Consider the following 288,358-nt stretch of genomic DNA (forward strand, 5'->3'; position numbering starts at 1 on the left):
GAAAAGGAAAGAGTGGGAGGATCAGGGTCTGGCTACAGCTCCATTCTACCCTAGATATAACAAGATATTTTAACCTGTTTTCTCCAGCTGTTTTGCTGAAGTAGTAAGCGAGCATCTGGGAGGTCAAAGTGGCCAGTGGCCAAGCTTAACCCACTGTAAAGGTTGCTATTACAGACGTGTTTAACGTACATGCAGAGCAAAAGATCACAGACATCACAAAAAATTACTAAAATGCTATGTCATATGTTCTGTTGCATTAAATTCCAGGAGCAAAATCTAATTTTTCTTATATAGTAACTCAATAAAACATAAGCATATCCTTTCATTATTCTCTCTTCAGTAAGCATTCTACTGTGTACACATGCTTTAAAGATTCACAAAGTAAGGAAGACTGGTTGAATCAAGGTTCAAACAGTCACATTTCTTTATAAATCAGTATACATAAACTAGGAGCTATAGCACAGTCAATTTCTATACGATAGTGTATTCTGCCATGTAACACAGGCCACATGTATTAAATCCTGCTTTGGATCCAATAACTGTGATTCAGCCAGAGCTTATCAAAAGGGTTTGGCAAGAAATAATTAAAAAGGGAATGAGGCCAAGATATTAAACTTTCCAAAACTGCTGAGAAATGACAGTTCTTAGAAACAGAAGACAATATATCCTAACAAAGAAGCCTGAAATGTGAGAGTAAACGAAACCAGAGAGTCATAAAAATAATTCAGTCTTATGTGTTCAATGAGACAGAAAGCAATAAAGTACGCTAACTATGCTAGACCTAGATATTTCAGTTTAAATTATAACCCTAAATTGAAACTGTTCGTTTCCTTCCAAAGGCAACCAGAATCCCCAAAGCATCTGGTTGTTTTGAATAATACATAAAGAGGAAAAAAATTCTTCTAACTTCCTTAGGAAAATAAGCTGATATTTTGTTAGAATTATAAAATTTACAGGCCTCTTTCAGAAAAATAAAATCATCTTGAGAAATATCAGTATCCTTAAACTAAAGCATGTCTATTAATTTAAACAATTTGTTCTGGTTTCATTCAGTAATTATCAATACATCATGTTTAACTCAGACAAACAGTCAACAAGTTAATCAAAGGCTTAAGAGATCCAAAGTTGACATTAAAGCACAGCTTTTACTTTTAATCAAATTATTTTAATAAATGTCTGATATCACAAAGGTTTGTATGTGTGCTTCATTTTTTGTACTGTGATTAGTCCTATCCACTTTGGTAGGAATAGTCACAAAGCATAAAATCAAGCAATTTACATGTCTCTATGTAGGATTGTAGCTTAATACAACTGAGAAAAATAATTTAACTATTATACTCCAGCTGAGAAAACCATGAAAGGCACTAATCCCAAAAGAGATCCAGAGATTTTAATTGAGAATAAATTAGATAGCTATATAATGTGACTTGAAAACAAAAAAAAAAGTAATGCAATTCTGATTGAGGTATCTCATCACAGAAGTAGGGAGAAAATTATCCACTCTGTTTTGGTCAGATGAGGAAAATAGTAGCTCTATTTAGGACGCAAATATATGTAATTACATTATTGAAAAGTGGGAATAATTATTAGAAAAAAAATAATAGTATGTTAAAGCAAAGTATTAAGCTGCAGCATAATCACTTGGAGAAAAATACAAAAAGCAGAACAGCACTCAGGAATTTCAACCGTCATTGGAGATAATGTTAGAATATGTGCTTGCAGGACAAGTCTTCATCAGCTGGAAGACAACTTAAGTAGTTTCTTTTCTGTATTTCCATTTTTTGTCATTCCATGAGCTGTGTAAATAGCATGAGAAACTCTAAGTCAGTTTTGGATGTAGTGACTTACTGAAGATGTAGACGCACTGCCTGAGAGTATTTCCTCTCAAGGGACTTTTCTTTTGGGCACCAAACATGTCTAGTGACTGAATCCAACTGTGCTGAATTATGTCATAATTAAATCATTATAATTACTTACATTAACTGTAATTTAATCTAATTACCTAAATGCTCACTGTAAGTTTGTATCTCAAATTAGCAACTTTTTTTTTCCCATTGAAAGACAGATGTCCTATGCAGTAACTGTCAGTGCAATTTCATGTTTGTTACAACCTGTCTTCCCTTGCCAATTTAACAGAATAACAGGTATTTGCTCTTTGGAGAATTTAGCTCATTAGCTAAAAAATTTTGAATCCAACTGAATCTTAAATACACCTGGAACTACGGCTCTTTAGTAACTGCAGCAGCATAGATGATGAAGATTTACAACATATTCCATTATAAAAATGTTTTCCTATTGCTGTCGTTTTTATGACTCTAATGCATGAAACTATTTGGGCCAAAATTGTCCATGTGCCATGATTTCAATTTTAATATAAAACCCCTCAAACATTTCATAGGCATTGTGAAAACATTAACTCCTTCTGCTTAGGATCTTCTAGAGAGCAAGACGACTATGAGGGCTTCTGGCATTTGCTGGGATATACAGCAAAACTAAGAACAACCTGACCCACTTCTAGTATAAGAGGTTTCCAGTTTCCCTTAAACACAGCAAAGTATATCAGGCAAAGAAACCACTTACTTTGAACGCAGAAGTAAGAAACAGGGAGGGGGCAAGGGAAGGGAAAGAATGTACTGGTGCCAAAGAAATAGATATTGAAGAACTGAAACTGAGAGATGATTGAGAGAGGATTCTGTTTCACAGCTTTTTTTGGAAAAAGAGGCTGGGCAAGAAAGCTGTGACTACACAAATGTAAGACTGAGGAAATATACTATCTCAGAGAAGGTGATTAAGCGTACACTGTGAAGTGCAAAGCACAGCACCATGCTTACAGAGCTAATTAGATCTCAGTAAGAGGTGAGTTGTACTGGCCTGCCACAGGGCACTAGTGACCCAACCACAGCTGGGGACTTCTTTCACATGAACCACTGCAAATAGTTCTGCCTTTTCAATTGGTGGGAATTAGCTCTCCACATTGAGGGAAACATGAGAAATTAGGCTTTGATTGCTCATGCAAAGCGATTGCTCCTGCATAGTAGATTTCTTTAGGAAAGTATACTGTGAATTATTGCGAAGTATGCAAAAGGGAAAAAGCATATTGCCCTAGGGACATCAATTAGCCAAGTGGAAAAAAATCACAATACACAACAATGGCATTCAGGAGGTGACTAAGGCAGAGTAGCACTGGAGGGACAACATGAGCAGGAGCTCAAGACCCATATATAGGAACATTCTTCCTTGGGTCTGAACTATTTGGCTAAGATTCTCCTAATGTCCTATTTTTCTTGGTTTGTATGAGTCTGCTTAATGACTCAGTTGACTACGCAATACAGCAAGTACTGCACAGAACAGATACCATGTATAGAGGAGTCATATACAAGATTTAGGAGCTCTTTAAAATGATAAGGATTCAAAATATCTTTAAAGCATTTTCAGCTCACCCCATTAAATAAATGTACACAGGTAATAGAATCTTTCGTGTTATGAACACAGTGAGCTTATTTTGCCTCTCTACAGGGGCCTGATCAAACATGCCTCTAAAGCCAAGAAGAGACGCTCTTCAGCAATGCTTGGATCATATCCATGTTCTCCTTTTTCTGGTACTGAGGGAAAGCGGAGAAGAGGAATTATATGTACACTATATGTAGAAAAGTCTTTTTTTTTTTTTTTTTTTTTTTTTTCACTTAACCCCAGGATGTGAATGCAGGAAACAAATAAACCAGATTCTGTGATCTAGCACACAGCCCACTCCACACACATACACACTTCCCACTGAAAAACTCAATTTCAGTAGTCATTTCTTCAATTGCAGTACTAATTTGTAATAGCAAAGCGATCACTGTTGTAATGTCACATACAAAGAAGTTTTGCTTGTTCAAAAAGGCAGCTCAATAAAGTGAGTTCTCCCATTCTTTACATTTTATGACTTGTGATTCTACTGCTTGTCAGTTCATTTACAAGACTCTTTATTCTATGAAAATAACTGGTGACACAATTGTCAGAAAGGAAAGTCTCTAAGGACTACAGAACAATGTGCATATATGAATGAACCACTTTCTACAAGCAGGAGGTTTTTAACTGCTTGGTGGTAAGAGATCCTTTTTTTTTTTTTTTTTTTTTTTTTTTTTTTTTTAAACAGCCTCACTTTCTCAGATTCTGTGATTCCGTGTAAGAATGCTGCAGTTCTGTAACCCCATTTCCAGACAGGGGTGAGGCTGAACATTCACTCCCAATAACAACGTATGTACACTATAGAGTGTATGCATATATGAACATCTATCCATATACATAGATCAAGCCATGCAAATCAGCACATACAGAGAATACACAGCACTCACAAAAAAATGAACAGCACAAGCAGCCCAATCCTTGCTCGTCCTCTCCAGCTATTAGGATTGAAGTCTGTAAATAGAACATAAGTGTGTGTGTCCATATATATAGCCATAAATATGTATATTTGTGTACATACATGTACAATACAGATCACTCCAGCTGCTGGACTTAGACACTTAGTATGTCCAGTACCTAATCCCAGATTCTGCTGTCATCCCTGCTGCTGGTGTACAGGCCTGTGAACCTCTGGAGTTTCATGGTTCCACTTCAGCTGCTCATAACAACTCTTCCCCTCGTCTCTGAGTAGTCTGGTTTGAATTCATTGGTACTCACAAACATGCCTACAAACACACACACTCAGGATGGAAAGATCTCCCACACAGACAGTAAAAAATAGGATTTAGTAAGAAGATAAGGCACACTCTGGTAATCAAGTACAGTCAGAAATGTGTGCTGACCAGCAACCTGATTACATTCAACTGGATCCTTTAACCCCTTCTCCCATTTTCCCACACTAGCTCCTCACCAACCCATCCACCTTTCTCTACCTTTGTCCCCTGCACGCCCGTAATAAGTCTCACATATTGACACAACCCCCTTAAAACATCTCATAGTAAGTCAATTGACAAAAGACTCTTCTGCCCACATCCCATAATTCATCCTATTAGCTCTTAATTAAAGAGTAGAAGAAAACATACCTAACTTCCCCTTGTGTAGTTGACATACAATCAATTACATTTTTATAAAGTAATCTGAAACTGAACAGAATATAGCAACAAGTACCAGGAATAAAAAGAAGATTTGGAATTTGTTTGCAAATAAATTATATTCATATTAGCAGTTCTTTACTGTGTGCTGAGTGAGAGAGTGGCTGCAAAGCATATATTAAGGTATTTAATGCAAAGAGTTAAACAACAAAAGCATTTCCCTACTGAGGGCTAATTACAGACCCTTCACCATGCAGTCAGGAGGGTTCCATATTTGCATTAGTAATGGAGGAATTAGCAGAGAAGCTGTCTGTACCAGATAAAATTCATCCTACATTTATGGGAAAAGTATCTAGAAAATTTGGAATAATCACTAAGTCTCCTCTTGTGAACACTACGTTTAACTTCACTAAAACAAGTCTGAAGTAGGTTGTTACATCTGGAGCGACTCTTTTACCCTGAAATAGTGGAATGGGCAATAGCACATGTTTCTTTTGGAATGAGCATCCATTAGCTTTCCAAACAGAATTTTGTTTGCTTCAAACCACACAGCTAGTCGGAACCTGCAGGTAGTATAAATCATTCAGTCACTAATTTTCAACACAGTCACCACCAGCTATGCATTTTTGCCAGCAGTGAGCAAGAGTCTGCATGCCACACTCATGAAAATCTGCACCAGTAATCATGACCCACTGTCACTGCCACCACTGCTGAAACAAACTGCTCACCACCTCACAGTGTTCACATTCAATGTTTGGTGTCCATGGGCACTCAGTAAGCTTTGAGGAATGTCATTGTGTTCAGTTTTTTTCACAAGGAGGAATTCAATTCTACACCTTTGCTTCAGATGGACTTCCACTTCAGATATCATTTTGTAAGACTGCTCCACAGCTGTCATCTTTCACACAGCAACAAAATGTAATGGAGTATTGGTGGGAATGTTCATCCTCTACTTCCATGCAATTAACATCATCTCCAGTGCTGTGGGCCAACATAATATAATAGAAGGCGTTACTTTTAGAGCAGTTCTCATATTATGATCTTCTATGATTTTGCATTAAAACAGTGCTTACTGCTCTTTTATCCAAAGACAGCTAAGAAGATTCTTTTTTTTTATTATTATTATTTTTATTTTCCAGATACTATGGCTAGAAAACAGCATCCATGGAAGAGTTGTTGTTAGTCGATAGGTGATAACTTCCAACAACTAGCACACAGCGTGGATCTAGAATGGCATACAAAAGGAAAGAGAGATGTCTTCTTTCAGGTCAGCCAATCTCTCAGTGATTTATTCTACACAAGACTTTATCATAGAAAATCATACAGTTCCTTCCTAGCACACTCAGCCACTGTATTTATTGTTATTCAGTTCTTAAGATGCCACATTCATATAACACCTTTAAAAACCTTTGATACTTTCCAACTTACAGCTTGAGGATCATTTTTTCAACCATGGTTCTCTCCTTGACAATCTGCTCCCAGAATGTTCTGAAGAGTACTGTGTTGCTTGGAGGGTAGAACAGAGGACTGACTGACAAAAAGAATTACAAATAAAGATAAGATGTGACTTTGAGGTGGGAGGTTGAAGTAAGAGGAACAGACAGATTGATTAGAAGAGCCTAGATTTCTCTCCTGTACATCAGCAAGTTCTCAACATTAGGAAGAAAATATTGTCTGTTCAGATGGGCTATTGCTTAACACCTAAGGCAACCTGTGGGAGATGCCAATATGATTCCCATCAATTGAAGGTTGGACTTTCAGATTAACTGTGAATGTGTTCACATCATTATCACTCTTCTGCTTTTGTTCTTTCATGCTTCAAAGGGGGAATATATGCAGAAGGAAAGTTAAGTGTCCAGAGTACTGTCTGACTAGCAGTAGACATAAGTGTTAAGAACAAATACTAAGATGCTTCTGGGTGTTTTTGAAATGTATGCTCTGAACAACAACAACAGCAGCAACAAAATCCTTCACATCAGCTAGCAGGTATACGAATTATAAGTTTGGGCTTCAAAGTTGACGTTCCTATGTAGCTGTAGCATAAAGGACAGAGTTTTCTCTTTGCATCTCAACTTTTGGGACTCTCTCACATGAGCAACCACAGCATTCATCAGAACTCCTCACTGAAATGCACGGCTACAGAACCAGAGCATGGGGACAGATAAAAGTTAATCATACTGGCAGCAAGTTTAAGTAGTGACTCTTTTAAGTCATTACTTTTCAGGGACTCCATATATTCAACTCCTGAGCATCCACTGAAACTGCTTGTATACTCTTTACAACACTTGGATATATTTCAGGTTTTTGCAACCCATCTGCTCCATGGCAACTGCCCAGTGTTTTGCTTCTGCTGCTATGGCAGTTTTGGCATTAGTATGTGATCAATATGATTCAGTATGTAGTTTTGATCTAGGTTCAGGATGGCATATAATTTGATTTTTTATTGAACTGCAACCTCAGAACAATTGCAATTGTGGCTTCTTGTATCTTAATCATTCAAGGAAAGGTAAATACTAACGCATGTATTTGAAAAGTGCAAGATTTATTAATATGTCTATGTTTCATAATTTTTGTTATGATTTGTATTTCCCTATGCATGGAATCTTATTCTTTCCTTTCCAATTTATTAGCAGAGTAGCTTTAACTGTAAGAATAAACTAAAAGAACTATTGAGAGAGGTTGCACTCTAGGAATAGTCTTCATTTCCTATTGCCCCATCTCTACCTTGAGAGACTGGAGTTCTTCCTTCCACACATTCTGCTAAGAATTGAAGAGCACATTAGCTGTCAGATAAAAAAAAAACAGTCTTTTAGCCTCTGCACATAAATAATAATTAGGAACCATGCCAGCACTTCAGGCTACAAACTGGCTTTTGTGGATTTGTTGGATTGGTAGTACAAACCAAAGCATTAAACTTTATCCAAAGTTTACCTTACAAGCTTGTTAGTCAAATTATTTATGAGGCATTCATGGCTTCCTGGCAGTGTACAATATCTTAAGTATATATCTGTGAGTACAACCTTACATCTTTACTCTGAGTGTTCCTAGCCTTGTTCAGAGCTGGAGCAAAGTATAGATCTGCCCTCCTTTGAAGGGCAATAGAGATTTATGTGCTATTCCACAGAAATGCTGATTTTAATATTAATATGCACATGAGCTGATTACAAATTTTCCTGGAGTGCTTTAACTAAAGATTTCAATTCAACTTAGAGAAAGGCAAAATCAGTGTAACTAATACAAACATTTGCAAAGACCATAATCACAGCACTGTTCTGCCCTAACCTCAAGCAGTTGAGACTAGAAAAGGGGTCAAAGCCCTTGATCTGCAGAGGAAGAAAACAAATAGGAAAAACATTTTTGTAGATCCAGGAGAAGACAGCTCCATCCTAAGCTTTGAGAACCTTATTCTGATGTGTTCAATCTTGCAATGATCATATGGATAAACTCTATTACCTTTTTCAGGAGTAGGACTGTTTCTGAGTTGTTATGTGTGCTTCTAGTTTAAGGTCCTTTCACTTCAGAAAAGGCAAATGGTTGAGGAGCAGGAGAAGGAAGAGGGTTATGCTTTTATCTGAGCTTCATACACATCAGTACACAGTATACACAGCACCTGATGCAGACAAGCCTCATTGTCTCAGCATGTCACAGCCAGAGAACTACTTGTTTAGCATTAATTTAACTATTACCTCATCCAGTACCTGCTTGTTTTTGCCACGTTTACCCTGCTATACAAGGAAGGGCAGTTAAAATCACACTGCACAAGGGCAGCTCTGAAAGTAGTGCTTCCGATTTTATTATGTTGGCCCATTACATCAGAGGCAGCTGTTGGTCATATGGCCGTAGAGATTGAACCTTCTCACCAATATTCAGTTACATTTTGTTGCCATGTGACAGATGGCAGCAGAGGGGCAGTCTGACAAAATGGCATCTGACATGGAAGTGCATATGAAGCAAAGGTGTGGAACTGAATTCCTCTATGCAGAAAAAAATGCACTCTTTGCCGTTCGTTGGTGCTTGAAGAACATTTTTGAAAACCAGACAGTGGATGTGAGTACAGTGAGGTGGTAGGTCATGCACTTCAGCAGTGGCAGCAATAACATGAAAGGCAAGCCACATTCTGGACAGCCATGCAGATTTTTATGAGTGCACCATGCAGGCTCTTATTCATCATTGGTGAAAATGCATAGCTAAGGGTGGTGGCTCGGTTGAAAACTAATATTTTGTAGCTGAGAATTTGTTCTATTTGTTCCAAGAATTGGGGTTATTATCCTCCTTTTATCTGTTATAGTTTCCATGGAAATAAATAGAAGACAATACTTTTGGAGCAACCTAGGTACTTTTTGTTGCAGGGTTATGGCAGCAGCCTGCAAATGAAAAAGCATTGCTTATGGAATATCCTACTAAGTACTACTGTGAAATAGTCACTCCAGCAATTGGAGAAGAAAAGCAACAAAAGGCTGAAATTCCAGGATGATGTTAAAATCCAGTCTGTTATTATGTTGTTTATACTGAAGCTCATGGCTCTGCTTTTGTTAAGGGTCTTGTCAGCTTTTCCATTATGTGTTCTTATTTTAAGGGATTTGTCGGTCATGGAGATCCACTCCAGGCACAGCATGAATGGTAAGAGAATAATATTTGGCCAAAGGCAGAAAATATTGTTTTCAGCTGATAAATTCACAGCTGGACTGACTCTCTGCTTTAACATGCCAAAAATAAATGGAAAAGTAAGCATGTATTCCTGTAAAATGAAACACTAAGAATCAGGATCTTTAATTTGTTTATTCTGGGGGATCTGTTGGGAGAGGAATTTTAATATACTAGAAACTATTAAGCATTAAAATGCAGTTGAGTAAGGTAAATGTTCTAGGCAGATCCTTTCATGGTCATGTGCATTGTTTCACTCATCCCCAACTCAGAATGACAGGGTAGAATTCAGTTATATTTGTACAAGTACACTTTAATCACCTTTAAGGAAAATGTTCACAGGTCTTTCTATAGTAGCAACAATCCAGGTAAAATGGATGCCCCTAAGCTGTAAGCAGAAATTCAAATAGGCTCAAACTCTGGATGCAGTCACACTTCAGTTCACATGTCATAACAAGAAATCCGTAACATCTTCGAAGCACCTCTGACCAAAAAAAAAAAGTGACCATTTAAGCATCACATAGGTACACCTGCAGGTAAGAATTCTCTACATTTTAAGAAGTAATCATCTCATTAAAAATGTTTATTAAACTATCTGGTAAATGTAGCTGTGTATTTTGTTTCACTTTTAATGATCATAAAGAAAAATGCTGAAAAAATTTAGATCGTGACTTTTTCGAAGAAACTCTTCCAAGATTCTCATCACATAATTGACATCTGGAAAGCATACAAATTTTGATTCACATAATCGATATCTGAGCCAATACGAGACCATTTTTAAAATGAAATTAATATACATATATATAAAAATAGCTTTAAAATAGTGCACATTTCTGAATACCTTCTTAATTTCAAAAAAGTATTTATAAACTTAAATTCGTCAATATTTGGGTTTAAACAGTGTGCCAAGATTTCTGTCTTTATTTTCTCATATCCAAGGCACTCTCAGCTTGACTGCAGGGAAGAGAATATAAAGCAGAGCTAGGAGTGAGTTTCAGCTCCTGGTTTCAGCTTCTGACCATTTTTGCTTCCTTTATGACACCAGATGTGGTCCTGTACTGTCCTAGTGTCACAGGACTTCTTCCTGCCTCTAGATTTCATGAGATTTTCTGATAAAAGAGGCAGAAAAGTCATCACATTAGGGGAAAAAAAAAGATACAGCACAGCTAGCTTCTAACAAGAAAAGACTTTTTCCTCACTCTGCTGTGTGAATCAAGTGAAATTATCAGCAATTTGGGGGAAAACATAGAACCATTTAAGCTCTAGAAAATACACAGTTTTCCCATGTCTTTAGTCTATAAGCACATTAGCAACCATTTGCCTGAATGTTTAGATGATAGTCCATTCCTGCAAGACTTAAAAAGATAAGTCTTCCCAAAGCTTTTATAAAGAGTGGTAAATCCTGTTGGATAAGAGCACCATAATCATCCTGCTACATCTGAACCCTATGCAATTACTTACAACATCTTTTTAGCTCACCTCCATCAATTCCTAAACCTTGAATCTCTGGCTTTCAACCCAGTAACCACAAACAGAGGGAGGTCTCATGTATCACATTAATACTTTTGGCACAGCAGCAGGAGGCACTCTAATTGCCTCAGCCTAATTCCTTCATCTATGTCTGTACATCACTGAAGAATTTGCAATTATTTTTAAATATTTGCAGCTGGGTCCTTCAAAATATATTTATAATGCTAATATTTTGTGCAGCTCAGAAACTATAAACTGCGCCGTCTGTTCATTACTGTTCGGTGCATTTCACTTCAGTTACACTACAGTGTATCCAATGGAAAGGAAACCTGGTGCTTTTATTGCTACGTGTATTTTAGCAGGGTTTCGAGACCACACGGCTACTCTTCAACTCTGTAATGGGTCAAATGAGCTGCTGTATATCTAGTGGGCTATTAAGATGAAATAGAAATTACGAAGCTTGTAGGGTATATAAACCAGGAAGAGAACTCCAGTCCCCTGAGATTATACTCTCCTGACAAGTCACTGTGCTAAGATCTCCTTCTATTTATACATAATCTTAATATCTTCATACTCAGAGTAATTAGGAAGCATGCTGTATATGTTCATAGAATCATAGAATCTTAGAATGGCCTTGGTTGAAAAGGACCATAATGATAATCTAATTTCAACCCCCCTGCTATGTGCAGAGTTGCCTACCACTAGACCAGGCTGCCCAGAGCCACATCCAACCTGGCCTTGAGTGCCTCCAGGGATGGGGCATCCACAACCTCTCTGGACAACCCATTCCAATGTGTCACCACCCTCTGAGTGAAAAACCTCCTCCTAATATCTAACCTAAACCTCCCCTGTCTCAGTATTAAACCATTCTCCATTGTCCTACCACTCTTGTTAACAGCCATTCCCCCTCTTGTTTATATGCTCCATTCAACTATTGGTAACCACAATAAGGTCTCCCCAGAGCCATCTCTTTTGGCTTTTGTCAAGCTTTTGTCCCTAAGTGAAGGATATTGCATACTTTGATAGCTTTACGGTACCTCACTTTATCTATTTTCCTTTGGCAGGGCAAAATGGAAGTAAATATCAGTAGAGATTAAGAAATATGGACAAAAATCAACTCACAAACTCACAAGTTCTTAGCTAAGAACTTAGATGAGTGGGAAAGTTTCACAAACAATAACAATTGTACTCACATCTGAATAACTCTATAAAAAAGGATTTTTAATTATAGTTTGAAGGTAACATCAAATTTCAAAATGATAATTCTTTCTCAATGCCAAATTCTTTCTAAAGTATCAAAATTCATGGTGTGTGGTGGGAGGCAAAGGCTGTAGAAAGTAGAAAGCAAGAAGAAAGAGATAACAACACTGACGGTTTAAAAAAAAAATGTCAAAGTGAATAAAAGGATGCTTTTTTATGCTTATTTCTGAATATCTGTATTATCATAGAGTCATGGAATTTTAGAATTGCTCAGGGTGGAAAAGACTGTAAAGATCATCAGGTCCAACCACAACCTAACCATACTACCCTAACTCTGACAACCCTCCGCTAAATCATGTCCCTGAGCACCACATACAAATGGATTTTAAACACATCTAGGGATGGTGACTCAATCACCTCCCTCAGGAGCCCATTCCAGTGCTTGAAAACCCTTTCTGTAAGGAAATGTTTCCTGCTATCCAACCTCAACTTACCCTGGCGCAACATAAGACCATTTCCCCTCCTCCTGTCACCTGTCACCAGTGAGAAGAGACCCTGCTCTCACTGTAAGCACCTTTCAGATATTGGAAGGGAGTAATAAGGTCTCCCCTCAGCCTCCATTTCCCCAGACTAAACAGACCCAGTTCCTTCAGTAGCTCGTCAAAGGACATATTCTCCAAGCCCTTCACAAGTCTTGTTGGCCATCTTTGGACCTGCTCCAGACCTCAATGTCTTTTCTGCACTGAGGTGCCCAAAACTGAACACAGTACTTGAGATGGGATCTCACCAGTGCCAAGTGCAGAGGCAGGATTACTTCCCAGTCCTGCTCACCACACCATTCCTGAAAGGAAGAGGTCATGAGTTAGTCAGTCACCCCCAAGTGAACTAATTTTCCACCAGGAAATCTGTAAAAATGTAGTGGGTTCAGGTGGCTGTTGCTTTCTCAAAGATAAGGCTACCCCTTGTGTTTTATGTAGTAAAGCTCCTGAAGAAGCTAAAATTTGCAACCAACTTAAAACTTGAGATTTGAAATAATATGCAAATGATGCAGGTAAAAAGAAAAACAAATCCAAATTAACTAAGTATATTAGCTAATATTGGGTAGGTATGCCAATATAAAATCCAGCCTGAAAACAAAACAAAACAAAACAAAACAAAACAAAAGAATCTTGCATTTGTAAAGAAAATGTAGATATTGTCAAGAATAAACATTTTCAAAAGCACCTCAAAAGTTACAGTTGTCACAAAAGGTCACTTGTAATTACTGGGATCTTACAACATGTCACACAGCGTCTAACTCTTCTTAGATGAGATGAAAGAATATAGAAAGCAATACACAAAGCAGATCATTAACTTGCCCTCACACACCTTGCTACAAAGTCACTTGAGCTTACTTGTCAGAGCATCCTTCTAAAGCATTCATTTCCTTAACTCAAAGCAGCTACCTGAAATCTCCACAGAAACCTAAAACTGCTCATGAATTAAACTGAGCAAAGATTTTATTTCAATACTAAACAAAATAAAAAGCAACACAAATGAAAAAGAGAAAATTAGGTGACCGAGTTTAGTCACTTTCTCTTTAAGACAATTCTAGATAGCTCGATTGAATTGAAGGTATCTACTAAAAACTGAAATACTATAAAGGAAGCATTTCCAGAATAACTGCTATTACCTTCCTAAGGCTGTATTTGGGTAAAAGGCAATTAAGATATTTAGCCAACCTTGCTTAGAAACTATAACAAAATTTAAAATACAATGATTGACCCTAATCTATGGATCCTATTAGTGCTTAATTTGCTAGGTAACAACCTTGAGGGCAATGATATACAAGTGGGAGTGCAGGAATCAATTTTGCATGCACGCACACACACACACACACACCTCTAAGCTTAGTTCCGCTGCTGCTGCTGCACTGCATTGCACCGCAGGCAAGAGACGGCTCTAAAACTGAGATAGTCGTTAAGCAGGAGGATTCCTTTAGTGCAGGGGAGCCCTCCAGTGGGGCAGAGCTGTTACAGCGGTTTCTCCACTGCCTGCGGCTCCAGATTACAGCTGAGTCCTTTGACGTTCATTGTGCAGATAGCGAGATCCCTAGGCAGCCAGACTCGCCTGGAACAATAGACCCTTTGTTCCAAACCACACAGCACGTGCAGAATACAGCGTCAAAAAATGAAACAAACACACTTCTTATGTAAAAGCTGTGAGCATCTCCACAAGGAATCATAGAAATCACCAAGGTGGAAAAGACCTCTAAGGTGGTCTGTTCCAACCATTCACCCATCACCACCATACCCACTAAACCATGTCCCTCAGTGCAACATTTACTCAGTTCTTGAGCACTGCCAGGGATGATGACTCCACCACCTCTGTAGGCAGCCTATTCATATAGCTTATTATTTCTGAGAAGTTTTTTTCTAATGTCCCACCTGAATCTCTCCTGGAACAACTTGAGACCATTCCCTATAGTCCTATAACTATAGTCTGAGTGAAGAGGTCAACTCCCACGTCACCACAGCCTCCTTTCAGGATTGTTTCATTGAGTGTTAAGGTCCCCTTTGAGCCTCCTATTTTCCAGGCAAACAATCCCAGTTCCCTCATTTGCTCCTCATAACTTTTGCTCTAGACCTCTCACAGCTTCACTGCCCTTCTCAGAACATGTTCCACACGTCTTTCTTGCCGTGAGGGGCCCAAAACTGAACACAGTACTCAAGGTGTGGCCTCACCAGTGCTGAGCACAGAGGAGTGATCACCTCTCTGCTCCTGCTGGCAACGCTATTTCTGATACAAGCTAGGATGCCACTGGCCTTCTTGGCTACCCACGCACACTGATGGCTCATGTTCACATAGCTGTTGTTTAACACCTCCAGATCCTTTTCCTCTACACATCTTTCCATCCACTCTTTTGCAAGTCTGTAGTGTTGCTTGGAGTTGAATGAGTGCTCTTTGGTTAGAGGATGTCTTTGAGTTTCTAACAGCAAAGTTCAAGTCCAAAGTTCATTAGTTAAATCTTGGCAGAACACCACTCACTCATTTTCTTTTAAATAAACACTTTCAAGGCAGCTGAAACTGTGTAATAGTAGCATCATGGCACTGCACTGCATACTTGTATGTATGCCTACATGAATAGCACAGAATTTTCAGTGACCAAACAGGTACCTCTTTTATGGACCTTGTTTCATTTCTCAGTTACTCCGCATGCGTGTCAAGAAAGGCCATTAACTGTAATGACACAGAATAGCATCACAGAAGACAAAAATTCTTCTTTAGAAATGCCTGCAAATTAATGTCAACACCAAAAGCATTGATCAGTTTTTATCTCGCTTATGTCAAGCCTTTTTATGAAGCCAAATCAAAATCATAAGTGACAAGAGAGATCCCTAACAAGAAGATAGATCTAACGAGAGATACCAAGAGATCATACCAGTCAGTTGGCATTACTAAGTAAAGTGATTACGTTTACAGTGTAAGGGAAGAATGCCCAGTTGGGGATATTTCATTACAAATCAAATTTAATACTTGTGGTTGATAATGCTTTTCCCACTCAGCTTTAGTTTTACTCCACACCAACTATCGTGAGGGCTGTAGCTAAGTGTCTGTGGACAAACTAGAACAGGTAGAACAAATTAGAACTTGAAATTACACGCTATTTCTGTGCTTGGAAGCATTTTCATAAAACAGTCCTAGCATCAAGATAATCTTTTAATGCTCCATTTCTATTGTAATTCCACAGCTTTCAATCTAATACCTAACATTTTCAGTCACTTCAGAATATCAACCCCACTACCATGTGGACATCACAGAGATTTCAGTCCTCTCGCAGGCGTCCTCATAACTTCAAGGGAAAGCACAAGTCTATTCAATATAATCAGAAGTGATCTCCTGATGTTTCATTCCAAATTGCACAGTTTACAAAGCAGAAAAACAAATGAGATTATTTCTGAACTCTCTATTTCTAAAGTGCACAAATCATGGCTCAACCGTTTGCCTTCCCTTTTTTTCAAAGCATTGAAACCGTTGTTAAATTCTAAAGACACTGGCATTTCAAAAAGAAGCCAAAGACTAATTATAAGGAGTCAATTGAAAAACCTGGTTTTGTTCTACACTTTCATTTTCTTCCATTCAGCAACAGCTAGAGCTGATTGTATTAAAATATTTCTTCAAGTCTTCAGTTATCAAAGGTTGAAACAAGCTGTTCAGTACTTAAATGTTCACAATATCACAATACAGGAAAAACAGAAATTAAGTGTAATCAGTGTAATTATAGGGGAAGAAAAAACTTTACTTGCAGTGATGCCAAACATTTGAACTAATGCACAAAATAAATGGCTGCATCAAGTATTGTCTTTATATTGTGTCAATTTACAGATATTAAATTAAAATGTATTAAAAATCTTATTTGTATGATCAATCTTCCAAACTAGACTGGCAATGCGAAAGTATAATGTATGGGGAAAAGAGTTTTATTTGACTGTAAGACATGAACTTCACATTCCTTATTATATCTTGACTACATGCATGTAACAACACTCCTGCCCAAACCTTTAATTTGCAGAATAATTAACAGCTTTTAATGGACAGTTATGTTGCATAACCTCCCAGTGTTATTCTAAGAGAACATTATAAGAATAGGAAATTATAGTAGATAGATGCATTGTTTAAAGAAGAGATATGAATATGTAAAATTTACTTTTTTGTTGTTTTTCTGTTTGGTTTTTTAAATTAATCTCACAATGAGAAGTGGGACTTTTCTCTTTGAAAAGGGGTAGGAGAATTATGTCAGCTTTATTATGTTGTAAGACCCAGCAGTAAATGAGCATGCACACACATGGAGACTCTGTAGCCTTGAAGTAAAAGCCATAATTTAACCATAGATGAAATATCAAAAATGTTGAACTTCATTAAGCTGCTGAATGCACCTGTTATCTGAGCAGAGAGTCAGGCAAGGAAATATAGTCCCGATCTTTAATTTAAGGACCAACTTACCTTTTCCATCTCTTCCCTTCCAAAATTCAGCAACATCTGGTGAAATCGTGTTGTATCATATTCCTAAGTGAGTTTTTGTCATTATTTCTTGTGCAGTCTGTTCAAAGAGAAGTCCTGTCCCTACAAATAAAACTACCACAAGGGGTAGTTCATTACATGTAGCTAAATATTCAAACTCTGAAACTGTAGCCTGCTTAGGAAGCAGCTTAGGAAATCAGAAATATTTCTTGCATCAGGTCGAAGAAACAGGGGCTTGATTCAAGAAGGATTTTTAATTTTTACATACTATTTCCATGAAATTAATCATTGAAGTAAGAATTTGGAAATATATATATATATATATGCCTAGAAGCTAATTTTACATATTCAAAAAAAAAAAAAAAAAAAAAAAATTCTTTCTGCAAACAGAAGACTTTTGGCATACCTTGTACCACTAAGTCTTACACTTAAATGGAAGAAGCCTGCAGCATCATTTTTGAATGTTTCTCAGACCATAAATAAATAAACTTTTTAATTACTATGCCACAGAAAAAAACCCCACCACAACTATTGGGTAGATGGCAGCAATCATCAGGCAAAGCAAAGCCTTTCTGATGAAACAGTCTGATCAGATTGTTGGTGTGAGCTAACATATTTGCAGACTGAATGCTTAGATTATGTATCAATTTATGTCAACATAATGACAATATATCAATTTACTCAAATTATTTAGAACCTTTTAAACTAGTTGGTGTTTTCACTGAGTGAATTGTGCTCTGAAAGTGCTTCAAGATAGGTAAGATGATTCCTAGTACTGAATTTCCCAAGTTTCCAATCTCTTTTTTTTTTTTTTTTTTTTTTTTTTTCTTTTTTTCCCCATAAGTAGTAACACAATATTTGCTACAATTCTTCTGATAACAGTTTTATTCCAAATCAGGGTCAGGCAGGAACAGGAGAGAGGCTGCAGGGAATCGAGTTCTGGGATTGCATGCTGCCATATTATGGCATAACTCATGTGGAAAGAGCCTGAAGATGATCTGTACTCATTTTATTCATGACCTGCTCCGACCCAGAAGAGAGTAATTTGGTCAAAAAGTTCACTCAGAGTCCTCTCAATTCAAAATCAGCAACAAAACAAGAAATAAATGCATAACCTGAGGGACTGGCAGTTGGTTACGTTGCTTTTGCTATACTCATTTCCTTGGAATAATGTTAATCTACCCCAATGTATTTAACTTGCTTATGAAGTCCTTTAAAAAACATAGTAAGTTCATTGGTAATTTCCCCAAATTTTGAAATCAATCACCCCTACTTCTGAACTTCACTTTGAATAAGAAAGGGAATAATAGAATTTCTCTGCATGGAAGGAGATTGTTTCTTTCTAATTTGCAGAGATTTCTGTGAACAAAGTGATAGTTCCATCTCATAAATAAATACAACAGTAGAATTAGTGCTGTTGCCAGCCATTATACAGGAAGCTATCAGCCTTTTTAGCAATTTGTGAGCGTGCTTAATTAAGGACTAGAAAACAGATGAAAGCTCACATTCAAGGCAAGTTGTCAACCAAAGACTACAAAAGACAAAGACAAATTATTTGAAAGATAGCAAGCCACAAAGCAAAACAAACGGCTGTAAGACAAATAGTGATATGACCCTCGTAAGACCAGCTTTAAAAAATTGTATGTTATTCTGCTAGTGTATTTTTGTTTTGAAAGACTAGGAGATCATATTTGACAGGCTTGGAAATTTATACAAACTCAATTTCAGTGAGACTGACAAGTAACTCTCTATATATAAAAAATACGTTTTAAGGGATTTAAAACATTCAGGGAAAAAGAAAAAGAGAAAAAAAGGAAAAAAAAAAGGGGAAAAGAAAAAGAAGAGGAGAGAAAGGAAGGGAAGGGAAGGGAAGGGAAGGGAAGGGAAGGGAAGGGAAGGGAAGGGAAGGGAAGGGAAGGGAAGGGAAGGGAAGGGAAGGGAAGGGAAGGGAAGGGAAGGGAAGGGAAGGGAAGGGAAGGGAAGGGAAGGGAAGGGAAGGGAAGGGAAGGGAAGGGAAGGGAAGGGAAGGGAAGGGAAGGGAAGGGAAGGGGAGGGGAGGGGAGGGGAGGGGAGGGGAGGGGAGGGAAGGGGAGGGGAGGGGAAGGGAGGGGAGGGGAGGGGAGGGGAGGGGAGGGGAGGGGAGGGGAGGGGAGAGGGGAGGGGAGGGGAGGGGAGGGGAGGGGAGGGGAGGGGAGGGGAGGGGAGGGGAGGGGAGGGGAGGGGAGGGGAGGGGAGGGGAGGGGAGGGGAGGGGAGGGGAGGGGAGGGGAGGGGAGGGGAGGAGAAGGGAGGGGAAGAGAAGAGAAGAGAAGAGAAGAGAAGAGAAGAGAAGAGAAGAGAAGAGAAGAGAAGAGAAGAGAAGAGAAGAGAAGAGAAGAGAAGAGAAGAGAAGAGAAGAGAAGAGAAGAGAAGAGAAGAGAAGAGAAGAGAAGAGAAGAGAAATTACTCTGTGCTTACAGATAATTATTTAGGCAAAGGGGCAGAGAAAATCTTTGTGCAGAAGGAATACTCGATTTTGCATTTTGCATTGCCTATAATGGGTAGGATTTTGCTGCTTAAGTAGCATTCCCTATAAAACAAACAGTGTAACAAAGACAGGAAAGATCTCTAACACAGACTGAAACCTCTTTAAACTGTCAAAGAGTCTGGAGAGAGGTATGAAATGTCACACACTGCTTTATACCCTTCTGTAATTCTCTCGGGTGTGAATGAGAAGCAGCTCCTGCATCAGGGTCAGCATACCTGTGTAGGCAGCAAATGCATTCAAAACCAAAACACTTCTGAAGGTTAGTAACCTTCTTCTAGTTTCTAACCTAGTTTTATCCATAGCAAAATGAACACATCTGGCTCTTCTTTGACTATTCTCCTTTAGCTCTTTTCCTTGTGTTTACCCTGGATGTGTTTTGACTATGGAATCAGACCTCTTGTTCCTTGTCTAAATAAGCCTGTTCCTTTAAATTCGATGTAGATAGATTGGTTTTCCATTCCCTAATCACCCTAGAACCATTTCCTGCAGCTTTTGCATTTTGAAATCATTTGATGTCAGTGAGGTTATATAAGAGTAAATCTGTAATAGATATTCTATAGGATAGACTTAGTGGTATTTCTGTCTCCTAGACAATAGTTACTGATTATAAGGAGGGAAATATCATTGAATTAATAACTTGGCCCTGCTACACTCATGGATTTCCTTTTTTTTTTTTTTTTCACATAGACTGCTTTATTATTAATTGCAAAGAGCAAATCATAATAAGATTGTAATGCAGAAACTCAGCTGTGCCAAAAACTCTCCCTAACCTCAAGGACATTTTGCCATTAGCTACTGCCTCATATAAAACTAAAAAAAAATGCATGGGCTCAGTTTACAAGGTTTTCTTTCTACATTTTCTCCACACTGTCAGATCACAAAAAATGGACAAGGGCAATAAATGTACCTACAGCCTAGAGTGCTCAATTTTTTCTCTCCAAAGGTTATAATTGCTTATAAGTCAGCTTGTGCTTCAAGAATTCACAATGCAGAGTGGTAAACTTCTTATTACATTATTTCTGCCTATCTTCTTCATTCTTCAGATTTAAATGGAAATGTATACACCATACTTTTATGTTTCATTGGACCAAATACTTTGTAATTTTTTATGTGGTAGGAGTTGAGAAATAATCTCAGGTGTCACCATCTGTCTCAGCTGTTGCTTTCCTTGTCTTTGAAAGATTGAACTACATTTTCCAGAAAATGCCAACAAAATCTGAATGAGCTCCCTTTGTCTCGTGGGTTGCACTGTTACATCAGAATTTGTCACATGAGAAAAGCAGTTTCAACAGCTGTGACAAAAATACAAGAAGCAAGAAGTCTTTAGTGCATTCTTTAGTATATTAATAAATGAGATGACTCAGATATTAACTAGTCCTAGCCTGGATCTTTCCTATTTGTTTCTACCAACATACGACATTACTGATTCATATGGTTGAAAAAAAAAAACACCATGTTTTTCATTTGCCTCATCACACAGTCATAAAAAAAGCAGGTGTCATAGCACAAAAGCAGTAGCTGGTACAGCTTTGGCAATGACTAAGGAGATAAGGACAGCTTATAACAACTTAGAGAGTTTTACTATGCAACAGGTACCAGACCTGGACTTAGAAAACTGTTGTATGTTTTTGCATTTAAAGTCCTCTATTGACTAAAGGAAGATTTTTGACAGCACAGGTGTTTTGGTTGTTTCATGGTGAATATTTCAGAATCATATTCAAGTTAAAAGGGACTGCAAGAGGTCATCTGGTCCTACACAAATACACAACAAGCACAGCTTTGCCATTATATCATATATCTCAAGGCTTTATCTGGGTTCTGAGTGTTCTCAAGCATCACAAGCCAGCAGGGAGAGGGAAGTGATCGTCCCCCTCTACTCAGCTCCTGTGAGACCCCATCTGCAGTACTGCGCCCAGGCCTAGGGCCCCCAGTACAGGAAGGATGTGGAGCTCTTGGAGTGGGTGCAGAGGAGGGCACTAAGATGATCACAGGGCTGGAGCACCTCTGCTATGAGGAAAGGCTGGAGAAACTGGGTTTGTTTAGCTTGGAGAAGAGAAGGCTCCAGGGAGACCTCATTGCAGCCTTCCAGTACTTGAAGGGAGCATATAAACAACAGTGGGAACGGCTGTTTACAAGGGTGGACAGTGATAGGGCAAGGGGGAATGATTTTAAACTGAGACAGGGGAGGTTTAGGTTAGATATTAGGAGGAGGTTTTTCACTCAGAGGGTGGTGACACACTGGAACAGGTTGCCCAGAGAAGTTGTGGATGCCCCATCCCCGGAAGCATTTGAGGCCAGGCTGGATGTGGCTCTGGGCAGCCTGGTCTGGTGGTTGGCAACCCTGAACATAGCAGAGGGGTTGAAATTAGATGATCATTGTGGTCCTTTTCAACCCAGGCCATTCTAAGATTCTATGATCTACAGTTTTTATAACAGCAAGTTCCAATAACTGATTGACCTCATTTTTTTTTTCCTTATGTCTAGTTAGGTTATTCCCAGAGGCAGCTTGTGTCCATTCTCCCCCACACTCTCCCCATAAAGTCTTCATCTTCTCTATAGGAGAATGAACTCCTTCTTACATTACAGAGCTATATATATATATGCCAGAGCTATGTATATAAACGCCAGTTTATGTACAGGAAAAAGGTAGGGAGAAAAGTAAACTAATATTTTATTGTGACATTTCAGCATATTGAAAAATTCTGTAATATGTGAACTGAGGAAGACAAATTCAACCCACAAATTAAAGAATATGTTGGTGACTGCTATGTTATCCAGTAAGATAAACCTTACGAAGAGAAGAAAAATATTTTGTTGAGATGTAAAATATGTTTAATAAATTGATTTTCTGTTATCTTCCAGTTATCTAGTCTTGCTGTCTTCCTCCCCGTCAACTCCAAACATATTTCTATCAATGCTAAGAGAAAAACACAGAAAGGCAAAACATTACTCAGTGAACTTTGTTGTGCTGTATTCTGAAATAAAACTCAGATTCTTCTTTTGGCAAGCTTTTACGAATTGTAAATTCTTCTCTGAAGGAATAGTGATGGGATATTGATTTAGTCAAGATAAACGGATGTGAATTAAAAAATATGTATCTCTACAAATCAAATTAGAACAATGTAGAATCTCATCGTATGGAAAAATGAAATCATCCTAGCTATACTGCTACTACCCTCAGCATGAATAGGAGAAAAATTGCAGTTCTTTATCTCAAAGGAAGAAAAGGACAGGTAGAAAAATCATTGTGCATTGCAAAACAGGTATAATTCATCCCCGGAGTGAGCTACCTGAGATCTTTCTGAGTCTCCAGATGGATTTTATTAAGCCATTTTGTTCATTTTTTCAAATGTGTCATCATTTTTCTCTTGCTCAAATGATGCAGGAAAAAAATGTGTTTTTTTTATTCTTTTCAGGGCAAGTACTATTACTGAGCTTGTGCTGTGCAAAGATTAAAAAGATTCAGTGTGTATTGTGGGTGGTTCAAATATCACTTCCATATCTATATTTACAGATGGTGGATAAATGCACTGAGACTCCTAATTGGACAGGAGTCTTAAATTGTGGTAGTAATGTAGTTTTCAGGAAACACAAAATTGAGATGAAGTCACATATTCAAGTCTAAAAAAAAAAAACACATTCATTTTCCTGTTTGATTTCAGCTCATCTGTCTCTTTAATGTTCTTCTCTCCCTCAAGATATCTCAGTATTTCAGCAGACATGAAATATTATAGCATACTGCCCTCATCCCAAACCTAATCCAGTCTTAAATCAACATCCTAGGGCTGATTCTGCCTTTTCAGAACAAAAATTCACCTTAACACTGTTATGATCTCAGAATCCACTGATAACCCAAAACCCTAAGATTTCAATACTCCTACATTTGATCTCAGTCCTGCTGTTAACCTATTAAAGTGGCTTCTGTCCATCCCAGATCTATTCAGAAGTTACTTGTTCCCTACCATAGTACTTCGAGTAACACAAGTCACACCGCACCGTGCTTCCAGGAAGAAAATGAGGGACTCACTTAGCCTGGCTAAATGCTTTCTTCACCATACACAGAGACATTGGGCTTACCACAGATATGAGAATCTCATTTATGCTTGCTCTGTTTTGCTGATCACTGTAATGGTACGATGTTTGAGAGGAAAACAAAGCATGAATGAGGAAGAGGATGGATGAACCACAGTCTCCTAAGTTTGTGGGAGATAGCTGCCTTCATCAAAATGGTACTGCAGTGTAGATCTGTAGATGCATTTACAGAATCTTGAGTAAAAATCTACTTTTTTTCTATCCTGCTAGTTATTATTGTCTTTTACTTCTCTGGTGTTAGGTCCTTGTTTCACACACACTAACTATAATGAACCAGATTAAAGAGGACAGAGCAGAGTCCAAGGTGTAGAAAGGACAGCACAGAGCTGACTTCCTCTGGATCAGGTGATAATCTGCTTCAGTGTGGAAATTAAAACCCTTCTTTCCTCTTTGTCTTTCATTCCATGTGCTGCTCAAGCTGCATAACCTCAGTAGCACTGCTCTCCTTTTGAAAACAGATAATACTCGTCTCAAATTTTCTCATCCTTCTTATTTTCTGCTTAAGAAAATGTAATAATAGCAGTAATATAGTCACTGAGGCCACTATTCTCACTCTTACCCCTCACACACTCCAACGTTTCACTCCTCCTCTAGGACTGTCTCCTTCTTTCCAGTGATGTGATAAAGCAGTTTTTGTGCCTTGTATCCTCAATTCTCAGAAAGAGCATACAGTCATAGCATCAGTCTGAGTCACAATCATACAAAAGTACTAGACAGTCTCAGAAGTTCCTAACTGGTACCCAGTGAGTATCTGGTGCAGCTAAGAAATGCATTTTGTTCACTTACACCTAAGTAACTCACTGTTAAAACTGGGTATAACTAGTTATAGTAGTTACAACTACCTTGAATAATTAATTCTCATCATCGTACTTAATCATCTCATTATTCACTCCTTTGTTCAACATTACTTATGGGTACGTTAAACAGTATAGATCTGTTTGACAACACTATCAGTGATCTTTATCCTTTTGGAAAATTGATTATTTTTATTCTTCATTTCATAATCCTGCAATGTCTCCCAGATAGTAACTTTCATTTTACTGACAGCAGCTCAGGTTTTTGAAAAAAACTACAGTTAACAATCAGGTATCTAGTTTATTTGAACTCTATATATTCTGTGTATTAAGATGATCTTTAAGCATTTGTTGATTTCTTCAGTGAGAGTCTTGGAAGTCATAATGCACTGATGTAATAGAATTGTAGAATGGTTTGAGTTGGAAAGGCCCTCAAAGGTCATATAGTGCCAGCCCCCCCAGCACAGGCAGGTAATAGAGAAGAGCCACTTTTAATTTTGCAGAGGGAAGCTATAACAAGAGGAAAGGAGTAAGACAGAGAAAAGAAGAGTGTGAAGAGGATATATATTGACAAAATTTGAGAAAAATATTAGAAAGAAAACTGGGATCAGCTCCAGAATGGCTGAAATGGTTTATTGTCAATACAGGCATATCAAGATCTCACATCAAGGTTGATATGAGAAAGCATGGCTCATTGTGAGGCTAGAGGGAATAAAAATCTTCTGACTTTTCCAATATGAAGTAATCAGAAACATGAGGTGATGAGTACAATGAAGGTTTGGAGCTCTGGAACTAAATGGGTAGTTTTACTACAAAGTCAGCAGAGCTAGGACAAGTGATATTGAGTCTGCTGATTTGAGTTGCTAGGTTTGCAACTGAAGTTTATTGTAACTGGGGCTAAGAATGTGGCTGCAATGTCAGATTTATTGTTGGATACTGAATGCAGGTTCAGAGAGGAAGCGTATTTTTGTTGATGTTGTTAAATTTCTTATAGCTTTTTGATTACATAGGGCTTTTCCCACAGATTAAAACTACACAACTAAAAGCTGAAATCCAGAACTCAGCAGGGTAGAGGGCTATTTGATCCTTGAAGTTGCAAAGTAACCTAGAAAGAAAAAAGAGGCATTCATCAAAGAAAAATATTTGTTCTCAAAACAAAGTTAGTTTTAATTCAGAATATGGGGATTTGGATTAGGGTTAGGTTTTTGTTTTAGATTTAGGGTTTGTAACACTGCAGGGTAATGATTTCAGTTTCCTACAGATTTATGTGGAGTAATGCAAGACTTGACAGATGTGTTAACTGATAGTCTAGGGCAGATAGAAGATAAATATGGGTAAATATGGGGGAATAGTATACACTGTAGTGTTAAGCCCTGGAGTGAAGATTAAAACTCTTTACCTTCAAGATGTTTGGGGGCCTATAGTAGCTCTTGGAAAATTTCACAGAAGAGCTTGGAAAACTAGCTTTAATGTTAGCTATCTGTTGTAGTACCCTATATTGTCTGTACAAATAGTCTGAAGATCAGAAATAAGAAAACGTACTAGAGTTAAATCTGCATATTCAGTGATGTTTTGGTAACAGAGAAACAGAAATTCGTTTATGGAATATGTACATTAGAGGACAGAGAAGACCTGTCATATATTTGATAGTTTTTACCTTAATCATAGCCAACAAGTTCTAATTGGTATCCTGTGAGGTTAGGTTTTTATATGGTTGGAATAGAGTAAATTTACTAGTGAATCATCTTCAGCACACAGAGATAATCATAGAATCACAGAATGGCCTCGGTTGAAAAGGACCATAATGATAATCTAATTTCAACCCCCCTGCTATGTGCAGGGTTGCCTACCACTAGACCAGGCTGCCCAGAGCCACATCAAGCCTGGCCTTGAATGCTTCCAGGAATGGGGCATCCACAACTTCTCTGGGCAACCAGTTCCAGTGCACTCGATGCCATCATCTGTGTTATTAATGAAGATGTTGAAGACATCGGTCCCAAGACCAACCCCTGAGGGACACCGCTTGTGACCAGCCTCCACTCTGACTCAGAACCATCGATCACAACCCTTTGGCTGCATCCAGCCAGCCAATTCCTAATCCATCGAACAGTCCATCCTTCAAATCCACATCTCTCCAATTTAGAGAAAAGGATGAGGTGCGAGACCATGTCAAAGGCCTTGCAGAAGTCCAGGTAGATGACATCCATCGCCCTTCCCCCATCCACTGAAGCTGTCACTCAATCATAGCAGATCACCAAATTAGTCAGGCATGATCTGCCCTTGGCAGATACCTGGGTGCTTGAAATCCCCAGTCAGGACAAGAGCCTGCAAGTGCGACATGTTCTGCAGCTGAAGCAAGAAGGCCTCGCCAACAGCTTCCTCCTGATCAGTGGCCTGTAGCAGACCCCAGCCATTAGATGCCATGTACTGGATCTATCCTTGATTTTTACCCACAAGCTCTCAATCTGATTGTGGCTGTTCATCATACACAGCTTTTTGTAATCTATTCACTTCCTAACATACAGGGCAACTCCCCCACTCCTCCTGTCCTGTATATCCTTTCCGAAAAACCTGTAGTCCTCAATCAGTGTATTCCAATCGTGGGATTCATCCCACAATGTTTCCATGATAGCAATTAGGTCATACTTCTCCAATTGTGCCATGGTTTCTAATTCCTCCTATTTCTTTCCCATGCTGCGTGTATCGGTATAGAGGCACTTCAGCTTAGCTACTGGCCTCGCTGTTTACTTGGAGGAGCCCTCCCTAATACCTCCAGGACAAGTCTGAGGTTTTCCCTTACCGCCTCCTGAGGTGATAGCATTCCCACATGCTTCTCTATCACCTAGTAAAACCCCTTCCCCCATCATATCTAGTTTTAAGCCCTGCTAACCAGCCCATCCAGCTTGTTTCCAAGAATATTTGTAGCTCTTCTAGGCAGTCGGTTCCCATCCAATGTCAGCATTCCCCCTTTCTCAAGGTTGCCTCTCAAGCCATAGTACCCAAAGCCCTGGGTATGATGCCATTTGCAAAGCTATTCATTCAGTATGCCCACCCTCCTCCTTTTGTGCAGATCCCAGTCACCAATTGAGAGGACAGAGGAGAATGCAACTTGCGCTCCCGATCCCTTCAGCAGTCCTCCCAGAGCCCTTTTGATCACCCAAGAACTTCTTCTGCCTACCTCTTCATTTCAACATGGAAAACCGGTAATGGACAATAATTGGAGGGCTTAACCAGGTGAGCAATGTTCCTGGCAACATCTGTCCCCTGGGCACCAGGCAGGCAACACACCTCTCTGTGGGATGGATCTGAGCAGCATATCAGGCCCTCGGTTCCCCTCAGAAGGGAGAACCTATGATGACAGCTCTTCTGTTTTTTCCTGACTGATGCTGTAGCAAAATGGGGAGCAGACTGACTAGCCTTGGGTAACCTCTCCTGCAGGGATGGATTTTCACCAACATCTACATCCCCCAGTCCATCCAGCTCCAGAGCCTCATACTTGTTATGTAAGGGCACCTGGGAAGGTGGGACAGACTGAGGGGCATTCCGCTTGTTGCCCTGAACAGGGACTTGTTTCCATCCTTCACTGTCTTTGAGGTCACTCCTTCCCACCCGACTGTGAGACAGACATGATCCCCCCCTGCTTGAGGAGCATCTCCCCTGCACCCTTCCTGTAGGGATGGCAGAGTGCAACTCCACCAATCGATCCCCTTCCCACAATCCCAGATACTCCTCAGCCTTCCTACTTCCTCCTTTAGCTCTACCAGCAGGCTGAGCAGATCATCCACCTGCTCACACCGCACACAGCTGGTATCCTGGCTGTTCTCCTGTAGCAGTGACAGGGCCAGGCATTCTCTGCAGCCTGAGACCTGAACTGTGATAAGATGATTTCCAGCAGCAACAGGGACAGAGAACAGTGGGAAGATCGATCTACCTGGTTATAATCGTTGTGCAGAAAGAACAATTTAGGAACCTGTGAAGACTTCAGGGAAAACCTAGATAGAATGAGGGCAAATGCCAAAATTAATGGCATGCTTAATTCTAGCCAGAAAAACCAGAATTAAATAGAATTGTATTTAGTAATTGGGTACCTGGGAGGAGAAAAAGGGTTAGATTGCTCAATATCAGCACGGCCAGAATGAAAGAAGATGCTGGCAGAAATAAGGCTATAGTTATAGATGCTCTTATCTGATGTTAACAGTTCCTTCAAATGTGATTAGTCTAGAGGTTCATCTATCTAAGGATGAGGGATAGAGGCCAAACAGCTAAGTATTTTATTGTATTATGCACTCAGAATCTGAAAGCTGTTGCCAGGGAAAATACTTGAGTCAGGAAACACACAACGTGTTAAACTCTGAGGTGAAGATTAAGCATATTCTTAATCTTTAAGATATTTGGGGTCTCTGGTAGATCTCAGCAAATTTCTCAAGGGTCACAATGAACTCCAGAGCAGTATATTGCTGAGCTGTTTTAAACCCAATTTAGGTAACTCATAATTTCTAGCGTACATGTATTCATACCTAATTTATATTAATTTGTTGCTTGATTTTGTTAATGATCTGACGATACAGGGATTGCTATTGCCCATGTTCAAGTTATTAGGTAATTTAAATCAGGTTCTCGCACCATTAACCCTGTCAAACTCTTCAGATAAGATGGAGAGTGTGCTTGGGTATTACAGTCAGGACTGATTATTTTGCAGTTGACCCACAAAGAGCCTAACACAGGGCCACCACTCACCGGCCATTGGCAAAGGCTGTGGGCAGGAGTTCAAATCCACCAGAACAGTTTCTGCCTTACTTTCTCTCATTTTGCATAAGTGACACAGCAAGACTACAGAAAGATCTCATTTTGCAGAGCCAGGCAAAGAATACTGAATTGCCTTTCACTTCAAACCACAGCAAAGAGAAGAGAACTGAGCCTTTTTTCTAGTTGAAAAGCTAATGGAAAACTTAGGCATCAGCCAGCTGAGTGAATCTTAAGGGGGAAAAAAAGGCTGCAAGCAAGTTTCTTGGAGAGTTAAGAGGAAATGAAGTCTTCTCTAAGAAAAAGAATACAGAATAAAGTTGATGTGATGCAAAACTGAAAGAAATTGAAGTCTGTAACCCAAGAACTATGAAACCAGACCAGACCAGACAAATAAATACAGGCATTCTTGTCCCAGTGAGAGGCTAAACTGACTCAAGTCTGTACATAAGACTCCTCGCTAAAAACTTTTTATTTCCTAAGACTAAAACACTAAAACTTCCACATATTCACCCATTGGATAGTCTGTACTACATGTTATCAGCTGTGCAAGTCGATGCTGTCCAGCAGCTCTAGATGTTCTCATGGATATTTATAGGGCCATCTATACTGCTATGTACATTCCAGAGGCTTCTGTAACTCCCATCAAATAGAATTGGAGCATACTATTCCTCTCTCGTGCTTCAGCAAGAAACACTGCCTAAAAGAAAGTATTTTTGAGTTATTTAATGTTTCACTGCAATATAAAAGATGGAGATGCAGCTTCTCAGACCAGTGTAAGTTTTTTCATAGAAATGTGGAGTTTGCACATAAGAAAACAGAAAGAACTAGAAGAAAAGAAGAAGGGATGGAAAGCAAACTAAACTCAAGAACAAACTCAGCACTACGGACTTTGACTACACTCATCACAGAACTTAAGGACAGGTGTTATTTTTCACTTAACTCACATGATAAACTGAAACTTTCTTTCATACCTACTCTCCTTCTCTAATGCTTTCAGAGACTTCAGTCTTTAGTCACTCATCGTTGTTCTAAGTTTCTTTGTATTGAGTGAGCACCAGTTGGGTCACTCAATCATAGAAGGAGATCAGGTTGGTCAAGCAGGATTTGCCTTTCATGAATCTATGCTGGCCAGGCCTGATCCTCCAGTTGTCCTACATTTGCCCGTGACCTCACTCAAGATGTTCTGCTCCATAATGCTCCCTGGCACCAAGGTCAAGCTGATAAGCCTGATATTCCATGGATCCTCTTTATGGCCTTTCTTGTAGGGTCTGGACCAGTAGGGGAAAAATTTGATGCAGCTGAAGTTGAGTCATGGAGGTGGAACTGCTACAGCTTTGTTGAAGAGCAGAAGACCTACAACTGAAAAAAGAATGCTGCTAAGAGTACTAATTAAGTGCCCACAAACTCAGCAATTTGTGATAGTCAAATTAACAAAATCCACTTAGTGTTTCTTCTCTTAGAATTATTCAAATCCATTTTCATTATTTAGTCCTAAGTCTAAAACTGAGAAAATTATCTCCCCTTGAATGCAGACCACTATAAAAGAAAATTTGAAGAGTAACAAGTTTTAGCTTAAAATGAGAGAGACAATGGGAAAAGCAGCCCTATCTGTTGACGTCCACTCCACCAGTAAAACACAGATTAATAGTTTCTTTGTGCAGTAAAAATGGAAATAGGAAAGATATATTTCCTCCTTGCTTCTCATTTAACCAGAAGCTTTTGCACTGCTCTTTGAGAAATACTTGCTCTCTGAGGACTGAAAGGATTTAGAGAAAAGTGAAAATTTGTGTAGCAGAAAAAAAGCAAATTATCCAAATTTTTCATGGTTTCCTGGAACCAACAATACCAAAGAAAGATAAACATACCCTTGGAGTAAGAGCTACTGTTATACTGTATTACTAGCAAAATAGTGATCCTAAATACAAGTTTGATAAAGCAAACAGCAACTATATTAGTTTACATTCCCCTTATACCTTTTTACACATAGAATCAGTTACAGATATATATTCAGAAGTTGTATGAAAATACATAATGGTAAGTTAAACTGAGACCCTAAAGAAGTTTTGTACAACACAGCTGGACTTAGTGACATTACATCACAAGTACTGATTCACCACTTTCTCCCTTCCTGCTTGAGGCAGAGTGTGTTAAAAGAACAAACAATTCTTTTCCAGTCTTGCCTTTAAGTAAGGTTTCATCACATCAAGAGATCATACCACATTATAAAGTCTGTTGGCACCCAGTGCTTTCAGACTAACAGGCTCAGTGACAGTCTTCCAAACGTGGAGAGAAGAAAGCAGAAAAATTATATGGATGCCCAGAAGGATATTCTGCAGTAACACAGAAGAGCCAGGGAACGTCTGGCCTTCAAGCACCACTCTATTTTCCTACATAAGGTTTGTACTAGCAGCGAAATTCACAAACCAATGCATGCTTCTACTGTCTGTGGCAGGACAGTCAATTTAAACCACTTTCCTGGAGTTTCTTCTACCTGGAAATTCATACTATATCTGTCATGGTTTTATGATTTTTGGTTATTGGTATTCCACACCATAACATGAAATGCACTGGGGGTTTGACTGCTGATGCTCAAGTTCCGGCTGCCTGTCTGGAGAAGAAGAAGAACAGCATGGACAGAGGCAGTAAATCCAGTTGTGTGTTTTTTTCCATGTTTTTGAACCTTCTATTTCAAAGGACTACGCTCCAGAAATTAGACGCTTTTACTGAAAGCCATTACAGAAGCATAACATCCAAAGTGAAAAGGAAATTGCAGGTGTCAGGCAACTCCATCTCAGTAGTCACAAGCAGCATCTGCTTGAATTTATCCCTGATGAACAAGCTGTACTCTTAAATTTCTGTGTAATATGAGAATCTTTGATTTAGACGTGTTCATTTAGAACTGGAGGGATTCAGTTTTAAAGATTGCCTGGATGTTTCTCAAAGTAATTACCACAGAATTACAAAGTTCTGTCAAGAGGTGTTAAAAATCCAAGTAATCAACATAAGTACTTTGAAGAGCACACACCAGAGACCCTTACAGAAGCTTTGGTATTTAATGAGAATATCACTGAAAAATTAAGATCTATTTTCAGTTGACTCCAGAAGGTCCAGCAATTCCCTTTCACTCACAGGCAGAAAAGAGAGGCATACTGTATTGGTAAGACTGAGGCAATTACATAGCACAGAAATGGTTCTATGCTCAAATAAACACTATTACTCCTTACTTTTATCCCTGAAAACATAGGCTAAACTAAGCTGTTATATTAACATGTTTCAGCTGAAAAGGGCAAAGGAACTTTTCTCATTATGTATCGATTCAATAGCATTTGTTATATATCAACTAATGTAGCTATACAACAGAAATAAAACCAGGAATTTTAAATCCTTCAAAGTGATCCAGAATTACTATTTATTTGCTTTATGAGATATTCCAATCCATAGGAATTAAGAGGCACTTAGACGTGGAGCTTTGGTGCAGAAGCTTCCAAAGAATGGAATCCTAACCATGTGAAGAAAATAATTTATCCTATCAGCAGAACGCTTCGCTGTGAGCTCAATTCAGCTGTTCCAGAGGGTGTGAAAAAGAACACGTAAGATTCCTTTCCAATTCCTATGAACAGTACTTTTCTGCAGTAAGCAATGCACACATAAACATATATATTCAGTATTTTCATCTCTTTTTGTTTATTCTAGCTTTTTAGAAGGTACTGGCAAAGAATGGTTATCAAGAACACAGATGAATGTTTTCTCGATTTCCTATGTATGTATGTATGTAAAAAATATGGAATTCTGCCTGTTTAATTTGAGCTCTCTTTAATTAAATGTTTAAAAAGAAATTGTTGAAGTGTTTCCCCATTATTAGTGGTCATTTTAAATATGGGGGCCTTTTTAGAAAAAAAAATAAATAAATTAGAGGTAAAATATTTTGGTATTTCTTAAATTTGTTTAGCCAGTCTGTCAACATTTGTAATCAGTGTCTCCTTTCCCCAGTGCTTTGAGCACAGCACAAATAACAAGCTTGTTTCGGGTGTTTCACTAGAACATATATTTTAAAGAGCAAAAAAGTCATGGAGACAAGCACAATATAGGATTTATAGGATTTATTTAGGGAAAATAAATTATTCACTTGCTTCTGCATCACAGAAGTGTGAACTTTGAGCTAACCTAGTTCACCACTCACCATACACATTCCAGCACTCCTGTCATTCAAGCTGACCAGCTGAGCAGTACAAAAGCTACTTAGATTTTGTTTCTAAAATCAAACTCTATTTTACGATAGGAATAAGAGAATTTATCATTACTGTTTAGTATATCCTACTGCATTCAACTGATTTAAGCCAGAAATTTAGGAATATCAGCATGCAAAGAATTACTCTTATACAGAGAAAGAGAAGAATCATATAAACTGCTGGGATTCTCATAGCTGCTGTAAGAGAGAAACTAGTTCAGAAGATGAGAATGAAAATAGAGTAAAAATAGCATTATAACCGAATCCAATACCGAGACAAACATTATTTCTGAAACAACTTTTATTCTTATGTTAGAAATTTTAATTTCAGCAATGTATTTGTAGAATTTTAAAACTGGCTTTCACACAGATGCCTATGTGCAAATGTAACGTTCATTTTTACTCTTTATTATATCATACAATCTACCCTTTGTATTTACATACAGTACGTGGTTCCAAGCAATAAATAAAATATCTTCTAGGTAGTCAATATTTTGCACTGCTTTGTAGAACCCTAAAGTGCAAAAATTAATCCTCAACTCCATTTCTGCATGGTTTCAAAAGAGCATTTAAATCCATTAACGTAAATCTGGATAACTGTAAATGACTGAGAAAAATGCAGAAAGTATGCAGAGGTGATGTACAGAAGCTTGGTAACAAATCACACATTGAAAGAGCACAGAGGGATGAACATTTCAAGTCTGACAGCTCTAGATGTACGAATAATTGCTACAGTAAAAGTAATTTTTCAGCTAGAAAGTAAGTGAAATGCTGCCAACATTCGTTCCTTTTTAATGCCAATTTATGGCCTAATTGCAGTGGAAAATCATAAGAGTTAGAAGGTAAAAGACTTGAGCTCAGCACTCTACTGACAACAGGATTGCTTGCCCCTCTGGAAGCTTTAAAACAGTGTCATACTAGGTTCATGCAACCCACATGAGGAAACAGTGTGGATGGAACAAGAGAGATAGGTCTGCTATTCTTAAACTTTTGTTATCCTATAGCCAAAGAAATATGGAGTGAAGTGCAGACAGGATTTTCACTGCAAAAATAATGTATTAATTTTTGTGTCATTAGAGTAATGAAGAATGTAAAGCAGCATGGACACTTATTTTTCCACAGGGCAGAGGTAGTCATGCCCACGTTCTCAGGACGGGATAATTTTTAAAGTGTCCTGTGATGAGCCAGCCCTTTTCTAACAGTGTCCAACATGCTCTCAAGAGCAGGTCCTTTTATTGCTCACCCAACAGAGCACATGGACACACGGCCCAAGGACATAAATAAAAATAATCCAGCTTTGACTGTACTCCTGCAGTCATAGTGTTTATGCTAATCTGTTTCCATTAGGGAAAAGGAAAGCTTACAGTAGGTATAATCATCTTCAAGGGATCTAATTATTATGCAGATAACATGTTTCTGTATATTCTAAGGCCAGGTACCCGTGCTAAGATATCTAGAACTACGCTCTACGTCTTCTTTGAAAAGGGAAGCACAGCTTGTCTTTAAGTCATGAATTTCTCCAATAGTGTAAATATTAACTGATGGGCCTTAGGTGAATGAGTAGCTGTCTTCATCAACCACTCCCAATGAACCATGGCATTATAATTTGATCTCATTTATTATGTATTACTCAGGATTAGATAAATGGAGAATACTTTTTGAATTTGCCAGGTACAGCTGAGGCTTCTCCTCCATAGCTCCTTCAATTAATCACACATAGATGTTGACTTTATGTTGCATTTTTAGTTATTTATCTTAAAGCATAACATAGCTCATAATAAAAATGAACTGACTGTGTAAATTTGCATACAAAGGACAGTTTTGAATATGCTAACAACTTTCTTATTCAGTGCATTTGACAAAGCATCTGGAGGTACTAGACAAAAAAAAACCAAACAAACTACTAAATGTAGACTTTTGCAGCCCAGAGGAAAATAGAGAAGCTGTGCACTGAAACTGACACTAGAATAGAAAATAAGATATTCCAGACTTTGAGATTACTGGGTGACCAGTTTCAGTCTATTCCAAGTTTTATGAGATAAACAGATATATGGTACTGTTCCTGCAAGTAACAACTAGCACTAAAGCATGCTCATTGAGAACAAGTCCTGGAGAAAAAGAACATTTAGTTTTCATTAAATGGGCATTTCAGGGAATGCCTGGCTTTATGATTTGTACAGTTCCAAGTTTCTTTGGAGGCAGTTTGGAGAGCATGCCAGGAGCCCCCTGTTCCTCAGGTCCCGCTGCCAGGAATAGAGACATCAGTCCAGCTTCTCTGTTGCCAAGTCACTGCTCATCAGACTTTGTTAAACTTGTGCCTAAGGCAGGCTCTGCCCCTGATGCTGCCCAGGACATTCATTTCTATTCTACACTGGAAATACAAGTAGCTAATGCAGAGATTTTACTGAGAGCATTGGACTGCTTTGTTTCTGGGTTCTACTGTAACACATACTGTACCAGTGTCAGCAGATGGCTTCTACACCCTACTTTAATGCACTCTAAACAGCATTTTAAAGATTTGGACAGGTAGTAGCATAACAAGCAAACTTTTCTTCCCTAGGTTTGGTTACTGCTATCTGAGTTTATGTGTCAGGTACACTCTACTCTTCACCTGCCTTTATGTTCACACGTGGGTTTGACAACCAGTCAGAGAGACACTTTATCAAGGTACATCAGCTGGTTGACAGGGGATACCAATATCTGCTAGCAGAGCAGTTACATTCTCTTGAGTAATAGTCATCCTTCATATGTGGAAAAATATCAGAGAAAATTCACAGTAAGATCATTTGGTCAGCTAGGTTTAGGAGAGGTATGACAAAGTTGCATTCTATCTCAATTATATCCATATCTTTGTTTTCTTTAAGATACTTTCTATAGGCTATTTTTGGATTTTCCTAATATTTTAACAGGACAAAAGAAAACAAAGAAAAAAAAAACCAAGTAGTTACAATAAGAAAAATTACACCACATGATGTAGAGCCAGGTACTCCCTGCCATACAGTCTCACTTGCAAATCCCTCTTACTGAAAAAAACAAAAGTTTTAACTCCTACTCTGAAGCAGAGACCTCTTATTGCCCTACCAATGTTCCTTGTGAGTGATGGTAATTAAGGAGATGACCATTCTAATTCTGAACACTAATACGCTTTGCCTTCACAGAAAAAGAAGCCTACTTCTATCATTAGCTTCACTTTTGCTAGGCCTCCTATTAAGCTGACTGTCCCAGCTATTGTTAATTTGCAGAAATGGAGACATCTTCGCTAGAAGGTTCCAAATTAGAAGATGGTATCTATTGGATAACCTCATAGGGAAAGATTGTTCATTGTGTATGTTTCACCGTGTATGTTTCAACTGTTGCTTGAAACCTAAAAGTGACAGGTCTGGAACAAGTCAGAACTCTCTTTTTCACTTGCCCTATCACAGAATGATTATGGTTGGCTCAGAACTCTGGATCCATCTGGTCCAGTTCCCCTGGCTCAAGCAGGGATACCCAGAGCTGCTTGCCCAGGCCTACGCTTAGGAAGGTTTTGAGATCCACCCTGAGTCTCCCCCAGTCTGAATGATCCCAGCTCTCTGTCTCCCCTCACAGAGAGGTATTCCAGTAGTCTAATCATTTCTGTGGCCCTTCATTAGACAGTCTCGAGTGTGTCTATGTCTTCCTTGTACTCCAGAGCATAAAAATGGACCCAGCACTCCAGGAGTGGACTCATCAGGCAACACTGTCTAATGCAGCCACGAACGCTGTTATCCTCCTTTGCAGCATGGCTGGGCCATATTCAACTTGGTGTTCAACAGGACACTCAGAGTTGCTTTCCAGCTGGATGGTTCCCAGTGCGTATTGGTGCCTAGAGCTATTCCTCTCCAGGAGCAGGTCTTTGAATTTTTTCTCATTGGACTTCCTGAGATTCCTGTTAGCCCATTCTGTCCAGGTTCATCTGGAAGGCAGCTGACCATCTGATTATATCAACAACTGCACTCAGCTTTGTTAATGAGTTAAAAGTTTCCAGACTAGAAGGGCTGCAGCAATCTTCCCATAATGTTATGTGATATAAGTTCATCTGCACGCATACACAGGCTTACAGACTACAGCAGGAGGGGAAGGCACAATACTTTCCTGCCAGACTACTCACGGGCTCATCAGAATAGCACCAGGAACACAGCGGCAGGCAGGAACTCAAATTAAGAACTCATAATGAACAAAGACCTTTCCAGATCTGTCCCTGTATAGATCAGCCCCCACTGCTCAGGCTTGAAGCCCAACAAGATGAAGGAGTAGCTCTCAGGATCACCTTTCACACAAATGATGGTTTCTGTCTGGAGGTGGAACACAATATGGGCTGGATGAGAAGAGTTGTTACGGGATGGACTTGCTACCAGATGAATCAAAGGCAGAGAACCTGGGAGGAACAAGAGTGAGAAAGGAGTGGTAAGGGGATTAAAGGTTTGGTTAGACAAAGTGACAGCTGTGCCAGCCACTCCTGGGAAAGTGCTCTCTGGCACATGAGAATGGTTATGCTCTGAACCGAGATGAGCTTCCTCTTTTGTAGGTTTTTTTGTTTGTTTGTTTGTTTTTTTAATGTATTACTGCACCTGTTGGCTGCCCATGAACTGTGCTCCAGGCCTGAGTTCTATATATGCCTCTGTCTAGCACTTGCCAGAAAAGCTGCTTGATTCTCCCTAACTTAGTAAGCTATACTTATGCTTACCTGGCAGCAGCTGCCACCTTCCTGATCCACGGAGGATTCCCAGGAAGTCTCATATCCCAGAACTTCAAGAAAAATCAAGGATGTTAAAACAAAAACAACAACAACAAAAAAAAAAACACCCAAAAAACCACCAAATAAACAAAACAAACAAGCAAAAAACAACAACAAAAAAAGTGCCCAGAAACTGTTGCCTCTGTTGGCAATCTGTATTAGTCGAGCTCTGCAGTTTTTCATTTCTCCCAGGTAGTCATCCAGCATCTCAGGTGTGTGGTTAACCTTGTTATATCTATTCCATATGTTGGTCAGCTCCAACTTTCTTGGGTTAAATAATTAATTTAAGAGCAATTAGAACGCACCATCACTACTTTAGAAGAACTGAACAGTGTTTTTAGAGACATTCAGTAAAAACCTTTAGGATATGCATACCTCTTCAAAAAACAAAAGAGAAGTAATTTAGGATTTTCACCTAATATTTCACTCTATGCCAGTTTTGGAGAAATGTTATTTTTCTCTTTAAAACTTTTATGGATTTGTTTACACATCTCTGTTTCGTGATTTCTCACACCTGTGTAGGACTTGATTCTTTCTTTAAACTAGACAAGGATGGATTTATTTGTGAAAGTCAAGTTTCAAGCTAATTCAAGCTAAACCCTTAATTGTCTTTGCTCTCCTTATTTCTATAGAATTGGCACAAATACAATCTTTTCTTGAAGATTTTGATGGAAGTAAGAAAATCTAAGATTTAACTTGTGCTACCAATAATTATTTTCCAAAGTCTTTCTAAACATTTGCTCACAAGTTAACTTGTACAGAAAAATTGCAAGATCATGTCTCTACTTCACTAGTTACACAACAGGAATATGCAAAAGACAGAGGGGAATTCATCTTTTCCACACTGAAACATCTACTACATCTCTAGTTGAGTCTCCCTTTAAACCCTGAATAGAAAAGGACACCAAGTTAGTGTCTTTATAAATGATATACTTCATGCTGAATTAGAGGTTATAAGGTTAAGTAAAAAACAACAACAAAAAAAGATAGCAAGCATAGGGGTAAAGAAAGGGGCGGGGGGGGGAAGGGGGCAGGGAATCAAAAGTTTCATATAATCATTACAAGAGATTCATCAGGGTTATTTACAAATGTTGCCCTGATCTGCTTGACTTCCCCATCCGCAGAGGAAGTTACAAAGTACATGGAGGATACAACACATCTTATAAAACATGGAACCATACAATTAACAAACATTAGAGTTGCACAGCACACAATATCAACTTGCCACAGACACCACTCAGTGATACCTCAGGAGTGGTGACACAAATGTTACATGATGAAGAAAAAGTAGAAAGTGAAAAGAGGCAACCATACATTTGGCAATAACCAATAACAAATAAATTTAACAAATAGAGATAAAACATTACTACCCACAACAACACAAAACATAGTACTTTCGCAACCAAAATACAAAAATGTAATCAAGAGGCATATTCAGTATTCTAACATGATCAAATTTTCAATATTTCTGTCACAAAACATTAGAGTCCTTTCTGTGTTCAGTCAAGGTCCATAGGAGTATTCTGAAAAAAAATAAAATGAGACACTGACTTGCCCTTTTTTGGGGGGGACTTTGTTAATATGGTTAACAAATGAGGGAACAATCCAGCAAGTGTTAATTTTATATTCCTTTTTCGTGGTGTCCTTGGCCTTCCAAGGATATTTGTTAAGGTACCCGTTAAGGTTAGGGAAACAAGCCTCAGGTTAGCTGAGCCAATCAACACAGGCTGGCCCAGGCGATAAGTGTTTCCCCTTTGTTGTGAGCTTTCCAATACATCCAGCCTTCACCGCCCCCCAACCCGCTCACCTGGGAGGGGTGGAGACATCAGTTTTCTAATGGCTTGGATAGCCGTTCAGGTTCCCTGAGAGAGGCCCTAGGACCTGGGGTTTTGCTTTCCTCAAGATTCTCGAGCTTTTGTTCTGGCCACCAGTTAACTAATTTCTCTAACCTATCTGTTGTCAATCCATCCATCAAATTTCGTGGAATACCCTTTTTCCAGACCACAGTCCAAAGTCCATTACGTTTATGAAAGATATTCCGCCTACTGGTTTTTACTGGCTCATTGGTCTCATTGACCCTTCCAGACCCACTGAGCTTTGGGCTAGGTGGCCTGGGGGCAAGACTGGCTGCTGCAATCCTTACACCTCTTGGCTCGGATTTACTGGGAAAAGAAACCACCGGCCCATATTTTCTTCCATAGTTAATTAACTCTTGGGCTACCTCCCCCCACGTCCGTACTTTGCATCCTGACTGCAGATGGTTGGGGGTTACAGTTACTTCTAACACTGCCCGGGTTCTTTCTCCCTGTGACATAGCTTGTACCCTTGCTTGTAATTGTATGCCTATGGGTTTCAGTGATTCCGGAAGCCCTCTAATTAAAGGAGTCATTCTCTCAGGATCAACAGGCATCATCATGGGCGATTCATGATGTGGCTGCAGCTTTCTATCATACATCAATTGGAGACAAGCAGCCTTTTGAATGCTTTCTACTCATTGGTCAGTAGTTCCAGTAATGGCAAGAGGGTCTCCCCTTTCTAAAGGGCTGGGACCACCTGCCCAATAGGCAGCCCTTTGCGTTAAGGACCAGGGAGCACAACTGTTACCAGTAGTTAAAAATACTCCTGGTCCCCAATAACCTTCTGCTTTCTTTTCTGTTAACCGAATCTGGTCGCCACCAGTGAGACTCACCCTCCATACATATTCTGTCTCTGATTCCTTTGGAGAGCAGCTAAAGTCCTTTTTGAGTTTTGCTAGTTCGGTGGCTGAGAAGTGAATTTTTTTTAACATTCATTTGAGGATCTAGATCCTCACTGTTATCGAATGTGTATTCAGTTTTTATCAAAGGATGCAATGGGGCTATTGGAGTTTCTAATTTATCTAGCCTTTCCTTCATTCCTGGTAGTTCCACCTGAGGAAAAGTTTTTTCTCGAGGCAAACTGTGGGTGACAGTATGGCTGGCATGCTTACACGTTAGCTTACACGTTAGTTCCTTAAAAGCCATTTGAAACAAAGCCGAATTACGTTTCTCTCTTTCTAATTGTTCCTTGAGGTTCACTATTTGATTCTGCAGAGTTTTTACCAATTCTTTTGTAACTCTAACCGATTCCTATAGTGCTTCTATGGTTTGGAGTTCTGCCAAATGCTTTTCATCTCGGAACTCCATGGCAGCTTTTAAAGCAGCCCCGAGTACGGCACAAATAAACGACTTTCCTTTTCCAGCTTGTGTACGAGCCTCATTCTGTAAGACACTAATGCGGTCCGAAACACTCTGCAAATTATGCCAATTTTGGCGTGCCCAGTCCACTCCTGATAAAGAGGGATGAGCACCATGCTTTTCTAAAAGGTCAAATAACACATCTTCACTTTTCATACTGGCAATACTGTTACTCATTTCCTAATACAATGAAAGATCTATACTAAGGGAGGAGGAGGTACACGTGTTCAAAAGCTCAGTTACTCCTTACCGCTCCTCCCAGGGAGATACACCACACCTAAACAAATGCAAATGCTCCAATCACTCCCCCCTTTCTTTGGGGGGAGCACAAAAAATGTGAAGCTAAAGCAACACTTTCTGGGTTTCAATAGAGTAAATAAAACTTCTTGGAGAGGCACACACGTTTAAGTCACAAAATATCACTTTAAGTTTCGCACTTCAGTCACCAAATAACCAGAGAAGTCTTCCCGAGGAGGCATACACGTATTAATCAAAATGCAAATAGTCAAAATACGTCCCCAAGAGGAAAACACATAAAAAGTAAAGTTTCAGAATATGGAGCGGTCTTCCTGGAGAAGGACTGACGTCTAAATTTTCAAAACTATTGCTCCTTGCAACTCCAGGAGGTGCACACAGAAAAAAAAGTTTCAAACTATATCTGGAGGGACAACACTCTCACAGCGGGTATCCTGCCGACTATGCCAATAAAAAAATGTCTCGCTCCAATTTATAGGAGGGAGAGGAGGTTCTTTTATTATCTATATACCCGGCGTGAGATTAAGAAACAATGGTTCAAATGTTGGTCCGACCAGATTATTACAAATCTTAATCAGGGAAATGGGGAAGGGGAGGGCTGACACTATTATGAATTAGGGTAATAGGGAAGGGAAGGAAGGCAATAGAAAAGATAGGAAAGGAGAGGCAAGCAGTCTTTATAGGAAGCAAGAGGGACATAGTCACCACCATGGATCCAGCAAGGTTCGTAGTTCCGTCTTTGATCTTCAGTAGTGGTGGGTCATCAGGCAGAGTTGTTCTATTGACGACGACGACAAAGGACGACCACGACCATGGTGATGATGGCCCTTTTTCAATGCTTCAAAGTGGTTGAGTCAGCTGTCTTTGGAGTGACAGCTCAAATCCAAAGTGGTCAAGTCAGCTCTCCTTTGAATGACAGCTCAAACCCAAGGTGGTTGAGTCAGTTCTCCTTGCGGTGGCAGCTTCTGGCTCTGGGACCTCAGCAGGAACCTCCTTTGTTCTTATCTTTCTGGGCTTGCCAGCAGATAAGAGGAAGCAGGGAGGCACCAACTTGTATCTTGCCTTCGCAGGATACAATGGTATCATCCCCCAGCCTCCCACACCTAGCTGGAGCGGTTTGGCCACAGGCCAGATCTTCTGCCAGTGAACACTTCTGAGCACTCTCATCCGCTCTTCTACAGAGCAAGCAGCTCCGGGGGGAAGGGGCTTGCAAATGTTCCCAAAGCGATATCGATTGTCATACAATTAGCACCCATCAGTTGCCTCGACAAGTCACTCAGAGTCTTATCACAAGAAAAACCTCAGGAAGCAAGCTTTGAGCCAAAAAAAAAAAAAAAAACAAAGAAGGATTCTCACATATGGTCAGTCTCACTTTAGACTCTGGGAAGTCATGGAGTGAAGGCTCCTGGAACACATTTCTGAGTGCACAAAGAAGGTGGTGACAGGGAGCAAGCGCCATAAACTGATGAAAGGCAAGCCATGCAAATTTGTATAGGAAGGAAGAACAAAAGATGTAATTTACCTTGAGTTCAGCAAGCATACTGACATTCTCTCCTGACATCTTTCTGTTTCCGCATTAGAACATTGCTGTCCAGATGGGTGAATAATCAAATGAGTAATAACCTCGTGGGAAGGTCAGATTTGGAGGGTTGTGTTTAATAGGGCATATTCTGTCAGCAGGCCAATAACAACTGAAGTGCCTTAGGGTTCTACTTGGGGTATGTCCTGCTTAGTATCTTTATCCGAAGGAGGCAATAGAGTTCTTACTCATAAAGGTTGCAGATGACACCAAACTGGAAGGGAAATAAATTGATATGCTTGATGACAAGGTTACCATTCTGATGGACTTAGGCTAAAGGAATAGGCTGATATGAAGTTCAACAAGGACAAATGTGAAGTCCAGCACTTTAGAAGGGAAAAACTCTTGCAGTGATACAGGTTGGGGATTGACTGGCTGAGGAGTAGCTCCTTAGGATGAGATCGGAGGGTCTTAGCAAACTGTGAGCTGAATGCAAGCCAGCAATGCGCTTTAACAGTATCACAAAGTATCAACCCCCTTTACTGATTATCACATTTAGAATAACACAATTTTTTTTTTAATTCTTCCACTACAAGGAAGACATAAATAAACTAGAATGAATTCAGAGTGGGGCTACTACAAGGGCTGCAGTCGGTTGCTTTGTGAGAGACCAAGGAAACAGGTCTTGTTCATCCTGAAGAAGATGCAGCTCCAGTGGGACCGAGCAGCAGCCTCCCCACACCCACAAGATAATATTGAGAGAGTTCATCTCTTAACTGTGGTGCACAGCAGAACAAAAGGCAATAACATACCCCGAAACAGAAGAGGCTCAGTCAGCTGTAAAGAAAGACCCATGAGGACAGAAATATTGGAGCAAGTTGCACAGACATCCATGGGTATTTTCATGACCTGACTGGATAAAGCCCTAAGCTATCTTATTTGATCTCATAGCTGCCCCCGTTTTGAGTAGGAAGTCAACCTAGAGATATACTTCCTGAGGTCGCTTACAACCTGAACTATTCTGTAATATTATACAATAATATTTCTTTTCCTGGAACTGTGGGAAAGGCATATGAAACTACCAAGTTTAATGAATTCATCAACTCAATGAAGGCATTTACAGGTGAACAGAAATCACTACTCACAATATAAGCGCACAGGACCACAAGCCATCAAATCCCCCTGCAATAACAGGTTATTGAAAAGGATTTGCAGAATATCATTCTTCCATGCCCTCATTCAGCACAGCTTAAAAATTGCCTACAAATACCTCAGGGTCAGGTGAAACCTGTTTATACTGAAGGTCAATGGTGACACAAGAACGAGTGTGTATAATGAAATATGCTTAGGCTGTAATTAGAAGATTTGTGGCCTTCTGAGGAATTAAGTTCTGGAACAAGTTGGTAATAGGAGTAATTGGGAATAACTGAGCTAAGTGGTTTCAAGAGCTAAAGAACTTTTCAAAGAGATAAGTTTATCATAGTTCAAAAATAATTAACAAAATTCTCTAATGTGAGAGCTCAGGAGACTCTCATTCACAATGGCTGAAGAAGTTCAGGATACAAGTCTACAGCCCATATGATAAAAGTCAGAACTCTCTTAACCAACCCACCTAACTCCCACCAGCCCAACCCCCCCCTCCCCCCCAAAAAAAAAAAAAAAAAAAAAAAAGATTGACTAATGCAGTGGCAGAGAGACTGCAGGATACAAAAAGCCCAATTGAACAGCATGGTTCACACAAACACTCTGGACACTTTTTTTGAGAGAGAGAACTGCAGACCATCCATTGGTGTACTTGTTGCCCTAAGAGTACAATTCTATATAACAAAGAAATAAGACATCAGTGCTTTTATCAGATGAGGACATGAACTCAGTTACTCGCTGAATCTCAGTCAATTTATATGACCCACAATTCCTCTACATGAGGCCATGTGGCTTGCTTCTGGCTCAGAGTGACCTCCGTTAGTACCAAGGGTATGCAACAACATATAACTACCATTGCTTCTAATCACAAATCAACAGAATGGACAGAAATAGTTTAGACTCAAGCTGCTTTCCCTGACCTAGTAGGAAATAACAGCATCTCATCTACTCCTGAGGTAAAGAGTATTAAAGGCTTTCAAAACATTCACAGCAAGATGAGCATGTTATTGCAGAACAGAAAATCTGAAAGTGGCGCCATGCTGGATAACACATTCAAAGGAACTGGAACTTGAGATTCTTCCTACAAATATTGTGCATTTTACCCTAATACAAGCTCCTTTTCAGGAAATTAAATACTTCGCAGATGTCACACAATTCAACAAAATTTACTTAACATTGCCATTTAAATACTTTTTTCCCATATTCTTGTCTTTGGTCTAGTACGCAGCAATCATAGTTTGCAAAACACTATTGATACAGAATTGTTAACAATTGCAAGCCACGGTGTCACAGCTTCCTCCATGTTTTCAAGGACATAGTATGGTCTCTCACATTAAGTGAAGAGGAATCTGTAAGCCAACTTCAGTGTCTTAACCTGTATCAGCTTTTACCCAGGACTCCAGCTGTTCTCTGTCTTCTTGCTAAGAGCTGTGAAAGAGCAAGAGGGCCAGAGGAAACCAAAGTCAGATTTCTCATGGGGAGCAGAGACTGATTAAAATGCCAGGATCAATTGTTTTTAAGTGTGACAATCTCATATAAGAGCTGCTCAGAATTATCTACAATTTTGAAAAGGAAAAATATATCAGATTCCACAGTCAAGATACAAAAGTTTGTACCTGCATGCTTTCACATTTAACAACTGTTGCAAATTATCCTTTCTTTTTCCCCTAAAAATGTATTAGACATCAGCATTTTTTTTTCCAAATTCAGTGAGTAAAAGGGAGCAACATAGGCTGAATTCTAATACCAGGAGTAGGAGCTATAACTAGGCTTCAGTGTACTGCAGTAGTGTGATGTATCTCATTTGATGTGTACTTGCTAAATCTCAAGTTTTAATATGTGCTTGAATCCAATTGGTGTAAAACACACTTACTATTTGGCTATCAAGAATGTGTAACATTGCAGTATTTCATCAGAATGCACCTAGAAAAAAAAATATGAAACCAGGATACATCATCTCTCTACTCTTTCAACTAGCAGCAGAAAAAAGAAAAACAAATTTCTACATTAAAAAAATCAATTTTGAAGAAAGTGATTTTACTCCACTGTGTAGCGACTAACATACTTCATATGCAATTCTAGTTCCTCAGTACAAAAAAGTTTTATGTGCCCTGCCAAAATTAAAGAACATCTATTTACTCTCTTATTATAAAGAAACCAATTTCCCCTTCACTTAGATAATGTTTCCCCAATTTATATATAATCAGAAGAGCGTTGTATCTTTGAAATCATTCATTTGCCAAATAATTACAGAAAAAGACTGTATATGAGATTAATAGTTGATTGAAAGTTAAATTTAGGTACAGTCATGTAAAGAGAAGGATATGTTCCTGTCCATGCACAGAAGCACAGGAGAGTTTTCCTTACTCTCCAGTATTCATTCAACAATCTTGCTAAGATTAGACCAATTCTTCATTAGTTTGGCTATTTGGGAGCTGTCTTGCAGATATCTCTCCAGCTTGACCTCAAGTTCTCTTTCTTTCTTCCATTAAGCTTTTACTCATCTTATATCTCCCCACAAATGCATGTCAAAGCTAAGATTTATCCCTCCTCTGATAACAATTTTTCACCACCCAATGGAACTACCTGCTTTTAATATTACTTTGGAAAGTCATATTCCCAACATGCTCCATCTTGCATAAGGTACAAGTCATTACAGAGATTCTGCAGACACAATTCCTGTAGTGTTTCCTGGAAACGCATCTCGACAAGTGATTTGTACAGTTGTTTCCAACGATTCACCAAGAAAATACCTGTTAGTGACAAAAGCTGTATTAATATCAGTATTAAACATATGAATATCTCTCAGAAGATATTAGTCCAAGCCAGAATTTTTAAATGAAAACAGCTCTGATTAGACTGTTATAAAACTCTGAAAATGTTAACATAAAAAGAGCATCTACATTCGTTTCAAAATGATTTCATACCTCAAACCATGAAAAAAATGTGAAGCAATTTTATTTAAATATAGTTACTAGCTTGTAACACCATTTCAAAAACAATTTGAGTCAGACTATTTTTTTTTCCCTTTCTTTAGGTAAAAATGTTCTATACAAGTCCATAGCAAGAAAATCTCTCATTAGAACTACATTCCTAAAACTCAACACAGAAAATTCTCATAAGTTGTGTTTGTATTTCAAGCAAAATAAGTCCACGAATCTACTTATTCACAGCTTAAGAGGCACAGACTACCTCATGTTCTGCTTGCAAAAGTTGAAGTTTGTCACAGGTTTGTCTTGGAAACAGTCAAGAGCAGTCAAAAAAACAGCATCAGAAAGTAAGCTAGTAGGTAGTGTGGATCACTAGGATCCAGTGCTCGTTCTCCACATTCTTTGTTTTGCTATACAGATGTAGCCTCACAAAGTTCAGGACCTTGCCTTTGCTGTTGCTTTTGGCAAAATATCTTTTGCACGACTTCTGCAGATCTGTCTGGTAATGATAACATCTTCTCAAAGGCTGAATAAATTGATGTTCCTCCTATGTATGTAAACCAGATAACATTATGATTGGAAACAATTGTATTTGTGAGTTTGATTAAAATTTTAAAATACATCATCATGCTGTTTTTAAGTATGGAAATCGATGAGTATGGATTTATGAATTCATGTTTTTCAGAACAAGTTGATGCAAATAGTTTTTACATACTCAATCACTGATTCTTCAAATCCTAAAGAACAGGCAGAGCTTTCAAAATACATTATTGCAGTTGAAACCATAATAGAAAAGAATAATAAAACGTACTAAGACAACATCTCCTATCAAAGAGACTTGCCCATTTTTTGCTTATTCTGTCTTTCCAGTTTCTTAGCACCACTGAAGAGAAGACCTGGTCATGGACATTGGCTTCACTGTTTTCCAAACAAAAACAACGTTCTTAAATATACTTAATTTGCCTACAGTAAACTTAACACACATTTGGTAGTTTCAAAATGATGCAACTTTTTATACGTCAGACTGCTAAATCTGACTGCAGTTATCTAAATTTAGTGATTTAGTTCACAACAGGAATGACCAGAAGACCAGAAGAACTCTAAGAGACTGCTTTGGTACGCTGATAATAGGATTCTCATTTAATGCACAGTCTATTCGAAAAGAAAACCCACTCTGTTTTTTAAAACAATGCTGTGGCTGCAGATTAAAATGAACAGCTGTTATAAGTGGTCTCAGTGATAATTCCGGAAGTAAAGCATCTAACACCCAATGCATCATATCTGCACTTATTTACTTGCTAGTATAATTTAGCAGAACTGCCCACAGTGATTTACAGTTTTTTGGGAAGTGGTCTCCAGTTTAAATCCAACAAACTACACAAGCCTTCTGGTGTATCATCTGATAGCTGAGAACTTCCACGTTGTGCAGCTTGTGTTCTAAGTTTCCAAACATTTTTAAAATTGCTAATTAGTTGCATTATAATTCTCAAGGATCCATTAAGGCAACAAAACATTCAGTGCTTGCTAAGGTTTGACTAATCTGTCAAAACAGAATTATATATAAGCATTCAGAAATTTAGCAGAATTAACTGAACCACTTAATTTATAGCACCAACACATGTATCAAATACAATTCTGTCTTTACAAAACTATCTCATATGTACCATATCAATCAATTCAACCATCAAAATAAAGCTTAAAAGGGGCTTGCAAGGAGCATCAGTCTTGTGGTGCTTTTCTAAAAGAAGTAGTGGAATTTCAACTGTTTTTCATAATCACATGAGATTCAAAGATATAGCTTAGGTTTAAAAGTACAGTTAGATATACAATTTTTTTCAAGCATCAATGATAACTGGAAATAATATAACGATATGAAGCAATAAATACAGAGTTTAAAGTACGGAAAATTTAGAAACCACAATTCAACAGGTTATGTGTGTGTACCTATATACATATTTATGCTGTTTTATTTTCTTGGGAAAATACCCATGTGCTTTTTATTTATTTTTTTCTTAAATTACTTTCATGTACCTTCTCAAGTGTTTCTATTTCCACAATATAAATATTCCTCAAAAGAGAATATTTACCTAAAATTATTTAGAAAATGTCTTTTGAAACTGAATTTTTTCTCCCTTTCAATGTTCTAGTGATAGCTCATAAAAAAACATAAAAGGCAAATTTGTTAATTTTGGCCTTTAGCAAGTCTGAAAAAGAAAAATAGAAAAAAAAGTCAATTGCTATTCAGAACTTCACTTAACAATGAGCTGAAAAATTGTAACGTTGCACTAATGCTAGCCTAAAGCCTAAACTTGAAGCCCAATTCCGCTTGCTTCTGAGAAATAGGACATTTACGTCTACTTGAATAGACAGGATTAGAACAAAAATCAATTCAGAATGAATAAAAATTAAACACACAAGTAGTTGTGTTAACTAAAAAAATGGATGCTCGGTAAAAAGAAAGCAAGGCAAAGAATAGAATAGTGCACTGTGGTTTTATTGGTGGCAGCAAAGACAATTTGCTTCTTTCATATGTAAAAAGTATTCAGCTTCATTTAACTAAGAATTTAAAAAAGTCTCCTGTGGTATCAAGTTCAAATTTCTTCTGCTTATATCAGCTTTTTTGTCTCATCCTGTTGCTTGGAAAAAGCCAGAAGTTCTTCTAGAAGTCTTCATCAAGTTGGAGCTGCCAGTGAATTTTCCTTCAACCCAAGAAGATCACTACAAGAAAAAAAGAAAAGACAACAATAGATAACAATAGATAAGCCCCAAAACAGTTTGTACAACTTTACTGCTGTTCCTTTTTTTTTCCCCTCCTCCAAAAGCCTACTCATCTGCTTTTCTGTACTTACACGTCTTTAGAAAATTAAGTCAGAAGATTGCACCTCAATGCTATATATATATATACGCATATACATCTATACGTGTATATATATATATATTATATATGATTGGTTTAACACAAGGAAAGAACATTTGCTGGCAATGTTTTTTACAAAATTAAATTTTCCATTAGTACAGACTTCACATTTTGTAGCAAGTTTGAGAAGGTGTAGATTAATTCTGTCACTAAGCAAAAGAAGACCCGAGGTAGTGACCAAGCACTCATAGCTTCACACTCTTAGTTTTTTCTAGCTACTCCAAAAGCCACGGCTCTTCAAAACACACATTTCTGATTACTTATTTTCCTTCTATTTCATGTTACCATGACATTCTACCCAGGAAACATAGGCTCAGAAAGTATTTTATTACTGCTAGCCTTCAAGTCCCATATTTTTATACTCTAAGAGGAATATCTTAATTTTCAGATCTTCTGAAACCAGCGTTTAGCTACTTTGACCCTAAACAATATAGAATGAATTCAAAGGATCTCAATGCAGTGCTCTGAGAAAGTCCTGAACTACTGTCCTATATCTCACTACTGGATATTAATAAAACTCCATTTCTAGGCCAATTGTACCACTCTGAGGTATTGACCTGAATACTCCATTGCTCTGTCTACATATTAACCAGCAAGACAGGACTTTCCTGCATGTCTGCAGCAACTGTTCTTGAGAAGCACATGAACTCCATTTAAAAACAACAACAACAACACAAAATCCACTAATTGAGGAAGTGATACATCGTTGGACCAGTGCTAATGAGCCCATCCTCTGAAGTGGTAAAACATCATACAGGTTAGTTTGGGTGTGAGATGATATGTCTACTATATGAACCATATGCTTTATCTTCCTTCTGTCTCTATCAAAGTTATTATAAATATGGCCATCAAATTTTGCTTCTACAATTGCCTGATATGTTTCTGAAAATAGGGCACACCTTGGCATTTTTAAATATTAAGTATTACAACATTAAAATTCTATACAATATTAAAATTCTACACAATTTACCAATTTATAATATATACATCAACAAAGGCTCTACATCTCTTTTCAGGAAAAATGATTTAAGTTATTTATTTTACAAAATACTGAAGTATAAGGGATATAAAGCCTCTTCTCTCAGGGCTTAGTGATGTCACAATTAATGGTCCAGCAAAGCATTTTTCAGTGAAAAGCTGTAGAAAAATTAAATCTCACTAAATTCCTTAAAAACTTCCCCTGCTATATCATGTATTCATCAAACAGGTTATCTAAAGCTTTTAGAAATATGTATATGTCATTCTCTCAGAAGCTCAGGATTAAAAGGATGAAAAAACACAGAAATCCGTTTCCATGAAGTGACATTCAATATTCTTGAGTTTTTCACTTAACATTGTTGTAAAGGTTTATACGAACTGGAAACAAACCAGAAAGGACTATGTTTGATTTTCTTCCTACATTTAAAATGAGAGGAACCAACTTCACCTTCCATTTAATTTTGGTGAAGTTTAATAGATTTCTATTACTGGTTTCTCTCAAGCTCCACAGTCTTGAACGATTTCATTTGGTCACGTTATGCATTTCTAAATTCTACATAATGTTAAAATATATAGCAGCACGAGATGTACTATGGATAACCATAAACCACATCTGATAAATGTAATTACCACTCTGTCAGGCTGAAAGTTTCCTGACATCGCTTTATCTACCAAAATAGGCAAATGAGATCAGCTCATTTTCATTTTCATAGCAAGGTGCAATCAAATCCACAGAGAGCAAATACCTTTGTCTTATAAGACTTAGAATCATAGAATCACAAGGTTGGAAAGGATCTGTAAGATTGTCTAATTCCAACCATCCACCCATTACCATTGCTACCACAAACTTGTTCCCTACTCTCCAACAAATCTTTCACTCTTCTTGAGATACAAGAGTAATTATCATTTGGGATGCCTGTCTTGTTCTTCCTCCCTCCTCACAAAAACCAAACGCAGCCTTCCAAACTTCTACTGTGCAATTTGGAAGTATCAAAAATATTACCTAAACACACACACAAAAAAAAGTTTTGACAGTCCTCTATACTGAGCATATTCCATTAGGCTGATCACACTGACATCTCCCTGAGATGACAGAGTTAGTTTAGAACACAGCTCACTGCATATACCCAAATTATTTCTGCATATTTTATAATTATTTCATGAAATGCTTATCGATAGTGATTGATATACTTAAAATAGAAAATACTAGGCTACGGACAAAATACAAAATAATTATCACCTTGGAAAGAGTAAGGAGTAAATTTTTTCTCCTTGTACTGAGAGTAGTCCTCCAGACAAAAGTAGTATGTTGGAATATGGTTAAAAAAGCAAAATCATATTTATTGCATTTCAAACAAACGAAAAACTGCAGAGACTAGCAGCATCTATAAGCCAGCCAGAGGTGAAAGAATGAAGAAATGAAAGATATCAAAAGAGCTTAGAAAAAAAAAAGAAATCAGCTGGTCCTTAAAAAATTAGAAGCAAAACAAAGACATTGTAGATATCAACCATTACAACTTTGCAATGATCTGTTTATTTGGATTAGACCTTTAATGAAAATTTGAAAATTAATGATTTAGAAAATTCAAAAAAGGTAAAATGAATGCAGTACAGCATATTCGATTTGCTCAGTGTTTTTTTTGTTTTGTTTTTTTAGGAATGTCACATTTTATATTTGCTTGTGTTACAGAAACTACAGTATCTTATTTGTTCAAAATACTCATAGCCAACTAACCAGCATTGAGGGCTGTTACACAAACCAACTAATAGCTAATCTGTAGAAAGATCTTTCATAGAACTCACAAAGACAGAAAAACACTCAAGCACTTAAAAATTCTGGTCTTCTATTCTTGAAATCAAAATCCATTAATGAAATGTCAATATGATATATTTACCATTTAATTCTTATTAATCAGTTTCTAGCTCTTGGGGGCTGATAAAATTGTTGAGTAGGTCGTGTGGACCGCCTTGGTTGACCATCACCTCCTCTGCGGAATTCTAGAGTTTGCTCATATGTTTCTTCTTCATCCTCCTGTAGGTAAATAGCATTGTTTTAAATGTATGAGTAGGTATGTGAGTTATATATACATATACACACGTTTAAAAATGTACACACATAAATAAAAGTATGCATGCATAGGAACTGCTGCTTCTGTGTGGTTGAACACTTTATAAAAGAAGTGAATAGCCCCTTAAAAAAAAAAAAACCCTAGGAAATCCAGCAAAAAAAAAAAAAAAGAAGAATCTCAAAATTCAGTCCTCAAGGCAGTAGCAGAAGTCACTAAATATTTGCAGGAAGAAAAAAGCACATGTATTAGAGCAGAAATTATTCTCCAAGAGTTGTACAGGCAAACTCAATAAGAAAAATAAATTTAGTAACCTGCCAGAGGAAGAAAAATATCTGTTCAGGGGAGTTTAGAAATGTGTTTGAAATTAAATAAGAATTAAGGAATGGAAAGGCAAGGAACAAAGTCTAGCAACACGCATCCTCAAAACACAGATCTGAAGTAGCAGACACAAATCTATGATGAAATAATAATAATTAAAAAAAACCTACAACCATAGTGGACAGTAATTTAGATATGAATTTGCTACAAGCAGAAATAATATACCCTCACCGTAAAAGACTTTTCCCTTATATCCTTATACCATAGAGTCATCTGAGTTAGAAAGGACCTTAAAGGTCTAATCCAACCCTCCTACAACAAATAGAGACATTTACAGCTACAATCACAGCTGTGGAGCATAACTCACCTCACTTGCTTAACAAGCAAAATCAAGCCATATTTTTGCAATAAACACAATTACACTGTAGAGGCCAAAGGATTAAGCAAGTTTGACGAAAGTCTAGGAAAACCCCAAGAGTATCAGTCCTTCCACAGTCATTAGAAACAGTAGTGTCAATGGGACTTCTTATCCACAAATTCCCTAAAACACTGAGTGCTGGGAGCAGGAGCAGAACAATGTTCATTCCTACCCTCTTAGTCCAAGCGTGCACTGTGGAGACAGTGTGCCACATAAGACGGATCTTTGTCTTGAGGCAGCATGGCTATTGCTGTGTTAACCTCTGAGATGTAATTACCATGCACACTGCAAGGTCCTGATACAAGGAAGGATTTTAAACAAAGCCACTGGGATCATTAATAGCTGAGCACCATTCAAACAATGTTGAGTGAGCTTTCCCAGCAAGAGAGGAAGAGCACACAGAGCAGTAGTCCCACTTTCAAGGGCCATCTGAGAGGCAGGTAACATTCCTGGAATGTAGCTATCTCTTCATAAGCAGCAGTAAAACCCATCAATAGGTGTAGCCAAGTAGTTGTTTATAATAGATCTTCCTTTTATTGGAGCTATCCGAACTTTTTCACTCACAAGATGAAATTTGCTCTGTGTTGAGACAAAACACCGCTAGTACTACTGACAAATTCAATCTACTTTCTTGCTCCAAGTAATAACTAAACAAAATTATGAAATTGAATGGAACTCAGGATTTCTGTCAGATCAAGCAGCTTCACAGGAAAAATACCCTTTGATTCCAACCTACTGACCCTCATACTTCAACAAGTGCAGTTTGCTCAACAGTTTAGTCTATCAGCAGCCTCCTGCAGGAGCGAGGGTCCTCCTGCACTTTTCCACTCCAGAAACAGAGAAGGCAAGTGGGCACAATGGCTGCCAGATAGGTCCAACGCTGCTTATAAAGGATTCCATTAATATGGGTGAAAGAATAAGGAAGGAGTATTGCACCTACCATGAGGAACTGTCACATTTACAGAACAGGCTCAGTTACCACATAAAGGGTGACATCTTTATGTCAAATGACAATTTGACATCTGTTTCTTGCATTTTACCTATTCCTTTTATCCTGATCAGATAAAATATTTTCAAAAATCACATTTTGTCAAATCATATCTGCACTGAACAATGCTTGTTGTTTTACAAGTAATTTTATTTGTTATGTTCCACCATTTGTCAATTACTTACCCTCATCTACTACTGATGTCTCTTCCTTTCTTTTCTATTGCTATTTAATTCTACTTCCATCTTGCAGTTTTCTGTGAGTCCATCTCCTTTATCTCAATTCACTGTAAAATCTCTCCAGATCATTCTCAAAACTGTCTTCCCCATTCTGGAACAGCATCTAACCTTTGTAGGCAAAACTTAAGTTCTCTAGTGCGTTCATCTTTGTGTCTTGTGTTCTTCCACCTAAAAATTTCACCCCTCTGCATATTATCCTACAGTCACTTAGGTCTCACATCTTGAAGCCTTATTAGCTGCTTGCTTTCAAATCAGTGACATTCTAAATTATACAATTTCCCACCTACTTACACATACAAGATCTGACTACATTTTTTAAAGTTGGCCACAACCTCTGACACTTGCCACCTCCTTGGGGTATTTTTGTCCTATTAACAGTAGAAGCTTTACAATACAAAATTTATGATAAAATAAGTAAATTTGATCATCTCATTCTTTCAGCTTATTAAGTATTATTTATTGAAATACTCTGGAATCAGGGACTGAGTTTTCTAGTACTTGGCTATGTAGGTAGCCAATGCGCAAGCAAAACTCTGTCTACGAGCACAATGGCAAAAAAACCAGGGGCAATTGGCAGACATAGAAAAAAACAAAGTCTACAGTGCAAACAGTGAAACGCACCAAAAAATTATTGCAGTAACAGATTCGAAAAGCATCAGAGAGAGTGATGGATATGAGTATTATTTAGGTATTTAAAATGAGATAGCAAAGAAGGGAGCATAAATCACTGAGAATTTCAGCTTCTGTTCAAAGTTTTGCCATAAAAATCTGCTGATGCTTATGCTACTTTAATTCCCACTCATAAGAAAGATGAGGACTTAACAAGTGTAAAATAGCAATATGTACACACTCACCGCTTTTTATTTTGGACCCATATATTCTCAAGAGCTTTTACTAGCACTGTACTTTATCAGCTAGGCTTACTTTTACATTGAAAATTCAATGGATTTCACAGCTGCAAAATGAAGCTGTAAATCCAGCACTTAATATACTTTAAAAACAAATTTACTTTTAAAACTATCAGTACTTCAGTAGAGTATGTTTGTATTTCATGAAAGGGTTTTTCAATTTCAATTGCAAATCAGTGTGTTAAAAATAACAGTTTAGAAACATATAACATTCCGAGAGTGAATACTTATTTTGAGTCAGATCCAAAAGTAGTTTGGCACTGACCAATGATAAGAATTCAGTGTTCTTGAAAGAAATTATTGAACAACTTGTTCTGAACTTTTCAGAGGAAGATGAATTTATACACAGATATGAAATTAGCAACTCCAGGCCTAGAATTGGAAGATCTTAATCATAGTACTTATATATTTTTACTATAGCATGCATGACTTTCAAGAACAATTATGTGGATGACAGTAAAGAGCAGGATTGAATTCACATAAGCTTTAACTGCCTCATGTTCTGCTCATGCTTATTTAGTTGCAGGTTACAGCTGATCAGCTCCATCAGTTTGTCATCTATAAACAGGTTACCTCCATCTATTCCTATTTAAGGACGGAAAGTTCTGCTCTATCTACCACACTCTTCTGCTAAGGTATTTCAATTGATCCTTGGAGAAGTTTTCCAATAAAAAATTAGTGTGTAACTCTCTGTGGGCTATTACAAATGAGCAAGGATGGGTGAAGGAACAGAACTAGGCCAGGAATCATGAGAGAAAGAAGAGACAGAAGTCCAAGAAAGCATTTTCTCTTTCAGTATTATAAAATGACTCAATTTAAGCTGTAATTTTAACTTCAACCACATACTGGATGCATGGAAAACTTGCTGGAATCAATACAAAAACACATTGTTTCCGTTCTTGAAAAATGAACGACACTCTTTCATCTGCATTTTGGTTCCCATTTCCTGGGCCAGATTTTATGCTTCTATGTGCCCACTTTGCTGGCAACAGCTGTTCCTTGCTGTTAACACATGAAATGATCTCTTGCTTTGTGAAATTCCTTTCTTCAAACTTGTTTCTTTTGCCTAATCACAGAGTTTTAATCTTGAGTATTTTAAGTCTTGATTTTTGTAGTTTCTATTTACCTATACTTGTATCAATCAAAAACAGACCGAAGGATTTTCCAGATATATTTAAAAACACAAAAATAAAAACAAAAAACAAATCACACCATAGCCATGAAGTAGAATATCACAATTTTCCTACCGAAACCTAGAACTTATCTTTAAAACTGCAATATATTGTTATCTGATATTTGGACGAAAAAGTACTGTTTGAACCATCTGTCATATTCCATTAAGCTTTTGATAAGGCTTTATCTGAATATGTAAATGGATTCTTCAAGTTCTAGAACAAGTAAGAATGAAAAGGATGTTGTGAAGAAAAAAAAAAAGAAAAAAAGGACTAAAAGATTAAGTTTAAAGTTATTAAAGTTTAAAGCTCTTCTTAGAGCACCTTAGGGCATAATTTCAAAAATTGCTATCAAATGAGGCATCAAAAGCACAAATAAAAAAAGAAATTACCACTGATGTATATTTTTCAAGAATCTTAATCAAGGACTCACTTTGTGACAAGAACATTTTTTAAGCATCTATTACAGAATAATTCAACACATTTGCTGTTAATTTTCTTCAAGAGTTATGCTTATTGCAGTATGATACTGTAAGACTTCTATGTAGAATCTGTAAAATTGAATGCCTATCACTTGCATATACTTTTAACATACTGAACTAGGGCTATCTTTCTCTCTTCTGCTTCTTAAATTAAAAGAAATTTTGGTGTATATTATAAATACAACCCTACACTCTACCTTCAAGCTCTGCATAAAATCTTTCACACAAGAAATTCACTTTCTCCTCATGTGAGAACAGCCAAACTCAAAAATGACTGAGAATGAATTAAAGTTGCCATAAAATCAGCTAAAAACAGAAGAGAACAGAATCCATAAAAACCTTTTATTTACCTTAGGAGGGTACATGTTTGTCTGAACACACATAGAAAATACTTTCCTAACTTTGGTACATAAAACTAGAAGGCGTGGAAATACACATTAACATTTGTGGCTTTTTATTTTCAGAACCAAAACCTCCCATTGACACTTTCCTGGCCAGTCTTTCCAACAGAAGTAAATTAATAAATGATAATAAATCTATTCAGTTCATTTTCACCAAACAAACATTAGAAGTCCAGAAGAACCAGAAATAATGGTTAGTTTTTGTACAGTTACGAAAAGCATACTTCAGATCAAGAGATTTATCAATTTACAATGAATTGAAGATACTAAGAATATACTAAGTGATTCAGAAATCTTGGAACACAAACAAACAAACAGTAATAAAGTTTTTATTGAATTTATTTTCTTTTTCGTCTGCTGAAAATGTAAGCTGCGACAAAATCAGCAGAATTTTCCAATAGATACTGTTGGGATAAACTACGTTCTGAGTTTTGAGTGAGACAAGAAACAAGTGATAACCAAATGATGAAAAAATTGCTGATCCTTCAGAAAAATCAAGAAATGCAAAACAGATGAACAAGGAGGTGAACTTACATACATGGATCTGAGACTGCTAACTGCTTCACAACAGTTACTTGGAGTAAGACATCTGAACTTCTTTGTAATTCATTGCTTTTCTTCAACTCTGAAGACAAAGCACTCAGTTTCTAAATAAACTGCATCCCAATTACGTTCCCATAAAACTAGGATAGTGTAAACCTCGGGCATGATCATCCTACAGACAATTTGTTAGATCATCTGCTCTCTTTAAGGGTACTGCACAGGTTATTCACAGTTGTGTTCATTCTCTCTAACACAAAAATAAATCTGTAACTCTTCTAGTAACGTTTGGGCTTATGATGCAAACATTCTCTCATGCAAGTTGTTGCTGTGTCCTCAACATAAAGTCTCAACATAAATTTTAAAACTTCCTAAGAAATACATATTTAAGCCACACATATCATATCACAAAAGCAAAACAGAAATACTAAACTCTATTAGTAAAAAACTTGTTCACATTGAGCAGAATCAATATCCAACTATGCGTACATAAATTTTATTTGTAAAGAAAACTTTATTTTTAAAAGAAAAGACAGTGAAGTGAACTGTGCAACAGAAAGAACATTCACCCTGCAGACACATCAAATTTTCTCAATTGAACAAGAAAAAAAATCCACAAACAGGAAATGCATTTAAAAAATAGCCACATATAATACATAGCAATATGAAATTGTCAGGAGTAAACACAGCAAATTATTCTCCTTTTCTCCCACAGACAACACTTAGTTCTTTCCTTAGTTCTTTCCTCCCCCACTCCTATTTGTTTTTTTAAAATAAACTATCCATCCAGTTTTTTAGAACATAAAGTTAAATGATGACCTCAAGAAAAGTTTGGTTTATACAGGTTATACAATAATGGACCTAAACATATTGCCACAAAGAATACCCAAAACTCTATGCTCAGCATTCAACTTACTTGCACTAACTGCATTCTTAAGCAATTCATACACTTCTGGAGGGGGAAAAGAAGCACCTACTGTTCTGTAAAATGTAGTATGTAATCAGAAAATACTGCCAGCAACTATCCAGAAAAAAAAAAAAAAAAAAAAACCCAAAACACTATGTTGTGGTATGAGTAATTATCTATGCACTGTTGTCAGGGCATGAAACCACCACAAAAATCCAAACAGATGGAGAGTTTCAATGACATTTCGGTGAACCTTTTCAATTTTCAGCAGATGGTATAGGGAACAACAGACACTCATTGCATTATGAGTAAATATGCATTGCCAAATATAGCAACATTTCTGCAAGAAGTGTGTTCAGGATATTTAGAAATGTTCTTCTACATTTATATATAAGTAGTTTTCACAAGAACAAGGACTATGCAGCATAAATGTTGGAAAAATATACCACTCAGATGTTGGAATTTAATAATAAAAATATATATATTAATAAGTAAAAAAACATGTAAGGTAATTCTACAAGCCTGATGAGACTGCTAGGTAAGATATCACTGCTCTGTACCTGATAATCTAGCATCTATTCCTGCAGTACTATATCTAGTTCAAGTACAAATAAAATTCCAAGTAAACACTACTAAATGGGAGCTCAAAGCAGAGCTACAAAAACAGTTAAAGGACTGGCAAAACTTGCTTTTTAGTTAAAGACTTTAGGAACTGGAGCCACTTACCAAGGTAACATGATACATTAACTCCTGCAATTTTTATATTAAATTACACACTTTAAAATTGCTTCATACTTCTAAATGTAAACATTCTATAATAAATACAAATTAAATTCAGAGAAGTTCTATATCCTGTTTTATAAAGTACAAGGCTGAAAAATTAAATCATTTCTACACATTTCAGTTTGTCTCCTCCTTTTTTAGACCTGAAAGACTGGAAATATTAGAAAGATAAGGAAAGCACTGAATTGAAAAGTGCATTTTAATTACAGGAAAAAAAAAAAATCATTCCATGAACAATTAGTTTTCTTAACATGCCCTTGTTGTGGTTTTGTAATTTTTTAAGACTCCTAAGGTTCACCACGAGAGTTTCTATTAAAAATTCTCCAAATGCAGTTAACACACAAGACGCTCAAGATACAACAAGGAAAAGCTTTCTCAAACTCAAACTAAGATAATACTGTTGTCAAGACAGAATAAAGTTATAAGGATATATGTATGTTAAGGAACTCAAATTTAAATTAAGATGAAGTGGTCATTTAAGTGAGTAACGTAGACATGAATTCTAGCATTCCTCATGACTTCTATCACCTCCTAAGTCAGTCTTTTTGTAAAAATAAATAAATGTATTTGTACTGCCAGTTTTAACAGAAGACACACCTTGACTAACTTAGCAAAGATATTACAAACTTTGTGTAGGGTTTAAGCAAATACTACTTCTTTAAAGCTTTTACAATCTAGATATATTGTCTAGTTCCTGAGAATACAAATTGATTCTAGCAAACTTGTCAGACTAAAATATTTCCTCTTCTGTTTATGTTATCTAAAGATACTCTAATAAAACCTGATTTAATAGTGCTGCTCTTCGACAACATGAACAACTATATCTAGCTCAGGTCTACAAAAGCACTCATTTAATAATAATTCGTTATTTTAAAATCATGAGGGGGGTGGAAGAATGACTTCTACAAACAACTGCTTTCACACTATGCTTTTTACCTTATAGAAGATGTCTTGTTTAAAAGATACTACTGGTAATGCTTGCAAGTCATCGAACAAGGAGGGGGAAAAAAAACCTCAGACAATAACCAATCTGTACATGGTTGTTACTTAACCACAAGTATAATGCTTCAATTCAATGCGTGCTTTATACAGCGTGAGGGAATATGATCTACAGTCACATACACACAATCCAGTACAAATTGGGGTTGACATATTCTGCAATATCAAGTCATTGGTACTACATCTCTCTTTCCTAGAGAGCAGCCAACGAAGAATAACTATATTAATATATAGTTTCTCCATTTTCCTCTCAAAATACCTTCAATTAGTATTTAAAGGCGGGTAAACTTGGAACACAGAACACAGAAAAATAGCAAGTACAGTCCAGACATTTTTACACAACTAACCTTTTTTCATACTTCAAGAGGAACAACAGTGCCTAAACAGGAAGAACTTGTGTTCAGTCTCAAAAAACTCAATATAGAGAAAGTCATAGAATGAAAATATAAAGAATATTTCTCCCATAAAGGAATAAAATACGGTACTTAAAATAGGTCAAGACAAGCTATTCCACAGCACAACTCACATTAAAGGACAGTGTTAGTGAGGAACAGTCTCTCAAAATAAACAACCAAAGTAGTCCACATGACATGGTCTCCAAAACATCGCTGTATGAAACTACATTTAACAGCATGAGGTTAAAACAATAGAAAAGTATAATAAGCATCCTATTTTTATCAATGCCAACTTTTTATAATAGCTACACAAACTCTAAGAATGCATCCTTAATCTGATTTGTACTGCTGACAATTTACAGCATTTTATAGTCTAATGAATACAAAACACTTGACTAAAAGACTAAAACATTCTGCAATGTCCGATGAACATTTGCCTAATGATACAGACAGAAAATGGAAAGACATTGTTTTATGCCCACTTAGTGCTAACTACCTCCTCTCAACTGAAATTTGCCTGCTTTTAGTTTATTAAAAACAAAACTGTATTTCCTTAATCACCTTAAAGCATCCATTATTACATTTCAGCTGTGGGCCTGTAACTTTCAAGGGAATAATTAACCTGCATTGTAATCATCCATCTGTATTCCAACACATACACAGGAAACTGAAGTCTGAAAAACCATCTAGTTTCTCAGAGGGCAGAGGTGCTAAGGAAAAATACTGTAGATGCATCATGACAAACATTTTCCACAATGCTTGTTTCTGAATTGAATACAAAATTCTATGTAAAAAAAGTAAACAAACAAACAAAAAATTTAAAAGAAGCTTAAGGTTTATTAAGTTCTGTCTCAATCTAAAAGTTCAATGGAAACTGAAGTCAATGTATTACAAATATGGAAAATCAGGCACATCACTACAAAAGGCCTAAATCTAAAATGCTTTAGTAAAGGAGATAAAACTTCTGTGAAAACAAACTTTATAACTTTTTAGATGAAAAAGAACTTATAAATATGCACCACCACAATTTGAACAAAGAGTAGTCTAAAATACTGAAAAATAGAGTCTCTACAGTTTATAAGTAATTACCAACTGAAAATGATTATAGCAATTTTCTTATAGAACAGAAGCCAAACAACCGGAACTGTTAACTCATTCTGCTGCTATCATGGACAATTTTTCCACAGTAATCTTAGAATTAATTGGTACAGTGCTCTTTTAACATCCTCATTTTCACAGTAGTCAATGAGGATAGAAGTTAGATAAGAGATCCAACATTTACCTACTTCACCTACTTAATTATTTACATAGAAAAACTTCCTGCTTGACACAAAACTGAAAAAAAATATACCATAATGTGAAGCTAAGGCTGTTCAGACCTCAGAAACACAGCAAACAGCACCTTAAAGTAAATATTTCACTGATATTAATCAAGATACTGGAATGGATGCAAAATTCCATAAAACAGCAGAAGTCATCTCTATCATAAGCACATAGCTGTAACCCTTTACCATTTAGTATTTTTAACATGGCTAGATGAAGGCTTCCAACACCTTCATAATGCTTACACAAATTTACTTCTTCACTTACCTGAAATGGGAGATAGGTATGATAAGGTCCTAAATTACAGCTTGATTTAAGAGAATTCAACACCTTTAGAAACGCTTACAGCTCTGTGAGCTACAGTAAACAACACTACAAAATATAAGATCTCAACAATTAAGTTAAAATGTCTGCCAAAATGAATGAGCTGTAGATCAAGACTCCCTGCTATTTTGTTTCCTTGGCACCTTCCCTATTGGATAATTTAAATAAATTATTATTTATATTATATATAGTTTATTTTGCCTTTTTATCTCTTTAAACAGAAACAGTGCAAGTTTCAGGAAGAGAAAATTACGCTAAACTACAGACTTCACTTTCTAATTACTATTTTTAAGTGCAAAACTATAAATCCAGCTCCAGGTTTTTTTGAGAACAGTCAGAATAAGTCCATAATATATGTAGCAGGGAAAACTACAATCTTTATTTCCTTCATACAACCATAGAAAATGATAAACAAAGCGTAATCACAGTATAAACAGAGGAAGAGGGCCTATCAAATGGAGGAACAAGGATCTGTAAAAGGAAAAGCAAGACCTAGCTTGGGAAAAGAAGTCACAACGTAAGCACTTAGGCTGTATATTTTTTGTTAATTTACTGAGCGAAAAAAAATCCTACAAGTGAGAGAATAAAATGAAGACTTTAGTTTTAAAGTAATATTTTGACTTTATTTATTTATTTATTTATTTTCCACAGAACAGATTATTTAAGTAAGGAAGAGTCTTAATGCTGTTTTTTAGTGCTTTTTAGTTGTTACTACAATCTTACATCTTTTATAAGAAAAAAAAAAAAAAAAAAAAAAACACCAAAAAAAGAAAATATACATAATTCTTATTTCTATTGTGGCTTTTTGGTGAATTTTGTTGTTGGCATTACTCTATTTTCATTAAATGACCCCTACTACATTGAGGGAAATAGAAGAATAAAGCGTTGCAGTGTTACACACAAGACAGTAGAAAAAGTCTAAAACAGTGGAATCCAAATATAACTTGATTGTTAAAAATATTTTTGAATTGCATGCCTCAGATTCATTTCGCAAGCACTAAGTAAAAATAATGGTTTTAATGTTCTTTCATATATTTATATGGCAACTGAACATAACTATTGAAAAAAAATAAACCAACAACTCACTAGCTTTTTGATTTACCTTCTGAAAAATACAGATTTACCTTCTATTCTTCCAGCAGTCAGGAAGATAAATAGCAGCACATTAGCTGTCAAAGGGACTAAAAACTTGTAAGGACTCAGCAAACTGAGTGATGGGACAGTATACAATCAATTGTCAAGGAGTCTTAAAATCACCTAGTAACACGTCTTCCATTACAGCGGAAAACTCAGTGTTATCCTGATAATGTCAGGCAACCTGAGTCTACATTCAAGGAAAACTAAAAAAAGTGAAAAGAACTTGTATTCTTGTACCAATGTAGTCCAGTTCAATATTACAGTGTGTGAGTAAAGGAGAATGTTAACCATATGTAAGTGAAGAGGAAGTTAAACTAATCTCCTACTAAAAATTACTAAAAAGACTGCTGATCATTAATTGTATGAAGGTTGCTAAAAGTATACCAGAAGTCCACATCTCAGTAGTTAAATATTGTTAAAAAAAAAAATGTCATTGTGAATTGCAATGTTTTGGCTGCTTTTTTCATTTGACTTGTTGAGCTTAGTTTTTTCCTCCTATCCAGTGGACAAATTTCAACAGTTCACATCTGTTGGATTAAAAACTCAATTCTATAAATGAGTTCTAAAAAGTATCCTGGAGAAAGCATTAAAGAATACACTAAAATTAAGACTAAATATATGCCTTAAAGTCAACTCACTAATACTTTCCTGACTGTCAACAATTTCTTCAAAAAAGAAAAAGCTTCAGAAAATTGAGACATCAGAACTCACACACTATGTATTTCTACATTACTAATAACAGGTCTTCAGTACAAATGGCTAAGAAGGACTTAGCTCACCACAGTCACCTGTAAGTACTGAAATAAAACTCAGCATAATGCTTCTTAAAGAGAAAAAAAAGATTGGAACAAGGTCATTTTTGCTGATAACGTTCAAAGAAAATTAATTAGTGAATTCAGTTTTAACTTTGTTCTGTTCTCTTGTAAAGAGGAAATATCATGAAGTTAATTCTTTGTCATAAGATTTAAGTAGTTACTGAGCAGCATGAGAACCGTTTTGCATTTGTGCACAGTCTAGTTTCAATATATTAACATGAATACCAACACAGAAAAATTACCAACAGTGTTCAGCTTAAAAGACAACATGAATATCATGTAATCAAAACTGCTAGCACAGAATGAAAACTACACACAGTATTTAAAAACATAAAAGGGGTGAGCAAGATTCTAACTAACTTTCCACTAGAAAATTCCTATAGGTGCAAGGAACTTTAAGCAACAAAGCAGAAAAAAAGTCAGAAAGAAAACATAAAACTTCTCTTTACTGTTAAGATAATAGTTGGCATTTTTGTCATGTAAATTTAATTACCTACATTAAGTTGTCCAAATTAAGCTATTCATCTAGACTCTCTTGACAGAAAAAACTTGAAAAAGATATCCCTTATTTCTAAACTGGACTGAAGGAAGTTATTTCTCCTGAGTAACAACTGAAAATGTCTCAATGACTAGATCAAGATACAGCATTGTGTTATGATCATGTTATTTCAGTGGCAGAATCTTCTCCCCATACATTCTCCCACAATCCTGTGTCAACTTTAAGAAATTCTAAAATAAAACAAGGCTGAGGAGAAAGTGTTCAGTCTGTTTCAGCTTATTCTGTGGCTATGAGACTGATGATCCTTCCAATGTGGAAGGAGAGAGAACAAAAAGAACAGTTGATTAAATATTGGCAGAAATAGGAATAAGGGCCACTGCTTCACAGTGGCTCCTCACTATTAGATCAACTTATTCTTAACACCAGGTCAAGTTCTCAGAACAAGAGAGATAATTTTCAGAGAGTTAAGGTAAAATAAAAGTTGCTCCCTAAGATTATCATCAAAGATGATGAAAATAGTCTAGCAGAGTCCAATGCTGCATATTAAGCAAAGTATCACCAGCAGCAAGAAAGTGATCTGTTTAGCACTGGGAAGGCCACATCTGGAGTGCTGCATCCAGTTCTGGGGCTCCTCAGTACAAGTAAGACTCCAGCTCAGGACCATGAAGATGATGACAGGGACAGGAGCACCTCTCCTGTGAGGAGGGGCTGAGAGAGCTGAGCCTGCTCAGCCTCAATAAGAAGAGGCTTGGAAGAAAGATAATCAGTGTACATATACAGGTATTTGAAGGTAGGGTGCAACAAGGACAGAGCCAGGCTCTTTTTTGGTGATGCGTAGTGCCAGAACAATAGGCAATAGGCATAAACTGAAATGCAGGAAGCTCTGAGGGTTAGAAAACACTTCACTGTATGGGTGAAAAAGCACTGGCACATGTTGTCTAAAAAGGTTACAGAGTCTCTCTCCTTGGAAATATTGATCTGAACATGGATCTGGGTAACCTGCTTCAGTTTTCTATGGTTGTGCAGCTGATTTGACCACATGACCTCCAAAGGTCCCTATGAACCTCAACAATTCTGTGTGATTCTGTGTCTGTGTGATGAAAAGGTGTGTTAATAACCTAGAAATAAGATCAAAATAAGCACAATCATACATTAGGAAGCACTGTATCACTGCAACTCAACTAATGGGGATAGAAAGAAAAAAAAATAATAATAATTTCCAGAGACTGAAATTAATCAGCTTAGAAGTGCTTCAGAGACCTTTCTAAATACAAAAAGGCCATCTCAGAGGCCATAAGGGCATCTGAGAGTTACAAGCAACAACATAAATTAGAAGACCGCTGGCAGAAAACATTAGTTGACTGTTAGCAGCCTCTGCAACAGTACTAACATGGCTATGTGACCCAGAAGAAAGAAACGAAAAAAAGCACTGTCAGCTCATCATTAAGGAACCAAAGCATAAATACGTGCATCTATCACGAGTAAACAGCAAGTGACTGCAATCCTGTTTTGCTTGCTTTTTAAACCAAAACATACTTCTATGATATTCAAAAATAAAGCCCCGTGAAATTCAGCTACCATAAGGCTAATACATTCTAAATCTTCTACAGCAGACTTCAAGGCATAAACTTCCCCCTTAATATTCACCAAAGAATTAGCTGGGAAAAAAAATAATAAAATCATGATACAAAATAAAATGATTCAAAGGGATGTATTGGTTAAGCCATACACTCACATGCAGTATAAGCCCTCAGGATATATATTTTAAACACTGTTTACTAACCTTCACAGAAGAAAATACATTGGACATGAAAGAAAACAATAATAATCTGAGTTTAATCGAGTCAGTGCACCTTTTAGAGAGAAAATATGCTGACAGGTCAAGCTGACCTGTTTAACTGACAGGTTAGTTAAAGTATTCATTTTAAAATAATACTAAATTTATTACATATAAAGAACACTAAGTGATAATACACTTAGGATCATTAAGTGGATTCATATAGATAACTAAAAGTTTTTGCTTGTGTATTCACTTCTTAACTATTTTTCTACGTGTGCAATTACCAGTCTTTGTAGGAGTAGACATTCATTTGCCAAGTTATGAATTTTGGTATAGGCTATGTAATTCATATCTTTGTATACAATTTGTTATCACATACCCAGGTGTCTGCATGAATCGGCCTGATGTTGCTGAGAAGCACCTCTTCATAATTTCCATAGTCAGAGAACTTAACAACTGCAGTCATTCCAGAAGAATGGAGAGCTTCAACTTCTGCCCGGTAGAACTTAAAAGAGAAATTTTTGAAGGTCAAAAAATACTACCTGATGTGCCACAGTTTGAAAACAGTCTCTTCATTTTTACTCTCCTCCCCATTCTTTTTCTTGGTCAGCATTAAATTTTCAGTAAAATTTGTAGCAGATAACTGTATATTAAACTTTCACGTGTCCCATGACTGAAAGGTTGTGGCTGTATGTATTTACAATACTCACTGAAAATATATGCTACTTAGGACATTAGACTGAACATTTAAAAGATCTGTTTTCAAATACAAAATAATCATTAACACAAATGATGTTATATATAAGAAATACTAATGCAAGACTTTCTTTTTAATTATTATTACTATTTAAATATATGCCAGATAGGCACTTACTTGCACATCTAATACGTAACTATTTCACCACATACTAAAATACGATCGTTCAAAAATTCTTCCTTTCTTCAACACTTTCTTTCTCTCACTTATGCAAAGAAATCAACTGTTTCTGAAGATGTTTTTCTTACTGAATGCAAATAAATCATTATCACATAACATGATTAAAACTCAAAACCGTATTTTATCATTCTATTTTAAAATTATCCTAGATGCAAGCAGCAGCATTTGTTGTAGCTATTAAAAAAACAACCATCATTGAAACGCACTGAATACTTTCCAAGCAGCAGTGTTATATTTGCTTATTTTGCAAGTTTTATGCTTTTTAGAATTTCAGCAACACATAGTGACATAAAGTGCTTCTCAAGACAGAAAATAATTCCTCAATATGCCATTACATTTCAAACAAATCCATCTATCCAAGGTATATATTCATACTTAAGCTCCAACTCGCTACATGTTGCTGCTATCAAAAAATTTGCATGACTTTTCTCAGTCAAATAAAAGAGAGAAATAAAGTGATGCTGCTGAGCTAGCAGTATCTACATCCTGTTAAAAAAAAAAAAAAAAAAGGAACAAGGAAAAAAAAAAAACTTTAATAGCATAAAATTAAATTAAAAAAATTGACAGAAACGAATGGAATAAAACCTATGCAAAGAACAGTAATATTTCAGGTCACCAGAAAGGGTCAAAAACCTGAAGAAACAACTAAGAAGTGCACAAAGAATGCCTGAAGAGAAGACAACCTTTTTTTTTTTTCTTTCTGTAAAGCAGAGGAGGAGGAGATAAAAAGAAAGACTCTTGTCATAAAAAAAATCTTATTAATTGGAAGAGAGAGTACTTAAGCTTTGAAAAAAATCAGTAAAATAGAACTGTCATGCATCACACTTCATTTGCTCCACAACTCCTTCAGCTAACAAACTAATACTGATAATAAAAATCAATCTTTTTGCAATGAGTGAAATAAGAGAGGAATTTCTTTTAAACAGTTCCATCCCTGCAGACTCTGGTCCTTTCTTGTACTAGTGAAGACTGCACAATATCTTATTCTAGTAAAAGGCATTACACATCTATAGTTAGAGACCACTCTGGATAACACAGCATCCTGGGCTTATTCCTTAGAAAGTAACAGGGGCACTTGGACCCATATTAATTCCTTCAAATTTTAAACACTTACATGAAATATGTTTCAGTTAGGAGCCTGCTCTTCCCGTATGAGAGACATTGTCAAGGTGATCTGAGTCACTTACTTTCAAGAAATCAATACAATCTACATATCTCCTTTTAAAACAAACAAACAAAAGCCGTCTCCTCAACTCCCCCAGAAACCTCCCCCAAAAAAACAACAGTAGAACAAGAAGCCATCCATGAAGCACAGTATACACCTATGAACAAAGCCCTCTGTCTTTGTGCTGGTGTGCTAAGTCACCCTCAAGTACATAGGAAAGCATCAAAACTTTAATTTGAATTACTCGATATTTGGCAAACACATACCTTGTTGTCTTCCCAATAAAGAGCAAAACATTCATCCCCAGGTCTCCAGGTTTTTCCATACTCTGCATGAATTGATGGTTCTATTATTTTCTCTGGTTTGATGGGCCCAGATCTCCTTTTGGGTGCAGCGTTGTAATACAAAATCTTGTCATCATAAGATGGAATCACAGTAGGTCCTGACAATTTGATAGGCCCTACTCGTCTTCCTTTTTGATGATGTTCTGTATCTCCATTCGGTACAGAATTAAAATGATCAGTTCTACCAGGGTTTTGGAAATCATTATTCACACCAAAATGTTGCTCACTTTTTACCATAAAGGTTTCATTACTTATTGTTCGTGCTTTCCTATCACAAAAATTTTCAGAATTGTGTATTTGATTTTCCCTTTTCCCACGTTTCTGGTTATTATTGTCTGTAGTATCTTGAACAGCAGAGTTCTCCTTGAATTCTGTGAAAGACACCCCTTTTCCTATTCTGTTTTGTATATTGTTATCCCTTTTTTTAAAGGAAATATCACTCTGGTGAGCAGCTATGGGATAACCCACATCCTTTGGCCTATCATTTCTAGGATAATGTCTGTCACTTTTAATTTTGTCCTCTGTCCAATGTTCTAAAGAGTTGTGCCTTTCAGGACCTCTGTTTCTTGGTAATCCCCCACTTTCCAAAGCCTGCCTTGAATTCTGAATATCTCTTTGAAAACGAGGGGGCTTCTCATTCCTTGGTTGTCTCATGTCATTGCGAGAAATATGCCTTGAATGATTTTCTTTGATGCCATTCTGTTCTGTATTCATAACTTTGGGCTGTACTTGATGTGGTGGTTGAAATTGTAATTTTGGTTCTATAAAAGAGAAAAAAATATGATTTTATATATATTATATATATATATATATATAATATAGAAACAGTGGATCAGATCCTAAATGATAAAGCGACAGTATTATTCACAAAAGCAAGTAGCATTTACTTCTCAGATAAATAAATGGAACTGTCCTTTTAAGTTTAGCAGATATTTGAATTGCAATTACTGGTTAATGGAAAACATACACATTTGTCTTGGTGGTACTTAAATTAGTTATTATTAAATGAGTAACAATCATTTAAGAAAGACAAATAGAATTCTGATGTGAAGAAAGGAACAGGCAGGAAAGCGAGGAGAGAAAAAAGGAATAGCTATTATCTGAAAATTTTAATTCAGTAAAAATAAATTGCTAACAGCTGTTCAGCATTAACATAAAGGCAAGAAATAGAATTGATAAAATGAACTAGAGCTAATGGGAATAGTGAAAATGTCCATAATTCTGAAGACCGTGATCAATGAGCCATAGCAGGAATTATTCAAGTGCAAACATTTGAGTCAGAACTTTAACTGACGTTAAGTGGAACAAAATTATCACGGATCTAATGGAAAGGAGTAGATTTTCTATTGCACTGTGGGGCTGGAGAAGATCACGGAGTTCTGTAGAACTTACTGTGGATTTTTTTAATTTTATTTTCAGGCAAATGTGAAATGTTTAAACTTTTTATGAAACATTTAAGGGAAGAGCCAAAGGAGGTTGTAGATTAAGATGAATCTAAGACGAATAAGCACAAGAAACAAATGAGCTAAAACATGACATTTGTGACCAAAAAGGCTCTTACTGATACCACAGAATTTCATTTCAAAATTAGTGATATTAAGGGAAATGATCTCTGGGCAAAGACTTAAGAATAATACTAGAGAGCAAGAAAAACTCTGCCAAGGAAATGTTTATAAACCTTTGTATTTGTTCAGCACATCCTTTTGTCATGCACCTTCTGCAGACAACAAGCATTCCTGTGAGCAAAGCAGTAACTGAGTTAGGTGGGATGCTCACATCTGGTGTAAATGGAGGCAAAAGTCCACAGGACAGCGATGTTATATAGCACCATTCAAACCACTACAGAAGTATTGTCTGTAATTATGGAATGCATAGCTGAAGAAAAAAATGATAAATGAGTTTGCTCAGAAAAGTGAAAAAGCAGTCTGGAAAGAGGTTTTCAATCAGATACTACAAAAACGCAATCCACACAGCTAACATTGCTAGCTGATGGATAACATACAGGTAATTACATTTTATAAATATCTATTAGGAAAGCAAATTTTGATAGCTCTCTACATAGCAAAAAAGACTTATTATGCAACAATTAAACAGTTAGAAATTGAATGTAGAACAATCAGTTTAGAAATTAAAGGCTTTTTTTTTTTTTTTTTAAATGCTGGTCTTTAATTGTTGAAGCAATTAACCTTGGAATAGAATAATTTCACCTCCTTTAAATCCAAGCTGCACTTTCAAATCTGTATTTCAGTCAAAGCCTAGCTGCTGGTGCAAGAAACAGAGACTATAGCCTGTGACTTGCTCCCACCTCCCAAGTTCTTTTAAAAAGACTACCTAGACGTGCCACCTCTCACTTGCTTTTTCTGTGATCCCATTTTTTTTTGCAATTTGTTGCTTGGGAGATTCATTTTAACAGCAAGAGCATGAAACATTCACCAGAAGCTCAGCATGTTCATTTGGAAGACTAAAGAGGCAGTTCTGCACAATCTGAAACTGAAGATATCTGGGTTTGGGTCAATGATGTGATCAAAAATATCATTATGTTTATCACCAACTCTCCTACCTAATAATTTAAAAAAAAAAAACAAAAAAAAAAACAAAACAACAGTAGTTGTTAAATTTAAACTTTCTCGAATCTTTCAAAAGTGTCTGAAAGTTTTTTCTGAGTTTGGATTTTGAGAAGATAGAAGCAACAGGTTGTTCTCAGTCCCTAAGAACCAAAGAGAGATACAGAAGGAAAACATGCCTGGTCCTTATCAATTTTATATTCTTCCTTAATTAAGTCAGAGCTCTTGATACTATTTGTTCTCTGAAAGTTCCTGTGCTTACATATTTAAGCTCTCAAAGATGGATGAACTGTTTCTTATAACCAAAGAAAAACAAGAAGATTAATAGAAAAATCCTTGTGTTCAGTAGCAGAAATAAATCAAGTGCAAGCAAAGGAAGACAATTTCCAGAAACTTTGTCAACTATTTCTGTTATCTCTCACAGTCAGAAGGCTTCTCTGTACAACCCAAACTGAAGCTACTTATTTTCAACACAAATATTTTCAAAAGATGGCATCAACCATTCATAGGTAAAAATAAATAATACCTAAACCTGTAGTATTAAACTGTTGTGGTTTTTCTTGGTTTGTTGTTTTTTTCTTTAGAATTCTTTGCATTTCACTTAAGTAATGAAATATTATGTTTAACGATTAAGGAATTAGTAGCTCATGCAAGAGACTAACTCATAATACTTTTGACAGCACTAATTACTTAGAAGTAAAAATAAAATATTTCAGTAACTGAAAAAATAAGAAAAGCCCACAAGATAGCATGGTAAAAAGACTAACACACCGTATTTTAACTTATTTCTGTTGGTTAAATAACTAAGCAAATAGAAAACTATTTTAACTTACACATATTTTTCCACTTCGTCGGAATTAAATTAGAGAAAACCTACCAAAACAATGACAACAAATTGAGCAACTGGTTTGTAGTATCTCAGAACGTCATAGGAGGAAAGGATCATAAAAACCATCCAGCTCCAATCTCTCTGCCATAAACAGGGTTGCCACACTCTAGATCAGGCTGCCCTGGACACCATTCGACTTGGCCTTGAAATACCTCCATGGATGGGGCATCCACAACTTCTCTCAGCGATCTGTTTTAGTGCCTCACCACACCCCTGTCCCCACCCCACCCTTCTTTTAGTTTAAAACTGTTTTCCTTGTCTTAGTACTAGCTGGCCATTTATCTGTTCACAAACAGAAGTACCTAGCTTAGTAACTGCAGATTCAGAAGTGATTTTAGAAGTTCTCAATAATGAGTAGTAATGAGGTTTCAGACAGAATTAGAAAAACTAAAGCATGGAAAGATGCACATAGAAAAGCAAATCAGTGCTCTCTGTGACAGCGCTCTTCTCTACAGATCAAATGAACTATTTCAGAAGAAAAAGTGATGCTGCAAAGAATTAAAAAAAAAAAAAAATCTATCCCAGTTCAGAAGAATTGCTTTCTGTTTTTTCTTCTGTGTGGACACTGAATCATTTAGGAGAAATTAATATCTGCTTGAAGAGTACAGAATCCTAACACTTGTGATGATGATAAACATGGCATCCCAGGTAGGTAACAATGTGCTTAGTCATATGCTTCATTATACAACTATATATAAAACCTTTGTTTCTAACCAAAATGTGTCTCTCAACATCTAAAAAGAAAAATACTAGCATTTTAGAGACCATATCAGACAGCAACCTGCCAGAAATTCTGCAGAAGAATTAAACTTCTTTATTCAGTGGAAGTTGTATGATGTCCTAGGTAAATGCAGAAAAACCTGCCTGCCTGGGCCTTCCACAGTATAGCTGCTTATTAGAAAAACCAATTACGAGATCTTATTATCTTGGTGATACGATGTTATGTATTTAGTTGTTTCTAGTAGTTCCCCTAATGTGCATTCTACCACCACTACCTTTTTAATACTAAGGATTAGATACAAGTCTCTCCTGGTAACTTACAGGACCAGATGAAATGAAAAAGCTGCTGGGTAATACATACACCATTTTCTTCAAACACTTGGACACACATTTCATGCAGAAAAAATTCAAAGGGGTAAGTATAATCACTGTAGGTATACTGTGACATTGCAAACGCTGAACGCTCGTGTCACCTAAGCTTGAATGGACATGGCAATATTTCACCTTGAAAGGAGATTAAGGCAGTAATATTTAAAAATTTAAATGAATTAATTTTCAAGGACAACAGAGGCATGAAAATGGCAGAATAGTAGCATTTTCAGTAAATGGTTTTCTAATAAGTGAATTCCGATTGCATGGGTTTTCTTAAACTTAGCAAAGAAATCTGAGATTTCTGAGAGAGAAAAACCACCTGCAATTCAGTATAAGCTTAGGTATTTCTTGGAAAGTCCATTTGAAGGGCAGTCTGCAAGATAAATTGAAGTCTGTTATAAGAACCAAGGCATGCTCCTATGGAATTGACACATTCAGTAAGGAAAATAAAAAACGACTCAATGAAACTAAGCAGTCTAAAGTCTGCTGACTTCCAAATAACAGGAAGTACAATTACATTTATTGTTGTTTCTGTAGAATGAAAAAAGGAGTTTCCTATTTAAAAAAAAAAAAAAAAAACCCTAAAGAATAGTTTCAGCTCTTCAAAACTGATAATGAGAGAATGTTTTTTTTTGTGGATTTTGTTTTTGTTTCTTTTTTTGCTTTCAGAAAGCACAACTCAAGAAAAGCACACCAAATTACACACTGATCATTCAGGGAACACAAAAAAAAAGTTTAAAAAAACAAGAAATCTGAGTGTCACATCACAAAACGTGTCATATTTTTGGACAATTGAGCATGAAGTCTTTATGACTTTATGTAGAACCACACTTTTCTTCTTATGACATTTATGAAAACTTTTTATCTTTCGTTAAGAGGGGAAAAATTGCACAAAGCAAACTGTATTTAGGTTTATAGTCTCCATTTATGTGTTTTAAACTGAAATATATCTGCTACTATAACAACTGTTTTCTAATGAAAAAACACCACGCTTTAATACACTACAGTATATTGGCTACACGCACACTAAACCAAAAGAATCATAAAACTCCTGCTAAGCAAACACTCACCACACACCAGCAATATCATTTTAAAAGAAGCAGTTCAATTCTTTCACGGTTCTTAGTAAACTACTATTACTTACTGTTAAATTAGTAACAATAAGAAAGGCATATATCCCACAGGGATTATTTTTTATTATTTTTCCTTTAAATGCCACACAACCACACATAAGAGAATACTCTCAATATCTAAACCTGTCTCTAATCTCTTAGATAAGATATCCAAGAACATATCCAAGAAAAATCAATGTGTGTAATGCAAGAGGAAAAAGCACTACCACTGCTCTGTTTTTCTTCACTGCAGAAATCTACTTCATTTTTGTTCAACAAAATGAGCTGCCAAAAGTTAGATCTCAAACCTAATTTTTTATATATGCTTATGAAAATACGATTTTGAAATTACTACTTGAACCCAATTTTACCAAATTTGATCTGCTCATGCAGAATGCTTCTCTATTTGAATGGGATTTTCTTCCAAGATTTTAAATTTCTGGAAAATAAGGTGAAGAGGCACGATACCAATGCTCCATCTACCACTAATCGAGTTTAATAAACAAAGTCTTAAGATTGTGGATACATTCCATAAATGAACTATAAACAACACAAGAAAAGCAACTCCAATATATATTTTTTGCTCACTTTCTACTATTTCTGTAAGAACTAGGACCAAGTAAAATATAAACCAATAATTAACTACTTAAAAACAATTTATAGGGAGAAAAAGATGCTGGTATAATGAAACTCACACAGGAACAACCATAACATGGTAATATATATTTGCTATTAAAAGAACTATAAACTGTTGCAATTATTAAGTGAATGCTTTTCTGCTAATAGCTAAACTGCAGCACATCAAAAAGGTTGGGTGAACTCTGACATGGCTCACAGTCCATATAACTCTACCTTCCTAGCAAGAGACCTCTGGATTTGCTAGTGATTTCACTGACTCCTAAGCTCACCTGCTGACAATACATCTTCTTTGACAAAATGGGTGTCCTCTCTTTCCTGCTGACCCCTCCTTGAATGAAAAACATTTTCTGTGCAGTTTCAAAGACTGAATTTCTAAACTTCTCTGCATTTTTTTCATTTGAATAAGCTGAAACTATTGCTAAGGACTTCCAGAACTATTAAAACATATTAAAGCAAAGCATAACTCTGCACATGCAAGTAGTGACTGTAAATGTTCAGCTTCAAAAACAACTAGCAAAAATAATGATCAAGGAAAAAATGCTAATTACTTTTCAAGTATTGTCATTATACAGTTATTTGCACTTCCATCACAATCTCTGCGAATTGTGTGTCATGTCTTTTTAGGCAGAGCTCACACCTTGTAAGAAATTACTGGAGATACTGGTGAAAAACAGCAGTACGTCCTTTTCAAAAAGGGCAATACATAACACTGCATTGAATGAAACGCTTCTAAATCTGTGAAATAAGAAACCAGAACTCCAGACAGAAAAGTCTCAGTAGTGGTGAAGAACAAGCTAGTTGTATCAGTCTTGAAGGCTGATTTACCCTAAATATACATGCATTCTTCTGTCCATCCTGATTTTTCTATACTCTCATTTTTTAGCAACACAAATGCCTCTGCCAACTTCTGCACAATTCTAGCAGTCTTTAATAGATTAAGAAAGCTTTGTTTGCACACACTTAATTTTCAGTTATTGACTGAATATTTGTAATTTACAGCCTGAATCTTACAGAAAAAAAAAAAAAAAAAAAAAAAAAAAAACAACCAAAAAAAAAAACACCACTAAGGGCTCCAAATTACAAGTAGATGAAAAGGCAATATAGGAACTCTCTTAATATTATCAATGGCCATTTGACAGGTCCCTGACAGGCTAAAGCTCTATTTTTTTCGTTTGAATTGGAAAAAATTTTATTCTTCAGCTTTACTGTTTAAGTTCTCATACAAGTATTAATTTTTATGAAACGGACATCTCATTTAGAACATTCTGCAGTTTTTTCCAGTGTTTCTCATATGGCTGCATTATTAGCTATTTCTGAAATTTTAAATCAATTCTGAAACATTACAGCTTGTCAGTAACAGATCTTGAAAGATGGCCTTAAAAAAAAAAAAATGGGCAGCAGAAAAAATGAATCGGGCATTGCAATAGGAAAATAAAACTAATAATTGTTTTCACCATTGAGTATTTTCTTTTTTTTTTTTTTTTTTTTTTTTTCTTTTTTACACTTCTTTTGTTCAGTTTACGCCACTTTTCAGCGCATCATTTCTTTTTTAATTATATGCAGTGAAAGTACACAAAGTATTATTAAGAGACAACGGAGACTATTTGGGAACTCAGTTTGAAATTATTATATATAAATGCTGAGACTCCTTAAATGTACTCACTAGAAAACACCAGTTCATGTAAATTAGTATGACCTTTATTTCGCTCTTTATTGAAGTGTCATTTTATAGGGAGAAAAAATTTCCAGCTCCACACAAAACTTGACATTAAATAATGGAAACAGATATTTCAATTTCACATTGCCTACTGAAACACTTCCAAGGCAAAATAACAATCTTCTTTTAATACTCAGCTTACTGTGAGTTTTACTTCAATCTCACAGCAGCCTCTAGAGACCTCAGGATGTATAAAGTGTAAACTTTTTTCATTCTAATGGATCTCTCTGTTAAAACTTCCAAAGTATGAAGTGATTTAGACATAACCAGATGTCTAGATTTGTACACTGCATTCTTTTATTGCTTCTCAAAAAGAAGAGGACATTCAAGTAAAAGCCCACATTTTTTGTGCTAGATCTTAAACATTGTTTGGCTTCTCTCTGTCTAAAATACCACCTCTTTCTCACTCCCTACAGCTGTTACACAAGAAAGCTATGAGAAAAAGGCTGTTAAATATATTATACTGAAATGGGGGTTTATTTGATCGGCAAATTAGAGAGAATAAAAAACCTACTTAGCTTACTGCTCTTAACTGAGCACCACACAGAATGTGCTGTTTAGAAACTGAGGCTTAGAAACTCGAAAGAAACTCCAGTTTAGAAACTGGAGTTAGCAGTTTTTCCTTTGAACTACAAGAATGCCCAATAAAGTTGCAAGTGTCTTCATCTAATTATTATTATTAACTGGTATTTATCTAATTTGATTTCCAAATTACTAACCTCTAGGTACTTGAGCATGAAGCTATCAGCTTTTTGACAGCCAAGACAGAAACACAATCTACCACAGTGCAATTTATTTGACCTTTCTTCAAAGAAGAGGAAAAGCTCTCAAGCACTCTTTGTTTTTCTGGTGACCGTGGCCAAACTTATAGAAGCCAGTTTCTAGATAAAGAAGAAAAAAATCCACCAACTCCTCCAAATATTGATTCCAGATACTTCAATTTCAATAACTTACCCTCTACAGTTAAAGTACCCATTTTGGATTCTAAGAAATCAAACAGTGTGCTTGGTGCAGACGGTCTGGTATTTCCTAGCTCTTCCTCATCTTCAGGTCTTATACGGCCTCGGCCCTTTCCTTTACCTGTAAACATTAAACAGACCTTTTTCAGGGGTGAGGGAAGAGGGAAAAAAAAAATAACCAAACATTTTTTCATTATTAGACTTAAATTACAACAATTTTGTACTCTGTTAAAAAAAAATCTATTGCAATAGAGATATTTTCCATGTAAGGTGATTTCAAATCCAGAAATACTGTGAAGGGGAAAATACACAGAGGCCTTCTCTAAGTATTCTCTCTCAGGTTTACAATGCATTCTAACTTGTGAAAAAATGTAGATTTACTTTACGTAACTTATATACATTACTAATATATGGTAAATAAATTCTTTTGCTCCTGAACATTTAGTTTTAAGGCTCATCTTTGCAAGTTGTACCTCTAGGTGGTGGTCCCTGAAGGGGCTTTTGTTTACTGCTGTTCAGAAGAAAATTTAATGCTGCCTCTAGGTTGTTACTATTATCCATAAGTGCCTGTCTTGCTGCTTCTTTACTGAAGCCCATCTCAGTTATGTGTTTTAGAGCCTTTTCATCAACCTGTAATGAAAACAAATAATCATAAGCTACCACAGACTATAAAACCACCAGATATTACTTTAACCTTTCATTAATAATTGCATTGATGATAAACATTTTAGATTAACATATGGCATTCATAGACAAGTTCTCTTTTAGTTCTAAACAACTAGACAGTAGAGACTTCTTTTTCGAATTATTTTTGCATAACTTGATTATTTTTTTTTTGTTCTAATAGTAAGCAGTTTCAAGCAGAAATTCCTCTTTTCTACCTCTTTCTTCATTGTGCAGTGGAACAATCTGACAGACTATAACATACTTCCTCTTCAACGAAAAATAAAAGGACTCTGAGTAGTATTAATGTAGTCTTCATTTCTCTTTGAACCCTTTCACAGCATTTATAAACGACACCAAAAGTGGCTACACATTTCTTAAAACAAGGAGAAGATGTTATCTGAAAAGGTTTCAGTAGAAACAAAAAATACAACCTCCCTCTTCTGAACTGTATATAGTATGATCAGAAAAAGGCCAAGCAAGAATCACAGACTGTGCTTAAAGGCCTCAGCTGGGACTGCCTTTTTTAGTGCTGACATACATTAAAATGGAGCCAGGTTTTCTGCCTTTCCTAATCCCACACCCAACCCAAATGATGCCAATTATCTATCTACTACAACAGCATTACTAAAACTTCTCCTGAAGTCTCTATCCATTCACTTTCTGTTCAGCTACACTATATGCTCTGGGACAAGAGCTATAAGCAGATCTCCTATCTGGGCAGTGGCATAAAACTGGTGTCCATGGCTATTGCTTCAGTTCAGAGAGTTAAGTAAGCCAGGAGATACAGCAACTCTAAGAACTTCAGAAACTGTAATTTGAAACCCAAAAATCACTGTAATGAGCAAGACATTCTTATGTTAACTGCTTTCATGCTCTTAATTTCACTTCTTAATTTCAAAATTTAACAGTATTCTTCAACTTAATGTCCACAGATTGAATATCATTTAAAACATATTCAAAATCCAGTGGCACTGAAACACGACGTGAATGCCTATGTGAGATCATCAATGCACTTGAATTCAATTTTCAGTTGCCCAAATAAAATGTTACTAAGGCAGTATAATGGTTCTTCATCTGAGCCATTTGCTGAGATTTCTGTGCATGACAACAAGGATCCAACACAAAAAATTGCTGCTTTCTACTGCCTCAGCAAGCGTGCTTCACACTTCTCCCTCTTGAAGATATATAGCTGCTTTGAATCAGGAGAGAAATTTCAGCTTATTCTATATCATTGCCTTTCACTGGTGGGAATCCAGTTCATGACAGTTATGTTCATCAAAGACTAGCAAGAAGTGAGGGCTCATATGTACATTACTAGTACTCTAAGCAATGGATTAAAAAAAAAATAAATTTTGTCACAACCTGAAACCCAAAGGAAAAAAAATTACCCAGATACGAAGACTGAAAAATGAAGGAATATCCAGACTACCTTTGGACATCAAAAACTTTCCCTTTAACTCATTTACATAGCACAGATATTGCTGGTTCTCTCATAAAGAAATGGAATGGAAAAGATATACTCTGCAAGTCTGCACAATCTATTGTCTGTCTGCACAGAAATAGGAGAAACCACTATTTTGTGTCTTTTTCTGTGTCACGGTGTTTCAACTTTCTCCTAAGGCAACACACTGGACAGATGGAATAAATACATTTACTCTTTCTATATTTACATGCAAATTAACTACATACATAAACATTCAAATCAACTCCATATCACAGTCCTACAAACAACCAAAAAAAGACCTCTTATCTGCTGCTAAAATCATCATTTACAACTGAAGGAGGCTGTCTAGACTTGGTAGGTTCATATTCTTTTAAACAGCAAAGTACATTAACTGACATTTAGCTTGAAAAAACCGGAAGTACTGCCATTTTACAGTACATTGTAAAACAAATCCCCCGCAGATCATAGAAAAATAGAAAGTAAGTACTGCCCAACTTAAATGGAAGAAGGCCACTGGCAGTTTTTTTTCCTTTGCTTTTAAAGTCTATTATGTAGATATAGCTGTCAGTAATGACAAAGGATATATTAAATAGAAGGATGATTAAAAGACCCTTTAACATCCATTGTTTGTACAATTCTACATATAAGTCTTAATGGATCTGTATATTTTTCAGCATAGTGCTGAAGATAGCACTGCTGGAAGCTCTCCAAGTTGTAAGGAGATAGCACCTATCTGACAATCAAAATTAAAATAATCACTTACTGTTCTTAGATGTCTTCTAACTGTTAAATCTTTGGTAAAAGTAAAGCAAGGTGGAAGACATTTCAGCTATTTATTGTTGAATCTACAGTCATTTACAGTCAATATTTTAATACTGGTTCACTGAATTATTAAGTAGTGAAATCAATTTCAGTCAGGCTGCTTTCATAATTTAAATCATATTCATTAATTGTTATTGTGTACTTGGGATTAACTCTTCCACTTACATCAAATTCATAGATTGCTAAAGCAAGTGGAACATACTTCAATGACTGCTCACCTTATACCCAATTAATTCAGTGCAGCAATGTTAAAAAATTCTTCTCAGTAAGCATGAAATTATGAAATGCTCTGAAAGTGATTGCTTGGAATTCTGAAGTACAGTTCAGATTCTCCAGTGGTAACTCAACATTACATAGAAGTATCACAACAAAAGTATTTCTATTTCAGCACTTTCAGTGTCACAAATACAATTTTTGTTTTCTCAATGTCAAATGAATGGTTTAAAATTCTTAAATATAAATATTAATTCAGAAGTTACAATGATATTTCATTGGATGCACTGAACTCAAAGGATGAAAGTCTTCTTGCCTACCATGAATTAATAACTGTTGATGTGAAAGAATAGTGAGCTTATTTGAAGAACAAAATTAAAACAAGATTGTAATGACCTATACAATACAAAGAACTACCTTTCTTTTGTGATGACATTAAAAGAACATTAAAACTTCACAAAAATCACATTGAATCTCAACTATATCAGAAGGACACAAAAGGAAAGCTCTTTTTCTTCAGGGTTTTTTGGTTTAATTTTTGTTACTTCTGCTTTTTAATAACAGAGTTTATGGTTCTATTTAAATCTTATACCTTACCAGTTCTCTGTAGACACCTTCATTTTTTCCCTCAGGTTTTGTTATCTTCTCTTTCTGGAAAAGTTCCCTGTTTCGATTCCCTCCAGCACTTACACTAAGATTACTTCTGCTGTTACCACCACCTCCTCCGAATGTCTTGGTCTTTAGAAGAGCACAAAAATAACATTTTAGCAAATGGAACTCAGGAAAATAAGCCTTAATATTTAGCTATTACAAGAAGTGTGGGATATTTGATGCAGCTGTATTTGTAACGATTATACTTTGCATCAACAAGTAAAGCTCTGATCTACACACATACACCAAAAAGATTAATTTATTAGGTAGGACTTCTTGATTATTACCTGACGCCTAATTGAGGCTCTCAAAAGTGTACATAATTCTAGTTTTTTGAGTTATCAAGCAAATAATAATAAAAAAAAAATCATAATTTCTATATCCTGAAATAGAAAGCCACAGGCAGGCAGAAAAATCTGGCACATTAGAGCAACATTTCCTAGCTGTTCCATCAGGTGGAACAGAGAAAATCACAGGATTTTCAGAACTGAAAAAAGCAAATCAGTTTCAGTAACCTGTTTAATTTTCTTAGTTTATATTTATATTTTTTTTCATAGAAGTAGCAAAATAAAAATTATATCTACAAAAAAAAAATTATGATATTTTTATTCAAATAAAAACATACTTAGCAATCTGAAAAGGTTCAGTTTTTGGCTCATTCTTAAAGATATACATGAACAGAATTGTAAGAAGGCAAGCAAGGTACTAGTCTGAGGAGACAAATACTGAAAATAACAAGACAAGATCAATTACACAAAGCAAAATGCTACAAATGCATTCTAACCTCCTTGCTCTTCGCTACTTCTGCGATGGCAGCTGTTCTTTGTTTTTCAAATTCATCATTGTCAGCAACAGGTTTTGCAGTATTTGTCATTTGCAGAGTCTTTCTGCGATCAAGCTCTCTGCTATCCACTTGCATGTGAGATGCACATTTCTGACAACACAAAGTAAGGCTTTAATTAACTCTTATCTACTCCCACTTGCAAATAAACAAAGAAACCCAAAGCATTATTCCGCTAAAGTAGTACAACTTAAGAAAAAGAACACAATTGTGGACATCTAGCTGCCTTTGCTAGTGCTACTCATCCACCAGAGATGCCAAAAAGAATGACTTTTATACTTTCAACATATTTCATGATACAGCTAATATGATTCTTGTAAATACCTTTGTCGTTTAAGGGTATTTGTTGGTGTTTCCAAGATACTGTAGTAAGAGTCAAAGATCCCGTAAACCAAACAAAATTTTTAGGTTTGAAACTGTCAATTTATATTTAATATTTTTCTTTGAAAGTGTCAGGATTGAAACCTATATCTCCTCTTCTCCTCTCCCTTTAAACAAGATTTTTTATTTATTTATTTTAATTCAGATCATCACAATATGAGGTATCTTGATAGCCTTTATCTAAATGGAACTAGCTCTCTCTATCCTATCTCCTAATACAGATTGTTCCATTAAACATCATCATGGCTATAACTTGTATGCCATCCCCAAATTACAAAAAAAATATACTCTACCTGCCCAAAAGGCAAAAAAGGGGGAGGGCCACCTTCTGTTCCAATATTACTCCTACTGTGTTTTGCTAAACTCTGTAAAAAAAAAAAAAAAAAGTTGTTAAGAAACTGCAAACAAAAATATTATTTGATAGATATCAGCATTGCAGAAAACACATAAAATGTCCAAGACAAATATTTTAAGCATGACAAATAAAATATTTTATATTTAAAATCCTAGGGCAGTTCACATAAGAATGTAGAAGTCTGGATGAGGGGCACAGAGAAGAAGAAAACACTCAAAACTGCAGAATCATCAAAGTAATAGATACAGCAAATGCAGAAAATTGAGTTTTATCCCAATTCTACAACAATAGAGCAAGGCAGCACACAAATAGGTAGCAGATTTTTTTATATATATTTACAGCACCAGACATTTGCTTCTACAGGAAGCCATAAATACAAAGTTTTATCAGATTAAATAGGCTTCATACAAAGTGAGCCTAGGGAAGAAGAAGGTCTTACTGACTTTATCAAGGTACACAAGTACCTGACAGGAGAGTGTGAATAAGAATTCAGGCTCTTCTCAGCATTGCCCACTAACAGGACAAGAGGCAGTGGGCACAGAGTAAAACCCAGGACGAGCTATATTATGTAAAGGTGACTGAACACCAGTACAAGTTGTCCAGAGAGGCAGTGGAGTCTTCCTCCTTGAAGACCATAAGTTGACCTAGCATCAACATAGTCCTCAGCAACCTGCTCTGGGTGCCCCTGCTTGAGCCAGGGATTGGATCATGTGACCAATCTCCAGAGGTCTCCAATAACCTCAAACTTTCTGCTTACATTTAGGTTCATCAATTATACAAATACTGAAAAGGATTAGTTAGCATACTACAACAACTCTGGATGCCAGGTAATTATAAGGGCTGGGGCTATATATCCACTCCCAGAAAAATACCTTGTTTTGTCATTCTTGGAAACAGAATACTGTGGCAGCTGCATATTTCCTATGACATTATGAAAATTACAGTACATGTGCTGAACTGATCAGTTCTTTAGATACCCAAAACCATAACAGTTAGCATAATCATTACTGATATTTAGTATCTGCAGTATAGAAATGATATAAATAGCTAGTCAGAATTGGTAACTCAGACTTGAAAAACAACAAGAAAAGCATTCTCAAATAATATAAATTACTTAATAACTACTAATACCAAAAAAAAAAAAAAAAAAAAAAAAAAGAAGAAAAAAAAAAGATAAGACTAATTTAAAACATCTGCTCATAGTTGATGCAAAATTCTTTTGGGCTTTCTTGTTGTTCTTTTGTTTTTTGAACAAGCATCCTCCTATTTTATTATATTGGCTCATGACATCAGAGGCAGATGGATACTGGTGATGTAACAGTAGAGAATGTACCTTCTCCCCAATATTCCATTACATTTTGTGGCCACGTGACAGATGATGGCTAAGGGGCAGCCTGACTGAATGGTGTCTGACATGGAAGTGCGTATGAAGCCAAGGTGTATTACTGAATTCCTCTACGAGGAAAAATTTGCACCCAGTAATATTCATTCAGCAATGCATTCATTCACCAGTGTTTATGGAGAGCAAACAGTAAATGATAAACACAGTGAGGTGGTGGGTGCTGAATTTCAGCACTGGCAATAGCAACATGAAAGACAAGACACGCTCTGCAAGGCCACAGAGATTTCACACAAACATGGCATGAAGGCTCTTCTTCATCATTGGTGAAAATGTGTAGCTAAGGATGGTGACTATGCTGAAAAATAGTGTTTTGTAGATGAGAATTTGCTCTATCAACCAGTGTTATTGCTCTTCGTACTTCTTGTAGTTTCCAGGGAAATAAATAGGAGGCATTACTTTCAGAGCAATATATGTATTTCAGGATTAGAAAAAAAAAAGATAGATCCTTAATGCTGTTAAAATGTCTTAAAATTTTATTTCCTATATTGCATCTATTTATTTTTTGGTTTTTTTTTTTTGCTGCTGTTTGATTTTGTTCTTAAGCACTGGGACAGTTGTGCATGATTACATGGATCACTTAATACTTCAGTACTCCGTACTGGCAAAGACTTCCTTAAAAAAAAACAAAAAAAAACAAACAAAAAAACCCAAACTTTTCTTCAATGTACTTATAATCTTATGTAAAATTTATTTGCCTCCATCATGTGAGAACTGCAGTATAAATGTCACTGTATTTTAAGCCCTTATACTATTATTATACTATCAGGGAATTTCTTAAAACATGTAAAATATTATTTTAGCTAATGTTGTGCTACACTCAGGCTTTTTGGTTCACTCTTTTGAGGTAAGCTACTTTTATTCCAGAAGCAAACTATGTTTTTTAAGTCATCCATGATCATTTACTGAATCCAAGGCAAAAAATAAATAATAAAATTCTTTCCCTTTTTTTCCTGGAGCAAAAAAAAAAAAAGAGAAAAAAGAAAAAAGAAAAAAGAAAGAACTTGATAAACTATTCAATGAATTATTCAAAAGAAAGCACTTACAGGTGCAGAAAGCATAAAATTCTAATGCTTCAGCACCAATTGGTTCACTTAAAGTGCTCTCTTTGAATTACAAGCAAACCAATAGCTGATGACTGCAGTAAACTCCTCAGCTATTAACTAAAGCTGCACAGTACAACAGCCATTTCATGGGCACGGTAAGGCAAAAAAAGAACCTTCACAGCCAAGCTCCTATTCGTGTGCCTGAGCACACATCTAGCATTTCAGTCAGGATTCATTTCACCCAGCTCTTTACAGCATCTAAAAATGTAAATGTCTACATCTGAGTTAGTGACATTAGGTTCTTTTCAGAAGCAAAGACGGCAAATGGGATCTTCTAAGGGATTATGTCATTCCTCACATGCATCACACCTTAAAACCTGCCTGATCCTCCCTACTGACTGTAAAATGAGTCTAAATCCAATAGACTCATTATAGACATCATCTGAGGTTAGCCTAATGAATGCTATCCTTACAGCATAAGCCACCCAAAGCCTGGCTCTATAGTAAGTGTGCTAATCCGTGAAGCCACTGGTGCCAAAGCAATACCAAAGGAGAAAAAAACCCAACAACAAAACAAACAAACAAACATGATAACCAGAAAACTGGGAGCACTATGCAAAGATTATTGGAATTGCATTCTCATCAAAATATATCCATACCATATTGTCTTCACTACAACTAAATTTCTAGGCAAGAACTACCTTACAATAAAGCTGAACACTACAAAGACTATCACCCTTATTCCACTTGAAGTACATTACATTGTTTGGTAACACTGCATTAATTCCATGTATGCTATACTTACAGTGTAAATATTCTACTACTAAAACCTGATTCCTCTCCAGAGTAATTACCAATGTCATATCGAATTATACAGAACAGTAATTCATCTATGCATCTAGAGACTGACAGACAGGTATCAGGGCAAAAATTTAATTTTGGACAAACATTTTAATCATAATATGTAAAAATATTTGACTTAAAAGCACTAATTTTTAAAACAAGTATAAAATCAACTTATTCCATCTTCTACACGAGAAGACCAATTAGCACTGATCAGGTGCACTGGAAAGAAAGAACTGGCTTCAAAAAAGTAATCTGCAATAGCTTCCTGACTTACCATTCAAACACAACTCAGTATTTCTTGACTGGCATGATTAGAACTAGCAATGTCCTTATTCAAATATCTTTAACAGTTGACAGTCTTGCTATTTGTCAGTCATTCTTTTTTTGTAAAGCTTCCAGAACAGAAAACATCAAGCTCATGTGTAAACTACTATTGAAGTAGCATCTGGCTTCTATAGACTTGTTTCAGACCTATCTATCTAGTTGTCAGTCCGGATATAGATCTGGAACTAAGAGCTCCAGTGGCAATGCTTCAGCTGTCCAAACTGATTTCTTGTCGCCCACAGCTTTGCTGCTGATATGGTAACATTCTCACTGCATTCCTGAGTTGTTTAGCTAGAAAAATAAATGGAGACTCTGGCAAACTCTCTAAAGTTCCCTGAAGAGGGGAAGGAGAGACGGAGGTGCCAATCTCTGCTCCCGGGGAACCACTGCCATGACCTTTGGGAATGGCACAAAGTTATGCCAGCAGAAGTTCACTGGATATTAGGAAAAATGTATTTACCACGAGGGTAATCAAACAATGGTACAGGCTTTCTCTCCTAGAGAGGTGGTTGATTCCCCATGCCTGTCAGCATTCAAGAGACATCTGGATAATGCTCTCAATAATACACTACAACTTTTTTAGCCCTGAAGTGGTCAGGCAGTTGGACTGGTTGTTCTTTGTAGGTCCCTTTCAACTATTCCACTTGAACTGCAAAAATGAAAACAGAGAACTAAAAGGATAGCAATAGGGAATAATTAAGTTACCGCACTATATATAATAACAACAGCAACAAAAGTAATTAAAAACAAACTCTTTAAAACATTCCCAATTTTACTGGCTTTATGCAATAGCAAATGCTGAAAAACTTGCTTTAGTCAGCAGCATGGTTATAAAACAGTTTGCTTTCTCGTAAACAGAAAGCATTCCATAGTTATTTCTTGACATTCACCTCAAAAGCAAATTAGTATTTAGAGTACAATATTTCTTTGTGGAAACACAGGTAGAATAAATATGAAAACAGACCTTCCAAAATGCCACTAGCGAAACAAACATGGAAATAAGACTGTTCAAAACATTATTAACAAACTTAGTTGATTCTATTGACTCTTCTCTTTCCAATTAGCTAGTATTTTTAATAATGTATTAGTTCAGCGTGCCCCTTACCTTCTACTCAACAACCTTAAAACTCAATGTTTTGGGGTTTGTTTTTTGTTTGTTTGGTTGATTTTTTTTTAATCTGAAGAGAGAATTCATAAAATTTGTACTGCATTTGAATAAAAAAGACAAGATGAGATGGTTCTGTTGCTGGTTCCAGAACCTTCTCTTTAGTCAGACAGACAGTTTCATCTAAAACTAGAAATGATGGGGAAAAAAAAAATGCCAAGCACACTGTCCATTCTGGCTGATTCTGTAACTCAAATGTTTTACCAGTTTTGTCCGAGTTTGCTCAAATTTATAAAATGCAACACACCACCAAAGAAGGCTAAGCCATAACAACAAACAAACCTATTGAACTTAGTTATCATCAAAAATGCGCTTCACACAGAAACAAACATCATCTTCATAAGAAGCTACTCTGCTTCAGAGATACAGACTAAGCATAGATGTGTGACTCTATTTGTACCAGTCACAATTTCATGTCCTAGGCACTTCCACTTGTGAAGGAATTCAACATGTCATTTTCCCACAGCAACTTTCATTCTATTAAGACAGTCGCTACACTAATAAAGGACCTTACAAATATTTGTGGCTTGCTGAAAGACTTAAAAAGCCTCCAATTCAACTTTCTAATCACAGCTTACTTAAAGCATTGATGAAAATTGCAGTAAAGGATTCTTAAATTAATAATAATTTCTTAATATAGTAACTTGAAATTACTAACTTCAGCACTTCTTATAAAATTCCTGTACTTTTTCATCAAAAATTATGCAGTCTGTAGACTGTAACTGTAAAAAAGCTGAATTCTTTAACATTTAGTATTAAAAACAGTGTTTAGAGAAATGATTAAGCATTACTGCATAATGCAGTCAGTACGGTTGACAAATGTTTTTAGGCCCTGCAGTCTACTAAAGGAATCAGTTCCCATGCAAAGATAACTTACAATTTCATCAGCAACATTAAATATAAGACACATATTTTGCTTAATTCCTACAGATACTTGGACAGTAAAGTCTAAATTCTTGTAACAGAAAAGTTCACAGCCAACATGTTATGCTTCACGACGTTAAATGCAATTTGAATCCTGTAAAACAAAGCATTTCTAGCGGTGTTACCTCACCCTTTGCAATTCCCACTTTTCTATAAGATGCTCCACTTCACCTCCAAGAACTGCAGTATTACTATCATCCAGCAGCAAGAATCCATTTCTTACTTCAATAATTCCAGAAAGTTTAATTTTTGTTCCAGGTGGAGTGTTCAAGCTAGAAGCAGAAACAAAACCAAGTATTTCAAAAACGTTATTTAATATTCTGCCATCAAAAGCCTAGAAAACTATACTCCCATTATACTTTCATCATTGTTGTATTCCATTATAAATGATTTGTATCCAAAACCTTCACAATAATTCCTTCAGTACGCACAGTAGTTTTCAATAGCTTTTCTGGAACACTTCCCACTCATTATACAAAGATGCTATATTGCAAATTACATTCTAACTGAGATGAATGTTTGCAAATTATCTGTTTGGTTAAAATGCAATTTAACAGTACCAAACTAAGGATGCGATTTGTCTAGCCTAACAAAAGATGTCTCAAAGTCAGATGTCTAAGTATAAGTTCCTAATCCTAGTATTCATTTATAGTTGAGCAACAGAGGATTTTTAGATGCTTAATCAACTCATTTGTTTCAGATGTTTAACTTAGGAGAAAAAAAAAAGTAGTTAGAAAAGATACCTTCTATACATTACTAACAGCCAGGACTGTTTCAGAATAAATATAGACTATGCACCTTGCGGTGCTTCTTCTCTCATTATTCTTTGATTTAAAATCAGAGTTTCTCTGTGGACAGCTCCCACAAGTAGGTACCTATCTTCTTTGCATTTGAATCCATCCTATAAGAACAACAGCAGATGCATAGAAGAATCACTCATTTCCATGCCCTAACTGAAAGATATGACAAGCAGCAAAAGCTCGAAAGAATGATTCTTATTGCAAGACACAAAAGAGGACAGAGTCAATTATAACTTTTCAAATAGGAGACAATAACCTCTTCAAAATATCATAAAGATATCACTGCAATTACAGAACAGTGCCACACACTCAGGATCAATCACAGTGGAGTCTGCCAATTTTAGTTCTAATGACTTCAACCTCAGCAATATTAATGGATTTTCTGTATCGTTCTGATAGAATAAAAAATGGAAAAGCTTATATCAGTACTACACAAAGTGAAGAGCTGTGATGTTTTGGAGATCTTATCTAAAAGCTTTCAGATTAGGTCTTCGACAATTGTGTGATCTAGAATCTATTCACACAGAAGTGTTTGCCTCCCTTTTCTGCTCTTTTTACATTCATATTAGAATGGGATATTCTAAGCTGTGATTGCTCAAGCTAAAATTGAAGTATTATTAAGTGCCCGACTTTTAGAACAGCATTACTCTAAACTGCAGGCTGGCTCTTACTTAGAAAAAGCAGTTGAACAGTAAAAGGAGACATTTAAAAACAAAGCATAGAAGTCTGTCCAACAGAAAAAGACACAGGAAGATGATCTTAAACCAAACTAATCTGGAATTAAGAGTAAAATAGACCATAACTCCAGAGACTACGCACTGGAAATCGTTCTCAACATATTAATGACCAAACATCAAGAAATTCCCATACTCAGTTCTCTTGTATTTCATTTTTAACTGGGGAAAAAAAAAAAAAAAAATCCCACAAAACAAAATAAAAACACCCTTTCAAAAGCAGCCTAAGTTAAAATCTTGGTCAGGGAAAAACATTACTAGCTGAATGAAGTTAGGCGCAACAGGCCAGTGACATGCTCATTACCAAGTCAGACAAAATATATGCTAAAAATGGAAATATGGCTCAGGTTCATACACACCAAAAAGCGTGTTTGCCTTGTCAAGTCTGACTCAGCAGACAGCTGCAAAAATTCTCTTTCTTGCAGTATGTATTTCAACATAAATTGTATTGTAAATTCCATAAATTTCATAAACTGTATTGTAATTTCACCTTCACATGTAACATTTAAGGTTCTCTTGCACATAAAAAAGAATCTGAGAAGGAAACAAGAATAAACCAAAAACTACAACTGCCTGAAGTATTCACTAGTTTCACGCATCTCCACCAGATTTTGTCATAAAGGAGTTAATTTTGCATTTGTTAATGTTTCTTTATTCTGGAGGTTACTTATCATCTGGGTATCACCTGGTAGAGCTGGAGGACAAATCAGTATCTCATAAAAAAGCTGGGGTACACAGAAGTGAATGAGGTGTTTTGGTTCGATTTCACTTATTTAATATATAGAGGTAGAACTCTACTGACATGCTACAACTTAACCTTAGATTTTCTTTCATTAGGGTTTCAAATACAAAAGATGCAGCAGAACATGCAAGTTTTCTGTTAACACAGAGGACAGACAGCATAACTACATTAGCTTTTACATTAGAAGAAAACAGTAAAGAAAAAGATCAAGAGAGAGAAGATAATCAAATTAAATCTTTTGCAGTCCCAGTTTTCCATCAAAAAACAGCTTTCTTTCCATATATATTTCTAATTCCATTATTTTTAGGGCATTTAAGTGTGAAAGCAAAACTTTGAAAAGAAAGTTGCTCACCTTATTTTTGACATGCTATTGTATTCTATAGCTGTGCAGCTTGTATGTCCATCGGTCATCTGTAAACGTAACATTCTGGGTGCAGCCTGAGATTCCTCATTATCCTTTGGTGCAGAAACATTGCGTATTTTCTGTATTTGCAGAACACATGGCCCTTCCAGCTACATGCGCAAAACAGAAAAGAAAAAATGTTAACACCATGAAGCAAACACACTACAATATCAAGACATACTAACATGCCCTCAGGCAAAGTGAAGTGCAATTTTATCAGTCACTTACAATACCTATCATTCATACTTTATGTTGTAAAACATGACAAAAATGGCTTTTTATGAGAAACAGCTGTAATATTTCATACATATCTGCAATATTAACTGTGGAAAAGAACTTAATGAAAAATTTATGGGGAAGGCCCTTGAAAAACTAATGAGGTTCAATAAGGCCAAGTGCGGAGTGCTGGGCAATCCCAGGTATTTACACAAACTGGGGGAAGATCTCCCTGAGAGCAGCCCTGCAGAGAAAGATTTGGGGGTTCTGGTGGACAAGTAGCTGGACATGAGCCAACAGTGTATGCTTGCAGCCCAGAAGGCCAACTGTGTTCTGGGCTGCATTAAAAAAGGGTTGGCCAGCAGGGAGAGGGAGGTGATTGTCCCACTCTACTTGGTTCTTGTGAGGCCCCATCTGGAGCACTGCATCAGGTCTGGGGGCCTCAGCACAAGAAAGTCGCAGAACTGCTGGAATGAGCCCAGAGGAGGGCCACTAAGATGATCAGAGGGCTGGAGCATCCCTCCTATGAGGAAAGGTTGAGGGAACTGGGATTGTTTAGCTTGGAGAAGACTCCGAGGAGACCTCATTACAGCCTTCCAGTACTTGAAGGGAGCATATAAACAACAGTGAGAACGGCTGTTTACAAGGGTGGACAGTGATAGGGCAAGGGGGAACGATTTTAAACAGAGACAGGGGAGGTTTAGGTTAGACATTAAGAGGAAGTTTTTCACACAGAGGGTGGTGATACACTGGAACAGGTTGCCCAAGGAGGTTGTGGATGCCCCATCTCTGGAGGGGCTCAAGGCCAGGCTGCAGGTGGCTCTGGCAGCCTGGTCTAATGGTTGGCAACCCTGCACATGGTAGGAGGTTTGAAACTAGATGATCATTGTGGTTCCTTTTCAACCCAGACCATTCTATGATTCTATGATGAGAAGGGAGGAGAGAAAGAAATAATAAATAAATAAAATGAAAAACAAAGCAAAATAACAGCAGTACACAAATGTTGTCATTTCTAAATAATATGGAGTTCAGGTAAGATCTCACATGCTGTACCAGCAGTTTTCATAGACAAAGTGTTCTAAATTGAAAAACAACCAACTTTGAAGACTTACTGAAGTAGGACTACATTTCAAGTACAACCATTTTGTAAACACTAACTAGGAACACCTAATAACCTCAAGGGACGTGAGAGATTCTTGGTTACCTGAAAATGTAGTATATACTTCTATATATAACATAACTTATGTAACCAACAAAAAAAGGAAATAAAAAACTACTTTCTTGAATTTGGGTTACAGCTGAATAAATAGTCAAGATGGTTTTTTTCTATTCCTTCACTTTGTAAGGAAGTAGGGTACACTCTGATTCCTCTGAGAAATAAAACTGAAAAAATGTATTGCTTTACCACCCAAGAGACAGAAGATGAAAAATGCACATTTCCTCAATTTCTTCCCTTTAAGAATGCAAAGACAAGGAAGGAAAGCTGAACTGGAATACTGTTAGAGCTTGAAATCATACAAACAGGAAAAAGAAAATTTCAGATCTGGATGCTTGCTTTTGTTTTTTAACAAACTGTTTGATAGACTCCTTAGAAATCCAGAGCGCAAAGAAATGAAGGCTAGGCTAACTATGAATATATATGCAAATAAATTCAGGTTTTCTTATCTACTGTGTCAGGCATGCATTACAATAAAGCACAGCTGCACATTTGTTGAACTTAGACAATGATGTCTGCTTCTTCAACAAAGAAAATCATGTCATTACAAAAAAACAGGTGCAAAAAAAGAATAGAAGCATGTGGTTTTCTTAAATACATCCTATATGAATGACAAAACTATTTTTATGGACTTAAACAGGATTATAGAGCTTCCCCATTTCCCAGTCTCAATTCAGCTCAGTTGATATTTCAGTTCTCATATAATCTTACAAGATCATACAATGATGGCAGAAAATAAAGGCAGTCTTTCCGCAGAACAAGAAACACCTTCACAAGACAGTAGGTGAATCTAGAATCATAGAATGGCTTGGGCTGCAAGGAAGCTCAAGCATCATCTACTACCAATCCCTCTGCAGAGAGGGTTGATGGTCATTAAATCCCATATTAGATCACGTATCCCATGGCCTCATCCAGCCCAGCCCTGAACACCTGCAGGGAGGAATATTCCACAACTTCTATGTGCAGCCTGTTCCAGCACCTCAGAATCCTCTCAGTGAAACATTTACACCTGATATCTTATCTAGATCTGCCCTCTTTCAGTTTAAAACCATTCCGCCTTGTTCTATCACTATCTACCCATGTAAAACACTGATTTACCTTCCTCTTAAAAGCTCTCTTTAAGCATTATGAGACCTCAATGAGGTCTCCCCAGAGCCTTCTCTTCTTCAGGCTGAACAAGCCCAGCTGCCTCAGGCTGTCTTTGTAGGACAGGTACTCCCAGCCCTCTGATCATCAACCTATGCCTTGTAGACTACTTTAAAGAATCAGCATTACTCACCCTGTAAAAATCACTTTAACTTGACAAAGTTAAAATTACACAGAAAGGATATTTAATACTTAAAATTCCAAGTAGCTGGGTCTTGCTGATTATGCTAAATAGTTTCACCAAACTCAATGAGAGCTAGATTCTGAAGGTACCATTTCGATATTCATTAACCCAACACTAAAACCTTCCTAAATCACTCTGCTGTGCTTGATCACAGCTCCTTCAATCCACAGACTCTGTCTTATCTCTTAGCACTTCAGCTAACTTCTAATGTAGAGATGAAAAATATGCAATTCTCATAAAATAATTTTCTAAAATTCTGCAAACTAAACTGTACTACATGGAACATAAGAATGAAGGCCTCACCTAAATAATATAGGATTGAATACAAGAAAACATTCACTTCGAAAACATCTAATGACTGGACAAGTAACAAAGTACATATTAAGGCCAGAATGATGTGAAACACAGTTCAGATGTCCTTGTATTCAAGACAAGAGAAATAAGTATAAAAATAAATGAATTGCATATTTAATGCCAGACCACTGGGTGTATAAACAGCTTTCAATGGCTAAATCTAAAGGATGCAAATAAGTTAAGAGTACAAAACATAAGTAAAATAAACTAGGGAATGAGGTCTGGCTTTACCATTATTAATCTCATCATGAATAATCTGCCTTGCTTTTCAAGATGAAAAATAGAATACCATCTTATACTACATGTATAGTGTTGTACTATATAATGTCATTACAGTATTCATACTATATGTGAAAACTATTAGGTAAAACAGAATACAAACTTGAAACAGGAGAAAGAGACAAAGAAACACCTGGAAGTTTAGGTTTAATTAATTCTATTTGAAATTGAATTGCAAAAATTAGGCATGCACATTAACAAACATGATAATGAATTTCAAGAGTAAGCTACTGTTTTCTACAACAGACTGTATTAAAATCAAATACCAGTAATCCAGAATGTGCAAAAATGACAGGATCCCATTTCTTGGCGGTAGTTTCTTTTATTTTGGGTTACTTTCTTTACAGCATATCTTCCCTATTTCGGTGCATTACCCTTCTCATTGATGTTACTGACTAACCTCAGTAATGGCTTTTTTTTTTTAAATTCTATTAAGCAAAATATTCGTCAAAATCACACTCAGAAGTAAACTTCAGACCACCTTGCAGCACCATCATCATTGTGTATTTATTTATTTATTTAGAGAGACGTTTATCAAGCAAACCATGATTAGACAAAGCTTAGATTTCCTCAGCTTATATTCCACAGACACATGGTATGAAACATCAGCACATACCACTCCTTCCTATTTATCCATAAAACCCAGCAGTGTTAATTCAAGAACACACATGACTCTTATACAAAAAAAACAAACAAATAAACAGAGTAAGCAAATATCTACAGGGATAAAATGTACTCTAGTGTGGTAATTGAATTGAGTCCAGAAAGACTTTTCACTCACATACAGTTAGTTGAGAAGTATCTTCAACATGACTAAGCACAAGGACCACAGATAATATTAGGGGGGGGGGGAAAAAAAAAAAAAAAAAAAAAATCTACAGACTGGAGGGGGCTACTTCATCAATAGCTGGAAACATTATGTAAAACAAACCAATAACGTTTCCAGCAAATCCTTAAAGTAAGTATATTTAATAGCAGTTGTCTGAAAAATCCTTACACTGGCCACAGGGCCAGTTAAAGTATTAATGCACATAAATAGCATGGAATTAATAGCTTGATCCCTTAGAAAAAAAGAGATGTCCCAGATCAAGATAAGTACAACAACATCCAGTAGCACACAGAGTTGCCAAAGTATTGTGATTGTAGCAGAAAATAATATTTTAATAAATCAGTCCATTCTCATCCTGATGTTATAGGGTAATATTTAAAACAATGTCTAATAACTACCTAATGATTTATAATAATATGGCCACTAGATAGTATTCTAGTGTTTTCAGGACACTGCTTTCCTAGTGGCATTGCTTTGACACACTCAACATGATCTGAAAACAAAAACTCAACCTTTTAGAAAGGTTTAACCAATTACAGATAGCACTATATACTTTCTCCTCAAGAATACGAGTGGAAACTTGACTCTTTAAAGCTCTTGAAACAGGCATCAGGAGAGTTTGAGGACAAGAGCTTACCTAAAGCTGACAAACAGCTCTAAAATGACCATTATTCTGATTATCACATGCATTCACAGAAGTAAGCCTTGTCAGAATCATTCCCATTAGAAAAAAAAAAAAAGTCATGGAAAGGAATATGTAGAATAATTTTTACATACATAGCTTCAAATAGCAGGACATCTGATATAGCACTGGGCAGTAAATGCAAGCATCTCAAGACTGGAACTTAATGGAGATCAGTTGTAGCTGAAATAACAAATCCAATCATACCTTACAGTAAAAAAGGCTGCAGGAAAACAACAGACATCCACAAAGAGACGGCAGAATGCAACTAAGCACTGTTAGTTATACTGATGTACTGACAGAAACCGGGAAGCATATGAGCAACTTCAAAGAATAATTAGAATAGGTGGCACGTTATGTTTTAACTGCTTAATATCAACTTATCAGTGCTCAGGATTTCACTGATCAGAGAAATGCTTTCTTTCTGAACGCTTTAAGAATTAATGCTTAAATTGTAATGGAACACATATACTCAAAAGAAAATGAAGTAAATATAGCATCATTGCTAGATTACATGTTCTAACTTTTCATGAGGCCCCTTTGCATCTTTATTCCATTTAATACTTCACAAATATTCATGGTATACGGTCACTTAGATGGAAATGAATGTTCAGCTTTTTAAAATCCCATGCAAATATGGCCATCTTGTGGTTAGTGCTGGTAATATAGATTTTTTTAAAGCCATACAGAACAGATTTAAATGAGTGGTAAAATATCTTCATGTATTAATGACAATCACCTATGATGGTCAAGTATCCATACATTTTCTAAAAATATTTGCCTATTGCATTTATATACAAAATAAATTTACTTTCCAGATGGAAAATAGATTGCACATTGTTTAGATACAGATACATAATGCTGATAGAAGTTTTGGATCAGAGGAACAACTATTGCACGCAATTTTTGCTCCCTTCTGAAGCATTTCTGAACCACAAATGGCTACTTCCTACCAACAAATTATATAAACAAGTCGCTCCTATCCCAATCAAGCCACCACTGTACTAGAAGGACATGACACAGTTGCCATTACTAAAACTTGGTAGGATGATTTGCATGACTGGAGTGCAGCAATGAACAACTACAAGCTGCTCAGAAGGGACAGGTAAGCAAGGAGGGAAGAAGGCATTGCCCTCTACATCAAGGAAGGAACAGAGTGTGTATAGTTGTCCCTGAAGAATGGCCATGAGAAGTCGAAAGACTATGGGGTGAGAGTTAGTGAACAAGGCAACAAAGGAAGCCCTGTGGTTGCTGTCTACTACAGGCCACCTGATCAAGCATAGTCTCCGTTGAGGAAGCCTTTTTCCTCCAGCAGAAGGAGGCACCTCAAATGAATGATCTCATCTTCATCCCCCTGACATCTGCTGGAAAAGCATCATGGTGAGCTGTAGGTTATCCAGAAGGCTCCTGAAATGCTTTGAGGGTAACTTCTTGAGCCAACAGGCAGCCTCACCAGGGGGAATACAATGCTGGACCTGTTGCTTACCAACACAAATGAACTGATTGGTGGCATCACAATGGGAGGCTGCCTGGGCTATAGTGATCATGTAATGTAGAGTTCACATTCCTGAAAGATAAGAGTTAAATCAGAATGCCCAAATTTAGGAAAGCCAACTTCCAGCTCTTTAGGAAGACAGCAAAGCAACAAAATCCCTTGGGAATCTGTCCTCAATGACAAGGGAGCAGAGCAGAGCTGGCAGATCTTTAAGGAAGCTTTCCTTAGAGTACGAGATCTCCATCCGCAGATGTAGGAAGTCAGGAAAGAAAGGCAAAAGACTAGCATAGCTGAATGGGGAACTGCTGGTCAAACCAAAGAAGAATAAGAAAATACACAGGCAGTGGAAGCAGAGACCCTGTGAAGAGTATAGGGATACTGCTAGGCTGTGTAAGAATGAGGTCAGGAGAGAGAAGGCCCAGCTAGAACTGAATTTAGCAATGGATGCAAATAAGGACAAGAGAGGCCTTTATGGGTACATTACTCAGAGAAGGAAAGTCCAAGAGGGTACAGCCTCACTCATAAGAAATATGGGCAGGCTGGTAACAATAAAGGAGAAAACTGAGGTACTTAACTTTTTTGCCTCAGTCTTCACAGGCAACTACATTTCACACACCTTTCAAGTGGATGGGTTGGAAGGCAGGAACTGGGGGAGCACTGGTTCCTTGCATTGTAAATGAAGATCAGGTTGGAATTCACCTGAGGAATCCACAGTTATATGAATTGATGAGATGCATCCCAGAGTCCTGAGGAAAATGGCTGGTGTAATCACCAAGCTTCTCTCAAATTATATTTGAAAAGTCATGTCAGTCAGGCAAAGTACCTGGTGACTGGAAAAATACAGTGTAGCACCCATTGTTAAGAAGGGTAGAAAGAATGATCTGAGGAATGAGCAAGGTGCTGGAACAGGCTGCCCAAAGGCTGTGGATGCCTCATTTTTGGAGCTGTTCAAGATCCAATGCTTGACCTACTAGTTGGTGACTCAGCCTACAAGTGCTTTGGAAGTAGATGATCTTTGAGGTCCCTTCCAACTAAAGATATTCTGTGATTTGATGCTGTGTGAGGCTCACCTCTGCACTGGGGAAGGTCATGGAGCAGATCCTCCTAGAAGCTATGTTAAGACATATGGAGGAGAGGGAGATGTTACAAGATATATGTATATGCATGTATTCACCAAGGGCAAATCCTGCCTGACCAACCTTCTTGCTTTTTATGATGGCGTAACTGCAACTGAAGGGAAGAGCCACTAATGTCATCTATCTGGATTCCAGTAGGGCTTCTGACATGGTTCCCCATAACATCCTTCTCTCCAAATTGGAATGATATGAATTCGGTTGGTGGACTGTTCGGTGGATGAGGAACTGGTTGCAAGATTGTACCCAGAGCATGGTGATCAATGGCTCAATGCCCAGACGGACATTGATAACAAGTGTAACCCTCAGGGGGTCAATACTGGGACTGATGCTCACAACACGGGGACTGAGGCAACATATTTTTTTGTCTTTTTCCTTTCCTGCAGCTTCTCAAAAATACCTGTCACTGTTGTTATGAATCAGCAAAGGAAAAAACTAAAAATAAAAAAGCTCTTTCCCACCGTTTTTATTTTCAATCTTTATTACTGAAATTGAAAGCCATGTACATAAGCACTGATCTCGCTCAATTACCTGAAGAACTGGGATACAGAAGTATCTTGAATCAAGCAAACTTCCTTTTTACAAGTTTGAAGTGGACTCCTATAGCATTCAATCCTGTTACCTGTTACCTAGTCCTCCATCTCTATCAATGGACTTCTTAAAAAAATCTTAAAAAGTGCTAGAGGGAAAAGACAGAGGATACTATTGCTCTGGTACTTATCAAGTACGTGTCCTCAGATTTTAACCCGATTTTATTTAACAGAAATACACAATCAATACTTACAACACCCTCAGCAATGCCTCAGAATACATCTTAATTCCATTTTCCTTTTCACAGGCAACATCACATTATTTAAATGGAACAACTTATATAACGAAATTTCTCTTCTCTGCACCCCTCCTGAAGCGAGAGAGTCCCAAGTCTACAGCAGGGCTATCAGTCCCAAATACGCAACTTCATGTTTTATCCATGTACATTTTTAAGATCACCTAATTCTTTCTGTACTACTTACCAAGCTAATTTTGTATGGGAAATAACACCTTAATTTGGTACAACTCAAATTTTACTTACATATTTTAGCAATATTAGAAATAAGACACAATAGCAGTTCCAAAACTTGAAAGACTACTAATCCTCCTAGCCCTACCAGTTATCTCTCATTACATTCAAACAGCACTTTTTAATCATGTTCTTGTATACAAGTTCTTTGATTTACCTCAGAGGTCTAGCAGTCATCCCTTGTTCACCTATCATTGCACAGAATTTCTTTGGATTAACTGCATTAAGCATTTTCTGATTTCCCACCTCAAGAAAACACCTAACTCCTGAATTAGACATTTAATCAACTTATCAAAAACAAAGCAGCAGATAAATCCTATTCCTTAATGAAGCAGCTTTCTTTTATTGTTTATTTTCCTCTTTTTTAATGTTGTTTTGTTTTAACTAAGACATCTTTCAAAATAATCCAACAACCAACTATTTGCTATCAAACCTGTGGTTCCACAGGCCAGGTTTCAGAATTCAGGATGCAAAACTTCAAACTTCATTTGGCTGCACTGAATTTAAATACAGTAATCACAACTTTCATGTACACTTTCTTATCATGCCACAGATGTCAGATTATATACATATTGAGAATGGAGGAAAAATATCGAGTTAGGAACAAAAGCAGATAATCATCTTTATTATATTTATTATTATCACACATTTCCCTTATAATGGGACACCTTTAGTTCTGAACATACATTGGACAACCATAAACTACAAGCCTGTTGATTCATAAATTAGTTGCCTACCCTCTAGCTCAAGTTAACAGAAATCATGTTGTTTCTTATACCCATCTTCTAAAACAAAGTGTTTCAAAAAAAAAAAAAAAAAAAAAAACATTTCCAAGCATAGTTTCCCCAACAATCTAAGTAAAAGTCATAATTTCCAGTGTGTTTGGCAACAATAGCACATTAATCCTGTCATCTAAATGCAGTGACTTGCTTTATACCTTTTCTGACTTGAAGCACCACAAAACAAAGGTTAAAAAATAAAAAACAAAACAAAAAGAAGAAAAAACCCTTCATTTCCAGTATTTTCCATTTGTGCAAACACTCAGAATTATTTTTTAGTCAAAAACACAAATGAAAAAAGTCCATTCTAATACTTGAATTCTAAAGGAATACCATTAGGCGAACAGACTGTTTATCAATGCAGCATCCAACATCTGGAGCTCTGGACAATATACGAAAGTAAGTGAACTTCAAAACTGTTTTGACTGGTCCAATTACTACAAGGCACCATATGCATTTCCTATCTTGAACAGCTACACTGAAGTGAATACACAAACTATTATAAAGCTTTTTTTTTTTTCCTATTAGTAATCAATTGAATGGCACTGGTTTCTTGGAGCTTGTTTTCACATTTCTCCAAAATAATTAAAAAAAAAACAAAACAGACTAATTAAAAAAAAAGCGCATAAGTGATGTTTTTATTACAGGAAAAAAAAAATCTGTTTTCAATAGAATAGCAATAAATAAGACTACAGCTTGAATTCAGGTTCCCAATTTCCTAATATTTACAAGAAATCAAAATGACAACAATTTAGAACTTTAACCACCTTTGTAAGTTCTAATGTACTTTTTCATGTTCTGATTTGATTTATACTTCTATTATGTTTTATGAACAACTGGTTAGCTGTCAAGCCAGATATACTCAAAATCCATGAAACTGTACAAACCCATCTTGATAAAATCAGATTAGTGTAGTACTATATGAAAAACGGAACAGTGAAGGTGACCACACTGAAACACAAAGTACACCAAAAAGAAGCCAATGGACTGTTTAAAGCACGTTGTTCCATAAGCTTATTGACAATTGTCAGTGTTGCATATAAACTGTTACAATTTTCAGAATAACAAAACTGAAGATACTCAAGAGAATCCACATCAACTGCAAAATGCATATTGAAGGAGAGCAGCACTTTCAAGAGATCCTCAGAAATTACACTAGAATCTAGTTTCCATATTTTCACTAGGTCATAGCTCATTTCCTCAGTGTACAATTCTACAAACTCTAACAATACTTTTGCATGTAAACACACAGATTTTTCCTGTGAAAGGTTGACTGTTGTCTCAAAGCACTAACAACTACAGCCTTCATGCGCAATCCCTTTTTTTTTTTTTGTATTTGTGGAGACAAGCAGAAAAACTAGTAACCTCCCTAGTTTCAGCTGAGAAACAATAAACATTTTGAAGACTAAGTAGATTCCAATATATAGTCAGTTCTGAGTAAATAAATGACAGTTACACTTTCAACTGTCCACTTGAATAATGTTAACTATGGAAGTACAGAAAACATCCTCTCTGAAGGAAATGAGCAAGTTACTAGATACATTCTCAACTGATGAATGAAAACTGAACTAGTATGTCTAAAGAAACTCCGTAGTACTGAAATAAACCTCTAAAAAAAAAAAAATAATAATAAAAGCAACACCACTATTATTAACTTACTTTGAACTGAAACCATATTTCAGAAGCAAAACAAAGCAAGGTAAGCATTATCACACACCCAACGTAAATATTTTGAGAATTACATTTATCACTGAATGGCTTGGGTTGTAAAGGACCTTAGTTCTGCTATGCAGAATACACCCTCGGTGAATCAGGTGGAAATGGTTAGAGAACCACTCCTCCATCTGGACCATCACAAGTCCATGGGACTGGATTGCTTTATGCTAGGGTGCTGAGGGAGCTGGTTCGGGTGATTGCCAAGCCGCTCTCAGCCATCTACCAGGGCTCCTGGTTAACTGGAGAGGTCCCAGAGGACTGGAGGCTTGCCAATGTGACTCCCATCTACAAGAAGGGCCATAAGGAGGATCCGGGAAACTACAAGCCTGTCAGCCTGACCTCCGTACCAGGGAAAGTTATGGAGCAAATCACTTTGGGAGAGATCACGTGATGTGTGTGGTGTCCAGGGGATCAGGCCCAGTCAGTACAGCTTTGTGAAAGGCAGGTCACGCTTGACCAAGCTCATCTCCTTCTATGACTGGGTGACCAGACCAGTAGACAACAGAAAGGCAGCTGATGTAGTCTACCCAGACTTCAGTAAAGCCTTTGACATGGTCTCTCACAGTATTCTCCTGGGGAAACTGGCTGCCCACGGCCTGGACAGGTCATACCCTTCTTTGGGTAAGGAACTGGCTAGAGGGCCGTGCCCAATGGGTAGAGGTTAATGGAGTTCAGTCCAGCTGGTGATCCATTACAAGTGGTGTCTCCCTGGGGTCAGTACTGGGGCCCGTCCTGTTTAATATCTCTATTGATGACCTAGATGAGGGGATTGAGCGTACCCTCAGTAAGTTTGCGGATGACACCAAGCTGGGAGGTGGTGTCAATCAGCCTGAGGGTAAGGAGGTCCTTCAGAGAGATATAGCTAAGCTGGATCACTGGGCTGAGGTAAATGAAATGAGGTTCAACAGGACCAAGTGCCACGTCCTGCACTTTGGCTACAACAACGCCGTGCAGCACTAGAGGCTTGGTGCTGAGTGTCTGGATGACTGTGAAGAGGAAAGGGACTTGGGGGTGTTGGTTGATGCTTGGCTGAACATGAGCCAGCAATGTGCCCAGGTGGCCTAGAGGACCAACAGCATCCAGACCTGCGTTAGAAACAGTGTGGCCAGCAGGAGCAGGGAGGTGATCATCCCCCTGTACTCAGCACTGGTGAGGCCGCACCTCGAGTACGGTACAAGTGTTTGGTTTGGGGCCACTCACTACAAAAAAGACATTGAGGCCCTGGAACGTGTCCAGAGAAGGGCAACAAAACTTGTGAGGGGTCTTGGAGCACAAATCTTTTGAGGAGCAGCTGAGGGAGCTGGGATTGTTCAGTCTGAAGAAGAGGAGGGTCAGGGGAGACCTCATTGCACTCTACAACTTCCTGAAGGGAGGTTGTGATGAGGTGGGGTTTGGACTCTTCTCCTGGGCAACAAACAGGACCCAAGGAAATGGCCGCAAGTCGTACTAGGGGAGGTTTAGATTAGATATAAGGAAGAACTATTTCTCCCAGAGAGTGGTGAGGCACTGGAATGGCTGCCCAGGGAGGTGGTGGAGTCACCATCCCTGGCAGTGTTCAAGAGGTATCTAGATAAGGAGCTGTAAGATATGGTTTAGTAGCTTGTGGTAGCAATGGTAATGAGAGGATGGTTGGATGATGATCTTGTAGGTCCTTTCCAAATTTGTGATTCTATGATTCTAGTTCTAACTTCCCATCTGTGGACAGTGTTGACATCCACTAGATCAGATCAGCTACTCAGGACCACATCCAACCTGACTTTGAACATCTCCAAGGATAAGGCATCCACAACTTCACTGGGCAGCCTATTCCCATGCCTCTAAAGTTAGAAATTTCCAACTAATATCTAATCTAAATCTGTCATCTTTTAATTTAAAACTGTCCCCTCCTTGCCATATCATTACACTTGTTGGAGAAAGAGAACCTCCCCAGCAGTCTTGTGTATCCATTTTGGTACTGGAAGTACACTATCAAGTCTTCCTGGAAGCTTCTCTTTTCTCCAGGCTGAACAGCTCCAACTCCCCCAGCCTGCCTCTATAGGAGAGGGGCTCTGTCAATCTTACCATTCTCTTGATCCCTCCTCTGGATTTCAACAGCTCCATGGCCTTCTTGTGCTAGAGGCCTCAGTACTGAAAACAGTACTATAAGTATGGGTCTCATGAGTGGAACAGAGGGGGAGAATCACCCCCCTCAACCTGTTGGCCATACTTCTTCAGGCTGCAACAGGATATACTTTGTCCTCTGGGCTGCCAATGCACACTGCTGTCTCACGTTGAGTTTTTCATCCACTAACAACCACAAATCCTTACCCTCAGGGTTGCTCACTATCTGTTCTCTGCCCAGTCTGCATTTGTGCTTGGAATCGCTCCAGCCCAGGTGCAGGAACTTGCATTTGGCCTTTTTGAAGTACTTAAGTAAATGCATTTAGAATTACTCCATATTAAATGACCTAACATGCAAAATTCAGTAAAAAGCAACTGATAAGTAAACAATGCAAAAACATACAGTCCAAACAGAAAGAAATAATATAATTAATAAAACTTTTCCTAGTAAGTTACTTATATAATGAGTTTCATGCACAGACTGCTGTCTGACTGAACACTATCATCTATTCCGCTATATGGTATCTTGCAATTGAATTTTTCCATAGCTGACAATGATGCTCTTTCATTATTGTTACAGAAGCTAGAGTTAAATCAGTCACTACTCTGTTCAGACAACAGTATCATCAGAAAAAAATACATCTGGACAGATCTTAACAGTCTCAGTCATCAAGCTCGTTTTCTTAAAAAAAAAATTCTGCTTTGATTTACTGCTATACTCAATCTCAACAGTAATGAAATCTGTTTCTCAAAAAATTTCACATCATCAATATAGGCCATAAATATTTGGAAGATAGGAATAATTACTTGAACAGAGAATTACCACTACCTTTGAAATAAAATTCCTTGATTTATCCTATCTGTTAACTCAATGTTAGGAAGAACACAGGAAGAGGACACCAATGAGGTCAAAACTTAAGAATTACCTAAACACAATACAAGTTAAAAAATCTGGAAAGTGAAAAGTTTAGAAAACAAAAATATTATGTAGATTATAAAGCAGTGTATCATCTGGCATGGATTATCCATACAAATTATTGGATACACAACAACAAAGTTTACAGGCTCAATAACGTATATCAGTGGATAATTCAGGGCAGTATCAACATTTATCATTATGTATCATAATCACACAACTACTTGGCTTTATGCCTAACATGCTTTGTTGTTCTCACAGGAGTGAATAAGTAAAATAAAGGAACAGGTCACTTTCGATACTAACTCAAGATCGAACAGGTTAAATATTTCTGAGTGATAAAGGAAGCTGCTACGATTAGTCACATTTATTTAAGCACTTCAAAATTTAGAAGTAAAGATGACTCCTCTCTTTATACAGTCTAGTGGGCAAACTAATATGTTAACATATTTATCCTCAAATATTGGCATTATTTCATGTTCAAATGAAGCCAAAAAGAGACTAATGCTACACAGATAACTGTCATCACAAAGAAGTCACATCAAGAGAAGTGAAGTTAACATGACCTACCTTTTCCACCTTTCCACCATTGATGTCACTGGGGAGGAATTTCTTGCCAATCGTTCTTAAATCTGTCTGAAATTAATAGAGAAGACAACAGAATATAAATCTAAAATATCCTGTTTTTTTTTAAAAAAAAAAAGTCACAAATGATAAAACAAGAAAAACAGGGGTATTTCTTCTATTTTCCCAACAATTAGGATACTCTACAGATGTTCAGAGCAAATATTGTAAAAAAGAAGATAAATGTTCGAATTACTTTCTATTGCACAATATAGCCACAGAGTAATAAGAAAGTACATTTAGTTTTCAATCTGAGCCTCCCCAAGGAAACTGATCTGTCACTTGCCTGTTATTTACCTCTGAACAGCACTCAAACTCCTTTGAACTGTGCCTGCAATAATCCGTATTCATACAGAATTTGACAAGTCTCCCGAAAGATGCTTTGCAACCACAGCAACAAGGAAGGAGATAGAACTTTTACAAACCCTTTGCAAGATCTTATACAAAATAAAAGCATTTGAAGAACTGAAGGCATGTCCACATTTATTTCATTGCTATTCAAGCAATTCACAAAACATCAGTTGGTTTCTTTTGACTTATAACTGCCAATGAGAGGTATGAATTTTTAGGAAGTGCAATCTAAACTCACTTTTATCCTGCCTTCCAAAACACAACGCTATTTCTACTTTAAACAATATTTAAACAACTACTGATTTAATGACAAAAGTATTGATAACCCACTAAGATTGGCTTGGGTACTTGCATAACGTTTCTGGTTTATCTTGATTATCTATCAGACAAGCTGGAAATGCAACACATGTACTTGTTTATTTCCTTGTAGGCAGAAATAATTACTAAATTAACATATCTACAGTAATTCAAGCAACTGTAGTTATATAACTAAATACGCATTGTAGGAAACTCAATGTTTGCTTGAACAAGCTTTAAAGAATAGCATACCCAGAAGTCAATTTAAGTAAGGATGTTTTACTCATCCTAGCAAGTTCATATTTTGCACTGTAATTTCACACTCACATCCATACACAGCACTTCTGATTTCATTATAAGTATTGCTTATACTTCAACTTCAGATTTACATTTCCTAAACACAGAAATATCTTCTAACTGTAAATTATATTCATTTTTCTCCCCACTAGGCTTCAGGTTGGAATAGCTGTCATTTCCAAATGAATTCAGAAATAATTCAAAGATTCTGGGAAGGAGGAAGGTGCTTTGTCCTTTACATAAATCATATAGACAACAATGTTTTTAATTTGAATCATAGACGACCACCTGCGCCATTAAATACGCTGTTTTCAGTGTGATGTCAGAAAAAAAGTTCACAATCATAACTTACATTAAGTGCAACTAGGATAATGTCATTCGTATTGACTTTTTCGGATGAATTTATGCAAGTTTCGATTCCTTCATCTGAAAGATACCTGTTGAAGAAAAAAAAAAAAAAAAACATATACATATTAGAATATCATATGCTGTATGTAATAGGTGAATATCCACTCTGTAATTTTTAGTTTGCATAAGATAGGAAGAAAAAAAAAACAAAACAAAACAAAACCACATCAGTTTCTAAAGAGCAGTAAGATGCACTCAAACACTTTGAGGAGGAGTAATACTATGTTGTCATCCTACAAACTTTCTTCCTGCTTGCCTAAGCTACAAAATAACTTGTAAAAGTGGATTTGTATCACCACATGTCCCACGTCAAATGTGGTGAACAACTTCAGAAATAGAACATCTTTGGAAACAACATTTAAGATCTTCACAGTGGCAGTTCAGATCACCACCTTCCTGCCAAAATTCTGTAAGCATGCAATAAATTTGTTCACTTGACAATTAAAAATGATAATCCATTGAAAGGATGTGCATAATCAATTTAGAACGGCTGATGCATTCTCATGTTCAAAAACACTTAGGGAGAATGTAATTTTTACTGAGTAGTTAGAGACTGTGACATTTGTTACTCAATTTGCCTCCTATTTCTCACTCCAAGCCTCAGTTTTCATTCCCACATAGATGGCAAACTGCTTTATCTGCACAGTTCTGCCTTTTCTTTAAAAATATCAATAGTAATCATTACTCTGATAATTGCCAGATACTGAATCTGAAACACAGAGCATACATCCTGTACTAATTATCTAACAAGAAACCACTATTCCTCAAAAAAATAAATAAGCATTAAAAAAAAAAAAAAGATTATTAAAGTTTAAGTATTCCAGAGCACTTAAAGAAATATTTGAAGAAAATAATTCCCAAGAGTAAAATAAAGTCATATAAAGATTTGAAGGAAAGCAGACTCGATACACCTTAAGTCTATCTTCTCAGCTAACATGAACGTTGCTCTGACAGTGTTGCCAGACTAATTAATGATCCCAGTTGTGCTCTAACCCAGACACTTGATAGCAGCGTAGCTGTTCAAGTCAGATGCTGACATATAGCAAATCCTGAGGGATCAGAACTCAGGAAAAAAAAAAAAAAAGCATTTATAATGTGAAAGAAACAATCCTATTTTTTGACACAGAGCATACACACTAGAGAATAAGGTGGCAGGATTTGTTAGTCCACACAGAAATGTGGATTTCTCAGCTGAGTGCCTCTGAGCTTGGGTATCACCACCTGTGAAGATTCAAGAGGTAATTCCCACTTGGAATTCTCCGACTCATTAGCTGGAATCAGAATGTTAAGGAGAACAGAATTCCCCCTCCCTACCAGAGGAAACAAGAACAGGTATATCCTATAGGCAGCACTACACACCTGGGGCTTTGCTGTGGTTTAATTACACCAGTAAGGTTTCCATAAAGAGAAATGTAATAAAATCTGCAAGTCTACCTTCTGTTATCTTTAGTACAAAGCTGAGAGTCAGTTGTATCAGAAATGGGTGGAATACAAACCCCACAAGCTGAATTTCAGACAAGTCGTGGAAACATTCCTCCACTTGTGCAAATTAACTAATTCTTCAGTTCTGCTGAAACTAGCATAACTGCAATTCCATTATGAGCTACACAGTGTAGTACTGAGATGCAAGCACTAACTTTTATCAGCAGGAAAAAAAATATTTTTAGAGAGTGAGTAAACAACAATCTGATCCACAATTAAATTTTCCCTAGATAGGATAAAATCGATTACTTCTGCTACCATAAAAACTCACTGCTGAGTCATGTTTCCATTTCTTGCTGAAAAGTGAAGGCTGAAACTCAGCTGATAAAATTTCATAGTTTTGTTTGTCTCACTACTTCACAGAATCACAGAAAGGCCTGGGTTGAAAAGAACTGCAATGATCATCTAGTTTCAACCCCCTGCTATGTGCAGGCTCACCAGCCACCAGATCAGGCTGCCCAGAGCCACATCCAGCCTGGCCTTGAATGCCTCCAGGGTGGGGCGTCCACAACCACCTTGGGCAACCTGTTCCAGTGCCTCACTACCCCCTCTGAATACCTTCATCAGAGGGTTTGAGACAAAAATGATAAATACACATATGCACGTTGAAAAAGGTTTTTCTTTTCTGACTTACATTAATAAGTCAATTAATTTCAGCAACAGCACTTAAGAAAAATATTGCTCACCAGACTGATATTTCCATCTATGTTACGGGGGGACAATAATGAAATGCCATTTGAGGACACCAGCTGGCTTGATTTAAGCAAACACTACAGCTACAGCTTTTCAGCAAAAACATGATTAGCCATTTTTAAAGTAGCCTTCAAATTAAAATAAATTTAAAAAAAAAAAAAAACAACCACACCCAAACAAAACAAAACAGAGCTTTTCAATAACTTCTTAAGGGGTGCTTCTGTGTAACAAGACATGTAAGTGAAGCAATCATCAGAAATGGTCAGCAGCTCAGTGAAGAATTGTGATTAGAAAAGGTTCTACACCCAGAAGGAACTGAAACACACATTTCTTCTGCCCAGACAGAAGCCTGGAATGAGAGTGCATGTCAAGCTAACTCGATGTTTTAACCATCTAACCCTCTTGATGCTTCATACAAGTAGTACTCCTAATAGATACACAGATTTCCTTCAAAACTCTGCAGAAAGTTCCTTAAAATAAGTGAATTTTTTCTCCTTATTGTCTATACTGCCTCCTGTAATAACTATCTAAGTTTTAGTTATGAACATTTCCTGCTACAGGTCCACAGTCTATTTATGGAAAAAAAAAAAAAAAAAAAGAAAAAGAAAAAGAAAAAGAAAGCCAGTAATTCTAAGAAATTTCTTCTAAAATAAAAGCATTTGTACACAGAAAACATTTTTCAAGTATGAAACGGGAGTTATGATAGGCCAAATTAGCTCTTTAGCTGGCATAAGGTCTGGAATTCCTTTGCTAAACTGAAAGTCCCTTATTTCTGTTCTTAATAAGGGTATGCAGTGTGCTGAAGGTACAGCACACAGCAAAAGACCGCTTCATTCTTTTTTTCCCCCTGTATTAGATAAAAAAAGAAAATCTGACCCTGAACCAAAACCAAAATCAGAAAAAACCTCCTCACAAGGAGCCCTGGAGCTCAGCACCTGCATTACAGTCATTCAAGTGCCTCACAGCACCTACATTAGCTGTTCTGCACATTTTGCAAGATACCATGACCTACTGTAACCCTAGATAATGAAAGGTGAACTACAAAGCGATCCCATTACACTAATCCAACATGATTCCTACCGCCAAGGGGTGGGAAGAACTCCTAAGCTGTCCATGAACTAGATTACCCTGCTGGAACCTGCTCATGAACTCAGAATCCCCAAGACATACCTGGCAGCACTGTACACATTCAGTACCCTGGATAGATTTTGTTCTGCACACCTCCATCCCAAGCTTCTCTCTCTTCTTTGAACAGGGAGGGAGGGGGGGGCACATGGAATAATCCAGCACAGGAACACTGTTCTGTCACAATCAGTAAATTTCCATTTGTATTTCCAGTAAACCAACAAGACAGAATTATGCACATTTATTTAAGGAGAAAGTAGATAAACGAAGAAATAAATGGGTGAGAAAAACCAATCTCAGTAAAGCTTTTAAGAAGCAAAAGGCAATGTAACAGCTGACCAGCATCTTCTTATGCAGACAGCAATGAAACAAATTATTCTCTTAACATGTAATGCAAGTAACAATATCCCACAAAATATCCTGCAAGTGAAAGACTTCAAAGAAGGCAACTAGCTTCCAAATGGGAGCTTGTTTTTTGGCTTTATCCACGATGTGCTTAAACAACCTAATACTACACTACTAGATGTCAGGGTGAATTTTTTTCATTTAGAGGGTGGTGTGGCATTGGAACAGGCTGCCCAGGGAGGCTGTGAATGCTCCATCCTGGAAGCATTGAAAGTCAGGTTGGATGGTGCCTTGGACAGCCTGAGCTGGTTGGTGGCAACTCTACCACAGCATAGGGTTGGAACTGAATGAGCTTAAGGTTCCTTAAAATCTAAACCATTCTATGATTCTATATTGTTTTTGAGGAAACTGATCATGTGTGTGCATGTAAGTCACTGAACTTCTAAAAGCTGGTAACTGTAACAGCATTAATTGCAAGAACTTTTGGTTTCTAAGGAAAAAAAAATACTCACTAGAGTTGAACAATCTCAGAGGTTATAAACTGAAGTAATCAGACAACTGTATCGATTTCAAAGGAATTATACCAAGTAATGCTCTATGAGTCACACAGGGATTTTGCAGCCTTGGAACATTAATACAAATTAAAAAATAAGAAATAAAATCGGTTTACAACCAAATGGGCTCCAAGCTGCCTCGTAAGTTTGAGATGTTTATCAGCAGATCATTCTCTTGGGAGAGTAGACCAGAAGAGAAAGGAAAATAAATGCTTCTCTCCTGCAATTCTTTCACATTATATTTGCTGGAATCTGAGGGATATTTGTCTCATCTATTCCTCCCCTACGCATCCAGCTTCGCTCATCTGAGAAATGTAGCAGCACAATCCTCTTAGCAACGGCTTTTGTCAGAAGAGCAACTCCTTTTTAAATACAAGGAACCTGTTCTTACATTTCTGAATGAGACACTGCAATGGCAGTATTATTAGGAGAAAGTCACTAGTAACAAATCAGCATTTTGTGCTAACCATTCACTTATAAATCCAGATCTGTAATTTTTCCGTCAAAATGTTCTCTGTTAGCTCCTAAGAAAAACAATTTTTGGCAATTCCTCCTAACAAAACATATTAGAGTGGTAACACTGAAAGCTGTTTTCCCACTGCTCCTTCATATCAACTGTGACATCAACCTAACAGTCCATGTTTGAATGCTACAGTCAGACACCTACATTCTCCTCTTTGATATTTCCCATTGTTGGGGGCTGTAATTCTGTAGTACCAGCCTCAAATATGCCCCTAGTCATTTTACCTTCTGCTTTACCTTATCAGGAATAAATTACACCTGACATGCCCTAATCAGACAGATTTGTTACTGCCACACTATAACCACCAGCATCTGAAGCATTAAAGAAATCCTGCTGCCAAAGATAAATGCATATTTGTGCTTGCCTGCACTGTACTGCTGGATCAAGCACTTCATGTACAAGCAAATGTGTGTGTGTTTATGTGGGAATTTTACAATGTTTAAATTAAAAGCTCCATTCTAAAATTAAATCCACCCGGTAAACAACTTTCCTAACGATATTTTTTTCTACCAGTAGCTTTCTTGAAAAGTCTGTTTTTGCTATTTGCAGTTAACAGTTTATATTCAACCAAAAACCGTCAGCAACCTTTAATCCTTTTCCTATCCTCAATAACTTTCTCCTATCATCTCTATCTCATTCTCTATTATAGAAGCAACCTAAAGAAAAAAAAAAAAAAAGAATGAAAAATAGAATTAATAAACATACTAAATAAAATTTGTATTTGTTAATGTTCACACCCCTCTACAGAAACACTGAAACAGGAACCAAAAATGCAAGATGCTTTAATGGTACTTCTTGTAATTCCGACAGCCACATGAAACAGCTCTGGAGTTTTAAAGCAAATTTAACATGGCTAATTTCAATGTGTGTGTGCAGAAACCAAAATGTTCTGACCCATCACAAAACAGATTTATACAGTCATGCCACACAAACGGTAACCTATGTAGAGAGCATTCGTATTTCTGATAGTTGGTAACACTATGAAGGGTGAGAACAATTTTAACCAAGTGGAACTTCACGCAATAGTATGAAGCCACCAGTGGGTGCCAGTATTGCTCCACAAAAGAAGAACATTATCTTCACATTACGTATTTTAAACTTGTAGTGTAGTCTTTTGATAGGGTTTCAAAACGTTCTGTCGAATTACAGTTGTATAAAGGAATTATACCGCAGTAGTACAAATTTTATTGAGGCACTATCATTAAAGCTGTTTTTTAAAAAAACACAAAACACATTTGAAAACATTATTATGCTAAACATGGAAATCAGGTTTAAAAGTAAGGCTTCTTCATGCCCTATAACCTGCATAATGCTGGGTAGGCAACTGACATTGCTCTGTTTTAAAATAAAAGGCTCAGACGTTGAAAGGATGATGTAGTATTATGCAAACTGCTGGAGAAAATAAAACAGAACTTGAAGGTGAAGAAGAACACAGAGTTATGAAAAGGATTCCTAAGTCCTGACAAAATTAGTGCCGAACACTTCTTCATCTGCAAGGCAAACGTCTCTCAGTAATGACAAATAACCTCCACTGTTGTTTTCAGTAGTATTCTTGGCAATTTTACTATTACTATCCTGACATTCACTACAGGGTTTTTTTTTCCTCATGTCTAGCCTTGCTGCATTGCCTCCTGTTGCTCCTTGTTTTCTCCACATCTGTGGGGAAGAGACTATGCCTTTCCTTTTTGCAGTCACAAAGCCTTACTCTCTGTACTTACACAGATGATCATTGCTAGCCAGGCATAATTTTGTTCTCCCATCACTTCTCCAGTTTGTTAATTTTACTTTGAATCCTAATGCTGCTCACTAACAGCTCTGCATTCCTACAGAGCTTTATGTTGTGTTTAAGCCCAGAGCTTCATGCTTCACCATTGAGGTACTTAATGAGAGTATCAAATAAAGCCTGACCTAGACGATGCCTCACATGCTGTCAGAGCGCCTTCCACAGCTGTTCTTTCTAGTATGGTCCTATCAAACATATAACTGCATTACAGGAACTTAATCTAGACTGTTTCCCCATCTTACTCCTTAATGCTGAGGGGGAAAAAAAATAAAAATAAAAATACAGCTAGCAGAATCCCACTTGTTTACACCATCCAGAAAGCTCACCAACAATTACAGAAATGTGATTACAATTAGGTTCCTGTTTAGGTGAATGGATGCCAGTTCTACTTTTAAAACATTACTGACATTCATAGAACTGCTGCATAGCCAGTACAGCACCTGGGCTCCCTGGGCACGCTAAACATATCCTAGCTCCCTAACTTTTCACTCCTGGACATATAACAACACTAAGTGCTGTCTCTAACCCAGGTCAAGCTGAAACTTCAGCAAGACACTCATGAAAAATGCATTCCCAAGCTCCAATTCTCACAGTTTTAGCTGACAAACTTCAAGGCCTTAACCTCCCTTCAGGTATTTGCAACGTTTGACTTTCAATAAAAACACTATCTAAGAAAGCCAATGTATTTTTAGAATTTAAAAATAGAATGTATATATATATATACATTATATATATATATATACATATATAAATCTACCAAAAGCAAGATGTTAGTCCCTGAATCCTCCTATTCTGCCCCCCTCTTCTTCCCTCCCCCCTCCCTTCTTGGGAAGCAAGCACAAGTTAATAATCCTAGAGTAAAGTCTATTTACGTCTCTTTTGCCAGTGAAACCATGACCTAAAGAAAGCTCAGAGTCTAGAAAAAGAGGAAAAAAGAAATAAAGCCTGAAGTGCTTTAAGCAAAATCAACGCAGTAGCTTCATCCTAGGTTACTCCTGCCTAAAACTTACAGTAAAAACAAAGACCAATAACTTCAAAGTTGTGGTCTTAAATATACACAGTACCAGACACCACAAAAGTCATTTCACTGCAGGAGTGATACCCACTGAGCCGTTCTTTCAGCCACCCCTGCTCCCACCTCTTCCTACAGACTCACCTCCTTGCCCCTACCCACGTGAGAAAGGGGCAAAGTCTGGAACAGCCACTGATGAACAGCCTTTTTTCCCCCTTCTACACTTTGGGAGGGGAGAGAAGCTGCCTTATATCCGATATGGGATTTGGTGATAGGTCCCTTGCTGGGGGTTACCAGAGACAGAGCACCCCAGCACTGCCTGCAATGTCAAGCGCTTCAAAGTCTGTGTGCCACCACTTTTAGTCATCTTTTCTGTCATCTCCAAAGAGGACTACTTCTATAAAAATCTCTACTAACTAGTGATAGTTTCAGAATTATTCTCTAATAAGACTGACGTGCAAACAGAATTATTAGGCTATTATTAGGCTAGCCTGACTCCTGCTTACACCTCCCCAGGCCCACACGTAACTCCTCTCTTTTTAATTATTGGCACATTTCCATCCATAGCCTCCCTAAAACTACTCTGTTCAAGAAATGAAGTATGAAAAGCAGGTTTTCAGCACACTTCTTTTCCAAGTTCTTCCACAACAGAGAACACATTTTAATACTTACATTAATCAAGTATTTATAACAGCGTGCTGTCTGAAGTTACATTACAGTTCTTGCAAGTTTCCTCATGTGAAATGCCCACTCCTAGGAATGCTTTTAATTTCTTAAGACAAGGAAGGGGCTCAAAACTATATTATGAACAATATCTTATCAGGTTAGTAAATATTTTACAGCGGAAAAGTGAGAGAGGAACTTAAGTTTGCGGTTAAACAAAATGTAAAGCTAAGCAACACCAGACCAGTTATCTAAAGACATAGATTCTACATTTTCTCTTTCCTAAATCTAATCGATTTCACATTCCATGTTCTAGGCAAATTGTGGAAGCAAAATTTGAAAACTCAACTCTTTTTTTTTTTTTTTTTTAATTTCAGTTTCCAACAGAAGAGAAAATGATCACTTGTAAAGCCCTGAGCAAGAAACAGAAATCCTGGGAATTGGTACAACTCATCAAACAACTCTGCAAGAGGCTGGTCGCAGGATCCTCTCTCAAACAGCAGCACTGCTGCAGAATTTATGCTTATGCTTTCAGAAAGCAAAAAGTAGACATTCATTGAATTCATTGTAATGCCAGCCTCTTAGGTGACACTTGTAAACATGGGAAATATCAAATAGCAAGGAAATCACTGAAGGACAGGAAAAAAACTACAAAGTTGTCAGATCTGCATGTGGTAGCTTTTAATATATTGTAGAACTGCATATTTGAGGTGTTTTATGATATTCTTCCAAATTGCATGAACAGCACTTCCAGAATGAGCAAAGGGAACTACCCTCAAGGCTTACATAAACATAAATAAACAGCTATTTTGAGTTTTATAACAGAAGTTATTGATCAGTATTTTGACAATCAGTTTACATTAAAAACTATCCAAGAACACATAAACTTTTAATATTAAAGATGTCAAAATCTAAAATATTCTTTAGAAACTAGAGAATTAAATGAATTGAAAGGATGAAAAACAGCATGACTTTTCCCCCAATCAAATTTTCCCCCAAATGAAGCACTGCAATCAGCAGCTGTTCAACATCAGCCTAGGAGCTTTAGCGTCTCTCACATGACTGTATTCGCATTTTTTCAGTCCCTCGTGACCACAGGAGACACAGAGCTTAACTTACTTCAATGGAGGTAACAACCCAAGTGCCATAACCCAGAGGTAATCATCAATCACAGCAAAATGCAGACACAGAAATCACTTATTTCACAACCACGTACGTAAGGCTGGGAGCATCTGAGTCACACTGACAACTCTGTTCCGCTTCAGTGGCTGCATCTTTTTATTGTGAAGTCAACAAGGTAAAGAGCTATATACATTTTCTGTTGCAAACAATCTCACAAATACAGAAAATGAGTTCCTAACAATTTCAAGAAACAGACAGAAGCTCAAAACCAACAATACTTAACATATTATCAAAAATTATTTTGAAACTGAGGAAAATAAATATTCCCTAATAAAAAAAAGATAAAAAGCTATCTTTGTGGTTTTCCAAAGAACTTCATTCCAATAACATTGTTATCATTTTGCCCAAGCCAGCAGTGAAGCAGTAGTGAATTAGACATTTAAAAAGCAAAACCTGACATGCTTCAAAAGGAAAAGGGAGATTAATCATTCAAACCACACAAACAAAAAGAAGTCAGCAGAAAGACTGATCAAGAAAATATTCTGGAGGATTAATTTGATAAAAGGTAACAACTAATTAAAATTTTCACAGGAGATTCATGAAGCCTGACAGATGACAAGGTTGATAAATGACTGACATGCAAAAGGAATGATAAAGAAAGCAAGAGCTGTAATAACACAAGTTAAATGTTTTTTCCTACTTCTAAACTAAATCTCCACAACTGAGATTTGGAAGGTTTCCAAACTAATGTCATTGTTGAAACATGTATCCCAGCAAGTTTCTTAAACTAATATTGCATTAGGAAAGCGTTTAGAATAACAACAGCAGTAACAAAACTGTTTGCCCAAGAGCTCAACTAAAGCCCAAATACAAAATTGCTGACCTGCATTAAGTCAATACTTGTGTGGATAGAACAGAAAATACTAAAACATCACACGGTATTTTTAAAGCAGGCATCACATTTAATCCTAGAAATTGAAGAACCTTGTGTGCAAACCATGCTGAGTAGGCAAAATAGAAGACTAATTTGTGAGCTTGGGAGCACTTGGCTGAAGACGTATTTCTTGGAGATGGAAAATGTCCACCATGCAGACATCAGACTTCTTTTCAGGATGAAGAAAACGAGCAGGAGAACAGTGTGGCAGGGAGAGGGAAAGGAAAGACTGCTGAATAGCTTTTCATAAGATCCTCCACCAAAGGCACTTACAGAAAATGAATAGCTAAGCCAAAAGAAGCAGCCTTTGTCATCACATACAAAATACAGGAAAGGAAGGACATGAACAGAATGAGTGCTACTGTAGAGGATTAATTAACAACAGATGCATCACACTGGTCTGCACTGTGTGCAACAAGAATTAAGAGAAAGGACAAGGCAGCAAGGTAACAGCTGGTGATGATTTTACAGAGATCCAGAATATACCAAAATTTGAAAGCTTACTGCCCTCTATGACTACACAATGAGATGTCAGGTGGATTTCAACATCAATAAATCCAAAGTATTGCACACAGAGAAGGAAAAACTACAAACACTGCAGAGCTCAGTACTCTCTCTACCTTAGCAATCATTCATGAAAAACATGCAGTCATGTTGTTGTTTTATGGATACTAACTCACGGTTCAACAGCAGTCCAAAATGCACAAAGAATACCAGGATCTATTTTCAAAATAACACAAGACACAGCATTATAAAACCACACAAATCAAATCAGAATTATACAGGAGCAGCGCAGCTGTACATAACATTCAGTTATAAATGCCAAAGGAAATTATGAGCTGTTTAATTTTCAATACAAAATGCCACTATAGGTTATGAAGTGCACGCTCCCCAGAGTGGGGCCTCCAGCCTTGGACACAGGATGTTCCTCAACACACAGCTGGGTAAATTGAGAGCCACTCTGATCTACAATCCTACTCAGAGCAAAAGCTTGAATGAAGACAATTTGAAAGATCTCTTCCAATCAATTATTTTAATCCAATTTGGAAATGTATTTTGAAATTACGTTTATTTGAATTTGTAAACATAGTCTTGACTTTAAATGGGAATGGCACAAAGCTGCACCATAGGGGTTCAGTCTGGATATGAGGAAAAGTTTCTTTACCATGACAGTGGCCCAACACCAAAACAGGCTTCCCAGCCAAAGGTTTGATGTCCCAAACCCTCTACTGTTCAAGAGGCTTTTGGACAATGGCCTCAATGCAATTAACTTTTACCTAACTCTTTGAGGTCAGACAGTTGGACTGCATCTTTCCAGAGCCCTTCCAATTGAACTATTCTAATACTAATATTAAATAATTTAAAATCATGCACCTTCAGTTAATGTACCTTAATCACATTTCAGTGTGTATTTTATTATATACTTGCTTTTATTTTCATTGTTTTAAATTTAACTGGAAAAAATGGCACAATTTCACAGATGTCAGTCATTTAGGTCAGTTAATTTTTTTTTTTTATTTTTTTTTTTCCCCTTTTCACACCTTGGATCAAAAGTAATTAAGCTTCTTTGGGATGGTTTGGTAATCCTTTAACAAGTAATTAACATACACATTCTACATTTAAGTACAAGAGAAAGTAAGTCAGTTGCTGACACTGGTAGAAAAGAGATGAAGATACTAAACCTCCATACATCTAATAGTTTTGTGCTGCGGGTTTTCCATCTTTCCTCTGAGAGCAAGAATTGCTTTATCCAATACTGCTGCCTCAGCAGAGGTTAAAGGCATACATCTTCCAAAATTATAAAAGGGTTGCAACCTAACGACCCACTTTCCTGACATTTGTGAGACATACAGCAAACAGCCAAGACATACGTGGCCTCTGTGTAACCAAGCTGATTATATGACCGATTACAGAGCTCACCGTTCTATAAAAAGCCAGACAAGAATTAAACAAGACCAGTTCTGAGCTTGTATAATAGAACTAATCAAGTGGTAATTTACTGTACAGGAACTTAGTATGTATTTTCATCAACTAATGACTTGGGAAGGAATTGAGAATCAATAATGGTTCCAGTACTGAAACAGACCTGCAAGAAACTATCACACAGATAAATGTAGGCAATTGAATCTTTGTGTTACTGATATTGATTTTCTTTTTTCTTTCTTTTTTTTTTTTTTTTTTAATCGGTCACAAGCACAACTTCTAAACGTTATATAACCACTCTTAAGAAACCAAATGCAATTTTGTAATTTATACTCTGAATTTTTGCTTGGCTGTCTTTTTAAGGTAAGCTTTCCTCAATAACAGATAGGAACATACCAACTCATCCCAAGCTATCAACATTATCAGGCATCAAAAGCTAAGATCACACCATTATTTAGTTGCCTACGTTATAGAAGCCTGCAGTTTGGTGACACAGAGCACCCCCAGAATCACCCTCTCAGATGGCTTTAATTGAAAAAGCTGACCAGACATCAAAGCTAAGAACCCCTCACAAAAATCATTCTTTTTCAACATGGGTGAAGCAGAAAGTGAAAATGTGAATGAGGATGAGAACCACCTTGGTTTATTTTGTTTGTTTTAAAATCAATTTAGTACCATTTTTCTTTTCCTCCAGCATTCTAACTGATGTTACAGCCTTCTAAATTTATGTAATTTATAACCATGTTTTTCTAGATTATGAAATGAAGGTAAATACAGCAATTATAGTGTTTATGCTAAATTATTATTGTAAGGTACAAAGTGAGGCTGTAATGCTTCTGGCATTCCACTGCCTAGAAAAGCAAAGCCTACCATCAGACAGCAATCTGTTCTCTGCCAAAACAAATGAAAACATTTAAAATCTTCATCATGAAACACAACAGAAGGACTTAAATTCCACTGGCCATACCGAAACAGATAAGACAAAAGCTGCTCCAAAAGAAATACAAACATGAACTAAGTATCAAATTTTCCAACATAATTTTGAACATTATCAATATCTGCCTCCAATGTCACGCATAAATTCTAGAAGGAAAATCATATTACCCAGATATACTTTTAGAAATAGTTTTAAAAGTCACGTGCATGTTTCTCAACCTCTCCTTGACTGTCACTGTTCTTGAAGTATTTGAAAGCTATGAGAGTTTTAACTATTTGGAGACTTGAATTTCTTATGCTTCCCTTTCTAAACTATACAGCCCAAATTCTTTTAGCCTTTCCCTAAAAGGTCAGTGTTTCATCATTCTCTACTCAGTCTATTTTCTCCCCCTTCTCCTAACCCATACATCTTTCCTAGAGTGCTGCACCCATAGTAACTTTCAGCTATGTCTTTCAGCACTGACCACCAGAATGAAAGAATATTTTCAGGTATACATCAACACCATAACCAATTAATAACCAGAACAGTTGTTTTTTATACCCCATTCAACTGCATAATATTACATCATATTGTGTAAGGTGTGCAATACATAATAAGGGAAAAGACTCCTAATATTTTTTTGCAGTACTGCTGTTTTTGAATCCAGTTAGGCAGTTCATTACCCTACATACTCATACAGTAATCTACAACACAACTATTCAAATATACTCCTTTTGTTTCCCTTCCATTCTATATCTTTTTCAAAGTTTATTTTAAATCCTGAAGCCTCAAAGTGCAAACCATCCAGTTTGACTTTGTCTCTTGCTGTATACACTCCCTTATCTTACAAACAATTGTGCTTGCTGTATATAAGCCATGCTTGCTCTTAAATACCTAAAAAAAAAAAAGCTTTATTAAATATACAAGACAAAACTGTGCTTTTTCCTTGTCACAACTTGTCATGCCTTGTTCTTGAATTTGTGTTTGCTGTTGCTTGTCATCCAGTTGTATTTGCAAAGGCACAGAAAAATTACCAAACTGTTTACAGAACATAATGTTGTCTGACTGTTTTAAGATACTCATTTTCACATGGAAAAATCTGAAGACGCAGAAACAATGACTAAAGCCTATGAATGTTTTCTACCACCAGGTTCACAGAAATACGAAGTATAAAAACATTTGGTTTTACACACAGCGAGAAGAAGGCATTTTAAAGGTAATATTTCCAGACTTCTAGCCAAGAATTTTCAACGTGAAGATAATCCACATAGATAAATCAAAGACATTAAATGAGAAAGGTGGAACACTTCATACAGTAACACTCCTATTTTATCACATTACTTATGATACCTCGTGTTATTTGGGTGACATAATGAAATGCTCTCTGGGAAGAAAAAAAAATTTTCTCTCACTATTAAAGTGGACTTAGATGTGAGAAAACAAGCAAACAACACATCCCTAACTTTCTGATGTTTCTCCTAAAAGGTTTGTTTAATAGCTCACATTTTGGAGAAAGCTCAATTGAATTTTCCCTATACAAGATTACTGGAATATCCCGAGAGTTAGCTTTCAAGTACAGCAGCCTATGTTTAACTTGATGATAGCTTACAGTATGCTTTGCAGTGTTTCCAGTTCTCCCATGACATCCTGGATCACAGGTCATAACATCTTGCACTTAAAGGCTGCTAACTATCATGGCATATGTCAGATGAAAGTGAACTGACGAAACTGCTGTTTGCTAATGCACATGACAAAAAGAGGATTTACCTTCTCAAAGGGTAGTTTCTCAGTGACATTATCTCAAAGTGGAGAAGCTTCTCAGCAACAACTGCTAGGGACATTAGCTACATATCTAGCATGCAAGCTATCTAACACAGGCAGAATATTCCTATAAATAGGCCAGATTTGTTCCATACAGACAGTGTGTGCTTATTGGAGGTGGGTTAGAGGTTAATCTACACAGGAGTTAGCATCAGAACTTAGATGCAGGCTATTCTTGTTGCAGGATGACAGCCAAGTAGTTGCTGGCAGCATCTTACAACAAAATTATTGCTATGACAAATTCAGGTGGCTGAGCCAGTACAATAGAGAAAAATGAATGTGTCTTTCCCTGGAGGGAAAAAAAATAGAAATGACACTACATCTATCTGTAGTAGTGAAATTTGGGCAAAGATTACTTGGAACCTCTCAGTGGTAGCTCCAATCCTTTCTATGGAAACATAGCATGGTTTGCCATCAAAATAGCAGCTTACTGTTATGTTCAAGCAAGTACAGCAACCTTTTACTCCAAAAGGTAAATTCGTTCCCTTCCTACATTTAACAAAGCAGTGTATTTGTGCTATAAAGTTTCTCAGCTTGTAAAAGCACTTTTGTAAGCTCATTAGACAGTTCAGTACAATTCCCCAAGCCCAGTCCCTATAAACTCCCAAGAGCTAATGATTTTTACTGGAAGATCAGAACTGCCATGTACTTCTTAAAGGACACTAGCCAAGTTTTTTATCATTGTGAATCTAATATTTTGGCTCAGATTTGCTCCTTGAGCTCACACATTAGCCTGTCTTAAGAGTTGTCTTAAAGAGTTACAACTTACCTTACTAAAGCATGAAGGGAGTAGACTAAAGGAAGTTAATTTTCAGCATACTGTAACTGCTTTTCATTGGTGAGTTCTGCATCTGTATACTGATGTTTATCTCCCTATGCTAGGATGATGCCATGGCAAAACACTTCAGAACACAACTTCCCATTTTTTAATGCAGATGTAGTGTTTTTTATTTACCTGACTCCTAAAACCAAGACACACAAAGCAAAGGTATATTCACATTTGAGAGATTCACCATATTAAGGAAAAGCTTTACAGACAGAACTACTGCACCACAGGAAGAATTGAAGCAATCAATGACAAAAACTCCCAGACACCAAGGAGAATCTTTTCCATAAATCAGCTACCTCAAAGTCTCAGGCACGCTCTCCAAAGACAGACTTACCCTGCTCTCATGTTTCTCTCCCTGTCTCTCAGGTGCTAAATTCTCTTTTCTCTCAGAAGATCTGAAGTATAAAAAGCTCTGGTGCTGATTCAGAAAATCTGCACCTACATTCATCTGTATTTATCCAGACTTTGCTCACTGCTAAAACTTAATGAAAGGATTCAGAGACCAAAAGATTGTCTATTTTCTCCAAATTCATTATCTCTTTCAATAAACTTTGTTTTCTTTGCCCTTGGCCCATCTACAGTAACACTAATACTCTAGATAAAAATAATTCCTTATCAGCATCCTCTTGGATAAAGGTATGCATACACCACAGGATTTGCTTTTGCACTGATCACCTGTTCTCCAAAATATGTTCACAACACTTTTAAATGCATATTACCTCTAACCTCCTATAAAAATGTTGCTTCACACACTAGCTGCAAACTATGGATGCTAATAATGAATCAAAAGCAAACAGTTCATTGCAAGCAAAAGAACAGGACTATTCAGAAGCTAGTAGCTTCTTTATAATTTGCAAAAAAAGATCCGTTTTGACAGCAGTGTGCTGATCCTTGAATTGGAAGCCAATGCCACAAAGAGCAACAATCCTTCACAGTTACTCACTTAGTTGGATTTTCATTTCTTTCCACAGTGCATGCATCTTGATGAGAAAATACAGCTATACTTAATATAGATAAAAGATTAAAGACAAAACACAAAGTTTCAGAGTATTCAAAAAAAAAAAAAAAAAAAAAACACACCACAAGATAAAGCATAAAAGACCCACTTCCAGTTCATATGAAACAGTCCTTTCTTTGAGAGGGGACAGATAGTATCCAACAAATTTAATGCCTTGTAACATATAGTGTTTAGATATTTCTCATCAAGAAAACAAAGTAAGTTTGGAAATTTAACTCAAGTCAACCCTGTGCTCCCCTGGAAATATTCTAGATATGCAGAAACAAGACAAACAGGTGACCCATAAGCTGAGCAGCATTTGAAAAGCCCCTCGAAAAAACTGCATTTTTCAGACTGTAATACTTCTCTGGCATTTTAAGAACACTAAACCTATCTTTCAGCTTCACATCTAGTATTCAGTGTGAAATCTAGATCTGTTTTATGAATGCAGCCAAGAACTTTTTCAACCAATATTCTGAATTATTACAAGATTTACCAATTTTTTTTTTATTTTTTTTTTTCTGGTTATTACGATCCTACTTCAGTCAGTCATAACCCCATTCAGGTAGCACCCTGAAATTTTGGCATCACTTTTACATTTCTACATATAGAAGTGGAAATAGGAACTATATTGTCGAAGTGTTTTCCCCAATACAATCCAGACAACTTACAATTTCTCCACATTTATGAAGTCATGATTTCACTAGCAATCTGAATTTTTTCTCAGGTAATCACACTCATTGCATACCTTTCCTCTACAAACTACACATCCAGAAGGTTTACCACTTCAATTACGCCACTGTAGTAAGTTAAAATTTTCACATTTAGGTTAGTCTTAAATCGTCTTACGTAAGTACAAGAGAAAAACTAAAAACATCAAAAGTAGTGAAAGTGAACTGAGATACATTAAAAATATTTACTTTACGTACAATTATTTTTTCCTTCATTTCTGCTATTATAAAACTCAGAAACATCAATTATGACAACTCCTAGTGCTGCAAGCTACAAAAACTTCAACACCAAGCCATAATACTTTAAGTCAAAATGTGCCAGGATTTTAGCAACATGAATTATATGGCTTTTACATAGATGAAAAGCTCATTTTCATAATAAATAAATGATTCTGTTTTAGGAATCTCCTATTAAAAAGAAATACTGCATTGCCCAGCCAATGTTAATAAAGAAATTGTGGAAACATTTTCAGTTCAGGCTTAAGAGTGCATTTCTCCCAGGGAACCAAGGCATTCAAATGCTACAAGAACACGTCAAAAACTCACCCATTCCAATAACAAGAATCATGAAATCTTCATTTGGCCAACATAAGAGCTCTCTATTAGGGAATCTAGCACCATCTGAGACACCAGCAGCTCCCAGTATGGATGTGTGCCAGATTCCCGAAAGGCACGTTGCCAGCCCTTGGCCTTAGGTAGCCCCAGACACCCTGACCAGCTCTACACACCCACGCACCCAGTAACACCACACAGCCCTCGAGCCTGTGGGACTTGGCACTTACTCATATGGGCACACTGCCCATAGAAGCAGAGCTTCTGTCACAGCAGACAGTTATAGAAGAGTGGTAGAAAACTTTATGTCACAAAGATGCCGAAGGAGAAACTGAATTTGAAAAGGAAAACATTTAGAAGCAGAAGGTGCATTTTTTGATGAGTAAATCTTACTCTCTCTAATCCACATCTAAAGATAAAACAGCAAAATGGTTACTACAGCTCACATACATAAATCCTGCAAAGATCATACGTGCAAAAAACACATCTTCCCCCACATCATAATAGAATCCTCCAAGGCAGAAGAAAAAAAGAATACATTATATATAGCGATTAAACCTGCTGGTATAATTAAAAACATAATTAAAAATCGAAAACAATTCACGTTGTCTACCGTGATCAAAAAATAAATTAGTAAAATCAGTGAACTGTATTATACATCCATCTTAGCTATAGTCTAAACATATCAGAAAACAAGTACTCCTTTAAAAACATACCAGGTGAAAAGGAATACTTAATGAATCACCGCTGGCCCCCTGAACTGAGCCTTCAGAACCACAGGGTGACTCAAACAGCAGTAACTCATCCAAAAGTCCAGAGATTCCACAGAATACAGCAAGGGCTGACTTGAGTTTTGAAAAGAAGTTGTACATATACACAGCTAGAAACAGAAGCAGCAGTCTGCAGCCATACCAGTTATCCAAACAATTCTGATGTGATCCAGTGACCTCAGCTGCAGGGGCCACATCAGCCATTTGAATCTGAACAAGTAGCGCACTGCTCTGTTTGCAGTCACCGCAGCAATTTATCTTTCTTATCTTGGACACCTGGTTTACACAGAGATGAATGGCCTTTTGGAAGTAATTATTTCTGTAAATTTAACGAGACTTAAGAGCAACTAGCTCAATATGGGCACCAAATTTTTAGACGACTGAATTTGGATGAAGAATTGAACTTCGTGTTCGCTGTTGGAGCGTAACTCCTAACTGCACATTCTTTACAACAGGGAATCTATATGGGATGCCTTCTGAAACCCAGACTATGATTTACCCAATATGTGAAGGCAACCACAAAAGAGTTTTTCTATAGTCAGAAAATAAGATACAGTCTATAAAACGGGCAGAATCATAGCACTAGGAAAAAGGATTTTTTTGCCCAAAAATAACAACTTTAGAAGTTCATATAGATTTAAGTAACCCAAGGAAAAAAAAAAAATCTTCTAAATATCAAAGATACACTCTTTCTTTTAGAATGGCCTATGCTTCTTTTCATTATTCCTTTCTCAAATGATGGAAAGTGCTGCTCCACAGACTCGTAGAAGGCAGGTGCAAGAAGGTAATGAATAACTGTACTGTCCTACACTTCAATGACTGAACTTGCTGCTGCACAAGGATGGTATGTATTTATCCAGACAGTTGCAGCTCCAACAAACATAGTCCAAAAAACAAAACAAAACAAAAAACAAAAAACCACAACTCTCTCTTAGTTATTACAAACAGAGCACACATTTATTGTTAGGGTTTATATTTCGTGTTTCTTGTTACTGAAAATGCATAAAAGAACATGAAATACCATGAAATGTCTCACTTGGTGATATTTTTTTCTTAAATTTAATTGCGTATTAATGGGATTATAGTTCTGGACAACGTACTTTATCTGTAAGAAATGTACAGTTGGAGTAAATCGAAGTATATCTTCTTCTCCTATATGTGGGGAAGCATACATATATTTTACACTGTTACTCTGAAAAAAATCAAGGAACTTCAAAATATTATTTGCACAAGTAATTATCTTGTTTGTTTCCTGTATCTCCAAACCTTAATTTTCCTATATGAGAATTTTTTTTCAGCTCCTGTGCTGCTTCCAGAGCAATCCTAATAAAAGAAATACACAAACTTCCCCCCAGCCCACCCTGGCAAAAAAAAAAAAAAAAATCTTACAACCAGATGAGACTTTACTGAATGACTGCCTTGGAACAGAAAACTTTCACAGAAATAAATCTGTAACAACTGACTAATGAACATAATTGTAATGCCTCTAGACTCCTACTAATGCAGGTATTTGTTTTCAGAAAAAAAAAAAAAAAAAAAAAAAAAAAAAAAAAAAAAAGCTATTTTTTTTCACTGAAGAGATGCCAACATGAATTTCTATTTTGCTTAACCCAAATCTGCAGCAAATGGTATGCAGCCAGCTAACAACAGCAATTACACAAAATCTCTTATACTTTTCTCAAGTCAACCTTGTAACAGTACTTTCACACTTAGAAAGAAAATTCAGGAGCAGAAAAATGAGGTTCTTAATAACTTACCATTGGGGATGTACTGAAAATCTACAAGTTGCTTTCAAAACTATTATTACATAAAAAGTGTATTAGAGATGCACTAAGGTTTCCAAGACTATACCAGAAGAGACAGAAAACAAAAACATTAACGTCAAATTGGAAGTCATTTCCCTATGAATTTATCGTTTAGTCTTTCATGACATAGCACCGTTTCCTCAGGATCTCACACACACATTTCACTCCAGGCAAAGACAAAACCATAATACGCACTCTTATTTCCAACAGCTGCTATTTGTACTCCACAATAAATACAAAATTATGCTCCCCCTAAGCTTCTATTATTATTATTATTATTATTATTATTATTATTATTATTACTATTAGGGATTCCGAGAATCTGACTGAAATATGAAATAATTAAACCTGCCTTCAAGCACTTCTGTAAGGTGAGATGACATTACCTTCCTTTTACAAAACAGAATTAAACATAGCTAGATTTTGGCTAAAATTGTCAAAAAGAAACATGAGATTTGAATGTCCTGCTTGAAATAACTGCACAGCTTCTCCTCTGATGGGTCAGTATTCTATGAATTTTTAAGTATGAACTGGGTGCACAGTAATCACAAGCACCATGCATCTGGAAATTCAGACTCTAGTTCTCCTTAGCAGCCTGCTTGTACCCATCCCTACACAGAACTGCCACCCTTTCACCTCTCACTCAGCCTTCTGCATTGATGCACAGTCTTCTCTCAATCTCTGTCCACAATTAAGGAGAAGGTGAAAGCCTCAATAATAGTGGGAGGCATGTAAAGAGTACTTTCCTAAGTACGTTCAGAGAACACAACTTGGCATCTCATCTGGCTTGTCATTTTTTATTTAGGCAACATGCATTTTGTTAAATTCATAATGTCACATGCTATGAAACTTCCTCAGGACCTTAAAGGTTCAAAAATACTTCCTATACACCAGAGTTCACATAAAATACAGGAAAATATTTTCCTTAAATATAACTAACTGAAAAATTAGATGAAAGACACTTCCTTTTCAGTCTCTCTGAATTTCACTAACAAGATGTAGATGCCTACTCAAGTACCACAGTAAGGGATTCTGTCTTGCAGAAGACAGACTGTGCTTACTCTTTATATTCCACTATTTGTCTTTACAGGTGGTTTTTTTTAAGAATTTATCCAATCTCGCCTCAAAAATAAAAGAATATGTTCCTCTTGAGAGCATTTCCACATCCTTCTCCATAAACAGGACTGTCCCCATCTCTTTGATGTTAGAGATAACTGTCGGAACTTAGCAAGGTCGTTACGCTATTTACCCCTAAGAAGTTAGAAGTTAATGGCTTGACAACAAAAAATATAGCTTTCAGGTCCTTAAGACTGCTCAAATAGCCACATCACACAGAACACTGACCTCAAACTTGCTTTGTCCCTTTTTACTTTCTCTTTGCTGAGCTAAACATCATCTAGCTTTTCCACAAATAGCATAAACTTTATTAGAGAGCATTCAAAGCACAGTGACGAAGATGGCGAAGGGTTCAGAGAAATGAGGAGCAGTTGAGATTCCCTAGTTTGCTCAACTCAAAAAAGTGGAGACTTAGAGAAGACCTCATGGCAGCTACAGCTCCTCATGAGGAGGGGAGCGGAGTTGCAGTGCTGAGCTCCTCTCTGGTGACAGAACAGGAGGCAACGGCATGGAGCTGCATCAGGGCAGGGGCAGACTGGAAATTAGGAAAAGATTCTTCTCCAGAGGGTGGCTGGGCAGCAGAACAGGCTCCCCGGAGCAGCAGTCACAGCGCTGAGCCTGAAGGAGTTCAAGAAGCATTTTGATAATGCTCTGAAGGTTTGAATTTTGGGTGGTCCTGTGTGGAGCCAGGAGTTGGACCTGGTGATCCTTAGAGGACCCTGCCAACAGAACAATGCAAGCTTCAGCACAGACAAACAACGTACATGGATGAAAAGCAAAGAAGAAACTAGCAAAATAAGAATGTCATTTCAGTGAAGGCCATTTGGTTGTTTTCTGAAGCCCAGTGTTCTTTTGACACTATTCAGAAAGTATATCCAAAAAGAACGGAGAAACACCTAAGTGTTTATCACGGTAAGCTGGTAAATAGCTTTGTTGTTGTTAAATGTTTTTCTCTTTTTGCTTTAGAGGTATTTGATAGGAGTTAATATACTTGCAAATGTGAAAATGTGGTGTCAGGGAACCCACCTTCCTATTATCTTTCCAGTGTACTGAACATTAAATCAAACTTGCAATTCTTCCTTTTTAATCCCACCATCTCCTACTCTAGATTCTGTTTTTCCTACAGGTTTTACAGACAGTTAAATTCCAATCCATACTTCTATCCAAGGTATTAAAAGCTAAACACTATAGCATACACCTGCCCTTGATCTCTGCCATGCAAGAGAGGAGTACTAGCAAGAAAATCTAATGGAGAAGGATAAAGAGAATATCTAAGTTCCTAACTTCTGCTTTCAGATTCCCTGCATGAACACTAGCACCTCTCCACTGTTTCACTGCTACAGTACCTGAGTCTTTGATGGTTTCTTCTGCTGAGTTGGTCCAAGTGTTAAAAAATAAAGAGACAAAGGGGAAAAAAAAAAAAAAAAAAAAAAAAAAAGAGAGACTTGCTAACCTGAGATGCTGAGGAAAATCTCAAGGAAGTATGGAAGTTTGCTCGCTCTCAAGAAGTGGAATATCATCAAAGAAAAAGGACTACTTCTAGAACAGTGGAATATTTTCTCACAGGAGGCAGAATACACAGTTGAAATCCCCAGGTCCTGAGCTGGTACCCACTTCACTTGTTCTGAGAACAGGTGAGAAAAGCACTATGCTGAACTAACGAGTGTAAGGAAAAAAGAAATGCTTTAGCCATATTTCTCCACCATCCTTTTGTATTCAAAGCTTTAGAAAAAAAAAAAAAAAGAAAGAAAAAAAACACTCTACAGACAAAACTTTTCACATGAAGCCTGGTTTCCTCGCGTGAACAAACTGAAAAGTTTTTAAAATACAGTTGAATCAATTTTCTACAGAAAACACTGGTTATACAGTGATACAGTGTTTCCAGCACCCATGACACATGAACAAATCCCAATCAGACCAGTAAATTTCAGCTAAATTTGACAGAGAAACAGAGGTCCTAAAGACAGCAAGTTTCCTCAGACTTCACAGAAATTGGATGCTAGATAGAAGTGAGACATACAAACTAGCAGTGACGCTACAGAAAAAGGTAATAAAACATGGCTCTCAGTTTGCTGGTTATCAGCAATGAACCAGTCAAATGAAGAACCTGCTTAGCTACAAACCAGCCATAACACATGGTGACACCTGCTAGAGAGTGATACAATAAAGCAAACACTATAGAGTAGAACAGGCAACAAGGAATAGAAGAGATGATAGCACACAGATAGTGGAGAGCACCAAGGGCACTGCAGTAGGTAGTCATGGGAGTGAGAAGTTTACATTAATGTCTTTAATTTTGGAATGCCAAGTAATCACATGATGCTCTTAATCAAAACTGGAGCAGTAGACAGCAAAATATCCATCTGTATTCTGCAGAAAAATATAAGTCACAATGTAAGATTGTGGACTTGGGACAGGACTCCAACGGATGTGGATGGACATGCAAGAACTGAGACAGCATCTCAAAAATCAGCTCTCAGCTGAGAAGAAATGAGTGATCCCACTCTTCAGCTGCTGAGCAACAGAACAGGTATGTGGACTTCACAGGCAAAGGTAGTACGACAAAGATACATCTTCCACTCTGCAATGACCTATGATACCCACATCCAATCACTAAGTCTCTCAAAAGCTCCTATAACCTAAGCTGTGCCTCTTGTGATTGAAAATGACTGCCCACACTGTCACACCCACACTTCTATCCAGACTCAAATACCTGAGGAGCTAAAAGGAATCCCACTATCAAAGGCCATACACTAGCAATTTTGATACTTGGGACATAATTCATCAAGCTTAGTATGCTGTAAATTGGGGGAAAGGGAGAAAGGAAAAACACCACTTCTGCATTGTGTCATATTTTCATATATTTTCATTTTCAGTATTTTTGTCTATAATGACAGATTGTATTATACACATCTGCAATGTACTTGCACTACATTTTCTTCTTTCTGACTTCTTCAGTTCACTTATTTTCTTATCCTCCTTTCACAATTCTCTGCTTTCTGCCTACCTTTCTTTATTTGACAGATACAAACCAGGTCAAACATACAAATCATCTTTCTTTTGAAGATTTACTACAAAGAATAGGATTCCTCACTGTGAAAAGACTGGAAAAGGGGCTTAGAGTAACTGTATGGTCACAAGCAACATTAAAAACATTGGTTATTCACTGTCTCAAAATTAGCAAGTGGGAAATCCAGCAAACTTAGGAATAGAGTTGTTAATACAACAGATGAAGTTATTAATCAATATTCTGTGGCTATCAAAATTTTACATGGGTTCAAAAAACAATTGCACAGACTCATGCAGAAGAAAGATATCAAAACCTACTTAAGAGAAAAGAAATGTTCCTACAAGGAATTTCCTCAACCCCAGTAGTTAAAAGCTGGGAAAACATTCTCAGGAATTATATCCGTGTATCTGCCACACTCACAGGCTTCTACACAGGCATCTCTTCTTGGACATGATCAGAGACAGAACAGGGGGACAAAAACTTGGATGAACACAGCAAAGGAAAGTGTAAAATCATTAACTGAGATGACACTGCTTAGAAACTAAGCTAGGAAAAAGATGTGTATTCAACAATTCAAACACAAATCAATGTTTCCATACACTGATAAAAGACTAACAACATACTGGGGTGCATTAGTAAGATAATAGCCAGCAAACCAAGAGATGCTACAGTTCCCCACCTCCCAGAAGAAAGTCACTTAAAAATTTTGCTCCTAGTTTCAGGAGTCTCCACTCTGAGAGAAGACCCACAACCTGAATACAGTACAGTGGGCCTGGACCACAAGACATAGGAGAAGCAGCTCAGAGTTTGATGGGTTTATACAGATCAGAGAAGAAAAGGCCAAAGGAAGAACTTTTTCCTTCCAACTACCTGAAAATGGCTTAAGGAGACAACAGGTAGAATGAAAAGACAAAATGCAAGAGAGACATACAGAAACAAGTGAAATTCCCACTGGCAGTGAGAGATAAAAAGAATGTTCCCACAGAGTGGCTGAACAGAGGAGCAGGCCTCCCTGCCAGTATCAAAAGCTTCAATGGAGAAGGCCTTCAGCAAGCTGATCCAGCTTGGGAGTTGATCTGCCTTGAGCACCTGCTGTGATCTATCCAGAAGCTTCTTCAAGCCAAGTTGTTTAACTTCATTAGGTTTCTTTCATTTTTTGTTTTTGTTTTTTAATAATTAGAGTATCCCAAAAGAAAGTAAAACTTGGCACCTTTGTTAAGAAGTAACTCCCCAAAGTACCTTCTCCAAGAAACATTTTGTGTATTTTTCCCAGTAATGACACTTAACAGTTTGTTTACTAATGTTGGAATAAGAAACTTATAATATTCACGTACACAAGTAACAAAAGGCTATATTTTTAGGAGTTCAAATATAATTTTAATCATTTTTAATCACCTAATTTAGCTTATCAACTGTACTCATGAAGGAAACAATTAACATTTCTCAATTCAAGCTATAAAAATCTCACTTTATTACCATACAGAAACAGCACTGAACCATAAAACTACAAAATGAAACTTGGAAACATTATTAATTGGTATTTTGTTATTAAAGCATGTCTTCCATATCACTGTCAAAGACCTGGACTACTTCTGTGTCAAGACACTTCATATTAATTTCAGAAATAATAGAAGCTTAACGTCCCCAGTGCCCACTGACTCACAAGGCAAGTTGCTAAGCAAAAGCCTTCAGTTCTACTTGAAATATTCAAAACAGAATTATCACCAACCAGAGTCCTCGAGAATAGCTGCTGTGGTTACAGGGTACCATCCTTACAAAATTGGTTTTAATGCACTAACAAAACCTCTAACTTTTGAGGACACCCTGATCACATCCTTCCCTGCTAAACACCAAAAGTGACAAAAAAAAAAAATTAAAAAAAAAAGTGCTATTATTGCCTGCTGCAAAGAAAAGGATGAAAGGTGAGTACTGTTAAGAGGTACACGTTATAACTGAAATTGCAAAGTAGAAAAAAAAAATTTTTCTACTTCTGTGGTCACCAATGCTTAAAATATTAATCTATTACAAGTAACTGCAGAATTTTCACTCAAGATATCAAGTGTTCTTGCATACAGGTACATTGTTAACCATGCAGCAGTGACAGGTTTCTTCTATTCTATTTTACACTAAAAGCAGGCATTTCTACAGACCTTTAAAACTAAATTTATAGTACATTCCAAGATACATACAGATGTGTATACCTGAGCACTGTAAAAGAACACACACAAAAACTAACACTGTTTCCAATCAATAATTTGAAAAGTTTGACAAGTGGCAGTAGATTAGTAACTGGAGCCTTACTAGCAATGACTGAAAGAACAAATATGAACTTCTGTAGCTGTAGCCAATTAACTCTAGAACTGAAAAAACATTATTACATCCATTAAAGAATTCCCAAAAAATTATTCCCATGTTGCAGCTTATCAGCTGCATGAGCTATGGAGCAGCCTAATTTAACCACTGACTTACAGATACAGGTCTGTAAAAGATGGGCTAAATTAAGCAGAAATGAAACACTCATAATTTCATTTTGAACAAATATACAGAAAGATTCTTTTCCTCACAGTAGCATTTTTTTTTATAATTAAAAAGTCTGTAGCTATCGGAGCAATTTTTTTTTTTTTAACAAGAGCAAACAATTTTTCAAAGTTAATAATTAAAAGACCAGATTTCACACAAGAAAACTGCACTGTATGTCACTGCTACTCTTTTAAAGAAGAAATTAAACAGTGCTCACTTTTGTACAATTTCAATTCTTTAGAAATATCAGGTAAAAAAAACGGGTATACAAGATCTTAAACTATTTGGCTTGAACTGTCCCGATTTAGTATTTTAGCAAGAGTTATATTTCACATTGAAACACTGAAGAAATACATCTAACCTGCCAGCCAGCAGATACGTAACAGGAAAGCAACGTAAAGTTGCTTACAGGAAAGACACGTTAGAGATTACTATTCTAAATGAATTCCAATTTTTCCATTTATTCATGTTGTCATCATATGGCAGCAGACAGCTTAGGAATCAAAACGTAGCCTAAGAAAACAGAAAAGAGAGCAAAATAATGAAGCAATTGGAAAGAACTTTCTTCTTCCTTTCTCCTCCCTCTGCCAAACTTGGAGGATGTAATATGCTAGTAAAAGCTATCAGTATATTGCAAGGAAATCTTTCTTCCACCTCAGAAAGTATGCAATAGAGATTTATTTTGTTTTTTTGCCCTTCAGAGAATCCAAAATTATAATAAGCCTCAGCTATGAATTTCTGTAATAAATGTCTGATCAAAAACTGAAAACTTGGTGGATTAACAAAACTTAAGCACGTCAGGCACAGAAAAAAAAAGTTTTCATTTCCTCATCCCACAGGGATTTTCTCCTGTTTATTTAAACCTTCAACAGCAAACCCTGGAGAATATTCAACAAATGTTTTAGGGCCAATTTGACAGCAAGAGACTTCATCAGTCATATAAAAAAAAAAAAAAAAAAAAAAGATTTTACATACCTACCTTTATTTAATGACACAATTGCATTGAAATCATTATATGTTCCTTATTCAAGAACACTTAACTATAAAACAAGCTCAAATTGATTTAGCTTTTAAATATCATGTAAAATACTAAGCACATACTTTGATATGTCTACTTCCTTCATTTACTCCAATTTACATAGTTATTAAAAAAATTATTTTGTACCAAAAACTAGGAAAAACACTGCAGATAGTACTTAAGTGAAAAAAAGGAACTTGAGAAGTGCTTGTCTCAAGGCAGAGTTTCAAGCTGCTTCTTAGACCAGCTGAAATGCAAATCTCAAGTCTGTCAGTAATGATGAATTACAGAGATTTCTGTCTGTATATGATACGTATATTACAGCTGAATTAAAAACCAAACCACTGAACAAGTTTTTGAAACCAAGAATCATGGCCCTGTTCATTATACATTCTGTTTTCAAGGAGCAGTAGTTTGATGCATCATATTTTTACATAAGCATCCTCTCAGCAGCTCATCACTTTAACACAAAATATGCCTCATTCAGAAATCAGTACTCTGCACAAAACCAGAACCAGACCCTCAGAAACCACCCACTTTTCTTCACTTCCTTCAGTGACTTTTTCTTCTCTCTCCTCCGGACAACAGCTAAAGGAAAACCTCTGTAACTTCAAGTGCTGTCATCTGTAAAACAGAAAGTATGCTACCAAGTTGAAAAATGACATGCTTCATTAGTATTACCATTCTAAACAGTAATTAAGAGTTTAACATCTCTGCCTTAAAACAAGCTTAGGTACAGGATCACTGTGTAACAAATAAAAAGGAATGTTCTTGGAACCTGCCACTAAACTTAACACAATCCTGATGCCTTGAAAGCCTTCCCCACACCCACTGTACAACCAAAAGATGAAAGTATAAACATGCTTCCATAATAAATGGTGTTTCAATCTGTATTTTTCTATGAAGCAGTAATACATAAGAAGATAATATAGCTGCTGAATTCCCCATGCACTGCACTACCATCTGAATTAAATAAGCAATTTTCTATTTTCATAAAATGGGAAAAATAACATTGGCCTCTTGGGATCCTTAGACAGTACAAATTTCTAGCCAGTGTTTTAAAGACATATCCTGATTTACATCCATTAAATGGTTTAAAAATTGAGATAACTACAAATTGAATTTTACAACAGTAAAATAATATAACAAAGTGAAACTTCCACAGATTCTAAAAACGTTAACATGAGTCAATACAACTACTTAATCTGAGGAGAGACTTCACAATAAGCACACACAGTTACCTGGAAGTAATAGAGGTGATGCAAAAATGTCAAGACTAAATCTTCAGATTAAATCTAAGGATTTTACCAAGTAACATTCAGAGACGTGCCCCAGATAAGCTCACTAACTCCAAACCTCAGTAAGATAAGGTAATCTTTTAGCAAGTGGCAGTCCTGCTGTATGGTGGATGCCAGGAACAGCCCCCGCAATCAGAATGTGCTGGACAAGAAATCTTGAATGCTCTGCTCCTTGAGAAGATCTGACACTCAGTAACTTTTAACAGGCCACAGCAATTTGACTACAAAAGACACAGAGTAAAGAGCACTGTCTTTCTTCATCTAGTGAAATCCATTATTTTACCTTTTTTTTTTTTTTTCCTCCTTTTTTGCTGAGATACAGCTACAAATACTGCTTCTCACTCATACTTCTTCAGGAAAATGTTGGCTGCTACCCTGAAGCATTAAACAGCACATAAGGCTGGGTCCATGCCAAAGACTCAGCTGCCACTGAGAATATCTTGAAACTGTCTGAACAGACATAGTGTTTTCTCTTCTGGCTTTCCTCAACAGCTTTTTTTTTCCAGACATGTCATTACACAAGAAAAGAACTATCCCAGAGCACCGTGCGAGGCAAACAACAGGAAAAAAAAGCTGATCTTGACCATATTCCCCAGACAGTGCCCTCTGTCAAAGACGCAGGTTCAGCAGTCAGCTTCCTAACTTGGAATAAGTCTTCTCATGCTGTCAGTTAATGCCATTACTCCCATTTCTAATACATAAGCTCTATTTCTCAAAATGAAATGCTCAACATGACCCCAATGCAAGAATACACTACATGCTTCAACTATTTTCTTGAGTTACAAAGACTATTTAAGCCAGTATCTTCCTTTTTTCTTTTTTTTTCCCTCTCCAAAAGGGTGCAAAGATGTTCCATCAAAAACTGTGTTAGTCCTGGAGCTGCCCAGTCTTCCTAAATTATGACAACACAATTAAGCATTATATTAAATGTGATCAGAAACACTTGCATACTGTTAGTCCCCCCCATATAGCCTTTCCTTCTTTCCATCAGCTGTATAAAATTAACTTTCTTGGAATTAAATATCCTCCTTTTGCTCAAAAAAAAAAAAAAAAAAAAAAAAAAAAGTCAAAAATATGTGCCACTCTTGAAAATATGAACAAAATGAAAACTTGACAAATTAGCCTAAAATTTATTTTTATTGTATTTTTTACAACTATCACAGATTAAGCAGTCTACAAACTATCAATTAATTGCACGGGATATTTAAAAGCCAAGGTTTCTGAGCATAATTCTGCTAAATTAAGTTTCAGGAGAGCTTCACATCTTTATGTATTCCTACACATATTGTTATATCAAGCTGTATTTTACTCAGGAGTGACAATTAAGAAAAATATGCAAACCTGAAAGCCTACTTACCATCAGCTTATTACTAACATGAATAAGAACATCTTATCCCAAAACTGCCAGTTACCCCAGCAGCTAGCTGCTCAGGGGGCCTGCACCTGGCAAGTGTGAGCACACAGAAGCTGGACAGAGCAAAATGGATCAGCCTCAAGAGTCTCAAAAATCATGGAACAGAATTACAGAATCCTTAGATTTGGAAGAATGTGATCTCAGAAGGCAAATCCTTTGCAAAAGGTTTTCTCCCAAGACCTGGCTTCATTAGTTGCTGACAGAGAGTTTCCTTTCACCTTTTTATGCCGGTATCATATCTTAAAAATAAGAACAGAAATGGTGCTCATCCAGTCTAGGTCTACAGCATTTCCCTTTCTCCAAGGGTGGCCAGAAGTAGATGATTCATGCAACAAATGAAGCACCTCTCAATATGTGCTGCTTTACAAATCATTCCCAGCATCCAGCCATCTTAGAGCTGGCAGTTAAACCCTACCTCAAAGTTCCTAACTGATTTAATCTAATTAATATTTTAGCCTACTTATATTCTTCTGCTGCAAAATATAATGCTCCACTTCAGATGCACAATTTAATTACACATTGAAGCTACTTTAGTTTTCATCAAGCAAGTTTAATTCACTGGGTGGCCTAATTCTACTAAGAAAAATAGCTGTCTGGCTTTCTATTCATCATTTCTGTATGCTCTGCAGATTATTTACAGACCTCTATCACCTCTCCCTTTATTATTGTGCTTTCCAGACTAAAGATCCATCTTCCCAGCACTGAGAAACTTCCACACCTCTTATTCACTTTTTCACTATCTACAAAACCTTTGCTGTGCTGGGGTGATTACACTAATGTAAATTGTTAAAAATGCAGGTACACCATTGACATACTTAATGAACTAACAATTACTTTGTGAACAATTCCTAACAGCTTCCTTTAACAACTAATTAGTCACATACCTTTTTTTGTTTGTTTTTTGTTTTTTTTTTTTTTCTTTTTTTTTCTAACCACTTAGCAGTTTCTTTATAAGTTTCTTGGGCTTGTTACCTCTAGCAGAACATTTTGTACAACATTGGACCTTTTCTGCTCCTGAGTGTCAAGAAAAAAAAAAATATATCCATTTTTATCTACCCACTGTTTCTGAACAGGCAAGACTTAAACTGATCAGACCAGCCAGAAGGGAATACACATGAACAATAAAAACAAAAGTATCAAAAATGCATGATGCAGCAATTCACCGTGTACTGGCACTTTAAGCTTTCTTAGTACCAACCAAAATTCATAAAATGCATACACCACTACAAGAGTATAGAGCAACACAAAACAGAGATGCACCTTTGGAGAAGACTCCAGGGAGACCTCATTGTGGCCTTCCAATACTTGAAGGGAGTACATAAACAAGAGGGGGAACAGCTGTTTATATGAGTGGATAGTGAGAGGATAAGAGGGAATGGTTTTAAACTGTGACGAGAAGGTTTAGGTTAGATATTAGGAGGAAGTTTTTCATACAGAGGGTGGTGGCACACAGTGGAACAGGTTGCCCAAGGAGGTTGTGGATGCCCCATCCCTGGAAGCATTCAAAGCCAGGCTGGATGTGGCTCTGGGCAGTCTGGTCTGCTGGTTGGCAACCCTGCACATAGCAGGGGGGTTGAAACTAGATGAGCATTGTGCTCCTTTTCATCCCAGACCATTCTATGGCATTCCTATGAACCATGGTTATCCTTCTGTCTAAAGGCTATCTTTTGCCCAGACAAAATATTGTTTAAATAATTTTGAAAGTATATGAAGCTTTATAAGACTGTGTACTTTTTGCCTCAGACTTACTACTTCTTATGGCTCTGTACACTGCAATAAAAATAACTTGTACTCTCTGACAAGGACCTCATTTATACATTGTGCTGTACTACGAAACTCTTTAGTCATCCAGCTGTCATGTCTCGCTTTCCCACAATTGGAAATCAGTCACCACAAATTAGATCAGTGAGACCAGAGGCTAAATCTACTGTAAGATGCAACATATTGTTTATTTTCAAAAACATATAGGCATTTCAACATAATAAATTCTGAACTTCCCCAGCTATTTAGTACACTGAAGAAGTTTTGGGTTATCTTCTTTTCTTGTGAAAAGCCACCTAGGTGACTTTCAAAAGCAAATGAAAAACAGTGTTGCAAGCCAGAGAAATATTCTGCAATTCGTGGTTTTCATAGGGAGGGTACAAATCTGCAGTTCTTTTTGACTTCATGGCTTCTAATAAAACTGGATTCAATTACTAGTTTCCATTGAGGCCTATGTTCTAATGAGAATATTGGAAAAATTGTTCCAAAATTCATGAACAGAACCATAGCAGTAAAACAGGGCAACGCTCTCTGCATGTTTGGTAACTAAAAAAAGAGTTAACATAGAACTTTTATTCCAAGACAAACTATATTTTCCATTGCAAATTAAAAGTGGAGCCAGTACATATTCTCAGATGCAGTATCCAAAGCAGTGCACAAGGAAACGTTCTTGCAGCTCTCTTTAGAAGTACACATTTTTTTAGGTGGTCTCTACAGGAAAACGACTCTGCACACACACTCTGTGCTCACAGAGTAAGCTCTTTACTCATCATCAGATTTCTTTTTTTTTTAATTAAAGCAGCATGACCTATTTTAGGTACCAGTGCTACATTTACTATGTAGGGAACTTCATCATTCAGAAGCTTAACATAAATACTTGATATAGTGAAGAGAATCTTAAAGGCTAACAGTACAAATTTGCAGGACATTTTGCAACAGATGACTCTTAAACAACAGCTGTTTGAAAAATACCTAGATATTTTACCATTTTAACTACATTATGTTAGTATTTTATTTGAAAAGCAACTTTCCCTCATATTTGAAGTTAAAACGATAAAAACTAATTGTGAGAACAAAGACAAGTGTGTGTCTGTATCAACAAGTCTTACTTTTAAAGACCTAATGAAGTTGTGGTAAAATCCTGCTGGATTACAAACCAGAAGGTTTGCAACTCTCAAAGAACAATATCTTCCTAAATTGTTTGAAACACAGAACGGTGCTTCAGTAAACGAGCACCGAATTCCCCTTGTGAGCTCAGCTCTATTTCCATGCTAGAAAATGTAGCACTGTGACATGAGGTGATTGCAACAGTGGCAACCAGTTTGGTACAGAACTGATGATCCACCAATGCAGTTTAGTCAGAAACATACTACAAATCGGCTAAGTGTCAACTGAAGGCTTAGTAGTACTTCTGTTAAATGACTGTAAGATCTACTAATAATATAAGGATGGATGTATCTTAAGTGTAAGAGCAGCAGAACATTAGAGCACATGGACACCTAGGTTATTTTTTTAAAAGTACATGAACTTCACTGAATATTCCTGAAGCTTTTTTTTTTTTTTTTTCACTACACTTCATGTTACTCAGAAATATACGCATTCATTTCCTTTTCCTTCATATCTCCCTTCCCAATGCAACTAGGCCAGGGCATAACTCCAGAGGACCCCATAATCAGCCCACTGCTTGCCAGATCATATTTCAGTCTGCCTTTGGCTCACACCTGGCATAACTGCAAGAATAACAAATGTTCATTGCCATTCAACTGAATATGCCACAGGGGATACAGGCAAAACACTGAGGAGTAACAAAGTTTCACAGGCACCTCATATTTGGCTGCCAAAACTAAAAGCAGTCTACAATCGCACTCTTCTGACTGACAAAGTAGTAAAACGCCTAATAACTGAAAGCTGTGTAATAAAACTTGGGATATATAGTAGAAAAAAAAGAAAAGAAATCATAAAAGTAAAATCACTCTTATAGAAACTTTCTCTTTTATGGAGCTCAATCAGAAGAGAAGAGGTGTGTCAAATTACGGCCAACAGCTCCCTTTAAAAAAGCTGATGTTATGAAAACTAGCACAGTTCTGATTCTTTCCACTCACCAATTGCAAGGAATCATAGGACTGTATACTCTAGAACAGGGCTTCTGAAACATGAGACACTCAGCCAGGAAGGCCTGAAGACAATAAATTTCCTCTGTCTGGTTTGTATTATCAGTAAGCAATTCTGTAGAAACTACCCAAACCACTCAATGCCTGTTTTAATGCCTTATGTGTTAGCCATAAATGAAAATACAATTCAGAAAAACCACTAAGTTTAACGTCACAGTAAAAATGCCCAGAAAATGCCATTGGAAATAACTATGTTTCTCTTTAACCGTTTTTTTCTCAATTACAGCCAAAGTAAGCTGTTTCGTGCCTTGGCAGTCAACAATAAGCTTTTGTTTTGTTAAAGACTCGCAAGTGGTCAAGGAGACAAAGCGGTAACTAGTAAGTGAATCACATCGATCAATAAAATAAATGAAGAAATAAATCGGCTTCCAGTCAACAGTGCCACAACACCTCCAGGCTAGCAAATAAGATGTGGAGACTGCGCTAAGCATTTGGAAAGTACAACACCGAAACAAAATGTCCAAGTTAGGACTAACTGAATATCTGGATTCGAGCCTCAAGTGTGTATTCAACCTAATTTAACTCCACTTGTTCAATCTTACCTTCTCTGCTGAAAGGGTTCCAACAGTACAGAACAAATAAAAGTAATGAAGTTACCAGAAAGCTCCATCCCTCCTGGCACTTCAGTTGGGATCCCACTAATACCAACCCAACGCAGATCTCAGCAAAACACAGCCCACGAAGGCGTATCCCAGTAGGTCCTGAGTCCTACAACCCACAGCAAGGCAGAGCTGCGCTCACACCACAGCTGGGCCCGGCCTAGGCCACGCGAGGCCCAGCCACCGTGGGCCCAGCCTAGGCGCGCACTGACCCCGGGCAGGAGAGCTGTGAGGGCTCTGCCCGCGGGGGTCCCACTCTGCGGGGTCACCAAAGGCCTTCCCCCATCACCTCGAGCACAAGTGGCTCCCTGACAAATCCCAGGCAGTAGGGAAGGAGAGGCGAGCCCCTTCGCAGAGGGCTTTGCCTCCTGCCTTCAAGCCGTAAAGAGGAGGAACGTCACCATGAGTGCTTCGCTGAGAACTGGCAGCTCCGAGAAGCGAGTCACCGACCAAACAAAAGAAACGAGAACCACCCCTCACAGCCCCGCACCTCCGTCCTAAGCTCCCCACAAAGACTCTCGGCCGCGACCGAGGCAGCCCCGCCACCCGCAGAAGCTCCCCTGCCCCGCGGCATGGCGCCGGGCCCGCCGTGGCCTATCGGAACGTGGAGGCCCGGGCGGCCCAACCGCACCACTTACCAACCCGACTCCGACAGCGCCGCTCTCGCCCTGTCGGCCATGGCGCCTCCCGTTGCCGCTCACCCGCTGTGCGCGGGGCCGGGAGCCGCGAGGAGTCCGTCGCTTGCAGGAGAGAAGTGGGCCCGCTCGTCTCTCCAACCCCTATGCCCTCTCCGGGCACCCGGCCCGGCCAGTTCTCCGGCGCACGGTAGGGGCGGAGGCGGCGCACGCAGAGACGAACAATACCCGCGACCGGCGCCAGCCTCGTTCCCTCCCCCTGCGCGGCCGCGACGTGGAAGAGGGAGCCCGCCTGCCTGGAAGCCGCCGCCGCCATGGTGAAGAAGGGAACAGCTGAGGGCGGAGAAGAAGGCGCTGCCGGGACGAGGTGCTGCGCCTCGTGCTTCTTGCCTCGGTTTATCCCAGGCCTGGGACCTCTCGGTCAGGGCAGCCAGGCGGAGCGAGGCATCTCCACGCATCCCTGATGGGGGTTTCCACCGAGGAACGATGTTGTTGGCCAATAGCCTGCTTCTTCTCTAGAAGGAAGAATAATACTGCAAAGAGAACAGTATAAATATATATAAGTAAAAGTAGTAGCATTGCTAATTGATGTTGTGTGAGAAAAGAGCTCCTTCCAGGTCCTCAGGCTGAGTGTTGGGGATGAGAAGTTCTTGGAGTGATAGCATAAAAGGCTCGTTCTGTGTTCATGTCTCTTATAATGCTTTGCTCAAAAATGCCATGTTCTGAAATGAACATGGAGTTTTATGGTCTGTCTTCTTAACAAATATATATATATATATATATATTTTTTTTTTTTTTTTAAATGTGACATAACTGCATGCATCAGTACAGTACAGGTTAGGGGCTGACCTGCTGGAGAGGAGCTCTATGGAGAAGGACCTGGGGGTCCTGGTGGACAACAGGTTGACCATGAGCCAGCAGTGTCCTTGTGGCCAAGAAGGACAATTATATCCTGGGGTGCCTTAAAAAGAACGTTGACCCCAGGTCAAGGGAGGTGATCTTACCCCTCTACTCTGCCCTGGTGAGGATACATCTGGAATACTGTGTCCAGTTCTAGGCTCCTCAATTCAAAAACAGACAGGAATCTTGTAGAAAGAGTCAAGCAGAGCACAACAAAGATGATTTCTCCTGTGTGAGGAAAGAGTGAGACATATGTGACTCTTCAGTCTAGAAAGGATTGAGAAGGGATCTCATAACTGTTTATAAATGTCTAAAGTGTGGGAGTCAAGTCAATGGGGTGGACTCTTTCCAGTTGCAAGCAACAATAGAACAAGGGGCAATGGGCTGAAACCTGAACACAGGAAGTTCAGTACTAACACGAAGAAATTATTTACTGTCAAGATGATGGAGTAGTAGTATAGTCTGCCCAGAGGTTGCAGAGTCTCCTTCTCTGGAGATATTAATGACACATCTGGATCCCTACTTGTGCAACCTACTGTAGGAAACCTGCTTTAGCAAATTGTTTGGATTTGGTGAATTCTAGAGGTCGAACCCCTATAATTCTGTGATACATTACTACTGTTAAAGGTATCTAGTTAGCTCAGTTACCAGCTGAGCAATAACCAGCCTTTCAACATGAGCAGTTCATGAGTTAAGAAAGGGCTAACCCTAGTCCTGGTGCTCAAGGTTTCTGCCTGCAGGTGAGTGCAGCTACCTTCTGAAAAACACTGAAGGTTAACATTAGTCAGTCATATCAAGGAAATTCTGTAGTCAGTCAGTGCCAAATGTTAGTTCTCTGGTAGTATATGGAGATTTCAAAACCTAGCTGCTAGCTCTGATACCCTTCATGGGTCACTCTCATCCTTGGGATGTTTTAATTTTCATCTCCAAGTCAAAGCTTGCTATTTTTTTTCTTTATCCATCTGAAAGCCTGGCTTTGCTGTGCTTACTAAAGATCACTCGGAAATTTTACTTGTGACAGCAAGTCACAAGTAAGTGGTTCAATGGTTTCAAGTCACAAGCTGTGACTTCTGCTGTACTGACCAACACCTCTTTCATTCATGCTGCATTGAATTTTCTTACATATCATAGAGATACACACTCTCAGACAAAAGTTTTGTCACCAAAGTATATGGTGTCCCTCTTGGCTGCTGTTTTTCAAGAAATTACACTTTTTAATCAATTGCAACAAGTTTGACACAGAAGAAGGAAATAAGACCTATGTTGTTTGGATGAATCTGAGCAATTTATTACATTGTACATGTAATAACTCTTGAAGATTTTCTGCTCTGGAGCACTGACAGGAAGAATATACTCTAGCCCTCAAATAATCAATCTCTCCTTAAAATTGATTGACACATGCTGACTCTTCCAGCAAAATCCCAAAGCAACAAGCATCACACTCACAGAAAGTTTAATCCATGTGCTCATCATTAAAAAAAAAAAAAAAAAAAAAAAAAAAAAAAAAAAGTTAACTAGGAAACTGCAATGACACATTTTTTTTAATGAAAGTATATTGTACATAGCAATTGCCAGAGCCACCTGCCTAGTTTTCCATAAACTGAGACAACTCAACCAGCCATAATTTTTGTGGACTGAATAACCATATGACTTTTGGGGATTTTTAAAGTTTGTACAGTCCCCTATCACTTCAGATGGAATGAGCTTTGTAAAGTAATACTAAGAAGAACTAATAAGAGCTAAAATAATATACCTGTACCAAAGTTATTAAACTAGTATAATAATGCAAGAAATTCACTCTGAAATATTAGTGGCTGGGTCACACTCAGTATTTCAGCAGTATTGCACACTGAACAGTAGCAGCTGCTGACATGGAAAAACACCAGTAGGTACTTAGAATTGTAGTGCCAGTTCACTCACTTATGCAAAATAAATGGAAATAAAATGACCTTTCATTTAGAGTCTGACCTTGCTGCACATTACATGATCAAGAAAAAACTGTAAACATTGTTGTAGCTCAAAAAGAAGTGCCAATTAGTAAAGGATAGAGCATGACCTAGCTTTCAATACTGTTTCTCACAGTACCTTTCTGGACAAAATGTCCACCATACAGCTAGACAAAAACATAATACGGTGGGTGAGCAATTGGCTGACAGGCCAGGTTCAGAGGTTTATATTAAATGGGGTTATATCAGACTGGCAGTCAGTCATTAGTGGGGTTCGGTAGGGCTCCATTTTAGTGACAGTTCTCTTTGACATTTTCAAGAATGATCTGTATGCAGGACTTGAATGCACGCTAGGTAAGTAAGTTTGCAAATAAAATTAATTTAGGAAAAGCTGTTGACTCCCTCAAGAAAAAAAAACAGGCTTTGCAGAGAAATCTTGATGAATGAAGAGTGCTGAGCAATCACCAGCCACGCAAAGTTTAACAAGGGCAAGTACTGGATTCTGCACCCAGGACAGGACAGTCCTGAATAAATGCACATAAATGTGCAGGCTGGGAGACAAGAGATTGGAGAAAGGGACCCCTGTGGAAAGAGATCTGGAAGTTCTGGTTCATTTTGAGTTGAATCTGAGTGAGTAGTGTGCCCTGGCAGCCAAAATGGACAACAGTACCCTGAGGTGCATTAGGCCCAGCACTGCCAACTAGGCATGAGAAGGGGTTGTCTCACTCTGTTCTGCACTGGTGCTACATCACCTTGAGTACTCTGGGCACAACAAATACAAAAAGGTCATAAAACTATTGGAGGCTGTCCAAAGACAGCTATGAAAATGGTGAGAGAGCTGGAGGACAAGATTATGAGGAACTGCTGAGGTCTCTCAGTTTGTTCAGCCCAGGGAAGAGGAAACTGAGGGAAAACCTCATGGCAAGTGCAGCTCCTCACAAGAGGAGCAGGAGAGGAGCAGAGGGGCAGCACTGATCTCTGCTTTCTGGTGACAGTGACAGAACTTGAGGCAACAGCATGGAGCTGTGTCAGAGGAGGTCCAGATTAGGAATTAGAAGATTCTTCCCCAGAGGGTGCCTGGGCAGTGGAACAGGCTCCCCAGGGCAGTGGTCACAACACCGCGCCTGATGGAGTTCAAGAAGTGTTTGGACAGTGCTCTGAGACATGGGGTTTGAAGTCTGGGTGGTCCCCTGTGAAGCCAGGAGTTGGACTCAATAGTCTTTAATGGGTCCCTTTCAACTTGGGCCTTTTCAACTCGTATTCTGTGATTCTAGCATAGTGAGAATTACAGACTTTATGCATTACCTCATGTTAGCTTAAGGCATGGAAACTTTTGCTTGCTTAAATCTTCATGAAAATCACCATGCAATTATATTGACTATTTAAGTCAGCATATGTTTATGTCATGGCACAGAACATCATCTATAAAGTAAATGTAGTAACCAGTGCTGTCTTTTATAAAGGTTTGCAGGCATCAGTTCTAACAAAGTCACATGCAAGCTGAAATATATATATATACACACACACATACTTTCTGTATATAAGTTCCCATTAGTGCATGTTTCTCTTTATGAGCAGAGGGCACTGCCTGATCTTTGCTGTTTCTAGCTACTGACAGCTGTGTTGCAATGTGAGGTAAATAATTAGGTCCACTGTAAAACACAAGATGATACAATGCCTGCCAGGCAGTCAAAAACCTGCAAATTGGAGGGATAAGACCCTCCGCACCAACTGTTCATGATAAAACATTCTTAGAGCAGATCTCTGTATCCATTGCCTTTAGAATAAATGAGTTTGCTGAAGGTAATGAGCTTCAGTGTACTTGAGGCTGTACAGGGACTGAGCCTAGACTCCAGCACACCTGTAAGGGGCTCTGTGTCTGTGTAGCTTTCCCTCACTGTTCTTCTTGTGTCCAAACCATAATCTGGTTTGATATAACTTCAGTGAAGTTGAAAAGCTTGTTCCAATTTTTCTTTCCAAGCATCTGTTTCAAAGTGTTAGCTATAGAAAAGCATGAGATTAAAAGACAAAGTGTGTGAGGAATAACTAACATTGTTAAACTTAGACATGAAACTTCATAATTTGTTATAGAAAATAACTTTTTATAGTACCTTTGAAAAATGTCAGTAGCAGAGGAAAAAAGGGTAATTTTCAGTTATTGTGATGGCTTGCACAAATGCACCCACATGCATGGGTAGTTGACAGTCCTATTTAAGAGTGTTTTGTGTGTAAATCACCTATGTAAAGTTCTAAGAAATTCCTGAACCAGATCTTCTTGGAATGAAACAGGAAGGTATCATGGATCAGAAAGGGCTGGTTGCATCCAAGGGGAAGGCAAACCAAGAGTGGAGAGCGACAACAAGACAGGCAGGAGCAGTAACCTCACCATGAGGAACCAGGATGTGGAGTAATAAGTCCAGATCAGGACCTGAGGCATAAATGGTATCCAGCATGGCCACTATGCAGGTCCAAGTTCATGCCAAGACACCAAGCTGATGTGTCTGGGTCTGGGACCATGTCCAGACAGTGGAGATCCAGGCCCAAGTACAGACCTTGCTGCAGCACAGCTGTGATGCAGCCCAAGCAAAGGCTCTGGCTTAAAAATAGACCCCAGAAGAAAGGAGGTACAGGGCCTTGCTCCTAGATTCTTTGCAACAGCTCTTAGTGACCACAAAGCTGACTTTGGACTTGGACGGATAAACTCCTTGGCACAACCGAACTTCTAGAAGGAGAATGTGCTCCAGGCCCTGAGAATGAGACAGTTCTGCTGCTGTATTAATGTGGGAGCAGGCTGGATGAGCAAGATAGTCATTTATCTGTGATTTATCTCTGACAATGCGTATCTCAGTGTTTTAAGCAGAGACAGGCTTAATAGTAAAAGAATTCTGAATCATCCAAAAACAAAGTGTGATATACAACAACTTACTCTGATACATCTTTTACAAGGGGTTTCAGCTTGTGAGGAAAGCTGGAGAATGAACTGCGTTTAGCTTCGTCAAATAAGTAAAATATATCAAATACTTTATAACTTCCAAGTGCTACACATGATGTTTTTTATATTTTAATAAGATCTTAACACAATTGTTTCATTAAGTTTTAGAGTATTAAATTTACCTTTTAGATATGATATGTTCAAGGTACAACATAGCTGTTTAAAAAGGTAGAGGGAGAAAATGGAGGAAGGTGACATCTAATATAAGAAGAGGAAAAGAGGAGGCTCAGGGCAGACCTCATTGCTCTCTATAACTTCCTGAAGGGAGGTTGTAGTGAGCTGGGGGTCGGCCTCTTCTCTCGTGTCATTAGTGATAGGACCAGGGGGAATGGCTTCAAGCTACGGCAGGGGAGATTCAGGCTGGACATGAGGAAGTATTACTTTTAAGAAAGGGTGGTCGGGCACTGGAACGGACTGCCCAGGGAGGTGGTGGAGTCACCGAGCCTGGGGGTGTTCAAGGAAAGGCTGGATGTTGTGTTGAGGGACATGGTTTAGTAGGAGCTATTGGGAATAGGTGAACGGTTGGACTGGATGATCTTTTAGGTCTTTTCCAACCTTGGTGATTCTATGATTCTATGATTCTATGATTCTATAATATAACTGCAAGTATGAAACAGTGTCCAGTAGTGTAACGTAAGACCAAAGTAATACTGACCCCTTATTGTGCTTTCTTTGCCTCTAAACTGTGTTTAATTATGCGGAACAATTTGGGGATTTTTTGTATTACGTTCAGATTACTAACCAACGCAGTTTAAAGTATTAATGCTCAATGCTGTGTGACTAGCATTTTGCTTGCATATCCTGTATTTATCTGCCTTGCTTATTAGAAATATAAAATGCTAAGAAGGGAAATTCAATTAGATATCAACTACCTTCTGCTTGTTTTAAGAAAAAAAACAACTAGATCCCGCGATTTTTTCCCAAAATCCATAACGTGTGCAACATATGATCTGGTGATAGATGAGTCAGCCCCTCTTTTGCAGTACAAAATAATGACAGGAATGTGAAGATGTGCCTGAAATCCTGTACTTCCTGACTGCTGGACAATCTAATCTAGGACAAAGAGGTTATTTCTATAATGCTACGAGAAATTTTAGTCTGCTTGAGGACCTCCTTGTGGGCAGCAGTGAGGCAGAGAACAGACAGAACTAGCACAAAAGGCAAGGCAGCAAAACCTAGGTGGCTGATTTTTGCATCAATTCTACGGGTTCCCTTCTGTGGTTTGATTCATACTACTTCCCCCTCCTGCCAGCTCCAGCCCTGCATTCCAGTTCAACAGTGGGCTCACAGAACTGGGAAGTTGAAGATAATGACTGTACCTGCAAAAATAGGCAAGAGCTGAAAGCAGTAACACTGGATTTTACATTATGCACCTCAACCTGATGGTGCTGAAACCAACAGTGTATTGGAAACCCTGAACACTAATTTCAATGAGAGGTTCCCAGGAGGATGAGAATGCTGTTTTCATCTCAAATTTTATTTCCTCAATATGCTTCCTACATTACATTATCTGAAGATAACAGATCCCTTAAATGAAAACAAGAAGAGAAAATCCCCACCCTGGGCTGGACTTATAACTCAAAGGATCTGTGTCCCGAAGGTAAACAGCCTTCACTTTATGTCACTGTATTCCTAGGACTGTGCTGGGGTTCCAGAGAACAATTTCTCAATTGTTTTCATGAGCCTTTTTATTATTATTCTTTTCTTTCTCTGAAAAAACTGCCATGGGCCATAACTTAAAGGAGCTTGCAAGTGTATTTAACTTTAGGGATATTCTAGATGGCCCTGGTAAACAAATGTGTCTGTCTGTCAGTGTCCTGTGATGGGACATTATCTAATCTGCTTGGGCTGCAGTGAGAAGGATCAACTTTACTGCACGTATTGTTGCTGCACTTCAATCAAAATATGTAGTACTGCTTGTGAAGGTTTTCTCATTTTTTTTGTCTGAAGGGGAAGGATGGTAGTCAGCAATCAGTCTTAATGCTTATACTTCTTCTGTCATTAACTTCCCTAAACTGTAGGTAGCAAATGGAAGGTAGTTACTGGGAGTGAGGAGCCAACCCTGACCAGTGTACCTCAGGACAATCAAGGTTCTGCAACTGGAGGAGGAGTTTGCTTTTCACAGGGTAAAGAGAATAAGGGAAAATTACGGAAGTAATGAATTTTTAATCAGGAAGAAAGAGGTTTGAGGCTTGGAAAGGAGTTGGAAAAAGGAAACAGTAGGCACTTCACATCTTGAAACCTGGAAATTGTTAAGAATTATGAAATCTTGGGCATAACAACACAACCTGTACTGACAGGCTGTGTAGCTAAGGTGGTGTTACAAGGAGAGAGAAATTCCACTAAGGCTACATCTAGCATTTTTGTCAGGCTGCTCTAATTTATTTTGTCATCTGTCTGCTTGATTCTGAACCTTTTTGGTTTGTACACAATCCCCACTTTCTCCTGCAAATCATTAAATGCATGCAGGTTATGTTGATTCTAAAGGTATAGTCCATGCCGGCAGTATGTCAGTCTGAAAAGCAGCATCACCGGTTTCAAAAGACAATTATCTAGCTACTGTGGTTGTCAGGATAAGGCCATTTATATATGACATAGTTATGCTATTCCTAAGTCTATGTGTGGCTGCTTGTCAAAACGTGGACAATTGTGATCTGAACATTAGCACAGACAAACCGCTGCAATGATTACGAGGGTACAATAGATCACCGACTACAGCAGAATGCAATCGCACATAATTATGACAGTGGCAAGCCCCTTTAGAGGGCCAGCAGAAGGGCTTGTGTTTGTCAGCGATGCTGGCACAGCTCAACCCTACTGGTCCTCTGGACATTGAATTGATAAATAGCCAGGGAGCAGAGGATCAAACAGCATATGGCTTTGCAGACTTTCATCGGGCTGCAGTAAACATCCCAGCCCTTAACAGCTGTGCCTCGTCTCTAACAAGATTACTTTTAAGAGAGTGATACCTTCTGGACTGGATGGAAATCTGGAAATAAGCATGCTGCTGTCAGGGCTCTGCGTGTACCCAGAGGCTCTGCAGCTTCTTCCTCCCCTCATCAGGTTTGGCTGCCTGTGCTTCAGTACACCTCTGATAAGATGCAGCTGTAGCCCTGGATCAGGCTGCAGAGAAAAGATCCGTGTGAGAAGGAGCTACGGGAAGCTGCATGGAGTCCTCCTGCACTTTGCATGTGATCTGCACTGAGACTTGGGCCTTCATCCTTGAGTCTGAACTATGCCTGTGATTGGTCACGTGCCTTGCTGATCCCAAAGTTATGATTTGACTTCCTGGCTTGACCATGCCCTTGCTTTGTCAGTGCATATCTGTTTAGTAGTCTTGAATTGTGTCTGACCCATCACCAGCATGGTGCGTGCTGACGTGCTGCAGGTCTGTGCCCCCAGGAAGCTCACTGCCCTGCCTACCTTGCTGTCACCCTCAGCTCCTAGCTTGCTTTCCCTTGTGGGGCAGAATATGTGTGCTAATTCCTGAGAGCTACTACCCTAGAGCTGTGAGGTTGGTCTGTTCCATCAAGAAACCATCAAGAAATTAGTGTCCTGCTGGCAGCCCGTTAATGTCTGAAGTAAGACACATGTGTGGGCTGTACTAAAGTCAGTCATAGTGGAGACACTGCTGAAGGCCAACTGCTGTCTATACAATCTCTCAATGTGCAAAGCAGCAACGATGCCCTCAAGCAGGAGAGCAAGTAGGGAATGCCTGGTGCTCTCTGTGGACTTCTGCTTTTTTTTATGCTTCCCCTGCCATTTGAGTGGACTCCATCGCAGTTTGTCTCCGTGAAACTGAAGCTGATACTGACAGGCGCTGCTAGGCAGAACTAGTCATGAAGCACTGCATGGTGAAATCACAGCATGCACATGAACAGATAGCTTAAGGAAAGCACTCAGAGTGCCATCCGAAGCAGGCTACAGGCCTTGTAGGATAGGTGTTGTGCAAGAGTGCCTCGCACAATATCAGGGAGACTTCTAGGTGATGTAAAGTAGCTGTGTAATGTGCGCATGGGAGGAAGACCTTAGAGTTGTCCATCCACCCTCACTGATACATGTTAAAGCCAAGCCCATTCCTCCAAGGAACCAAAACATTGCAGGTGGTGGAAACACACAGATCGACCTACTACTAGCATAGGCACCATTATCTCTCATAGTACATTGACAGTGCCTTAATTTTTAACATAAATTAGATTGTCATTTACAGATACACAGTGAAACAGTGACTACCTATTGTGCAGAAATACACATAGCCGTGCATGAATTCTGTGTACTGGTTTTGTTATTGTTACTACTAAAAAGGTAAAATTTTATTTTTTCATATCCACAATGCTAGAGAAGCCATCATCTTGTTTTGTTCAGTTTCCAGCAGAAATGATGCAGCAATCTGTGTCAGCACTTGACTTAATTGCAAGGTGAGAGAAGACAACCAAATAAATAAATACTGTTTTCTCACTGAAATCTAAAAAGATTATGTTCAGATGATAAAATATTTGCTCTGTGGTTTTCCTCAAGCGCTGTCATATGTTTGTGCTTGAGCAAAAGCAAGTTATTGGAAATCTATGTCAGGCTCCAGCTAAGCAGTTGACTTTCTATCCTTGATTGAACACACACTAAACAGGCAGGAATGTTTTTGTATTATTTCCTGGCAGTGAAAATACACTGGGTTATGTATCTTTCCTATTCAGATGTGGAAGCTTTTGCCTACTACTGCTTTCCTCTGTAGTCTGCAGTCCCAAACCAGCACAGTTTGGAAAAATACATTTCTTAACAGCTTTCAAGAAGCAGCAAAATCAACTTCTGCAACACTTATAACAATCAAATGCAATAACTAGGCGTGCTATTTGCTGACCTTAACTTATAAATGATTCAATTCCATTATCTTCTGATTCTGCATTTATTTATATATATCTTTTCTGTCTGTTGATTTTAGTTACTATTCTGCCCTCAGTGCTCCTTGTTTCCCACCTTAGCAAACACAAGAAACTAAAAGAATCTGAAAGAATCAGCAGATCTTTTTAGTACTTTTCTAATCTACTTTCAGCAGAGAACTGTGCCCTAAATTGTGAGTGTCTGCAGAATTATGAGGGATAGAATCATCCTTAAAGCAGCCTTGCATATTTTAGGTTATCAAAAGCAAAACATTCTTTTTCCAGCTATGTGTTTCAGATAACTTTTAGGTTTAATTCTGCTGTTCTCAGAGGTGAAGAATGAAAGGAAGCAGAAATGCTGGAGCCCTGAGCAACTTCTCATTATTTGCAAGGATATTCTTTGAACTTCCTTGGCTTGGATATTTATCCCAACTGCCTAAGATATGGGCTCCATACAACAGGGTGTTAAGAGAGAAAGGAAGAGCTACAGTGACAGAAAAACCTGCACAGCCCCAAATCTGCAAGTGCGTTCCCATTGCCACAATAGTTTTAAAAGCCATAGCTCTCTTAATTCTGTACAAAAGTTCAGTTCTTCGTCAGCCTACAGAAATACCCTGATTTGGTTCAGAAGCGAATACATGTGCTAATTCAGCAACTACTTTATGCAGAATCCAACAGATGACAGCCTGGGGGACACAAGTATGCTCCAGAAAGCACAGTGCTGTCTGGCAAATTAGTGAACCATTGAGAACTGGCATTCACCATGAAAAATGAGCAAGAAGGGATTTAAAAAAAAAAAAAAAAAAGAGGGAAATGAGAGGCCAGAACAAAAATGTCTAGAGAAAGACAATAAAAATTGAGAGAATAAAGAAAAGATGGCAATAACTGGGCCACAGCCTGGAGCAATGATTTGAGCTATGTGTGTCAGTGGGAATTCAGTCCACTAAAATAAGGTGCAATGAATCAGAACAATTTCTTATCATGAAACAATAATACGTCACATGATTCTGCTCGTAAGCCAAAGGAAAATAAGCACAACATACAAAATGTACAGATAGGTCATTAAGGGCTCCCTTCTTTCTCCCGATACTCCTGATACAAATTGCCTTTTGGCATGGAGCATGAATACCAATTTTGTAAGTTTACATTTTCCCTCATCTGCCTGCAAAGTCAGACATAATCAGTACTCACTGATCAGTTTCGCCCTCTGTAAAATTCACTGAGATATTCCTTTAATCAGGCTTACAAATGTGTATGTATGTGGGATACAATGTGAGCCTTGCTGGAAAAAGGGGAGCAGATGAGAAATGATGCTGAGTTCTTTTCTTTCAAAGGGGATCTCTTTTCTGATCTGATTCACACTGCAGTCCTGCACCACTTGTGTCGTTGCAGGGGTAGAAATTAATTAAGTCAGCACTGATGCTGAAGACAGTGTATCATCAGATCATCGCCTCTTTGGAGAAAACAAACCCGTTATTTATGGAGCAGTGCAGCTGCAAATTAGAGGTGTGAGGAGCACACATGACTGAGGGGCATGTGAAAGGCAAATGTGAGAGTGACAGGAAATGTGGGGGGGAAGGCATACAGAAAACAATATGGGAACAGGGAGAACAGGGTTAAAATGTGGTATCAGTGCCTTGGCCAGCTCACTGACAATTTTTGTAGAGGCTAATTAAAACTTTCCAATTCTGCTAGGTTTGTCTGTTTTCAGATTTTCTGCAATTACTGCTCCAGCTCTCAAATTTACATCAGCAGATACACAGGAATAGGGCTACCTTACTTTTATTGCTAAAATTGAAACAGTTGTTTCCCATCAAAGCACAAAAAGCAAAGCAGCAGAGCAAATTCTACCAGCAATTTTTTTTTATCTGTTCCAGTGCTTGCAACCACATTCACTTAGTCCTACAAACAGGGCAGCCTGCTGTTAAGAAATATTGCCAGAAGTAAAAACACTAAACAATCTAAAAGAACCTTTTATACCTATTTTACACATTTATTCCCAAACATTTCCTAACAATTGCAGTTAATGCATTAAGGTGCCTGATCCCTACTGGCTGTGCAAATCACTCTTTCCCATTTACGCCAGCAGTATTGCCATGGTTACAATATAAGAATGTCTTAACCTGGCAGGTGGCTTATCAAAATGCCTGGTACCTAGGCAATCCTAGTAGTCTCTATTTTCCCATCAAGAGAATTTATGTATTACATGTTGCTGTTTGTTTGTTTTTCTGGGAAGAAGAAAAAAATACAGCAATTCTCCTGGTTTTAATGCGTACATGTTGCAAAATTCCTAATGAACCATTTTCTTAAAAAGCAGCTTTCTCTACTCTCACTTTGGCATATCTAAAAAAACTCAGCAAAGTCAACAAGAACACCGAAAGCCATTCAGAACCCACAAAAAGCCAATATAAGGTTTGTATTTGTAGCCGCAGTTAAGGCTGGATTTTAAATCTGAGAAGATCCCACACCAGCTGGAGGCTGGCAAGCTTTTACTTGCGTGAGAGGATTATTTGGAAGACACAAGCTCTGAAATAAATATTATTTTTTTGACAGATAGTTTCAAAGCTAAGCTCCTGAAACTTTGCATATAGCATCAGCTGTAGAAAGTTGTGCTTGACAATATTAGGATTAATGCATCGTGAAAATGAGAATATTTGGCTATCAGCTAGTCAGACCAAGTCCTTCACATACAAATAGTAAAATGTTTCACAGGAGTTGAAGCAGCATGCCTTTGTGAGAGAAGAAAGAATCAGAAGAATGTAGGAATAAAAGTGAAAATATAAAGAACGAATTTGACTTCTTCATTTGACTAAAATCTTCTAGCAGATTTTATATATGGAAGCTACTAGCCATTGAAAATTATGCCCTAATGTAAAGCCTTAATAGCTCCATTATTTTAGCTGTAATTCTAAAGATATTGTAATTGGCTCATGTCCTACATACAAAAATTTGCTTATCTTTTCATTCCCTGGCTTTTACTGGGATAAAATGCTAAGGAGCAGAGAGAGTTTTCATTCTTAACACTTTCACACTGCTTGCCAAGATGTATTGCTGATATGAATATCATAGAATTGTCATAGCATCATTGAAAGGCTTGGGTTGGAAGGGTCCTCAAGGATCATGAATCTCCAACCCCCCTGCCACATGCAGAACCACCAATCTCCACATTTAATGCTAGACCAGGCTGCCCAGGACCCCATCCAACCTGGCCTTGAACATCTCCAGGGATGGGGCATCCACAACCTCTCTGAGCAGCCTGTTCCAGCACCTCACCACTCTCTCTGTAAAGAATTTCCCCCTGACATCCAAGCTAAATCTTCCCTCCTTCAACTTAAAACCATTTCCCCTTGTCCTGCAGTTATCTACCCTTTCAAAGAGTTGATTCCCCTCCTGTTCGTAGGCTGCCTTTAGATACTGAAAGGCTGCAATGAAGTCACCCTGCAGCCTTCTTTTCTCCAGGCTGAACAAGCCCAGATCTCTCAGCCTGTCTTTGTAGGGGAGATATTCCAGCCCTCTCTGATCATATATGACAATGTGATAGCTTAAATATAAGTACCAGAGGTATATCACCTTGAGGTATGTGGATGTCTCTTATTTGTATTATTGCCCCACACGTTTCTGTTTCACCTCAGAAAACGCTGATATGTTCCACGTCTCTGCTTTGCTGGAAGCTCTCCTTTCTCACATTCACTCCAGTGCTGTATCAGTGAAGCTTCAATCCTCCAGTCTTTGTTGCATTCAAGTTCAGAGACTCTGAAGCCTCAAGTCACCTAAAAGCAACTCCAAGAACTTTTTGCAATTGAGGAGAAAGCTGAAAAGCCTTCAATATTTAAATAGAAACATAAGTTTCAAGTGTAGCATGAATGCTTCAGATCTCTTAACCTTATTCATCAATTAACATAGCTGCAACAGCTGGGGTTTGATCCATATTTTCAGAGAACAGTAATGCTGCTGATGCAGCATTTCCAGATCCGTCAGAGGAATACTGAAGCGGTTTTCATAAGATAATTTAAAAAGTACCCAGTTGACAGGATGTTTCTTCAGGGAACCATTGATCGCATTCTCAACTTGCAGCAGAACCAGAGACAGTCTTCATTTTAATTTCAATATCAGGACTGCCTTAAGTGACGATCACAGCTAACCCATTTTAATGACAACCCTGAATGTTTAGAAACTCCAGCTATTCAATATACTTCTGCGCAGAGAAACAAGAACAGATGGATACTTCCTTAACACCTGCTGCTGTGGGAGTCTTTTGAAACACTTGCAAGTAAGAAATTATTACTGCTATAAAATGTTTCTCCGTTTTATTTGTTTAGAAGATTTCTATAGAACACACATACAATTTATTTTAGGCTTCTGAAGTTAGGCTGTAGTTTTGGAAAGCCGAGGAAGTATCACTTACTGAAGGAAAGCTTATTTCTATGCCTCATAAAAGAGGCTTTAGGATATTAAATTGAAGATTTACTGCAATCTGTTGTGTAAGCAGGCCAAGGGATGTGCTACTACAGAAGTTATAGAACAGCTAGCTACAGGGACTAAGAGCCCAGTTCTGCAAAGCACAAGAATCTGCAAAGCACAAGTGAAGAAGAGAGAGGGCTTTTGAAAGGAAATCTCAGAAAATTGAAGCCTAATACTCTTTTTTTCCCCAAGTAGCTACATCACTTAGAGATGAAGTGCAGAGATTTTAGCTCATAATTATTGTAATAGCCTTCACTGGGTGATTTAAATTTTTCTCTTCCACACGTAGCCAAAAGGAGAGAGAGAAATTGTTTCATAGGTTTGCAAAGCTCAGCTCTTTCCACACTATCCTGAAGTTACATACCTCAGTGGTTGTTTGTTGCTTTTTATTGGGAGAGAGCAGTTGTTTAATTTGTAGAATGTCATATGCAATCCAAGATCCAAGAAATAACAAGTGAATACTGAGGATTGGAAAGCAAAACGTGATTAGGGATTTTTATCTACCTAGATTATTTAATGAGTTTCATTTTCATTATGCTTAAGAATTGGATAGAAATAGCCCTAAAAATAAGGTTTTTGCAATAGGAGGGACAACACAGATTACTTCAAACATAAAATGAAGTAAGTCTAAAGTCTAACTTATTTCCAATATATTATATATATATCTGTGTGTGTGTTTAACATATTTTCTTCCTGTTGTCTTTTGGCATAGGTGTTTCAGAAATGAATGCTAGTGATCAGAATTTTGGAAAATGAAGAGCTTATCTATTACAAAATAAGAAGTTTTCTTCCAGGCAGCCTCTGAGGATTAATTTCATAGCACATCTCTCTGGTTCTGCTTTATAGGTCCACAGAGTTAAAAAATGCAATAACTGCACTGACCATTCATTCTGAGCTTTTGCATAACGGAGGTCACAATACCTCACTGAGCAGTTCATGGCCTAGACTTTCAGACTGGGCTGGAGGATATCTCTTAGAATGACACACAGTCATAATTTGAAGGCTTCACGTGCTGCCTACTGTAGGGAACCTGCTTTGGCAGGGGGGTTGGACTCGGTGATCTCTGGAGGTCCCTTCCAACCCCTACAATTCTGTGATTCTGTGATTCTGTGATGATGGTAAAATTAATTAATTTCCAAAGTAAGTTGTTTTTATTGTAAATTTCCATCATGCTAGTATTATCTACATTATTTTATCTTGAAATTAAATGTTTTTCTTCAACCATGCAATATGTTATCTTAATGAATCATGTATTCTCTGATCTAGGTCTCTTCCCAGATACATCCTGATTGACTATGATAAAAATGTCAGTGACTTTCTTGTTGGCTAAACTTATTAAATGAAGATCATTAACTTAGCTTCTGGCTTCAAGGTATGTTTTCCAAACTCTGTCCAATTAAAAAGACTGTGAAGAAACCTGCAAGTACTGTTTTGTTGCATAATTTTAAAGAGTAGACAAAAGAAAATAGCATGATTTCTTACTCATATCTGTGATCATGCCATAAATAAGCATACAAATAGACCATGGTAATTTTCTTGATAATTTATCTAAGGATCATAGCAATTAATTCAGACACTTCAAATATTAGGTTGTCCTGCCAATTTACATGCATCTGGGATAAATCCTGTAATTTGATTTGGCTTCTTTGGCTCCTGAACACATAGATAAGTTTGCTGTTATGTCTAGGATGAGAATTCTAAGAGATAAACACTATACAGTGTTTAACATACAAATTTTGATCAACTGTTTATCTATTCTGAACGATTAGGACCTGAAGCATAGAGCTTATGAGCAGAAGCCTAAAAGAACTGGATTTGTTTAGTCTTGAGAAAGCTAGAGGAGAATTATTGTCTACAAACGTCTAATGATGGTGTAGGGAAGATGAATCTGGTCTCACCTTAAGGGTGCACAGTGAAAAGGCAAGATGCAATGGACAGAAAGTGCTGCCAAGGAAATTCTCTTAAAATGTTAGGAGAAAATATTAGTTTCATTCAGGGTAACCAGATATGGGAACAGCCCAGAGAGGCAGGGGAACTTGCATTCATAGGAATATTCTTGACTAGATGAGGCCTTGAGCAACGCTGTTATTGCTATTCCAAATGGTGGGTTGGACCAGGTAGTATCTGGAGGGAGAGAGGTTCCTTCCAGTCTAAATCTCTCTGACGCTGAGGAGTTAATGATCTCTGCTGTTTTAATTCTGTGATGAAACTGCAATGACGTTGTAATTTGGTCATGAAGAGTAGGCCTTTCTCTGTAGACCACACGTGATATATGATAATAGGAACACAAATTTTTACCAGGATGCTGTTTCACACAAGCAAATAACTATTTTTCTGACAGCAGATGACTGTCTGTCTCATCATACCCCTTATGGACATTCCCATCTCTTACGCTTGAACTGTACTACTTCACATCGCAGCCCAACATGGTATGGTAAACTAGCAACTATTTCAGTTTTTCAGAATAGACCAGTATAAGGTCCTCATACAGACCATGCTGTAATTTCCAGCAGTGTAGTAGTGTAGCAGGAGAGATAGTTGAGATTGAAAGGAAGCACTGCCAAAAGCAATTTTTTGGGGGGAGCTTTCTTTTATGCTTTCACTGCTACTGAAAACTGGTACAAAAAAGTTATATTCTTCATGCAACTACAAGATGTGCCAAAGCTAAATGTTATTGAGCTTCCTTATCAGACATGATAAGCAATGCAATGTGTATAATACAGTTAACAACTTAATTTGTACCTGTTGTGTTCAAATGGATCTTTCTATTATCTTTGGTTAACATTCTTTTACACTCAGTTAAACTTATCCAGTGGAATACACGTACATAAGAATTAGGCCTTTGATATGATCAGTAAATTAAATTAACTTGACTCCAGGAAGAAAAAGATAAGGAAATGCCTGTCCTTACAAGAAAGGTCATAAAGGAAGAATGGGCAGAGTACACATTTAAAAATTCCTTAATAGAAGGAAATAATGACCAGAAGCATAAGGGACCTGTGTTTTCTTTACATTTCTCTTTCTTTCTGGTAGAAATCCTTTTACTTGACACTTTACTGTATTCCAGATGGTCACTTTCTGTTATATGTCATGACTTAATATTCATACAGACTAAACTTACTGCATAACAGCAAAAGTTAGAAATAAACAGAGTTCATTGATGCTGTACTTAAATGTGCTGTTTTGTTCTAAATATATACATCTTCCTCTTCATTCTCCTCTGCAGTCTGAGGCTTACATCAAAGTCACATCCTTATATTGACAGAAGAAAAAGACTTCAAAAGTCAATAGTTAAAGCATTAGGAAGAACAAGATGATATTGTGAATGTATTCTGTGGTCTACTCAGCTTCAGCTCTAGACATGAAAAGTGTTTTGTCTCGGGGTGACAGCCTTGGAGGTGTTGTTTTCCAATATACCTTTAGCTTTAAAGAGTATGTGTCCCTTTGCAAATTCCTCCAAGTTCAAATATAAATGAGGAGTTGCATGTGCAAAATTAAACCCGGGATTGTAGTTTTCATACCTTCTTTTTCCAAATGCAACTGTTTTATCCTAGCTTTTCAAAAGTCCAAGCTAGAACATGATCTGCTCAAATAATTTAGAATATTTAATTGGTTTGGATACGTTCTGGAAAGGGTATGGCTTTGTCAAAATTAGACAAGTCAACTGAAAAAAAACAAATATTTTCTGCCACAGAGAAAAAATACTCATTAACCTTAAGTACTGTCAGCAGTGACTGTAGTGAAGTTAATTCCTTTGAAATGTATCTGCTTCAAAAATAGAACAAACAAAAACATCTTCCTTACACTTCTTGATTGGATGCATGATTCACATGCTGGCATCCAGCTTGAGCAAAAGAAGGCATAAACTTACATAAGCAGCATCTTTTCAAGTGACTTTGTAGAATGTTTCACTATTTGAAACCACAAGTTTGTTTTTCTTTAGCTGTGTGGGATAATTTGAGGAGTTTTTTTCAGTCTTCGAGTCCTGGCAGATGATGAAGTATCATACCCAAACAACAGTAGCAGGATCTTTCTTTTGCTACCACATCTCACCCACAATTTCTAACAGCCTTGTTCTGTGACTCACTTGCCCTATTGCTAAAAAATTTCTATCTTTCTCTTGAGAACAGGGAATAGAAATAATTTCATCTCTGTTTCTTCATTGAAGTGCCTTTTGCGAGCCTGTTGCTACTTATCTGATTCATCTTCATTTCCTTAATCAAAACTTGAGGCTTTGTTCATACAATGCATATAGTACGTGGGCTTGCTTTTTCAACAGTGTTTTCTGATAAAAATGCATTTACAAGCAGTTGTGTAAAAAAGTCTGCAGCAGGATTTGGAACTGCAGTACCATTGAAGGTATGAAATGTGTGTCTCTCTGTGTGTATATACACTTGGCCCTGTCTTCTCAAACAACCATTTAAATATAAAACTGTGTGTGTTATTTATATATCTGCTCAAAGCTCTAGAGTAATTGCTGTACAGTTAAAAAAAAAAGAGAGAGAGAGAGAGAGATACAAGTGTTATAAATTTTTCTTTATGTTTGGGGGCTGTACGAGACATAATTTGCCAGAAAGCTGCATGTTGTGTTTGCATGGTATTTATCAGCCTTCACTATTTATAACAGATGGAACTAGGGCATTCTGAATGTTTCTATTAAACAGTAAATGACACTGCAACATAAACACAATATTGAGGAAGTTTGGTCTTGCAAATTAAATTGTACGACCTGGCAGATAGCTTCCACATTTGAAATCATCTTATCTTCTGTTTTGTAGAATATAACCATAGCACAATCCATTGCCATATGCAAGGGCAGCATTACTGGTGCATAGACTGAAACATAGGAAAGGGAGTGACCTCATTGCTCTCTACAACTTCTGGCTGGGGGAAACAGACAAGGAGTTGCCAGTCTCTCCTCTCTGGTTGCTCATCATAGGATGTCTGGGAATGGCACAAAGCTAGACCAGAGAAGGCTGAAACTAGGTATTAGGAAAATCTTCTTTACTGTGAGGGTGATGAAATACTGGAACTGGCTTCCTAGAGAATTGGTTGATGCTCCACGCCTGTAAGTGTTCAAGGGGCTTTTGAACAAGCATCTGCCTTCTTGGCTCCCAGTAAAACCCATAACTGTTATAAGTCTGCCCTAGGCTAGAGACAGACACTAGTTTATTACAGGTAATATCTGTATCCTTTATTATTATTATTATTATTATTTAACTAATGTGTGCCAATGAAGCCATAGGCCATATTACAAGTGCCAATTGCCAGTGAAGTAACATGTTCTAAGTCCCCACTCTCATTAACTTATAAACTTTTCAACAACAGGAACCACAGAGTTTGTCACAAAATGTCATTACCATCTTGTAGCCTTGTTCATAAGAAGGTATATAGAATCATTTGATTGCAGAATCATAGAATAATTTGAGTTGGAAGGGACAATTAAGTCCATTTCCCTTGCAATGAACAGGGACACAAACAGACAGATCAGGTTGCTCAGGGTCCTGACCAACCTTACCTTGAGTGTCTCCATGGTGGGGACATCACCTTCTCTCTGGGCAAAATGTTCAGTACTTTACTACTATTACTGTAAAAATCTTTTCTTTATATCTTGTCTAAATCTCCCCTCCGAGGGGCTCTATCTCAAAAATTTCGCAGAAATAGATTCCGAGCTTTTAATTAATAGGCTTACATAGAATCATGATTTATCTTGGCTGCTCTATGTGGGTAGGCCCATGTTATGGACTGTCTGTACAAAGGTGTGGGCAGCAGGGAAACTGCAGCAGCCTCTGCCCAGCAGTCAAGATGGCAGAACCACAGGGAAAGTGTACTTGAGAAAGGCAAAAGCAACACAGAGGTAAAAGAAAAAAGCACTAGGAACAATTCTGCAAACGCCAAGTTCATAGAAAGACTGCAGGAGGTGCTGCAGGTGCTGGAGCAGAGATTCCCCTGCAGTCCTTAGAGATCGAGCTGGAGAAAAGGAAAATAAAGGAAGGAGCAGCAGAGAAGAAAGTGTAATGTGCAGACTGCAAACCCCATGCCTTAATTTCTCTGCACAGCACAGGGGGATAACAGGAGTGGAGGGGTGATACAGAGCCGGGAAAAGTGGTGGGCTGGAAAGGTGTTGCTTTAGTGGTTGTCTTATTGTTTCTCACTATCCAAATCCATTCTAATTGTCAGTAAATTGGATTAGTCCTTCCCAAACCAAGTTTCTTTTTTCTGTGAAGGTAATTGCTGAGTGATCTCCCTGTTTGTCAGCCTCAAGGCTTTTTCATTCTGTTTTACCCCTGCGTCCCACAGACAGAGGGAGTAGTTGGGTGGGATGTTGCCTCTCAGTCAGGGTTAGCCAGTGTATTGTTTCTGGAGGTTTTTTAGTCAGATGAATTCATTGAAAAAGTCAAAATTATTAAAAATATGTCCACGAATGTTTGTAATCTCTAGTGAGATCCATGAAAGATTTCATTTGCCACTTTCGTAAAACTGGATGCTCCAGTGAATGATGCATCTTATCTCTAAACCCTGTAATTTTTTAATTTCCCAAAGGTTATCTTCAGTAGTTTTCTTCGTTTCTCATATTCCACCACAGAGCTGGAGTGGAAATGTGTCCCATTGCCCTGGATAATTTTTGAAAAATAATTCTTGTTCTAGTACTAGTTCAATCTTTAAGATGTATGCATAGGGTAGCATTTATCAAGATGAAAATGCATAACCACAGTGACATTAATATGTTGTCCGTAAGTCCCTGAAATGTTGCTGGTGATTCACACTTGCTAAGCAGAGCTAAGGCACTGTTCCGTAGCATCCTGTAGCTTTCTGCAGCTCAGGCAGCCTGCCATCATCACTTCAAATCAAGCATGGTTGCATAGACAGCTTCACCCACCTTTCTGACAATTCAAGACATCAGACAGTGATACATTTAAACATTGCTCTTAGCTTTGGAACAAATTTATAAAAGACAATGTGTTTGAACTTTGATACTAGCATGATCTGTATCACTATAAGATAACACAAACAACATCACAAGTTATACAAGATATTTCAACAACACCTACCTTAGGTATCTTTAAATGGTATCTTTAAGCTTGCCAAAAATATTTACATACATCTGGAACTTACTCTAATGGATCTGAGGCTCATGCAGTGTCCAGTCAAGTGGATTGTCCACATATCTGAGTAATTTCTAAGTGACTGCTTGTTTGCCTTTTTATATTCTGAAGACAGATTCATGCATGGCATTTCTCAGAGTCCTTTCCATTAGATGTGTGGGGCACTAAAAGCAATTGTAACATAATTTGGTGTCTGCATTCTATTCCATTCTTACCAGATACAACTTCGTGACCAGAAAAAGATCCAGACAGCTGCACCTTGTTCTTCTGGCTTGTGATGGTGCACAAATAAATATATAAAATCTTAGTCAGACAAAATGAGATTGTGGGAGCTGTGCTTCCTTTAGTTCTTGTCTCTGTTACCACTTTCTCAGATTCCTACCCATTAAACACTGCACAAGACTTTAGTGCCTGCATTCTCCCACAGAAAAGTCTGTTTCATCCATAAAATTCAGGTTCCTTATTGACCTTACATGTGACCCGTGTTTCAATTAGCAACACCTAATAACTTCAGCTATCAAAATCTAAAACAGCTTAATAGATTTCTAGTTTTATCCAGAGTGAAGAAAATTTCCCAACAAACTTTCCCTCAATTTCAGAATAACATAAAGCAAATTGGGCAACTGAAAGTCAGTCAAGTTGTTGTGTTTTTTTTCTGTTTGCTTGTTTTTTTAATTTAAATAGTTGTTTTACATTTTTGAAATTGCATGTCTGTTTTTAAGATATTATTGAAACACGATTATTCTATATTACAGAATCACAGAATCACACAATTGTAGGAGTTGGAAGGGACCTCTGGACCTTCCCTCCTTTAAATATTTATAATTATTGATAAGATCTGCCCTCAGTCTTCTCTTCTCCAGGCTGAAGAGTCCCAGGTCTCTCTGCTTTTCCTTCTAAGGAATATGCTCCAGGCCCCTCATCATCTTTGTGGCCCTTTGCTCGGCTCTCTACAGTACCTCCCTGGCTTTCTTGAACTTGGATGCTACTCCAGGTGTGCCCTCACCAGGGCAGAGTAGAGGGGGGAGACCACCTCCCTCAACTTGCTGGCTATGTTCTTTTTAATGCATCCCAGCATAACAGTGGTTCACAAACTGAAAATAACTAAAGCCAAAAAGTTCATCATGATGTTAAAAAACAAGTTTCTGTTTGCTGCAGAATTGTTCGAAAAGGTTGTGATTTTAGGATTAGAGTGTTCACTGTATCTTTATACTTCATAGAATCATAGAATCACAGAAGTTGGAAGAAACCCCAAAAGGTCATCTAGTCCAACACCCCTGCAATGAGCAGACATCCACAGCTACATCGTGTTGCTCAGAGCCTGGTCCAGCCTGACTCTGAATGTCTCCAAGACGGGGCATCCATCACATCTATGGGCAGCCTGTTCCAGTGCCGCACCACTCTTGCTGTAAAAAATTTCTTCCTTATATTCAATCTAATTCTCCCCTCCTTTAGTCTGAAACCATTTCCCCTTGTTGTTTCACAGCAGTCCCTGCTAGAGAATCTGTCCCTTTTTTTCTTATATCCTCCACTGTGACATTAAAAGGCTGCTATCAGGTCTCCCTAGAGTCTTCTTTTTCCACACTGAAAAGCCCCAGCTCTCTCAGCCTCAACTCACAGGGGAGATGTTCCATCCCTTGGATTATTTTTGTGGACTTCTTCTGGTCATGCTTTAAACAGATTGACATCTGTCCAGCACTGAGAATGCAGTACACGAGGTGATGTCTCACCAGTGCAGAGTAGAGGGGCAGGATCACCTCTCTCAACCTGCTGACCGCGCTTCTTTTAGTGCAGCCCAGGGTATGATTGGCTTTCTGGGCTGCAAGGACACATTGCTGCCTCATGTCCAGCTTCCCATTCACTGGTACCCCCCAGGTCCTTTTCAACAGGGCTGTGCACTATCCTTGCATCCTCCAGCTCAGACACTCAGGATCTAGGCACAAGACCCTGCAATTATATTTGCTGAACCTCACAAGGTGCTCCTGGGCCCGCTGCTGAAACCTGTCTACATCTCTCTGAATGGCATCCCCTCCCTCAGGCATCTTGGCTGCACCACACAGCTTGGCATCTTCCACAAACTTGCCGAGCATGCACTCAACCCCACTGTCAATGTCATCGATGTAGATGTTAAAGAGCACCACTCCCACTACTGACCCCTGAGGGACACCACTTGTCACTGATCTTCATCCAGGCATTGAACTACTGACCACCACTCTCTGACTACAATTTTGTAACCAGCTCCTCAACCACCGAAAAGTCCATCTGTCAAATCCGTATCTTTCCAATTTGGAGAGAAGGATGTTATGGGGAACCATGTCAAAGGTCTTACTGAAGTCCAGATACATGACATCAGTGGCTCAGATGCAGTTATACCATCATAAAAAGGGAGAAGGTTGATCAGGCAGGACCTGTCCTTGGTTAATCCATGCAAGTTATCCCATATTACCTCCCTCTCTTCCACGTGCCTTAGCATAGCTTCCAGGAGGATCAGCCCATGACCTTCCCTGGCACAGAGGTGAGGCTGACAGGTCAGTAGTTCCCTGTGTTATCTTTTCTGTCTTTCTTAAAAATGGAGGTGATGTTGCCTTCTTTCCAGTCACCAGGAAATGACTTTTCAAATATTATTGAAAGTGGTTTTGCAACTATGTCAGTCAATTCCTTCAGGACTCTGGGGTGCATCTCATCAAGAACTATAGAAATATGGATGATTAGGTTCCTCAGGTGGTGGCGCATGTGAAATTAGAGGAGCATTATTCCCTCATTTCCTACCTTCCAAACCATCTGCTCTAGGGCTCTGTGTATGTAGAGTAGTCACTAGTGAAGACTGAGGCAAAAATGTCACTGAATACCTCAGCCTTCTTGTCTGTTGTTACTACTAGCCTGCCTGTATTGCTCAACACCCTTCTGGACTTTCTTTTTCCAGCTGATGTACCCATACAAGCCTTTCTTATCCTTCTTTGTGCCCCTTAACAAGATTACTTCCAGCTGGGCCTTGGCCTTCCTAACACCTCCCCTGCACAGCCCAGCAGCATCCCTATACTCCCCTGGTTACTTATCCCTGCTTCCACCATTTCAAGCTTAAGAAATCATTTTTGTCTCTAAAAGCCTTTTCTTTATGAAACGTGGCATGGCATAACTAAAATATTACTATCATTAATCTACATTGCATGCACTCAAGTCTGTCATTACTATTGCCCTTATCAGCATTAAAATGCATGGAGGAATATATATCCACTGCAAAGTTTAAATTATTGTTATTTTGTTTTCCCTGCAATTCACTATTCTGTTGGAAGCTGAATGACTTATAGCTGTCTGCCTTTAACTGATAGAGGATCATGGATTTTAAACATCTGATGTGGTCAATATCACCAGCAATTTCATTCAATCCAAACACTGAAACAATTAAATTTCTGGTTGTTTTAAAAACAGCAGACAGCAAAGGAAAGTCATTTTTAAAGGTTAGACTAAGTGCTAGTACATGATTTGAGTTGCAATTACTATGCATGCACATGTGTACATCAGAAGGAACAAGAACAAATTTGAAAGAAAAGGAAACAGCAAGCAAATTAATTATTTCATGTTAGGGACCAAACCAAACCAGAGAACTTGGAGTGAAATAGTATCTGGAGTAAGAAATGCAGAAAAACTCTCTCCCATTTCTTACTGTCCACTGAATTCAGGAAAAGAGGATTCAAGATACATTTTTGTAAAATAAACAGATTTACAGCACTGACATATCTGATGCAAAATCAGTTTTAGGGGGAAAACAATCTGAAAATTCTCAAACTGCTTAGCTTTTCAAGATGCATCTGTACTGAATTGTGTGGTTTTTATTCTTGTATTTCTGTAAGAAAAAATAATGTGTTGTTTCCAAAATGTTATAGCTTCTGTGTTGCAAATTGAAGGAAAAACTATTTATTTGTGTGGCAGTGAGGGATTATTTTGCATTTCATTTAAAGCCAAAGCATACTGTTTGTAACTTTAGAGTAAATAGATCTGTATTTAAATGCTGCATTTTTCTTATGGAGTGATTTGCCACAGGCAAAACAGCAATACCGATTTGTTCTAAGAAAGCCATTATTCCATGCATAAATTCTCATTTAACATTATCTTGATTATTCGATGATAAATCTATTCCTTCTTACATGATTAATTGCAACTGTTAAAATTACTCCTGTAATAAGGAAATAAGTGCTACAACTTTTCAAAGTTTACATTTCCCTTTTCATCAAGTGAACATTGGGAAAAAAAAAAAAAAAAAAAAAAAAAATTCCTAATGGTAAAATATGAAGTGTTGAGTGCACTCTGCTAAAGCATGGAAAAAGTCTTATTCTTTGCGATCAGGATTGCCTGTATTCTAAATTCAAGATGGTCTAATATGAAGTGCATATGTCTGATCAGGAAACCAGAGATTTTTTTCCAAAACTTCCCATGGCAGGGGTACAACATGATGGGTGCTATGGTCCCTTCCAAAGCTCCCATCCAACCAAGCCATACCATTATATGATATTATTAAACACAAACCTTTATTTTGTCCTTGCTAGCATGTTCTTTGACATAATCCTTGTGTATCCATCTGTACACTGGTACATTAGTTATGAGTTGATTGTGTCTAAAAATTAAGTTTGTTTTTAGGAGATTTAAGTGTTCAAATGAATGCCTGCCTGCATAGGAATTCTAGTGGGACACAAAGTGGCAGTTAGGAATGTGCTCCCCAAAAACTCAGTGCCTAAAGAATTAGGCCAAGGTAGAATGGTTTGCTTTCTGCAATATAGCTGAGTTTTTTTGCCTGATTTAAAAAGGATACGTGTAGACTGGATTTTATTCTATTCTGATCACATCATCGTTGTTCAAATGTAGCTGATGGTGTAGGCAGGTTCTTCTGATTTGTTGGACAATAACAATAGTGCCCCAGAACAGCCAGGTGATGAGCTGTGCGTGTTACTGAAGCAGATTAATACTACTGGAGTACGACTGGTCCTTCTTTCACAAAGGATATTTTCTATGTAGTGTGGCTGTTCAGCAGCCGCAGTAAACAGCTGCAATAACAGAAAAATAACACTGAGATATGAATGTTAAAATGTGATCAAGATTCTCCACTTGGTTTGGCATCTTTGACACCAGAGAGCTCTAGGTATGCTGGGGAAATACTAGTTAGGCAAATATCAGTGCTTTGGAACAGGCTGCCCAGGGAGGTAGTAGAGTCACTGTCTCTGGAGGTTTTCAAGAAGCATGGAGATGTGGCACTCAGGGATATGGTGGTGATTGCACGTCTGGACTAGATGATCTTAGTGGTCTTTTCCAACCGCAGTATTTCTAGGATTCTGTGTTATGGTTCTCTGCTTCCCCAGGCTGAAGAGAACAGCTCTGACATTTCTCTTAGGAAAACATTTTCCACTGCAACAGTTCCTGTTGATGAGACTGAGAAAAATCTCTTTACTTCTATTTCATCTGGTCATTAGCACAACTTTGCCCATCAGAGGCACTGAGGTTTCCTTTTGCATCAGTGGTAAAAGTCAGGAACTTTGGTTAGGTACACTGAGGTCTTTTTGGAACTACCCACCTCTTTATAGGCAGCACAGACATCCTACATGCCTCACATCACTCTGCTGTAAACAAAGGCCTTTACTTTCTAAAATTACAAACTGTGAATGAAGCAGTCTAAATTCAGCACTAAATTTCTCTGTCAGTGAAACTGAGACTTCTGCATCACAACAGTGCTTTTGAATATGACACTGAGGATCAAAATACTGTGCACATTTGAAAACTCCTACACTAAAAATTGCAAAACTTTAGTATCCCTCCTGTTGTACAATAAATTACCACAAACCTTCTTGAACAGTCCAAACTAAAACAGAGTTTGATTTCAAAAGCCAGATCGTAGTGAAAATAACAGCCAGGTATATTCTCGCTGAAGATAAACCCATTTCAAAGAATGCAAAGGGAAAACATTCCAAACATGCAATCACATAAACTATTTTATTTTGCAGTAAAACCCAGGAAAATGTTAAATTTTTAATGCGACTTTACCATAGAATATGCAAATTAACAAGTCTACATTTTTCAACAATAGATGGCATTAGTAAATCCTGCATTCACAACGTTAAATAATGTTATACTGCTTTAATATATGCAAAAATAATCATAAATGCCCAAGTAATATAGGATGATCAACTCTGCTCTAAAACATTTATATGGATTTGTTTTCCTGTACCAAAACAAGAAGTTATGACAGCAGAAGCAACATCTCAAAAATATTTTCCTACTTACAATGATCTAGCTGAACTGGGAAGCAGGAAAACATTCCACTCACAATTACATCAGTTGAAATCACAGTTTTCAGTGCCAAAGAATAAGGATTCTGTTTATTAGCATCCATAAAGCCTGTTGTGTGCTTGCACAGGAGCAGTAGGATTGTTTTTGGCTTTCAATTAACAACTAGAAAATAATTTTAGATATAGATCTCCCTTAGAACAGTGCTAAAGTCACCTTGAGATCACAAAATCACAGAATAACAGTATTAGAAGGGACCTCTGGAAATCAAGTCCAATCCCCCCCCTCAAGAAGGTTCCCTATAGTAAGTTATACAGGAAAGCATCCAGGTAGGTTTTGAGTATCTCCAGAGGAGACTCCACAACTTCTCTGGACACACTGTTCCAGTGCTTTGCCACTCTCACAGTAAAGAAGTTTGTTTTCATGTTCAGATGGAACTTTCTATGTTCCAGTTTCTGCCCATTGCCCCTCTTTCTGTTGCTGGATGCCCCCAAAATGAGCCTGGCCCCAACAGCTTGATTCCCACCCATTAGATGTTTATAAGCATTGATACGATCATCCAGGCTGAGATAGATCCAAAGCCTGCAGATGTTTCTTAATGCAACAGCAGCATGCCTCCTCCTTCTAGACAAGGCCTTCAGACAAGGAACTGCGTGGCTTTTCCAGCCTGGAGACCCAGTTAGCATGAGAAGTACTGCAAAAATACTAGACTGCCTAAGAATGGTGATAGAGCAGATGAAGTATGTACTCTATGACATGCACACTTTAACACAACTCTAGGTTAGATGACCAATTTTTTGTTTAGCAGACACAGAAAGCCACTAATCTCAATATGAGACGGTACCTATTTCTTCTGCAAGATGAAGGTAATGTTGGAATCAGCTGATTAGCAGCTGGTCAGAGTAGACTAGGAACAAGATTTCCAAGTCTGAGTCAGTGAATAGAGTGCAGAGAACAATGTTTATGTATGGCAAATAAAAATGCTTGTATTAGTAAATCAGTCTTGTGCCTGTGGTTTCCACAATAGAGCAGTTCCTTATTAGTACGTGGGTTGCTACAATGTCTTCAGTGGAACAAAAGAAATGGCGTGTGGGAGAGGGAGGGTGGAATAAGGACTTCACATCAAAATGAGAGAGCTCTTCTGTGGGTATTCAAGCTGATGCAGCAGGGTATAAGAACAACACGGGGATGACTCACCTTTGTCTAAGCTGAAATAGGCCACTCCAGAGTCACTTTGCTATCAGATGCCTTCCTTAAGTACAGACCAGCCTGATGGTCACTACATGGCAGTTTAACAAATTTTTTTGTACGACAATAGAACACCTGACTTCAGAAGCAGGAAAAGGATGGAGGTAGCAGTGTTTGTTTTGGAATTTGTGATAACTACAGCTGCATACAATTTCTATCAAAGTTTCTTTGATCTTTATCACCTCACTCATCCTGTTGCACATCACTGCTTAATAACTGCTGGCTCTCAGCTCACCATCAGAGAACTCAGGATGACCTGTGCACAACCCAGAAATGCAGTCCTCCTTGTCCCAGCAACGTGGAGAACTCATTGCATGTACTGTGGCAAATATCCAAGCTTCATGCAAGACTGAACTTTAGATGAAGTTGGAATGTTTGTAATAGCCAGGCTTAATCAGTCCCATTGTTTAGAAAAATTGGCTCTAAACAGACCTTAGAAATAACCATTCAATTTCTCATTTAATATCTTCATTTTAATTGGCTTGTTGCATTCTTTATATGCATTGAAATCCTGGTACACTCGCTCCTGTGGGAAAAGAGCACTCAGCAATTTGAAGTTGTTAGATGCTTTGAACATAGGGGATCTGATTCTCATTTACGTTACGGTCGTTTTATATTGCTCTGGCAGTAAATTGCATTTACACCCAGTAAATGAACAACCAGAGTAGTATAAAGTAACTTCAGCGTGAATGAGAATTAGGCCCAAAGCCTCCCTAAGTTTTTATAGCAACTCTGTTATTCATCTCAATTGGTGAGATAAGAATTGACTGACAAGCAACTTAGCAACATGGTATTACCTGGTTTGGAAGGAGAATTGAGCCAGGGATTAGAAAACCCCAATTCAGTGAAGGATATCAGACTAGCTATTAAAAGTCTGAAGTCCAAAAAAACACTAAGGCCAGATGGTTTCTGCATACATTTTTACAATCGGCTAAGTATAAAAGATGAAATAGCTCCCCTGCTAGTTAAAGTATTTCAAAATTATTTACAGATGGGAATTAATGTTAATGAGTCATATAGCTAACTCCCTGCATACCATCCTGCAAATTTACCGCCCTCGAGTTTAGTCCCAGTCAGTACACCAGAAAGGTTCATCTTTGGGAAATGGAAATAGATTTCCGTTGTTTCACCGTGTACGGCTAACCATTTCACGGCTATTCCAATTTCACATCTAAGAGGTTTATACAGAGATGAGATAATAAGGGACAGAGCTAATAACAGAAATGTCCTCAATACGAAGGTTATTTTAATTGTAAATTCCCATGGCTGGAAGATTTACTCGTAAAATATAGCATACAATAGGACTTTTTTATAAAGAGGAGTGATATTAAAGATATATGCAAGAGTGGTTCAGGGGAACACAGACCTCTTTATCTCCAGGTGAATGGCTCAAAGCCACGTTAGATCAAAACGCAAATTTTACCGTTTGGCGATCGTTCATTTACTTTGATTAAATGAGTTGGGTTAATCCATTCAGTAACCGTGAGGCAGTCAACCCACATGACAACAGCATTAATGGGTCACCTAGCAGCACCTGTGGGCAAAAGACTGAGAATATATCATTTTTACCTGGATATATTTATTCATTTTCCTCTGGACATAATTGAGTAGATATAAGCCAACTGTGAATTTTGAATAAACTCTGAAGAAAACAGAAAATTCCCCTACTGTGGACTTTTATGTAAGTGAGCCCAACACTGCTGGTAGAACTAGGATCTTACAAGGAAATGTTCTTACCTATGTCCCCTAGCTTACTTGTGTAACCTAGCTTGACACATGGATTTTGAGGTGGAAGCGAGTTGTCATAACTGCCTTAGCTTAACTTTCTGTTGGATTCATTGAAGAAATGATTTTGGAGAAAAGAGAATTTGGCAACATCTTGTGGATATCAAATAACAATCTAATTTATATTTCAGAAGCCTACATTTTAACTTATGTTTGAGCCATAGATATCCAAGGAGGTCAAACTGTGTCATACACACAGAGCATCAAAATGTTGGTCTGCCCAATTTTCTTTTAGCTTAACAGAAATAGCATTATCACCAATCCAAGAGACTCAACAACTTTTTTTTTTTTTTTTTTTGAGTACTAAACTTTGAATTAATTATGAAGCCCACTAGCAGTAATTGGAACTTCTACTAGTAGCTTCTTTAATTGCTACAGCGCCTTCATTGCAGGGAGGGCAAGGGACCAGCTACAGTGGTTGGAGTGAATTCTATTAAGTGGCCAGGGGCATCTACAAAACCAGTTGTGCTGAAACATCATCAGGTGCAGTAGGAGGATGTAACATATTTATTTCTGTAATAATAGAAGTGTTTTGTTATAAATACAAAGTGTTTGTGCATGTATACATGTATTTCTATATATCAAAAAAGTTTTCACAAACCTTAGCATCAAGCTGGTTTTCTTTAGAAAAATATATTGACCAGATCTTAAGAACAGGCAGAAATGCCTCAGTATTCTTTCAGGAATTTTTTCCACTGTCACTCACAAGGTTGTTTTTTTTTTGTTTTGTTTTGTTTTTGTTTTACCTTTGCAGATGCATCAGTCCTGCCATTCTCAAGTCACCAGCCAAAGACTGCTATGAAACTACTGCACAACAGAGGAACCTGGTTTAGCATTTGGATTTTTTTTTCTCCTATAAACAAATCCAAAATCAAACTTTTATCTCATGAATCAACACAAATTAGAATAGAATCTGAATAAACAGATCTAGATTTCTCTCCTCCCCACAGATAAAAATCTAACTGATCACGGCACTCCCTAATGGATTCATTTTTCTTAGGTACAACTTACTTATCACTTGATCTCATTTCTCTCTTCCATTAAACAGCAAGTAATTTAAACATGCTTCTTTATCAAGGTCCTTACAATGGTACATGTTGAATATCGGGACAATCCAAGCTGAATGAAACCTGTGTCAGTCACTCTGAAAGTAGTGCCTCCTATTTATACCCATGAAAGCTACAACAAATACAATAACACTATTTGATAGAGCAAATTCTCAGCTACAAAACACTGTTTTTCAACACAGCCACCACCATTAGCTGTGGATTTTTGCTGGCAATGAAGAGCCTGCTTGCTGTATTCATAAAACTCTGCGTGGCTGTCTCGAATGTGGCTGTCTTTCACATCACTGTCTTCACTGCTGAAACACATCACCCACGGCCTCACTGTGCTCACGTACAGCATTTAGTCTCCATAAATGTTCAGTAAGTGTCAATGAATATCAATGAATGTCATTTTTTCCACAAGGAGGAATTCAATGACACACCTTTGCTTCATATGCATTTCCATATCAGACATCATTTTGTCAGACTGCCCCTCTGCTGTCATCCATCACACAGCAACAAAAAGTAACAACTTCTACTGCCATACCACTAACATTCATCTCTTATGTTGTGAGCCAACAGCTCTCATAGAATAATTTTCTGCTGATAGTCATATATAATTACTATAATATATATGTACATATAATACGTACTATTACAGTAATAATGTTGTAGTAATAATTACATTATTAATATTATTTTAATTCTCAGCAGCAATGGAAATTGATGTATCGCTGCCTATTTATTTTGTTTCAACTTGAGTTTAACTACAATTCCTTGTTAGATAATGGGAACTGATCTAAATGCTTCCGTATACAAAGAAACTACTATCAGATAGCATACCTTGATTGTCCTGATTTAGAAGGCAGTGGAAGATAAAATTTCTGTGGAGATTATTAAATGACTGACCTTTACTTTTGGTGAAAAAGAAACCCATCACAAAATGAGCTACCTCTTCAGGATAAGAAATATGTTTTCTGCTGGTCATTTCTCAGCTGACTTTCCCATCATTCAGTTATTCTCCTTGTCTTTTCAAACCCTTCAGCAACTCTGAGTCTGAAGCTCTCTAATGCCAATCAGACATGAATTCTATTTTTCGTAGCACCAGCAGTACCTTAACTACACAAAATAGGCCGTTATAGAAGGAAACTGAAGTTACTTTAGGAGGAAATTTCTCATCGTGAAAATTGATAGGAGCTATGCTCAGTAAAAAGCTTCTACCATTTCCATGCTTTGTGCATGAGCTGCTAAATGACTGAAGGCAGAACTACAGGAGGTGCCAGTAAGTACCGAGCAGCACTGTTGTACCAATTATTGGTCCAAATTAGCAAAGCTCAGCTAACAGCCAATTCACTTGCGTTAGTAATAAAGAGAGCGACTGAAAAGCCTTGGGGCAATTCTCTAAAACCTCTCTAAACCCAAAATATGAGACATAATTCCTTACAGCAACAGCCAAGTACAGAGTTTGCCATCAAATGGCACTAACTGCACGGAACTGTGCATGTGAAACCCCTTCCAAACAGTAAGTCAGGGCAAATTGCTCAGAGCTATACACAAACAATAACTGTCATTAATACTTAGTGCCCAATTTAATGATAACAAACTCATGCTAGCTATTCAGGATAACTCCATTTCTACTTTCAAGCCTTTTTTTAGTGCTCCTCAGCATAAATACCTAAAACGCACAAAGCACTGGAGCTCTTCAAACTCTGGTGCATCTTCTAAGACCTCAGTTCATCAGTGTGTTTCTTTGTAGTAAAATATTCTAATCTGGAAGGTAGCCTCTCAGGAAATTAAGATGTTTAGCACATATCACTTCCTGAATCAAGGCATTAATAGGCTTGACTTCTGGAGCCCAACGCTGGGCCTGGTTGCTATGAGCAGCCAGGAGCTAATCCTGTACACCTATGTTACAGGGTCCACAGAAGAAGAATGAAGCCACCAAAGAGGTAACTCTTCAAAAATTAGGAGAAGCTTTTCAAAATGCGACTCATGAGGTGAATTAGCTTTTCATCCACACAGTGGCAAATCAAACACTGTCATCCCATCAGCCTTTAACATACTGTCTATATTTCATGAGAGGGAATTTCAGCCCAAAGCCATCTGTATTAACTAATTCTATCTACCAATCTCTTCATTTACACTGAAATCTTTTTTTCTTCTCAACAGATGGAGGTTTCCTTCCTCTCAGTTCCTTTCTTTTTGAGCATTTTCATCAGAAGGATGAGAATTGAAATGAAAACTGGTACACAAATGCTATAGCTGGTATTAATTTCACTCTTGACATACTGAAGCAGATGCATTGTGAAAGAACAAATTAGTGGATAGAGTTTTCCTTTTAACATGTTAAAAGAAACTTAGACAACAAATATACAGGTTTAATAAACACATTAAAAGGTCAGTATTTATTAAACTAAAACAGGTAAAAAAAGAAACAAATCAAAATTAGCATGAATGGTATCAGCGGGTTGATAGTGATTTGGTTTACATTACCAAATTAACAGAACTGTGAAGCTGAGACAAGAAAAATCTGCTTTTCACTAGTCCTGAATTATGAAAGAAATTAGTGTTGTACTTTCGTTCAGCTCTTTTGTTCCCAGTTTTCTCACATTAATAGGAATTTTATTCTGACAGTAGGATCCATTAAATTGTCGTGGCTGCTTTTCTGCTGGGTATTTCAGAAGAACAGAGACTAAATAGGTTGCTCTTAAACTACATTGTATTTCTGTTTTCACTCTTCCTTAAGTGTCATAGCTGCTAAAATAACATTTTGCTCTTCTTACTCTCTCTATTGTAAATAATAACATAAAAACTAAACAATGGAAATAAAACAGAATTGTCTACAGCAAAAGGTCTCTACATAAAATAGTTACTCAAAAAAAAAAAAAAAAAAGCCCCAAACAACCACATCTATAACTTTAGTAATGCTTACTAACATGAAATACCAATCTGGGAACTCATTTTCATGTTTCCCTACCTATTACCACAACTATTTTCCACAAACACACGAATCCATTCTTTACGCTTCCATGCGCTGGCTTAACAAGATAGCAGTGCTCCTTAAGACAAAGTAGGAAAACAGAAGAAGAAATAGAAGGTTACACTTCCACTTCTTGATCTTGGCATCTTTTGTTTTTGTAGGTTCTGTATTCATCAGCTAATAGAGTAGTTCGCTTAAATGGCTGAATACTCACATGCATGTGACAGAAATTAGCAAACCTCTCTTGCTGGTGTGTGGCCAACGTCCATTCCTTTTCACCTCCTCCTGTACAGGAAAGTATCTAAGATGAGGGAGGGACACTTCTTTCATACCTTTTAGTTAACAGGCCACATCTTATGTGCGGCTTTGATCATCCCTGGAAGTGATTCTCTTGTATTCAGTCTTTGATAAGAACTCCAGACTTCTTAAATATTGGATTAAATGTTTTAACTTTAATGTTGGACTATATGCCCTTCATGTAGTTAACATAATCCAGTCACTTCCCAGTTGATAGGCTTTAAGGCTGAGATCACTGTAGAAGCTCTCAGCCACACAGGAATCAATCTTGCAAAAAATGCCCTCTTCCATCTGCCAATAGGGTAGGCTCCAAAGGCATCACAGACAAATTCTTACTACCTCAGATATGACAAAGCTTGGATATCCAAGCAAATCATAGCCCCCCAAGACATAAATTGTAGAGAATACAGCGCAGAGATACTGAAGAACCTCCACAAGAGTTACTCAGCATTCAGCAGGAGATGGAGCTGAGAACAGATTCAGTCTCCGTGCTGTGCTCTCTAGCATCCTCTGATCAACATGTTCTGGCACACAGCCCCAAGTCCGAGCTGACTGCTCCATGAGTGCTGTTGGGGAACTTAATAAACCTGCACTGGGAGGAATAATGTGAGGATGTGAGGGTAGCTGTATGGTGCTCGGCAGGGTGCTGGGAGTGAGCCCAAGCAAATGAGCCAAGCTGATTCTGCTGAAGGCCAGCTAATTGCCTCTGAAACATGCATCCCAGGACTCACGGCTCACTGTAAGGTGCTAAAGCTTGTAGGAGCCATTAGTTGATCAATCAGCCATGGAGAAGTAGCTAAAACTGCTTCTGACTTACTAGTGCTGACCCTGGAGGCAGTGATCATGGAACACTGTGCCTGATCCAGTAGGCTCAGCCGCTCTGAGCAAGATCTGCACAGTCTCAGCTGTTTTGCTTCCCTCTCTGAATCATTGTATTTCACCAGCTGGATGCTCACCATAACAGTCAAGGCTTAAATATATCACTTTCATGCAAACCTTAGGCAGAAGAGGTGGTATGAGTCTTTCTACTTTCACTTAGCAAACAAGCTATATTAAAACCACTTTTAAAAAGTGACTAATGACCTTATGAACTTCCCATACTAACATTCATTCTTCTTTTCACCAGCAGATGTCAAGTCATATATTCTTACATGAGGCGAAATTAAGGGGAAGTGCTACAAGAGCTCATTAAGAGGTGTTTTCATGATCTGCTTAGTAATTTTTTGTTTAAATAGAAAGTATTTCTACATCTGCTTACACAAAATTCTATTTAACATCAGATAATTCCACTTAAATGTGAGGTATTCCTTAAACAGGCAGCTTTTTCTCCATTCAAAATGGCCTTTCTAAAATTTACATTTACTGCAAGTGCTGGCAGTAAGTTTGATGGAGTACCAGAGGCAATATTTCAACAGAAAGAAACTGGCCTGCAAGATACTTTTTCCCTACTTTCTCTTTTTTTTCTTCTGTTCCTCCTGTAGACCACCTGCTGGAAGTTATTACAACTCCACCATCACATCTGTGACAGATTTTTTGCTACTTCATTCAAATTATCTCTGATAAATTCTTCCTTAAAAATTCTGACTATGGCCCACGATGGGAGTCGTTTCCATGTTTCCAGTCTTACTGACATGAAATTCAATTAATTGTATATTATGATTAAAATCGTGACGTGGATTTGGTTTTGCAGAAAGTTGGCATTTCAGCCAGGACAGATGTCTGTTATACTGATTTATTTGATTAAGGAAAAGTACTGGAAAATGATTTTCCATTATGATACTCATCTGCAAGAGAAGTCTTCCTATTTATGTATGAACAGAGTGAAAGGGTTTTGACCTAGGAAAGAAGAAACTTCATTTTTCACTGCTCACAGTGCTATTCTGTATTTTTGTATGTCAGCACAAGTTTATTGTGAGACTTTCACAGCAAACTGGTAACTGCCATCCCCCAACTCAGCGTAAAGTGGCATTGCACACTGTCTTCTTGCTAGTCTTTTGCCAGAGCAAAAATCCCTTTCCCTTGCATGGCAAACTGGAACATCATCTGCTTTTATAGAAAGTGTCATTAAATTTATATCTCTCTTGGTATAACACTTCTAATTAAAAAATAGAACCTGCCGGTGATGGCGTCGCGTCGTAAGAATGAAAATTTGGCTTCTATGGGGAACATAATTTTGGATATTATTTACAAAATTCACCACTTTTATATATTTTTCTCAATTTATATTGAAAAGTTTTGTCACATAATGGCAACAATGGAAGTTGAGAAACATATATGGTGACTTGATATTTAAATAACAAAGCCAATATTATTCTTTTCTGTATGTCTTTCAAGCCACTTTCCATTCAAAGATTTACTTTATCTTTACAAAACCTTCATAAGTCTCCACTGGAGTACATGAAAATCATGGGGAAGAAAAAAAAAATAGGCCTTCTGTTTTGTTTTTGCCCCCTTCTGATTTTTCAAACACCTTGAGAATGAATGTGGTGGGTTAACCAGGACTGGCTCCAAATCTCCACCCAGCTGTCCTCTCTTTCTCCTCCTTTTAAACATGATGGGAAGAAAGTGAGATGGGCAAGCTCATCAAGAAAACCAAAAGATGTAAACATGCAAACAAAGCAGTGTGCATCAGCTGTCCCAGCTGGGTTCCCCCCAAACTCTTACCCATCCCAGCCTAATGGCCTCTGAGGAAGGGATTAGAGACAAAGCCTTGATGCTGGGCGAGGTCTGTTCAGCAATAGCCAAAAAATGTGAGTGTTTTAGCCACAAATACAAAGCACAGCACCTCATGGGTTTAACTCCATCCCAGCTATACCTGGTACAGTGAGCTTCTGCCTGATTCCTGTGGATATGAAATTTCTTTTGGTACCTCAGATGAGATCTGATGTTTCTTTCCCTCCATTACAAGTTCACTAAGGCTGGGAAACATTAGATGTCTTACTCACTGCTCCTAGAAGATTAAATTACTTCACTTTAAAAATGAATGCCATGTACTTTAGACAATATTCTCTAAACAAAAAGATTATTATTATTTTTTAAATTGCCTAGATAGGATTGTTTGGAAAGATCTTAAAAAGGTATTTTGTATCTAGAGCTCTCAGTGCATTATAGGAATTAAGTTTGCACAATCACCTGTCAAAGATAACCATTAAAAACTATAACATAAAAAGAAAACTTGGAGACAAATGCCTTTGATATGGCAAATAGTTCTTGGCAGCGAAAGAAAGAAGCTGTGATATGAGCAGTTCTCTTATTTTGCTTATTATAATAAATGCCATCCTGCAGATGGAATCCAAGCAGTAATTCCAAAAATATTAAACGATCTACTTTAAAAAACGAGTCAAGTGAGTGCTCCCTTTTTAAAGGCTGTGTAAAAGAAATTGTCTTTTTTTTTTTTTCAGACTTGCCAGCAGAGAATGGGATAAGCGGGAAGTACAATTGATCTCACCTAAAATCTTACAGTCAAGAACATTTATTATAGCATAAGGCAGAATGTGAGAGATGCTTATAAATGAGATCCAACTGTCTCACCGGATGCATTTAGCTGAAATGCGAACCTTTAAAACCTGAACTCAGAAAGCATAAGCCATGCTAAAATAAATCTAAGCTGATATATTCATTTGTAACAAAATGAATGTGACATATCATGGCTGTGATAGGATGTAATCTCACTGAGATAATTCAGTTTTCAGAAGTGATTTAATTTTCTTTAAAACAGTATTGAGAACTACAAGACATAGATTAGAATAAATTTCCTTTCCTCATATGGATATTAATTTTGACAGTGTTCACTCTACAACTGAAATACAATAGGTAAATCTGCTGTTTGCTAAGTCATCTATAATGGAAGGGGTTGATACGCAATTATTTAAATGCTCAGTAGAATGATCACTCTAATGTTTAAAGTCTGAGCAGGAGTAGGAAAGGGTAGAGAAGTTAGATGATACATGTTTCATCAAATATTTTCTCAGGCACCAAAACGATCCAGAAAAAGAACACTAACTCAACTTTCTGCTCTGTGAAGTTTGTACATAAGGCACAAGACATTATGAAGTTAAACTGCAGTGAGAGATATGTCCATGGTATGGAGCTGTTTGATAAATGCTGGTGCAGTATTTGTTTTATACAATCTCTAAACTGTGCCCACTAAAGTCAGTGCAATTTCTTATTACATCTACAAGCAATGAATACAGCCTAGATTCTACTTAATATCCTCAAATACTGTTTTATCCCCCTACAGGTGTGTATGTCTATGCAAACGCATACAGACACACACTATTAATACCTAGACGTGGGATTGAATTCTGTTCATTAATACTCAAATATCTAACAGAACATGTTACTGACCACCTTTCCTATCACTGGGATGTGTAGTCTTCATTAACCAAGCTCCATTAAAATCACAGCTCCAATATTTTGATTTAGCAAAGCGTTTAATCCTGTGCCAACTTTAAGCATGTAAGTAGTCCTGTTGACTTAACGGCGCTCCTCACACGACTGAACTTTAGCATGTACTTAATTGCTTGACTTGGGGCCAGAGTGCAGAGCACTCTGTGGGAGGGAGCTTTGGGTGGTGGAATGCACTCTGCTGAGCCAAACTCAATTTCAGACCATAATGGCTGAGTTCAAAACTGTTTCACTGACAACAGGCTGAAACTATGAAGAAGCCACAAGTTTTTGCAATTGCTTGAAAGGATCATCACAGCTCAAAATTCAAAACAATTGGGTCAGTCAGGTTGTACTGCAGACTTGATACAAACCAGAAAAATAAGATCAGAAACAACAACATTATGAGATATAACAAAATGTCAAAACTAATAAGAAGAGATTTCAGCTATCCAGACACACAGGAACAGGGACACAATAAGAGAAATAAATCAAGCAGCAGTCATGTACTATATCCTCAATGTATTAACAGGTGATAAGAATGACAAAAGTTCTGACTTTCAACAGCGCAGCTGTTAGAAGGTAGAGGTGGAGGACTCACTAGTGGCCATAATCCAGTTGGATTCATTACTGCAGACTGAACCCACAAGAGGAGTGAAAAAAACAAACCCAAGGACTTTAAATGTAGAAGAATGGGGAACTGCTGGAGAGGATCCAGTGGGTTAAGTGCCTAATGGGAGGAGTGGGAGGAGAGAAGGACACAAAGGCAATGGAAGCTGTTCAGAAAGCAATTATTGCTTATCCAAGGGTTATGTGTATTATCCAACAATATGTGCACTCTGAGAAGAACAAAACCATAGCAAATAAACACAGAATTGAAAAAGATATTGAGAGATAAATAAAAACGATACATAAGCAGCTTAAAATTTTAGGTGCAGAGGGAGAGCAGAAAAAGTATACAATTAATTTAAAAGAAAGCAAAGACAGAAAAAGTGCAAGCAGATAATGAAATGAAGTTAGTAGAAGAAGTTAGGAATAGAGTAATGTCAGGATAAATCCTTAACACAGTAGAAAAAACCTGCAAAGAAAGCAGTAGTTTTGCAGGGTGAAACGAAGGCAGCATGACACTATTGGTTGGTCTAAGTCCAATTTCTCATGGCTGATATTATGACTATTGAAAGGCTTAGAATAGTAGAGCAATTAACAACACTTGTTTTTAGACAAATTCTTCTTCATTTACAACATACTAGGAAAAAGACAATCCTGCTATCTTCACCTCACAGCACAGCTGATGTAAACAGAGGTAAGGCAACCTTTCATCATTCTCAAAGTGACCCAGATGAATGAAAAACAACTAATTAGAGAGAGACAGCTAGTCTTCCTGGGCTAAAAACACTGCAAGAATTGTTCTGAAAAATTAATAATATCTACAGTTACACTGCCATTCCAGGGAGCGTTTCTCAGTATTACTTGGGGCTATTGGCATAGAACCCTGCTAAGAACTATTTTTAAAAGATTGTTTTCTTCCCGTTTTTCCTCGAACTATTGAGGAAATCTATGGAGACCTTCCTCCTCAAGCCAGTCTTTGGAAATGGGCACTTTTCTTTCCTAAGTCCTCCAACAATCCATGCTCGTAGTACGAAAAGAAGACAAGGCAAGATGGTTCAGGTTAGAGGAGCTATAATTTCTTAGAAGTATTATAGCTTGCAGCACTAGGATCTAGAGTCCTTCACATCTATTCAGCAGTCTTATAGGACTTGCTTGCTAAGAACAGAGCAGCTGGCTTTTGAGTTGACCAAAGTGATGTTCCCAGAACTAAATCTTCCTAGGTAAATATGTTTTCTCTGTGGCAATATATTCCTGCCCCAAAACTACAATTCTAATGTAAAAACAATTGAAAGAAGCATCAAAACAACAAACAGATAGCCAGTAAAGTGACGTTATCCTTGTATTTATCAGTGAAATCAACAGCAAAAAAAGCTTTGGCTAAGAGTAGAGGCAACACATCTCCTATTTTCTTCCTAGATTTGAATCACAGTAATAAACTGTATAAGACAGTTTTGTTTCCTTAATTACTTCTTTTTAAACACTTGATTTTATTAGACAGATTTTCTCCCATTTTCTCATTCAAGATTCTGTACTGTTTTGGAAAGCAAAGTACAACATAGTCAAAACCACAGGAACAACTATGTTAAATGACAGGTGGCAACAGGAGGTTGTATTATTTGAGAAACTGTTCCACTCAATCAAAAGCTGCTGCATTTGGAAAATGCTTATCACCATTTGTAATAGAAGAACAACTACAGCTCCAGATCTACTTGAGATGGTGCAGTGCACAGTGGGATACAGAAAAATAATGGCCAGAGAAGCAGTTTAAAGCCACAAGAGAAATCACGGGTTGCTTTAACAAACAAAGACACAAAAACTCCTTGATATTCATGAGATTCAGTAAGTGCTGATACAAACCTTTTGCTGATGCTTAACCCTTTGCAACATCGGGTGGTCTTCATTCTCACTGTAGTATACGTGCACATATGTAACAGAGCTCATGGAATCATCCTCTGAGGAAAAAGATGAGTAACATATATTACAATGGAACATCTCAACATAAATATTGTATATAAACATGTCTTGATTTTACTTGCTGATCTTTTAGTTCTGCAACAGTGAGAACCTTTATTAACAGAAGTAAGGCACTTAAAGTCTTGTGTTCTCCTCTGAACCTTTCAGTAATAAAGAAAAAAATAAACAAGTCCCTAATTCTGAGGGTCCTGCAAAACCCTTGTACTTGCAAGGAGACTTCTGATTTCAGCAGTTTCTTGCAGATCAAGTTAAAGTATCAAGGTTTAAAATGCTAATTGCAATAATTTGTCTATTTGATTTGCACAATTTTCTTTTTTCCTAAAATACTTTCTGAACTTCAGCATATGTTAAAATGGGACTCCTGCATTTGACATACGCTTTTCATTTGATTTTTAAAACAGCTGAATGTGTATTCTATTTGTGCAGAACAAAGTTAAAATCATTTGGAAAAAACAAACAAACAAACCCCCCAAAAATGTACTTTTCTAAAACTGTAATTAAAAAATATAATTTTCCTGAAAGTTTTTTAGATGAACTAAATTATACTGGGCATATATAAATAAAAAAGAAAAGAGCAAAGAAGAACATGAACATATATTACTGGTGTAATTCATCAAAAACAGCTGACACTTCAATCTAATCCAGAAAATGAAAACACAGAACTTTATAGAGTCATAGGAAGTAAGCAATTTAAACGTAGCACGGCACAAGGTCATCTAACAATGAAAACAGGAAGATGTTCTTTTTTTATTCGCTCTCCTTCACTCCTATAGTCCTTCTGAATCTATCAAATATAGATTAATATAAATCTTTTTATCAGCCAGAGGTGATCTTCAAATCTGATAATTAATTATAGAGGTCCAAATGTCGTATAACAGGTCCATCCTTTCATTTTAACATAAAATAAATGGGCACTTTATGTAACTCAGATATTACTGTGGGAAAATATTTATCTCCTACATAATAGATAATATGAACTAAAAAGCTGACTAATTTAAGATATAAGTTTTGGTAAAAGAAACTGAGATTTTTCATGTTGCTTAAAAAGGTGCTAGTGGGGAAAAAGCAGTTCTCAGAATACAGTCACTGCCACTCATTCAGAACACTTGCTTCAGACTCATTCCTCAAGTAGTCAGAGCTATATGCATGAGGTAGTAAAAGGATGATCCATTTGTTTTGGAAGTAAACCTCCAAAGGCATTTCATAAGCAAAAGTCACATTCATGTCATAGAGATGCTGTGGTTAAGTTTATGATTCCAGTTAGACCTGGAAAGCTTTCAATACTACAGAAAAAAAACTGACTTCATTAATATATATGTAAATACTTTAGAAAAAACAAACAAACAAACACTGAAGTTCTGTATTAATATCATAAATTAAAGATGGCATCTTAAAATCATCTGGAAGGATGATCAAAGCTTGTGCAGAACAATAATCTGTAATTTCAGCATTTTATAAGCACCATGGAAACAGCTGTGGTGTTGTATGCACTGAAACACAGTGATATATATATAAGAAAAACACTTAATACTGAAATATAGCTAATGGTCTGATGGCAGCAGGATATTACACAATCATCTTGAAATGGTGTCCTAAGGAAGTTCAGAGCAGAACCAGCAGACTCTGTTGTACACTCTGTTGTAGGGTTCAAACTGCCAATTATGGTTAGTACCTGTGTTTGCATTTGCCATTACACAGATAAACAAGACAAAAACAAAAAATAAACAAACAAAGAAAGAAAGAAAAATGAAGAATAAAAAAAGAACAAAACCAAAACAAACAAACAAACAAACTAGAAGAAAAGCTTCTAGTTCTAGTCAGCCTCTGTACGTTGGACAGAAAACTAATAGAGAGCATCCAAAGCTGGGCTACAAAAATAGTGAAGGGTCTAGAGAGCAAGACATGTGAGGACTGGCTGAGGATCTTTGGTTTGTTTAGCCCAGAAAAGAGGAGACTGAGTTAAGACCTCATGGCGGCCTACAGCTTCCTTACAAGTGGGAAGTGCTCTTGTCCACAGCAAGAAAGTTGGAACCAAGTGATCTTCAAGGTCTCTTCCAACCCAAACCATTCTATATCAGCTAATTTCTGGTATGACCCATGATAAAACTGAGCAGGAGGAAGACATGATCATCGTAGCCTTCTGACGCATTCCAGAAAAGTGTTACATTCTATGCTGTGAATGACTTGGGATTTGGCATGAAATCAAACTGAGAAAGAAGTGAAAATGAATAGTATGACAGCAACACCAAAGGAAAAAATATTCAGAAAAAATATTAAGCCAATAAATATGTGCATAGAAAGGTATGAAGGTCCCCAAACATAGAGAAAGAATCCAAACTTGATGCTTATTGCAGTCAAGTGTCAGATGTAATGATACTTAAGCAAATCCTAAGAGACAAAACCAAAAGAGAGATCAGCAGGAATCAATTTACCTTGCTTAAACACTATGGTATAAATCATCACCTTTGGAGGATGACCAGTAAGAGGTTCCAGCTGTTATTTCATCTCTTGTTTGTCCCCTCATGTGGCAAAGAAAAGGAAGAAAATGTAACTCAGAAGGTAAGAAAATTACATTCACAGACGCAAGGAGATGGCAAGACCCATGTAATCATCCTGCGGTGTGAGAGAAGAGGTCTCTGCCTTCCCTTGATTTGCATCTGATAGACAGACAAGAGAGGCAGCATCCAGGGAGCACAAGAGAAAGTACAACAAAGTACAAATCCTATTTGCAATTGTATTGTAGCTTCTTTCAGCTAACTTCAGTTGTTTCTGACTGAAATTCACCCAAACAATACACTACAGTATGAAGCATTTTATAAATGTCATCTAGCACTGTGGCACCTAATCATGGCCGGTAGGCAACCCTCATGTGTGTTACAGGAATGTCTTTTATGAAAACGGTTTGTCATCAGTATGTTACTATAGGATATGAAACTGCAGGTTTTTAAAACTTTATATGCGTGATTCCAAATCTTCATTCTGAATTCACTACTTTAAAACTGCAAAACGGAAATTTAATTTTTCAGGTAGCTGGTAAAGCTAGAAATGAAATATTACAAGAAAAAATGCCTGTGGCAGACCTTTCTGACCCAAACCTCTTTTGCCAGCAGAACAATCTGTCTTGCCAGTCACTGTATGGGCTCCATCAATTGTACAGCTGATGTTTGTTTCTGGATTTGCATCACACAACCTCAGTGCATCGATCAGAACATTCTTAAACCTCTGTCCTTTGACGCAAAATCCAAAAATCCTCTTTTCATGTGCACTCAACAAACAGACATTGATAACCTCAGAACATAAAAATATGATTGATTTTATCTTGAAAGACCTAGAATAATTAAATGCAACCAGCTTGTTTCTGAAAGGTTTCTTTCAGCTTTGCCTCAAGGATGTGACACATTCACTGCTTTTACACAGTTTTTGATTTCTTTTGCTTTGTCAGGGGAAGCAATGCTGTTATATATCACACAAAATAGTGATGCACTGAAGAGTGATGAGTGACAGAATCCAGCAGAGGAAAAGAGTTCAAATAGAAGAATTTCATATCTTAAGCTGTACAGGATTTTGCCAATAACGCAAGACTGGGCAGATACCATTAACCAAGGTTTGCTTTCCTAGAAGAATATAAAGAAATCTGTTTTTCTCAGAAAAGTAAAGTAGTCAATAAAAGCCCTCATCCTCACTAGAAATGCAAATACAAGGTAATTTCATTCCATAACATTACTTAAGAAAAATTGTGACAGTCAAAGCTTGGAAGTGAGAGATCCACAATTCATACTTTTGCCTATAGTCCATTTTTTTGCATTCATTTTATTTCACCTTGTATGTCTGAATACCTATGTGCTTTCTGGCATCACCCTATCCAACATCTTCCTAAATATCTAAAAATCTCTTTATGTCCCAGCTTGTAGAACTAGTTCAACTGCTTCATGCATCTACTTGTAAGAGAGATTATGGCATAAAAATTGTTTTAAAGCTCTTTTTAAATGTTCTTTCCTAAGTATGGTCAGTCTCCTTGATCAATTTCAGCCTAGGAGTGAGTTTCATTGCCTGACTACTCAGAAGTCTTGTATCCCCAGGTATCTTCAGGTCTCCTTGCAGTGGACAGAAGTTAGCTGGGTAGATAAAGAAGGAGGCATTATGTGTTTGTACAGCACAGTGCAGTTGATCCCTCTTACCACTCCAGCAACAAAAGTACAGTAAGGCAGTATACATCATAGAAGTGCAAAAGCCTACAAGTAGAAAAATAGCAAAAAGTGTAAGCCAGCAATATACTCTTCTGAAGAAACTCCTGTGAAGTCCTGAAAACTACTCAAGGTTCTCTGAGGGTCCTGAGACATGATTTTTTTCTTACTTTAGCTCTTCAGGTTGTGCATTGGCAACAAAGGCTGCTGACAAGCAGCTGGTGAGGAACAAGTGGCGAGGACATGGTGCTAGCAGCTAGAGTTGGCCTGGGGCATTTGCCAGCATGAGGCACAGCTAGCAAAGACGGGCTACCTAACATTCAAGTTGGTGCTAACATGCACCAGCACACACTGAGTCAGGTTGTGCTGCTCACTAAAGCCCAGTAATTTCAAAACATGAGTAAGAATAATACCAGCAGGGGGACCATTCTACTCCACAGAGAAAAAGTTATTGTTGTTCTTTAGGAATTAATTACTGATACTCTGCTTTCCTCATCTCCCTCAAATAGGACTATTATTTCTTCTGTCATTTGATTTGTGTGTGAGTTTTGTAATTGTTAAGTCCAGTCAGATGCCAAAGCTAGTAAAAAGTAAGGATTTAGAAGCAGAATGCATACAATAGCAGTATCTAAAAGCTAGTCCCCCTTCATTCATAATAATCGCTCCATCCGTGATCTCATTTTGACAACACTAAAATAGCAGAATAAACAAAACTAACCGGATTCACAAAGACCCCACTTTCATGGTGGTATATTCTTTTGCAAAGGAAAGCTTATTTTAAAGAAAAATATGAAGACACAAAACCCCAGTGTCCATGCGAGGTAACCACTAGGTGTAAATATAAAGTAAATACTTTCACAGAACAGCGAATACATCCATTTAATCATTGGCACATAGCTGCCTCTGTAAATCCTGGATAAGTTAAGATCATAAAATCAATTAAATTATATTACTGCTGTTCTTCCAACTCCCACAGTTATTTTTGATATTTCATTTTCTGACTGTCAGTCTGAATAAGCCATATTGAAATTTAGAGGATATATATAGACGGTACCCACATTTAACTCTTATTGAATGATTGCATTTGAGACCAGGCCTTTTTGTCACTGTAAGGCAGAAAAGCCTATGGAGATTAAAGACAAAAGAGATACTGCTGAGAAGACAGTCTCTGGATAAATGAATAAGAGGACAAAGGCAGCATTAGGATTATGTTGGTAATAGACCTCAACCAGATGTTCACTGAGTTTTTCTGCTTTTTAAAAGCAGTGGAGCTTGCCTAAGTGAGCCACTTTCAATAATATTACTACACCTTGGGGACTCAGAGGAACATTGCTATTTGCAAATGTTGTGTTTGATGCTTTTTTTCCCCAAGAATGACAAATTTAGTAGTTGCTTGTTTTTATTTCTGGCCTTCATGTTTGGTTAGGTTTCTTATAACTGCCTTCCATACACTATGGCACTCTACATGTGCAACGAGATCTCCCTGACCAGCAAGCAAATGACGTATCTCCAACTCCAGTTTTTTGCTTTGCTGAAATTCAGACACCATCATAAATCAAATTATGCCATCGTCCTAATGGAAAGTACCAAGTTATCTTAAAGAGAAGGTTGAAAAATTAAAAACAACATCTGCTTTTTAATATTTTTAATAATTTAGTTAGGGCACGATGTTCACAGTATTATCATCAGAGATCAGAGCAGGAGAGGTACGATAGGAAGAACAGGCTATCTTCCTTTACGGTGTCAACATTTGCCTGCTGATGTATGCTGTGACATTTGACATGTCCTGTTTTATTGATCATCAACACGGCTACAGTTTATGTCTTTGTGCAGAAGACAGAGCATGAGAGCAGGGGGCCTTTCACAGCAGCTTTGTTTGCCATTCAGTTCCCTCACTTGTATGGCGATGTTTGTCCTGTCTTGTTCCACCAGTGCTTCCACGTGTCCTGCTTCCATTCTTTCAATGGAGATATTTTCTCTCAAAGCAGGGGTTTTATAGTTCATATACTTCCGTTGTTCCTGTTTCTGTCCCTCTCCTCTGTCTGCCAGGAGCTTTTTCATTTCCCATTCAGACCCTTATATCTACAAGTAAGTTTGTGTGTTGCTCATTTATTTCTTAATAATAGAATCATAGAATCATAGAATCATAGAATCATAGAATCATAGAATCATAGAATCATAGAATCATAGAATGGTTTGGGTTGAAAAGGACCTCACATGTCGTGTAGTTTCACCCCCCCTGCTGTGTGCCATGTGGCAGGGTCGCCAAACACTAGACAAACACAGACACTTTTCATAGTCACATCCAGCTTGGCCTTGAATGCATCCAGGGATGGAGCATCCACAGCCTAAAATGCTAGAAACTGGCACATAAGTCTGGGAGCAATATGCTGGGGCTATTTTAAGTGTTTCTGTCTTATCTTCATTTCATCTTTTTTTTTTTTTTTTGCCAAAGGCCATAATTTCCCTGAAATCAATTTCTTTTTTAACTTACCAGACATAAGCAAATATTCACAACTGAAATATCAGAGCATCCAAGGTTTGTAGAATCACTTTTGTGTGTAGGTTTGTATGAATCATAGAATGGCCTGTGTTGAAAAGGACCAGAATGAAAGTCCACCCTACTACTGTCAGTGTTTCCTTTTCCATTGCACCACACTCTTTGCAATTTATGCCCAAATTATTATTTTTTTCTTTAGCAACTCCATGCTTCCTCATTATTTTTTCAGACAAATGTCTGAAGGGATTACAATGGATTTTGGGAAGAATGAATTAAATTAAGAGCTAGACAGATTGGAAGGTACTAATGAGAAAGGTAACTACAGAATAATTTTTTTTAAGAAATGGACTATCCTCTTCCTTTTTTCTGTAATCAGATTTCCTCCAAATCAAGCATGTTGTCCTCAGTTATCTGCAACATCTTGGAATTCATCAGATGAATCTTACAAATCTGATGAGTCTACTGTATCTACTACTCAGCACTGGTGAGGCCACACCTGGAGTACAATGTCCAGTTCTGGGCTCTCCAGTACAAGATGGGCACTCCCTGAAGCAAGTACAGCAAAGAGGCACAAACATGATTAAGAGGAGATGCTGAGAGAGGTGGGACTGCTCAGCCTGGAGATTAGAAGGTTCTGGGAAACCTCAACATATGCAAATAAATGAAAAGATGAGAGAAGGTAGGTAGATCTAAGCTCTCAGTGGTGCCCAGGACAAGAGGCAATGGGCACAGACTGGAACACAAGAAATGCCATTTGAATTCAAGAGTGCAATTCTTAAATATGAGGGTGATCAAGTACTGACATAGGTTCCCTAGAGAGGTTTTTAAATCTCCATCTGTGCAGATATTTAGAACATGACAGGACATGGACAATCTGCTGCAGCTGATTCTGCCTTGAGAAGGAGTTGAAAATGAAGATCTCCTGAGGAAACTCCCTATAAAAAGGATTATTCAATTATGTGAATCAGTCAAGATCTATGGGCTACTGACTAACATACAAGAAAAATGACACCGAGTTTGAGAAAAATTTTATGAGCATTGGTAAAAGTTTATCTGAGATTCTGTATTGTATACTTTATACACAGGGAATTGTAACTGACATAAATTGGAGGACAACTTTTATGGTTAAAGGTCTGTGGCAGATAAAAAAAATATATAGTTAGGCTTATAGTGAGAACATTTTTCCTATGGAGGAGTCAGTTTTTTGCTGGATAAAATAAATCCTTTTTTTTTTTTTTTTTCCCCTCTTTAAATTAGCTATTATCAAATAGAAGCAATTTATCTCTTTTGTAAGGTTAGGCAAATAATCTATCCAGAATTAACATGCAGCTTCTATCCCCAAGTATATTTTGTAGGAAATTATTTTAAAATAAGATTCAAATCTTTATAATTAAGAAGGGCAAATGTATTAATAAGGATAAAGGGATACATTTCTAATCTCCAAGTTATGCAAATTACTCTGTGATTTATGTCATTTACTTCAGAGCGAGAAGAACAATGGAGCTTTTTCACACGTGTGACAATCATTCTCATTTATGTGCTTGACACATTGCAACTGGGTATTTATTCTTACGAAGTAGACTTCAGTGTCATTGAAACTGTAAATGCATATCTTTTATTTAAATACATTCACACTTTTAAAACCACAAAATAAATATAAATATTTTTCTTTATCATTTAGGCAGTTCGCTAATCTCCACCTGTTATTGTCCAAATTATTTGCTAAAAACATAATTACAGGTGATTAAGGGGACAACTTTGTTTCAGACAAAATTCTATGTTTCATTTAAGCCTTTGCTTATTTAGCCCACGTTCCAAACATGAAACTAGCCAAATGTCAAGTAAGTTTGAATCGTGTTGCTAATAGCCATGCAAATTCAAACACTTTGTTGCTGTCTCTCTTCCTTTTCACCTAGCTAATACAACAAGGAAAAACCACCTGATAATACCAAGATTGGGCTAATCACTGTCATTACACAGTGTGTATGCAGCACACAGAGACGCTCTGTATGCTCCATTGAGGGATTAGACAGAATATGACTTGATAAAACAGAGCAGCGGCACAAGGATATACCTGAGCTGGCTCGAAACATGATGAGGACAAATAATGTGCTAATGCAGTGAGACTATTTTGTAAGCAAGCAGCTCCTTTATAAGCAAACGGGAGAGCTCAATGCAGAGCTTCATAGTGTCATGAGGATATGTTTTACTAACAGACAAAATCAGCGGTAGGTGCAAAGTACTTACTGAACCACTTCTCAAGCTTTTTGCCATGTTTCCCTGCTTTTCAGCGTGGAGTACATTCCACTGCTTCTCATATCGCCTACATGGAGGTTCTCACCCAGAGCTGCACACCCTGGAACTGTTTCACAGGTTAAGACCTAGGGAAGAGGCTCTGCCAGGGTGGCAGATTGTGGATTTCTGTAAGGCTGTAGCCTGGGGAATGCAACAGTTGGGATAGGTAAGCTGTGCAAACCAATGATACAGAAGGAATGCACAGGCCCTGAGCGCAAATTCCTCTAGTCTTTCCAGGAAACCCTCAGGAAAATTGTCACAGTGGTGAACCATGGGCTTCTGCATTTTGTTTTTGCGCTATCTGCTCAGCTTCAACCATAGTCTTCTTAGCACCATGCTATTCCTCATTCTTGTATTTTGCCTTTTTGGTACATCGCCACTGCTGCTTCTACAGGCTCCCAAGAAACCTGTCCTCCTCGGATGTACTATTTACAAAAAAAGAAAAAAAAAAAAAAAATTCCTTTCCTTTGTTGATATTTCCTATAATTTTCAGAGCCCCTATGCCAATGAGCTCACATTCATTTTCCTATTTGATACCCAAAATTCCTTTGAATGTAATAAATCTCCAACTTATACACCCCAAAACACATCTGTGCTGGATTGGCTGACTTTTTTATACAATCGTAGGAAAATACAATGGCTCTTCAATGTAATTGATCTTGTGTAAAGACAGAGAAAAATATTGGAATGCCTGATCCCAGGAGGACTCTCAAATCTGGAAACTACATTCTGTCAGCAATATCACTTTCCAGTAGTCAGACTCAGAAACCTTCATTACAGTCGTGGCTAACAGGCAATATTTCTTCACTTTGAAGGAGTATGCAGTTCTGCTCCTTGAGGTATAGAGTGCAAGGGATGGAGGAGGGGCAAACAGAGTCCCAAGTAACAGAATCTATTCCTTGCTTTCCTTGCCACAGAGCTTTGGAGAAAACAAAAACATATCGAAGAAAGGTCTTAAAACATGGGAAGCAATTTGCTCTCAGATTTCTTGCCCTTTGGTTTAAATTTCCACTAGAAAAATGAATTATTTCTACAGAAAAGTGCAGGCAGTTTAGAAGCAAAGACAACTGTTAATGGTGTCCTGTGATAGAATAGCCAACTCAATGGCCGTTACTTCTACCTGATGTTAAAACTGTTTAGTTCAACTGATGACAAGGCAGCTATTCCTTCGTGGCATTGTTATTGCAGAGTGTTGCAGAAAACACACATGACTGTTCTAAAGGAGATGCTTTCCTTTGTTACTTATTCATTCACCTAAATGTCCTTCAGGACTAAATCTGTGACTGTTCTGCATACAGAAATAGAGATCACATGGCTCCATTTCTATAAAAAGTTCACTTAAATAATTGTAATGATGTGAACAAGCCCATTGGAATATAAGCACAGTTTTAATGTGCATAAACTTATTTTTATATATAACAGTGCCTTAAATATGTGACCTAAAATAATGTAACTATGCAAATATATCAAATGATGGGAAATGTTTTATATACTAGTCTGGAAGCTCAGGTTTACAATAGCTTTATCTCTTTCTACAGAGGTTTTTCAGAAAACAAAGAGGGGTTCTTTACTTAAAATTTATCACTCTAGCAAGTAAAATCCTGCAAACTATTGTTTTTGGCACAGCCACATACCATATTCATGCCATATTCATCAGATCTCAGCTAACAAGCTGACAGAACTTTAAAAAGCTACACGGCTGCTTCTCAGCTCCATTCTGCAGACATATTTGGGTTCATGCAGTCAAAAAATATTAAAATACCAGCAGAACTGCTGAATAACCAGTTGCTTTTGAAATCAGAAGCTTTGAGAGAAAACAGATTTTTGATTGTTGAAGAGGGATTTACAGGAGACGTAGAAATGACAGCACCACTTGCAGAACAATAAAGCTACCTGTAATGTCCTCTGTGAACTTATAAAGCACTTAAATTTAAAAATCAGTAAATTAAAAAACAAAACAAAACAAAACAAAACAAAAAACCCTATTTTTTACTTCAGGGAAAGAGAAGACATTGTATTTGATAGAATATTTCAATTTTTTTTTTCCATGAAGATATTTTGCGATAGATGATTTCAGAAGAATATATTAAAAATCATTTCGAAAACATAAAGTTTCATGGTTTTAATCTTTTTTTTTTTTCCCCAGAAGAACTCTAATTTATAAGAGTTTTATGCAGTTAATCAAGCTTCAGAATTTAAAAGAAATTAAAAAACAAAGAAATCTATCAACTGTGCAGACACATTGGGTCCATGCAGTATATCGTACATATAAGTCACCACAAAAGAAATTGACTCTATGCAGAAGTGTCTTTTACTTCGGGGAAAATAATCCATCTCCATCAGAACATTAAAAACTTCCAAAAAACCTTTCAGGCTGATTTCCCTGCTGCACTAAGCGCAGAGAGTACACATACCAAAACCAAGCCCTACATCAGCACGGGATGCACCATACACAGCAAGGACAAGATACGTACCAGGAGAGGTCATCTATCAGTCACAGAATCACAGAATCACAGAATTGTAGGGGTTGGAAGGGACCTCCAGAGATCATCGAGTCCAACCCCCCTGCCAAAGCAGGTTCCCTACAGCAGGTCGCACAGGTAGGCATCCAGGCAGGTCTTGAACATCTCCAGAGAAGGAGACTCCACCACCTCCCTGGGCAGCCTGTTCCAGTGCTCCATCACCCTCACTGTAAAGAAGTTCTTGTGCACATTTGTGCAGAACTTCCTATGCTGCAGTTTCCAGCCGTTTCCCCTTGTCCTGTCTCCACTCACCACTGAAAAGAGTCCAGCCTCACCATTCAGCCCCCCACACCTTAGATATTTATAGACCTGGATCAGGTCCCCTTTCAGTCTTCTTTTCTCAAGGCTGAACAGACCCAGTTCACTCAGCCTTTCCTCATAGGAGAGATGCTCCAGGCCCTTCACCATCTTTGTGGCCCTCCGCTGGACTCCTTCCAAGAGATCCCTGTCTTTTTTGTACTGGGGAGCCCAGAACTGGACGCAGTACTCCAGATGAGGCTTTACCAGGGCAGAGTAGAGAAAGAGGATCACCTCCCTCGACCTGCTGGCCACACTCTTTTTAATGCACCCCAGGATGCCATTGGCCCTCTTGGCCACAAGGGCACACTGCTGGCTCATGGCCAACCTGTCATCCACCAGGACACCCAGGTCCCTCTCCGCAGAGCTCCCCTCCAGCAGCTCATCCCCCAACCTGTACTGGTGCATGCAATTATTCCTCCCCAGATGCAAGATCTACACTTGCTTTTGTTAAACCTCATCTGGTTTTTTTCTGCTCAGCTCTCCAGCCTGTCCTGGTCTCGCTGAATGGCAGCACAGCCTTCAGGTGTGTCAGCCAATCCTCCCAACTTCATATCATCAGCAAACTTGCTGAGGGTGGCCACTATCCCCTCATCAAGGTCATTGATGAAGATGTTGAACAAGACCTGACCCAGCACAGGCCCCTGAGAGACACACCACTGGTTACAGGCCTCCAGCCAGACTCTGCACGGCCAACAACGACCCTCTGCGCTCTGCCAGTCAGCCTGGCATAGCAGCACTCATCTATGTGTGCTTTTTGCAATGGCGTGAATAAAAAGAACTTACTCCTATTTCCATTGTTAACCTATTCTCATTCTTTGTTGTTTTTTTTTTTTTCTTCAGAAAGTGTCAATTAAATAAATTAAACTGATAATGCTAATTGAATAGTGAGTTAGTACTATGCTCAAAGTAGACAGAGCTCTCCCGTTTTCTTTCATGGAGGCTAATAAGAATACTGATCAATAACTGCTTTTGTCTAACTTTGCACAAGGCAAAGTAGCAACGGTAAAGATATTTACACCCCTTAAGACATCAGTGTTTGCACAGACACTTTACTTATCTTCTCCAAACCCCCACTGATTTCATGTCATCATCTAATAAAGCTCAAAAAGTCAATAGGCCATTAATACCCAGAACAAACACCTAAATAAAATTAATCTTCCGAGTGTTTTAAAATGCCCTGGAAATAATTACTGCGTTGATCATTAAAAAGGAAATGGGATGGTCAGAACTGTAAAAGCATCATTAATTACTATCAATATCTGATGTTAATTCTTATTAATAAAATAATCATACTACTATTAAGTGGCTAACACATTTGACAGCATTCAAATAAGACATTAACCAAGGAGCACATCCTTGAAGATTTTTATTTGAAATATTTTCATAGAATAGCTTGGGTTGGAAGGGACTTAAAAATTATCCAATTCCAATCCCCTGCCTTGGGCAGGATTGCCAGTCACTAGATCAAGTTTCCTGGGGCCTCATCCAACCTGGCCTTGAATGCCTCCAGGAATGGGGCATGCACAGCTTCTCTGGGCAATCTGTTTCAGTGCCTCACCACTGTCTTAGTAAAAAATTTCCTCCCAGTACCTAATCTAAATACTTCCTCTTTCAGTTTAAAAATCTTCCTCCTTGTGATCCTTCCACCTCGTGATAGGTATCACTATCAGACCACATAAAAAATCAGTCTCCCTCCTGCCTGTACGCGCCCTTTAAGTGTTGGAAGGCCACAGTGAGGTCTACTTGGAGCATCCTCTTCTACAGGCTGAATAATCCCAGCTCTCTCAACCTTTCTTCAAGTGAATGGTGCTCCAGCCCTTTGATCATCTTCACAGCCCTTCTCCGGACTCTCTCCAACAGCTCCCCACTCCTCCTGTACTGGGAGTCCCACACTGGACACAGTACTCCAAATGAAGCCTCACAAGGACAAAGTAGGAGGTAACAATCACTTCCCTCACCCTTCTGGCCAATCCTCTTTTGATGCAGCTCAGGATGTGGTTGGCCTTTCAGGCTGCAGGCATACACTTTTGGCTTGCAACAAGCTTTTCATCCACCAGAAACCCCAGCCTCCTCCACGGACCTGCTGTCAGTGAGTTCTTCTCCCAGTCTGTACACATATCTTGAGATTGCTCCAACCCAAGAGCAACACCTTGCACTTGGCCTTGTTGAACCTCATTTGGTTCTTATGGATCCATTTCCTAGGCTTGTCCATGTATCTTTGAATGGCATCCCTTACTTCTCTTGTACCAATTACAACACTTAGCTTAGTGTCACCTGTGAACTTGCTGAGAGTTCACTCAATCCCATTGTCTAGGTCATCAATAAATGTGTTAAAAAACACTGATACCAAGATGATGCCTGAAGGCTTCCACCTGGACATAAAACTTTGGACCAGAAAATTTTCTTTTTGAAATCTGTATTTATCATACTCCTGATTCTTTAACAAAACATATTACACATTCACAACACACTATCTACTAGCTACATAATGTTAAAAATAATGAGGAGGTATCAGTTTATTGACAACAGCATCACAAGGCGTGACACCACTTTTGTTGTTGGGCCCAGCCATGCCCTGTGGTGGGGCCATTGGATTTGACCAGACTAAACAGTGGTCAGCACAGGGTACTCCCACCTTCTCTTTACAGCCCCTTGCTGTGGATAACCCCATACATTACGACACCAGTATGTTCTTGGCTGGTCCCAGAGCTCCATGTGTGCCAACTATGGATTTTTTATCACACACTGACCATGTAGGTTTTACCCTCTGGAGAGCAACGGGAGCTGTGATGTTTTCTACACGGCCAGGATGTCCTGACCTCCACTGAGTGCTTTGGTATAGACATATATTTCTTCCACTGTGTGTTGCCACTCCCTTCTAGTGTGATGCTTTACCAGATCTGACGCTAGCTTGTCTGCTAATACACTAGTTCAGGGAGAAAATTAAGGCTTAGGAAGTTTTTTCTAAATGTTATAAATTTCTGGTGGGGATGAACCACAGTACTACAAAGGTACTTCTCCCTCTGATGGATGCCACCTTGCTAAAAGGCCCAGCTTGTCATGTTCTACAGAATCTGAAATGCCTTTATAGTTGGGACTAGTTTTCAGTGAGTTTGCCTTTGATCCTTCTACAGGTTCCTTGTCAATTAATTCTCTATGCTTTGAATTTCCCTCTTTCTGTTCTGCCTCCCACCCCACACCTGATGCTTACTAATTATTCTATTAATGAACTGATGTAATTAATTTTACAGAGACAAAACCTGCAGAAAACGGTTCAGAATTATGAGATTTGCTACAACTGACTGTGCTTATTACCTATGGAAATATAAATGCCCAAAGAAGATAAAATGCTTATCATAATAATGAAAAGAAATAAAAATCAAATTAAAATTCTGGTACCTATTAACTGAACAATACTAGTGGGGGAAAGAAAATTTACATGAAACAATTAGAGATACCAAGTAGGCTTGAAACTCTCAAAATACAACTTATGAGTGAAAAGTTCATGCTTTTCCATACAATATTATTGTAAGAAATAGATTCCAATATTAATATCCTATCAGTACAATGCATATGTCATTTTTGTTGCTGTAATATAGTTTTTTACAATGATCAATTCCCAATTATTAGCCTGAAAAGGACCTTAATAGATAGATAAAGAGATGAATACCTCATTATTATACAGCCAACATCAAGTACTTCCATCATTTTTTCCTTTTTCTTTCAAAGGAGGAAATTAAACCTCTGCTTATAAGATTTATTGGTCCTTCAAAAAACAAAACCATTAGAATGAGTGACACATGATCAGAAAAAGTGTATTCTGAGTGTCTTAGAAGTTAATAAGCTGTTGGACTTTGAGATATTAAAACAATAAATTTGAGATACAAATTCACGAACAAGAAAAGTTGTAAAGTGTTCTATAGGATTCCATTTAGTCACTTCATGACAGTGAGTCTCTGTATATTATAATTCAAATCAAAATCCATAATAGAGACAAGCAGAAAGAAGGTGGAGGAGAAGGACACTGCTTTAAAGAACAGGAAGAATTTTTATCTGCCCCCATGTGAGAGGAACTCGGTAAGAGGGGCCAAATAGAGTGAGAAGGATGAAAGAAAATGGAATTAAGGAATTAAGGTATCATGATCTACTTTGGTCATTTTCTTTGTATGCCTTTTTTCAGCATATCAACTTGAATTTAGCTGTCTCTATAAGGGTTAATCTTTGGACTATTTGTGAAATCCACCAATCAGAGTTATTTTTCTTACTTATTCTTGTATGTAAAAGCACATGTATAGCAGCAGTCATAATGCTAGCATTTTGAAAGCCTGTTATCTGGCACTGTACTCTGCTGATTCATTATGACTATATGGAACTACAAATACTTATGGTACAACACTGGGAAAGGGAGTACAGAAAACTAATAAAAAAAGGCAAAAAGTCATCAAGATAGTCTCACCAAAAGTTTTTAAAAAAGAAGTCTGATTGTGAGCAGTTTGTTGCATTAAAACGTCATCACTAATGAAACAGCATGTGTAGGTTTCGGAAATACAAGATGTCCAGTGACATTCAAAAATGTGTAGAATTCACAGTAAAGGAAATAAATCTTGGCAGGAATTATCACCAAGGTTGGAAAAGACCTCCATGATCATCTAGTCTAACCATCCACCCACCATAAGTCCATTAAACCATGTCCCTTATCTGCCCAACACATTTCCCAGCCATTACATCTCTCACTAGTTCTCCTTTTCTTGAACAGCAGGTCTAGCAGGACATCTCTGCTGCTACATTCTCTTACCAGCTGTGCCAGGAAGTTATCTTCTACACACTCCAGAAACCTCCTAGACTTGTTTCTCACTTCTTTCTCTGCACTGTATTATATTTTCAGCACACATCAAGTTGAAGTCCCCCATGAGAACAAAGGTTGGTAATCATGCAACTTCTGCCAGCTGGCTGTAGCACACCTCATCCACCTCTTCATCCTGGTTAGGCAGTCTGTAATAAGTTCCCACAAGGATATCAGACTTGTTGGCCCTCTCCCTGATGCTTACTCACAGGGACTCGATCTTATAATTCCCAGCCCTGAGCTCAACATCAAAACACACTCTAATATAGAGAGACATACCACCACCCCTCCTTCCTTGTCTATCTCTTCTGAAGAGCATATAGCCATCCACTGCAGCACTCAAAAAGTGTTAATTATAAAGAATTACAGTAAGCTTAACTATAAAGAATAATAACAAGCTGAATCTGCAAGTGTTAGTCAGAAGATATTCCTAAATGGGACAAGAGCGTGACAGAAAACATAAAGCTGCTTGTTTAAAAAATGTTAATGATGAACATAGATCTCACTAAATAATAGAATAAAACTCAGAGAGGATAACCAAGATGATAATAAAGGAGATATTATATCAACTGGAATAAATTTTCTGCAATAAATGAACAATCCAAATCCAAATAGTTTCTATTCTGTGCAGCCACATCCTTAACGTCAGAAATACTCCCATCAGCACCGTATGGGAAATGAAACTCTATGATCAGTATTGACCATATGACATTATCATTGCATTAAAACATGGGCTAGGAAGAAGATTAATAAATTGTTGAAAGCCATATCTCAGCAACAAAGATCAAACTACTCAATAGTAGCATGCTGCCTCGGATGAGGGCTTCAATTTTATTCTGAATTTATGGGAATACAATTACAGACTATGGACAGTCCTTACTCTCTTATAAGTAAAGCATCAAATAGAACATAATGAAAAATAAATGGGCCAATTGCTGTGTGAGGTCAAAAAGCCTGCTTTACTCTTTGACTTTAGCAGTATTGCACTGGGTGCAAATAAGTATTAGCATTTGAATAATTCTGTACATGACAGTCAATTTGTATGATGAAAATAGAACTTGCCTACTCAATACTCTATTTACAATTGCAAATGAAGGACTAGATTGATAAATCATCCAATTTCTGCCAACTTCTACACAAATAAGTTACCTATGGGCTGGAATTAATTTGTTGCAATGATATTGCAAGGTCAGACATTATGAAGAAGCATTGTGCCAACCACATCTCCACAAAGAGATGATGGCAGAGTCATCTGTTTGTCCTTTTCAGGTTTAGAACTGATGTCTTTAGCAACTTTTTTGATGTGAAAAGGTGATGGCAGGCCAGAGGAGGAGCTTCTGAACCAGCAGTTTTACAGTGACCTGTAGACAGAATGGAGAACAGTAGTTGCATTCCCAGTATTACTGCTGGTTCAAATACCGTGGAAATGGAATTTAGTGAACAAATTAGCACCCTCAAATAATCTCACACGCCAGGCTGCTATGGGCAATAGGTGAATATGAAATTCCCATCAGCATTCTTCATATTTAATTTTAACATACACCTTTCCATTGAATCATTTGCTTTATCTAGTGTCTTCTGACTTAAAGTTTTGAGAAAGAAATGTAAAAAACTACAAACTCTCTCTGCATGAAGAAGCAAAACAGAATATGAAGTTAAAGAAGAAAGAAGTTTTTCCTTAGCTATTGCCAAGTATCAAATTAGTTTCTGTTCATTTGAAGACTCCCTCTATATTAACTTTTCTTCTGACATTATAGGAAACAGAACTTGCCTGAGGCTTCATCCTTTAAAGACTATTTCTGAGATGTTTTGTCTGTAATTGTTGGTTGTTGTGAGGTTGCCTTGTTCTTAGATCACAGTTTGTGAGGAGAGAAATCTGAACAAACATATTATTTTTAAAACTATGATGATATATGATAGCAAAATGTCATTCAAGTTCCACTTCTGTGTAGTGATCCTTTCTCTGCATACATGAGATATACACATAACGATGCATTTAAAGGGAAAAAATTCTATTTGAAAGAACAGCAACAACAACAACAACAAAACACAACACAAAACAAACAACAACAACAAAAACTGCTCAACAGTTTAAAATGCAAAATAAAGCTTAGCTAGCCAAAAAAAGAAATCCATATCAATCCCTATGATTCTCCTTGCCTCCAGACTGTGATGGAAAAATGAAGCAATTAAAATAAAAAACAGGAAGCTTTTTAAACCTGCTTGGAGAACTGAGTGAAGGGCAATGGTGTAGTAAGTCTTAACATGATCAGTCCTGATTCAGCTTCCTACTCAACACACAGCCCTGTACACAAAACTCAACAGAATTTAAAACTGGACAGTAAGATTTTTGACCCTGAGTACAGCTTCTTCTGCATAACACCGAGGAGCTACTGTTAGTAACTATGGATAGCTATTCCTGAAAACTTTTATTTTCTATGTGAAAAAGCAAAGGATGAGTCTCTAAAGACAAAACAAAGCCATCCTAAAGGGAGTACACTCAAGATCTTTCTTTATTCAGTGATGAGAAATGTGTGCTTCAAAACTGCTCTTAAAAGAAATTTCACGCACCTAATTTTGGTGTCCAAGTGCTTAGGTGTATCTCCTTATCGCGTGTCAATTACACTATTACTGGGGTTAAGCCCTAGTAATCCATTTTGCACAGTGTGAAGGAAGCAACAGAAGGTCTGCTTTTTTTTCATTTCTTTCTCCGCAGAAGAACATCCCAAAGCAAACTGGCTCATACACAACACACCTTGTTCTAGAAATATTTTCTTAGGACACATTTTTTCCAGTTAGTGCCTACAAAATTGTGTGAAAAAAAAATATCAACATAAACACAACAGAACAGTTGTAACTGCAAATACACTTTTGAATGAAATCTTCATCTTCTTCCCTCTGGAATAAGCAACTAACCAACTGCATAGGTGCCAGATGCGCTACACCACTCCAGGTTTCAAACCACACGAGCTGTGTTATTGTCTGCTTCTTTCCGCAGTGAGGCAGCAATAGTCTTTAGCTACTGACTGGTGTCATAGATTCCCCACCTAGAAGATGGCTGTAACTTCATGCTCTCTTATCAGACATGACTGGTGAAATATATAGCTATGGCTGTAGCAACGCTGTACAATTAATACCAATAGCCGTATTTCCTTTACGACAGCTCTTAGATTGGTGAAAGCTATTAAAAATATTATTTATTTCTATAAAAAGCAGACCTCGGTGAGTAAACAGCTCTAAGTCTTGTATTATGTTATCTTAAGTAAGGTATCTGAGGAAATACATTGGAGTATGCTAAGACTTCCTGCAATATCATGTAACTGTTCAAAATTACAAGTTAAGGGTTTATACTGCAAGGTTAAGCATTTTTTTGTAGCTTTTCAGTCTGACAGTACAAAGTGCTAGTTATACATGACTTAATGAAGTCATACAAGACAGAAATGAATTATGCATGAAACTGGTCATACTGATTTCAAAATATCTTCCATGCATTATTTTCCACATATTATTCTACATGAAATAAAAACTGGGATCAAACTGTATGGAAGAGCTGCACAGAAAAATAACCAAAATCACATAAACTTTTCAAATTGTTGCCACTTCTTAAATTGCCATGGTTCAATCTCTCCCCACCAAACTCAGGTCTGATACTCTGCTATGTTTTGGGCTGGATACAGCAACAGTGTGGTCACTTAGCAAGTTTGAGGTGCATGCAACAGAAAAATAATCACTTAGTGATTATTTTTGCATGCAACAGAAAAATAATCACTTAGTGATTATTTTTAATGCTACAAGTACTTAAAATAAGGAAAACAAAATATCTTTTTTCTTAGAGCTCTTGCAACATAAAATACAGAGCATGGGCTGAATCTAACCTTCACACCTGAACCTTGTTATGAAACTGTCTTTCCCCTTAACATGCTACCTTAGTTAGGGGTCTCCATCTTTAAATTACTATAGAAGAAAAAGAATATGAAATAAATGATTCCCAAGTTACTTTTCCTTGGTGAAATTTGCAGTTTTTCATAGAATAATGTCATCATTTATTAAATCCACTTGTTTCACTAACATAAGTAAGAGAATATTTTTTTCAGTAGAGCTGACACTTCAGTGATTTCTGTCCATGTATTCTTGCTCTGTTACTAAAGAATGTTCAATTTATGAGACAAAAAAAGAAAGAACTGTTTCATGAATTCATTTATAACAATGGAGAAAAGAATGAGCGAAGCAGAATGTTACAGCAGAAAAAGTTCCTTGCAATGAGCAAGGCACTACAAATACACCTAGTGATCTTGAAAGTATATTTTTTGTTCTCTGTGATGAGGAAAAATGTATAAGGCAGTTCAGTCCTTGAAAGGTCTGAATTTTGTCTGCTTTGATATGAATACTGAGACTACTGTTTGGAGTGCTGTTCCTGATAAGAAATAAAGTAAGGTAGAAGAATGCATTTGAACAGTGCATGGATAGTCACACTTGTAATGATTAAACACAGCTTCATGCAGAGCAATTTCAAAGGCAAAATCATTACAAAGGGAACAAAATGTACTTTTACAAGAGCTTTATCCGACGTGACAACTACATTCTAATGTTAGTAACACATGCGGGTTTCATAGTCTCTATTTTGATTGTTTATACATTCTGTTATCTGTGCCACAACCCCAATAATTACAAAACTAAGTAGCACACATTCCTGCATATAATTTATTTCTGTTTTCCATCCTTACCTTTTCCCCTTCTTATCTTTATTCTCAATTTTGCAATGTTCTGCTCTTACCATGTTTACACTTCTGAAGAATCATGGATGAGCATAAAGTAAGAGTGGAAAGATGAACCTTAATGGAGCGTAAGGGAGGTAGAGAAGAAACCAGAGATTTCTGAGGAGCCGAAAACACTGAGACATCATTAGAAAATAATTTCAATGCCGGCTTGTTTGAAAATCTGAATCACTTCACTATTTCATCTCAAACATTCATACACTAGTGAGCTGCAAAGTACAGGCAGCGCTAGAAAACATTTTTTGCTGAAAAGAACCAGACAGAAAGTGGTCTTGATGGACCATAACTTCAATACGAATCAGCAATGTACCCTGTTGTGACAAAGGTTAAATGCATACTGGGTTGCATTAGCAAAAGCTTAGCCAGCAGGTCAAGGAAGTCAATTATTTCCCTTTATTCAGCACTAGCAAGGCTGTATTTGAAATACAGTGTTAGTTCCAGGCTTTCCAGTGCAAGGAATATGGCATCAAACTGAAGAGAACACAGAAGAAGGCCACTGAGATTGTTAGGGAGGGGACTGGAGCACTGGCCATATTCATGGAGACTGAGAAAGGCTGGATTTGCTCATGCTCAATAAAATAAGGCCACTGGAGGATCTGCTTTATTTCTTTCACCTTATTCTTTATTCTTCATTTCACCTTATTCTTCATTTAAAGGAAGAATATAGAGAAGACAGAGCCTGTTTCTGAGACCTGTACAACCAATAAAGACAAGGGACAACTTTCACTAGCTTCAACAGAACAAAATCGAATTGGACATAAAGAAAAAAATTCTTTCCAAAAACGATTTAAGTGTTGGAGCAGGATGTCTAAAGACAACGTGACATGGAAATATTCAGAATCCAACCAAGTGAGGCGTGGGGCAACTTCAACTACTTTCAGAGCAAGATCTCTTTCCTGTGATCAGGAGGTGAAACTGGATAACTTTCAGAGGTCTCTTCCAACCTGAGTTATTTTATGAACTATGAGGAAATCATTTTGCTACTTATCCACAAAACAATTGCAACACCATAATTTTGCAGTCATTTTTATACAGCATAAACCAGCTGAATAAAGAGATCCAGTCCTACTCCCTTGCTCAGCTATTCATTCTCAGCCTTATATTAACTCCTCACTTGTGCCAACACAAAAGCTCATGATTCCAGGTGCTAAACCAGATGGAGAAATTGGTCCAAGTTAAAATGGAATATTTATCTTGCTTGCCCCTCTGTCATCCTCTTCCTTTGTCCAACACAATTGTTTGTGTAAGCAAAGCAGCAGGAAAAGTAAGCTGGGGAAAGCTGAACTGCCTCTTCACAGCTGCAGGAGTTTAAAGTGATCGTTAAACCACAGCATAAATTTTTCTAGCTTGTCCACAGCCAATGGCCTCAGCTCTCTTGTAATAAACTGTTTCTATGGGCATAATTCTCTTCTTGTGGTTTTTGCTCAAAGTCTGCTAACCTCAGCTGGTGAGCTGTGGCCTCTGTGGCATGTTACATCTGCTGTGCAATAATAACCATGCCACAAGCCAAGTATCAAAAAGTGCCAGATGATTTTTCATCCTTGTCTTTTTTTTTTAAACTCCTTATTTACAGAGTATTAAGGGTCTCAACTGCCCCTAGAGAGGATCCTGCTTTATTATCTAGAACATTATGACAAAATTTAAGCTCACTGGAAGTGATTTAAGCTGAAACTCTATTTCTTTTTTTTTTTTTTTTTTTTTTTTTTTCCTTAAGTGGAGGATCCTAAAAGGAGTGGTCACTGAAAATACTGTTCTTAATTGTCCACCTTTCCATAGGCCTAATACTTGTGTAACTTTGAAGGATAATAATTGAGGAGGAAAAAAAAAAAACAAAAAACCATTTTTAGGAAGCCTTTGTCTATACACAACCACATCATTAATGGCTGTTTACATACAGCCATCACCTCCAACAGCTCCAGGTCTGGAGATTCTTCCTGCCTGGCTGCTGGAGCCCAGAGCACTGCACCCAGAGACCTGGAGCCTCCACTCCAGGCCCATGGGCACAGCTACAGTATGCACCTTTTCATGTTCAGCTGGCACTGAAGCCAAGCAAGTACCTCACACAGACATACACTGCCTCACACATTGCACTAGCATAGACAGACCCAGTCCCCTTAGGTTGGCCCAAACAGCAGGCTTTTGGTGCAGGCACACACACACTTTCAAGATAGGATATTACTGACTGGCTAACTTTAATGAAGAAGATGCTCTCACCTTGCATATATACCTACACATAAATCATTCATTTGGGCCTACACATCTTTCCAAATGATCAAAATTCAGATTAACCAAGAAACGTGGTCACTTTGCTAAACAGCCTCTATGAAAAACAAAACAAAACAAAAACAAACAGGTTAAGTCTCTACTTTTATCTTATTGAACAGAAATTTTGTTCCCAAACACATTACTACTCTCAAAAAGCCATCTACTAAATGTTACAGGTTGCCACTCTTCACCTCAAGCATGTTTCACTTCCTGTGTAAATTCTTGAATAAAACACCAAAGAAAAATTTTAAATACTGTTTTCAGTTATCTTTAAATGTAGTTGCTGAGCAGAACTGACCAGAATTTGGAGTTCTCATGGTATGAAGGGTACAAATATATTACTGGAATGGCATTTAGGACTGGAGTTTCTGTTCAACCTCAGGTTCACTATATGGCTGGTGACAACTCACTTGAACTACTTCAGTTCTTAGTTCTTTTTTCTCTGAGATGGTGGTAAGCTTTCCCACTTTGCAGTGCTATTCTAAAGATCAGTACATTCCAGTTTTGAGGTGGTCAGACATGAAAGTTACGGGGCCTAAAAATGAAATACCTTGATGAGGATACTGAGTAAAGGCTCCCTTCAAAGCAGAAGGGTACAGAGAAGATTTTGAAAAGCACCTCACCTAAGAGGTTCAAAGCATAAAAGAGAAGGAGGGAATTCTTTTTTACCTGACTTCAGTCAGATGCCTACATTAACAGACTAGTCAGAGTTAAAAAAAAAAAAACTGACAGGTAATATTCAGAAAGCAATTTAAGTTGCATACCATTAAGCTTTAGAGGAACTTCTCTAGCTGTATCAACAGTAAGAAGCCTTCCCTGGTCCAAGCATACGCTGACTATCAGGGCTGAACACACGCACCAACCTCTCTTCTGTCCAAAGGACTTATTTTCTTAGTCTAGGTTATCTTGTTCTGTGCATATACATAAATCTAGGCTAGGATCACTGACAAATGTGAGTAGACTACAGATCTCTGAACATTATGAGATACTCAAACCATCACATGGGGCTCCTAACCCTTCTCTAGTTCTCTTAGTGCATCACTGCTGTTAGCTCATTGTTCAGTCTTGGGTACTTTTTTTTTTTTTTTTTTAGGATAACTTCAATTAAATTTAGCTTTTTACTATGAAAAAATATAAATAGCAAACAAATGTAAAAATAATGTATATAATATAAACAATAAATATACATATATGTAAAGTAATATATATAAAACAAGTACACAGAAACTTCACGTGCAAATAAAAAGGTATTCTTTCTTTGTTAACATTGTTAAGGTTCCATGAGTCCTTCCAGTAGACATCTCTACTAGAATTATTTACATAACATCCAACACTTAGCAGCATAATTTCAAAATCTGTCCCTTATCAAACCTTGAGGGCCTTAGAGCAGAGGGGGCCAACTCAGAGAAACACTTCATATTCTCAACCCCTTGATGACGCACTGTTGTAAAGACAGATTTATAACAACTTCTTAAACTCCATTGCCAGTCTTCAATTCTTCTTTTATTTCTTTCAGCTAATTTCCTGCTGCACATTGAGAGCAAGCATGTGTAATGAGAAGAAACAGAAGAGGACTCATAAAACATACGGACTAGACTTCCCAAAATTAGGCGTAATCTAGTGTGCATTTCTAAATTATGCATATAAAAGCTAATAGTAGATAACTGACCACGTGCAACACACACACCTGACTTGAACTGCATAGTAGGTTTTGGATGAGTTAAGTCATTCAATTGCTTGTTTCCAGTTGTGAATATCTAGTTTGAAATTGTAGCCCATACATCTATTTACTGCAACAAATCTACAGACACGTATTCTGTAAATTCAAGAACAAGGAGCTGCAAAAAGCAGTTAGCATGCCACAGTACAAAATGTTCTCTGAAGGAAAAAAAATGAAAGAAAACTTACAGACAGCTTGTTTATGACTCGAAGAGTGTAAACACGCATCTATTTTATTTAACTCAGTAATCCTCTGACACAACTTGTGATGTGTTTGATGAGCAGGTTTCTTGTTCATCTTCCATTATAGAAGTAGTCTGCTTTCCCCAGGGGAATTGGCAGCTGGCAGCAATCAAAACCATCTAACTGCCAGTATCTCATTTAAAGAGAATGACATTCAGCTACAAAACTCCAAAATGACTTTAATTCACTGTACTATACTATGCATCTCAATGAAAAATATGTTCTCACTGAGAGACATTTAGACCTTCGCTTCCCATGGAAGATTTTGATCATTAAGCAGTACTTCAGAGGTATCATCTCCTGATGTTGTTTGCTCTTGACCAGACAACTAACATTCTAACCTCAGCAACAAGGTAATCCATCTATCATAATCCAGTTTGAATATGTTGTTAAATAATGGTAAGTCACCTTCTTTAGAATTAATCTATACGGCAATTCAGTTTCTGCGTGGCAAGTTATCCCATAAGTTATCCACATAATGTGCTGCAACAGGGATTCCCACTTATCCTTAGACCCAGGATTCTGAAAGAATAAAACTCATACTAACAAGCTACTTAACAACAGAAGACAAATGAACATTTCCTTAAAACTGTGAAGAATATCTAGTTCTGTCAGCATCTTGTCCTGACTTTCAAAAATGTTGTGAATTTAGACTTCTAACCTAGTGTACACTAAGTAGCTTGAACTAGGTAGTGTCTCCCCAGCAAACTGCAGTTCCCAGGCCTGTTCCACTATCAGATTTTGATACAGCACAACTCTGCAGAACCCAGTGTCAACTTGAAAGCCCCGTTATTCTAGAGAATTCTGTGTATTGCTACACTAGGGGATTAACAAGGAGCAGTGATAGCAATGGTAACATCCTTTTCTGTGCTGTTTTCACTGTCATCACTTGCAATTCCTGCAGACTAGTGGAGCTGGGTTTTTTTTCTTTTTAATTATTCTTTTCATTAATATGCTGGTAATTTACCTAGTTACCATAGCACAAAGAGGTCTGTATCTGTATTTGAACCCATGTGCTATTCTGTCATAGATCTATATTCATTTTTCTATTTCCAGTCTGTAATGTCAGAGCACTGTTGACATAACTTAAGCTTATTTTGGCCCTCTGGAATTCATTTTCCAGACAAATCTTAGTTAATTTATGCATTTATGTTTTAATTTTGTATCTTCCAGTAAAATCAATTGCTTATTGCATTTTATCAGATATTCTTTCTTTCCCAGCATTACATTTTTGGCTCTTGATTCACTCATAGACTCATCTATTTTGAGATTATTTTCAATGCATCTTTTATTTCACATTTGTGCAGAATGCTCAATTCTTAGTGTTCAGTGCATTATCATGATGAAGTTACTCAATAACTAACTTGAGTTAATTAAAAACTATGAAACATAACAAGTGGCACAGAACCAGTTGCAGTCCGAAATAAGGGACCTCATTCAGTGCTTACATGGAACTTGTAAGTGTTCCTTTATTTTTTTGTTTTCCTTACATATTCCAGGTGGAAATTCTAGTAAACCTGTCAGGTTATTTCCAGTGAACCTGTCAGGTTATTTCCTTAGGCATTTATTCATGGCACTTTTGTACAGCAAACACAGCAGGCCAAAGCACTTAGATTTTCTTTATTCAGAGATCCACTCTAAATGCTCCCACATAACAGAAGCTGAATCACTGTAGTTTCTTTTTTTACTTCCTAATTCAAAATCAGTCATTTATAATGAATGCTTCTAACTCCTCATATTTTGTCTTATTTAACATTATCTAAATGTATTTGTAACAGTCTGAAGCTACTGATTTTTTAGAAAACAGAACCCTGGACTTTACAGATCAGTTTAAAAAGTTGAATATATATAGTAGAGAATTTGTTCATTATGTAACCTTTTGCTGAGAGTCACCCAACTGATGAAATATAAACTACGTGCCTTCTTTTTGCCAAAAGCGCAAACTGAGAAAGACACACAACAGCATGAAATACCTGAAGCTGTCTGTCTGTTATCAAAAAGCACAAAAGACCAATTCTGGGGATGGTAATCAAGGTCTACAGAAGTCACATTGACTCAGATTGTTTCCATGGAATATTCAACAAAACAATTTATCCAGCAAAACCCCAAAGGAGGGGTGGGCTGGTACTGCTATCTACTCTCTCCTAGAATAAATAACTCAATTGATTCAGAAAACTGACTACGTTCTCACAGCTATAAAAATTAATCAATATGTTATCTGTACGCTTTTACAATACCCAATTTAAAATTGTAATTTCTCTCTCATTTATTTCTTCTGCCTGTATGGTTTTCCAGTTCCATTTAGCAACAAGAAGTTAAATTTTTCACAAAGGATTAGAAGGCATGCACTGAGCAGTTAAATAACAGTTACTCATTTTTTTGCAGTTCCATTTCTGATCTCCCTGTGCATATCTACACTGTGATGTTGGACAGGGTCTGTGTCTTTCTACTGTCATCCTAACCTGACTATTGCATTAGGTAAATCAAGAGTAGGGACATTAAAAAATGTCATTAGTGCAGCTGTTTATTGTTTTTCCCTTGACAGATATCAAACCTCTGCAGTTTAAAGCCGAGCCAAGGCATACTGCAGCAGATTGCCCATCTGGTGTGACTTCAGAATATTAAAACCTCCTGTAGGCTATCAGCACAAGGACCAGTCAAATTCTTTGCTGTCATCCAGACATCTTATTTTGTACTGCACAAGCGGTGTGATTTCCAATTAAGATGCTCAAAAGCATAGTTATTAACTTGAGATGAATTCTGATCGTATTATCCAACCACAAAACTTCTGTATTTCGTCTGTAACAGTCCAGCTAAAATGTAGTGAGTGAGACAATATTTTGTCTCAGATCCAAAAATATTATAGGAAATCAAGAACTGTCATTTACAAAGTGAAAAATCAAACAACTTTCTAGACTCTGTTGAACAGTGTCACTGTAGATTAATGTGATACAATTCCTAAGTGATTGTGAAACCATAATTTACATAACTAAGACTGAATTTGAACAAATGTAGCATTTATAACCTTCCAGTGTAAAATAAGCAGTTGTACAATGACAGATTTCAGTTCTAGGTATACAGGTCAAGTTTTCCTCTATTTCCAGCTAAATGAATAATTGCATCCTTCCCCAGCTTCTCTCACAAGACAAGCACACGTACAGTTCCAAGTTAAAAATACCACAAGTCTGAAAGCTTTATTGAACAATGTCAACTGTGAAACGTGGATTATTTAGTACATATGGTTAACTGTGGCAAATTACAACATGTACTTAGTGATTAGAACATTACATTTGGAAAGCAAGTATGTTCTACTGTGATGTATATGTTCTGGTGAATTTTCCCAAGTAAAAGCAGGCAGAAACTCAGAGTTGAGGCTTTCTGGTTTTTGCATATGACACAAATATCAAGCTCTGTGTATTAATTAAGGTGTTTACTATTACAAAATGCCAGGGTCATAGAGCTGAAATGAGAAAATGCCCCCAGACTTCCAAATCTGCCTCTTTGTAAAAGGGGATAGAGAACAGATCAGAAGCAAAACTTACTAGTGAGACAGGCTGCAATCAAAATCTCCATTTTTGTGGGCATACTAACAAAGGAGAATTCTAAAGAAAGATTTGAAAAAGAATAGTGAAACTGCTTATTGGTGTTTACAGAATACTTCTTCATAAAGTGAATACTATCTGGAGAAAATGGACAAAGGTACCTAGTTAGAAATCTAACAAATTTGTGAAGGGACTGATGTAATTCACTGGCTAAGTAAGAGAGTTAATTTTTTCATATTCCAAAACATATGAAAGCTGAAGGAAAAGTTTTGAAAGCAAGAAAAATTAGTATATTTTAACAGAAAGAATGAGGAAGGAGAGAAAGATGAAGCAGAAAGATGGATTTTACCAACAAAATATTCTAGAAAATTTAGCAGCATTCATCCTTAATCACCATCCAACAGGACAGCATATTTATAACTTAAACATTCCAGTAGTTTCAAAAGCAGTTTAATATCCATAGCGATAACAGACTGCAGCAAAAAGTATAAGAGAAATATTCATTAATCCTTCTGGGAAAGAAAAATCTGCCTTCAATTTTCAGACTATCAAAAGCTATTGTCAAAGATGTGCAGATTATTATTCAAAATTTTATTCTCTGAAGATCACAAGAGAATATCCGTGTTAATTCCAATGAGTTATTAACATCACTAGTTAAATATTTCTACCTCTTCTGAACTAATATGAATAGGTCTAATAAAATCTATTGAAAAGGAGTGAATTTATTGACTGCAAATTGCTGATGTCCTCAGAATAGTTTAAGAAAATGAGATTTATCTCATTTACTTTCTGCATATAAAAGTTAGTCACCTAATTTAAGCCAGTTATCAAAGCACCTTCTATCATCAGTGAAGACACAGAAGGATCTCCAGAACTTTCCATTGATTTATGAAATCTTTCAATTTGTTTCAAATATATATTTTAAGGGTGGATGAACTGCCTGTTGGAGGTGCTGGCTTCTCTCCATTAGCTAAAGAGCTTCAGTTAAGTGTGATTTCAATAAGCACTAAACTTAGCTTAGTTCTCTATCTTTCAGATTGCCCTAAACATCAGAATATGAATCTTCTCTTTACATAAATGCTATAAACCCCCCACATATTTGTTGTTTTATGAAACTGTAGTACTTTTAAATATTTTTGAGGTGGGATGACACTCATCACCAATATCATTTCTGATATTTGACAGGCAGGGCTACAGGTAAAATGATATCATTAGAGTACAAAAAAAAAAAAAAAGAGACAAGAGTCTTACAGTGGATGACATAGCTGTTGGGGAGGATAGGTGAGTCAAGCTCACAACACACATAAGCACTGCAATTTTGCAAGATAAGTACATTCCATTGCTCAGTTCTCAGCACCACTCAGGACATAAACCTGCCAGCTGCTCTTGTTGCTGAGATGCATGCTGCTTTTGCTTCAAAGTGTGTTGCTCTTCAGAGGATTCTGTATCATGCTGTTCTATTCCTATTTTCAGTGAAAAATGCAATGCAGTTTATCCAGGCACTGCTCTTAATTGTGCATGCTTTGAACCACTTTGGGAACAACATTGTTCCTTTTCCCATAGTGTAGTTCACACAAAGAAAGATGTTGTGAACACGTGTATCATCCATTCAAATCACGTATCTGAACAATTACAGCTTGGCCTCCTGTATTAATATCTCACGACAGTCAGCAAACCTGGATCACTTTGCAGCTCATAATATTCACTCTCCTTCAATGGGACTAAGAGGTTTTTGCTGACATTCTAGCTGGTAAAAATATATCTATCTGCTGTCCAAATCTGAAACTCACACAAATTTATGGTAAATAACAACTTTATGAGCACTTAGTAGGATATAAGGATTGATGACCTGGTGATTCCCTGTTCGATTTTTAATCTTGGCAAGGGTTATTCTGATTTTGAAGATTTCCTTTTCACTAGAACCATTATGATCATAAAAAATGAGAAATAAACGAACTCATGAATGAAAAGATTTGCAGTTTTGTAGGCAGATGGGAAAAAGGAATTACATTATTTTTCGGGGACTAATGAACACATAGTTGTGTATTTGTTTGTTTTTCAGATTAACTGTTGAAGAATTAACAAAGATAACACACCTAATGAGATCACTCAAGGGATTCACAGAATCATAGAAACACTAAGGCTGGAAAAGACCACTAAGACGATCTAGTCCAACCGTACACCTACCAACAATACTGCCCACTAAATCATGTCACTAAGTACTACATCTACACTTTCCTTAGACAGCTCCAGGGACAGTGACTCAACCACCTCCCTGGGCAGCTCATTCCAAAGCCTAACCACTCTTTCAGAAAAGAAATTCTTCCTAATATCCAACCTGAACCTTCCCTGGTGCAACATGAGGCCATTCCCTCTAGTCCTATTACTGCTAACTGTGAAAAGAGGTCAACTTCCACCCCGCCACAACCTTCTTTCAGGTAGCTGTAGAGAGCAATAAAGTCTCCCCTGAACCTCCTTTTCTCCAGACTAAACAATCCCAGTTTCCTCAGCTGCTATTCATAAAACTTGTGTTCCAGACTCCTCACCAGCTCTGTTGCCCTTCTCTGGACATGCTCCAGGCCTTTCATGCTCATCTTGCAGTGAGGGGCCTAAGACCGAAAGCAGTACTTGAGGTGTGGCCTCAACAGCCATAAGTTCAGAGGGAAGATCACCTCCACAGTCTGCTAGCAACACAGTAGCATTGCATGAGGTTGTTGTGATCAAAGAACAGAACTTGCACTTGGTCTTGTTGCATTTCATCTCATTGGCCTCAGCCCAGTGATCCAGCCTGTCCAGATACCTCTGAAGGGCTGTCCTCCTTCATGCTGGGCTCTAGCTTTTATGACTTTCTCTCTGCACATGCTAGCAATTTCCTTGTACTCTCCCAGAGTTGCTCTTCCTTTCTTCCATAGGAGGTAAACTCTTTTTCTCCCAGAATTTCAGAAGTTCCCTGTTCAGCCACACTGGTCTCTGCCTCATCTTACAGCACAGGGGGATAGCCTGAACCTTTAACACTTCCTTCTTGAGGAGCATCTAGCCTTCCTGGATCTCTTTATCCTTCAGGACAGACTCCCAAGGGACTCTCCCTAGCAGTGTCCTAAACAGTTCAAAGTCTATCCTCAGAAGTCCAAAGCAGCAGTTTTGCTGACTCCACTTCTGACTTCATGAAGAGTACAGAACTCCACCATTTTTATTCCCAAGGCAGCTCCCAGTCTCCACATCTCCCATAGTCCTTCTCTGTTTGGGAACCACAGGTCTGGTGGGGTCTGTCCCCCAGAAGTCTCACTTATGTGAGCTGTGTCAGGAAGTCTGTCTCTTCATCCTGGTTTGTCAGTCCATAGCAAAGCCCCACCAGGATGCCCACCTTGTTGGTATTCTCCCCTATCCTTACTCACAGGACTTGACCTTTTTATTTCCAGCCCCGAGCTCTACAACACTCTCTAACATAGAGAGTGTCTACCCCTTCTGAAGGAATAATAGCCATCCATTGCAGTACTCCAGTTGTGGGAGTGATCTCATCATGTTTCAATAAATTGCAAGTAAGTCACACTTTGCCTGCTGTACAATGGCTTCTAGCTCCTCCTGCTTTGTTGCCCATGCAGCATGCAATTCAGATGAGCCACTGGCCATACCCACAACTCTGGCATTACTCTCCCAAGCTCATCTCTAGTGAGTCTTGTTCCATCCCTTTCTCCCTTTACATATAGTTTAAAGCCCTTTCAGTTAGACCTACCAGCTCCTGGTGTAAGATCTGTTTCCTTCTTCACAGATAGATTCGAGCATGTATCATACCATATCACCGGAGAAAAGCGAGACCTTCACTCTGTCAGATAAGCTATTGCAGACAAGTATAAAAAACAATTAGATAATTGTTGGGCAGCCTATCTTGCCATCCTGTATCCTTATACTGTGTAGTCCCCCTTGTATCCCTGCACTGTATAGTACAGATTCTTTATGTCAAGACTTCTGCCAGGTCAATGAACCTTACTGTTACAGCCTGAGTGCACAAATAGGCCTTAATTACCCCAAGCAGCTTCACCTGTGACCTCCATTCACACTACCTACTTACAGGATCAATTTTTTCTCCTTTAGAGCTTTCAGTCCCTACTTTATCTCTGTTTTAGGAGTTCACAGCCATGAACCCTGCTGATCTTGAGCTGCAGTGTGATTTGACCTGTCTCATCACTGTGGACGTGCCACTCATCAGTAGACTGTGTCTGACCCTTTTTACCTTCATAGAGCCTGACACTGACGTTTGCAGTGATTTCTTGGCATGACTTCATACCTGCCTTATTGTCATAAACTCCTGATGATGCCCAGACATGTACTTACTTATACATCAAGATTTTGCTCTCTAATTTTTATTTTTATTTTTTTAATAGAGTAATAGAAACCACATGAACTATCGATACAAGTAGATTTTGGTTTCAGAAGTTTCTTCTCTTACGAAGTTGTGCCACAATAAATTGAAAGCGTTGTGAGAGGATATTATCAACTGCAGCCAGCTGAAAGGCACCTCTATAATGATTACAATAAATTTTCTCTCTTTTGTAGCTTCAGAATGTTAGTTACATCTTCAAGTCCTATCAAATGACCTCTGTATCACAATTCAACTTAATCTTCCTCATTTCTGCAGTAATGTCTTGTAAAAGTAACTGAAAACATTCATTTTTCTTAACCACCAGCTTAAAGTTATTATAGTGTAGGTGAAGGAAAATGGAAACTTAAGAAGTTTATTCTGATTCATTCTTGTCAGCAAACTGTCACTTCACAAACTTCTAATAAGAAACTTAGCTTAGTAACTCTGCTGCACTGGATGAGTACTTGTGATACAAAGTACACTTTCCAAAAACATTCTTCATCTTCCTGTGACAAGAGATGAAGCTTCTGTAGAACATCAGAACAGCAGCAAATTGTACCCAGTTTGTAGAAGTGTACAATTATGTGAGTTAAAGAGCTATTAAAAATCAGCCAAGCTCACTGAAACATCCCAGGAAACAGAGGAACAAAAAGTAATACACAGATTGAATAGAAACAGAGTGACTTCAGTTAACCACAAAATCTTTAGTTTCACACAGAAAATATTTCAGTAGTTTCAAAAAAAAAAAATTTTTTTTTTCTTCTTGAAATGAAAAGAAACATTTATCTTAATATACATGTTGAGTATGAACCGGAGCTGAACATTAAGTTGCAATAACCATAATGCCATTACATCCATTATTCCTCTGAAAGGAAAAGCTAAAATGAGAAACTTAAAAAGATGGATTAGAGTGAGAAAGTCTGTCAAAAACAAATAAAAGCTATATAAACAAATAGTCAATTTTAAGACTAACTTAAGACTAGTTAATACATAACTAAAAAAAAAACAAACAAAACACATGTATACACATATATATGTTTATGCATATATATCTCAAAATAATATATCTGTCAAAAGATAACAAGGGATTTTAGAAAGTGGAGAATCATAGAATCATAAAATCATAGAGTCACAAGGCTGGAAAGGACCTACAAGATCATCTAGTCCAACCATCCTCCCATTACCACTGCTACCACAAGCCACTAAGCCATATCTCACAGCTCCTTATCCAGATGCCTCTTGAACACTGCCAGGGACAGTGACTCCACCGCCTTCCTGGGCAGCCATTCCAGTGCCTGACCACTCTCTGAGAGAAAAAGTTTCTTCTAATGTCTAAACTAAACCTCCTCTTGTGACCATTTCCTTGGGACCTGTTTGTTGCCTGGGAGAAGAGCCCAAACCCCACCTCATCACAACCTCCCTTCAGGAAGTTGTAGAGTGCAGTGAGGTCTCCCCCGAGCCTCCTCTTCTTCAGACTGAACAATCCCAGCTCCCTCAGCCACTCCTCATAAGATTTGTGCTCCAGACCCCTCACCAGTTTTGTTGCCCTTCTCTGGACATGTTCCAGGGCCTCAATGTCTTTGTAGTGAGTAGTGAGTGTAGTAGTGAGTGGCCCCAAACCAAACACAGTACTCAAGGTACGGCCTCACCAGTGCTGAGTACAGGTGGATGATCACCTCCCTGCTCCTGCTGGCCACACTGTTTCTAATGCAGGCCAGGATGCTGTTGGCCCTCTTGGCCACCTGGGCACACTGTCAGCTCATGTTCAGCCGAGCATCAACCAACACCCCCAGGTCCCTTTCCTCTTCACAGTCATCCAGACACTCAGCACCAAGCCTCTAGTGCTGCATGGCATTATTGTGACCAAAGTGCAGGACGTGGCACTTGGCCTTGTTGAACCTCATCCCATTCACTTCAGCCCAGTGATCCAGCTTAGCTTTATCTCTCTGAAGGGCCTCCTTACCCTCAAGCAGATCGACACCACCTCCCAGCTTTGTGTCATCTGCAAACCTACTGAGGGTACGCTCAATCTCCTCACCTAGGTCATCAGTGAAGATATTAAACAAGATTTGTCCCATTACTGATCCATGGGAGACACCACTTGTAATGGATCACCAGCTGGACTGAACTCCATTAACCACTACCCATTGGGCACGGCCCTCTAGCCAGTTCCTTACCCAAAGAAGGGTATGACCTGTCCAGGCCGTGGGCAGCCAGTTTCCCACAGAGAATACTGTGAGAGACCGTGTCAAAGGCTTTACTGAAGTCTGGGTAGACTACATCAGCTGCCTTTCCCTCGTCTACCAGGCTGATCACCCAGTCATAGAAGGAGATAAGCTTGGTCAAGCGTGACCTGCCTTTCACAAAGCTGTGCTGACTGGGCCTGATCCCCTGGACACCACACACATCATGTGATCTCTCCCAAGGTCACTTGCTCCATAACTTTCGCTGGTACCAAAGTCAGGCTGACAGGCTTGTAGTTCCCCGGATCCTCCTTATGGCCCTTCTTGTAGATGGGAGTCACATTGGCAAGCCTCCAGTCCTCTGGGACCTCTCCAGTTAACCAGGAGAGCTGGTGGATAGCAGAGAGAGGCTCAGCAGTCACCCGAACCAGCTCCCTCAGCACCCTAGCATAAAGCAATCCAGTCCCATGGACTTGTGATGGTCCAGATGGAGGAGGAGCTCTCTAACCATTTCCACCTGAATCACTGGGGGTGTATTCTGCGTAGCATTCCAGGCTTCCAGATCAGGGCATAAAGTGCTCTGAGGATAACTGACCTGCCTATTAAAGGGAGATGTAAAGAGGGCATTGAGGACATCAGCCTTCTCCTTATGTTTAGTAGTCACATTCCCTGCTGCATCAAGTAAAGGATAGAAATTCTCTCTGGTTCTTTTCTTACCGTGGATATATTTATAAAAAGATTTCTTATTCTCCTTTACTGCAGTAGCCAATCTGAGTTCAAGTTGGGCTTTTGCCCTCCTAAATTCCTCCCTGCATACCTCAGCAACTTCCTTGTAATCTCCCCAAGTAGCCTGCCCCTTCTTCCAGAGGATGTAGAATATCTTTTTCTTCTGAAGTCTCAACAATAGTTCTAGGTTCATCCACACCGGTCTTCTTCCCCTACATCACGCCTTATGGCACTCAGGAACAGCCTGTTTTTGTGCTTTTAAGATTTCCATCTTGAGGAGCATTCAGACTTCCTGCACCCCTTTACCCTTAAGGAGCGACTCCCAAGGGACCCGCGCTACAAGCATCCTGAACAGATCTAAGTCCACCCTCTGGAAGTTCAAGATAGCAGTTTTGCTGGTTACCCTTCTGACATCGCCAAGAATAGAGAATTCTGCAACTTCATGGTCACTCTGCCCAAGACCTTCCCCAATCTTCACATCTCCCACCAGTTCTTCTCTGTTAATGGAGAGCAGGTCTAGCAGGGCACCACTCTCCTGGTAGGCTCTTGTACCAGTTGCATAAGGAAGCTATCTTCCACACACTCTAGAAACCTCTTGGACTGCTTCCTCTGCACTGTATTATATTTCCAACATACATCAGGGTGACTTCTGCAAGCTGCTCATAGAATGCTTTGTCCAACTCTTCATCCTGATTAGGCTGTCTATAACAGACTGCCACCAAGATGTCGCCCCTACAGGCCTTCCCCCGTTCCTTACACACAGACACTCAGCTTTCAAGCTCTTCAACATCAAAACAGTCTTTAATAAAAAGGGCCATACCACCATCCTTCCTTCCTTGCCTATCCCTTCTGAAGAACTTGTAGCCACCCATCACAGCACTCCAGTCATGGGAATGGTCCCACCATGTTTGGGTAATAGCAACTAGGTCATGGTTAGCCTGATGCACAATCACTTCCAGCTCCTCCAGTTTGCTGCCCATGCTGCACACATTGGTGTAGATGCACTTCAGCTGAATCATCTGCCTCACCACCAGCTCCATCATTCCTCTAGGCTCATCTCTGATGAGCCCAGTTTTGTCCCCTTCCCCCATCATAGCTAGTTTAAAGCTCTTTTGATAAGCCCCGCTAGCTCCTGTGCTAGGATTTGTTTCCCCCTTTGAGATAGGTAGGTTCCGTGCATGGACAACAGGCCAGAGGCTGAGTAAACTGCCCTATGATCAAAGAACCCAAAGTTTCTGCCTGGATACCAGCCTCTAAACCAATTATTCATTGCTTGTACTTTCCAAGCTCACTCCATGTCCCTCACTACCCCTGAAGGTATAAAACAAAAGATCACTTGAGCTCCTGCTCCTTGAACTAAATGTCCTAAACCCCTGAAATCTCTTTTCATAGCTCGTAGACTTCTCTGAGCAATTTCATCACTGCCCACCTGAACTACAAGTAATGGAAAGTAATAAGGACCTAACCAGCTTCAGGAGCTTTCTATTTATGTCCCTGTCCCAGAAACACTTCCCTGCACACTTCCCTACAGCTCAGATCTGGTCTGCAGGTGGAACACCTGTCGCCTTCACTGGGCAGTAGCAGGCTCAGTCACTTTCTGTAGCCAGAAACCTGAACTGCTACATTTTTGGGCAGGTCCTCCAACTGAGTCGCCACAGTCTTCTTGGAATAAGCCTGCTGCCTGGTGGAGACTGTGTTTAAGCCTATGGTCTCGGAGACTGCCAAGAGGAGAGACCATCTCCTGAAAGAGGAGGGACAATACTTACACTCCTCACACTTCGCCCACCTCCCACACCTACAGCTGCAGCACTGTATGGCAGTATGGGCTGTGCTCACTCACTGAACCTCCCCATTCTCAGTGGGCAGCAACAACGGTTACTCACCTGCTGTACTCTCCCCGAGGTTATTTAAAACATACCTCCTGGTGCCAAGGGCAGGTGATGAAATGTTTATATGTTGTTTAAACTGTGCCGCTAATATGCCAGCTGCACTCCTGCTCGCTCAGCAGCCCAGCTACAAGCTGCCAGTCCCCCAGCACAAGCACATCGCTATTGCTGGCTTCAAAAAAGCCTTAAAAAGAGTTTTTTTGTTGACCTTTTTCACTCTGTGTCCCTTGATCAGTGCAGTCTTACTTGATCTGAAGCTAGTCTCTGCAGCATGATATCATATCCTTGTAGAAAGTAACATGAATTATCACATCATAGAATCATAGAATGGCAAAAAGGAGCACTATGCTTATCTAGTTTCAATCCCCCGGCTATCTGCAGGGTCACCAACCACTAGACCAGGCTGCCCAGATCCACATCCAGCCTGGCCTTGAAATCTTCCAGAGATGGGGCATCCACAACCTGTTTGGGCAACCTGTTCCAGTGTGTCAACACACAATGTGTGAAAAACTTCCTTCTAACATCTAACCTAAACATCCCCTGTCTCAGTTTAAGATCAGTCCCCCTTGTCCTATCACCATCCACTCTCATAAACAGATGCACCCCCTCCTGTTTCTATGCTCCCTTCAAATACTGGAAGGCCGCAATGAGGTCTCCCCAGTTCCCTCAACCTTTCCTCATAGGAGAGGTACTCCAGCCCTCTGATCATCTGGACTCATTCCAACAGTTCTGCGTCTTTCTTGTGCTGGGGGCCCCAGACCTGGACACAGTGCTCCAGATGGGGCCTCACAAAAGCTGAGTAGAGTGGGACAATCACCTCCCTCTCCCTGCTGGCCACCCCTTTTTAATGCAGCCCAGAACACAGTTGGCTTTCCGGGTTGCAAGCACGCACTGCTGGCTCATGTCCACCTTCTTGTCCACCAGGACCATCAAGCTCTTCTCCGCAGGGCTGCTCTCAAGGAATTCTGCACCCAGTTTGTATGAACGCCTGGGATGTAAGAATAAAACATAGACTTGGAAATTTGAAAAGTGAAGCATTAAAACGATGAAAATATACTGAAAAAGGAAAGCTATGATGAATTCAGTGAGTTACTTAGAAATAATAGAAGATAATTGTACACCCCAGCATTCTGACATAAACCTTAAAAAGTTTTCAGTAAATGCCCATACATTCAGTAAATGATCAAGTATGCTTGATCATACTACTGTGGACCCTTAATCCAGAAAGAACAACTTCACAGTTTTCTCCTCTAGAAACGCATTTATTTTCTTTTGGGAAAAAAATAACAATTCATACTAAATTTGCAATGAACATTTACTACTATAATGGTAAAATAGACAGTAATGGTAATTCATTTAATTCTTTAGGTGGCTCTGAAAATCCCACACTTAGTATAAAATTATATAACATAGCCTTTACTGCAATCCACGACACTCAGACCACTTAAAATCTTTAATTTATATCAGCTGTCCAGGCTTGGCCCAGTCAGTTCTGCAGTTAGAACTGAAGATAATTTGGCATATAATTAAATTACAAACCTGAACTTTATAATAATGTAGTATGCAATGTATCCTAAATAGTGCCACAAATCACATCTTCAATATCCTCATAAAGATCCATTTGATGAACTGTATAATGGACTTATTCACTGATTTTTTTCCTATCTCATCTTATAGGAGCTACATTAAATTTCCTCAGTCGAGTGAGAGGTTAGCCTAAAATATTTTGTGAGAAATTATTAGCAACATGTAATCTACAGTGAATGAATTGAGCAAACTACTTTCCTACTTACTATACCCTCATCTTTAACAGGGTGACTTTGAAAGCTTCAAAAAGGAAAATGGTGACATTCAGATTACAACTACTCTTGAAAGTCATTTGTTTAAATTTTAGCTAGAAAAGAGAGTGAATAAATCCACTGTATGTGAAATTTTGTTTGACATTTCCAAAAGTTATGACTGATACAAAATCAATAACAGGACTGTGACATACGCTGTTTTCAGGTATGCCTTTCTCATCTTTATACTCTGCTACACAACAGTATGGACATGAGGAAACAGCTGCAAGTTGTGCCAGGGGTGGTTTCTATCAGGTGTTGGAAAGAATTTCTTCACAAATCAACATTGCAACAGTCTGCTGAGTGAGGTGGCAGAGAAAAATGTGGATGCGACACCTAGGAATGTGGTTTAGTATTAGGTGATAATGGTGTTCCGGGGTAAATCTGTAATTTTTCATTTGCCTAAATAAATCTATGCTACATACATACAGATTATAACAATTTATGATTAAATGACAATTGAATTATGCCCAATAAAGCAAAAGAATTTGAGCTCTCTTTTTTTACAGAGAAAACCACAGCAAATTACTTTTTATAAAACTGTATTTAATCAATTTAAAATTCATTTAATTCTATTTAATACTTGCAGAGCATGATTTTCCTCAGAAATTTAACACAAATTTGGTCATTTATTAGCACAATAAACCTGTTAGCAGCCAGGTTCCTTCGTAAATCTAATATACGAACAATTTGATTTTCTATCTCAATTTATCTTAATAATGGAATAATAGGATTCTCACATTTTTGCTGTGAAAAATAAGTAATATCTAATCCATAGGCTGTATTTAATAACATAACATTGTAGTACATTCAAATTATCAGGGACTGTATTGCAGTATGAAAATGCACCTGTTAAGAGTTTCTTAAGAAACATCATCAGTTCACTCGATAAGACACAACAACAGGCTGTGTTTTTCAAACTTAATTTTTATTACTTACTTTTTTTTTATTAATAGGTTAGCAATCCTATAATTTATTTTTGGTGTAACTACTTTATTAACTGTTCGAATAAGATTTTAGGAAAGGTGTAAGATACAATCAATTGGTATAATTTACAGTTATGTCGGTTTGAGAGATTTGAGATAGAGAGCCTGTTTGGTGCTTTTCATGAAAGAAAGAAGAAATATCCTGGAAAGGCACTTGCAGCTAGCATCCTTCTTGTTTCTGCCAGTTGGAGCACTTGTGTGGCCTTACTAACAAAGTCTGTTGAAACTGTATGATAGCTGTATAAGAACAATAACATTTCTTACAAAATTCTAACTTTTATGTGACAGTCTAATAGGATTAATCTAATTAAAAAAAAAAAGAAAAACAGTTAATTTACAGTTTTACTGTCTTTGTGTAGGCAAGAACTAGGCATCTCTAAATAAAATATTGAGAACTGCCTAATTTCAGTCAAAAGCCAGCTTGCAAATCCAGTACATAGGGACTTATTTGAAAAACTGCCTCCCTGGAAGAATGAATATCAAGAAGATATTCATTTCTGTAGGTTTAAGACTTGAGCCACACTAAAGAAAAAAAAAAAAGACATGGAATAAAATTGGGAGAATCAAGTTAAATACATCAATTCAAATTTTGCAAATATTCCTACGTTTAAGTTATGCTGCTTCTTTGTCTCATACATTTTTGAAACTGAAAAACTCATTTGAGAAAAGAATAAAGCAAAATCATCAAGCTATATGCATGTTCCAGCCAGTAAGCACAGTCCAAGTATAGTCTCTTCAAAACTGCAGAGTCATAGAATTGCTTAAGTTGGAATGAACCCTTAAAGGTAATCTAGTCCAATTCCCCTGCAATGAACACAGACACCTACAGCTAGGTCAGGTTGCTCAGAGCCTGGTCCAGCCTGACCTTGAATGTCCCCAGGGATGGGATATTCACTACCTTTCTTGGAAATGTTTTTTTCTATCCAGTCTAAATCTCCCCTCTTTTACTTTGAAATCGTTTCCCTTTGTTCTGCCACAACAGACTGTGATAAAGCATCTTTCCCCTTTCCTTCTCCAGGCCAAACAGCCTCAGCTCTCTCAGCCTGTCCTCACAGGGGAGATACTAGAGCCTGTGTTACTGATTCATTCTTGCACCTACTACTCTGTTATTATTAATCTTGACCAACTATGCTGTTAAGCACCTAAGAAGCACAAGAGAGGTAATGTAAAAGATAATAATAATTGATCAAAAGTACTAACATTTATTTTTGGCTTAGAAAATTGTCTAATAAATTATTCTCTTTAGTGTTTCCCTATTATCGCAATACAGTACTTTGAAAGTGATATATTGGCACAAAGCATTGTGTTCTACCACAGTGCAATTAGGAGGTCCATTTAAACAGCTTTATCATATGCATACATAGGCTGATTAATTTTCTAATCAAATGTTCCAGGAAATCATTAACCATGACATTAAACAGTGTCATGCTAATTACACTTTCCACAAAGAATTCCAATACAAATTTACAAAAGATCTACAGAAATGTGCCAAAGAACAAACAGTTTAATGTATTCAAATAATTCTAGCCCCACAGCTCCACAGTGTTGGGTCCCAGACCTCCAAAGGTCCAGTTTGGGGCTAAACTCTACCTTGCTTTACTGGAACTCCACATCACTGCAGGCATTACGAGCTGCAAGTGTGATGGGTTGCATCTGTTTGGGCGATGCTGAGGGACTGATAACTTTATCTTTTGTCACTGCATTGTAATGAAAGGCATTCAAATTATTTTGAAAAAGTGAATACAATCACAGAATCACAGAACTGTACGGGATGGAAGGTACCTCAGGAGATCATCTAGTCTTGGGGAGACATTTTATTTTTGCTATATTCAAGGCGTAACTACATTTCAAAAAACAAGATCAGTGTCTTTCTTACTGAAGGAAAAAGAAACTGCTGCTATTTTGGCAAACACTCTAGATATGAATGCTGAGCGTTATCTTTTTTTTCTTAATGATACCCAGAACTGAGTATCTCTGTTGCAAAGAAAGGCTGAGAGACCTGGGTACAACTATTTATGGCTGTTTACGAGGGTGGATAATGAGAGGACAAGAGGGAATGGTCTTAAACTGAGACAGGGGATGTTTAGGTTAGATGTTAGGAGGAAGTTTTTCACACATTGTGTGTTGACACACTGGAACAGGTTGCCCAAACAGCTTGTGGATGCCTCATCTCTGGAAGATTTCAAGGCCAGGCTGGATGTGGATCTGGGCAGCCTGGTCTAGTGGTTGGCGATCCTGCATATAGCAGGGGGATTGAAACTAGATGAGCACTGTGCTCCTTTTCAATCCAGGCCATTCTATGATATGATTCTACGAAAGGGTGGGACTGAAGCCGATGGGGGCAGACTCTTCCCAGTGGCATGCAGCAATGAAATCATGACTGTAAGACTGACAGAGCACTGGAACAGGCTGCCCAGAGATGTTGTGGAGTCTCCTTCTCTGGACACGTACCTGCACATGCACAGTTCAACCAGTGAGGGAACCGCCCTGTCAGGGCACACCGCCACAAGCTTCGAATTACGCGGCAGTATAAAACTTCCTGGGGCCAAAATTACAGACTAATAAAAAGTGCCGGGGAGGGAACGGGAAAAAAAGTTACATTGAACCACAGCTCCAAACGAAGTCACAAAACCCGCCCCCAGGCGCCCGGCTCCCCGAACTGACAGAGGAGACGCACTCCTCCCGCCGCGCGCGGGGAGCGGGACACAGCGCTCTCTGGGACACGTAGTGCGAGAAACGAGCGGCGAGAGTGCCGGCTCTCGGGGAGAACAGCTGATTCAGCGGCGATTGGCAGCAGGCCATCCAACCAGGAAGCGACCGTTTCCTTCTGCCGCCGTGGATTGGCTGTCGTGGAGGGGTATGGGGCGGGACCGGCAGTGGCGGGACGATTCGGACGGCCGTGCATTCCTGGGCGCTGAGCGTTGGGGTGCGGCCGTTTGGAGCGCGTTTTGTGCTGCCCCCGGTCCGTGTGTGGCGCGAAGCTGCTTCTGCGGTGCAGTCCGGAGGGCGGCCATCGGTACCTGGATTAAAGGCTGCTGGCTGTAAATCCTCTGCCTGGCTTTAGCCCTGAGGCCCCCTCCTACTCCCCCGCGGCGCCCTGCCGGCCCAGCTCAGCTAAGCCGCTCTAATCGCAGCCCCCGGCTGCCTCCGTTTCGCCTTTTCAGGGCACGGCCATGGAGTCGCGGCGGCCGCGGCCGCGCTCGCCACCGGGTCGCGGCGGGAGGGAGAACAAGGGGATCCGCAGGAAGGGCCCGCCGGCGGCCGGCGGACCTGAGGAGGCCGTGGACGGCAGGAAGCCTAAATTCGTAAGTACGGCTCCGTCCTGCGGCCCTGCCCGTGGCATAGGCGGAGGCCTGCCTGAATGTGCGCCCGGGAGAGCCTCCCTGAGGGTTCCAGGGCCTGCCCGCCCCAGCTTGCTTCTGTCCTGCTGTCCTCACAGGGCCCGGCTCCCTGTTGCCTCACGTGCTCTTTATGGTCACTGCTCTTTATGAAGAAGTTTTCTGAATCACTGTGTGACAGTTGTAGGGGTGTTAACAGAATGGCTCTTCACCCGTGAATGATGCCACTTCCACTAGAGCTAGATGTTTGGGCTTTGTTTTGGTCACATAAACTGTTTAGTGGAAAATGGACTGAATTTCATAGAACATCCTGAATTGGAAGGGAATATTGAGTCCAAGTCCTGGCTCCACAGGGGGTGACCCAGAAATCAGACTGTACATCTGAGAGAGTTGTCCAAATGCTTCTTCAACTCCCAACAAGTTCAGTTCTTTGACCACTTCCCTGAGGAGCCTGTTTCATGCCTGACCACCTCTCTAGTGAAGAGCCTTTTCTAATTGTCCAATCTGATCCTCTCATGAGGATGCTGTGACGCTGTCGCTGGAGAACAAATATCAGCTCTGCCCCTCTGCTCCTCTTGCACCCATAGGCCGCAATGAGGTCTCTCAGTCTCATCTTCTCTGGGCTGAAAAAGCCAAGAGACTTCATGTGCTCATCATATGTCTTCCCCTCTAGATCCTTCCCAATCTTTGAAGCCCTTTGGACGCTTTCTAATGGAATACTGTAGTAATAGTGTAACATAGTAATCTAAGGGATGCAGATCTCCCTAGCTCTGCTTTACAAAGTTTGTCTAAACTCATCAATTGGGAAACTGAAAAGAGCAAATAGGTGTCTACAAAATTATATGTATGTAAGATGTGCCCTAGCTAAAAAGAACCTAAAAATAGCCTTTTTTTTTTTCTTTGGACACGCCAAGTTATTCAAATATCGAAGCTGAGCAAATACACATTCTACAAGTACCCACCACATGCAGAGCAGATGTGTACCATGCTCTTTAGAATGCGTGTGTATGAATCTGTGGGCCAAGAGCTGGTCACAGATAAATACAGGACTGTGTCAGAAAACATTCTTTAGCCTAGGGTCTCTGAGTGAAAAGCTGTATAGTCTGCTCAGTTGGACTAGTGTTGGTATATGACTTGGTGACTGGTTTATTCCTGCAGGAAGCAAGAGGCAGATTTGTGTATAATTAAGGCTGACAACAGCATTGATTTAAAAATCTTTTATTTCTTGGCTATGCTTTAACTGTTAAGGTCTTAGGCAAATTGCATTTTGCCATCATTTCCACTGTTTAAACACATTTGGGGAGGGAAATCAGGGTGTTGCCATCAGTTTCAGTATTCGCCTCCACAGAAATACAAACATTTTTTAGGGAGTGGAACTGTCAGATATAACAAGGCCCTTGAGAATTTGTTGCTGAAAGGAACTCAGATGGGATTTGTAGAGAAAAGAGGCCTTCTTTTTGGTGCAGATGAGCTTGTTTGTTGTGTCTGTCTGTGAAGTCTAGGCATGTGCAGGTGAGGGCATCAGCTCACTGGCTTCTTAGGACAATAGTATTGATTTTACTTTGACCCAAATACACAAAGCCAAGGAAGCTGGATTTGGGTGTTTTACTTAGCTTTGTAGAGTGTGTGATTATTGTGACAGTATGGCTTTTTATTTTTTTTTTTTTCTCTCCCAGTTTCTGAAATTCTTTAAGCAAGAGTGACTGAGAATATTCTTAATTCACGAGAATGCTTTGTCACTTTCAGAAGTGCTTGACCTGAAACAACAGTCTTGTATTTTATCTTTATGAGTACTCTTAAAGCAAAGATGTTGCCTTGGGATGGTGGTATGTGACAGTTCTTTCTAATGTGGCCTGTCTTCTAGGTATGCTATTAGCTGACTGGGAGACATTAGGAAGAGCTGTTATTCCATAAGCAGAGTGTTAGTTTTTGTCTCTGTCTTCGTGTAAACTGCTGAAAAGTATGCTTTACAAATCTCATCTGTGGCAATTAACAGTTTCTATGGGGTCGCAAGCTGTTTCATGCCCCGAAATCTAAAAAGTTGCTACAGCTTCTGTAACCATTGGGCTGTTTTCTCTAATCCCTGGTTTGTCTCAGGTAATAATTTTCTGCTGAAGAAAGGTACGAATCAGTATAAGTTGTGAATATCTGTTATTTTAGTGATTGTAGGCCTTAATCAACGTCTCTGATTTGTAGTGGTTTCCTTGAAGGGTACTGGGAGAAATGTGTTTCTTTTTGTCATATCATCAATTTGCAATGCAGAATATTTATCCGTTATTAAAACTAAAATTGGTATATTCTCCTTCATCCTCTCTACCTCCTGTCTTCTTAAGAGACTTTTTTTAGAGAGAGGAGTGAATGGTGTGCAAGATGTTGTATGTGTATTGATTTGTTCATATCTAATTTCTCCTGTAATACATCTTCTTTCATTCGTTAGATTAGTTTTGTGTCAGAGTACACTGAACTTCTCCTTAGTCCTTTGAATTATGTGTAATCCAGTCATAAATACAGGCTCTACCCTGTCTATGTTTGGGATACTTGTCATGCCATACTTCTTCGTGTAACCTGAATTGTGTTTCTTATCTAATATGCATTTATCAAATGTGGTTAAAATTGACTATCAGATTCAACAAACTCAAGTCATCCAGATTGGATTAGTCTAATTTTCCTTAGGACAAAAGGCTTCAAGATAAATTCCAAGTTGGACTGTTCCAATCAATGGAACATATTGATCTGGCACTTGAGAGTTACCAAATCAACAGTAGTTAAGCCTATCTGGAAAAGAATTTGATTCCTTGACAGACCTTTAGGTGAAATTGGATTGCTGGTTAACAAAATTGATATTGTTAACATGCACTTTTTTTTTCCCCTCCAACAGAACTCCTTATTTAGCAGGAGAACATTCTTTTGATTTTTACCACTTCATTTAGATGAGGGAGAAAGAGGCTTTGGGCTAAATAGTTGTTAATTCCAATTAAATGTCTTCCTGAAGTACTGCCGTCCTGAATAAACTAGCTTTGCAGAAGAAGGAATTTGAGTTGTAGTTCCTAGCTCTTTCTCTTCTTTCACAGAATTATTTAAAAAAAAACCAAAAAAACAAAAAACAAAAAACAAACAAACCAAACAAAAAAAAAAACATTTTTATGGCATAACGATTAGTTCTGAAGCATTTAACAGTTTGGCTTTGTTCAGCAGGCCTAAGGGTTTGGTACAGTGGAATTCTTGGAAGGATAACGTGTTCTGTGATACTTTGGTGGCCTGGCTTTGTTGAAAGCCCTTACGTTCATCTTTGAGGGGTTTGAGTTTGGTAAAAAGCAGAAATGGAATAAAGGATGGCAGAGGTTCAACCTAGCTATATATTTTCTGAGCAGAAATCTTCCGAAATCCACTGAGGAGGGTGTTCCTTTTACTTGGTGTATGTATATAATTTTCTTAGAAATGTTTAGAAATTGTGTAAATGATTGCTAGATCACTTGAACTACTTCTAATTGCTCTTTACTGGGACCACATCTTGTAGGTGCGAGACCACAGAATGCCAGCTGGACATACAGATGATTTAGGAGTGTTTGGTCAGTGATACACTGAAATTAATACAATCTTCAGTGACTTTCAGATTGTATTTTTTAAGTTCTCTATGAAATTTATATGAGTCAGGAAGACTTTCTTGTTTGCAGCAATCTGTTTAACATAGGCAAATTAACACTTGCATTTAATAGTGTTTATAAATCAAAGAAAGATGTAGTTAAAAGCAAAAGCATTTCTGTTTGAATGGCGTAGAGGAGAAAGGTAAGACCAATCTGTGTCAATATCTTTAATTATGAAGTGACTGAATTATTGCTGCAGTTATACTGCAGTGTAAGACCTTGAATCTAAATTAGTCTTTTAAAGAAATGATTGCTGAACAGATGTTACCTAAAACTCTTTATTGCTGCTCTGTAAAATTGTAAATTCCTCATGCTGTTATTTTTGTTGGCATGAATTAACACTGTGGGTTATGATACTAAATTTTAGTGCTGAGTTCTGGCACTTTGTTATATAATCTTACCTGTAAGCACCAATTTTAAGTTTAACTCATCAACGTCTAAACAATATCGCTGTGTAGAAACTGTCATGTTAAGATAATTTTGCCCCTAATTGCTTTTCAAACTGCTTTCCAAGCAACAGAGAGAGTATATGCATATTAAAAAAAGAAAAAAAAAAAAGAAAAAAAAAAAGAAAAAAAAGAAGGAAGCTATTAAATAAATGCTGAAGTAATGTATTGGAAATTAAAAATAGGAGATGCTGTCGGGCTATGCTGAAATTTTTAAAGTGCATTTACAGATGGAGATAGCAAAATTACTTAGGGAATACTGTGTCAAAGGGGATCTTAAAGTAATAACATCCAGTGTAACAATCCAATTTGCCCTGCTGTAACTGAGTCTACAGGTTTCTTTGCAATCCTTTCTTCAGTGTTCTAGTTGTGATTTTACTGGATAACTGTCTTTGGGGAAAAAACAGCTTGTGTTGAATCTTTCTGGTGATAGAATCAATGGCAGTATTGGAGTTCTTTCTCACTTTCTAATTTAAGAAGGTAGATTTGTGTGATTATATGTACATCATCAGTCTTGGTAATTTCAGCTTCCAGTCTTAAATCAGCCAATTCTCTTAAAACTCATGGTATCTTGTTTAAATTCTCCTTTATTTATCTTTTCTTACATAGACTATAAGCTGTTCTTTATGTATCAAGCTGTGCATATGCAGTGGGTTTTTTTTGTTTTTGTTTTTTTTTTTAAATTTCTGTGATCATTATTTTTTCCTCTTTTTCCCTCTTTCTGTAAGGAAGCAAATATAAAGATTGAAAAAGGATTTGAATACTCAGATGTGGGAGGTGTTTTTTCTTTTCTTCCTTTTTCTTTTATAGATATAAATTATTTAAGAGCTTCAGTGTGATGGCATGCATGTGTGTTCAGCTGCCTGAGAGTCTGCTACTTTGAATGGCTTGAACTCCTGTCATATTGGCAGCAGTGTATGGTTGGGTGCTTATTTGTCTTCTAATTCCATTTATGATGAACAAGTTGGGCTTCTGCCTGTCTACCATGTTAACATTATCCGTCCATGGCAGGTATCCATAAATGCCAGGTATAATCTGAATTCAAGTAAAAACATACTGTTTTTTAAACAAGTTGTTTTCATTCAGGAAGATGAGTGATGTTAGTCTGTGCTTATATGATGATGAGAAGAGCACCACAAGAAAAGGTAGAAGCTGCCTTTGGTGGAGAACATTTGAATGTTACAGAGTATATCTTACACTGCTTTAGGATGTTCTTCATCCTTTGCAGCCTACATTGAGTTGTAGTGTTGGTGTTTCTCATTTCTTTGCTTCATTTCACTGCATCAACCCAGAGTTGCCTGAAGTAATTATAAAAAGCAGTGACTCAATTTGTTAAACCTTGTCTTGCAAATTCACTTTCAGTGTGTGCTACAAAACTGTTTGTATAAAGAGTCTTCTGCATACTAATAAGATTCTTTACTGTGAGCATACAGGAAGACAAGCAGTATTGACGTACTTTCCCTGGCACTATGTCCAGAAGTTGTATCACACATGGCGACTCCGTATTTGACATTTGTATAAGACAAGGTGATTCTTTTGTTCTGAAGGCAAACTTCTGCCTAGCAGTGCATGTGTTGGGAATGTTGCCTGCTGTGCCCTATGGTACCCTTCAGTTTCTGTCTAAGGCTTTCATTGTCTTTGATGTTTTTGAGATCAGGCCTTCTAACAGCTTATCAAGTACACTGTACCATACACTGAACGTATGTGTGTATCCTTCGTCTAATTAAACCAGTTATTTGTCAGTATGCCTGAGGGACTTCAGTAAGGAGTAATTCCATGTCAAATTGCTTTCTTCAAAAATATTAAATCTATGTTCTTTTTAATTCTGAGTTAGCTTTGGATGAAGTGCCGCCAGCTCAATTTCTAAGTAAAATCACCTCCTTCTCCCTATCCCAGACTAAAAAACAAGTTATATTAGCTGTTTATGTAGCTGTAGACTAAGTAATGGTGATACTTCTGCTTTTCCAGCTGTAGGTGCTACTGATCCCAGTAAATCTTGACTTTCTAAGCATGCTAAATCCACGTAAATCTGGACTTTCCAAATACTGTAGCTCTTTAATCTCTTGATGTTTTTGTTTTTCTTTGACTGCAAAATAGGATGTTGACATAAAACAAGATTAGCAATATTATATGTATCTATTTAATCCATTAATAAACTCGAGAAATATTTGGATGTAGCTTCTGTGTTCTCAGAAGAAATTATTTTACTATTCTAAAGTAGTTCATGGAAGGCATAGAGTAGCATATCAGTATTTTCATCCACTGCAAGGTAATATTCTGTAGGCTTATGTAATGTTCTTAGTAACTGTAGCTACTACTTGAACACTACTTAACCCAGTTTTGTTTACTTGCAGGCCTGTACTTAAGACAACCTGCTCACCTGAGCAGACTATGTCTTACTTCTGTCAACGTACATATCTAGGACTGAAAATAAAAATTTATGCTTGTGATAAAATGCTCTGCATCCTACTTAAGCATGATCTATTTATTTTTTACCTGTTATTATAACTCTGTTTGTTCTGGCAAGAATGAACGTGCACTCCTGTTCTCAAATCATGACATTGCTCTTAACTTCACGCCATTAAAAGAGATCAACTTAACATCTAGTCTTATAAGAGTTTGGTGAGTCAGTGCTATTTTCCTCATCTCTGTATACTTGGATGCTACCAAAGACAACGGAAATAGGCAACTGACTTTACCTTTCCAGAGGAGGATGATTTGGTGAGGGAGAGGAAAAGAGTTGCCATGTTCTAATTGGTATCTTGGAAGTTTTTTTGCTATAAAATTCACAGAACGCATATTTTGAAATGTCTTACAGCAAGTCATACAGTGCTTTGATATTAGAATGCTGAAGGAACACTGCCAGGTTGTATTTCTATTGGGTTTCTTCTGCTTTCTAACAAAATTGATAGATCAGTGCTATTTAAATAGAGTTGCTTTCTTGTAGCCCTCTTTTGAAATAAGACCAGACAACAATGTTTGCATAAGCTCCTACACAGAAAATTTTAGATTTTCTGCACTTAGAGTAGTAGTCAATAAGCTGAAGGCTTGGAAAACTCACAGTTGTATACTGAGTTTCTTATACATTATGTTGTCCTTAACTGGCTGCACAGCCAGCCTTCTTTCCACTAACGAGCCAACTGAACTGAGTTATGAGATGTTCTAATGTATAGCATAGGGAACTTTCAGCCTTTCTAACAGTAAATTCCCGTGCTCAATTTCACATGTAATTCTGTAAATCATAGAATGGCTTAGATTAGAAAGGACCTGGAAGATTATTGAGTTTATCCAAAGTTTATTGAGTATATCCAAACTCCCTGCTGTGGGCTGGGTTGCTCAGAGGCCCATCCAACCTGGCATTGAATGCATCCAGGATTTCTCTGCACAGCCTTTTTCAGAACCTCCCCACTTTCTGAAAAATTTCCTTCAAACACCTAATCTACATCTCCTTTCTTTTACTTTGAAGCCATTCCCCTTTGTCCTATCACTGTCTACCTGTGTAAGAAGTCAGTCTTCCTCCTGTTATAAATGACTGGAAGGCTGCGATGAGATCTCTCCAGAGCTTTTTCTTCTCCATACTGAAGAAGCCCAGCTCCTTCAGCTTTTCTTCATAGGAATGGAGCTCCAGCATTCTTATATTCATGAGTGAAAGCTGGCTTGAACTATCCCACTCGCTTTGTCTGTTTCAGAGGAAAAGCCAAAAGCTCAAAAATGTTCCCTTGATTCCTTGGATGCTGATGAATGTCTTCTACTGAGCAGTGGAGTGCAGAAGAGTTCAGGAGCTTTTATTTTATACAACGACGAGTGATCATGAGCATTTGAATGTTATAGTAAGAAATAGAGTGAGTTTCTGTTCATAGTTCAATGTTCTGCTTCCCACACAGGCATTGCTAGAGAACAGTCAATGGTCTTGACTGTGTGCTGCAGAGCTTTAGGCTACTGGGGAACTGTTTTCCTGTTGAATTTAAAATCTCTTGGCTGAGACTTCTGGTGGTGTCCCCAGAGCCATTTTCGGATTATGGATTTTCAGATTCATTATGGAGAGGTCTTCTGCTGTAGTATATTTAGCTATAATCATAATCAAGTGGAACTTGTTTCAAGCTATGCTTATCTATATTCTTCTGCATGGAGTTATACTTTCTAAGGATCAGAATACAGATTTTTTTGGGGAGGATCTACACTGTATTCCTTCGAAAACTTGCTGTGCAATGTAAACCAACAAAATGCAGTTTGCAAAGGCATTATTATAATTCAGTACTGATGACATAGCATCTTTTGAATAACAGTGATTATAGATGATGTTTTTTTGTTATTGTTTCGTTTCTTGACTACATAATTGTGACATGTCTGGTTTCCTGTTTAATTTACAGCATTTAAATATCAAGACATTGACAGATGATGTGGTAAGACAACTTAATATGTTTTGCTTTGGCTTTGCTAAGCTAATAACCTCATTGCTAACACAGTATAAGTGACCTTTTTGCTACAGAAGCTGTCTTAGCTTGGAAACTAATGTAGTTAATTGGTAAAGTCTTACTAAACTGTTGGTTATCTGTAACATACTCTGTTCAAGTAGTGAAAAATCTCTGCATGGCTTTGAAATATGTTCATGGCTAAATCATGCCTGAGTGAGTTTGACAAGTAATTGTGCCTGCTGATGTATGATATAGTTAAAATGTCTGTGATTGCATACTTAATAATAAAGTTCCTTGGTCTGTGTGGCTAGCTTAATATCCAGTGATTAATAAACTAACAGTTGCTTGTAAAGTCATTAATGCTTGCTTCAAGCAATTTCAGTTATTATCAATATCATACTAATGGTGTGTTTCGAAAAATTTCATCTCACTTCAACAGCAGATTATCACAATGCAGATCTTTTTTTCTTTGCAATTAATGTACACTTGTTTTGTTGTCCCTACCATTGTTTTGTTGGTTAGAGTATCTTTTCTGAATGTAAATAATACTGGAAAGTCTTGGAATTTGTGAGAAACAGTGTTCACTAGGCACTTAAAGATTAGTTGTTATGACTTCAGTATTTATTTTTTGCTATGTTGTGTTTCTGCAGAAATACTTCTGTGCATAACTGAGTGCTTAAATGTAGAGAGCTTTATAGTGGAGGACAAACATAGACAGTTTTATTCTGGACAGCATGCAGTGCACTTGAACTGAGAAACAGTGCAAGTTAGCAGTATTTGGAGATTCTTAGCTCAGGTTGCTTTTAGTATTTGAATTGTTCTGTGTTATTCCTGAGATTCTGCTGATGAATTGTCTGGTTATACTGACATATCCCCTTTAAGTCCTAAACCATGACATTTTTTAGAATGTGTGTTCCTTCCAGCTTCTTCATTTAGAGATTATGAAAGCAAGAATATTCTTTAAAAGAGCAGCAAGTAGCTAGCTGACACAGTGTATCTGACACAGTGTCTACTTGCAAGATCACTGTGGAAACAAATATGTTTTATAATTGGAGGGCTGCATATTCCAGTAAATTATTTGTAATTTTTTTTTTTTTTTTTTTTTTTAAGAATTGTGCATATTAACAGGCTTTTCTTAAAAATAGAACTGCTTGTGTATGTAGGGAAAAAAGTGTACACCAAAATTCTGCTGTATAGATGAGAAAAGGTTTGTAATTTGTAGTATGCAGAGAAACAAGATTCAGAGTGAAATATGTTCTGCACATCCAGGTCCTGACTGTGTGCAGGAATAAATTCTGTGACTTCTAATATTCTGCCATTAGTTAAATGCTTTGGTTTCAAAAAAAAAAAAAAAAAAAAAAAAGTAGAATCATCTCTGGGAAATGAATGTATCAGGAAAAAGAAGTCATCCAATGAAAGGGATTATTCCATGCATCTTGGTTTATTTAAGCCTTACTCTTACTAAGCTCTACTATTACCAGTGGAACTTCTCATTTAGCAAGATGTTAATCTTGAAGAGCTATTTGACTGTTGAAGAAAGAATACACTTTCTTTTTTATTTTCTAAGAGTTTTAAGGAGGAAAAAGTGAGGATGTCTTTGACTCAGTGTCATTAGAAATAAATTCTCTAATGTCACGTGAAATATTTTTGCTGGTAAAGAAGATTAGTGTCTTGCTTTTACTTTCAAATACAAGGAAATAAATCGATGCAACCTTTCATTTCCTGTTTGTTCCTCTTCCAGTATTAATTATTTCAAATGAAGGCACAGGAATTGTCTAATTTTCTGTTCTTCCTTCTCATGTTGCTATTGTTAGGCTAGTTTTTCACCATGAGTTTGTGTTAGGGTGTTACAGCAAAATTCCATGACTGAACTGCTGGCTTCTGGATTAAAGTGACTGGCAGAATGTTTGGAAGACTGAACTATTCTATTGTAGCAGATTTTCCTTATGTGAAACTGTGTTTTCCGCAGGTGTAGTAAGTGGGGGGCAGTAAAAAATTTGAGATCTTGAAAATTGGCAAGTATTTGTCCTGTAGACAGAATGTAAATGGTACCAAGAGAAACAGAAGCTTTGCACAGTGCTTGGTTGTTACCTCTTCAAACAAGAAATGAAGATTTTCTAGCTGCATGTTTCATGTCAGTTCTTTTCTAATAGATTGTATTTAGTGATTATCTGTCCTTGATGGTCCATGTATGCATTTCTCCATGAGAATGGGAGAGGAAAGATGTTCAATACTTCTCATACTGCAGATTAAGCTAAAACAGAACAATTTTTAATCAAGTTTCTTGATAATATGCTACTATAACTAGTGAACAAACAACACATTTCAGGTAGCTGGGCTTTTTCCGCCTAAACCTACCTCATTCTCCCATTTGGTACTTTCTAATCTAGTACTAATGCTTTTTTTTTGTTGTTTCTCTCTCTTTCTCTGTCTCTCTCTCTCTGCCTCCCAAGGTGTTAAGGTCCAATCACTGCACTAAATAGCTTAAACAGAAGATATAAAGAAGTACAGGTTATGCTTCAAGTGTGTCTATTTATTACAAAATTTATGTTGTGCTCAGCCAGTGATGAGATATTGGATTATGTCCAATTTTTAAAGCGTGTTTAGCATCACTTTTTAGATAAAATCTTTCTGATGAGATAGATGGAAGGTATGTGTGTTAACTTTAATTCTGGAGACCTACAAGGCATTGCACTTAAGCTCTTGCTCCAGATATGTGCATTAGGAGATACTCTCTGTAAGCCAAGTCAAAACTTAATTCATAGTCTTACCTTTTGAGTCTAGTATTTGTATATATTGTTGGTCAAATTGCATTGATACCAACATTTGGAGTCCAGTATGCTGAAATTTTTTTCTAAAAATGCTTCCTGTTTTCTATTCCTTTTCTCTGGAGTTCATTCTTCCACTTCCTGTTTGGATTTAATGACTTCAGCCAGGGAAGAGAGTCTAACAGACGGAAGGGTTTCCCACATCTTTCAGTGAGCTCAGCATGAAGGTGGGGGTTACTTTCTGCTTGAAGAGTTTAGTGGTGTGGTTTTGTTTATTTATTTATTTTTTTTCCCCTATCTTCTTCCGTATCATCCAGCCTCAGTTTGGAGTAACTTTTGCTCTTGAACTGAGGAAACAGTATCAAAGTCAAGATTATTCACTTATTTTTGCAGAAATGCCTGTAGGTGCTGTTTTCATAGATCTGTGGCAATTTTACCTGAGGGAACAGTCATGCTAAATCAACTGTGAACTCTGAAAGAAGTGCACAACCAATATTTTTGTGGAACAATTCCAGCTTCTTTAAACAGTAAATCTTTTAAGTACTCTGTGTCTTGAGAGTCTGTGGGTGTTTCTAGTATTCCCATGTTTAAGAAAATTGGAACTTTGCATTGCCAAACTCACTGCAAATGCTTTAAAGGCATATCATTAAATTTCTATTGAGAAACTCTGTATCTGCTTGTGTTATGAGTTTACAATTCAGTTTTATTATTCCCTTCTTTGTGCATTCATTTCCTTGAGCTTATCTAAGATAGGTAGTAGGAAGCTGAGTCTCAGCTGATGTAGTGTTCTGTCCTTGACGTAGGTAACTTCTGCTATTAAATCACTTCTGTAGTTCCCTGCTTTATCCCTCTTTGACTGTAAATAAGACCAGCCATGCCAGTTGATTCCACTTGATTTGTTGGTTCTCAGAACATTTGCAAAGCAATTTGTGTCAATCCTCAGAAAACAGCTGCTTTATCCTCTATAGATTATTTTAGGATCTAACTTCTGCAAATGGTTAACCACCTTCAACCTAAATTTTTCATGTAACTGGAAAATTAATACAAGCACGATAGATTCGAGAGTTGCAATAATTTACTTACAATCAATTGTGCTTGAGAATTTATTGTGGCATTTACATTTACTTCAAATTCAACAATATACAGCAATTAAAACCCTACTTTTAGATATACCATATATGTCCATTAGAATTATACTGAATTTATTGGTTTACAATGTATCCTACATATGTCAGTTTTGTGTAAAACCTCACTTTCATAGGAGAACTCTCTTAGCAAGTTTCCTCAACAGAAATGTGAACATAAATATGGTTATACAGATATGTGTTTTTAATTCTTAATATTAAGGTATTAATTAAAAGTGGGAGAAAAAGATGAGGGAAGCAAGATGGCAGATGGAGTAATACCTCTAATTCTTTTAGCATGGGTTTTGAAATTCTGAAGAGCCAGCAATTAGTCTGCTGATAATTAATCCATTGATTCCTGCATTATCATGCCTGTAAGTTCAATAGACACTGTTGTCTTACAGAAGATGGTATAAGAAGTTTTCACTAAGATCAAAGTGAGAACACAAATAGATGTAGTTCCTGTGGATCTGATCAGAAAGTGGGATAAGCTGGAAGGTTTTTCAGCTTGGACACTTCCTTGAATCTCTGTGACTTTGATCTTCAGGTCTTTTAAAGAGAACCTATGAAATTGGAAGCCAATAAAAGTTTGGATGCCATTCATCCTTTGATGGCTACTTCATTGTGGCTTTTGCAGATATTTTTCATATTCACTGATTCAAATTGTGATACCTACTTAGCAGTCGGTCTGAAATAAATTCTCGAGGGGGTGAGTGGCACTTATCTGGAATTGTCATTTTATGTTTTTCCTTAATGTTTAGTATCATCGCTTCTTAGGGGCTTTGAGTATGTTTAGAATGCTCTTAATGTATTTCCAACAGTGAAGGACATCATTATATTATGTTTGATAGCAAGAGTTGGGCTTTAAGCTCTATTAATATTTTAAGTAGCAAAAATACTGCTTCTGACCTTACTGTCAAATTGGCTATAAATGTGTAAATCATGTTGGGCAGAGGGAATTTTTTGCTTTATTAGGGATGGAAAATGTTGGGGACAATAAATCCAATAACCTATGTCATGTCTCCATGCCTAATCAATAGTGAGACTGAGTGTATATTCCCAGTAGGCACACACACAAACACAAGTGTACAATATACACAGATATAAGTATACCTGGCCACACTGATCAAAACTGATGTTCTCAGCACTTGCACAGCGATTGTAACTTGAGGCCATTACCTCTTGTCCTGTCGCTAGTTACCTGGGAAAAGAGGCTGACCCCCACCTCACCATAATGTCCTTTCAGGCAGTTGTAAGGAGCAGTAATGTCCCCCCTGAGCCTTCTCTTCTCCATTCTCTTCTCCAGACTGAACAATCCCAGTTCGCTTATCTGCTCCCCATAAGACTTGTGCTCCAGATGCTTCACAGCTTCATTGTTCTTCTCTGGATATGCTTCAGAGCCTCAATGATTTTCTTATAGTGAAAGGCTCAAAACTGAGCACAATACCTGAGGTGTGGCCTTACAGAGCTGAGTACAGAGGGACTACAGCCTCCTGGTCCTGCTGGCAACACTATTTCTAAGACAAGCCAGGATGCCATTGGCCTTCTTGGCTACCTGGGCACACTGCTAGCTCATGTTCACCAACTGCTGATTAATGCCCCCAGATCCTGCTGATAGGTGCTGTCGGTTGCTCTTTTGAGCAGTTTCTTTAATGTGACAGTGTTTAAAAACATTCATTAGAATTGAAATCCCTAACAGATTGGAGTATTGCTCTGATCATGCCACCTTTAAAATGAATGGTCACATTCACTTCTAGTAATAAAGAAGTTAAGCTCTCATCTTTTTTTCTGTATGCACAGTTTCTTACCTTTAAGTTACGTGAGAACTTAATTCATTTGCATATCTTTTGCTGCCAAGAAATGATTGAGATAACTTCTAGTGTGTAGATGCTGTCAGCGCTGTACTGTATATGCAGTAACATAATCTCATCGTCTGTTAGAGTTTGTTAGTAATGTCTGACTGCCATGCTGCTGACGTTGTAGTTTCACAGAGCTTTGCTATGGAACAAAGTTGTGGAAGGAGTGCTACCGTAAGGCAATTTTAAAATGTATTGTAGTGTAAGGGACCATACAGATTTTCTGTGATGACTCCCTGACAATCTTCAGGGTGATAAATGTAAAAGGCTCCTTAGAAGTGTTCTCTTGATAACTCACATCTATGTGTTGACTGCGATTTACTTTTCGCTGTATTTCAGTTCTGACATTTAGGATTTTGTTTCATTCGCCTTGACATTTCTTCTTGTGGATAATTCAAACTGGCAGAATAAAGTGCATGGCTAATTATGGAACTTCCAGTCTTTGGTGGTGGGAGGCATAAAGGCGTAAAAATTAAAGTATACACAGACATCCCATTGCTTTAAATTCAAGTTTATAAGTAAAGACTCATACTTTTTCTGCTGTGCTAATTCATTTCTTTATCTTTTTTCTTTTCATCTTCTTCTATTTCACCTTAAACAAGTAAAAACAAAGGCAAAGCAAAAAAAGAAAATCCGTCTTCCTCCTCTCCTTTCAAAGAAAAGGCACCCCCTAAGCCAACCAAAGACACTAATCAGCCAAAAAAGAATAAAGGGGGGGGGAGAAAGAGAGTAAAATAGCTCAGCCAGTCCAAAACCCCTGTGTTTTGAGCAGAAAAGACTTAGGACAGTTTCAGCTAGCTTTTGCTAACAGAACAATGATATACCCCTACCACTTGTAGAAGTTGCTTACCTTTGGATGGAGAACTGGTCGTACTTTCAGCTGTTTTTATTTTCAAGTGCTAACATTTCTTAGTTAACTTCACTTCTCTTTCTAATATCACATAATTTTTAACTTGAGTGCTATTCATGCACAGTTGATTTGTTTTTACAATTTAAAACAGATTTTACTGGATATTTTTGTACTCATTATTTTACTACCGTTTTTTATAGCTTACTTATCTAAAATGCAGTTTTTCTTAACTCTAGCAACATTGTGCTATGGTGATAGGAATATATTCTTGTTGGAACTCACTAGCTGGTCACAGATTCCCTGTAACGCTTCTGTGTACTCTATTGAAAAAAAATATCTAACTTTCTCCTTTGAGTGCTCAGAAGTATCATATTGCATCTCTCTTTTTTCCCCTAATACCTTATTGCCTTCGAACTTTTGACTTTGGGTTGTCTTCTGAGTTGAGGCAGTACTTCAAGATAAATCTCAGTTTGGAGAATTTCAAAGAGACTATGGAAATATTTTTTATCAAGACCATTTGATACACTTATTTATTCTTTGGCTATTTGTAATACTGACTGTAGAAAGATTCTAAGGAAAAGAATTTTTCTCTTGAGAAAATTGTTCTAAAAAGCATTGCTTCAATATACTTCTGAATGTTTTTATTGGTTAGAACAGGAAAACTGTATTTAAAAAGATAGAATGTCAGACCTTCTAGAAACTGTAATGATGCTGATACAAAGCTGTCTTTAGATATCTCCCACTGCTTAGCTTGGTTTAAATATATTTTTGATATAACATAGAAGATTATTGAACTATATTTTTGCCATTTCCTCCTCTGCACTTGGATCGCCAGCAGCATCAGTGGTAAATTTCATTACAACCAAGCAATGAAATTTCTATTCCTTGTGTAAAGAGCTTTCTGTGGACCATGAAATTATTCACTTGTATGGAGTACTGAGAGGTATTAACTTTTCTGAAGTACCAGTAATGCGAAATTCAAGAGTAATGGATGTAGAATACCCACACTGTGCTACTGTTCAGGTCTTGTGAATTTTGTTGTTATTGTCTGTGTTGGCTATGTTGGGATGGATGAGAAACTGACTGAATTTATGGATCAAGATTACAGAGAGGGTAGGGACAGTTGACATTATAGATTTGCTACAGGCCACCTGACCAAGATGACCGCGTGGGTGAAGCCCTCCATGGACAGATAGGAGAGGCGTCAGGTTCACAAGCCTAGGTCCTCATGGAGGACTTCGACCACACCAAAATCTATTGGAAAGATAACATAGAAAGACATAAGCAATCCAGGAGGTGCCTGGATTTGTAGGTGATAACTTATCCAACAAGGAGACAATGAGGTGAGATGCAATGCTGGACCTCATTCTCACCAAAAAGGAGGGGCTGGTGGGGCATGTGAAACTCAAGGACAGCCTTGGCAGCAACGACTGTGAAAGGATGGGGGTCAAGATCCTTAGGGAAGTTAGAAAGTAGTGCAGCAAGCTGGCTACTCTGGACCTCAGGAGAGTGCATTTTGGCCTCTGGGATCTTCTTGGTAGAGTAGGGTGGGATCTAATCTTGGAGGGAAGAGGGCCCGAGAAAACTAATATTCAAGGATAACCTCCTTCAAACTGGAGGCTCAGTGCATCCCAACAGCGAGAATGTTAGGCCATGGACTAGGAGATCTGCCTCGATAAACAAGGAGTTCCTAGAGAAACCCAATCATAAAAAAAGAAGCTTGCAGAGGATGGAAGGAAGGAAGGACGAGTAGCCTGGGAGAAATACAGACAAATTATCTGAGCAGTCATGGATCAGAGCAGTAAAGCTAAAGCCCTGGTAGAATTAAATGTGACCAAGGATATCAAGGGCAACAAGAAAAGCTTTTGTAAGTATGCTAATGATAAAGGGAAGACTAGAGAAAACATGAGTGCCCTCTAGGAGGAAACAGGATATCTGGTTACTTCAGTCTTCACCAGCAAGTTCTCTACCCACTCCAACCAAGCCATAGAAAGCAAAGGCAGGGACTGGGAGCATGAAGAATTATGTACTGTAGTAGAAGATAAGGTCTAAGACATCTGTGGAATGTGAAGATGTACAGGTCCATGGGACCTGGTTCAGATGAATCTGGATCCTGAGGGAAGTGGCTAATGAATTTGCTAAGCCGCTATCTATTGTATTTTAATGTCATGACAGTCCCCCATGAAGTTACCACTGACTGGAAATGGGAAAACACAACCTAGATTTTTAAAAGAGGAAAAAAGTAAGACCCAGAGAATTTACATGGCAGTCAAAAATCATGGAGCACATCCTACTGAAAATGGTGCTAAGGGACACCAAACAAAGAAGTGTTTAACGATGGCCAGTGTGGCTTCACTAAGAGCAAATCGTGCATGACAAATTCGGTGGCCTTTTGCAGTGGGGTTAAAGCACTGGTGAATGAAGGAAGAAAAACTGATGTTATCAACTTGAAGTTGTGCCAAATATTTGATGCTGTCCTGGTCAGCATCCAGCTGGTCTCTAAAGTGGAGAGAGACAGATCTGATGAACCAAACCACTCGGTGGACAAGAGCTGTTGTCATTGGCTTGATGTCCAAGTGAAGACTAGTCATCTGATGTTCCTCACAGCTTGCTAGTGTTGAGACTGGTATTGTTTAACATCTTTGTTGGTGACAAGGACAGTGGGATTGAATGCACCCTCAGGAAGTTTGCTGACAACACCAAACTTTGTGTTCCAGTTTAAACATTTGAGGGTTTTGTTGCCATCTAGAGGTACCTGGACAGGCACGAGAGGTGAGCCTATGTGTACCTCTTGAACTTCAGCGAGGCCAAGTGCCTCACTACACCTGTGTGGGGCAATCCCAAACACAAATACGTATTGGATGGAGAGTGACAGCAATCCTGAAGAGAAGGATTTGGAGCTGTTGGTTGATGAGAGACTCAACATGAGCCAGCAGTGTCTGCTTATAAACCAGAAGGCTAATTATATCCTGTGCTGCATGGAAAGGAGCATAGCCAGCAGGGCAAGGAAGGTGATTCTCTACTGCACTCTTATGAGAAGAGAAGCTGGATGCCCCATTTCTGGAAGTGTTCAAGACCACGTTGGATGGAGCTTTGGGCAGCCTGGTATAGTAGGAGGTGTCCCTGCACAAGGAATAGGGGCTAAAACTACATGATCTTGAAGGTGTCTTGCAACCCAAACCATTCTGTGACTCCTTTTTTTCAATTTCCCTTTTTTAGATCTATAGAATTCTTCAGATTTCTTTGTTTTAGATTATTCAGAAGAATTTGTTTTACATGTTTTTAAATGCTTATAATGCTTGCATCTGGCTTACTTTTCCTTGTTCTGTTCAACAAATATATTTGAATAGTGTGCTTTCTCCTTTAAGACAAGTGGTATTGAATTAGCTGATTATATGAAATATGAGTATTAGAAGCTCATCTGTAATGCTGCAAAGCATCTAGCACATAGTCTAATATTCTAAAAGAAGTTAAAACAAAGCATAAATTAAAAATGTGAACAACTGAAAGGAAGCAAAATACATCTTTTTAGGGATGAATCAGCCTTCATCCCTGAATTGTTGCTCAGTTCCTTATAGAATAAGAGGAACTCTGGGTATTTTTTTTCACTGACTAGAGTGGTTTTGTTGACTGTCTCTCTTTTATCTTAAGAACTGCTCTGCCTTTGTGGAGCAGGAGAAGGAAGAGGGAAGCCTTAGGGAACAAGGGCTGTAAGAAAGGGAAGGAAGAGGGGACATGGAGGACATTAGGAAGTATTACTTTTCAGAAAGGGTGGTCAGGCACTGGAATGGACTGCCCAGGGAGGTGGTGGAGTCACCGACCCTGGGGGTGTTCAAGGAAAGGCTGGATGTTGTGTTGAGGGACATGGTTTAGTGGGAGCTATTGGGAATAGGTGAACGGTTGGACTGGATGATCTTTTAGGTCTTTTCCAACCTTGGTGATTCTATGATTCTATGATTCTATGAACAAGTGCTTGGAGGTAGGGGCTAAAAGTTTTATGGATAAATGAGTTAAGAGAACTCATTGTGTGTAGGGCACATCTTGCTTGTCATCCTTCTACCCACTGAATTGTCCTGAAATTTGTGATTTCAGCCACAGTGTTTTCCCTCTGCTTCAGTTCTCCGTACTAAGAATCTTCAAATATAATGGTGTGGCTTTCTTTGTTTGTTTTTTGTTTTTTGTTTTTTTTGGTTGTGCCCTAGATAACAAACATGAGCACAGGGAAAAGCTGTTGGCTAAAGTGTTCTTTGGAGCAGGTGTACTGACTTTCATTGGTGCTTATTGAAATCCATTAATTGAGAAGAAAGCTCTCCTATCGGTTGGTTTTATATTTTAAGATTCTGGTCTAGTCAATGAAGTTTGCAATCTGGCTTCATCTCTGCATGCTTGCCCTAGACTTATAGTTTTAACGACAGGAAGGAAAATTGCTGTCTGATCAAGATGTGAGATGGCTTTTGTCACTGATGAATCTGTACTTTGCTTTCCACAGTGTTCTCCTCCCTTTTGCTTTTGTTGCATTCTCTTTCTTCCTGGGTCTTGCCTGTGTAATTATTCCTTTTGAGTGTGCTTTCCATACTGCCTGCTGGTTTGATGTGACACTGAAGGGCCTCATCTTCCATGCTGAGTTCTTTTATGTTTATGCTATATTAATTTTCTGGTTTTGCATGTTCTACAACCATCTGTATGAGTGGCTTGTAATCTATGTTCTAAAAATGTTCTATTTCAGTTTTGAACAGGAAGAATTTAAATTCTTTTTGTCTTTTCCTCTAAACCTCTCTTTATGCATAGTCAGTTTCTGCTCTGTTGGTGAGAGTGGAACGCTTATATTCAATTTTTGCCACTAATTTTCTTTGTTCTCTCTGATCTTAGCTTCACAGATGCTGTAATAACTACTTGTCATTTAGTGTGGTAACTTAGATGTGCTTATTGAATGATATCTCAAAATACTCATCTTTAGGATTTATTGAAACCTCAATAGTATTTGCATAGCAGTTCAAAGATGTAAGGCTACTGATAAGGTTGAAATCTTGTCAAAAATCTTTTGTGCATCAAACTGAACTGGAACTTTCTTTTGTGTTGACAAATGTAACATTGCTGTTCATATCTGCTCAAAAGGCTGTTACAAGGATGATTCAGTCTCTAACACTGAAAACATCTTAAAATTTCAATTAATAAGTCTTTACTGAAATGTAGTTAATACCAAACCAAGGAAAAAAAAACAAACAACAAATGCAAAACCCAAGCCCAAACACTTTTCCAAAGAAGCTTTAGTATCTTTTCAAAAAGTAAAGTAAGAATCATTGTCTTATATTGGTGATAAAGCTTTAACTTATTCATTAAACTGTGAATTTATACTACCTGTTTTTAACAACCTTTAAGTTTTTGTGCTTCTAAGTGAATTTTTAAATAATTGGGACACAGAAAAGTGCTGAGCTCAGGTAATAATTGAAATGGAAAATAAATAGAACAGTGTCTTAGTCATGCTAACTTGTCTTATTAGTAAAAAGTAACATCACTGTATATCATTATACTCTTTTACAATGTCAGGGATGCAGCCATTTCAGACTTAGGAGAAACAGTTTAGAACTGTGCCTTATATAAATCTAGTTTTTTTTCCTTCCATATTCTACATGTAATGGTTATGAGGAACTCTTCATAAATCCTTAGTTGGTTTTGTAAATACAATTTTCCTCAAAATTTTTTCCATGAAATTCTTATGTTCTGTGTGGTATCTTCATAATTTAGTGGAATTCTTATTTGCTACTGAAGTGCCAAGCAACTTACCATTATATGTATCCTTAAGAAGCCACTTTAATTAAGGCAGTTAAGAAACAGGTAAGTTACTACAGAAAAATCAGAATGTTGAGACTCCAAGAATACCCATTTTAATTAGGAGTACACAGAATGGGAAAAATGTGTGAAATATTCTGTTTCTGTTTTCAGCTGGACAGATTTGCCAGTATAAGAATTCCAGGGAGCAAAAAGGAAAGACCTGCTCTGCCACATATGAAGCAGTCACACTCTACAGATGGGTCATCTACACCTACTGATGTGGAAGATTTTGTTCCAAAACCCCTGTCAGAAGGAGAAATCATAGCGCTCTTTGAAAAAATGATGGTAGGTGTCTTATACTGACTTTTTTCACTGAAGAATGCTGGCATGCATTATGATCTTCACCTGAATTACTATTTTTGTTGTTCTCTGCACCATTTCCAAAGAAAATGAAGCCTTTTAATTTCTGACAAGATTTGTGTGCCTACAATACTTAATATGGAAACAAAAGGCTTTTGATTATTAGAAGTGAGATTCTGCAACAGGTTTTGATGAGGAGAAAGAAGGGGAATCCTGCTTGCTTTTAAAATGACTTGAAACATAAAGGGGCTTTATGCCTTTGAATGCCACAGCAGGATTTCGTTCCAATCTAATATTTGCACAAAAAAGACTTGGAATTCTTGCCTCTAAGTCATTGTTTTCTCTACAAGGTGCATGCAGTCTTAGTGTAGTTTCTTCTATAGCTGTTATCATTAATCTGCTACAAACGAGTGGTCACTTGCCAGAAAGATCATGTGATGTTGGTACCACTCAACTGGTGTTTTTTGTTTGGTTGTTTTTTTTTTGACACAGTTGATGATATTTTAGGGAATGGAAGATCAATTGTTTAAAAGTAAACAGCCCTTAGGGAAAAGAGTGAGATTGGAAAAGCAGAAATTCACAGAATTTCTTCACAGAAATTAATAATTACTTGTCTCCTGTGAAGCCCACATCAGCTACTATTGACTAGGTTGTGGAGGAAATTAAATGTAGTCATAGAGGAATGCTCATAGAATTTATAATTCCTAGTACTCTTCAGTGTTTAGTTTTGAAGGTATATTTGTACTACCGTTGAGAATTATGACTGAGAGAATAGTAATTTTTGTAATTTCGTTGTTGAAGTCAAGCTTTCTGGAGATACTTTTGCTGAAAAATATCAGTTGGTCAGTACTGAAGGGAACAGCTTCTAAAATCAGAAACCTCACTGAGTACATTATGCTACCTTTTGGGTTTTCTTGGATAAATATTGCTTAATTTTTCCCACATTGTGTGCACTAATGTCCTGTTGGTGGTTGAAATTATGAAAAAGTTTCATTTTTGATCACGGAATTATGAAAGAATACATAATACCAGAGAGTCAAGGATGATTATTAGCTCCTTTCATTTCTGATTATTGCTGTTATGAAGGTATTCATGTGAAATGATTGACTCATATTTTCCAAAAAGGTATCGCCTACCTACAGAATAACTTAAAATGATTTGAGGGGAAATAAAAGATTCGAGTTGAAACCTAAGCCATAGTTGACATGCCTCCTTAAGCAGTTGAATACTTCTTATTTGTAAAATTCTATTGTTTTGGTGTTTCATATCATAGAATCATATCATAGAATGGCCTGGGTTGAATAGTACCACAATGTTCATCTAGTTTGAAACCCCCTGCTATCCACAGGGTTGCCAGCCACCAGACCAGGCTGCCCAGAGCCACATCCAACCAACCTGGCCTTGAATACCTCCAGGGATGGGCATTCACAACCTCTTTGGGCAACCTGTTCCAGTGCATCACCACCCTCTGTGTGAAAAACTTCCTCCTAACGTTTAACATAAACCTCCTCTGAGTTTTAAACCATTCCTCCTTGTCCTATCACTATCCACCCGCATAAACAGCCATTTTCCCTTCTGTTTATATGCTCCATCCAAGTACTGGAAGGCTGTAATGAGGCCTCCTCGGATCCTTCTCCAAGCTAAACAATCCCTGTTCCCTCAACCTCTCCTCATAGGAGGGATGCTCCAGCCCTCTGATCATCTTAGTGGCCCTCCTCTGGACTCATTCCAGCAGTTCTGTGTCTTTCTTGTGCTGGGGCCCCCAGACCTGCTGCAGTGCTCCAGATGGGGCCTCACAAGAACCAAGTACAGTGGGACAATCACCTCCCTGCTGGCCACCCCTTTTTTAATGCAGCCCAGAACACAGTTGGCCTTCTGGGCTGCAAGCGCACACTACTGGCTCATGTCCAGTTTCTTGTCCACCAAATCCTTCTCTGCAGGGCTGGTCTCCAGGAGATCTTCCCCCAGTACGTATAAATACATAATTAAGTATAAGATTGCCCCAGCCCTGTAGTTCCCCAGGTCTTCTTTACCCTTTCTTAAAAATGGGAGTAATGTTTCCCTTTTTCCAGTCACCGGGGACTTCACCAGGCAGCCATGATTTTTCAAATACGACGGGGAGCGGCTTGGCACCCACATCAGCCATCTCATTCAGAACCCGAGGATGTTTCCTTTGTTTAAAAAAAAAAAAAAAAAAAAAAAAAAAAAAAAAATCAAAAAAAAGCAAGAGATGACTTCTTACAGACAGAATATAATATTTCCTATGAACGAACTTGCCCTTACATCTAGGATTATGCAATATGTTTTGTACTGATAAGTTTCTTAGTTTCTTGCCTTTTTTTTTTTTTTTCCACTATGGTTAGATGTTGGATATTTTCTGCAACAAAAGCAAGGCCTTTGTTTTCACTTCATTACTCAATAAGTTCAGGAGTTTTATTTCCAGAAAACTGAAAAGAGCAAGACTACTTTAAACAGAGGAATGTAATAGCTACAGGCAAACATGAAGCTTTTTTTAATTCAATTTCTCCATTATATAGCATATACGCACATTTCAATTTTATTGTGAAAGAAAATCTATGGTATTTTACAAGCAAGGTACTGAAGATGTGATAAGTTTCAGGAAAGGCTAAAAATGACCTAGGCATGTTTTTTTTTTTTTTTTTTTTTTTCAAAATGATTTACTGAATATTTTGGTTTCAGTCTTCTTAACATTCCTGTTAATGTAAGCTTTAAAAATACAATTGAAATACTGAATAAAATCCAGCTAGCACTATTAAATATACATGTAAAGTATATTTTTGTTTGAGGTTGGTATTGCTATACATCTGTATACCTGTGGAAAGAATTTTGAGGCACAAAATCCTGAAGACATTTATTGGAACTTGCAAGAAAAAAAAAATTGTCTGTTAATATCAAGATGGACTTTATTTTAGTTGTTAGAATATGGCTTGTCACGTGCACATCATAAAGAATATGTTGCCTGGTAATAAGAGTCTTCATAGATATGTTGTTCAGCATTTAATAGATGGTAGTGAATTAAATTATACTATTGTATGAAATGAGAGATACCTGTACATGATAACAAGGAAAAGACTAGAGAGAACAGTAAGGTCAATCTGACAATTCTTTCTTCCTAATTTTTAGCCCAAGGCATAAAGATTTTCATGCACCTGTTTGGAATTTACAATTGTAGTGAAATTGTAGTACTTTACATGCTTTGAAATAATTTTTACTTATAAAAAAAATTTTGAAGAAGTAAATTAGAAAGAACTTCCTTATCAGTTTCTTATTTTAAATGCCTTTCTGGTTGTCTCTAAATCCTTTTTTCTCAAACCATACATTCATGTCTGAGCTCCCCGATGAATTTTAGAAGTCCTGTAGTCCTGTCTGATTATGTAATTTCCTGCTAAAATTTTCCTGGCTAGCAAACAAATAAACAAACAAACAAACAAACAAAACAAAAAACCACCCTAAAAACTAAAAATTAGTTTTTTAGCCTTCCATCTTTAGTGCTTTGATTTTTGACATCCTAAAGACTTCACCTTGTGTGGTTGATTGTTCTCATTCTCATCCTGAAAAAAAAGCTGCAGCTGCTTATGAAAGCTTTAATAAAGACAAGCAGCTTTAAATATATTTTCTGTTTTTATTTTTTTCCATAATGTTAAATACAGAAAACTTACCCCCACCTTGTTTTGTTCCCAGACATATGAAAGTCTTATACATTACCCAACAGTGTTTTAAAAGCGCACATTTTGGCTTGATTTTTTTTTTTAAATTCTTTTTTGTGCAGCGTTTTTGAATGATGCCAAGTTGCCTTCATTAAGTAAATCATAGTGGTTTATTGTTTACTATCACTATCAACAAAAATCTAGAAAATGTAGCATTTATTTTCAAGATAATGCCCCAACATTTGGTTTACTAAGAGGCAAAATGCAGTATTCAGCTATTGCACAAGGCAGTTGTCAATTTTTTTCATGGATTCTGGTAGTCAGGAGGGCAAACACAGTGCTGATCTGTTTCTTCCAGATCCAGACAAATACTAAAATAAAAGATTTAAGAACATTTGAGTTCTTCTCAAGGGAGTTCTTCTCATGTAAAATGGATAAGAACTGTAGTAATATGAAGAAAAATAGATGGATGAACTGTTGAGATTTACATAACTAACGTGTTATGTAAGTGTACGCTGTGACTATCAAAATGAAGAAAAAGGCATGTGTCAAGAGTATGTGTCCTTATGTACTGCTAGAATTTTGTTCTTGGCATAAGATGATAGTTTCTCTCAGAACTTTTTTGATCAAAGAAGTACAGCACTTTGAAGAACAGAACAGCTATGAGAAAAGATTGAAGTATGTGTGGCCTCCTTTCTTTCAGCTTGTTTAGACAATCTTGTTTTGCATTAATTTTTTTATATGGGAAGGAGCATGAATGCATGAGCTAGTTGCCACAGAGGCAAAAGACTGTGATATTACCATATTTTAAGTCAAAGAACTTTTTTCAGCATGCACCCTGTACTTGTTTGGCACTAGTGGGAAAAGCAAAGAAAAAAAAAGCTTATTTTACTAAATGAGAAAACTTTCTCTAGTCCTTCAGGAAAGGAAATGATGACATTTCTGAGCAGAAAAAGAAAATAGAATCTACATGAAATTGCCCTAATTTTGCTGTGAAGCAATTCAGCTTAAAGGGTCTAGCATTTTCTGCAACTTCTTACAGCTCAGATTTGTAACAGCTGAATATTTCTAGAAATTGTGGTTGACCTTGTCCTGTTCCATATGAAAACTGGGGAAAGACAAGGAAGTTCAAGTTTCAGTGATCTTTAAATTTTGATGTTCAACTTGCTTTCTTAAAATTAAAAGAATAATTTGTTTGCTTTCTGTCACTGGTTCTTGAGTAGGTGAAATGAGCTTTGATATTGAGATTGTGAGACAATGCCCCATCAGTGGGCAATGAGTTTCAGCTGAAAATAACTGCAGTAATTTGTCCTAAGTTTGGTTGACCATAATAATGCTAAATGTATACATAAATATGTGTATATATTGTTTCCAAATGCCATTTTAACCTACAGCATGAAAGGAAATGTCTGTTGTCACAAAACGTAGAACTGATTGTAACAGTCAGAGCATTCCTAGGCTTGGAACACTAGGAGTTCATGAGTCAGAACTGTCACTGAATAGCTGCTCTGTGGCTTTGAATGGGGTTCTGCATACAAAAACTCTTTTTTTTTGACTCTTGGGTTTATGTTGGCATGAAATGTGACAGTGGTTTTGGTAGCAGTTGAAGGTGTTGTTTTAGTGATGAAGACATCAAGAATTTGGTCCTCACCTTTTGTAGAAGTGAATATTATTCTGTGAACTACCCTTGGGAAAAAGGAGATTGCATTGCCCAGCTTTATATATTTTAATATTTTAAGTGATTTTTGAGAAGAGGTTTTGCTACTTCTGTTTGTGATGCACTCGTTTATCCTGGCTCAGTTGCTTTTTTTTTTTCAATTTGATTTGCTGAGGAAGATAGATACACTTTTTTGTGATTTTAAATAACATCTAACTTAGCTATCTGTATAAGAACTTTCAGTTGCTTAGGTTCATGTTTTTGTGTCTTTACTTTTTATAATCAGTATTTTATGGTTAAACAACTATTGCTTGATGCCAAAACTTCTTTTATTTCTCTTTCCATTCTAGGAAGATATGAATTTAAATGAAGACAAGAAGATGCCGTTGAGAGAAAAGGATTTTAATACCAAAAAAGAAATGGTGATGCAATACATTAGCACTGCTTCAAAGTCTGTACGTACATTTTGATGAAATATATGAAAAATGACTTAACATTTACCTTCCTTACTACTAGAGAGGAAAAGTAATGTACGCATATTACTTTCTTTTGATTAACTTATTTCTCAGATAAAAACATTTTTAAGGGACATTATCTCATAAGTTTACAAGCTGCAATAAAAGATACCTAGTGCAGGGCCAAACTGTCCGGATATTGTTTAAGATGAGCCTGTGAGAGCTACTAGTCCTTCTGCAGCATAAAAATTCTTTAGTACTGGAAGATTGGGAAGTCAGTCAATTTTTCTTTTTTAGAGATATTTCACAGAAGATCAGGAAACTTCAGGCCACGGATACAACACCCCTGGTATTTCTCAGCCCAGAACAAATTACCTAGGTTTATACGTTGTTGATACTCCAAGCCTCCACAGTCGTTCTAAGAGCTAAATTGTTTGATCTAAAAAGTGACTAATAGTAGAATATGGATGGCTGTGCAGAGTTGCTGCATCTGTGTATGTTACTGAAACCTCACCATATTGATGATAGTGTTAAGACTCCCTTTCTTGAGAGAGAAGATTTTGTGCTGGCTCTTGATTTCCTAGCACTTACTGCTTGCAAAGAACTGAAGCCTGTAGCTGATGAATAGGTTTCATTGATCTTTTCAAATGTCATTTGCAATAAAGATTTTTATTTTTTTTTGTTATCATCATGTATTTTTTGCTAGTGGAGCCTATAGCACTATGCACAGAGCAGCCATACAGGGTACTCTGTTGAAGAAGACAGGTCAGTTTTCCTCCTCCAGTATAGTTGTTTGTTCCAGCACACTTTTGTTTTGCCCCAGCAATTAGTTTCCATTTTCCCCTCCCTGACTTCCCACCTGTCCTCCTTTGTGCTATGAGAGACCTCTGATGAATAATTCATGAAGAGAAACTCTTGTATTTACTGAACTATGTTACTACTGCTATATCTTTACTAGAAATAGCATTCAGATTTCTGAGGAACTGGGAGGAGCTTTTCTGTGATGTATAAATGCAGCTGTTTGATACAGTAGTCCTGCAGATGAATATGATTTAGTGTTGGTGCAGTTGGGATGGGAAACTCATGGTCTCCCACCATCCTCCTTGCAAACTCTTTGTTGCCAGCATGTTTTTAAGTGCCTCAAGTGTACTGGACGCACCAGGTGCCCTCTATATCTTGGGGGAATAGTGCACTTGCACGCTGTACTGCACTTAGCAAACTTTCAGTGTACCTTCACTCGAGGAAAGGGGTGTCAGTTCTTTTCAGATGAGCTGAAATGCTGAACATGTGCCTGAATGTTATGTATAACTGATCCCATCTCACGTCTCTGTTCCTATTAATGAGACACATACTAAGCTATCTTATGTTGGTACAAAGTATATTCACTTACAGCCCTTCTACAGAGTCCTCACCAGGCTTCATTTAAAGCAGTTGTTAATATAAACACTACTGAAATGGAGAACAGGTCCCTGCTGTAATAAATCACTGAATATGAAAGAGCCTTTAGTGATCAGTGGATTCTACTGTAACCGAACCTTCATCATTGGCTTCAGTATCAGGATTTCTCTTTCTTGGAAGTGCAGAACGCTTTTCCAACGTTTACAAAGAATGGCTCTATTACTGGTATATCTAGAGATCACACTGGTTTTGGCAGATCTATATATATTCAGTTGCTTATTTATGTATAGAATACTGTAACCTACCTCCTCATGTATATGACATGTTTAGAATGAATCCATCGCTTTAGGACCAAGGAATGTACTTCTGAGTAACTTAAGTTCTGCAGACAGGCATAGTTTGATACTCCTTGATTTGTTTCCTTTTTACTTAGAGAGTTCTTCAACAGTTAGCTAAACAAAAGCTTCTGTACATGTTCGTAAACATGCTGTCATCATCAGCCTTTATTAATGTTTTAAGAAGCTCCCTGTAGAAGAATTTTTGAGCATGTAAAGCCTCTTTGTCTGGGGAACTTACTAAAAATTTGGACAATAATATAATTTACATGCTTGAATAATTCTTCTGAAGCACTTCAGAATATTCTGCTATTGTGTATTTGTTTTCTTGTAATGTGCAGTGTTTAGATGAAGCCTTATTTCTTCCTTTAAAATATCAGCTAAGAGGTATGTATCACATACTGCTTCAAACCATAAAGGTTTGAAAATCTTAAGTGAAATTTTTGTTTCCTGTGGTATCATGTCGTATTTATCAGGAAACATTCAGAATCAGAGAATCATAGAATGGGATTGAAAGGAACCCCAAGGATTATCAAGTTCCAACCCCTCTGCCATAGTCAGGACCACCAGCCTCCAGAAGAGGGAACGTAGTTGTATTAAAAGGCTACCTCATCTACCAAAGTAAATTTCACTTCTCTGTATGTGAAACATACACAGACTGGATTTTTAAAGTGAGTTTTCTTCGCAAGATTTCATTTTTGTTGTTCAGCTTACTCCCTTGTAATGTTGTAACTGAATTAATTAATGCTGACTTCATACTGCATCTGCTCACAGACCAGTTGTTCTTCAGTTGAGCAATTAAATTTTGAGAGGCACTGATGCCTCAAGATATTTCCTGTTTCTCGGTTAATTCAAGCATTTTGAACTTAAGCAGCTTTTCCCATGCAGAAATATAGCTAATATAATCAGTTTCACAATTGATATCAGCTACAGTTCTCATTTTACTTGAGCAGTGGCAGATGCATCATATTCTTATTAAGTAGCAGAACTGTGTTATAACTGTGAATAATAAGTGGTACTTGGTACTGTGGATATGTTGTGCACACACTCATACAGTTCATTGGCGTCATCTGCACAAGATAATGTTCAGGTGGGGAAGTGAATGTGAAACAGAGTGGATGTTGATGCATGTCTCCATTGCTTATGATGGTGTCTTTGGATGGGTCAGATGAGACTTCCTGAGTTGTCATTCTAATAAACTTCTGTTGTCTGGCTGGATTCATTTTCCCTGTGACCTCTCTACATGTTGCTATTGCTTTCAAAACACCTTCTAATTATCTTAACTGTACATCTGGTCCATATGACTTTCCTACTTGACCATTTCTGCATTAAAAGAAGGCTGTTTTACCAACTATTTATAAGTATCTTAGCTGTATCCAGCTTGGTCAGTTTTACAGCAAGAACTGCTAGGATATGTCAATGAAAATGACAAGTTCTCCACCCAGGATATTAATCCATATGCTTAGGCATACAAGTAGTGCTTATCAATTAGTCTGTGCACAGCAGGAGCTGCCAGGAGAGTTTCTGGGACTTTTTGAAATTCCCACGTGTAGGAGAACTTCTGTAACATTTAGTTAAATGTTTTGTTGTGATGGCTGCTAGGATTTCAGTTGGTCATCTTGTCTCTGGCCACTCCATTATCTCATCCATGCAGAGAATAGCTGAGGAGATCCAGAACTGCACAGGGAACTGAATGCATGCATTTGCACACAGCTGCACCCCTGACCCACTGTTACACCAGAGATGTGACTTAGATTACCTACACATGTCACAGCTGTAACTCAAATTCCATAGACTCAGGAGTATGTACTGTCTTGTCTTAAAATGTTTGGGCATTTATTGTACCAGGATGGATGTGTTCAGTATGCACGCTGTTGAATAATAAAAAAGCAATCCCTGTCACTGATCCCCCTTAGGCATTTAATTTGTAGAGTTTTATACAACATTCTTTTACCTTTCATATTCTATCAAATCTGTTATGTGCTTCTTAATGTTATGAGTTTTTTTAATTTGTTTTTTGAGATCTTTTACATTTGGCTTAGAGATTCTCTTCAGTTATTTCCTCATCTCTGTTGAGCTCTAACACAGCCATACTTATAGGGAAGCTCAGCTGCTTGCCTGATGGAAATGTAAGTTACTATCTTGGTGAAGAGGATGATTTTGGAAGCACTTCAGTTTTAGATCCAGGGCTTGAAAAGATTTTCATGGAATATTCTTGCCAATTAGATATATTTTTAAGAAGGTGGTGTGTTGTTCCTAACATTACCGGTGTACACTGGTGGTAACTCTTGGATCCAGAAAGTATCTGAATAGGTGTTGTGTGAAAAAGACAAAGTAGTTGGCAGAAAATGAATCTTCCTGCATTCCAGCTTGTTCTCAGCTATCTTTGGGGCCAGGGACAGCTGAGCTTAGATTCTGAGTGATGTTCAGTTTGATGCTGTAAGTCTGGTCGTGTTCGCTATCACAGTAAAAAATTCACAAATAATGCACTCCACCCAGGAGAACTGGTTGTGTTCAAATGAGCTCTCGTGACCACCTTTAAGGAATTTGGCTAGGCCCACTAAGAACTCCTGTGGCTGGATTGAGTAGGTCAGTTCAACTCCCTTGACTACCTGGTGATGCTCTTCCACTGTGGTCAACTGAGTTCCCATCAAGAGCTCTGCAAGTCAGATTCTGACTGTTTGGACTCCAGCATATGTCAGTGCACCTGGGAAGTAATAATCGTTTGCATTTCCTGCTGAGGCACTCCATGAGATCCTTCTCTGCATGTTTCTGCTGCCTGTTGAGATCCACCTGAATGTCAGTGAGCCATCTAATCTGTCAGCCAGTCATACTAATTTTTAATCTCATCTCTTTCAAAATTTTTTTTTTTTTTTGTGCTTTGCTTCCAGGAACAGGAAAGAGTAACTTTCAGCACTTAAACTCTTGACTTAAGCCCAAGCCTCATAGTATAACCAATATAATAATAAAGTATTATTAAGTAACTCTCTTTAATGCTATATCATAACCATACCTCAGCTCCCAGCAAAATGAGTCTTTCCATTGGGTCAACCCAAATATAGATTGCATGCCTCATCCCCATCTGCCCTGAAAAAAAAAGTGTGAAGGAGTGAATACTATTAAGAGTATAGTGAATGCTTCTTAGATTTTTAATTTTAACTGCAAATTCTATGGCTGCTTTTGTTGAGGGTGACTGTTGTTTTGTTTGAAACACTGGATATTCTGTGTCCTCCCAAAAGGTCATTAGTATTTTGAATTTACTTTATGCAACATTTCTCATTTAATGATTTAATGATGCGTTGAGGCAATTGTCTTTTAGCTTATGTTGCTTAAAATAGGAAATACAGGAAATATTTTGTCTATATAAAACTGCTTTTATAGCACTGCATTAGCTTGTCATAGCATTTTCTTTTCAGTGCCCTCATGTCCCCATTTACCTCCCCACCCACCAAAAAAGACCAGAATCCAAAAAGCAAAATTTGGGTAAAATTCTTATTTTAAAATATCATGTTATTTCATCAGCAGTCATGTTTGTATTGGGCTGGGATTTATCTTTTAGAACTTAAGTTGCTGCTTAAAGTGTTCAAGTCCCTCCTTTTTTTTACATTGCTTGTTTGTTTGTTTGTTCTGTTTGTTGTTTATTTTCCTGAGGTGTTTACTTCATCCCTTAGAACCAAGGTAGTCTTTTTTTTTCTACAGTTCCAGCCTCATTCTGTTGTGCTGCCAGGATCTTGAAGAAAAAAGTGTTTTACAGCATGTTACTGCAGTAATATCCTGAATGCTCTTCAGATGCACTGGTTATTCAGTCTGTATTCCCATAAGAATGCCATGACCTACCTGGATGCCTGTCCTGTGATCATCTCAGATTTTTTTTTTTTTTTTTTGTATTGAATATTAAAAATTAAAATGTTTGCAATGCACAGAATTAATTTGTTACAAAAACACTATTTCACCAAGTGTGCCTGATGCATTTTTATGTTTGCTGTCTGCTACTTTTGACTACCAATCATAAACTTAATCACGAATTGGCAAAAATGTAATCAGCATTCAACGTAAACAGTGTATGGACAACAAATAGTTGCAGACTTAGGTCTAAAATATATTGTTTTCCCAAATTTTATGGATCAAAACCAAAGTTTAGTCATCAATGGTTTATTCAAATGCTGTACATGCCAAATAAAAAATGAATTTGTTTTCTGTTTTTCAGGGAAGTCTCAAGAACAGTCGAAAGATTTCACCACAAGAATTTATCCAGGAATTAAAATCTGGATCAACAGATGAAAGACTAGTGACTTGCTTAGAATCACTTCGTGTGTCCTTGACTAGTAATCCTGTCAGGTAATGCAGAATTTGAACGTCATTAACAAATATTGCAAAGATTGATCACATTCTTATTTCTTCATGGATTAAAATGAATGGATCTCTAGATGTGCACATTTCAAGGTTTTTCACTTAATGAATGTGTATGTTTTAATGAATGATTATATCCTTTTTTCTTTTTCTGCATTGATTATATACCTTCTGCAAATATTGTTTTCGTAAAGCATATTTTTAATTAACAGAGAAGATAAGAATCAAGTGATAGTGAATAGTTTTATCCTAGTTCTTTAAAACAAAACAATAACAAAGGAAACAAAGTGAAATTACAGCTTATGGCTCTAAGGAAAGAATCTCTAGAGCAAAATATATCCTCTGATCTTGATCACTGTTCTTGAGGTGAATAAATGGGGACATAAATATCTCATAGTTACAAACAGTTCATGAAAAGTGATTTGGTGATCTATTTATTCTCCTTTCATATAGTAGTTGCAAGAAACTTAGATAATTCCATTAAGAGAACTTTTTAAAAATGCACTGAGAATGGAACACTGACAGCTACCTTGGTATTTTATCAGGCTGACAAAAAGCTGTGTTGCCTCCAGGTATAGGGCAAGTAATTTGTTATTCTGTTGTGGAAGCAAAGGAAAGGACAATAATAACACAGTGGTATTTTACACACTGAATCATTCCCAGCCTCTTCAACTGCTGGGCATGTGATAAAGTGTCTGCGTACAATTTCACCTAATACAAAATATGGTAAGAAACATCAAGTAGGATCATCTTTAGATCAGATATAGCCAGTTATTCTCAAAATACTTGATCAATGTTTGCCTGATCTGTTTCAGAACAAACCACCCTGGCTGAGAAAATCTATTTTAAAGTATTCATACATTTACACGAAAAACTTATAAAAGCATCTGATCCTAGTGTATAATTTAAATAAGTCCACTATAGTTCTGTGTCTAGCAAATAGAAAGAACATTGGAATCCTCTCCTGTGATGAGAATGGAAATATTTTGTCTTTCAAAAGAGCTTCTGCATCTTACCTTGTATTATTTGCAGTAGAATGACTTATTATTTGTCACTGATGAGGTCCCACTATTATAGGTGTATCTGAAAATTCTGATTACTCTTCAAATGTAATATAAATAATAATAATAAAGTATTATGACAACAAATAAATTTTACTCCCAGATAAATTAATTTTTTACCCATTGCATTTAATGGTGTGTCAATAATAGAATCATTGAGGTTGGGAAAGACCACCAAGGTCATCTAGTCCAATCACTGTGCCATCTTTACCATACTCACTATATCTTATCCCTAAGTAGCACATCTACCCTTTTCTTGAAAATTTCTGGGGAACATGACTCCACTACTTCCCTGTGCAGCTTGTCCAATGCGTTATCACTCTTCCCGAGAAGAAGTTTTTCTAATAGCTAATTTGAACCTCTCCTTGTGCAATGTGAGCCCATTACTATTTGTCCTATCACTAGTTATTTGGGTGAGGAGACCAATCCTAGTTTCACTATCAACTTCTTTTCAGATAGTTTTAGAGAGTGATGGGGTCTCCCCTGAGCCTTCTTTTCTCTGGTCTAAAGAATCCCCGTTCCTTCAGTCAGTCTTCATAGGATTTGAGCTCCAGACCCTTCACCCATTTTGTCGCTTTTATAGTCTGGACAGGCTCCAGTGCCTCAGAGTCTTTCTTGTAGTAAGAGGCCTAAAACTGAACACTGTACTGTTCTGTACTGAACAGTGAAGTGTGCAGCCCTACCAGGGCCATGCATAGAGAAAAGATTTCCCTACTTCTGCTGGCTATACTGTTTCTGATACAAGTCAGAATGTCATTGGCTTTCTTGGCCAGCTGAGTATGCTACTGGCTTGTGTTTACACAGCTGCTGATTAATATCCCCAGATACTTTTCCTCCACCTAGCTTTCCAGTCACACTGCCCCAAGCCAGTGGTGTTGGCGGTCATTACTGTGACCAAAGTGCATGACCTGACACTTGGTCTTGTTGAACTTCATCCACTGGACTCAGTCCATCAGTCCAGGCTCTTTGGATCCTCTTTATAGCCTTCCTGCAACTTAATGTTATCTGCAAACTTGTTGAGGTTGCATTCAATTTCCTCATCCAGATCATCAGTAAACATATTAGTCAGGACTGGCTCCGATATTGATCCCTAAAGAGCACCTCTAGTGACTGGTTGCCAGCTGGATTTAACTCCTTTCACTGCCAATCTCTGAGCCTGGCTGTTCAGGCAGCTTTTTACCCTGTGAAGAGCATACCTGTCCAAGCCATGAGCTACTAGCTTCTCCAGGAGAATACTGTGGGAGACAGAAACAAAAACTTTACTCAAGTCCAGGTAGATTACATCCACAGTCTTTCCCTTGTCCACTAGGCAGTTTATCTGGTCATAGAAGGAGATGCTGGTCAAGCATGACCTGCCTTTCATGAACCCATGCTGGCTGGACCTAATGCAATGGAGAAAACATATAAAGTAATGTTAGTGCAGTGAACAGTAGTTTTTTTTTCCTAATTCTCATAAACTTTTTGGGGGTGTTGAACTTCTGATTTTTCAGAATGAATGTTTAATTTTTACATGAAAGACAATATTTTTTTTTTTAATACAGGACAAGGGGTTCTTTAGCGTAAGCTTTTTAAGTAAAATATTGTAAAGAATTCACAGAAACTTGCTGCAACACCCACAACAGAATCTTTGTTTTAGTGATTATAGAAACTATTACATCTGTATCATGCTAGGTATCTTATGTTCTAATTATGATTTTGTAATCAGTTAATAGTTAAATGTACTATGCTAATTTCATGGAAGAGAAAGAAAGAGTAGGGTCAAGAGAGACCTGTTATGAAATGAATTTCTGTCTTTTTTAGTAGTAAGCAATCTAAAATTTTATGACATTAGTATGGAAAGTTAACTAAAGTTGTCAGGAAATATTTCCTGTCACTTATGGGAAGAGAAGAGTCTTCAGGTTTCCCCTTCCCTTAACTCACAGCGGCGTATAAAAGGCAGAACATATCTTCTGTTATGACTACAAATGTTAGTGTTGTCTGTGAAATGTAGGGTTGTGTAATTGATCATTGTTTCAGCAAGACCAAGAGGTGCTAGCCAGGGGATGGCTGCAGTAATGCAGGCAGTCAATGAAGAGTAGAACTTTGTTTTATCAAGCCATTTTGACCAAAAATAAACAGAAAAGTGAAGCAGTTGTCTGGTAGAGACAGCTTGCCAAGGCTTAGTGTCATGAAAGTTAGCTTTGGTCAGAACTGAATTTTTTGTTTTGTTCTCTTGAAAGTATTCACATGCGTTCATATCTCAGGGAAACATTTCTGTATTTTCTGTAGGCATTTTCTTCCTTCTTTACCATTTGTTGTTTAGATTCTCTAATTTTCATTAGATACTCTAATGTTTTGGGGTTTTTTAAGGTAATCTAATTGGGCCAAGGAGTGAAGGGAATGCCCCTTGATCCTCTGTTGAATAAAGATCAAATTTAGGTCATAAAATCATCAAGTTATACTGCTTTTATTTATTCTAAACAATTTAATTTATTTTAATTAATATTTGAAATATCAATTGTTTTAATGTCTTCCTTTCTCCCTAGCTGGGTAGAAAACTTCGGCCGAGAAGGTCTGGGTCTTCTGTTGGATGTTTTGGAAAGACTGGTTGAGACAAAGCAGTAAGGATAATTTTCTTTAAAATTGATAGTTTTTATAATTATGTATACAGCATTTAATTACAATAATATATTTTTTTAATCTAATCAGCCAGGACAAAGCTGTGAAGAGAAGCCAGCATAAGGTTATACAGTGTTTGAGAGCCTTCATGAATAATAAGGTATGGGATTTTCTTTAATCTGGAAGTTTGTTCTACTGCTGTTCAGTCTGACATTGTACACGATCAGTCAGTGTGTGTGTAATTTGGAGAAGCAGAGGGTTGGTCAGCTGTGACTAGAAAAACTTCCACCACATCGATTTGCAGAAGCCTGCTTTCATAATAGTATAAACTTTTGATACTGATGTTTGCTCTCATTAAAAAATGAGTGACCTGTTTTGACCTTTCCCTCAATTTTTTTTTTTTTTTTTATTTGAAAGAGTTAAATATGATTTGAAATGTATGTTCAAGGAAACCGTTGTCATATTGTACTGGACTTTCAATATTATCATTTGGTTTCCTTCCAACTCTCATTATAAGTATTTTTCTTCTGTTTAGTATGGATTGGAAAGAATTCTGGGAGAAGAGAGGAGCCTTTTGTTGCTGATCAAAGCAATTGATCCCAAGCAAACTAATATGATGACAGACATAGTCAAACTCCTTTCTGCAATGTGCATTGTTGGAGAAGAAAGCATGTAAGTACTGTGTTTAGCCAGATATAGTAAGGTAACTTCGGGATGATTAATATTGTAATTGTGTTTAAATGAAACGCTGAATTTTTCAACTAATGCTTGAAAGTAGTATCTGTACTGTGTTGTCATTTTTGAAAATACCTTTATCTGTAACTTTTTTCATGGTTGTATTGGTAAGAATTTTCTTTTTTGGCATGTGAATGAACTGGTTAGATGGAAGTAGTTTTGCAGCCATTTTTTTCCTAGAAGTTTTTTAACATTACATTTAAGCCATTGTAATCTAGTAGTCACTCTTTGGTTACGTAAGACTCCAAAGTAAACTATGATTAAACCTTCTACATTTGTACCCTAAAATTGAAATAGGTGAATGTTCTGGCAGCATGACTCTTGATATGACAAATGAACAAGGTTAAATATCTCTCTTGAGTGAAATGCTTTTATTTTTGTATAGCCTTGAAAAAATTTTGGAAGCTATAACAGCAGCAGCAGAGGAAAGAAACGTTGATAGATTCTCTCCTATCGTAGAAGGACTTCAGGATAACTCAGTTCAGCTGCAAGTAAGCAATTTTTTGCACCAATAGTCTTTACAACAAGCAAGTTTTATATATTATTATAGTTTTATATATTTTTATATAGTTTTATGTATATATAGTTTTATATATTTTTATATAGTTTTATATATTTTTCTGCATTACAAAAAGGGATACTGAAGAAGAAGAGATACTGTTTTGAATAAAGGTTCAATTTGGGAATATTTTTAAAAATGTAATCTTTGAAAATGCATTATTGGAAGATTCAGTCTTGAGAAACATAATGATGTTGTGGTTGAATTTGCTTTCTTCTGCTTACCCAAATCTTATAGATTTTTTGAATTAAAGTTATACTGCCTTTTAAAGTAAAGTGTGAGTTATGTATTAAATGCAAAAGTATCTAATCTCTAATGATATTAGCTTGAAATTAAATATAAATATTCATAGAAAACAAGAATTTTTAGCACAGTGTTTAAAAAATAATTTTTAAATGAACATGAAATCTGTCTCTCATATCTACTTCTTCACTTCATTTGCCTTCACCCACAGCGAAAGCAAAGAACTTTTCACCTTATTTTCAGTTTGCTTCAGTTGAGATATAAAAATACAGAAAGATGCAAAGTTTTATAGTAAAATTGAGCAATCTTTATAAGTCATTATTCTATTAGTGTGAATAGTAACTCATATTGATTTTCATGTAACTTGGGTGAATGAAAAATTTTTCGTATCATATTCTGAATTTTGCCACAGTGGCAGGAGATAAATCTGCACTTTGGAAGAAATGGTTGTATTACTCCACTGTCACCTTTTGTATTAAACAGTTCATGTCTGATAGTAAAAATTGCTTTTGCTTTCTCAGTCGTTTTAGTAGTCTAGATATCAAATTGTAATATAACTTGTTGAGTAATAAACTGCCTTTCTTTAGTCTCCAGCATTGTAAAAATCACTACCAAAATACTTTGTTTTCTGAAGAGCGTTCTAGAATAAAAATTATGTCTGTGCTGAGCGTAGGTCAGTGGAAGATTATATAAAAGATTAAAGGAAAGTGGATTACTTTGATTGGCAAAGAGATAGTTGACTTCCTTTTTTGAAAGGTTTTGTTTATAGGTATTGCCATTTTTCTTTCCCATGTGAGAGCTGATGGCAAGTCATTTTTCAGAATCTTGTTGCCATAGCAAGAAATAGTTCCAGTGATGAGACAAATTCACTTTTGGGAAGTGGCTTTGTGGTCCTTTATATAAGGCTCTGCTTACAGTAAATGTGAGTGAGAAAGAGGGATTGAAAGGAGGGAATGTGTGTCAGGAGGAAGAAGAGAAGGAACTTTGAGCCTCAGTTGTAGTTGGTCTGGAAAGGGACTGCACAGGGAAATTGTACATTGTAAGACAACAAATTTCCTTCCTGTATTCTGAGGCTTTTGAACCTGCAGACCAGACACAAGTTTCTCACAGTAATGGGTTTCTACCTATAGTGCTTTTGCAAGAATCTTAATGGTTCTTTAGCATTAGTTTTAAGTATGCAATCTGCTATATGTCTTCCTTTGGAATCTGTTTCATCTAGATTTCAGGGTGAATTATGTTTAAGTTAATACATGTCTATTGAGTATAATTTTTGCTCAGTGTTTTGCTCATCCTGGAGATAGCAGGCAGTAGGAATTTGGGAATTTGGTTGCTTTTTTTTGTTGTTGTCTGTTTGGTTTTTGTGCATTTTTTTTTTCTTTTTTTTTTTTCTTTTCTGGATCTTTTTTTGTTTTGTTTATTTGTTTATTTTCATTCCTTTTGATTTTCAGAGTTGCATATATTCACATGTGGATCTGATTATAAAAAAAAAAAGCTTTAAATCCTTTTTCTGTATAGTTTAAAAAGCACACCAAAACTGCAGTAAAAGCAGTCCCTTAGTGTATCTGCTGCTTCATAGAAAATAAACAAGTACATACGATTAATTTAGCCAAGAATCATCTTTCACATTTTTTAGAAATTAATGCATAAAGACCTCTATAGTTCTGTAAGCATGTAAACAATTAATAGCTATTTTAGATCAACATTTGTGAATGAGCTTCAAATATTGCAGTCCCTTGTGAACAGCTGTTGGTAAGCAGCCCGCTTGATAAATAGATAGATACCAGTATGAATGGCAGTTGAGACAGTTGATGTACAGCATAAAAATAGTTACAGCTGATTTTCTCTAAGCAGTTAGCTCTTTCTTATGAGTGCATTCATGCTTAGTATGTACAGTGATGCTCAACTCCCTTAGTGAGGTAGCACTGATGAGATAACTGAATCAGTGCAGAAAACTTCAGCTGGATTGTTAACTGTGCAGTAAACCTTATTTTTCTAGGACTGCTCTTCTGATATTAAACAAATAATTTTCTCCTAGTTACAGCATTGTAGAATTGTATTGTTCCTTGTTTTGGGATTTGTTGTCCTCTGATACAGAGGGAAACAGAATTTTTAAAACTGACAATTATATGTTACAATTAGAGTACTTAAATAATGTTAACTTTGGATTTACTGAGGGTTTCAAATTTTCTGCAAATAGCTAACATGTTCCATTTACTGTGCTTTCTGGTCACAGAAACTTAATGAAATTTCACATTTTTTGGAGTTAAGCTTGCATTTGAACACTTTCATCTAAAAAGCTTTTTTCTTTTCCAGACTGTAAAAATGCTAGCTAGGTTTGTTTATTATTTTTTTGCTTTTTTTTTTTTTTTTTTTGTAAGGCTTCTCATGTGAATCAATTGTAAACTTCTATAACGATGACACTGACCTAGTGGTTAATTTGACAGTGTTTTAATGAGACAAAAGTTTACAGTTGTCAGTTACTTGGCATATTTGCCTTGATTATCTGCCTGATATGTATAGGCTTGCTTTGTAGCAAGTGAATTTGACACTAACAACTGACCTTTTCAATTTTAAGTTGACTAACATTTCTGTTGCTTGAAAGGTGAATTTATGAGAAGCCTTAGTATGTTAATTTTTGTGTTTTCAGTGAAACCTCAATATATCTATTTTTTTATTTGCTGAAAACAAAGGATATTCTACTTTTGATCTTTCATAAGGATTATCAGCAAGTACAGCAAGAGTACTTACATATTTTTGGTTCAAGATGGATTGGTGATCCTAGTTTGAGAAAAAAGCTACAGCCAGAAGTAATATTGAACTTACTAAGAAGTATTTTTATGTCAAAGTTCTTTCCTATTCATCAGTAGCATCTCTCACAGTATTTATAAATCGACAGAGAATACCATTTCATCCTTCTTTTTCATCTAATAACATGGCCTATGGTATTTTGGTTAGCTGAAACACTTGGCAGTTCTTGGCCATTTGGTCCTAATGAGATTCTTTCCATAAATGAGTAACTAATATGAGCAAAGCACACCCTATCTAAATGCAGAGACTGATAATATTATTTAAGATTCATGTAAATGTGCAAATGTACATTTGTGTGGACAAAACATTTCAATGCTAAGAATATTTTAGTATTAGCATGGGGAAACAATTTAGGAAAATTAGTAAAGTACCAAAGCCAAATCTGTATCTGGTTAAGTATTAGGAAAAAAAAATTAATTAAATCTATATTATCATTTGTCCTTTCTACAACTGTTGATAAAAGTGAGAATAATGAAGTTGAAAATCTTCCTGCATTTCTCTTATCTCAAGATGTGAAATAAGATGATGCTTAGCCACCTATTCAATATTAGTAATCATGTCTGTATGAGGAAAAGCTGCTGTGAGTTACTGAGTTGTCAACACTTTCCATGAGAAAAGTACCAGTTATGTTATCTTTGTGTTCAACTGAGAAGAATAACAGCATTCCACAGAGAATGCAGAGAAAATCAGGATTCAAATTTTGAGCTGTAAGCTCTCACCTAATGGAATGTCTCATTGGTCTACTTTATTATAGAGGAAAACATTCAAATTGTTGCCATTCTAGGTGAACTCAGTGATCATCCATGCAAAGCTCTTGTCCCTGCCGGGGAAAGAGGGCTTAGAAATTACAGTCCTTGACATTGCAACAGAATTTTAGAAGGCCCATCAAAGAGTTGTATATTACTGTATATCTTTTAAGTATTAGAGCAAAACATAGTTGGACTTAATCAGGCATCTTCTCAAGGTCTGCAGAATCTACAACTTTTGATGAATTGGCTGTAGCTGTAGAGCATTTTTTCAAAATGTATTGATCACAATGAATTCTGACTTCTTAGGAAGTTAATTTACTTGTCTTCACTGAACTTCTTGCTAGTTCAGCAGAAGTACCTCTTCATTATTGAAGATGAGATGTCTTTTAGATGTGGACATGGCCTTGCCTCTTTTTGTCCATGACTGAAAAATTCAAAAGACTGTCAATCTCATTCAAGGTAATTGAGTGTAAAAGAATGCTGTTGTATTGTCAGTTTGGGCCCACTCATCTGAAGTGCAAGTAATGACTGATTTTTCTGTGTACCAAGAATTGACATTTATAGAGCTGTCAACTGGGGCATCACAGCATTTTCTTCAAGTACTTCGAGAATTGTCAAGGAACAGTTTTGCATTTGGGACTACTGACCTTCAATTTTTGATTAGGAACAGAGAAGACAATAACTCATGAGTGGATACTGCTTGGAATTCTGCATGTACAGACAAATAATAGAAGAAAATTAATTATCTGTCTGAAAAGAATTGTCTGTAAGAATTACTTTTTTCTTCTGCAAGAGGTTCTTTCAGCTGTGTAGAAGATGTTTTCTCTTTGGTCTTACCCTTTATTTGCAGCATTTGGACAGAAGGACCTGAAAGGCCTGTTGATGCTTTCTTCTGATAAATACTGTGAACAGGCAGTGAATGTGTTAGGAAACAACTTATTCCAAATAAGTTTCCAATCTAACATAGCAGAAGTAAGCCATCTCAGGAATTTCTGAAATTTGATTTAATTTATTCATTGATTGATTAAATTTTTGGGAAGGAATTACCGTGTCTGTCATTTCAACTGTATTTCTTTAATTAGTAATAGGGAGTAAACTCATCGTCTGACTACTGTTAGGTCTGAGGTCAATAACAGTTTCTGGTAATTGAAGAATTATAAATATCAGTTGATATTTAAATTTGCAGAATTTTTAAAGCATACTGTTAAACAGATTTAGCACTACTTTAAAATGGGTATGTCACAGTCTGATATTTTCATCTTTAATTTAAAAAAACAAAAAAAAACCAAAACAAACAAAAAAAAGGCATTAGTTTTTATGTTTCTGATTCATTTTTGCAGTTTAGACTTCCTTCCTCCTAAGCAAAAAAAGAGGAAGATGAAAGTAGAATGTTAGTTATTCAAAATTGTAGGCCAAAAACAAACAAGCTTTCTTTAAAAAAAAAAAAAAAAAGAAGAAAAGTTCCCAAATAGAGTAAGCCATTGAGCATTCTGGGTTACTTTCACAACATGTCAGAAGTCTTTGTGTATTAGACAAATGTATGCAGTGCTTGCAGATAAACACATTTACTTCAGAGGTTCCCACTCTTTTGTGCTGGCATTTGGAAGCCAGGCGGGGTACACTGAATGTGTACTATATATTCGTGTTTAAGATTGTGAATTGGGTCCCTAGTTGGTAATGATGATGTATCCTAGAGTGCCCTAGTCGCTCCATTTGTGTTGTAAAGATCTATAGAATCAATCAGAGAACAATGGGAGTTCAGCAGAGGAGTTTAACTACATGTGGCATTCGTCTGTGTATGGACATCTAAGTGTAGATATCTGAAGTTTCAACTGTGTTGTATTGGGAAACTCTAATAATAATTCTGTTTCTATAAGAATAATTCTATTTCTTGAGTTCTGTCCTGTGCTTATACCAAGTTTGCTGCTGTTTTATTGACGTATCTTCAAACAGAGTAAGAGTATTAATATATTTTATTCAAACTGTGAACTTCAGAACAGAAAAACATGTCTTACTTCTTGAATCTTCCAATGGATTATTGGTTGAAACTGCCTATTGGCAAGCCGCTGTTCATCAAGCTATTCAACAAGTATGAAGGATGTTTTTCTCTTTCTCTTGGTTTTGATATTTCTTCCTGAGATCTAACTTTCCCAAAAGCAAATTACTCAGAAGTAAAGTTAAGTGAGGTATTTTTTGTAATTTGGGTTTGTTTCCTCTTGTATAACCTGCACTCTTTCTGCTTTTTGCAGACTTTTCTTTGAAGGCTGCAACAACTATTCTGAACAAGATTTTAAAGGTCACGACAGACAAATATTGGATACAAATATCTTGTTCAGTTTCCAAAAAAGCTTGATTATGAAACAGGAGTCTTAAGTTGTCTTCTGTTGGATACTGTTAAAACAAAAACTTGTAGATTTTATTCAATTCACATTGAGCACGTAAGGTTAACTTTTTTGTGTTATTGTGTGAAATTTTATTATTTTTTTAAAGAAGCTTCTAGTTTAATAAACTCTTTTCTTATCCTTGTAAAAGATTTTGATATTTTACAAACTCTTTCTGTTTTGAAGATCAAACTTAGGCCAGTCAGAGCATTCTTGCCTGTTGCTTGAGCCTTCCAACAAGTCCCATGAGTCTGTGAGAAAGAATTTTGCTTCACAGAGCCGTGGAATCATAGAATAGAATCATAGAATCACTCAGGGTGGAAAAGACCTTAAAGATCATCAAGTCCAACCATTACCTAACCATACTACCCTAACTAACAACCCTCTGCTAAATCGTGTCCCTGAGCACTGCATTCAAATGGATTTTAAACACATCCAGGGCTGGTGACTCAATTACCTTTCTGGGGAGCCTATTCCAGTACTTACAACCCTTTCTGTATAGAAGTTTTTCCTGATATCCAGCCTAAACTTACCCTGGCACAACTTGAAGCCATTTCCCCTCATCCTGTCACCTGTCACCAGTGAGAAGAGGCCAACTCCGTCTTGCTGTAAGCACCTTTCAGATATTGGAAGAGGACAATAAGGTCTCCCCTCAGCCTCCATTTCCCCAGACTAAACAGACCCAGTTCCTTCAGTTGCTCCTTGTAGGGCATATTCTCCAAGCCCTTCACAAGCCTTGTTGCCCTTCTTTGGACCTGCTCCAGCACCTCAATGTCCTTTCTGTACTGAGATGCCCAAAACTGAACACAGTACTCGAGGTGAGGCCTCACCAATGCCGAGTACAGGGGCAGGATGACTTCCCTAGTCCTGCTCACCACACCATTCCTGGTACAAGCCAGGATGCCATTGGCCTTCTTGGTCACCTGGGCACACCGCTGGCTCATATTTAGCCAACTGTTCACCAGTACACCAAGGTCCCTTTCCATGCTACATTTATCCATATTATTCATTTCTTTATGTTGCAATTAGTCATGCTATTCAATGAATTTGTTCTTTAGTTCTATTATACTTCCAGTATAATTCCACAGTAGAAGGATCAAGCTTACCAGGCTGTAGTTTTCCAGATCACCCTCAAAATATCCTTTGTCATTTTCCTGTTTGTCAGTGTACTTTTAAACATATATCCAGAAGCAAGTACTAAAAGAATTTTGGATTTTGTTCTGACCTGTTGGGTGAATCCTCTTTTATGACTTAATCGTTGGATTTGTTCTGGAAGTACTTCTGCCAACCACTGAATCTGTGATAGATTCTGTCTTTCTCTAGTGTGGGAGCTATTTTCATGCACACGTAGAACATCTGATGAAGTGTTGCTGAAGTTTTTCTCTGGGTACTCCTTGTTTCTGTAATCATTGCCTGTACCTACAGATCATATAAATTAAAAAAGAAAATACTATTGTTATCTCAATAGGCCTTTACCTGTGATTAATTATAATAATAATTTACTGTTCTAAATGGCTGTGATTCTGGGAAGTTAATTCCTGTTCCTATGAGCTATGGGTTTTTCTAATCTATCTCTCCATTCTTTGGAAAAGGCACGACTTGCTAGTTGACAATATTAATCAGTTTGCCTGTTGCTTGCTGTTGATCTGAAAAACTGCTTCCCATCAAGTGTTCTGTGAAGCTGAGTACATTGAAAGACGGAAGATTTTAGCAGAGAAGGAAAAATAATCAAACCATTCTGTTCTTTAGATTCACTTTAGTTTAAAATCAGTGTTATGTCTTCTAATACTTTTTTCACTGTATACACAGACATTAGCCTTCACAGTTTTCTGTTGTGTCACTATATATACATATATGTGTAAAAATTTATATTTATACTATTTTTTATATGTTGAGAATTATACTAATCAAGACATCTGTGGCAAATGGACTTAATTGTAAAAATGGCAACTTCAAAAGAGTGAGAAAATATTTGATTTTTGTGGAATTTTGTAAACTTGTTATGGTATCCCTAGCTTGTGGCTGACTAGAGATCTGAGTATCTTAATTACAGGATTGTAATGGATTGATGGCATGCTACTAGTAGTTTGATTTGTCTTTTTTTCTTTATGAACACCGAAAACTGAGAAATAACACTGTGTTGTTTTTCCTCTGTTGTAGGTAGCTTGCATGCAACTCATCAATGCTCTTGTTACATCTCCCGATGATTTGGATTTTAGGCTTCACATCAGAAATGAATTTATCCGCAGTGGATTGAAAGAGATACTGCCAGTAAGCACGTTGTAGTCTCTTTTTGTATTGCTATTAAAATTACTGGACTGTCTGAGTCTGAGAGGAGAAATGGAGAACAAGTTCTAATACATTATTCTCAAGGGCATTTTATTAGGTTAGAGCCTAAGCAGTTAGATATTAAAATCAATCTTAAAATAAGAATGAAAAGGTGAAGTGTGCTCTCTTAAGCGTATGCTGAATCCTTAATCTTTTATAGCTTTGATTTAGAACAGGCAGCAGAATGTAATGCAGCCACTAGTGAAACCAATTGAAGCCCTGTTTACCTTTTGCATATTAAAATTATACATATTAAACTTAACTCATTTTATACTTTGAAATAATGTAGATTCATGGAAGTCACTAAAAAGGTAAGGCTTATTTCCTTACGGAAATGCTAAATTTGCCAATCTTTCTACTGTTTCTTCCTTGCAGCAATTGAAATGTATTAAAAATGAAGCACTAGATATTCAGCTGAAGGTATTCAATGAGCACAAGGAAGAAGACATGATTGAATTCTCTCATCGTTTAGAAGATATTAGATCTGAACTAGAATATCCTTTTGATATTGGCAAGAGAAACATGAACAAAAGAATATATATAATAAAAATTTTTCTATGTAGCTTTAGTTTAAAACATCATTTTGACTGAACATTTGACTGAAATGTTTTTTACCGTTTGATGTTCTCCTTAACTCTTTTACTGAAGTAAATGATGTTTACAACATGGTATGGAATACAGTTAAGGACACTAGTGCCGAAGGATATTTTCTTTCTATTCTCCAACATCTTTTGCTAATAAGAAATGATTATTTTATACGGTATGTTTAATGTTATATTGTATATTAAGTTATAATATGTATGTGTTATAGTGTATATTAAGTGTTAGTTATCAATTGTTGCTCAATCATTAATAGAGTGTCTTCTACCACTTTATGAAATACATTTTAGTATTTTTCTGAACTGAATGCAGTTTGTAATTATTGCTTTGTGAATTCATATTTCAAAGTATCATTAGAAAGAATGAATAAGAATGTTGTCTGTATGTTTTTTCCTCTTCTGCTTGGGATCCAACTCCATATATAAACAGAGAATGCTGGTTTTATTGAGATTTGAAGCTTATTTCCTGCAAGTATAAGTGATCAGGACAGATCTCTTAATGCTACTAATGTGGTTTATAAACAGTTGTAACTGTGTCATGTATTTGAAACAAAAACAAAAACAATAATGCTCAGAAGTGTACTTTGTGTGTACATCTCAACTTATTAAACTAAGGGTGCTTGCCTGACTTGGGTACATCTGTGCTAGACCTCTTCCACTGGAATGATTTTGAAGTGACATCTTGCACGTTCTGGTCAAGTGGTCCAGCTGTGATACCAGTTGGCATTTTAGAATTGTTTTTCTTCTGTTTTAATAAAGCAGGGCCTCAGTGTATCCATAGTGAAAAGTCATAAAAGCAGAAGGAATCAGATGAGGGAAGAGCCTTCTTTTTATTGGAAGGAAGCAGGAAGGAGTTCTGCCTTTTTTGTAGTTCCACATGAAAAGAGTTGCAGATTTTATGATACAGAAATATTTCACCTTTATATGTGCTGGTTTTTCAGGCTTTGTGTAACTGTTCTGGTCTAATAAACTGCCAAATATATTTGTCTTTTAAAGGTTTTGGGTTTTGCATTTGTCCTTCTGTGGAAATAAGTCAACCCAAATCTTTTGACATTACTGTATTCAGAAGGAGGATTTTACCTATATGTTACTAAATAAATTGTGCCCCTGTCTTCAGTCCACAGTATTTCAAATTAATTGAAGAGTGCGTGTCCCAGATAGTGTTACATCGCAGTGGAACAGACCCAGATTTCTCTTATCGAAAAAGACTAGATATAAATTTCAGCCACTTAGTAGGTAAGTCTCATGCTGGAAAATGTTTACAGTATTGTACTTTTTTTCAAAAAACACGGAGTGATGCATGTGATTAAGAATATTATTTTCCTTGCATATTTACAAGTGTGTATTTGCTTATTTTTTTCAGATGTTTGTGTAGATAAAGCAAGATTAGAAGAATGTGAAGAGCGGGCTTCTGAACTTTCCAGGAAGGTGCATAATAATTTGAAATTATGATCGTAAGATGGATATAGGAAATTGCATAACAGACTCATGAGTAATGCAATTGAAAGTGGCATAGCTTTTAACTTCAAGTTACTGCTATTACTTATGTTGAAGTGGGAATTTGAATATTTCTTGTGGTCTGGGAAGTAGAGAAGTGTTATAAAATAATTAACCTTAAATGAGTCTTTCTACTATTTACTGTAAGGTACAAGTCACCCCAAAATCAACTGAAAGATTCATATGAACAGCTATCTATTGAAAAAGATGAACAGAGTAATAATAAGAGTTGTCTTGTTCGTGTGAACAGATTCCATCTTACCATTCTTCACCATGTTTTACTTTTTTTTCTTAACTTAAGAAACACAGAAGTGAGAATCCTAGAAAGTATGTGGACATGACTATTCTTAAAATTGTTTTTTCTCTCTTGCTTTCTTTTATTTCCTTAGTTTGAGAAAGATTTTGTAGCTCATCAAGAGACCCAGGCCCTACTGCAAAAAAAAGAAGAAAGAATCAATGCACTTGAAGCAGAATTACAAGCTTTTAAATCTCAGGTATAGGACAGTTTAATAAATATAGAAAGTATTCTTTTTGGAATAGATTTCATTTGATTTTCTTGCAGATTCTGATAGAGTGATTGAGGATAATTCAAAGAATCCTGTTATTGATTTTCTGTTAGCTTACTTTATTTCTGTAGTGTGACATTACTGGCCTACGTGAGATCCCAGTTGATCCTTTTTGTGCCTGAGTTCTGTTAATTAAACTAGTTTCCTACATTTCATTTGGATTTTACTTTCAGTGTCATATATTTCCAAAGTAATTAACCACATAGGGTAATAAGTCCTATGCTTTTAGATTAGCATTCATCACTGTGATCTTTATCCCTCCACAGGAAATTATTCATTGTGCAGTTTGCTTTTCTGAAACCTTACCATGAATATCCAACAGTGAAAGAAAACCTGTGATTAGATAAGAAGATTTGCTGATAATTTTCAAATTTCAATCATATATAGTGCAGACTTTTTGAGTGATGCTTGAGTTAACTTTTAACTACTTCACTCTAAAATCTATATAAGGAAACTGTGTGGGCTAGTGACTTTCCTGTGTCATTTTTAGGAGTAAGGTTCAATATAAAAACGACTAAAGTAAGATAACATTGAGATGACATGCATGTAGAAAGATATTGAAATATATGCTTTCATCATAAAGCTTTTTATGGTTCTGAGCTTGCTTAATATTTTAGTGAGGAAAATTAGTTCATCTATTCTTTGGTTGAAAATATAATTTTGATTCAGGTCTCTGGTCAGAATTCACTTATAATATATATATTTTTTCACAGCATGCAGTCAGTGAGCATAATTTATGCTTATACTTACAGATTATCATACCATGAACTATCTCACTGTTAATGCTACTTGAAATGCTTCCTACATATCAAGTAATTGATTCATTCAATTTAGTACTATTACTCTTATGTCCATCCTAAGAGGAACCTTTGGTTTCCATATGGCATCTACCTGTTACAGCTGTCTTTCTCCTGGTCTTGTTCCTCATTTTCACTTTATTAGTATTTGGAGCTTTTTAGTATTCAGTTTGTTTCATCTTTAGAACTTATATTTCAGTGACTGTGTCAGTGTAAAGAATGCTTCTTTCAAGCATTTGAAAACAGTAAAACTGTCCTGCATTTATTTAATTATATCTATTGATTTTCAGCTATTTCTTTAAAAAAAAGTAGTTTGATCTTTCCTTATTGTGTTTCCCCTCTAAGTTTGAAAACTAAAATGAACAGTGCCAGTTGATAAGTTGAAAGAAGTTGATTAGCATTATGACCAGTAGATAGATAATATGTATTCTTTTGTTCTTTTTGTTGGTTACCTCTTTAACAGTGCTTAAAGGCCTAGGATAGAATTTCTTAACATAGCACAACAAAAGATTCTTTTTTTAAAAAAAATTGAAGTTCTAAAAGGAAAAGCCCGTCTTCATATAAATGTCCTCACTGCACTGAATATTAAGTAGGTGTTATCTTACAAATTGTTGTTGTAGTTGTAAACACTGCTTCAGTAAGTACTGTATAATATTGTGCTGTTGCTACTTCTGTCCACCTACAGTATGGTAATGTTTCCGACTTTTATCAAAAAGAGTGGCTTCCAGTTATATATATCTGCAAATGTAATGCAGCTGTATTTTTTGGAAGGAGTTTTTTTCTTTCTGCCTTCAATCCTGCAGAATGGAAATGCTCCCGAATTAGACAGTTTTCAACAGAATTTCTAACTTTGTCATATTCTGAAATCAAATTTTAGGAATAGTTCTCCGTAATCTGTCGGATAAGTAAGAATGCAAGAACTGTTTTTAAATTTGGGTTAAAGTAATAGTCTAGATGAAATTTCATCAAGGCACGTGTTATACACTCTGTAGGTCATGATCACTGAAATGTGATGAGGGGATACAGAATTTCAGTTTGTGATTTTTGGTATTGTCTGAGTGTCTGTTTCAAATATTGAGACTTCCAGTTACAAGATGAAATCTGTGTTGGGTTTATTATAATACATACTTGAGTGTCCTATGTACAGAAAATATCACGCCATCTTAATTTGTTGACTGTAAAAGTGATGGCATTTTGTTACTAAAAATATGAAACTGAATATTTTCCTTGTCAGTATGGCTCCTTGCCACCTGGATTTCTACCATCAACATCTGGAGATGCATCTGCCATTCCACTGGAAGCTGCAGAACCACATCAGATGCCTCCTCCTCCTCCACCACTGCCTTCTAATGGAGCAATCCCACCACCACCACCGCCTCCCCCTCCTCCTCCACTTTTGAGTGGCTTGGGATTCGCTGCAGGAATTGGTGCTCCTCCACCACCACCACCTCCACCAGGCCTGCCTGGGGTACAGAGGTCTCCACCTTCATGTGCTCTGCCATTTGGGCTGAAGCCTAAAAAAGAATTTAGACCGGAGGTTACCATGAAAAGGCTCAACTGGTCTAAGGTAGTATGATGAATGGCAAATACCTGCTCTAAAATCGTACATAGAGATTAAATAGATTGTTAGGAATAAGACATTATAGGTAAATCAGCTAAATTTATGTTAGGTATGCATACTTTTTGCCTTTATTTTTTTCTCTTTCCTGAAAATTGTGTTCCGTTCACACCTGAAGCTTCTGAGAAAATATCTGGAAAATATAATTCTGGGCTGAAGTAATAGAACCTTCATAGCAGCATGCTTTCTGGATCCTGCTGTGCCTTGTCTTTTAGTGGACTGTTTTCACTGTATCAATCACTGCACTGTACTTTTAGCTGTATAGTTTCCAGACAAGTATTTTGCCTCTGTCATTCTGTGGGAGAACCATTGCAAGTGTTTGTATTTGTCCTCAGTATAAGTGTACTTAGATAAATTTAACAGTTGCAAATATATATTCTGTATAGTTCTTTCCTCTCCTTTGTGGCAGGATCAAGTATGCCAGGACTATCAATATAGTGTATTTTAGAAAATAGTCAGAGCAAAACAAAACTTTCAGAGTTTTATGAGGCAATATAATATAACCAGCTGTTATTTAAAATAATACTATTTAAAATAACCAGCTGTGTTCAGAGACCAAAGTCTACCCAAGTTTCATAATCTAAATAAAATACCAAGTACAGTTTGCTATATGTAGACTTTGAGTAACAAATATGTTGTCAGTACTGCTTCATATTGTTTCTCCAAAAGCACTTGGATCGTAAACATTTTAACAACTATAAAATTAGGGGAAAACTTTGTGTTTTATGTAGCCCTTAAGTATTTCATCGGTTTTGGAATCTACAAAGGTTACTCTTTCCATAGTATAAAAACCATTAATTAAATTTTGTTTTTCTCTCTTAAAGATCAGGCCTCAGGAAATGACAGAGTCCTGTTTTTGGGTTAAGGCAGAAGAGGACAAGTATGAGAATGCTGACATGCTTTGCAAACTGGAACTTACATTTTGTTGTCAGAAGAGGGGTAAGTAATTGATACCTACAATTTTCAGCTTTTGGAGTTACCTTTTAGAAAATTGGGTCTTAAATAACTGTGTACACTGTTAAACATATACTGTTCTATACATCAATGTTATGTTTTTAAAGTGGAGTGTGTGATGAAAGAAATTTGAAGAACATGCAACTATTTTACTTTAAGGATGGCAAGGAAATTTGTGACTCTTAACATGTCAAAAACTGAGAAGTGTTTCCTGATAATATAGACATTTGAAAAATTCTTTATTAAGTTTTGTCAGAGTATCTTAATAAAATACGCTAATACAGTGTATGGGAACTGCTGAGTCACGGCCTGAACCTCTGATTGATCACCTGAGGCAAGCCATGAGTCAGCCAGAGGAGCACAGGTGAAGGCAATTCACCTGTGCTGCCGGAAGGGGTGGAGCCTGGCTCCACTCCTCCTAGACCTATTTAAGAGCTGGCTACCAGAGGGGAAGGATCTCTTCTGGAGATCACCTCTCTTGGTGTTTTGTGGTGAGCTCAGCCGAAGGGTAAGCTCTTCCACTTATTCTCTTTTTGTTATCGTTATCTACTTTGCCTAACTCTCTTGATTATATTGTGATTATAATATCTTGATATCTATTGATTATACAATTATATTGTGATCATAACATCTTGATATCTATTGGTTATACATACAGTGACACAAGAAGGTGATATGTTTACTCTCAGAGTGTATACATTAATTGATGCGTTTTGGTTGAAGGACAATAGTTTTTAAGTGAAGTTCTTCTCGCAAACCAATGGCAACCTTGATGTCTTTTGACATTTTGCTTAGTTTCTTTAACTTTCAAAGCCTGTAGAAGAGCAAACTCTGCAAGTATTTTTTGACTTTTCTGCTTTTCTGGAAATAAATTGTTTTACTAGCTATTGCAACATTATTTATCCAATACATAAATTACTTACTGTTACTTCTTGACACTTTTTTAATGCTCCTTGTCAGAGATTGTATCTCTAGTGTCAGAGATTGAGTACTTTGGGGTAGGTAAAGGAGCACAAATAATTAGTTTGTTTTCAAATTGAAAAGGCATTGTTTAATTTTTAGTTTCTTTCACATTTTTCATTGCAATATATTTATTTAATATAACATACAGCGTTATTTAGAAACCTCCAGGTTTTTATTTGTTTTGTTTGTTTTGCTGAGCTTTTGTCAGAGCAGGCTTTCGATGCTTAAGGTGATGTAGTATTTCTAATGAGTTGAGTTGCAATTTATTAATGATGATACTTAAGAATATTTAAAATGTTGTGCAAAGATAAAAAAAGAAAAAGGCAAGAAAGCCTCATAGATTCTTAGACTATTAGAATAAGTGTAAAGATAACTGTGGTGCTTTCATAATGTTAGGAAAATTCCCAGTTGAATCCCTTTGAATTAATAAGTTAGAAGGTTTAAAAACCATTGGAGGAAATACTGTTTCCCATGTAATTAAACAATAAAATTTAGGAGGCTGAATGATGTTCGGACCAAACGTTGAAGGCTCAGAGGAGGATTGTGAACCTCCATAGACAGCAAGAACATCAGAGTTAACAAGATTATATCCTTTAAAAGTTTAACTGAATAGACTGAATACATTGTTTTGGCAAAACCTAATAGAGATGAATTATTGGATCCAGCTGAAAAAATGAGTGAAATACATTGTTACACCAAATAGTGTAGTAAATGGTGGGTAAAAAGTCTTCAGGGATGAATGTACATTTTTTTTCTAGAGATTGTGTTCATTGCATTATTTAAAAAAAAAAAAAATCTTTTTTTTTCTTACTTTTTGAAATCTTTCACTTGAATAATGTATGTCCTCATTTTTTTTTTTTCCCAAAGGAAAAGGAGACTAAAGATTTTATTTAGAGCACTAGGTAGATATTGAAAGGGTGATGTACAACTAACTTTCAGCTTTGTTCAAATAACTGGTTCACAGAAGTTTGCATGAATACTTAAACTCTAAGTAAACAGCACTGGGTATCTCAGTATCTCTTACTAACAACATTAATCCTAGTTCAGAGAGTATTACAGTAACTACTTTTATTTTCTTGGATGTAGGAAGAAGGGATGCTTCTCTATAGCTCATACAAAACTTACATGACAACACTTGTCAAAAAAAATCGGAGACCTACATTTTTCTGCACCTCTAGTCTTAAAGAGGTTTATAATTGTGCTTTATAATGTAGCGTCATCAAATCATATTCACTTTGGAAACAGTCTGTGACTATTTCTAAAGCTTTGTCTCTGAAACCAAAAAGACAAGTAGAAAGTGATTCTATATCGAGTTGATGCCATGCAAAGAATGAGCTGGTTTCTGTTGAAGCAACTGCTTATGTGTTCTTTCCGTCGAAGTCAGTTGTGTAATAAGGGACCAGAATGTTCAGTGATGCTTTAAATGCTTTTTATTGTAATTATGTAAAATCAAATACTCAGATGTAGTCAGTTGAAGTACTCAGATGGTCAGTTACTACTTTTTACCAGCTGGTGTACCCAAAGTAAATATTTCATTCTTGATCCATGTATAAAATCCACTGAAAAATGTCTCTGTTTAAAAGGAATAGAGAATAATCATAGAATGGTTTGGATTGGAAGTTCCCATTCAGTTCCAACCCCCTGCCACCATGTAAGGCTGCCTACTCACCCACCCACGATAGAAAGCTGCCCAAGTGCCCCATCCAGCCTGGCCTTGGACACCTTCATGGATAGGGCATCCACAACAATAATACAGAAAAGATTTGAAGCCACAGCAGATATTTGTATCAAAGTTATAAATGATGTTGATTCTGAATGAAAGCAGTTGAAATAATTGAAGATGTAATGCAGTCATGAAAGAAACATTACTGTGAGTGTAAAAATGTAAAGGAAGGGTCTAGCTTCTAACTGTTGGAAAAATATTGAGTAATAACATGGAGCAAAGATTATATGTGGGGAAAAAATCACTTTTATTTGAGGATGTCAGGAGAGTCAAAGACATTCTCAAATAATGGAGTTTTGTAGTTTTGGAGGGATACAAATCCAACTCGTCCAACTATCTTTTTAAAGTAGGGTCAGTGTAATTAATGTTGC

The 288,358-nt window shown here is 37.5% G+C and overlaps 3 protein-coding genes and 1 pseudogene across 4 annotated transcripts in view; 1 reads left to right on the forward strand and 3 right to left on the reverse strand.

Annotated features, from left to right (window-relative positions):
- Positions 1–39,708: 39,708 nt before the first annotated feature.
- Positions 39,709–42,595, reverse strand: LOC128092101 (uncharacterized; annotated as a pseudogene).
- Positions 42,596–49,552: 6,957 nt separating this feature from the next.
- On the reverse strand, positions 49,553–145,499 carry TDRD3 (tudor domain containing 3). 2 transcript variants are annotated; one of them, XM_052705589.1, is made up of 14 exons: positions 145,332–145,499; positions 109,151–109,235; positions 107,800–107,865; positions 93,074–93,234; positions 90,576–90,717; positions 84,680–84,751; positions 83,949–84,098; positions 83,111–83,251; positions 79,842–79,998; positions 79,364–79,489; positions 70,319–71,157; positions 68,330–68,455; positions 53,349–53,485; positions 49,553–50,276 (listed from the first exon to the last, which is right to left on the reverse strand). In XM_052705589.1, the coding sequence occupies exons 1-13, from the start codon at positions 145,370–145,372 to the stop codon at positions 53,366–53,368; spliced, it is 2,226 nt and encodes a 741-aa protein (XP_052561549.1). In that variant the 5' UTR covers positions 145,373–145,499; the 3' UTR covers positions 49,553–50,276; positions 53,349–53,365. The 2 variants fall into 2 exon arrangements, with proteins under 2 accessions (XP_052561549.1, XP_052561551.1); XM_052705591.1 differs by lacking the exon at positions 145,332–145,499 and having other exon boundaries at positions 107,800–107,861.
- Positions 145,500–199,681: 54,182 nt separating this feature from the next.
- Positions 199,682–288,358, reverse strand: part of LOC128092112 (uncharacterized) — a 392,342-nt gene continuing 303,665 nt past the window's right edge. Inside the window, exon 2 of the mRNA XM_052705647.1 lies at positions 199,682–200,397. Coding sequence (XP_052561607.1) covers positions 199,767–200,397 — 631 coding nt within the window. The 3' untranslated portion in view covers positions 199,682–199,766. The remainder of the gene's footprint in view (positions 200,398–288,358) is intronic.
- The window catches only part of DIAPH3 (diaphanous related formin 3), a 228,895-nt gene continuing 172,814 nt past the window's right edge, over positions 232,278–288,358 (forward strand). The window contains exons 1-18 of the mRNA XM_052705656.1: positions 232,278–232,413; positions 232,537–232,677; positions 241,171–241,203; positions 253,757–253,930; positions 259,621–259,725; positions 265,666–265,796; positions 269,395–269,469; positions 269,558–269,627; positions 270,003–270,139; positions 270,588–270,693; positions 279,103–279,213; positions 279,646–279,764; positions 279,914–280,030; positions 280,987–281,105; positions 281,233–281,297; positions 281,756–281,860; positions 283,964–284,296; positions 285,172–285,286. Coding sequence (XP_052561616.1) covers positions 232,546–232,677; positions 241,171–241,203; positions 253,757–253,930; positions 259,621–259,725; positions 265,666–265,796; positions 269,395–269,469; positions 269,558–269,627; positions 270,003–270,139; positions 270,588–270,693; positions 279,103–279,213; positions 279,646–279,764; positions 279,914–280,030; positions 280,987–281,105; positions 281,233–281,297; positions 281,756–281,860; positions 283,964–284,296; positions 285,172–285,286 — 2,047 coding nt within the window. The 5' untranslated portion in view covers positions 232,278–232,413; positions 232,537–232,545. The remainder of the gene's footprint in view (positions 232,414–232,536; positions 232,678–241,170; positions 241,204–253,756; positions 253,931–259,620; positions 259,726–265,665; positions 265,797–269,394; positions 269,470–269,557; positions 269,628–270,002; positions 270,140–270,587; positions 270,694–279,102; positions 279,214–279,645; positions 279,765–279,913; positions 280,031–280,986; positions 281,106–281,232; positions 281,298–281,755; positions 281,861–283,963; positions 284,297–285,171; positions 285,287–288,358) is intronic.

This window comes from Tympanuchus pallidicinctus, unplaced genomic scaffold (assembly GCF_026119805.1).
Source record: "Tympanuchus pallidicinctus isolate F22 unplaced genomic scaffold, pur_lepc_1.0 scaffold6, whole genome shotgun sequence".
NCBI lineage: Eukaryota > Metazoa > Chordata > Aves > Galliformes > Phasianidae > Tympanuchus > Tympanuchus pallidicinctus.

Bases quoted from the DNA above. Each gene is read 5' to 3' on its own strand.
- TDRD3 (XM_052705589.1), bottom strand. From the start codon at position 145,372: ATGGCCGACAGGGCGAGAGCGGCGCTGTCGGAGTCGGGTTG. The intron at 107,866-109,150 runs GTAAGTTATGAT...TATTAATTTCAG, and splicing joins TTATCCTAGTTGCACTTAAT to ACAGATTTAAGAACGATTGG. The intron at 90,718-93,073 runs GTGAGCAACTTT...TTCTGCTTCTAG, and splicing joins AATAGCATGTCAAAAATAAG to CTTGAACACTCCACCTGGAA.